At 40.9% G+C, this 260,705-nt stretch overlaps 12 protein-coding genes and 1 long non-coding RNA gene across 29 annotated transcripts; 8 read left to right on the top strand and 5 right to left on the bottom strand.

Annotated features, from left to right (window-relative positions):
• Positions 1-9,938: 9,938 nt before the first annotated feature.
• Positions 9,939-16,190, top strand: vsig8b (V-set and immunoglobulin domain containing 8b). The gene is made up of 8 exons (XM_037776737.1): positions 9,939-10,085; positions 10,393-10,472; positions 13,145-13,314; positions 13,501-13,702; positions 13,925-14,077; positions 14,176-14,298; positions 14,504-14,642; positions 15,506-16,190. The coding sequence occupies exons 2-8, from the start codon at positions 10,400-10,402 to the stop codon at positions 15,747-15,749; spliced, it is 1,104 nt and encodes a 367-aa protein (XP_037632665.1). The 5' UTR covers positions 9,939-10,085; positions 10,393-10,399; the 3' UTR covers positions 15,750-16,190.
• Positions 16,191-21,477: 5,287 nt separating this feature from the next.
• On the top strand, positions 21,478-23,420 carry LOC119493361. The gene is made up of 2 exons (XM_037778580.1): positions 21,478-21,636; positions 21,814-23,420. Exon 2 carries the CDS (start codon positions 22,002-22,004, stop codon positions 22,971-22,973), a length of 972 nt encoding a protein of 323 aa, XP_037634508.1. The 5' UTR covers positions 21,478-21,636; positions 21,814-22,001; the 3' UTR covers positions 22,974-23,420.
• Positions 23,421-26,800: 3,380 nt separating this feature from the next.
• Positions 26,801-68,585, bottom strand: dock5 (dedicator of cytokinesis 5). 4 transcript variants are annotated; one of them, XM_037778161.1, is made up of 51 exons: positions 68,337-68,585; positions 57,942-58,025; positions 57,100-57,140; positions 56,962-57,017; positions 56,591-56,687; positions 56,318-56,466; positions 56,068-56,203; positions 54,907-55,064; positions 53,300-53,381; positions 52,571-52,700; positions 51,214-51,286; positions 49,041-49,183; positions 48,752-48,877; positions 48,487-48,611; positions 47,617-47,715; positions 47,339-47,411; positions 47,125-47,228; positions 46,713-46,893; positions 46,281-46,378; positions 46,099-46,188; positions 44,588-44,688; positions 44,318-44,452; positions 44,116-44,227; positions 43,648-43,718; positions 43,311-43,417; positions 43,001-43,137; positions 40,201-40,296; positions 39,906-40,004; positions 38,296-38,466; positions 38,072-38,172; positions 37,929-37,987; positions 37,519-37,673; positions 37,318-37,403; positions 36,136-36,292; positions 35,953-35,993; positions 35,785-35,875; positions 35,556-35,675; positions 34,487-34,576; positions 33,802-33,906; positions 33,395-33,536; positions 32,153-32,234; positions 31,957-32,041; positions 31,694-31,780; positions 30,925-31,101; positions 29,735-29,818; positions 29,506-29,643; positions 29,103-29,275; positions 28,793-28,937; positions 28,417-28,576; positions 28,086-28,204; positions 26,801-27,948 (listed from the first exon to the last, which is right to left on the bottom strand). In XM_037778161.1, exons 1-51 carry the CDS (start codon positions 68,377-68,379, stop codon positions 27,847-27,849), a joined length of 5,616 nt encoding a protein of 1,871 aa, XP_037634089.1. In that variant the 5' UTR covers positions 68,380-68,585; the 3' UTR covers positions 26,801-27,846. The 4 variants fall into 4 exon arrangements, with proteins under 4 accessions (XP_037634089.1, XP_037634090.1, XP_037634091.1 ...); XM_037778162.1 differs by having other exon boundaries at positions 28,793-28,934; XM_037778163.1 differs by having other exon boundaries at positions 28,793-28,913.
• Positions 68,586-78,250: 9,665 nt separating this feature from the next.
• On the bottom strand, positions 78,251-81,263 carry neflb (neurofilament, light polypeptide b). Its single transcript, XM_037777136.1, has 4 exons — positions 79,753-81,263; positions 79,482-79,606; positions 78,923-79,389; positions 78,251-78,835 (listed from the first exon to the last, which is right to left on the bottom strand). The coding sequence occupies exons 1-4, from the start codon at positions 80,836-80,838 to the stop codon at positions 78,621-78,623; spliced, it is 1,893 nt and encodes a 630-aa protein (XP_037633064.1). The 5' UTR covers positions 80,839-81,263; the 3' UTR covers positions 78,251-78,620.
• A 1,743-nt stretch (positions 81,264-83,006) lies between these two features.
• Positions 83,007-128,363, top strand: cabin1 (calcineurin binding protein 1). Of its 5 annotated transcripts, none has more exons than XM_037777134.1 (39): positions 83,007-83,187; positions 84,560-84,618; positions 84,780-84,872; positions 84,968-85,081; positions 85,829-85,963; positions 86,098-86,278; positions 86,370-86,499; positions 86,608-86,757; positions 87,046-87,353; positions 87,466-87,643; positions 88,127-88,260; positions 88,355-88,572; positions 88,693-88,765; positions 89,100-89,287; positions 89,401-89,538; positions 89,975-90,163; positions 90,265-90,507; positions 90,626-90,779; positions 90,877-90,992; positions 91,676-91,837; positions 92,933-93,139; positions 94,054-94,199; positions 94,360-94,621; positions 94,856-95,026; positions 96,151-96,240; positions 97,239-97,399; positions 97,491-97,588; positions 100,044-100,109; positions 100,823-101,002; positions 101,748-102,142; positions 103,497-103,610; positions 112,042-112,205; positions 112,301-112,397; positions 112,520-113,203; positions 116,012-116,086; positions 121,789-122,047; positions 124,899-125,057; positions 125,180-125,382; positions 126,732-128,363. In XM_037777134.1, exons 2-39 carry the CDS (start codon positions 84,616-84,618, stop codon positions 126,900-126,902), a joined length of 6,609 nt encoding a protein of 2,202 aa, XP_037633062.1. In that variant the 5' UTR covers positions 83,007-83,187; positions 84,560-84,615; the 3' UTR covers positions 126,903-128,363. The 5 variants fall into 5 exon arrangements, with proteins under 5 accessions (XP_037633062.1, XP_037633059.1, XP_037633063.1 ...); XM_037777131.1 differs by having other exon boundaries at positions 97,491-97,702; XM_037777132.1 differs by having other exon boundaries at positions 83,008-83,187; positions 97,491-97,702; positions 126,759-128,363.
• A 142-nt stretch (positions 128,364-128,505) lies between these two features.
• tbx16 (T-box transcription factor 16) lies at positions 128,506-137,523 on the top strand. Of its 2 annotated transcripts, none has more exons than XM_037777137.1 (10): positions 128,506-129,098; positions 134,374-134,493; positions 134,625-134,781; positions 134,868-134,970; positions 135,366-135,530; positions 135,725-135,871; positions 135,953-136,023; positions 136,191-136,279; positions 136,364-136,577; positions 136,674-137,523. In XM_037777137.1, the coding sequence occupies exons 2-10, from the start codon at positions 134,478-134,480 to the stop codon at positions 137,110-137,112; spliced, it is 1,401 nt and encodes a 466-aa protein (XP_037633065.1). In that variant the 5' UTR covers positions 128,506-129,098; positions 134,374-134,477; the 3' UTR covers positions 137,113-137,523. The 2 variants fall into 2 exon arrangements, with proteins under 2 accessions (XP_037633065.1, XP_037633066.1); XM_037777138.1 differs by having other exon boundaries at positions 134,370-134,493.
• Positions 137,524-142,778: 5,255 nt separating this feature from the next.
• On the bottom strand, positions 142,779-152,263 carry klhl22 (kelch-like family member 22). Of its 4 annotated transcripts, XM_037777544.1 has the most exons (8): positions 151,534-152,263; positions 151,001-151,071; positions 148,892-149,057; positions 148,488-148,811; positions 147,932-148,344; positions 146,326-146,518; positions 145,958-146,191; positions 142,779-144,985 (listed from the first exon to the last, which is right to left on the bottom strand). In XM_037777544.1, exons 1-8 carry the CDS (start codon positions 151,711-151,713, stop codon positions 144,644-144,646), a joined length of 1,923 nt encoding a protein of 640 aa, XP_037633472.1. In that variant the 5' UTR covers positions 151,714-152,263; the 3' UTR covers positions 142,779-144,643. The 4 variants fall into 4 exon arrangements, with proteins under 4 accessions (XP_037633472.1, XP_037633471.1, XP_037633473.1 ...); XM_037777543.1 differs by lacking the exon at positions 151,001-151,071 and having other exon boundaries at positions 151,463-152,263; XM_037777545.1 differs by lacking the exon at positions 151,001-151,071 and having other exon boundaries at positions 148,500-148,811; positions 151,463-152,263.
• Positions 152,264-158,002: 5,739 nt separating this feature from the next.
• LOC119492794 lies at positions 158,003-180,469 on the top strand. Its single transcript, XR_005207856.1, has 3 exons — positions 158,003-158,014; positions 159,125-159,128; positions 180,144-180,469. It is a non-coding gene; the product is annotated as an uncharacterized LOC119492794 (long non-coding RNA).
• On the top strand, positions 166,849-173,160 carry npy8br (neuropeptide Y receptor Y8b). The gene is made up of 2 exons (XM_037777547.1): positions 166,849-167,134; positions 170,761-173,160. Exon 2 carries the CDS (start codon positions 170,914-170,916, stop codon positions 172,009-172,011), a length of 1,098 nt encoding a protein of 365 aa, XP_037633475.1. The 5' UTR covers positions 166,849-167,134; positions 170,761-170,913; the 3' UTR covers positions 172,012-173,160.
• A 2,846-nt stretch (positions 180,470-183,315) lies between the features above and the next one.
• Positions 183,316-185,297, bottom strand: LOC119493219 (progonadoliberin-1-like). Its single transcript, XM_037778370.1, has 4 exons — positions 184,875-185,297; positions 184,236-184,377; positions 183,574-183,672; positions 183,316-183,403 (listed from the first exon to the last, which is right to left on the bottom strand). The coding sequence occupies exons 1-4, from the start codon at positions 184,883-184,885 to the stop codon at positions 183,356-183,358; spliced, it is 300 nt and encodes a 99-aa protein (XP_037634298.1). The 5' UTR covers positions 184,886-185,297; the 3' UTR covers positions 183,316-183,355.
• Positions 185,298-186,124: 827 nt separating this feature from the next.
• On the bottom strand, positions 186,125-194,037 carry kctd9a (potassium channel tetramerization domain containing 9a). Its single transcript, XM_037778365.1, has 12 exons — positions 193,856-194,037; positions 193,418-193,539; positions 192,695-192,738; positions 192,076-192,172; positions 190,368-190,426; positions 190,138-190,266; positions 189,966-190,033; positions 189,774-189,869; positions 189,534-189,683; positions 188,625-188,730; positions 188,410-188,543; positions 186,125-187,712 (listed from the first exon to the last, which is right to left on the bottom strand). The coding sequence occupies exons 1-12, from the start codon at positions 193,901-193,903 to the stop codon at positions 187,596-187,598; spliced, it is 1,170 nt and encodes a 389-aa protein (XP_037634293.1). The 5' UTR covers positions 193,904-194,037; the 3' UTR covers positions 186,125-187,595.
• A 1,607-nt stretch (positions 194,038-195,644) lies between these two features.
• On the top strand, positions 195,645-199,230 carry ankrd39 (ankyrin repeat domain 39). 3 transcript variants are annotated; one of them, XM_037778368.1, is made up of 4 exons: positions 195,645-195,790; positions 196,072-196,175; positions 197,632-197,835; positions 197,934-199,230. In XM_037778368.1, exons 1-4 carry the CDS (start codon positions 195,769-195,771, stop codon positions 198,129-198,131), a joined length of 528 nt encoding a protein of 175 aa, XP_037634296.1. In that variant the 5' UTR covers positions 195,645-195,768; the 3' UTR covers positions 198,132-199,230. The 3 variants fall into 3 exon arrangements, with proteins under 3 accessions (XP_037634296.1, XP_037634297.1, XP_037634295.1); XM_037778369.1 differs by having other exon boundaries at positions 195,664-195,932; positions 197,707-197,835; XM_037778367.1 differs by having other exon boundaries at positions 195,672-195,932.
• Positions 199,231-213,453: 14,223 nt separating this feature from the next.
• Positions 213,454-248,939, top strand: fgfr1a (fibroblast growth factor receptor 1a). 4 transcript variants are annotated; one of them, XM_037777529.1, is made up of 18 exons: positions 213,454-213,895; positions 221,596-221,776; positions 229,537-229,779; positions 230,042-230,131; positions 231,486-231,658; positions 234,909-235,032; positions 237,092-237,282; positions 237,865-238,015; positions 241,993-242,189; positions 242,587-242,732; positions 243,170-243,291; positions 243,827-243,937; positions 245,063-245,253; positions 245,442-245,564; positions 245,654-245,724; positions 245,822-245,959; positions 247,382-247,487; positions 247,578-248,939. In XM_037777529.1, exons 2-18 carry the CDS (start codon positions 221,623-221,625, stop codon positions 247,752-247,754), a joined length of 2,508 nt encoding a protein of 835 aa, XP_037633457.1. In that variant the 5' UTR covers positions 213,454-213,895; positions 221,596-221,622; the 3' UTR covers positions 247,755-248,939. The 4 variants fall into 4 exon arrangements, with proteins under 4 accessions (XP_037633457.1, XP_037633460.1, XP_037633461.1 ...); XM_037777532.1 differs by having other exon boundaries at positions 241,993-242,183; positions 247,578-247,778; XM_037777533.1 differs by lacking the exon at positions 237,865-238,015 and adding an exon at positions 238,792-238,936 and having other exon boundaries at positions 213,455-213,895; positions 241,993-242,183; positions 247,578-247,778.
• Positions 248,940-260,705: the final 11,766 nt, after the last annotated feature.

Genomic DNA, 260,705 nt, shown 5'->3' with positions numbered 1-260,705 from the left:
ATTGATAAGAAAACTTGATTCAATACTTGACAAATCTCCCTTTAAGGTACATTTTGAACAGATAAAAAAATGTGTGATTAATTTGCAATTAATTTGCGATTAATTATGAACAATCATGTGATTAATCGCAATGAAATATTTTAATCAATTGACAGCCCTAGTTTTAAGACAAAAACTAAGATTTTTATTTTCATAAATAATTGTATTTATTATAATTTGAATAAACAATTGGTCCCTGATATTGTTGGCTTAAAAGTGTTTCGTTGGTTTCACTACAACTAGAGTTACAAGGCTGAAAAGGGTATCTATTTATTTATTTATTTATTTATTTATTTATTATTTATATTATTTTTTAGAGGGCGACCAGTGCCCCCCAGAAGGTGGCGCCCTCGGCGACTGCCTATATCAACAATCAACAATGCATTGCTCATTTTTGCCAGTGGGACGGTAAAACTCTCACTTGTTGACAAATCATTTCAGTTGACAAACAGTGCAATCTTGTATTGATATATGATTGAAGCCCTGCGTGACAGTCCAAAGACTCCCAATCATCATTCATCACCTCTATTGTTGTTACAGACCTGCCTCCTCACAGCTCATTTAAGTTGCCAGTTCTTGTTGTTTTTAGGCCTTTTCTGAAAGAACAAAACACGCTTCAAATATTGATCTTTTTAAAAGTTACATAGGCTATGAGTTCAATAACAGACTAATCAGCTGAAGTAATGATTGCTCTGTAGCTCCGCGATCTAATCTATAACTCATGACATTTATGAATAGGGGTCTGACTATAAAACACCTTCGGCACTTTGCTCTCACTGAGACAGAAGTTAGCTTCTGCAGACCACCATGAGTGTATGATTACTGCGGCTAGAAATAGTGAACTCATTAATTAGCGGACGAAGCCCTGATTGCTCTTGAAATAATCCCATTCATCACTGTTGGGCTTCTATCGAATCATTTTATTTTAACTACAATTAGCATGATTTCCATTTTCATATCTTATGCAATATGCATTTTGTTCTATGAAAATACATTACTATAATATTCATGCGCTCCGTCCTTAATGCAGTCGTCTCTATAATGTTATGATAACTTGTGTAGTCATGTGCAACGAGTGTTGTCATAGCAGATTGCTTTGCTTGGTTAGACTAGAAAGACATTTTAACATTTTAAACAGATTTTATTTATTTATCTGCTTCATTCGACACACACATCCCAGAACAACAAGAAAGCTGAAATTGCTAAGCGACAGCATTTTTTTTTTTTTTAATTTGGTCATTTGAAATGTGTTTGACTTGTCTGTGGCACTAAACTATGGAGTGGTAGAAATTATTACAGTAACTTTTTAACATCGTCTGTACATGACTTCTAAAATGTGCATTTGAATTGCAAAATCATGGATACAAATAAATAAAACATGCTTGTGTAATAAATTCATATATTAGCTGCACAGATCTGCATATTTTCTGCAGCATTAAGTCGCTTCTTATCAGCAGTTAAAGGATGAGACTGCTGATATTCAATATTTATGTTATTGTCAACAATTCCCATTAAAAGACCACAACAACCAACGTGTTAGTACATCTCTCAACACTTTCCAACCTCCCCAGCCTGTCTGCGCTTCTCAGCCCCGAGCATAGATGGAAATCTTTTCAAAAGGGTCACAAAAGAGGCTTTCTAATTCCCCAAAACAGCTGGTCGCTGTAGTTTTTATCAAATACATATTAAATAGCGCATTCGTTGGGGACGATATCCACCCACGTATTTGCTGCTCTAGTGAGTATTTTCAGCAGCAGCTCTGTGTATGTGGAAACTGATCAAAATAAACAACAGTGCCCATGTTTATCATAAAATAAAATACAAAATATATATGACTCGTCCTTTAAACCTTGCATTTACTAGGCAAGGCCGCCAGTATTTTACCTTAATAATGCATGCTTGAGAAATCTTCTGTTTATAAAGTCTTGATTAAAAAACATGTCTCCCCACAATACATTCATGCAATAACATCTGCAATGTAAAATTATTTAAATAAGGCAAGTGGCACATGTTAATTATTTGCACAAATCATGAAATTGTGCATGACAGATGTCATTGTTGTCAGGCTGTTCTCAGACACTTTTCCTACCTATACCTATGAATTTGTATACAACCCACATAATCAATTCTTAACCAACGTAATTGTGATCCATGCATACAGAACGATAAAGTCTGTAGGGAGGAGGTCTGAGGGAAGGTAGATCCAAAAACACAGGACTTTCACCATAGTCAACGTTGACTTATTTGTCACGGAACATCGGAACTTAAGTAACGCCATTTCCGTATGTATTTTAAGCCAAATCACAATCTTTTCCTTAACTTAACCAAGTATTTCAAACGCTGTTTGTGTTCCGTGCAGTGCGGAAGTTCCGGTACTTACTTCTCCATTTTACTCCTTGGCGTAAAATAACTATTTCTTGTGTACCGGAATTTAACCCCAGACAGAGTGCCACGGACCCCTGGGGGTCCTCGGATCCCACTTTGAGGCTCACTGGGCTACACTAACCAAGGGTGAAAACTAGAAGTGTGAAACTAGAAGTCAACGTTGACTTATTTTAACTTCCGTACTTAAGTAACGCCACTTCCGTTCGTATTTTAACCTTACCAAGTAGTTTTGTTGCCTAAACACTGCTTGCACAGGTCACTTGTAGTTGCTGGAAATTCAAACGCACAAAAAACAACAAAACTTTTTGTAAGATATCATACGAACCGTTGTATGAAGATACGTTGTTGTTGTAGTCAATGCACAATATGTCTCTCTCTCTAATAATTTGTTTAATGCATCATAACAATGCATCACGTCTATATTAATAAAACTTGAAGAGTCAAAGATTTATCAGTAAGACGTCACTATAACACTATGCAGATTCAAACAACCGGTCGTCTTTACGAGTCTATAACCTCATCCTCTCAGCTCATTTGTCCAGCGGGTCATTAAAACCACTCATTAAACATCTTGATGAGGATTGACCCGTGCGACTGCTCGAGCATACAGCACCTTATCACACATACACGGTCTGGATATTGAAGTTCGCTACAAGACCGTATCAGCTGCAACATAACAAATGAGCCCACGTGCTCTTCTCAAAGCCTGGTCTATTTATTTTGACTCATGACCAAATCCAAGACACACAAAGCTTCTTTTTGTTTTATCCGATGTGTATGGCCGGGGAAAATATTATTCTGATGTGGATGTGAATCTATAATCTGATGTAAATGACAAGAAAGATATGGAGCAGTTAACATCTATGAAGAGTAGCCTAAAATATGCCTATTTTCTTCAAATAACAACTAAGTGTAAATGTATGAATTCATACACTGTTATCAAAAAGACATGATTATTAGTTTTGTTAAAGTATGAGGACTCTTGAGAACACCCTTTTGTGCAAACTAAAGCAGTATTATGTTGCTGGTGTCACCTATTCTCAAGACCTGCGACCATTGTTTCTGAACAATGGAGAAAAAGAGAACAGATTTGATAATCCAGCTGCCCATCTAATCCTTACTGAACTGTGTGATATTCGGCATCTGTGAAGCAAAGCGAGGGCTGCTCTTGTTGGAGGTCACAGTCCAGCAAAATCACAAATGAAAAGCATTGAGTATTCCTGTCCAACTCCTTTCTCTTTATCACACCAGACTTGTGTCAAAACTCTTTTTTCCTTCCAGTTTAAATGGGTAGCTCAATTCAGAGCGAGCAATCCACCCACACCATCCATTTATCTGGAGAGATTGTGTGCCTGTGTGTGTGAGAGAGAGAAGTTTTAGACCTTCAGGGTATTATGTGAGGTCATTTCTTGATGTCTCCTGGCCCGTTCTTGCTTCTCTTAACAAGCGAGTTTATGGTTTGCAGTTTGATTTAAAGTCAAAGCCAGGATCAGGCTAGGGTTAATAATAAGTTTAAGCAGTTCGAATCAATATTTTATTATTAACAATGGCTCAAACGACTGTGTAATGCGAAAGGTCGCTCATAATGATAAACCCACAGAGAATCATCACTCGACTCAGCAGTTCCCAGCAGCTTTACGGAGCGTCTTTCAGCTCATTGTTTTGGTTTTATGGCCCTCGATTTTACTGTTTGGTTCAATCTCTCCGCACTTGACCTGCTTCCAGCTGCGTGAGAAAGCTCTAAAAACCAACTCTACGCTACCTGCTCGGCACCAAACAGCAGTTAGCGACTACCTGGTGAACATAGTGCGTCATTTAGCAGCTAAACAGCCCGATATTTCCCTCATGGATTGGTGGAGACCAAAACAGAGCTAAAAGGAAAGTGGATATTGGTATTAGGATGATAATATGTTGATCTTGTCTTTACAGCTTCATGTGCTTCTCCCACATGACCAATTTACTTATAACATATAACTTATACTGTATAACTAAAATGAATAAGCTACAAAACATTTAACTATTTCTTTAAGGTTTGGGTTACATTTAAGGTGAGAGCAAGGATTAGCAGCAGTTTGTAAATGACAACAGTGGATGGAGCGTCCTCCCAAATCGGGTAACAGCATGAGTGCTTGTGTAATTGCTGTGTGTGAGAGTGTCATGTTTTTATTACTGCCCGGGAATTGACCGCAACTGCCCGACTACAACACAGTCAAGTTCACTAATTTGTAGCTGCGACAGACACAACAAGGACAAACAGCATCAAAAGGATGCAAATTGTATTCCACAAACTATTGTGAGTGTTTTCATGATAATTGCCGTCACTCCGTGAATTATTATGTTGCTTTCAAGCATGGCCAAGCATGTACGCAAATCCGTTCAACTGAGTTCCAATTCTGCAGAAATCATTTCTTCCAAATGAATGTTTTTTTATTGACTGAGGACACAGACAATAAAGCATAACATTGTGTTCATTTTCACCACCAGTCTTTTTCCATAACACAGTCGGTGAACGAGGCTGTTTTTTCCAGGAATATTTCTCTTAATTTGTATTTAAAAAAAAAAAAGAAAACAGAGAAGTCAGCATTAAATTACATCATTATATTATAATAATTCCCCAATGTGTATGGGAAATGTGAGCTATCGTGGAAACGGAGAGAGGGGGGAGAGAGATCTGAAGCTCTTTTTCAGTGAATACAGTTTTCTCTCCCACTCCTGCAAGCGAGGCTTAGGGGACCCGTAGTCTCCATGGACTCTCTCTGTGTGCCAGACTTCACTGGGTTTAGCACAAGAAGCACAACTTATTGGATTATGGGGTCCACCGTCTATGCTCATACTGCTGGAGGCTGTGTATGTGCGGGGGTATATGTGGGTGGGCAGCTTTCGAACCGAGAGGGAGGGATGGAGTAATAAATACACGATAAATTCCCGTTTACTTTTTCATATGCTGAATTTCTCATACGGCCCTGCCTTTTCATGTCCGGAGGTTAGGAGTTCAAGCAGGCCCGAGGAACGTAAACGCAGCAGGACCGTCAGGGCTGTTCCTTGTTTCATGTGGATTTAACACAGGAAGTGTTTTGTCTGCATGGACAGGATAAGGTTTTGGCACGCATTCATGGTTCAATGGACTCTCTGCTGATCATAATTGCCCATATGCAGACAGAGATTCACAGTGGAAGTGATTCACTGCGACAAAAACACTCTCTATTAGCGTCCTTGGTGCCTATTCGATGTAACCCTACTCACCCTCCTCAGATTTCAGCCCAGGTAATGTGGTATGCTGTATTTTCAGGCTGAAGTTAATCTTCCTCTCTCTGGTTCTCATTTGCCCTCATCTCCGTTTTCTTTTATATCCTCTTTCAATGCAAAAACAAAATAACACAGGCTGCAATAGTTTCAATGTCATTAATTCTGGAGAATGAAAGCGTAGTAGAAAAGCGCTGGGATTTTGTCCTGCTGTGTCCGGCATCATTCAAGCATGCTTTGATGGTAGCTGTGCCCTTTCCTTAGTGGGTTACTTACTGAGATAAATAATCACAGAGGCTTGGAGGAATCTTTGCCTCTTCATTATTTATTCTGCGGCGTGGCACATGGAAAGCATGCAGGGCAGGAGCAGCTGAAAATGTGCTCGGCTCAGAGAGAGAAGGAGTAATCATACCGGTTTCACAGTATAACAAGACAACACCTATAACTGGCCACGCGGCGCTACCTCTGTACTCATTATTGCATGGTGTAAGTAACGCCGCCCAGGCCGCGGAGTGTATGTTTATGACAGGCAGGACATCTGTGAATAATGACTGATTGTTGTAAAGGAGACAAAAAATCAATTTCACTGCGAGAGTGGACATTTAATTGTGGAGATTCAGAACGGAGGGGGGGGGGTCATGAATATGGCGTGTGTGTCCCAGAATGAGCTGGCTGCATTCCACTCACGTAGCTCTTTGAGGGGCTGAGTGACTGCCTCCCTCTGCCAGAAGCGCCATCCTTGTCCCAGTGGCGTTCCACCTTAAAAAGACGAATATATGTGCCCAGCCGGCTGCCTGACATTGACACACCGTGACTCACGCTGCCGTGCTATTTCAGTATGGCTGCTGGCAAAGCCCAGCTTTTCTGTGTACCCTCCCTGCTTTGGTCATTTGTTTGCCTCCTCTGCTTCGGCTGTTTACTTGTAATTTGGACATCTGTCAAGGTGGTTTGTTTGCTACCCCGTGGTGTGATTAGGCTACCTTTGCCAAATCTGGGAAGATGGATGGGGTTTATAGCAAATCTTGGCTGTGTAAAGGCAAGGCCGGAGTTTGGCTACCTCTCATCAACCAAGTTTAGGGGGATGATTAAGAAAGCCTTGAGTGACAAAGAGGCTGCTGGGTCACGGAGGTCACATATTCATCATGCTTGTTTGCGCTCTCTCTCCTGCAGTCTTAAAGCAGCAGTTGGTAGAAATGGAGCGAATATGATTAAAAAAAGTGATTTTTATAAATCCTGATAGCAGTGCATGAGACAGGAAATCTGAAAAAAATCATGTGCCTCTGTGTCCTCCGGTGCTCCTAATGGCATCTTCAAGATTTCACAGACCCGAGGAAAACAACCAATCACAGCCGAGCTGGAGCCTGCCATCTCTGAGCAGCTGTCAATCACTCGCGAACTCCGACCATACGGTCAAACTAGGCAGCGCTGATCAAATATGAATCAATATTCTGTTACTGTAATGCCTATTTCTTGCCTCAAATGTTTTCATCATCTTGTAGTGTACTGTTTAGCTGTAAAATGAGAAAGTTTGTGAACCGGCAGCCATGTTGAGATCAGTTGAGGAAATACCAAGCACCGCCCACCAGCCAGAGCACAGCCAATAGGAACGCTCTCTCTCTGAAATGACCTGTGATTGGCCAAAGGCTCCCGTCACAGGCTAGAGTTTTTAAAGCCTGAAAACAGAGCCATGAGGAGGTGCAGAAGTGTAGTTTTCTCTCAGAACACTTGAATTACAATGTGCTGAAAGGTTATTATGGAATTTTTGCCCAATGATGCCAAAAATATACTGCCTACTGCAGGTTTAATGGGGCTCTTATGACTGTTTGGTCCCGCCTTGTCCTGTCACACAGTCTGTTCATCGCAGCGTTCCGGTGCCAGAACCTCCTCTTACACCAGGGGGGACCGAGTGGGGCAATTAACCACCTGCTGGTAAAGCAGCTACGCCGCATAGCCTCACCTCACACTCACCCTGACATTTGCAGGATCACTCATGAACACATTCATGTACAGACTCGCGGATGTGGTGTCACTCATGCACACCGCGTGAAGCCTCTGGTACATACAGCTCGCGAAACACACAGCGTGGAACAAAAGAGGAAGTGATGGCGGTGGTGCTGCTCAAATTTGCTCTCTGATCATGTTTCATCCAGAGCGTTACTAATTTGTTCATCTCCTTAATGAACATTATTGGCAGGATCGCATTAATCCAGCACAATTTCCTAATGGCAAACGCCATGATCCGTGCTCACACCACCTACTGTACACTCTCACCTAATCAATACTGAATCATTCACCGCTCCATCCAACTTCATCGGCAATGGCTTTCTTTTAATTTCTGGGTCATCAGCCACAGTGACATTCTGTACTTTAAAACAGATGATATCTGGAGCTGTTTAAAGCGGAAGTATGCATATAGGATGAAAAGTAAATTGTTTAAAACGATCACTATGTCCTGTCAGTAGTGCATGAGACAGATAATCTGTGATAAAAAAACATGTTCCTCTGTGTCGTCCTGTGCTCTTAACGGCATTTGCATTTTTTCACCGCGCCCAAACAAAAACAACCAATCAGAGCCGAGCAGTCTCTGGGCAGCTGTCAATTGATGCTCACGAAACTTGCGAACTCAGATCAAACTGTCAAATATAGGCAGCACTGATCAAATATGAATCACGATTCTGCTACTGTAATTCCTATTTCTCACCTCAGATGTTTTCAGAAACATATTTTAGTGTACTGTTTAGTTTGTGATCCGGCCACCATGTTGAAAACAGTTGAGCACAAAACCAAGCACTGCCCACCAGCCGGAGCGAACTTTCTCATTTTAGAGTTAACACTAAAATAGAGTGCTCCAGTGATGACGCATTTTTGTAAGCCAACCCGGAAGTTAGCATCGCCCTGGTTCCCTTGACAAAAAGCCAATGGGATTTTTCCATTGGGTTTTGGATTACTGCAGAATATAAGCTCTGTGGCAAACACATGTTTATGATAATTACACGTTTTGTTCAGTAAGATAATCTCCACAAATGAACACCACTTTTATGATATTTGAAGTGTGAATGCAATCGCCAGAAGTAAAAAGCTAACGTTAGGCTATTGACGAACTACACCACAGTCACATGAGCGCGAGTATACACAACGAGGCTGTAAAGGCGAACGAGCCGGCGTGATGACGTTTAGTAGTCTCATTTACTTGTTAGCAACCGCCTTTTTTAAGACATATAAATGCTTCAAAATTCATGTCATAGAACAAAACGTTAAATCTCATAAACTTGTGTTAACCACCGACCTTGATTCAGGCCTCGAACTAAAAACCCATTCAAAGAAACAATTGACTTCCAGACAAGGTAACTGGAAGTGCTAGGTCGTGAGTTTCGCGAGCAGTGATTGACAGCTGCTGTAGAGACTGCTCGGCTCTGATTGGTTGTTTTCCTTCGGTGCTGTGAAATTTTGCAAATGCCATTATTATATATATAGTGACCATTTTATAAAAATTACTTTTTTTTCATCAATCATATTTGCTCAAAGTTACCGACTGCAGCTTTAACTCCAAATCAAACTTCTCCATTTTGGTAAATGATTCATAGCTGATAAGAAGTTGTGACACTGGTAGGCTGGTTCGTGTAAGTTCACACTATTTGAGATTCATGTGATAAGCTCCAGTAAAGGCAGTATTTATTGACTGAATAGTGCAGCAGTAGCACTGCAGTTTGCAGCTCTGTCACCATCTTGATACTGAGGTTCAAATCAACACACGTCTCATTGTGTGCCGCCTGTCTGTCACAGTGTGTTTTTCATGGGTGTGTGAGGAAGGGTGTGTCGGGGAAGGGTTGGAGGAAATGCAGAAGCAATTTGTTGGCCCAATCAAAATTAAAGAAGTCACAATGATGTTCAACTACCCGTAAGAACTAGTGATTATTCCGGGAAAACAATCACTACATCGAAACTACATTACAGCATGCAGAAATCATATACTGCCACAGAGGAAGTCACGGTGTGCTATATAATGGAATGACAGTTATGTTTACGAGCAGAAAAAGCAGCGCAGCAGCATAGTTGTTGAACAGCTCAACCCTGGCAGATCATTAATCTCTGTCAAACTCTACATAAGTCTGATTAGAAAAATAACAGTGTGACTGACAATTTATGAATTATTTTTTTTAATAATTATTATTATTATGCTAGATAAATTAACACATTTAAAACCTATGATCTCCCAAAAATAAAACCTCCTTAAGGAAGATTTAAATGTTCCTATCTCTGGGAGTGGCCAACAGGTGCACTATGGACAGAGAGGGTGTGTCCATACTTATTGCTGCTGAGTTTCACCTGAGAGCAAAATAAGCCAGCTCTACCAGTACTGAAGCACTGCCAGACCTCCACGGACACACTTTCACTTTGGATTATCCCTCCACTTTAAGGTAATGTCACAACTACTTTATTTCTCTCTCTATTTGACTCTCTTGGTAGTGTGTACATAAGAATAAAACTGTTGATCTGACCTCTGCTTGTTTCACATTGATATTCACATTCCTTCTAGACATCTAAATTGAGAGCAGTAATTCTTCCACTAAGGTGCATGTTACTGTAGATTTAAGAAAAACAACTGTGCTAGAGAGATCTTTCCACCTCCATGGAATTAAATTAGAGACAAAAACACACACAAAGTACTCAAAGGCAGCAGAAATACATAATTATGTCTTCACCTCATGTTGCACTTGTTTTCAGGGTTAGAATGGAGCCTGTGTTCACCAGCATGAGGCTAAAGGTGGCCGTGCTGTTTCTGCTAACAATTGGGCTGGAGAGAGGTGAGTCTAATTTTATCTCTCAGGAATGTGTTTGACATGTTTTTACAAGAAGGCTTAATATCCTCATCATTATGAAGCAGAGAATAGATGATCACTGACAGAACTGGAGTGTTTTTCTTCTTCTGTCTGGTCTGTGACTCACACAACACACTGGCCAGCCAGTCTGGCTCATGCTCTCAGCTGATGATCCGACAGTAATACCACTGAGTGAATTGCATTGCAGACAATCAATGAAGCGTGTACATATAATGTGGGTGGCTGACAGGTACCCGGCACAACATTCAGAGCTCTATTCATACGTGCTGCTGTTGCTAAGGGTCAAACTGGTGTGCAAACTAAGACACCGAGAGTAATTACTCCTCTACACCTCTTTCGTCATCGTCCCTGAGATGATGTTGTTCCTTAAACTGGAAAAAAAATCATTTTTCTATACCTGGCAACCCATCTTATCTTATTTTGATTGACTGACAGTGCTTCCGTATGATTAAGACCACTTTTTTGTAGTATATGTTTTAATTTTATTTGGACGTAGTCTATTTGACTACCACTAATGGACTTATGGCATTATGAGATGTATTTCTCTCCATCAGCTAAATTGTATGACGTCATAAAGTTTGATTTATGTAAACAGTTAAATTGTCCATTTGTACATGGTACATTTTATCAGCCTATTTTCATCTGTGGTTTGAGAATTATCCTATAATTATTATTATTATTACTGTCAATCTGTACTTTTTTTTATTATTTAGTTTATTTTTTATCTTATTTTCTTTTTTTAATTTAATTTTGTTTTTATCCTTTTTGCATCGGCAATGGGTGAGGGTTGGGTGGGAGGTGGCTTTGGAGGAAAAATACCAAAATAAGGAGGGACAATCATTTACAATGGTGCTCTATTTGTATGTTTCTGTACACCTGATGTTATTGTGCAAAAAAAAAAAATGAAGAAGAGAGAGAAATTACTCTTTGGCTTCAATCCAGGCTGTTCATTTTCATACAACATAAAAACAGAAGTGAAATGAACTCAAATGAATGCAGCATAGTGGAAGTGCACATCATAGAACACATGCAAAACTCTTAGCACGTCTGGGCCCCAAAAGGAGGTGCATAGGATTTGAATATTTGCAGCTCTTTGGCGCTCAGTGGCTTAGTTAGCTTTAGCTGCCTCTCCACATGGAAAACACATCTTCCGTGGATCACAGCATTTAGCCCAGGGGGGCTGTCTCAGTCTAAACATTTGTCTGACTAATTTGAGCTTTTTTTCCAGACTCCGTTCACAACGTCTGCCATTTACATGCTTTCACAAATCCCTCTGACGTAGTTTGTTTTGTTGCAGTGACATTGACGTGCTTCCAGGGAGCTATAGTGGATGTTAATGGTGTCAAAAAGAGAGGCTGATTTGATTCATCAACGTGGTCCATTAAGACGTTTAGTGAAGGTTAATCACCGAGATGGGAAGAAAAGAAGTTTGCTCCAGATGTCTCGAGAAGTTGATCGACAACATTACCAGGATAAATAAACGGCTCGGTTCTGTTGGAATACGCCGCCACGTAATAACAATCAGCGTTGAGTTCTTTCTATAAACGTCAAGCTATCGGCAGTAATTAAAATCCATGACGGCCATAAACAGTGAGTCAGCAGGGTGTGTGTCAACCCAGAAACAGCTTTTCACCGCCACTTGTCAAGTGCATTTTTCCAAGTGTGCTCGTTCATTCAGCTTTCATCATCATTTCCTCACATATTTCTGACAACTAATGAGCCTCGAGAGTTTTAAATTAATACGTTTTCACACAAATACCACTTTTGCTTCTATTCCGGCTCCGAATCCTCCTCGGTTTGACTTAAGAGGCCAATTAGTCTCAGATCATCACCTACTCCTCTCTGCGACTGTTTACGAGCCCAGAGCTTAAAAAATAGCCATTAAGATGGAAAAATATATATGCAATTTAGAGAGAAATAATGTTTTTCTGCCTTTTTTAATGTTTGTCTTTTGGACTGGGTGGATGATTATAAAAATTGGTGGGAGGAAGAAGTGTATATTATAAATTAGTGGGGCTGTCTATCGATTAAAATAGTTCATCTCAAATTAATTACACATTTTTTTTCTGTTCAAAATGTACCTTTTTAAAGGGAGATTTGTCAAGTATTTAATACTCTTATCAACATGGGAGTGGGCAAATATGCTTGCTTTATGCAAATGTATGTATATATTTATTAGTGGAATTTAATTAACACAAAACAATGACAAATATTGTCCAGAAACCCTCACAGGTACTGCATTTAGCATAACAAATATGCTCAAATCATAACATGGCAAACCTGTAAACTGGAGACTCGTGGGTACCCATAGAACCCATTTTCATTCACATATCTTGAGGTCAGGGGTCAAGGGACCCCTTTGAAAATGGCCACGCCAGTTTTTCTCGCCAAAATTTAGCGTAAGTTTGGAGCGTTATTTAGCGGTAAGCTCGTATGACACGGTTGATACCAATGGATTCCTTCTTTTTTCTACTTTCATATGATTCCAGTAAAACTGAGCTACAACCTAAAAATTGCAAGTTGCGTTAAAGAAATTAGTGCCGTTAAAACAAATTTGCTTTAACGTGTTTCTTACCGCGTTAACTTTGACAGCCCTATAAATCAGACAAATGACTAGAATTTTTCTGACCCATCAGACATGACGGAGGCGATGCAGGTGACGTCCTCGGGGCCACAGACCATCCAAAAGGGCCAGGGGGAGACGGTGACCCTGGGATGCACCTACACCCCCGGCCCCCAGGACACGGGAGAGCTGGACATTGAGTGGTCCAACGTCATGCCGGACATGACGCAGAAAGACCATCTGGTAGGTGTGCGTTTGAGGACAGAGAGGGATGTTGTAGAAAAACCTGTCTGGGAGGTTGGACAAATTACTACATTCATTAAACATCCGTGAGCGGGGCTTATCTTTTTTTTCCCCTTTGGGCTTTGTTAGCAGGAAAACCTGCTTTTGAAGAAATGTCATCACTCAAACCCAATCTTTGCCTCTCAGATCTTATCGTATTCAGCGGGCCAGACGCACCACTACGGTGACCCCAGCTTCTCCAAGAGGCTCAAGTTCATAGCAGACCCCAAGCTGGGGGACGCTTCCATCTCTCTCTCTGATCTGAGGCACACAGACACAGCCACCTACCAGTGCAAAGTCAAGAGGGCGCCGGGTGTCGACATGAGAAAAGTCACTCTGGTGGTGTTGGGTGAGGAGAAAGTTATTTTTCTGGTTCTACCTGTTCATTTTGTCAGCCCTTTCGTTCTTCTTTTTTTAAATGTTACTCCCTCACATGGAATGTTTCTCTTTTTGTCTCAGTCAGTGATCACACCCGTTCTCTGCAGACACACCTCAGATTGTTGTCCAGTTTCACGCCTCTAACCCTCCCACGATGAGCTCATTGTTTTTATTTATTTTTCTATCACTATAGTTCCCCCATCGGTGCCAAAGTGTTGGGTTGAAGGCGCAGAGGAGAAAGGTGGCCCGGTCTCCCTTCGTTGCAAATCCTCTCAGGGATCCACTCCTCTGAGCTACACATGGAGGAGAGAGAGTGGAGGTGCAATACCACCAACTGCAATCCCAAGTGAGGAACTTGACAGACAAAAAGGCCATTCTGTTAAACTTTTTTGATGCCGTACTTGTATGATATGCTTGTACTGAATGCTCTCTTCCTTCATTAAGACCTAGAGACTGGGGAGCTTTTGATAAAGAACCACACAGACAGCAACATTGGAAGTTACGTGTGTGAGGCGAAAAACGCCGTGGGCGCAAAACAGTGTAAATACGCACTGCATGCATACAACCGTAAGTCAGTCGTCTAATTTTACTCTTAAGTAGGCCTACTTAACACTCATAACATCCTGAAGGAAGTTATCTGCTGCGTGCTTTTGAGTATTTGCTGTAGTCTGGAATGTCGTAAAATGACACCCAAGCCTCTTGTTAAAGCTGGAATAACAAAGAAGGAGAGCTGCACTTGTTTAATCTGAAAGCACCCTGTTCTCTCTTCCAGCTACCAATAAGACGGGTGTCATAGTTGGGGCTGTGATAGGTGCTATCCTGCTGCTGCTCCTCCTCCTGTTTCTCATCTGGCTCCTGATCTGCTGCTGTCACAAGCGTCGCTATCAGAAGGAGGTCGCCAATGAAATAAGGTACTGTGTCTCCCCATATAAATGTGTATATATAGTACATACATGTCCCTATATAAATGTGAATACATAATACATACATGTTTCCATATAAATGTGAATATATAATACATACATGTTTCTGAGTAAATGTAGATATATAGTACATACATGTCCCTGTATAAATGTGAATATACAGTATATGTAGTACATACATGTTCCCATATAAATGTAAATATACATAGTACATACATGTTCCCATATAAATGTGAATGTACATAGTACATACATGTTCCCATATAAATGTGAATATACATAGTACATACATGTGCCCGTATAATATAAAAATATAGTATATACATGTTTTCATGTAAATGTGAATATGTAGTACACACATGTTCCCATATAAATGTGTATATATATATATATATATATATATATAGTACATACATGTTCTCATGTAAATGTGTATATATATATATATATATATATATAGTACATACAGGTTCTCATGTAAATGTGAACATATATATATATATATATATACAAACATCCAATATTTACCATATTTTGTCACATATTATGAAGTGTATTATTAATTATAAAATAGCATACATTAAAATATATATAATATATAATATATATATATATTCCTTATGTATTTTTCAATATATTGTAATATATTAACAAAATATATTATTGTATATATCGTATATTTTTAGATATGATATAATGATAAATTATATAATTTAATATATGACAGTTGATATATAGGGAAATGTATTTTCTTTGCCCAAGGGTGAGCTGGAAACAATTTCAAACATGCATGAAATAGTCTAAAATGTGAGGATCATCTGATTGGAACCCTGTGTGACTTGTCTCCTCAGGGAGGATGCCCAGGCTCCAGAGAGCAGACCCTCCAGCAGGAACTCTAGTTTCCGCTCAGTGTTGGCGTACCGCACCCACCCCGGGGTGCAATACAGCTCCGTGAGGAAGAACCTGCCCAGTGTCAGTGAATCAGCCCCCAGTCCCATCTACACCGGCGAGAGTAACGGCATATTAAAGCCGAATGCTGCAGGGGAGGGCCGTCCTCCTCTCAATTATGACCATCGATATGGATACCCTGTGTAGCTACAATCCAAATGACTTTTTTAGTTTTTGTATAAAACTGCGCCTTCTGATGAAAGGACTTTTTACTTTGAATATAAAAATATAAAATTGTAAAGAACTCTATGTAAAGTGTGTATATGACAATTGGTGCAATACATTATATTTAACTGGAGAATAATGGGAGTGGTTATACGACTACAGGGAGACTCATAAAATCTTATCTCAGCCCTTGTACAAATATTAATGTACAACTGGTTGACTTTCATAATGCACTATAGCACATTACTGCTTCTGAATAGGTTCTCATTGTTACACTGATTTAGCTAAAACTGTGTGTAAAATGTATATATCGAAAGACTTGTATTTTTAATGGTGCCTTTTTTTCTATGACGGACATTAAGCCTCATGATTGTATTACTTTTTTAATATATGTGTACAATAAAATATTTTTACTATACGTTAGTACCATCTAAATCTGAGCATCTAGATGTTTGTGTCAGGGTTCCATCTTTTTTTTGCTTGATGATTTGTGAGCTTACACAACATAATAGAATAACATTTGAAACAAATCTCCGACTTCCAGGATGAGTATGAGAATGAGTATTATTTTTGGCATCATAATGACAATAGGCATTTTGATATGAAATTATGTTGGATTACATAAAAAGAAATTATCTATATGGTCAGAGGTTCAATAATTAGAGTGGGTTATTATGTTTGGGAGTTCACTGAAAATGAAGATGGTGCAAAACTAGTTGTTAGAATAGGCCTTTTTCACAGAGGACATTTTGACTTTGAAAAGCACAGGTGTAAATGATGAAATTAATGATGGCTTAATTCCATTTATCTGCTATTATTTCATGATCCTAGCATTGTGCTAACTGGCCCACTGTCACTCTCACTGGCACACTTAAATAGAGCAGAGCCATTGTTACTGTTATCAGTAACAACCTGTGCTTTTCCTGCTATGACAAGTCAAAATGCCTGCTGTGAAAAAGGCCTGTGCTGAACATGATGCATTAACATGGTCAGAAAAAAACTATTTCAACTGATATAACAAAAAAAATTCTAAAATCTTTAACAACTTTACCTTTAAAAGTGTCTTGCTAGTCCGTGGACAGGAGAACCTCACCAATGATGCACCAACATCACCCGTAGACTGTTTAAAGAGGACCTATTATGCTTATATTCAGGTGCATAGCCTACTAGTATTTTGGGTTTCTACTAGAGCATGCTTTAATGTTTAAAAAAACACTTTATTTTTGTCTTAGTGGCTGTGCTGCAGCACCTCTTTTTACCCTCTGTCTGAAATGCTCTGTTTGAGACCCCTCCCAGGTCAGCTGCACACTGTTGTGATTGGTCAACACAAACAAACTCTTCTGACTCTGCTCAAGCTCCGCTCTAACTAGCTTTGTTTGCAAGCGTGCCGGACTACCTGCTAGGCAGGTATTAAGCACATTTGTTACTTGGTAACATCATCAGTGACAGAAGAAAAGGCGGAACTACAAGCAAGGTATTTCAGTGTGTGGGAGAGATTAACTCCCTTTGGTGTGGACTTCGGACTTTGTAACTTTGCAGACTTTTTACATGCTCAAAAACTATATAACACATTAAAGGAAAGGGAAAAGCACAAAAGCATAATAGGTCCTCTTCAACAGTGATGAAAGTGTGGAAACATTGCGGAGCACAATGTAGATCAAAATGACACCAGTAACCATGCATGAACACACAAAATGAGATTATGAATGAATCTATTGCCTCAGTGCATGCTGGGACGGTTCTCAACACACCCACCTTGTGTAATCACATGATCAGCACTCAGCCAATCACATGAATGCTGCTCATGGTGTCAACACTCCACTAATTTTGCCTTTTCTTTTTCAAAATAAGAGCGCACTGTTGCCCAACATAACTTCATCCAGGATTTGCAACTCAATCCTCAAACAGCTTCCCAAGAACTAAATTAGCTGGATGAGAATAAACAGGATTAGTTTAGCCTGATATCTATATAGCTTGTTAGCCTGAATTAGTTAAGCTACTTTTCAAGAACAGAGCCAAGGGCTGTAATGTATAAATATAAATTCATGAATCAGAGACTGTGAAGTCAATTTTGCCTCTCATCCTCTTATGTGCATTTGCCTCCTGGAACGTTTTTCACTTGCAGAACGAAGAACTGCAGCCAGTAAACTAGTTGTTGGTCTAGCAGCTAGTAGTCGACGTGCTAAAACCTGCAGCTGCTGCTCTCAGAATCCAGAGTCAGCACTGTGCCTGCAGCCCCACCTCTCGCCAGCATTTGTCTGATCCCATCTTCAAAAGGTGGATGTGAAATTAATGCAAGAAGCGGTGAGGGTTGCTGGGCCCTTGGTAATAAATTCTGCCAAGGGCCCCCTTAAGAGCCGTGCCCCCCTGCATTGATCTGTAAAGGCTGGGCATTTGATGAGAAACAGTATTGCTGTTTCAAATGATCAGAAATAAAAATAATCAAAATTAGACTTTCAATTTTAGACACGTTTCTCTCTCTTTTACATAAGCTTTTCTTAAAAAGTTAACTACCGCGCACACAGACACACACATATGTTGTGTTTCCATCACTTTAGAGGACATCACATTGATTGAATTCATAGAGAACTGGAGACTTACCCTAACCATAACCATAATGGCTATTTGCCTAATCCTAACCCTTTCCCTAACCTTAACCTAAACCTAACCCTTAACTAAGTCTTGACCCTAAAATGTAATAATTTACGCTATGGGGACGTGCATTTTGTCCCCAAAAGGAAGGCGAGTCCCCACAATGTGACTGCCTAAACAGATATATGTCCCCATAAGCGAGTAATACACACACACACACAAACACACACACACACACACTGACAAAACATGTGTCTGTCAGCTTCTGTTTGCTTATGTCTGCGTCTGTATCCGTCTGTTTGCTCAATTCAAATTCGGATGGAAATGCATATCCATGAGCAGGACCGGTTCTCTGTGTACAAAAGCCTTGTTTTAATGTGCGTACACGAGTCTCTCCTTTGATCCATGATCCATGAACCGGGGAAATAGATAGAATATGTAATTACAAATACTTGTCTGGCAACTTCACTTAGAAACCATAATCTCTTGTCTGTTAGTTTCTTAGAGGGCAGAACATCTAACAGCGCTAGCATAGTAATTATATTGGGTTTTTTTTGAAGGCCGAATGTTATTTCACACAAGCTTTTTTCTATGCTTTTGTGCAAAAGGGCAGGATCAGTCTTTCAAATGCTGCTTCGGATTGTTTGGTATCAAATTAGCTATTCATTAAAATAATAGATTTAACAAAGTTAAGGTATTATTTATGAAGAAAAACGTGGATGATTATAAGCTATATTGATTGTCAATGTAATTAGGATCCTCTTTGCCATGACTAGATAGTTATGCATGTAAAACGAACAAAGGTAACACTTTATAATAACCATCATTTATAAATGGTAAATTGATAGTTGATTAAACTTAGTTAATAGTTATTTTACTGTTAACAAACAGGGAAATGATAATCAATAATGGTTAGTAATTATTAGTAATGCTATAATTTTTGTTTTCTATCCTTAGTTTGCGTAAATATGAAATAATTAGTTTATAAATTCTATATTGTATCATAGCTGATAAGAGACGATAACAATTACATTCTGACTACATTAGTAAAGTATTTTCTAACAGTTTACCGTTGCACACATTATAACATTTGATATACTATATTAAGTATTTGTTAATGATTACTAAATGATTTGTAAATCTTTAAGAAATCGTTTGTAAAACATCTATAAACATTACATAGATAGATGGACCAGAAACCAATTATTAACCATTGAAAAAATATTACCTATCTATCTATATATTGTTTATAGATGCTTTACAAAGTATTTATTAACCATTTAACAAGGTATTATAATTATCAGTTGCAACTTTATGATAGCCATCCAAATAATGATTATAGACGGTTTACAAATCAATTATTAACCATGAACAAAGTGTCACAAATATCTATCTATGTAATGTTTACAGATGTTTTACAAATAACTTCTTAAAGGTTTACAAATTATGTCTTAATAATTCATCATCATGGCTGAGTGGTTGAGGCAGTAGACTTAATATCTTATGGATATAGTCCTTGCGGGTTTGAATCCCACTCTTGGTAGGAATAGTTTGTTTTGGGAGGCTGTAGTTCAGTGGGTAGAGCAGTTTATCCTTTAAGTGCAAGGTTGGCGGTTCAATCTCCAGCTTCTGGCTGCATGCTGTGGTGTCACAACCCCTGCCAAGTCTTAGTTTATTTCTTCAACCTTCTGTTTTCATGCCTTATCATTAACCTCTCATGTCATTTTGAGAGTCTGCCACTCCCTCCTGCTTGCAATCACCTCATTCCCTTCACGTGGGTTTCCTTGGCCATCTCCTCAGCTGCAGCTTGTTCCCTAATCAGTTCCTCAGCCCATCTACACCAGTCCTAGTTCACCAGTCACTTTCCAGATTGTCTAGTGTTTTGCCACCCATATGCAGTACATATGCACTACTGCGTTCCTCAGTAGTATGTAGTATGAAACAGTAAAAGTGATGTATTTTGCAAAATGCTTGGCAAGGCTTTAGTCTTTAAACCAGCTCTTAAAGCACTAGACAAAAAAAACAAACTCGAACCACTATTGCAATATTATCGACAAATACAACTTAGATTTTTTTTGTTTATATTATGTTTGTTTACTTTATAATATACTGCAGGTTTAAACAATTTATTCTAAAAGCTCATGTTAAAGTAAGACAAACAGGATCATCAAACATTGATCCACAACATTGACTTCAAACTGCTTTTTCAGTTGCAGCAACTAAACAGTTGAATGATAGCCTCGCAAATATTAGAGTAATGTTAAAAAGGGTCACGTTGTCTCAGCAGGCATCTCTCTGCGACCGGTGAACTATATAGACTGAGGAACTGATTAGGGAACAAGCTGCAGGTGAGGAGGTGGCTAAGGAAACCCAGGTGAAGGGAATGAGGTGATTGCAAGCAGGAGGGAGCGGCAGACTCTGAAAGAGGTTAATGATGAGCCATGAAGACAGAACAGATGAAGAGTTTAATCAATACGCTGTTAAAATAACATATATTATAGCATTACTAATCATTAGTAAACATTAATTATCATTTTGTTGTTTGTTAACAGTAAAACAACTATTATCAATCAATTTAATTCATCAATCTACCATTTATAAATGATGGTTATTATAATCTCAATGAAATATAAACTAAAATATGATTTAAATCAACGTCTTGTTAAAAGTCTGTCTGCAAAGTTAGTGTCCTCCACGGCACAAGCTACGGCGATAAGGTGGTGCATGAGAAAGGCTTCTGAAGGTGATTCAAAGGTGATTTGCTTTTCTTATCAGGTAAATAGGTGTGTGTTTGTGTGTGTGTGTGTGTGTGTGTGTGTGTGTGGTTTGGTGTTTGTAAAATATGCGGCCGAGCTGCAGGAATAACCATTTGCATGCGGAGTCCGGTTTGGCTGAGCTGTCACGCCGCACTGATTGACATACAGTAAAGTCACCGGATATATTCATAATGGACTCATATCCTGCCCATCTTGTGTCAATGCAAATTCACCGTCACCACCCCTACCTGTGGTCACAACTGATGCAAATCATTCCCACTGCTTCTATATAAATCCCCTGTCGAGGCACACGTAAATCCAAGGATTTCACCTTGCTGTGTGCTTCTTGCAGACAACTTCAGGCAAGGGATAAACAAAACAAAACAAAACAAAGGATCCTCACCTGCAGCCAAAGCTATCGAGTCTGACAACGTATTGTGACAGAGAGTGTAAGCAGAAACCTTGAGTGGGATTCAGAGTGATGAAAAGCCTCATCCGCCCCCATGGGAGCTTCGTTTGAGGTAAAAAATGGATGTTTCTTACCCTAATTGCTCTAACCTTCTTACCTCAGCTACTTCGTCTTGCATATGGCCGCCTACATTTTAGATTTCACATGTATTCTTAACCGTATTAGAAGATTTTAATTGAGCCTATTTGGATGTGTTTTATGTAGCTAAATGTGTGAATCTGTTCCCCAGGCCCCACCGAAAAAACAGAAATGAAGAATCCTCTGGTTTGGAGCGTGTGTGCATAATTGTTTTTTCATCTCTTTGAACAAAGCAAAAACAAAACACTTCAGAGCAACACAGACTGCTGAGTGCCACACAGAAGTTATTCTCATAAAGGTTTCCTCTGCAGATGTGTGTTTGGGAGGAAGAGTATCATCATGGATAAAATGAGCCTCTGGGTGTTGACAGGCCTGTTGGCCGTCACTACCGTCTTCTTTAACGTCTACATCTTCTTGATGAGTCTGTGGAACTACAGGCAGAAAAAGAAGTGGAGTCCCAGCGAAACCATCATCGTGGCTCTGTCGGTGGCCGACGTGGCCCACCAGCTCGTCTGCTACTTCTGGATGACCATGGACGAGGTGGACAGCAAGTGCCGCATCTCCGAGCTGCCGTACGCCGTCATGCTGCTGTCCATCTACAGCCTCAAGTTCACCATCATGTGGGAAACCAGCTTTCTCACTTTCTACTACAGCACCAAGCTGGTGAACACGCCCAACCGCTGCTACACGCACATCCAAGCCGCCATCCTCAAGCACGTGACCTTGGCCGTTTGTTTCATTCCTCTGTGCGGCGTGGGCACCTGCATGCCGATGCTGGCTGTGTTTAACTCCGACAACTTCACCGTGCCGAACAAAGATTGTGGGGTTTTGATGCCCCAAAACCCCTCCGGCAAGATCTACGAGGCCATGTACCTGCTCCTCGCCGACGTGCTGCCGGGGGTGCTCATGGTGAAATGCTGCATCTCAATCTCCCTCCACCTGGCTACCCATCTCCGCCACATGAAAGCCATCACCAACGGAGCCCACGGGCCAAAGCTGGGCAGCCAGATGAGGGTGATCCGGATGGCTCTGTCCCTAGTGGCCGTCTTCATCCTCTTCCTCGTGATCGACCTGTACGTCAACTACGAGATATCGGTGAACCACCAGAACATCATCGGGCTCACGTTCTTCTTCACCTCCATCTTCACGACCGTCACCGCCGTGGTGCTCATCTACGGGAAGAAGACTTTCTGGAAAGCTCTGGTGCACGACTTTAACGTCTGCCTGGATGAATATCCATGTTTGTCTTGTCTGAAGGTGCCCGAACAAAAGGCCAAACCCAGCAGCGCTCCGGCGAAAGTTAAAACCTGAGAAGCCAATTTACTTCTCACTGGAGGTCTTTGTGCTGAAATCAATTGGTCATTGTCTGAACTTATTAAAAACTTTGAAGTTACTTATTCTTTTATCTTTCGCGCTAGCAATTTCAATAATGACTACTGTCCTGCTTTATCGCCATTAATTGCAATTTCTTACATCAATATGGTATTTTAGCTGCGTTAGCCGGTTAGAGCGGGGGAGAGCTGTTTGAGCCAGGCAGGTGAACAGCTTTCCATCCAAATCACAGGCTCATCAGACTGTATCTATGAATATTAATATTTCAGTAGAACAAATAATGGTCGGGCCCGTAAAATAGATCCCCAAGCATGGTTGCCTGGACATGATGTAACTGCGTGCCCATCTGAAAATGTTAAAAAATACATGTGACTGTGGAGTACAGAGCATATTAATAAAACAAGAAAGCACAGAGGTTTTAAGAGTTTCAGGTTGCAGATGGTTTAAGCTGCACGCAGGGACAACAGGAGCCTGCTTATAACTGGAAGGTTGCCAGTCCAACGGTTTGGGGAGGGAACAAAAACTTGGGGGGAAAAGCACTTATGATCGCCACCTTCTCCTGTGTATCTGTTCATTGGTCCTCAACAGAAGTGTGGACGCCCGTACTCGGCAGCTCCCAGGTGTGATTGTGTGTAACTGCGTGCGTGGGTGTGAAGCAGGGCGTTCCTGAAAAGTGCACTCATGCCCAGCAAACCTAGCCTGTGTAAATAGGGTTTCAAAAAATGCAGCAGACCTCTTTGCAATGCTCCATTAATTCACACCCCCTGGCATCAACGAGTGAGGTTCAAAGCAAGGATACAATAGTGCGGCTAATCCCACTCCACACACAGAGGATGGGGATCCCTCCTGCAGCTAAATGGACAAAGTAAGAAAGGGCATATCTTCCTTTGATGCGAGGGAGTTAAGTCGTACAACGGCCTGGACTTCTATCCCATCCCCAGGTCTTACTCTCTCTGTTGGGTTTGGCATGATGACAGGAGCAAAAACCACTCAGTATGATAAAATACTGGCCAATACGGATGCAATAATGTAATTCAGTACAAAAGTACAGAAGCAATATAGGCCAAATATACTTAAAGTATCAAAAGTGTGTCTCCTCTATGACTGACATATAATAACAGAATATGACATTATTAGATTGTTAATACTGTTGCGTTCATGTATAAGCATCATTTTACTGTCGTAGCTGGATGAGGTGGAGCTACTTAACTTTAACTTCACTGTTAGATAGTTAAGTCCAGTGGTTCCCAACCTAGGGGGCGGCCCCCTCCAAAGGGTCATAAGATAAATCTGAAGGGTCATGAGATCATTCATTAATTTTTTTCAGTGAAAGATACATCAGACCGGCACATACTTCGCAAAAAAGTCAAGGCCACGCCCCCTTTTGGCGGGATTGAAAACCGAAGATCTCATAGACTTCAATGGAATTTGACGTATTTTTGGATTGTAATTTAGACAAGTTCGTATGCATTCATCTCTTGTTATACAATAGTTACCACAAAAAACAATTCAAGACATCCGAAATGTGACAAGTGGCCCCAACTAGATGCTGTTTTATCATAAGGGGTCACAAACCAAAAAGGTTTGGCACCACTGGTTTAATCTTTAACAATATGTTGTATTTTATCTTGTGTTTTTAAGTGTAAAATCTAAATCTGAAAAATCAATATACGTATATGTCGCTATAGCTGATACATATAGTAAGTATATTTCCCTCTGAAATGTAGCATAAGTATAAAGTTAGTAGCATAAAATTTAAATACTTGAGAAAAGTACAAGTACTGTACCTCAAGATTGAACTTGAGTAAATGTACTTCGTAATGTTCCACCACTGTAAAATGATTTTTAGGAGTTTGCAACCATCTGTGTATCTGTCTACATGGAAAAAACTATCCAACTGCTTTCCACTGAGCGTTGTCTAAAGGTAATGGAAACTGTGTGTGTGTGTGTATGACCTCAGACTCTGGAACAACTCAAAGTTAGACACACATGTGTCACTAGTGTATTGTCAGTTGAGAGGAAGTTGGAGAAAGAGTGTGCGATGTACATGAAAGGATAGAGACTGTTGCGTCGGATGTCCTCAGATTCTATACAGCATGAAGCTGTAAACATGTCTACGGCATGGAGATTGTTTCCATGGAGATGTTCCTGCACATCCAGCCAAAACCTGGCAGTTGCAACACTGCTCCTCTTGCATGGGTGAACATCACTTCAAACAGTTGGTGCTCCAGAGACTCAGGGAGAGCGATATCCCATACTTCACTATCTGACAGGAAGGAACAGGCCATTAGCAATCCAGATTAGCAAGACCGGCACCCATCACTCAACTCCCATAAACATCTCATAAACTCCTCCCTGCAGACAACCTCCCCAGACGATGCCTTTTTATCTCCTGCATCAGCGTGAGCTAAAGAGGCCTCATTTTCCTACACCTACTGTAATTGTATATGAAAATGCATAAATCACTTCCACGCCAGTTTGTCGGATGTTTCGAGCGAATGGGTGATTTTTCACGCCATCAGCAGCACCCAGTGGAGTCCGTGCGAGACTTGTGTGAGTGCCAAGTTTCCAGCGAGGGCACAGAGAGTGATCTGTATTCACTGTGCCGACAGGACTGTGGTTAATAGACGGAGAAGATGAATTTCTAAAACAATCAATAATGGGAATTTGCTGGTCTTTCAATAAGTCTTTATTTTTGTTCAGTCAACAACAGCTTGTTCATAAAAAAAGATTATTATATATCTCTTGAGGCACTGTTTGTATAAAATTTCTTTGATGCTTGTTAGGAAATGCGTACCGTACAAAAAAGTCCCTTGTAAAACAATTTAAGATATAAAAATAAAATACTGACAGCTTAATTATCGATTCAGTTTGATCATTTTCAAAAACATGCATAGATTTAGCACTCTGAAGGCACATTAATTGTAAAGATTTAAACAGCGCACAGTAAAGCAGAAATTAGAGACTCAATATATGCTGCATAAAAATAAACCATGTCTGTTCACACTGGGTGTGCAGAAAAATAGTTAAAATTCAACGAATAGCAATAATTTAAATGTCAATAATGAATTGATAAAAAAAAGAAAATCTGCCAAGACCTGATATATAAAACTAAAGTGAACTTCAAAGGCATTTATGCTTGCACCATACAGCGTTTAGGGTTCTTTAAAGGACCAGTTCGAAATTTTGGGAAGCGCTATTATTTACTTTGTTGCCGAGATGAGAACATCGATACCTTTCTCGTGTTTGTATGGAGAATAAGTAGCTGGAGCCAGCTGCCGATTAGCTTAGCTTAGCATAAACTCTGTGTGAAACCGCACATAACTCCTTGTAAAAACCACAAATTGTAATTTTTACACTTTTTACACGCTTTGTATGCATTAAACAAATAAGATGTAACATATTAATTGAGTGCTGCAGGATTGAGTCCTAAAACACGGAAATGAGTTAGCATTTTAGCACTTCCGGTTCCCCTCGTATCGAAGTCAACAGGATTTTTGAATGGGCTTTTAGTTAGATGCCTGAAATAAGGTCTGTGGTTAACAGAAGCTTAAGACATTTTAATGTTTTGTTCTACGACATAAAATCCCACTCAAGCTTTTACGTGTCTTAAAAAAGGCGGTTGCTAACAAGTGGCTGAATGATTCTACTAAGCATCATCACACCGAACACTAGTCCGCCTTTAGTTTAGTGGTGGTGACGTGAAGTCATGTGACCGTAATGTAGTTTGTCTATAGCCTAACGTTAGCTTGTTACTTCTGGCGATTGCATTCACACTTCAAAAATCATAAAAGTGATGTTCATTTGTGAAGATTATCTTGCTGAACAAAACGTGTAAGTATCATAAACGTTTGTTTACCACAGAGCTTATTTTCTGCAATAATCCAAAATCCAATGGAAAAATCCCATTGGCTTTTTGTCAAGGGAACCAGTGCTATGCTGACATAGCTAAGATAACCAGCTACTGACTCCAGCTACGTATTCACCACACAGATGTGAGAGTGGCATCAATCTTCTTGTCTAACTCTTGGCAAGAGAGCGCATTTCCCAAAATTAAACTATCCCTTTAAGTACTTCCACTGAACACCAACATCAACGTGATGCAGTTTGGAAGCATCACTTACAGTATTCAGCTCATCATAAACATCAAAACAAATGCATAATCTGCAACACATTCATTAATGCCATCCAGTGTCTCTAAAACATTGCGGTTTGGGGTAATGGGTTTGATCATACTATTATTGAACACAAAATAACTACAGTTCAAACCAACAGTTACATTCTGTACATTGTATTCCCTGCTCTTGATCAAGTTCGACGTGTATCTAACGCAGCTGTTTCCTGTTCAAATATGGAATGCCGGTAAACAGCTAACGGGGAGGGGGGAGAAATCATCCAGTGTCACTCCAGCATATAAAAGCTAAATATTACATTGCAGCATTGGTCATTCCTTTTCCCTGCGAGTGATAAAATCTGTACAACATACTGACTTTTCTTCAAGAAAAAAAGCATCTAATCACTGTTTCATTTCCTCTTAAAAAGCACACTGAATCCAAGGCTTTAGTGACCTTATGTACCTAAATTCATATATCCATTGTGGCGCAGTAGTACCCTCTAACAACAATAACCCCACATATATTCTTCCTTGCGGCTTAAAAACAAAACTAAAACTTGAGAACAAAGGACTGCTTGGAATTATAAGTGACTTGCATCAGAAAGATTCTTTTTCCCGCTGCACTTCATGCATACATCCCATGCGGATGTTCCAGCATCTGTACCCTACTGTGGCGCTTTCATCACTGCCGAAATTCGAGAATTAGTGAAAGTTTAAAGCCAGTGTGTAGGTGGAGCCTTAGTGGGGGGTGTGCTCATATGTGGGGAACATGGACTTCCGCGTTTTCGGAGGCGGCGGAGGAGGCTTGCTGTCGATTTTCATTGGCAGCGGCGGAGTGAACTGTGTGGGGAAAGGAGCGAAGAGAGTTCATGTTAGGACTTCAAATAAAAAATAAAATAAAAACAGAATATTTTAACGTTTACACGCCATTAAATATGCATTAGTGAGGGGGTGCTATTTTCTCCGAGCAGCCGTACCTCTGAAGGGAACCCAGGGTTGTCAATCTCGTGCGGGTGTTTCTTCGGAGGCATGGGTGGGGGGGTCCCCGGGGTGTCAATGGTATTGACGTCGAAGTCGCTGAGAAGCGATGAATAACCTACCGCGGGAGTAAAAAAGGAAAAAAACATTTCAAACCGCAATAATCTGTGAATATGCTTGTGTGTGTGACCTGATTAGGCCTATAGACCACACTGTGCTTACACAAGGTAAGTCGGCATGGTATTCTTCCTTTTTTGGCATACTTTTAAGATAAAATGATGACATGCAGTGCGGTGTTTGTCAGAGCAGCAGTGTTTTTTTGCTACATACTGGAGCTGCGCGGTGTGCGAGGCGTGTTCGGAGAGGCCGGTAGCGGGCTGAGGGGGTTCGACAGGTTGAGCTGGGAGGAAGCGCCCTGGAACAGGGAAAGGGGGAGCCGTCGGTCTCCAAACTGTAAACTCTTGGGTCTCTGCTGCTTCTCCGGAGGAGTCTGGAACAAACACCGGAAAACAAAGACACAGGCTTTTTAAAAACAGTCGAGCATAATGGAGCTACTCCCAATTCACAACTGAGTAACTGAAGCTCAATATTAGGATGCGCTTGTAAACAGCTTATATAATCACCTGAGGGGAAGTGAGTTGTCACGGAAATGAAAATAGCAGAACTTATATATATGTAAAAATAGCACCTGGACATGAGGCCTCACCTCATCTGCATCCTGCCTCTCCAGCAGAACCTGGGATTTGCTGACGCTCCACTCCTTCCGGTTCTTTCTAGCGATCCTGTTGTCCTCCTCCGAGCGGGACAGAACCGAGGTCCTACGGTCGCTGGGACGGGACAACAAGGAACTGCTGGTGAATAATCAGGGGCAGAAAAAGAGATGTACAATCATAAAGACTTTTTTTTTTATTTGAGCAACAAAACACAAGAATCAGTGTTTGAAGAAAGCAGTTTCTGTAGTGATGCCGAGGGATAGGTAGACAAAAGGAAGCAGGGAGAGGATGCGGGGGACTGACTCTTGGGAGGAAATGCTGGAGGGTCCATCTGAGGATGCGGAGCCACTGGAGAGACCCGAGGAGGCATTGGAGAGGGTCGAGACGGTGGACATGCGACGCAGGGTGGAGGACAGGATGTAGGGCATCACTACGGAGCCCACGCGGCTCTTCTTCCCCTCAGTGAGAGAGCTCGGCTGGGACACACAAATGGGATTAAGCATCACCGAGGGAATCTTGGCAGGGGAGGAGCACAATGACAGGCAAAAAAACTTGGGTCGCAGTGGACTGGCTAAAGGAAGATTTATGGTCCTGCGCTAATATATACTCTGCTTTGAATGAGAAGCGTTTGATAGGAAGGCAAGAGGGCCAATAGCTTAAGTTGGCACCCTCTTCCATTAAATTGAGTTTGCGGCTGGCAACGCACCAAGGTTATGACGCCGTAATGCTTCTCCACTTTCTCCCGGAGGTCTTGGAAGCAAGTAACCATCCGGTTGTGTAAGGGCATCAGCTGCTCCGTCGCCTTCTCCCCGTGGATGCGAATCCCGTCTGCCAAGAGAGGGATCTGGAGGGGAAGACGGACGCACTTAAGTATTACAAAACGTGCTCCGCTTTGAATGTCCAGTGTCAATGACAATGATGGCGGAAGGATTTACCTGCAGGGCGATGAGCTGTTTGAGGACCTCGATGCGCTCGTGGTCCTCTGGGTGCTCTTGGATGTAGGTGTCCGTAAAGAATGCCTACAGAGGATGAAAATTGGGCAGCTTTTTCAACAAACTCTTAAAAATACAATTTCCACAGCATGACAAAGAGGCCACGACGGTTCCCTTATGAATACAACTTTGTGGCTCAAAACAGGCTTGAGGCCAGCCAGCACTCGTGTTAAAGAACAAATATTTTACACTTTTTACAGTAGGGCTGTGTATTGGCAAAAATCTGGCAATACGATACGTATCATGAAACAGGGGTGACGATTCAATATATTGCGATACTGTAAGCAAGGCGATATATTGTGATTTTTTTCAAAACTAATTTGAGGAAAACTGTCATAGTAAAGACACACCATATGTATAAAATCTGAGTAAAAAAAGTCATAATGTCAAATGGCTACGGTGGGGTCTAACATTATTACACATAAATACAATTGGACTCATTGGATGCACAAGAGTCTCATCTTTACACTCATACCCAATTTATGAAATTCCAACACTGTTTAGGGACCCCAGTATGCAGAAATAGAATAAGTGAAAATAACACATTTGTACTGCATGCCAAAAACTGCATGTGATTATCATAAAGTAGACATGTCTGTAAAGGGGAGACTCGTGGGTACCCATAGAACCCATTTTCATTCACATATCTTGAGGTCAGCGGTCAAGGCTTTCTAGTTTCATATGATGCCAGTATATTCACTCTAGCTTTAGAACTGAGCCGTGTCCGCATTTTTCAGAGGTTAATTAAAAATTGATAAAGTGTTTTTTCTGAGAATCGACACAGTATCACAAAACATAATATCGCGATACTCATGTGTGTCAATATTTTCTTACACCCCTATTTTACAGTTGTATGATTGATTGGATATTAGTGTAGTTTGGCAATGTTTGATAGCAGTATATTCTTTTCCAAATGAATTACTTTAGGGCCAACTGTGCACACAGCCTGAACCTGATTCAGCAAACAGCTCAAATCTAACAAATACAGTGCAGCACAGAAGGAGTCAGACAGTGGCACATTTTTGGGGGGCTCTGAACTCTTACATACTGTCTGACTGTCTTACTTGTCTCTGTTTATCTGTCTATTTGTGCACTCTGCTGAAGAACTGTCTTGTTAAACAAAGAAGTCAAACCTTCTCGTAGTTGGAGAAGCCGCCCATGACAGCGGGGTCAACGATGCCGCTGAGCATCATGGATAGCGGGTTGATGGACAGCGAGCGATCGCAGGCTTGCTGCTGCACGAGGTTACTCAGCTTTTCATTGGCCATCTCCATGGTTTCCACGGCGTTCGCCAAAGGACTGATCTCCTCCTGCACATCGGGAGAATTACATGAAGGACAATGTGAATTTTAATTTTTAAAGAGGACTTATTATGCTTTTGTGCTTTTTCCCTTTCCTCCAGTGTGTTATATTTTTGCTGTGCATATAAAAGATCTGCAAAGCTACAAAGCCCAAAGTCCACGCCAAAGGGAGTTACTCTCCTCCACAGAAACACTGTTCCTGCACTGCCTGAAATGCCTTGCTTGAAGTCCCGCCTTTTCTTCTATAACGTGGCGATGTCACCAAGTAACACGTTTGCATAACACATGCCAAGCGGCTAGTTTGGCACAACCTCAAACAAAGCTAGTTAGAGCAAAGCTGGAGCAGAGTCCGAAGAGTTTGGTTTGGTTGACCAATCACAACAGAGTGGGCCAGCTAACCAATCAGAGCAGACAGGGCTTCTCGGGAGGGGATGGGGGGGGCAGGAGCTCAAACAGAGTGTTTCAGAAAAATAAGCGTTTTTTGTACGTTAACATGTTCTAGTAGAAACACAAAATACAAGTATGTACCTGAAAATAAGCATAATAGGTCCTCTTTAAAGTGAAACAACAACAAAGTTGGAGCATCAAGTTGGCTTCTTACCACTGAGGCAGATTTGACTTCAAACCATTTCAGAATCCCTGGGAAGCGATAGGCCGTAATGTACGTCGTTCTCTCGATCCACATAGTCTGCAAGGCAGAATAAATATCAATAAAATATTCAAGGGTGACATTTTAATGTCTTTATTAATCTTCAGAGTGAGGTATGCGCAGACGCAGGGTTGTTTATAATTTTTTTTTATTATTTATGGGTGCGTGTTGACACATGAGCTCAGTACTTTTCTAGTAATTTAAAAAATGCTCACTGCAAATTCATTGTCTGGGTCCTTTTCACCTTTCCTGAAGGGCCTGGAATACTTGAACTGGTCCAGTTCATTGGTTCTGTAATAGCTGCAAGAGAACAGGGAAGGACAGCGGTGAGTTAGCAGCTTGACCAGAGAACTATAAATCCAAAGGCGTTCACGAGAAGATAAATCAGCCTGCAAGTGTTCGGTTACGCACTTTAATATCTGCTCTGGAACCCCCTTGTCTTTAAACTGGGGCGGCACGGTGAGAACAGTCTTGACAGTGAAGCACTGGATGTCTGTGAAGTTCAGCTAAGGACAAGACCAGGAATAGTGTGTAGGAGCAGACAAAGCAAAGTTACAGTGAAGAAGATTATGTTTTTAAATCTGTAACTGTCAAACAAGTCTGCAGTCACGCTAGAAGCAATATGACACTGCGCTTAGTACTCAGTAGTGCTTACAGTAATAACTGATCTGTCAGCATGCAAACATGCTCACAATGACAATGTTTACATGCTGATGTTTAGCAAGTTTAAAGCTGGGGTAGGCAGGTTGGAGCAAATATGATTAAAGAAACGGTCACTATATCCTGACAGTAGTGCATGAGACAGGTAATCTGACAAAAATCATGTGCCTCTGTGTCCTCCGGTGCTCCTAATGGCATCTGCAAGATTTCACAGACCGGAAGAAAACAACAATAGGTAGCAACAGGTACAGCTGCAGCTGATGGGAATGTGATACATTTTGCGAGATTTAGTCATACACCAAATTATCAGGCACATTTAAATGCGAGATTGGGAGCATTTCTATTGTCTCCGCACGGCTCTCAAAATTTGCAAGAGTTGATCCGGCGGCTCGTAGGTAACGGTGCTAATAGCTCAAACAGTGAAAACAGAGGCAACACTGCTAACAGAGCTAACAGTGTTAACCTGGGGGAGAACCAGAGGGTGGATGCTACGCTTCCGTGACGGCACTGTCGGTCGGGATGGCGTTATCATCCGTAACCGCAGTATAAAAGCAATGCCAGTGCTTTTAGTGCACAAACATACACAGAAAGCACACACAGCTGGCCCAGATATGTCAACAAAGCAAGGAGAAGCTTAGATTACAACACACACAGAGGGAGAGTAACTTCATTCTCTGCTCAGGTAGACTCCTCTGTATCTTTACTTAGCAAATAGCTGTTTGCTGTTATATTAATGCCCTGCATCTCATATAGGGCACCATTAAATATTGACTTTATGATGGCACTAGATGAAAAGTTACGGGTAGGTAATTTTTTTACAATTCATCCTGAGGGGGGACGTGAATGTGTGTACAAAATTTCATGACAAATACATATCAATAGTTCAATAGTTGTCGAGATGTTTCACATAAAACCACAAATATCCACCTCACTGCCTTCCCTTGAGCCAACATGCTGCTAACATGGCTAAAATGTGGCTTATTATAAGGATACACTGTCCAGTGGAGTTGCTGATGTCGTCTCCAGGGGGCGCCGTGCTGTTCATCCGCGATGCGTTGGGGAACTGAGAGAGCAGCTTTAAGCTGAAGTCCTCGAGCCACTCGTACTCCTTGCCTCGGTAGATGAACATCTTGTTCTGTAGCAGAACATTTCAGAGTGCAACACAACAAATGAAGCTCAATAACAAGCTAGACTTATGCTTTTTTCCATAATCTATGAAAGGTGTGCTTGTGCAGAGTCGTGACAGGACTGTATTCATTCTGACATTCTCTTGTGTCATCCAAATCACCTTTATCGACATTATCGCACATGAAATGTTTCCAAAAGCCGGATCATAGCATGAGCATGGTGCATGGTGGTTTTAAGGCTTTATTTATTGAAATAGGTAATCATTTCCTTACCCTGAGGAAAGAAGGGAATCCAAGGCCATAATATCCCACAGCAAAGTACTCTGGCTGTGGCCGCATTGCATGCATTATGTTCTCATAGAACCCGGCCTGTTTTTTCTGTGACAGAGGACAAAGAAGATTGTAAGGGTGCAGTACATACACATTGATGTGTTGTAATAGTCCCTTAATGGATACAAAATAAAAGAATTCATGATAAATGAAATCCAATAGCATGTGTCAGGAAATGAGTTGGGTGAAGGGGTTAAAACACACTTATCTCTTCTCCATCTCCATCAGCTTTGTACAAGCTGGTACACAATACTTGTCCACTATTCAGACTAATATTAAAGAGGTATTAAAGCTGCAGTCGGTAACTTTGAGCAAATATGATTAAAAAATATATATATTTATAAAACGGTCAGTATATCCTGACAGATAATCTGTAAAACACTGAGCACTAGGAGGACACAGAGGAACATGATTTTATTCACAAATTATCCATCTTGTGCACTACTGTCAGGATATAGTGACCGTTTTATAAAAATAACTTTTTATTATATTTGCTCAAAGTTACCAACTGCAGCTTTAACAATAAAATGGCTTTTTTTTCATATCAGCTTATAAAAGCTGCACTTTTTCAGAGTTTTTCAGATTATTTTGTTTGTAAGGCTGAATTGAAAAGTATTCGTCCTCTTACCAGCAGCTGGCTCAGCTCCATGAAGTCAAACATGTGGCTCTCGTGCATCTTGGCCAGCTGTTTGCCCAGCTCAATGGCCTTCTCCCACATCTGAGAAGACATGTGCATCGCTCAGATGAAAGGGGACATAAAACAAAAACATAACAACACGGGAGCACAAGCCACACTTTGCCATCTGGCTCCCACGGCTGTCCTCTCAGTGAAACCCCCACCTGTCTTCCGAGGGAAAACGGTTGACACAACAAAGGGCTTAAGTAACTTCCCCACCGCTTTCACAATGCTAACATCTTCGGCTAATGTATGCATTATGCAAAAACAAAAAACTAGGGCTGACAATCGATTAAAATATTTAATCGCGATTAATCGCATATTTTTTATCTGTTCAAAATGTACCTCAAAGGGAGATTTGTCAAGTATTTAATACTCTTATCAACATGGGAGTGGGCAAATCTGCTTGCGTTATGCAAATGTATGTATATTATTATTGGAAATCAATTAACACAAAACAATGACAAATATTGTCCAGAAACCCTCACAGGTACTGCATTTAGAATAAAACAAATGCTCAAATCATAACATGGCAAACTCAAGCCCAACAGAGAACAACAGCTGTCAGTGTGTCAGTGTGCTGACTTGACTATGACTTGCCCCAAACTGTCTGTGATTATCATAAAGTGGGCATGCCTGTAAAGGGGAGACTCGTGGGTACCCATAGAACCCATTTTCATTCACATATCTTGAGGTCAGAGGTCAAGGGACCCCTTTGAAAATGGCCGTGACAGTTTTTCCTTGCTAAAACTTTGCGTAAATTTGGAGCGTTATTTAACCTCCTTTGCGACAAGCTAGTATGACATGATTGAACCAATGAATTCCTTCGATTTTATAGTTTCAGTTGCAGTATCTTCTCTGTAGCTTTAATACTGAGCCCACTACAACCTGAAGATGCATTAAAGAATTGAATGGCGTAAACAAATTTGCGTTAACACGTTATTATCGCGTTAACTTTGACAGCTCCTAAAAAAAGGCAATCTGACCTTTTGACACCAGCTCAAGTGCAGTTAATAATCACCTTGCCCTTGTCCAAATAACATATGATCTCCTGGAAGAGCCGCTCTTTCAGCTCCTGTTGGGTCCACACATGCTTGCTGTCTCCAGGTATCAGATGAGATGCACAGGGTTTTTCAGACCACTGGGGAAGCACATTACCATAAAATCAACATACATTCAGAAGCAGGGTAATATAAGGAAGGGTTAAACAGCTCAAAGCTGAAAAAAAAGACTTTGATGTGTTTGGAGACCTCCAGTAATTCAGCGTGTAGCAGCAGAGTGTAGGAGGCCTCTGTGTAGTTCTCACAGTCCAGGTGCAAATCTCGCAGCTTGTACAAGTACCTGGTTACAAGAGCACATTAGACACAGTTAGCCCTTTGGTCCATGAACCAGATGCTACGTGTCTCTTTCTGACTCACCGGATGTAAATGTCCTCCCTCTTTTTTTCTTTGTAGAAATTCTGCAAGAGAGAAAAAATGTTAATTGCGTCCTCTTGAAAACATTTTTTCTCTGAAGCAATTTGCAGAACAGTACATGGTAATTGCTCTATGTACAAGCACAGACAGTGTTAACCCTTTTGTAAATATAGGCAAAGGGCGTACCAGCACGTTGACGGTGCAGCTCATGCGGTGCTCGGGACTTTCGTCATGTGTGATGGTGCGGTACGCCAGGAGATTCTCCAGCAGGCTGCTCAGCAGCAGGGCCAGCTCCTCTCCTGACTGTGACAGGTATCGGTGGCGTCTGCAGTGCTCCAGCAACCTGCACACACAAACAAAACTCTTTTAGCTGTAAATGGCTATTTCTGGGTTTATCAGTATGCCAAAGCCTGCCTTTCCTCCTGACGAGCACATTAAAATCTGTTTTCTGCAATTCTTTGAGAGAGTACTTTCCGTCCCAGAGGGGTTCCCTATTGATTAGAGGTTGCTCACAATTCTAACAGACTGTCTTGTCCTTCTGGCTCCTTTAGGACTTTTTCAAAAACACAATCAAAAATGCCTTTGTTGTATTTTAGAAACACTCCTATGTGAATTCCCTATCACACAGAATAGAAGGATTTTGATCATTGTGTTGTACTACTTTAAAGGATAGTTTGGATTTTTTGAAGTTGGGTTGTAAGAGGTACTTATCCTTAGTCGGTGTATTACCTACAGTAGATGATGGTCGGCACGCCTCCAGTTTGGAGAAACCGACAAGTTACCACAGGGAAGCAAAGCAATGTACTGCTGTGGACGGGGCTGGCAGTAAAACATATTTTAGCCACCTAAAAGTAAGGTGCACCTAAAAAAATCGATATTAGTTTAATTGTACGCTACATTTAGAATATTTTCACCGCTTTACCTTGCCGTAAGATAGCCCTTTCCGACGGGGAACTGAAGCCGTTATCTATGCTCTCTTCAAAGCCACCAGACTCCATTCACAAAAACAGTAATTTTACTTCGCAGTCTAACGCTGCAGTTAGGTTGTTTGTGTTATTGTGTGACTATGATGTTTTAAAAAGTTAGTTCGGATTCACCAAAGGTAAAGCGGTGAAAATGTTCTAAATATACCGTGCACTTAAACTGATATTGATTTTTTTAGGTGAACCTTTGCAGCACATTGCTTCGCTCCTGTGTCGGTACTCCTGTCTGCTTCTCCAAACTGGGGGCTTGCCATCTACTGTAGGTAATACACTGACTATGGATAAGTACCTCATACAACACCACTTCAAAAGACCCGAACTATCCCTTTAAACAACTTTCAGATTAAAAGAAATATTTCCTGTTTGATCTGCTCCTCGGCCTTACGTTTTCTCCAGCAGGATTTTGTACTGTTCATCCCCTCGGCCTCCTTCTACCTCTTGGTCCAGTTTTGTTATCAGTTCATTCTCAAACTGCAAAGACAAGAGGGGAATTAAAAATCATCATACTCATCACAAATGTCCTACTCAGCCAGTCGACTTTAAACAAAAAACAGCAAAATCCTGAACGTCTGAGGTAGCTTTTTACCGTCTCAAACGTGCGTCCGGGGCTGAAGTTGTGCTCACACTGCATCATATCAAAGAAGATGGGGATGGTGGCTTTCCTCAGCTCGGGCTCGGGCACCAGCGTGACCTCCAGAATGGGTCCGACCATGGCTGGGATGAACTTCATTTTGTGAGGGCCTGAGGGACAACGAAACATTATCACGCAGAAATATCACAGTGTGATTGGAGAAGGCAATAAGCTGCATCTTCATTTCTCAACAAACAGAGGACAAATCTAATAATGTGGTCAAACAAAAACAACAACACACTGTGAAACCGGACAATAAAAAATATTGTCTTGTCATTCCCCTTGCTTTACTGGCAGGCACTGAATAAACAGTGCCACAAACTCTATGATAATAGCAGCATTATCAGATGGTGTAAAATACTCACCAAGATTGTACCACATATCTCTGATCTTAAACCCAATAGTCTTCCTCATGTCTCCATATCTGTGGCAAATTTAAATCAAAGGACTGTTAAATTAAGTTTTCTCCATTTAAATAATCTTTTTGATGAATTGGTAATGATCTCACTTGTTCAGTATCTTATTTCGTTTCTCTTGAGAGAAGGATTCCAGCTGCAGCGTCTTGTGGACGAGGAACGCCACGGTCAAATGAAAGTAGTTATTCCACAGCTGCGAGGGGAGCAGGGTTTTCAAATATTAATACCATAATTACCTTTTCATAACACCAGCTTTTGATTTTGTGTTAAATAAGAAATGTAACCTCTAACAAGGCGGGGGAGGACAAAGACACACCTGGGGTTCAAAATGCGCCTGGTCCAGAAAGTACATGTTGAGGACGTCCGAGTACTGGGTGATGGCCCTCAGGAAGACCTGCATCTGCACCAGGTTCATGACCATCCAGTCGGCGGGGAACACGTCTCCCATGAGGTCCTTAAACATGATGAATGTCTCCATGAGGAAGTCCTGAGGGCAGCAGAGGAAGAAAATCTTTAAAGCGACAGTGTGCATACACCAGCAGTAAAGAAATACAATAAATTATTTACAAACCAAGCAAATCTAAAGCAGCGCTGCTTCATGTCAGGCAACAGACTGTCTATAAAGATGGACGATATGACAGCTCGCCTAAAGTGAAGCCAAACCATTCGATCGCCCCCTGGTGGCTGGCTGCAGTATAGGTCATAAATCCCGCCCCCTCCATGTTAGTGGATGGTACATGGGCCAAACTAAAAAGTACACATCAAATCATTTTTTTCCAAAGATGGTTTCTGTCATTTTAGGTAGTTCTCATCACGCTGATGTATGTTCAAGTGTTTGTTTTTCTGATCAGTTTGGTTTTAATTAGTTATTTGATACTATAAAAGGGAGTGAGACGTCATGATCGACAGCTCGCACAGCCGGAGCTTTATATGTACGAGAGAGGAGATTTAACTTTCCTTATTACACGGCTTTGTTGATTACTCGATTCTGATTGGTCAATCACGGCATTCTAGGGTCTGTGATTGTGTGTGTCAAATCATTGATTGCTTACAGTGTGTAGGATTTGGCGGCATCTAGTGGTGTGGTCGCAATCTGCAACGTAAAAACGTGAAAGGCTCTCTCTAGAGATGGCGGAGCAACATAGTAGACTCCATGAAGAGGCCCCGCTCCCTATGTAGATATGAAGGGCTCATTCTAAACTAACGAAAACACAACAATCCTAGTTTTAGGTGATTATACACCAATAAAAACATAGTTATGAATGTTATATTTCATTTCTGCTAATAAATACCTCAAAATATTACACACTGTTTCTTTAAGTAAGTAGCCGCGTAAGAAGTAGGATAATGTACAGCGATTGTTGTGAAATAAACCCCTTCAGGGCTTTGCGTTGGGGTCACCCTGAGTCGCCCTGTCTGGGTTCATTTCACAACAATGACTGGATTGCTGTACATTATCCTTTACATAAGCTTCACTTCACAGTCTGTGTGTAATAGAATATCTGTCATTTGGTCATAAATGTAGTTATAGTGATATTATGGTTAGTTGTTGTGTCTTTCTAGCCAAACAGCTACCTAGTGCCTCCCATCACTTCTGCGCACTCTGGCTCCAAAATGACGTCAAAATGTCAAGATGGTAGCTCCCGTATTCAGGATACTTTGGCTTCACTTTAGTACAGTGGGAGGAAGTGGACACACGTCGTCCATCTATAAATACAGTCTATGTGTCAGGCACACACAATGCTCCCACGGCTATAATGGAGACCCATTGACATCCTCATCATGTCAGACCAATCCCTTGCATGAAATGTCTATAATCAATATTCCCTTAAGGAGCAGTAAGTGGCCTGGGTGGTTTAATGCCTGTTATTGATGGGCTGTTTCAGGACAAGATGTAGCCGACAGGGGAGGAACCGGGACACTTACAACGATATCCTGTCTTGTCTTGAAGGTGCTGATGTAGTGGGCGTAATGCATGTCATCCATTTGCTTCAGGACGGCCGTCATGCAGGCGAGGTAGTGGCCCTGTCGCAGAGGAGTCACATGATTTCACTGTGAAACATTTGTCCAAAAGAAACCAGCACGTTCCTTGTTGTATTTGTGTTACTGTTGTGGCTCTTAAAAGATTGGCAGAGCTATTGTAGCTATTGTTGATGTCAGTGCACTTAATATTGAAATGAATGCTGAGGACGTAGTCGTCAAGGACATATTTCTGTCTTACAATGAGAGGGGAGGATCTATCCATGCTGATGACAGTGCGATTAACCCTGCGAAGGAGCCGCTCCATTATCAGCTGAACGTGCCCTCTGGTTGGACCCTGAACAGAAAGAACAGCCTCAAGTACAATTATCAGCTGAAACACAGCGACACAGACATGCTACAAAGTGTTGGCAGTATCAAAGGGTCGGTTCACTCAATTACACAAAAAAAAGGAAAATAACAACCTACATTCTCACTTATTTGAGGATAGTTTTGCTTTTATTTTCCCATGTTTTGAGATACTAAAAAAATTGTTTTCTGGTGCTCACAGAATTGAAAGTATACATTTAAAAAAATCAACAGCAGCATGTCTTCCTAGGAACCCTCCTCCAGTTACTGTCAAAGGTTTTCTTTGGGACTATTTCTTCAGTAGAAAAGACGAAACAAACTAAAGCTTAACTATTTTGCAACATTTTTTATAACTGATTAACAGTTTCACTGATTTTGCAAGCAAAAATGCCAAACATTTCATGCTACCAGCCTCCAAACTGTAAGGATTTGCTGCTTTTCTTTGTCCTAAATTATAGTTAAAGGACCAATATGTAATATATTTACTGTAATAAATCATAAAATGACCACGATATGTCATCAGAGATTAAGGAAACATGCTATATTGAAATGCTGGCTTCTCCGACAACAATGCTACAGCCAGTATGTTCTCCTTTGAAATTCCCATTCCAGTCCGGAACGTCTGTTTTTGTTTTGGTCGGTGGGATCCCGTCCACTGCCCATTTCGACACCACGTTGCCACATATGAAACAAATTGGCACACAAACACAGCCTTCTGCAGCCATGGAAGCACGCAAACGAACTGGATCACCAGAGATAACATAACTTTAGATTCTACCCGACCTGAAAAGCCCCGGCACATCTCTCTGTGGTCCGTGTGCAGCTGGGTTATCAAGGCAGCGAGTGTTTGAGACACACAGCTGGTGAAGTGATTCCTATAACTGCTGCTGGTCAGAGGCTAACGCGGTCGTGTCTAGAAGGTAACCCTCAAATTGCGAAAACGTGCGTTAACTTCTATCAGTCACATCGAGGAGCAGACGGGCCATGGCACCAATGTTTTGAAATGTGGTCTGCTGTTACCCATTTTAAACCACGAGCTATCAGTCCTACATATTGCTCCTTTAACTAAATATCTTTGTGTTTTCGCTTGCTGGTCAAACAACTGGGGGATCCTTTGAGGAAAGAGATGTTGGTGCCATTTTTCAATGCTGTGAGCATCACAAACAACATTCCATTCACCTCCATTGTATTGTGGTACTACCAGAAATCTCAGAGACAAATATCTCAAAACCTACAGTACGCAAATAAAAGCCATTATCTAACTATATGCATGACTAGGTGTTCCAACTACCCATCCATTTTAAACCGCTTATCTGGCAGCAGGCTAAACAGGGTGGCCCAGATGTTCCCCTCCTTAGCTCCGTCCTCCAGCTCGTCCAGGGGGACAACTAGGTGCTACCAGGCCAGATGGGGTATGTAATTCCTCCGGCATGCTCTGAGAACGCCCGGGGGCTTCCTTCCAGTTGGACGTGCCCAGAAAACCTCTAAAGAGAGGCCCGAATCTCCTCAAGTGGCTCCTTTCCGTGCACAGCTGCGGCAGTTTTACTCTGAGGTCCCCACGGAGGTCTGAGCTCTTTACCCTGTCTGTCTGGGTCAGCCACCCCGTGGATGAAACTTATCTCGGCCGATTTATACCCACAATATCACGCTGGCTAGATGGGATTTCTGTCATTTGTGTGTACCGACCCTTTATGCTGTGTTCAGACCAAGAGCGAAGCGAATTTTCGTTTTCCAATTCGTGCAGGTTGGACCGCTGGTATCATTTGTGTTCATTCACACTAGATGCGCCGGAGAGGAGAAGGAGCTTGTCTCCATAGATACCAATTCTTTCCGCTATCAACCATAGAAAAAATAACCACTGTTGCTGCTTTGTACATGTTATGGAAGTCCCAGATATGTCAGAAAACCAAACAGCGTCGTATCTGGGTTCATAACATCACCCAGCGGTGAGCTGGATTCACATACAGTGCCATTACACTGACTGTATCTAGCAAGCCACGTGTCACCACTGTGGTATGAACCCAAAATAAACAGATTGTGCTGTGATTTAATTGCAATAAGCAGATCAAAAGGATGCCGAGATAACTACATAATAATGCTGATTTGTAAAAAACTATGAATTCAGGCTTTGTCAGGTCTGTCCGCAATACATAAGAGCTGCACTACTACTACTGTGTTTTACCCACGTTTCACTCTACAACAGATGATCCTAACAGACCAGTACTCCAATGAGGGTGTTTCTTTTAAAATGCCTTCACACACATGTTTTAAAGCAAACAACTTTTAAAATTCTTGTTTTCTGGATGGAGTTTGGATCGATCAGTGCCAGGCTATGCAGCTACTCAATCAACACTCAAGATAACGTCACTTAGGCATAAATACAGCAGCGACGTTGTTGTTTATACCATAGACAGTCTGTGGTTTATACACATACATTTATACACAGAGTTTTGGGCGGTCTCTTTACAAATAATGAATGAATAAGTGAGTAAGTGAATTTCTCGCTCGAATACGCGAATGACGCGAATTGTGTGTGTGTCGCGTCATTCACGCAATTCACATCACCCGGCGCAAATTCGCATCTATTCGCCTCTTTGCATTGACTTCGTATGTAATCGCGCCACGCTCTTGGTGTGAACACATCATTAGACCTATAACCTCTGTGTGTCTAAAGGTGAATTCTGAATCCTCACCACGTCCTTGCGGTCCAGGTTGTCCAACACTGTGCTCAGCAGTTGGGCGCAGCCCTCGTGGTCCGGTTTACTCGAGTGGTCGTCCAGCTGCCCGCTCAGCTGGTCGGTGACAAGTGGCAGAAGCACGTCTCGACAATCTGCGGCGGCGGAGCAGAGGAACACTGAGCTCATTGTATCACACGGCACATTTCCTTTTAATGGAGCTGACCTGACAAACTTGTATGTAGGTGTGATGCAGAGCTTTTTTTCCCCTCCTTCATCTTGTGTGAAAATGTCATTATGTGGTTTTCGAAGCCTCGAGGACTCCTACCTGGCTGCCTGAAAAGGTCACTCTCCACCATCTTACACATGCAGCCCAGCTTCTGACGCACGAGCTGGGATTCGGGGATGCTCTCAATGAACTTCGCCAGGAGAACGCTGAAAGAAAAAGAGCCAAAGGAGCAGCTGTGACAATCGGAACGCCATTCACATTTCACATCTAGTAATTATTGTCACGGAGGTCTAATGAGCAGCACATATGACAGGTTGATTTTACAGCAGCAGCAGGAATTGAGAATAACGCCTCCTTTGCTCAGAAGTAAATATGATAATTTGCACTGAGTCAGGCAATTATCATTTCCTGCTGTGCAAACCCTCTGGAGAGTTACCTGAGCTCCACAGGATCAAACACAGTCTGGATGTCATTAATGATGCTGGGGAGGTATTTCAATATTGCTCCCTGAAAAAAAGCAGAGAATCAGGTCTCATTATGCTGAAGCACAGGGGTGTTTTTTAATTCCCTAGTAAAACAAGCTTTTTACCAGAGCGTTTCCTCACCTTACTGAGACTGCCAACAGGGAGCCCACGCTTATTTTACAAGTAATTTGTAAAACCTTTCAATAACTTGTCCATAACACATTTTCACAGCTGGGCTACTGCAGTCATTTTCATGCAACACTGAAAAATGCCCAGACTGAAAAGCAACATCTTCACAGAGTCTGACCAGCTGCATTTCACTTTTATTTTCAAGCTAGAAAATGATCTATTTTTTAAATGTTTCCCCTGCTTCTCACTTCTATGATACAAAATAAATAAAACAAAAAACAGCTACTGGGCACATCAACCATTCTTCTTACCTTTATCTTCACTCCCTCGTCCAGCGGTCTGTCCATGAGGGTGTTGAAAGACAGGAAAAGGGTGCGAATGGAGTTGAAGAAAGCGTCCCCATCCTCGCTGTTGCCGTAGAATCTGAGAATCAAGGCCAGGCCATTGCATTAAAGGAAGTCATCCTTATAATGTAAGAGTGAAAAGTGGATTCTTCTTATGCACTTCTGATACCTGAGATAGAGGACCCGGGACTGCACAATAAACCTGAACAGGTACTTGAGAGCTTTGAGTGCAGCGTAGAGCCTCTCGGTCAGGGCGGACTCCTCGGCGTGGCCCACGTAGTAGTTGAGCACCTTGGTTAGCTTCCTGAGAAAAGGGAATGAGTCAGGCATCAAGGTCTGCTGGTAATTTGGGTGTGGGTGGTGATGAAAAGGAAAAACACACTAAAAATAAACAGCATGAAGCGATCAAAAGGTGGGAAAACGCAGAACGGAGACTCACATGTAAGCCAAAGTGGCACTGAAGTGCTTGTTGATGTAGGTCTCCAGGACGGGGTTGAAATGCTGGAATTTGATGTCGCCAATGAGTGTGATTATAAATACCTGGTTATAGACGAGGAGGAGGGGGGGAAACAAAATCAGAACTATGTCCAAGTTGAAGGAACATAACAAAACTAATACAAAAATACCTTTTTTACATGTGACCCCTTATTAGTTATTATCCTTAAAGGGGAACTACACTCATTTTCCAAATTCTTACATGTCATTCCTATGGTTTAAGACAGTCCAAAAAAAATTGTAAACATGAACAACTCTCTCCAAAATCCAAAAACGATGTATATATTGATAACATTGATAACATTCAGACACTAGATGTCGCACTCTCCCTCCCCCGTTCCATTGCATTCACTTCACAACAAGTGGTTGCCAGTTTGTTGTACAACCTGCATATTTTATAGTCATGTCAAGTGATGAATCTTTCGTCGTAGAGTAAGGAAGTCCTTTTGCAACATGTAGCTATACATTAGCTATAAATTTAGTTTACTTTGTGCGGTGATGTTTCAAGATCCATGTAACATAATCTATGGTAATCTTAGGATATGGCTTTATAGTTTTAGGAAACATTTAGCTTGTCATCAGTGGTGTAGCGCAGGGTAAATGCAAGTAAACGGCGTATACCTACTTATTCTTCAGTCGGCCTGGGCCACCCACTTCTAAATCCCCTCTGATGTGCATCCCTTCGTTACATTGTTATATATTATACATGTTATACATTGAGGGACCTATAACTCAGGGATTGAGATTTTCTCATTTTAACAATCTGGGTTACTGTTGTTCGGACGATTAAGCTAATATGTGCTAATGTCACTAGTTGCTGCGGTAAATATTCACGTATTGTGCAGCCTGATGGAGACACCAGTGTCAGTGTGGCCAGGCGTGGCGGACGCAGCCTCTTTTTATCGCTGAGCACTTTGGTACCAGAGTGAAGCCGGGCGCTTACCGTCAAACCAATCCAATCCAATCCATTTTTTCCACACTAACTGGCAGCTTGATCGCTGAAAACTCAGTGATACCACGTGATACCACCGCCGTTATATTATTGGCTCACAAGCCTTGTTAGAAGTGGGAACCAAACCTCATATATCTTCCACAGAGATGAACAATACATTCATTTTGGACCCGTCAATTTCTTAAATGATAAATTCACAATCATAATAGTTTTTTTAGGAAAAGTGATGTTTTTATTCAGCACCTTTCTAAAAGCTCTGTGGAATAATTATTCTTTTTAAATTATTTGTCTACATAAAAATGCTATCAATAACACCTTTAACGTTTTCATGAAATCACACCCTGTTTTTGATGCTACCTATGGTCTGCCTTTTGTCAGCAAAAGACGAATTACGCCAGAAAAGACCTAGTATGCACGATGTGTCTGACCTGTGTCAGTCACTGACACTTCTACACTGTATAATAAATCACCCACTGGCACTATGGCCTGACAAAAATACTAACCAAGGCATCGAACACCAGGGTGTCATAGGTGTCCTTTTCCGAGGTCTCCATCATGATGTTGAACAGGGCATCGAGAGTGTCCTGGAGAAACTGAGCATAAAACAGAGTGCCATTTAAAAGGACTAAATACAACATATAAAAAATACAGCAGCATATTCCATATTTAATGCAGCAGAACTCACTTTGACAATCTCCCCTCCCTCGACCTCCATCAACCTCTGCAAATTCTTGTCCAGATCTTCGGGATTAGATCTCCAGTTCAACAGGCCCAGTAAATCCACTGGAAAAAAAACAACACCAGAATACATTCAGTATGAGCAACACCTCCTCTGTCGCAACATCAGTTAATATAATTGTGTTAAAAGCCTGAAATTTCAATATAAACCTCATTAGTTCTACATCAATCAACATCAAAACATCAGCAATATATTAGCAACACAGATCAGCTTAATTAATTTCGAGGCAATCTGGGGGAGAGGAAATGATGGTGGCACTGCTTCCCTTTATCTGCTGTAGAATCTGTTCATTTCTTAACTTGTCACAGGTCATCTTTTAATTACCACAGGGACGGAGAATGAGAGATTGGGAGGAATAGAAATGGCGCCCTACGGTACCGTTCTGAGTGAGTTTCGTGGAGCAGGTGAGCGTGGCGATCTGGAAGCTGTCTTTAGTCACGGGAATCACCCCTGAATGGTGGAACTGCTTCCCTGTTTGCTTCTCCTTCTCAGCCACTTCGATCCAAGTCGCCGGCAAGGTGAGATAAACCTTTGCATCCTCTGTCTTTTTCACATCAACCTGAGAAATTCACGAAATGGGGGGAATGAATCACGGAGCGTATCGATCGGTGGAGATCTAATTTCATATTTATTGATTGAGGAGGGATTCATGCATAATCCATCTACCCACCGTCAGCTATTCAAGACACCGATTTTTGCGTGATTAGATCAAAACAATCCGCTGCTTATTTTAAAGAAAAGTGCGGTGAATTAAATCTCATACAGAACCACAATCCTGCAATAACAGTACCTTATAGACGATAAGTTCATGCCTGCCATCTCTTAGCGTGGTCCCGTCTCCTCTCATGAGCCGGACAAAGGCCATACCAAATGGCTTCTCCGATTTGTCCCTAGCTGAAGGATACACAGGAGCACAAAATGCACAGCCAGTCAGTGTAGCTGTTTAACATGGTGGCAGGATTACATGTGGGAGTCTGTCATACAAATAAGACACAGTCACTCACACTCCTGGGAGGATCGGTGTCGAAACATCACCCTCAGGTGACAGCGGTAGACGTCCTCAATGGGGATTGTCACCTTGCAGGAAGGAGAGAAAAGTCGGGGGGAATTAATGTGAATACAGGATTATAAATAATGGAAGAAATGCCATCTGGTGGGAGTTTTGTATGAGCAGCACATCCTGTGTCAATATCTTCCTGAGAAGATTAGTTCATTGAAGAACTAATTAAAGAACATGAGATATCACATTCGAAGCACACGTGGGTCCCTGACGTGAGCTTACCTTCACCGTTTCATTCCAACACGGCTGCTTCACCTGGTAGTAGATGACAGACTTGTACTCTGTGATGCCATCATATCCGGCCCCAGGAAATATCACTTTCTATAGAAATTGAAGGAGGGGGATTAGTTTACATGATAGGAACTAAAAATGTTTTTATTTATTTTATTTTATTTATAAAAAATGTTGAGGTCCTATATCAGGGGATGTCCTGTTCTGTCGAAAATCAAATGTTTTATATATATATATATATATATATATATATATAATTTTGAATTTGTTAAGTGGTGTAAAGCTGCAGCGATTAATCGATTAGTTGTCAACTATCAAATTAATCGCCAACTGTTTTGATAATCGATTAATTGGTTTGAGTAATTTTTTAAGAAAAAAAATTAGATTAATTTGCGATTAATCTCGATGAACATTTTAATCGATTGACAGCCTTAAACAAAGTCAAAATCTCTGATTCCAGCTTCTTAAATGTGAATATTTTCTGGTTCCTTTACTCCTCTATGACAGTAAACTAAATATCTTTGAGTTGTAGAGTCAAAACAAGACCTTTGAGGACGTCATCAGGGACTTTAGGAAACACATTTCACCATTTTCTGACATTTTATAGACTGAACAACTAATCGATTAATCGAGAAAATAATCAACAGATTAATCGACAATGAAAATAATCGTTAGTTGCAGCCCTAAAGTGGTGGACCGACAGCTCGACATTGCTATCCACAGAGCCATGCCGCTAGCACGGCTAAAAAGTACATTTACAGCAGAAGTATAAGAGTTGTTGTTATAAGGAGATGGTAGCACAGTTAGTCACGTGTAAAATGTTGAGTAAAGACGATATGTTGCGTTCACTGGCCTATTTACCTCCATGGAATTGCCTTCATCATCGTATACACTCAGTATAACCTCCACATTTTTCGGGGTCTTCTTTTTGCCACGGTCAAACTCTCCTTGTAGCAAGGTTACGTAAATATCATTCCTCACGATTCCTGAAAAAGGGACAACAGATGATCAGAGGGATGTGCTGAGAATTTATAAACCCCCCTTTCTCATGGCTTTGTAAGCAATTAAAATGAACATGACCATGGCATATGTAGAGCAATGCCCAGCAACAAAGACTTTAATCCACCTGGGAGGATGATTTCTGGAAAGCCCATCTTCCTGACGATAGCCGTGCTGCGGTCGACAAAGTGGGGGTAGTCCTTCCTGACTTGGCCGAGGTCCCCCGGGAGGAGCTTCAGGGTCACAAACAGCCCTTCCAACAAACATGCAAAGAAATTCAATGAGGCAGACAGCAAAAAGAACACACCCCATAGACCCCTCACACATCATTTATTTCCATCAAAACAGAAAGGTCAATTTAGAGCGACCCCCTGAAATCACAGGGGATCACGCTGTCTGTGAGCACTTCGTTTTACCCTGGCCTTTATGATTGACCTCCCGCGTTGCAATGACTTTGTTGAAGACAGCAGTGAGCGGCTCGTTCTCTCCTATGACTCGAGACGGGATGAGCGGAGACATGATGAGCTGCCTCTGACGGATGTAGGTTTCCATAGCTATCCTGGGAGAAAAGCATCGGGACGAGAGTGAGAGAAATCAGATGCCGGCGTCTCTGACAGGTGACAAACAAATGGACGAATGAGCTGCAAAGGCAACGTGAGGCTTTCTGAATCTCCTGACAAGATCCACCATCATCCCTCCCCACACCCCACTTACCTCGAGTGACAACCACAGAGCAAAGTAACACAGAGTGCAAGTACAACACTACTCGTGTGTGTATTTTAGAGTCGTGTCTCACAGTTTTTCTCAGTTGCTTTGGCACAATTGTAAAATGAAAATCATGATTCTCAAAACACTGTGCAATACTCAATCCGGTTTGATTAAATTCAATTACAGCACAGCAGACAATATGTCCATCCTTAATTTTTTGTGAACCTTATCATAATTAGCTTACAGATGTAGCTCATGCAACTGCCTGTTGAGCTTGAGTTTGCCATGTTATGATTTGAGCATATTTGTTATGCTAAATGCAGTACCTGTGAGGGTTTCTGGACAATATCTGTCATTGTTTTGTGTTGTTAAATAATAATTTCCAATAATAAATATATACATACATTTGCATAAAGCAAGCATATTTGCCCACTCCCATGTTGATAAGAGCATTAAATACTTGACAAATCTCCCTTTAAGGTATATTTGAACAGATACAAAATGTGTGATTAATTTGTGATTAATCATGATTAACCACGGACAATCATGCGACTAATCCTGATTAAATATTTTATTCAATTGACAGCCCTAATAAATGCGCTTTTATTTTTTTGTATTTTACATTACTGTTATTATAAGGAGGTTTCTGTGAATAGAGGTTAACACTGTAGATAATGTATTGTAACTGGAATTTGATTTGAGTTTTAATGAATACCATTCAGTTGGCTGTTATGGAAATTGGACTTTGGCTTGCTCTTTGTAAGTCTATGAGAAATTAAGTACAGAAACAAAATGTCAATGACACAGTTCCTTAGACAGTTGACAGTCTCGGTTATGCAATGATAAAGGGACATGTTATTTCTGGGGGGGCGATGAACCCGCTGGTGACATTATTCACTTCTGACTCACGAGTTAAATGTTTTGACGGCCTTTTGCAAATTACAAATGAAGTGCTGTACTGCACTGCATGGATTGATGCGGTAACAGTGTTTCGGAAAATGTGCTTAAGCAACTGAGAAAAACTGTGAAATAAAATATCAGCGTTCCTTTTGTTGTTTCAATCTTGGTAATATATACTTTTTCCATTGTTCATTAGAAAATTCATTTAGCATGACCTTTTTGTTATTAATTTGTAATCATCCACTTCATGATTGCCAGTGGCAGATAAGTCACTCAGTGTTAATGAAATATAAATGAATTTGTCAAGGCTGGAAAGCTTAACAGGTTGTTCTGTGGTACAATTTGTCTTATGTAAGGAGCACGCTTGGAGAATTAGCATTTATTGAAGAGCAGAGAATAGTGTGTCCCAGAAATGTTTAGTCACTTTTACTAGTTAGTTTAACAGAAACTAAGCTTAAGTCTGGAGTAGTATATCAGCCCTAAAGATCTGTCATTCTGGTTAGAAAAATATAAAAACCCACAGCCCTGATAACTATTCTATCCTACGAAAACACGTTTTTGTGGTGTGTACCTCCTCAAGAAGACAGTGAACTGTGACACAGTGAGAAGAGACAAATAGAGGTGAAACGTTCTGGTTTAGATGTCAACAATCAGTCAAGATATTTTTGGGCCTCTTCCATCTAGGAACCCTGTGAACGTATTATCATCCTCACCCCACCCCCATTGTGCAGGTCCTATGAAAACATGGCCTTGAAGCCTGTCTTTGAGAAAAAGCTAACACTCAGGATTGGAAAAAAAAAAAGTGCTTTTTATATTTGTCCTTGAGATGCAACATAGGAGAAGTTGACTCGCATTCTTGAAATAGACGTGATGGAACACAGTAAGCAAAGATAACTCGAGTCCTATTCCAATTCTCTCCCATTATTATTGTGTGCCCTGAGAGAACAAGGTTGAGCGTGTGACGACGTTAAGAAGACTCACTGCTGAAAGGGGATGAAATGTTGTTTGTCCTCGTCGTCTGTTTTGCCATGGGCGACATCTGTAACGTCCATCACTGAAATGACAAAGAGAGCATCACAGTAAGGAGGCAGGCTGCTGTCAAGGGTAAGCTAATTTACCAGATGCAATGCAGTTTTTAAGTTATTTAAAGGTACAGTGTGTAAGATTTGGTGGCAACTAGTGGTGTGGTTCCAGATTGCAACTAACTGAAAACCCCTCCGTTCACTCCTCTCTTTCCAAGCATGTCAGAGACTACACTTTTATGCCTTTTCCCTTTCCTTTAGTGTGTTATATAGCTTTTTGTGCATGTAAAAGGTCTGAACGTTACAAAGCCCAAAGTCCACGCCAAAGGGAGTTACTCTCCCCCACAGAAACACTGCTCCTGAACTGCCTGAAACGCCTCGCTTGAAGTCCTGCCTTTTCTTCTGTAACGTGGTGATGTCACCAAGTAACACATTTGCATAATACCTGCTTAGCGGCTAGTTTGGCACGCCCACAAACAAAGCTAGTTAGAGCGGAGCTGGAGCAGAGACCGAAGACTTTGGTTCAGTTGACCAATCACAACAGAGTGGGCCAGCTGACCAATCAGAGCAGACTGGGCTTATCGGGAGGGGGGTAGGAGCTCAAACAGAGCGTTTCAGACTGAGGGTGAAATGAAGTGCTGCAGCTCATCCGGTATGAGAAAAATAAAGCGTTTTCTGAACATTAAAGCATGTAAACACGTTCGAGTAGAAACCCAAAATACAAGTACGCACCTGAAAATAAGCATAGCAGGTCCTCTTTAATAATTCTAAAAGTGAATTTACTCACTATAAGTCTTGAACAGAAGCTGAGCCAGGTGTCGGATCTCACTCACCTGTTGCCTGGCACGGCAGACAGCCAGCATAGTAAAACAGATTGAGGCTTCTTGATCTCCAGCTTGCGAATGCCTCTGAATTGTTTTTTCCACTCAGCTCTTTTTTCCCAAAGTGATTTTCTTTTTTCCCTGGCTAAGATAAATGTGACGTCTGAGCGAAACGTTCTCTCTAACTCTGGTTTCAGTCCATTTGCTGGAACACCAGAGGAAACCATTCCTCATCAAATCCACTAATGATCTGGCCAAAAACAAAAAGACGGGTGCTAAACCAATTTCCACCGGCTCCTTTGCCAAGGCAGAGCCGAGGCATTTTCTAGGTCAGGAAGCAGGTGTTCCCATTTCATTCAGCGCATGGATCCTTCATTTTTACACCTCTACAGAACTGTTCATGCAACTATAGCATCAGAGAGGCATTTTTTTGTTGTTGTGTGTTGACTTTTGTATCGCCTAAACACACATTGGGACATTTGAAAAGCAGCTCACCAGCCACACCAAATGGTCTCCTCAGTCCTCCAGTGTGTTTCTTGCCCTCTTTGAGCTCCATGCTGCCCACTCTGATGATCTGACACACGAGGAAGAGTCGCTGCCTCATCAAATCACCGCTGCTCAGGTCCTGGAACGCAAAGGACAACCATAAAGATGATTTATTAGGGCATATTAAGTGACAAGGGGCAATACATACAAGCGGCTGTGGGCTGTACGTATCACTAGCCTGCTATTATGTGCATTCATATGGCCGGAGCTGCAGACCAGATGGCAGATGTTACAGGGTGAAAGCATGCAGTAAAACCCTCAAACATATCGCTCTCCAGATTCTTTATGTGTTTATTTTTCTGGAGGTTTTTCCAAGTCAAAGGAGTCTTGACTTGTGTGCTTTGATGGTGTAAATATAATGATTAAATCTCAGCTCTTTGCCTCGATAAATGCGGTTTTATCACATTCTGAACCACTATTTCCTGGCGGCACACAGCAACTTGTTTGCAGGGAACTGCTGACTGCTTCGTCAACATGAACAGCGGCAATATAATGGAGGCAAACGTATTCAAATTTTCAAAGATGTGCCGTGAATGTGAGCCATTCAGTGAAAACTTGCAGCAAATTAAGAGCGATTCCAGGAGCAAATTGTCTTCTTTGTCACAGATTCCAGGCAGCGGTTGGATTGTTGAAATCCGAAGCGGAGGGAATACAGTCAGTGGGTTGGGATTCAGTTACCGTGAATAGAGCTGGCAGGTTGTTGAGTTTTTCAATCTCTTTAGGCATCCCCATACTGTCCCAGCGCACCAGGAAGTTCTCGCTGCATGAATTTAAATAAGAATCACAGTTAGATATCATATTATCTACAGGCATCAGGAGAAATAGAAAATGCAAAAAATGTTCCATTATTTTATCTGTTTTACAAGAGAAAATCCAAAATGTCAAGACAATTCTAAGGTGATTGCATATGTTGAATAGCAATAGTGTGAGTTTCTATTGATCCCTATAGACCTTCCTCAAAGCAGACATTCGCACTTGCCAAACAGGTAATGGCAGACAGGCTTGGCTTACTGGAATTACTAAAAAGGAACAACCGCTATCATTAATGGTATCAGTTACATCTGCAATGTTCCTGCTATGAAAAGTCAAAATGTCTCTCGAGCTCACCTACTTTAATTTGAACTTTGAATTTGAATACTCATTACTATTTTATTTTCACTTAACAATATGCTTCATTTAATTTTATTTACTGGTTTATTATTATTATTATTATTATTATTATTATTATTATTATTATTATTATTATTATTATTATTATTATATATTTATTTTTATTTTATTTTATTTTATTTTATTTTTATTTTTTGTGTGTGACCAAGATCTATGAAGGACGGAACCTGCCAAAATCAAAAATAAATGAATAAATAAATAAATGACTTGATAAATAAATAAATATGTCATTAAATGAAAAATAGATTTAGCCATTAATTAATTGATAAAATGTGACATAAATTGATATTCTGTTTCAATTTGCTTCTTTATTCATATTTGTATTAATTCCCTTATCTCTTTACTCCTCCGTTTAGTTTTCCATTTATTTATTTATGTTTTTATTTTTATTATTTTTAAATGAATTAATTATTATTTTTATTTCTTATCATGGGGTGGTTCTTTGTCTTTGTTTATATTTTTTGGACACAGAAAAAAGGCATACTCTCTTTACCCTTGCCCTCTCCAGAGGGGTCAAAGGTCAGGGTCAGCTGCAGAACCGTACCCAAGGAGCATTCATAAAGCTGAACTTACTTGGTAGACACTTTTATTTTTGTTTTGTTTTAGATGTTCTTTTAATCTCTTCTATTATTTATGCTGACACCATTTTTGCCCAGCTTAGCATAGAGGCGTTCATTTTCTACACCAGCGAGCAGAAGAAGCAGCAGCTTCATGACACCAGCCTAGAGCTTTAACTTAAAACATTATTATGAGTTATGTGTCAATAATAACTCACCTCGAGCCATTATAATTATTCTCCATAGCCATAGTAAACTAATTACATTTCTTAATTCTTCACTTTGTAATTATCCCATGCTAATTGACAAAGTCGCATTTCTTTAAATAAAATTATATTTTTTTAGATTAGATTGTTTGTTATATGTCTTGACTTGGGAGCTACATCAACATCACTTAGTGTCATATTAAGATACATCTTAATGTGGAAGACTGTGTTGAGTGTTTTTCTTTGTATCATGCTGGAACAAACGTTGCTCTGTCACTCAATGAACCCACATTGACAAATATCCTCAGCATGACACTTAACTGTGAAATTAAGGGAAAAGTGAGGAACAAACCTGATGAATTCAGACTGGTCGGGGTCATACAGAGACATGAGCAGCTCGGCATCCTCTCCAATGTTGCATACAAAGTTCTTCAGGTTCATGAGCAGACTGTAGGTGTGCACCGTACTGAACAGGGTCTGACGCTGCATTTCCAGGTTTTGTAGCCGCGTCTGCAGAAAAGCAAGGCAGTGCATGGACACAGGTATTATTTGAAATGGACAGCTACTTTGGAAAAATAAGTGACTGATACTATGAATCAGAGGTGGGACCAAGTCATTGTTTTGCAAGTCACAAGTCTGAAGTCTTTGCACTCAAAGTCTGCAGAAATGCGGACTTACGGAGTGTTCATAAAGGGCTCAAAATGTCCGCGAGAGAGCCCTCAAGGACTTGACGATTTGACAGTGGGACAGCCCGAAACCCTCACGAACTTTGCAGGAAAGCGCCTCAAAGTCTGTGAGTCTGTGAGTGTGGACATTGGGGTTGGGCCGTAGTATGCTCTTCACCGAATGTAATGCCATTTTGACAACAGAGTAACTGGCGCCAACTTTTTCTCCTGCAACTTGATTGGATGCTGTCGGATTGGTTCAAACAAAGTGGATCTGGGTAATTACATTTAAGATAATCAAATGCAAGTCCCAATAATGTTCACCAGAAATAAAGAGTCCAGAGTTTAACAAAAAAAACACAACTTTTCTGGGATTCAGCAATAAAGAACAAAAGAAAGAAATTCAGTTTGTTCAATTCAGTTCAGTTTTTTTCCCCCATGAGTAAATCCTCTTCCCAAACAAATAAAGGATCTCTGTTCAGTGTGTTCAGTTCAGTTATTTCCACACCAGTAAGTCCTCTTCTTAAATAAATCAATAAAGGATCTCTCAAAAAGAAAATAAACCCAACATCTCTAACGCTGTCTACCGGGCAGGTGATCGTCTTCCTGCACACACTTCTTATATAACAGACTTTTTAATATTTGGTCTTGGGGTGGAAGGTATAAAGTATTTTCAAGTCAAAAGGCTGAAGTCCAAGTGAAGTCACGAGTCATTGGTGTTAAAGTTCAAGTCAAGTCTTTTTTTTAATTCGTCAAGTCGAGTGTAAAACGTGTTACTTGAGTCTGACTCGAGTCCAAGTCATGTGCCACGAGTCCATACCACTGCTATGAATAAATCAAAATCATGCCTTCTCTTCTTGTATCCTGTCATCGACGCTGCGGGAGGCGGTCTCGTGCGCCCGGAACAGACTGACCGTGCTGGTCCAGTCGGGATCCAGCGTGTTTCCCGCTTCATCTCGCACCACCAGATCCAACCCCAGAATCCTGAGCAGCACAGAGGATCAAACAGAATCAGCTGAGTTTATCTGAGAGCAATTAAAACTTTACAATGGTGTTTATGTCACAAGGCAGTTTGTTGCAAGTCAGCAGGATTCGTACCGGTTTCCGTAATCAATCTTTGCTGTGACTTTCTTTCTGAGCTCCACAAGGTCATCCTTAGGCAGCGTTCCCGACACTATTTGGGATCGATATTCGATGAGGCTGTATGCCATCTGCTGAACACCCCTGAACAGGGATATCTTGTTCGCCTGTCAGACAGAGATGTACACACTTCTAACAATACATCCTTCAGCGGCGTGAAACAAAAAGAGAAAAAGTGGTATGAATCAGAGTGTGTGCTAGAAACAGAGAGGCTGATAAGACTATACATACCACGTAGAGCTTGTGCCATATCTGCGCCCATTCCCTCAGAGTGGCCCCGAGCTCCTGCACCAGGGGCAAGTCCGTCGGAATAATTATTTCCTGCTGGCTACCGGCCACAAGGAGAGAATAATAAGATATTGGGAAAAGTGGCTCATCACTCACAGATCATGTCTCATAATTTGGACAGACTCAAGTGCATTTCTAAGACATGATAAATAGCTGGATGGTTTTCCTGCACCGGCCAAGAAAAGCATTACTGAATCTTCACTTATGGTAATTACAAGCCTGCTGCTATGTTATTGGCAAATGACGAGGCAAAACCAAAGGCTAAGTGGATCATCATCACGCCGATAGATATGTTTACTGATATGTGATCTCACCCTGTTCCCTCAACGGTAGCCTCCTTTAAGTGGATGTAGGACGCTGGGAAAATGCCCTGAGGAAACAATGAGGTAGAATCAGTACATATACATCACAGCGCTGGTTATAGGATGATAGAGTGCTAATGATGCCCTCACCTTGTGGGATTTCTTCCGTAGCGTGTGTCCCCTATACCAGCCTGAGGAAATATTAATTAACAGAGAAAGATGTTATAGTGAGGGCAGACACAGGAGTGATGACATTACACCTCGTCCTAGACTCATTTACATTATTATTAGGGCTGTCAATCGCAGCGGGCTCAGTTTTAAAGCTGGAAGATACTGGTATCATGAAACTACAAAACTGAAGGAATCCATTGGTACCAACCATGTCATTCTAGCTTGTCGCGAAGGAGGCTAAATAATGTTGCAAACTTGTGCAATTTTTTGGCGAGGAAAAACTGGCATGGCCATTTTCAAAGGGGTCCCTTGACCTCTGTCCTCAAGATATGTGAATGAAAGCGGCAGGTCATAGTCAGGTCAGCACACTGACAGCTGTTGTTGTAACCTTCACAGGTACTGCATTTAGCATAAACAATGTGCTCAAATCATAACATGGCAAACTCAAGCCCAACAGGCAACAACAGCTGTCAGTGTGTCAGTGTGCTGACTTGACTATGACTTGCCCCAAACTGCATGTGATTATCATAAAGTGGGCATGTCTGTAAAGGGGAGACTCGTGGGTACCAATAGAACCCATTTTCATTCACATATCTTGAGGTCAGAGGTCAAGGTACCCCTTTGAAAATGGCCATGCCAGTTTTTTTGCCAGAATTTGCGTTAACGTGTTATTATCACGTTAACTTTGACGGCCCTAATTATCATGCATAGCATATCTAGCACCGGTTAGTTCAACATTTCATTGAGGATCCTGTGTCAGCTTGCTTTAAAGAGGAAAAGAGAGATGTGTCTAGGCCTGTTGCGCGTTCAGGCTCGCTCACCTTCCAATTTCTCAAGTATGTGCACCGTGTCGCCCACCTGCAGACACAGCTCCTGCTCACCGCTGGGCTCATAGTTGTAGATTGCTGAGGGACAAAGCAGGATTGTCTCATTATGAGAAACACACACACGACATTCGACACATACTGTTCTCGCAAAGCAAAGACAGTTTGACTGACGTGTTTTGTTCCTACTCAAGGTCCAGCGGATTAGGAAGAAAAAAAAAAAACCTTTTTCAAATCAGTCATCGCACAGAGGAGAAAGTCTGCTTTTTAAAAAAGTTCTGGATCAGAGGTTTGCCATTTCTCCCAGGGAAAAGGAAACCAATTCGCCCTCCTTGTCGCAGAACTTCTTGGACTCGCAAGCATAGAGGATCTTTGATTTATTCCTCATCTTGCTGCTCTTTGTAACAGCAGGCTGTATGCTTGTGCAGCAGGCCTGTGTGTGACTCAAACCTTTAATGCCTTTTTTGACGATTCTTAATTGAAACAGATGCCTGGGGCTGGGTTTAACGTTCCAGGAAATGGACTGTGCTAGAGCAGGTAGCTTCAATAAAAAAAAAAAGAGGAGTGGAGCTAAAAAGGTGATGGCATCACATCCTCCTATATGTCTGATATCATCATACCACTGTGGCCTTTGGTCAATAGTTACACTCTGCGAGCCCTGCCCTTCCCGTCTCTCAGTTTATTAACCCAACAGTTTTCCTGGAGGCGACTCCTGTCTTTCCTTTTCAACTCTCAAACCAGGACCTGTGGGAGGGATCACACGCACATACGTAAACACACGCGCCCAAAAACCAGACTGAAGTTGCAAAAGAGAAACCTTGGCAAACAATACTGTAGCAAAGGTCTCTGCCTCGACTTGAGGGAGCCGCAGCAGCGAGCAGCCTCTCTCGCAGTCAGATAGAGGAACTATGAGCCGAGCTCTGCCCTGACTTGCATGGTGATAATGCTTGTTGCTTGAGGCTAGATTTCACAGCACGCTTCAACTGGCTCGGCTTATCAGACCTCAGTCTGAATACCAAAACTTGACAAAACACTGAATGTGGCTATCCTACTCCCTCTGTGACAGCCTCCTCAAGGATAGATTTTTCCAGCTTTCCATAACACTCATATGCCCAGGCAGACGTCTCTCCACAGGGAATCAGTTTTTAGGTTAAGACTGTGTTTGTGTAACCGGCCCGCGGGGCTCTTAAAATATTAGGTTAGATCCATGCCGGCCATGTTGTTAGGTTATCACCTACTGCACAGGTTCACATGAATGACACCTTACTGTAAGATCCCTCATTCGATCATCAAAACGGAAAGCAAACACTGAAACCTAGAAAACCCTTTTCTTACTTTCTTTTCTCACCCCTTGAATCAAAATTTGAATTTCCTCACATCTCAGTTTTGGTATCATTCTTCTTCCAAACAAACCACAATAATATGAACAAAAAAGTCAGGCGTTTAGGGCGAACACAGTAACATACTAGGGCTGTGTGTTGGCAAGAATCTGGCGATACATATCATGATACAGGGGTTACGATTCAATATATTGCGATACATTGCAATACTGTAAGCAAGGTGATATATTGTGATTTTTAAAATATAATTTTAGGAAAACTATCATAACATAAAGAACACAACACCATATGTATAACATCTGAGTAAATGTGCAATCAGAACAGTGGGAGAGGGATGTTCCGATGCATTTTTTCCTTCCCAATACCAATTCAGATACCTGAACTTGCGGTATCGGCCGATAACAAGTACCAATCTGATACCAGTGTGATAAAAAAACATTTATAATTATTATTATTATTATTACTACAGCTGTTTACTACTGACACCTACTACTAATAATGATTTTGAAAAGGTTATGCATGCTTTTATCACCACACGTCTTGCCAAGCCTCTTTGTCTCGCCTGCAGCTTGTTCAGAACGTGGCAGCTCGTCTTTTAACCGGTACACGTAAACGTGAGCACATCTCTCCTATTCTGGCTTCTCTTCACTGGCTCCCTGTGCGTTTTAGGATTGATTTTAAGATTTTATTATTAACCTAGAAATCGTTAAATGGGCGAGCTCCAACTCATCTCTCAGATCTTTTAAAACCACATCTTTTATCAAGGACACTCAGATCCACTGACTAGTTACTTCTGACTGTCCCGAGGTCAGAGTTAAAGCTCAGCGGTGACCCAGCCTTTTCAGTTGCAGCTCCAAAGCTCTGCCTCCACATGTTCGGCTGTCCCCCACACTGCCTGTTTTCAAATCAAACCTCAAAACACACTTTTATTCCTTGGCTTTTGCCTCGGCATGAGAGTTGCCTTTTTTAATCCTTTTTCCTTTCCTATTGGTCTTTTATTATTTTAATGTCCTGTTGGTTTTAAATTGCTTTTAATATTTTATTGTGTTGTTTTTATGGGGGGGGGTTTATGTATAATTGTACAGCACTTTGGTCAACATTTGCAGTTTTTAAATGTGCTATATAAATAAATTTGGATTGGATGTATGGATGTGATAACTATCTTTGTTGTATGGCCTGGCTCAAGTTAAACCCTTTGTAAAACATGAACAAATACATACAGAGGATGAATGCAGTAGAACTTTATTTTATTATTCAATTTGTCAGTTATAAAGAACATAAATAAATCAGTGAACAGCCTGGACGCTAATTTGTACTGCAGGGTGCAATATTCACACACCCTACTATGGTACTGCCACTCATCGAAACGGAAGCCTTACATACTGAACATATCGCTGTTTTACTTGTTGAATTTTCCACTGTGAAATATTGCCAAATGACTGACATTTTCCTCGCTCTGACTACCGTTACACTCTCCACTAGCACCGCACTGTTGCTGTTTGTTATCCTCACCTGACAAACTACCTGCAATCAGTTCTTCTTCGCTGCTCTAGAACAGTAGTTGCCAGTGGCAGCCGTGATACATCCAGGGCGACAGCACAGTGAAGGCTACTGTTTTGGAGCGGCAAAGAAGAATTGATTTCCAGTTAAACATGTTGATTTTTTTTCTGGGATAATAAATTATGCTATCGGATCGGTGCATAGACTGACGTACTCGCCAATACAGAATTTTGGGCAGTATCGGACGCATTTCCAATACTGGTATCGAACAACTCCACAGAGGGATCTGCATTTGCATTTATCACAGTTCCTGTAACATCCAACATCATAGCACTACTTTGAGAGGGCACATACCCTGAGAGGGCGCATCTCTTTGCAAATGAAATAAAGTATTGACTGAGTTCATCTTTACATTTTAACTATTAATTAAAAATCGATATAGTGTTTTTGTGGATTGATACAGTATCGCAACACATAATATCGCGATATTCAATATTTTCCTACACCCCTATAACATACTGTGTTGTTTTATTTAAAAAGAAGTTACTGGCACATGCTGTGGAGTCTCTTGAAAAACAATATTTGTTTTCATCAGGAAACTATTTGTGTGGTCAGAACAATATGGAATGAAACATGCACTAGAGAAATGACATCTGCCTCTGGTCACGCCGAGAGTGACAATGGTCCGTTCACCAACTCGACACAGCGGCCGGGCCTGGCAACAGCGTGGCAACGCGCCAATGGCAGGCTCCCAGTCGAGCGCGTTGTGATGCCACACTGTCTAAACTAAAAGCAACAGTCTGGGCCTTGGCAGCGCGGCAGCTCATCCGTACAACTCTGACTGATACACACTATCTTTCTCTTCAACTTGAAATGCCGAGCCTGAAGCCCCTGTGGTAAATTCCAATAGAGCCTCAGTCTGCGTGGGTTCAAGTTAATGTGCATACTAATGTTAAATCAAAGTCAGCCTGATTCACTCTAAATGATTTATCATAGAAATGGATTAGCCAACAATTAAAGAACGCCACGGCTGAGCAGTTTGAGCAGCTGCTGCCAGCTCATCAAAGTTAACACGTTTTCAATGAGAATCCATTGTTCTCATTGCTGACTGGATGAGACGGCAAAACATAAACAACTATAACAAGTTATGGCTTCAATAAAACACACACGCACAAACAATATGATGCAAGATACACAAACAACACAATGCAAGATGCAAGAGTCTAGCAACCAATTCTTTAACTAGAGCTGCAACGATTAATCAATTAATGTCAACTCTTCAATTAATCACCAACTATTTTGCTAATCGATTTTTCAGTTTGAGTCATTTTTTTAAGAAAAAAAACCTCTAAATTCTCTGATTCCAGCTTCTTAAATGTGAATATTTTCTGGTTTCTTTATTCCTCTATGACAGTAAACTGAATATCTTTGAGTTGTGAACAAAACAAGACATTTGAGGACGTCATCTTGGGCTTTGGGAAACAGTGATCGACATTTTTCACCATTTTATAGACCAAACGACTAATCGATGAATCGAGAAAATAATCGACAGATTAATCGACAATGAAAATAATAATTAATTGCAGCCCTACCTTGAACGTACAGATAGTTCAGGTTAAGGCAGGGCAATATATCGAGATTATATTGATACCGTAATATGAGACTAGATATCGTCTTAGATTTTGGATATCGTAATATGGAATAAGTGTTGTCTTTTCTTGGTTTTAAAGGCTGCATTACAGTGAAGTCATTTTCTGAACTTACTAGACTGTTCTAGCTGCTCTATTATTTTATCCACTTATCCACGTCATTATATCCACATTACTGATGATTATTTATCAAAAATCTCATTTGTGAAAGCACCAATAGTCAACCATACAATATCATCACAATATCGATATCAAGGTATTTGGTCAAAAATATTGCAATATCTGATTTTCTCCATATCGCCCAGCCCTAGTTGAAATCCACAGAATTCATTCTGATTCTCAGCAGGAAAAACTTTCAAATCAAATACATGACAGAAATGAAATCATAAAGCCATAAATGGGGCAGACATATGACGTCCTTCTGGACAAACCGACTCTGATTTAGCAAAAATATCAACCATCATTTTCACTTGTACAAAAGAGCTTGTAAGCAAAACATTTTTAACCTACTAAACTATTTAAAACAAAGACAGGAGGCATTGAGACAGGGGCATTACATAAGAAAATGAGTTGTGATTTTGTTAAGGTCTTCAGTAAGCTACCATTCAGTGACGTATCATCTATTATAAAACTTGCATTCAAGTGCCCATATTTCAAATGTTCCCAAAGTAGGGAGAGGTAGTATATCTATAAAAGTCATTAGGTAAAAGCAGCAAGTCTATTAAAGTTTGTTTTTGAGCCAGTTCTCCTCAGGCAGGACATTTCAAAACATAAAGGCCTCGGCAGGAAAGCCTTTTACCTCCCGTCTACCGTCTAGACAGCCAGAGACGATCTGTAGCTCTTAAATCCATGCTGCAGCTAATAAGCCCTTGTAGGTTATCCATAAATCAGACAGCTAATTCTCAAGTTCAAAGCTAATAGTGCAAAGAGGGATAGCGTTAGACCATCATCTTTTAATTCTGGTTAAAAACCCCGCTGCTAAGAAAATTACATTACCTTATCTGAAGGAGAAAAACTCAACAATGTCTTTCTACAAATTCCTAAAGAACTACTCTGAAATTATGTTATAAAAGTCACGACTGACCATCCAACCATCTGGTCAGTCCATCAAAACTGAGAACAAGGTCAACACTTCTCTCACCGGCAGCAATCACATATATATGACATCGCTAGACACACAAACAGGAAGGTTTCGATTGCGATCGACTGAGGCCGCGAATCTCAACAGCTTTAGATTTGTTAGAAGACGCCCACGCAGCCTAACACCTGCAGAGCAAACAACTGTAAGCTCTTCATCATTTTACGGAGACTTATTTGTTATTTATTGCATAATAATACAAAGTGGAAGTTGTGGCTAAGTACATGAAAACTGTTTTCACATGACCACAGTGAGTGCGAGCCTAAGTCTTTATGTCTTCAGTGGCTTGAATGGCAGCTCCCTGAAGAAGACTTGAGGTCATTATAATTATAGTAGTGCTGCTGCTTCTATGGCATTATAATCATTATAAGTACATTATTATACAATATATATAAGAACACACAACATCTAAACTTCAGGGGTTGCTATACGATGGTCCAAATGTAGTCATTATTATAACAGATTCAATTATTTAAGTCCCCCTCCACTCAAAAATGGGTTTTGCTTATTGTAATACTCGGTTGTTTGAGCTTCAACGTGCATGGTTTGACACTAGAAGTTCTGTTTTGACATTTATCTGTGCTCACCTTAGATCTGAGTTCACAAAGTGTACGTACGAGCATGGTTTAGGACACCACAACTTCTTTGGGAGTCAATCGTGGCCCAACACGCAACTTACATCATCATTTTGTTGCTTTTTGTGAGTTGATATAAATGTAACTGATTGTTTTAAATATTTATGAAATATAATATTATCTCATCGCAGGCCCCTGAATTGAATCGGATCCAAATTGGATCGTGGCAGACTTTGTGATATCAGCAAACATCGCATTGTTGTCCAAAGAATCAATATAACATTGTATCATGATGAAACTTGTGATTTACACCCCTAGTGCCTACATTGCCCATAATGCAACTCAACCACCGCCAGTTCGGTCGGAGATCTGGGTGTGTTATTCTATAGTAGCAGATAATGTAGCCTCAAGCCGCTATGCTCAAGCAGAGCTCAAGCCTCAAAGAGAAGAGGGCTGCAGAGGTCTGTAAACCACACTTCTTTCTCTAACTCCTCACATTTGTTTTCATTTTAAAACTTGTTGTCTTCAGCAGCAACCGACGCCGACTCTAGAGACATCACTTGAAGCAACTTATGAGATTTTGCGCAGCCCTTTAAGAGCCCCAAAAGGTTGTATTCATATGTAGTGTAGCTACCACAACAGTGTTCCGCAACACCTGTTAACATGTGTAAAATAAAACGTAGTTCCCCTTTAACTTCCTGGATTACTGTTATTGGGCAAGGGCATCAGTTGGCCACAAATGTGTGATGTCGTTCATGTACGCTGCTGTCATTGAAAATGGCCACATGCCCGCTCATTAAGGAGACCTTGCCCTGAAATCTAATAAAGCTGCAGGATGTCATTATGGATGCAAATAATGTAAAAGCAGTCAAAGCTGCAGTAAATTAAACTAACAAGTTCTTCACTGATTTCAATGCTTCATTTGAGTCACGAGCGCAGCGCCTCTCTTCAGGATATTAAAATTAGGATGCTATCCTATTAAGATGGTGTCACAAATGCACCATTAAAAGATGGTGTTGATACGTTAAGCCCCATATTATCCACATTTCCCTGTTAGCTGGCAAGATATAATTGATATTATCAGAAACCGCGTGACTTCTCTTTCATCTCAACATGCCGTTGCTTGTATTTGGGCACAGCATGGGTTGACTAATCGGATTAAAAGTGTAAGACAGGGTCCGATGGCATTTTAAGGATGAAGTACAGTGTTAGTGACTCCTGCCCCGTTACAGAGACGAATGGCGGGAGAAAGGCACAGTCTACACAATCACGTTGACCGCCATATACTGGGATCTTAAAGGATTAACACATAGAAATTCCTCAACATCAGCTGCTAAAACAAGGTCATATAACCAAGTGGGTAGTGTTTGTGCAGCAGAGCACTCCATACCGGCCTGCATTTTGTGGTTTAAACCTGTTTTTAGTCGCAACACAACACTTTCTTCAAAGATAAAGTCGGTGAAAGGATCCAGGTCAGAGCGAGGTATTTTCAGTTCCGGGCTCTGATTCACACATACTCAAGAAAGACTATATTCACTGTCCACACATGCAGGGTTTTCCTCTTGTGTAACGCATCTGCTGCACACCAGGAAACACTGTCTGTAATAGTGTTTGTAGCCTGTAAGCACAGATTTAACGGTGAGTCAGTACCAATGATCAGCCAACCTGTTCAGACAATTAAAGCTGGGGTAGGCAAGTTGGAGCAAATATGATGGAAAAAAGTTATTTTTATAAAACGGTCACTATATCCTGACAGTGGTGCATGAGACAGGTAATATGAAAAAAATCATGTGCCTCTGTGTCCTCCGGTGCTCCTAATGGCATCTCAGGATTTCACAGACCGGAGGAAAACAACCAATCAGAGCTGGGGCCTGTACTACGAAGCGAGTTCAACATCCCCAGGGTATCTTCTCATTATCTGGCTTCACTAACCCTAACAAACGAGATCCCGCTAAGCGGTCCTACGAAGGTGGTTATCAACTCTGTAAATCAACCCAGGGTTTCTCAATCTGGTCGTGAGCGCGTTCACATGAACGGGGAGGTGTTTGCAACATCTGACCAATCACAGACATGGACAAGTCCAAAGATATGCAGACAGGCAGGCAGAGCGGCACATTTTACAAAGAGTAAACTGTATTAGACAAATACGAAGAAGTTAAACACTTAATCCAGGCTAAAAGTAACACAGTTGAAGCTGCCAAATGCAGGAAGGACAGCTGGCGAAAGAAAAAACTCCCGACGTGTGAATGCGTAAATTAACAGTTATTAATTTAAAGGAACACTAAGATGTACTCGTCTAGATATAAATAGCTTTTAAAATGTATAATGGATGACTGGATTACACCTAATCGTGGCCAGAATTATTTATGAGGCGTGTATGAGTATTTGAACCTTCTTTCAGCTGCGCCCCCCCCTCACAGGCGCTGTGAAACGGACTCAAGAGGAAGTTAAATAAATTCGTATAAAAATATAATTCAAAGCGGTAAATACCCACAGCATAAATCCAGCTGTCCTTCCTGCATTTGACAGTTTAAACTGGGTTGTTTTTAGCCTGGATTATGACTTCAACTTCTCTGTATTTGTGTAATATTATCATAGGATCCAAGCACTGAGCTCTGATTGGTCAGTAGGCGGTGCTTTTATACGAGTTGATCTCTTATCTGGAACATAACCTGCTCTGGAGCAGGTTAGCTGTTCAGCATAAGTTACCATGTTGATCTACCCCGGTAAGAAGTGATCCAACCTTCGTAGGACGGAAAACCCAGAGTTAACCCTGAAGTTACCTCGCTAACCGCAAATCCTGCTTCGTAGTGCAGGCCTCTGATCTGGAGCCTGCCGTCTCTGAGCAGCTGTCAATCACTCACAAACTACGATCAAACGGTCAAACTAGGCAGCGCTGATCAAATATGAATAAATATTCTGTTACTGTAATGCCAAAAAAAATGTTTTCAGAAACATCTTGTAGTGTACTGTTTAGATGTAAAAATGACAAAGTTTGTGATCCGGCCGCCATGTTGAGATCAGTTGAGGAAATACTAAGCACCGCCCACCAGCCAGAGCACACTTTCTCATTTTACAGCTAAACAGTACACTACAAGATGTTTCTGAAAACATTTTACGCGAGAAATAGGCATTACAGTAACAGAATATTGATTCATATTTGATCAGCGCTGCCTAGTTTGATCGGACTTTGTGAGTGATTGACAGCTGCCTCCGTTGAATGAACACTCAATAGGAATGACCTGTGATTGGCCAAAGTCTCTGTCACAGGCTAGATTTCTTAAAGCCTGAAAACAGAGCCATGAGGAAGTGCAGAAGTCTATTTTTCTCTCAGAACACTTGAATTACAATATGCTAAAAGGTTTATTTTAATATTCTTGCCCAATGATGCCAAAAAAACATCCTAACTACTGCTTTACTACTTTAACCCATTACAGTAAAAACCTGAGAGGAATTTCTCAGAGCCTACAAGTTGATTTGCCTTGAGGGCGTGGCGGAGGACTACCTGATAGCATGAACATGCATGCACAGCAAAGTAAGCCCACAAATGTGACAGGGCCACACCTTATTTTTGCAAGCCATTGCATTCAAAAAAATGGAAAGGAACACAAAAAAAAGTGCTGAATGGCCTGAATAAGATAGACAGACACAGTTAAGCCCTATAGCGTAGGGTTAAGTGTAGCCAAGCGACACTGACAAACCCCAATGTCTATGCAAATCCTGTCCTCTTATCTGACATGCATACAGTCCCAGCAGTGGCTCCCATGTGGGGCCCTACAGGAGTCCTTGAGGGGGGGCTGCCAGGGACCTGCCAGCAAAATGAGGACTCATTTAAGTTTCACTACTACTTCCACAAGTCAGCTCAGTGAGGTTAAGTACAAGAATGACTGGTATGCTCATTGAACTCTTGGCTCTTTTCCATTTTTTTCCACACCACCTATTATGGACAGTTATACAATAAGTCATATATCTATAGGACAACAAGGAGGGTGAATATAGAGAAGAAAAAAAAAAGTGTGTGGAAAAACCCAGCTGGGCAAACAGTGTCCATGCCCTCCATGCACCAACAACAACAATAATAACTTTCCCAACTGCACAGCCCTCTTTCCAGTGAAGTTAGTTGGGAGTTGACTCGGTGAGCTTCCCACCAGCTAAAAACACAAACGTAGCAGCAACATCTGAACACTCACCGACTCCATACTTCTCTTTTTTAGTGGGAATCCAGCGGGTCATTTCGGGGGGAGAGGCGTAAAGTTGTCTTAATAAATAAATAACTATATACAATTGGTATAAACGAGGACGGGCGGTGCACTCCTGCTCGTCCTGAGCTCTACAGTTCCGCCATCATGGCTTGTAAACGGGGGAGGAGAGAGAGAGAGAGAGAGAGAGAGAGAGAGAGAGAGGAGGCGCTCACTGCTGGGAGGACAGGACAGAGAGAGCAGGAGAGGCGTGAACTGTGAGAGCTTCACAAACCCCCCAAAACAACAACAACAACAACAACTCCACACCACACCACAGACATTTTACAGGGGTCAGCAACCTTTGGCTCTGGAGCCTCATGTGGCTCTTCAGCTCCTCTCCAGTGGCTCCCTGTGGGTTTATAAACATGGAAATGAATAACTGTTTTTTTGTTTATATTTTTATTTTTATTTATCATTGTTGTAGGTCTATGGTACGACGGAGTATTAGGGCCACATTGAGGAGAAAAATAAATAAATCAGAGATTTTGAGAATAAAGTCATAGAATTATAAAGTAGTAATTTAACGTGCTATTTTCTTTTTTTCTCGTAAAGTTATGACTTTATTCTCGTAATATTACGACTTTTTTTCCTCATAATATTATGACTTTATTCTCATAATATTACAACTTTTTTTCTCGTAATGTTATAACTTTTTTCTCGTAAACTTCTGACTTTTTTCTCCTAATATTATGACTTTATTCTTGTAATATTATGACTTTATTCTCATTATATTACGACTTTATTCTCATAATATTACGACTTTTTTCTCCTAATATTATGACTTTATTCTCATTATATTATGACTTTATTCTCATAATATTACGACTTTTTTCTCCTAATATTATGACTTTATTCTCATTATATTATGACTTTATTCTCATAATATTACGACTTTTTTTCTCGGAAACTTCTGACTTTTTTTCTCGTGATATTATGACTTTATTATCATAATATTACGTCTTTTTTTCTCGTAATATTACGATTTTATTCTTGTAATATTATGACTTTATTCTCATAATATTACAACTTTTTTCTCGTAATATTACGACTTTATTCTTGTAATATTATGACTTTCTTTCTCGTAATATTACGACTTTATTCTTGTAATATTGTGACTTTATTCTCATAATATTACAACTTTTTTTCTTTTTTTCAACTCTTTTTTTGTAATATTATGACTTTATTCTGGAAATCTCAGATTTTTTTCCCTCAATGTGGCCCTAATACGCCGTAGTACATTGGCATTTGGGCCCTCACTGTATTAGACTTATATACTATATACTTAGACTATAAACTGTGTTACCTTCATCACAATGCTCAAATGTTTTGCGGCTCCAGACATATTTTTTTTGTTGTTTTTTGCCTACAATGGCTCTTTTGATAGTAAAGGTTGCTGACCCCTGATCCAGGGGAACCTCGTCCGTGAAGCTGCAGTTTTTACCCTACACTTCAGTCAGTCGATAACTGTAGCCATATTCCTCATAAATCCTCAAATGAACTCAAATTGAATTCAGGGAAATTATAATGAGACTGACCTGTCCTCTTGTTTTGCTTCAAGGACTCCTGATGGGGTCGGCTCCACCACTTTTAGAAACACACCATTAGAAAATCCAGAGGAGAAAAAATCATTGAAACCAGAGTTATAAATCACAGATGTGTCATAAATAAGTTATTACCAAGTTATTGTTTTTAATTTAAAATGAGATTGAATTGCAAACACCATGCTGCTGCTCACATTGACTGCTTTAAAGGAGACCTATTGATAGGCTCTAGCCCTTTTGGTGCCCTGGGCCAAATTTGGATTTGGACCGCAGAACACCGTGATTAACCGAGACTTGGAAACCTCTCCTAAACCATATTGAATCTCTAACCTCCTGGTTGTGACAACTGAGCCTCTTTATTTTTTGTTGTTGTTTTCACTTTTAATTTACTTTATATATTTTGTGTCTATGTGTGTATATTGTATGTGCTCTATTATTTCATGTGCGTAGTTTTTCACTAATTTTGGTGTCACCGCTGCTTTAAGTCTTGTTGTAGCTGATGTCATTAGTGTGATATTGGTTAATTCCTTTTCTTACTGTTTGGGGTGGGAGGGAAAAATGGATGAAAAAATAGAAAACTACTCATTTGCTCTGGGAGTTACATGCCTTGCAATGTTCTTCCAATTTAAAATAATTAAAAAAAAAAGTGAAAAAAGGGTGAAAAGTTTATTTCTATATTTCTTTCTTTATTTGTTCATTTGTTACCTCAATACAGAAAACTGCGCATGTGTTGTACCCCAACAATATGACGTAATGATGACGCGTGACATCTCCTATTTTCACCCTCCTTGCCGCCTGTATGACCTATGCCTTCAGCTGGCCCTGCCTATTGAGCATAAATGGACTAGACCTGGGACATAATCATACTCATATAAGGGCTATATTTGAAGTAACTGTGCAGACTATAACCGCTCAGAAAAGCAAATGGAAGTATGACAAGACAATTGTGTTAAACTTCAATGAAACTATTGACTTTAATTTGAATGTCATTTCACCACGGCCAATATTTCACAAATAACGCCCACTGCCCTCCATTCCCTGCACAGTGAAGTAATTTACAGCTGCTGGCTGCGATCTGGTAGTCCACTTAGCCTTTTGTTTGCCCATCATGTGTGTTTTTTCTGCTGCCACTGGTCAGCCAAATGGTGCTGTCAATAATGTTCAGTCATCCAGTGCTTTTGTTGTTCCCTTTGGCAGGGTGATATGTCCATTTTTCCCCATCTATTGTGATGTGGGTGCTTTAAAACACAGCTTGTGATGAATTAGTACTAACACAATACAGCACAGTCTGATTGACAGCTATTATTGAATAAAAAGGACGAAGCTATTGAACATATGGCAACTGCAAAACAGCATTGCGAGAGACGTTTTACTGACCAGACTATAATCACAAAAACAGACATTTTAAAAAATGATGCCTTTAGATAATAACATTTTTGAATTGTTGCCTTTTTCCAACACATAGTTACACAGAAACATAAATATGTAATTTTTGTGTATTTACTTCCGGCTGTGTGTTTAACAAACCTTGCACAACAAAAGAATTCGAACACACTGACTGAGCTCATCCTGAAAATCAGGTACTAGACATGTATTTTGCAGCTACATGTAGAATTTCCAAGGTTATGGCTTGAGCTGTTCCACATGATTATTGTGACCTATTTCTGGCTGCGCTGCATTAGAATTTATTGTAAGAGGGCTTCAAATCTGCCCTTTTCACCTCCGATTCTCTTTATTCTTTTGGCAAAAATCTCTCACTCGTCTTATCAAATGTGAAGAGTCCCTTTTGGGCTATAACTGTAAAAAGTTAAAAAACAATCAAATGTGCAAAAAGGAATACAATATTGCCATCCCCTGACTGCTTTGTGCTATTGCATACAATAGACTGAGTAAAACATCAAAGATGTGTTGCATTTTGTTGTGGCATGGCTGAAACTATTACTTCCCCCACAGAATCTTTAAAGAGAAAACATTAAATTCAGATGGTGTGCTGGTGTCGGTGCGTGCATGTCCCGCATTAGTGAGTGTGACAACTTGACAAGCAGTTGAACTCTAGAGTTTGTCCGCAGTTGAATGCTCCATAAGCAGTAGGAATAGACAGGTTGAGTCTTCCCAGGAGATCAACACTCCCCTCATCTTCTAAGTTAGATCAGATTGAGTGTTACGAGTCAGACGTCCTTCTATTAGAACTTCCTGACTAGGTGCAGCATTTTAGTAATGGTGGTAAAAATTGTCTAACCATGTGCGGATGTGAAAAAGTAAATAGAAACAGTTGCACATGTGGATACAGAACAGCTGAACTCAGGGCCGGCTCTAGCCCTTTTGGCGCCCCTGGGCGAAATTCGTATTTGGAGCCCACCCAGGGTAAACCACAACACACATCACACATTTGTCCGTAGTTAATCGTGATTAATCGCAAATTAATCACACATTTTTTATCTGTTCAAAATGCACCTTAAAGGGAGATTTGTCAAGTATTTAATACTCTTATCAACATGGGAGTGGGCAAATAATGCTTGATTTATGTATATATTTATTATTGCAAATCAATTAACAACACAAAACAATGACAAATATTGTCCAGAAACCCTCACAGGTACTGCATTTAGCATAAAAAATATGCTCAAATCATAACATGGCAAACTGAAGCCCAACAGGCAACAACAGCTGTCAGTGTGTCAGTGTGCTAACTGGACTATGACTTGCCCCAAACTGCATATGATTATTATAAAGTGGTCATGTCTGTAAAGAGGAGACTCGTGGGTACCCATAGAAAACAATTTTCATTTACCTATCTTGAGGTCAGAGGTCAAGGGACCCCTTTGAAAATGGCCTTGCCATTTTTTCCTCGCCAAAATTTAGCGTAAATTTGGGGCGTTATTCAACCTCCTAAACCAGCTATAACTTAAAAATTCTAACCGAATTAAGACAGAAATTAAGAATTAAGAATTTTCATTAATAACTTTTCACAACAGTTTACACTTTTATTAACAAATAAGTGCAACTGGGCAGATGAAAAGGTGTGAGAAAGAGAGTTACGGGGCTGGAAATTGTATTTTTTTATTTTCTTTATTTATTTGTTCATTTGTTACCTCAATGCAGAAAATGAGGGTCCCCACTGACCTTTTTAATTTTAAAACTATTATTATTTAATTTTATATTTTTTTAGAGGGCAACAAGCGCCCCACAGAAGGTGGAACCCTATAAGCGACCGCCTATATGGCCCTATGCCTTAAGCCGGTCCTGGCTAAATATAAAGACTGATTGCTCTCACTTTCTGTATGAAAGTGAAGAAGTGTTGTAGTTAGAGTGGGCTGTAGTTATTGTTGATAAAAGAAGAGATGACGCTACTGTTTTTGTCTGTTTAATTCGCCTAAGGGCTTCTCAGTGTGACAGACAGCTGAGATAATAATACATATGCTCCATATTTACCATCCACCTTCCTACACTGACTCTCGAGCATTTGATTAGCTTGTGAGCGTGCATGCACGAGTGAATATGCCTGTGCGTGTTTATTTTTATGGGATGCACAAAGACGAAGCACATCCAGCATCCATATGTATGAAATGGACTATTTGAATAAAGCTTGACCTGACTTGACTCCGCCGTTATTCAGTGGCTGACTTCAGTGGCTGACATTAAACTCAGGGAACTGTGATTTCTATAATGTGAGGAACTACCATCCTCCAGAGACTGCTGAGTGGTAGTAGAGCTCTAACACGCCGGTTGTAGCCTTCACTGAGGTGTTCAATTCCTGAGACAAAAGCAGACAAAAGGCCTAATGGATTTATGGGTCCGCTGCCAGGATGCATGACGCCAGAGGCAAATTGGACCTCAGCGTCCACCTGGCTGTCTGGCAGCAGAATCAGGTAATAGCCTGGTCCTGCAATGTTAGGTCAATGCGCTATCTGGGCACAAGGGCGCAACATCCTCGGGCAGATTTGCTGTTGACTTTTTGGTGCAAGTACATCCAAACTTTTCAACAGAATGTTATATAAAAGGTTTGGTTCTTTAGTGCTCGCCACATGACGTCATATGTGCGTCACCATGGAGGGTCACTGTAATGCTGCAAGCTGTCAATATTTTTCTTTACTAATATCCACACTTACATGATGCGTTTACTCAGCGTGCGATATATTTTTGTGTGAGAGAGGCCATATAAAGTGTTATTTCGCACAGAAAAGGTCTCACTTGCAGCTCAGCCTGAAGAAATACTTCCATGACAGCAGGAAATATATAGTGTTAAAAATGCGTGTGATCACAGAATCAGTCTTCTGCAGGTATGTTCGGGCTATAGCACATTTATATCCACAAGTCCAACATCTCATTTCCAGGTTGTGATGCATGAGAAAGGATGTGCCCGGAGGCTCCCACATTTGTCTCCATCTGACTCAGTGAAGCATCCTTTGTACCCCTGTAGTGGGCACACAAGGCCATCTGAAAACTGTGTACACCAAGAGAAGCGAGCGTCTATTTTTAGAGCGAGAAAGAGTCACATTTTTTAAATGAAATAGTCTCAGTGTGCCGTCCTCCTGGCCGATGCGAAGGCTTGTTCGACGGAGCCTTTTTAATTAGGTGATTCTCTGAGATCAGCAGAGGGAGCCACAACTCTTATCTAAGACTTCCTTTTCTTTGTGGATAGACAAAGCGTGGCTGTCTGGTAACCAAAAAGGGCCGACTGCGGCGTGACCACCCTCTCTGTCTGGACCGGGGGCCTTCGCAGACTGGGAGGAGTGCGCACACACACACCTAACAATTTAAAACGCATATCCAGGATGACAAGTGCTTCTCTCAAGGTGAAAGTATCATCTTTTCAAAGGCGTGGAAAGCTTTTACTCTGGTTTTTGAGTCTGTTTTCCCAATATTTATTAAAAGATTGAATGCAGATATATGTTTTTCTATTACAGGATCCTTCTTGGGACACTCAAGTGCTGCATTTCACCTCAGCATCCATTTGGTTGTAAACTTAAAGGGGAACGTCACCCAAATTAAGAATTCCAATATATTATTTCCATTGCTTAGTGAAGTTCAGTCAATATTTGTGAACATGAGCAACTCTCTCTCAAAGCCAGAAACAAGAGATGTAAGTCTCAGACTTGTGATGTCATAGAGTATAAAGTCTGGAGCTGCTCCATAGACAATGAATGGGAGACTGATTTTGTGGATCCACAGAATGTTTATTTTCTTTTTTTATACTCAAATGAGCTTTATTCTATTGTAGTGTTCTCAGTTGTGAAACAGAAATTGTACCCATATTCTCAGAAAATCCCCCTGGGTGCTCTCAATGTCATCTATAACATCTCTCCCCATTCATTGTCTATAGAGCAGTTACACACTTTATACCCTATGACATTACGCATTTGAGTTTTACAACTCTAGTTTTGGAATTTTGGAAAGACTTGTTCATGTTTACTGATATTTTTTGGACTGTCTTAGACCATTGGAATAACATTTATGAATTTTGAAAATGAGCGTAGTTCCCCTTTAATGTTATCATGTGAGTACACAACAAAAGCCAATAACAACCTGTGTTGCTGCCATTCTGGTTTGCAGATCAGATTTCTGACATTGAGTCCAAAACAGTCACTCATTGTATTCTGTATCCTCCTGAAATGTAATATGCATAATGGAAAGCTGATATTCTTTTCCTTATGTCGACAATGTTTCATGACTCTGGGACCAAGCCAGCTTTTAGACAATGTGCTGTTAAATTCTAGAAATAGTTGAAGTCAGCTTTTTCCCACACCTGACAATGAACAATTGTAGTATATTTGCACCACTAATTTCTTTGACGCATTAACGTAACTTGTGATTTTTAGGTTGTAGCAGGCTCAGTTTTAAAGCTAGAGTGAAGATACTGGTATCATATGAAACTAAAGAACCTAAGGAATCAATTGGTAACAACCATGTCATACTAGCTTGAGGAAAAAACTGTCATGGCCATTTTCAGAGGGGTCCCTTGACCTCTGACCTCAAGATATGTGAATGAAAATGGGTTCTATGGGTACCCACCCGGGTCTCCCCTTTACAGACATGCCCACTTTATGATAATCACATGCAGTTTGGGACAAGTCATAGTCAAGTCAGCACACTGAAACACTGACAGCTGTTGTTGCCTGTTGGGCTTGAGTTTGCCATGTTATGATTTGAGCATATTTTTTAATGCTAAATGCAGTACCTGTGAGGGTTTCTGGACAATATTTGTCATTGTTTTGTGTTCATTGATTTCCAATAATACATATATACATACATTTGCATAAAGCAAGCATTCCCATGTTGATAAGTCTATTAAATATTTGACACATTTTGAACAGATTAAAATAAAGGTGCAATTAATTTACGATTAATCGCAATTAATCATGGACAATCATGCAATTAATCGCAATTAAATATTTTAATATATTAACAGCCATACCTAGAATATGCTATTGACTTTGGAAGCTTCCTGTGGGAGTCAGATCTAGAAACTTTTATGCGAACTATTTTAGGGGTAACTGTACAACACTGATACTTTTTTACTGGAGCTGCTGCCGACATCTCCTGCTGTACCTTCAGCTCTTTGTTTTTCATCAAAGCACCGTTCGTCTGGGAGGTCTCAGCGGGGCTTCAGTGATGGGCCTCTTTCCCTCTGACATAGTGTGTGCCCACAAGAGGAAGAGGGAGTTATAAGATTTATATACCAGTCCGTTCACAGCCCCAAATATGACAGATGAAACAGGGGGTGAAACTCAATATCTGAGAGATCAAACGCGATAAAAGTAATACAGCTTTCCTTTGATATGCTGCGTTTACTGTGGTTGCTGCCCTGACACACACGCTGCACGCATACACTCACAAGCCACAGCTGTATGCGACACGAGTGATACATTATGAGCACCTGAGGGAGTATCTATAAATCCTGCTGGTGGTTTACTGTATCTATTGTAAAGAGCTCTGTCACTACTTCAGCATTCTGTCTGCAGGGTGGTTTGTGTATTAAAATCCAGCCCGTGGTAGTACATCACCAGTGTACTTCTAAATCAATAAGAAAACATTTACCGTATTGCTATCTCTTTGAGTGGTGAATGGTGTGAGCAAGCACAGCCAAATCCTTTGCAAAGTGGAATTTCTAGTGATTAAATTGAGTGCTCCTTTGGGCTGGGTCCGTTCTTACTGTATAGTGTAGCAACAGAAGGAGGAGGATAATAGCTCAGGGTGGGGTAAAGTGAGGACAAGGAGGATGGAGCGGGAGAGCAGATTGCATACAGTTTGGGGCCACAGATGGGCCAAAACACGTACCACATGCAGAAAAAGTGAAGTTATGCGCATATGTTGTGCAATATTTCAAAGTGTGCTTCAGATACACATCCAGAAAACACCTCCTGTGTTTGTGTGCGTGTGTGTTTGGGGGTTCATTTGGGAGAGCATCTCTGCAGATGCCTAAAGGAAGCCCCCGGTCTCTCCACCTCTTCGCTGGGCAAAAAACAGTCTGCCCTCTGTCAAGGTTTAGTGCAGCAAGATGTTTTTCTGCCTCTCCACTCTCTCTGATTCCTCCTCAACCTCTCTCTCCCTAATGAAATAATGAAATAGCTCACTCTCCTCCTCCCTCTCTCTCTCTCTCTCTCTCTCTCTTGCTGTCCTGTGTGAGTTGACACTTGGCCAGATTCTTTGGTGCAGCAGACTAGCTGAGTCATAAAGGTTTCAGTGCGCCCTGATTTATAGACAGTGATGTGGGTGAGGCAGCAGGAAAAACACCGGTGTCAGCTCACTGATCACACACTGAGACTGTATAGGCTCATCGGGGGCAGAGACGACCTGCTGACTGGAGATAAAGACAAAAAAAAAATGCCAGTGTAACTCTTACTTGGACTGTGGTTTAGCAAAGTCAAGAGAAATTTAATGAGGTTTTATTGGCAGGTCATGTTGAAAAAGTGAAGCTTAATATTGTCTGATATGCTGTGATTTTTGTGTGTTTTTCATGCATTTAATCAGTCAGTTTGGTGTATTTTGCTTAAAGAGCCTAAAGCGATCCAGACTTGCTGACTTTACTGGTTTGCTGCAGCCCTCCCTTCCAGTCAATTGTAGACTGATTTATCAATATGGATAGAAGCCGAGGGCTCTTTGGCTGCCATCTATGTGCTTTTTCCATTAACCTCCATTGAGAAAGGAACATCCTGAGTGAAATTAGCGAGTAAAACTATCCATCCTCGCTTGTGAGAGTGAGTCACAGAGCTCAGACATTGAATATAATTTTCTGCTAATGTGTTTATTTGTGCTAAATGTTATTTGATCTGACATTTCATTGCAGCCGTTCCTGTTGGTAATGAAAAGCCCGGGGCCAGCTCTGGGTTGACAAGTCTTCAAGGCTTTATTGGAGTTCAACACAGCACATCATGGATTTAAAGCACTAAGTGAGGATTCAAAGTAAGGCATCTCAACGTGGGTATTGCACATACAGACGGTCGTATACAGGCATGTGTCGGTGACAGTAAAGCACAAAGGTGTTAGGGTTGCAAACAAATCCAGTCACATCCTATCCCCATCAGTTAATTGATTAGCTTTTATAGCGTTTTCATGTCTTTGCTGGTACAGTTTGCGCACATGCTGTTGGTCACTCAAGTTAGTTCACCAACATGTTTCATTTGGTTTGAATTAGACAGATATCTCTGTACATGTAGAGCACCGGAGAAGGTATCATTTAAAGCATTTGAATTTAAACTTTTTTCTCAGTTGTTTTTCCATTTTTCTCTTCGGCCTCCACCTCCTCTTGTTTTTCAGTTTCCTCCTCCTCCTTCTCATCCTGCTGCTTCTCACCCTCTTCGTCGCCCTCTTCCTCTTTCTGCTTGGCGTCCTTCTCCTCTTCTTGAGCTGGGACCTCCTCTCCTCCTTCCTCCTCATCTTCTTTTTCTCCATCCTCTGCCTCACCCTCTTCATTTCCAAAAGGGGGGGGATGAAAGTTAGAATTAATTTACTACACACATGCACACATCAATGAAACAAAATAACAACACTAACCTTCTCCATCTGCTTCTTCCACTCCCTCTTCTTGTTTTTCCTCCTCCTCTACTTCCACCTCCTCTTCTTCCTCCTCTTCTCCCTGATCTCCCTCTGCCTCCTCCTCCTTCTCATCTCCCTCCTCCTCCTCCTCCTCCTCTTCTTCCTCCTTCTCTTCCTCTTCCACCTGCTCTTCCTCCTCCTCCTCCTCCTCTTCCTCTTCCTCATGAGGAGGGCTTGCCTCCGCCTGCTGTGCTTGGCTCGCGGATATTGTCTCCTCTGTGGAGAGTGATGAAGTATAGAAGCGGGAGCTCAGCAGGTATGGAGGTGCGGAGCTCAGCAGGTATTGAGGTGCGGAGCTCAGCTGAGACTGCGTGGAGAACTGGGATCTTCCGTAGGACGGAGTGGCGTACATGGCTTGGGAGTAAACGTTGAAGGACCCCGGTCCCGCCACATTTAGACGGTTCTCTTCTCCTTCAAGGAGCTGCCTAACAGAATAATACACACATCACATCATGTAAACGAGATGCTGAATTATTAGTATTGATGGCATCCATTTAAATTACAGCACGACACTTACCTGTAGGCTGCGATCTCAATATCCAAGGCCATCTTCACATTCAAGAGGTCCTGATAATCTTTCAAGTAGCGAGCCATGTCATTCTTGTTTGCCCTCAACTCGTCCTCCAGTTGACTTATTGTATCCTGTGTAGAAAAGATAAAGTGACATGTTAGTGGCACATTATGGGCTGGATGCAAATTGCGTCTCAGTTCATCTTTGGGGTGTCATTGCATGCTCTATGCTCTTTTTCACAGAAAGAATATTTTCAGCCTTGTTCACTGTTACATACCTGCAGTGCCGAGATCTCAGCACTCTGTTTCTCCTCCACGTCCTGCAGTTGGTTCTCCAGAGCTTCATTCATTCCACGGCAGGCATCAATCTCCAGCGTCCTAGCTTTGAGGAGCCGGCGGTACTCTGCAACCTCATCTTTGGCGTTGCGTGCGTTGTCCGTTTTGCGAGAAGTGCCCACTGTCATCACGTTCACCTTGTCGCAGAACCACTCTTCGGCTGATTTAAGGTTGTGATGCGCCAGTTTCTCGTACTGGGCTCTGATGTCACGGAGAGCGGCGGAAAGGTCAGGTTTGGCGATCTCCATACCCACCGACACTTCTGCGCTGTAGTGTATTTGGGCCTGCAGCTCTGCAATCTCGCTCTCGCAGAGGCGCTTCAGGAAGTCCAGCTCTTCCAGGAGGGTCTCGACCCTTTTCTCGAGCTCAGCCCGGCCCAGCGCGGCTTCATCTGCCCCCTTCCTGGCATCCATGAGCCTGCCCTCTGATTCCTCTCTTCCGAGCACTTCGTCTTCATAGCGTTTTTGCATGTTGCTAAACACGTCCTCCATCTGGTCCCTGTGGTCCTGGGCCGCTTGCTTCTCGTGGCGGGCCTCTTCCACAGCAGCATGGAGCTGGCGGATCTCATGCTCGTACAGGGCCCGAAGGTTGGACGGCTCCGTCTGCCTCTGCCTGAGAAGCAGGAGCTCAGTCTCCAGCGACTTGTTCTGCTGCTCCAGCTCATGGACCCTCTCAATGAAGCTCACAAAGCGGTCGTTCAGGTCCTGCAGCTCAGCCTTCTCCTGGGTCCTTAACACTTTGAACTCAGAGCTGACCTGGGCTGCTTGGTCGAGGCGAAGCTCATTGGCGGCTGCAGACACTGGAGCGGAAAGCATGGAGGAGTAGCTGGAAAACGCTCGGGCGTGCGTTGGATAACTTCTGCGTGAAGATGCATAGGAAGTCATCGGGGCGGAGTAGCTGGAGTAGGCAGACCTAGATCCTATTCCTCCTCCGGCTCCATATCCTCCAGCTCCATATCCTGCACTGCGCACAACCACTTTCCTCTTGTAAGTAGAAGGGAAGTACGGATCAAAGCCGATGGAAGCCATGACTTGAGATAACGGCCTGCTCTACGTCTAGGAATGTAGCTGGGTTGACTGCACAGTGAATCTGCATTACACTGGCTTTTATAGAGCTAGTAATGACTGTGACGTAAGCTATTTTTTTTGCAGGCATGCTGACAGAAGGAATTGATAATGGTGCCAGCTAGCCAGTCTCAGCCAAGGGAGAGATGGGGTGGGGTGACTGAGGATGAGTGTGGGGGATGGAGGAGGCGGGGATAAGCGGTAGAGCAACAAGGGACTGCAATGGACAGGGTCAGTGAGGACAAAACAGTACACTGTTACTCCTGAAAACTGCAGAAGTTGTTCCAATAAATCCTGACTAAGACATAATGTATCTGTCATGTAACTGTACAATCTCTTGAAATACTGCCTGATGGAGGAAGGGAGGAAACTCTGCTTTGCGGTTTTGTATCATCAGTCTGCTGTGTTAGATAAGAATATGAATAACAATATTATTATGATCTAAGTATCACAATTAAATTTCACAACAAGCTAATCAGCTAGATATCAAACAGTTTGGTCGATTCTGTAATTAAAAAAGCACCACCTCAATCTGAGAGAAAACAATTTACTGGATTATAAAATAAAAGTTTGCCATCTAGTGGTTGTCTATTTACCATACAGGTTACACTGATATACAGTATAAGAAAACCCAATGTCTCAGAGACTATAGTAAGGCTGTGCCCTGATGTAGGCCTATGTTGTTGCATGATTGAAAATTGAAAAAATAAAGAATATTGTTCACAAGTTTAGTTTATCAGAGGAAAATGTTGATCTTTCTGAACAGACTTGTTTAGGGCTGCAGAAAACACCCGTGAACAGTGAAAACTGTAATTTTTTGTAACACCAAATATTGGCTGCAGCCGTTATAGACTATATATTTTACAGTCTTTAATGCACATTTTTAGATAATAATTTACAGTCTTTAATGCACATTTTTTGTAATATGTACATATCATCTGTCACATTATGTACATATTGTAATATGTACATACTTGTCACTGTAAATATAAATCCTATTCACTGTTATTTTTATTATTTCTATGCACTATTTGCATTGTTTACAGCTTCCTAACACTTGACTTGTATGAATACTTGACTTGAACACTTGACTTGTCTTTAGACACATATATATATATATACAGTATATATACATATATATATATACATATATACAGTTATATATATATATATAATTATATAATTGTCTATATAATTTCGATACTTACTTTGGTGTTTTTATATTGCATTAGTAACTTAAAAGCATTTATCTTTGTGGAAAATGACATTTCAGTGCTGTGTGTATTGATAGTGTACATATATCTATATATATATAGAGATATCTATATCTCTCTCTCTCTCTATATATATATATATATATATATACACATATATATACAATTATATCTATATATATAGGTATATATATATAGATATAATGATATAATTGTCTATATAATTTCAATAATTACTTTGGTGTTTTTATATTGCATTAGTAACTTAAAAGCATTTATCTTTGTGGAAAATGACATTTCAGTGCTGTGTGTATTGATAGTGTACATATATCTATATATATATAGAGATATCTATATCTCTCTCTCTCTCTATATATATATATATATATATATACACATATATATACAATTATATCTATATATATAGATATATATATATAGATATAATGATATAATTGTCTATATAATTTCAATAATTACTTTGGTGTTTTTATATTGCATTAGTAACTTAAAAGCATTTATCTTTGTGGAAAATGACATTTCAGTGCTGTGTGTATTGATAGTGTACATATATCTATATATATAGAGAGATATCTATATCTCTCTCTCTCTCTATATATATATATATATATATATACACATATATATACAATTATATCTATCTATATATATATATATATATATAGATAGATATAATGATATAATTGTCTATATAATTTCGATAATTACTTTGTGTTTTTTTATATTGCATTAATAATAACTTAAAAGCATTTACCTTTGTGGTAAATGACATTTCAGTGCTGTGTGTGTGTATTGATACTGTGGTTCCACCAATATCATAACATCTGATTCGTCACATGAATACACCCCACAGCGTATTGACCAATGAGCGACGCCCTTACTAATTGGCGGGTCGCAGTGACGCACATGACGCTCGGTAACGTTAACAACAACAAAGAAAGGATGCTGAATCAATAAATGAAGTTTCTAACTTGCTCTGTGCCTCACCTCCACTCATGACCGCGGTGCTTTTAAGAGTCCGCTGTCTTTATAGTAGTAATAGACACGTTACAAATGCAGTTAAACCGGAGAATGAACGGTAAGTCAGCCTGCTTTAGTACATTAACGTTAACGGTCAGCCGGTGAAACGCTAGCTAACGTTAGCTCATATAATGCTAATATCAGCTAACGTTAGCTAGCTGAGACAACAATGTGAGCTGTTAGTGAACCAGTAAACATGTGCTAGTCTGTCAGGAAGCTGTACGTGCCACCTGCTGTCTGGAGTTGTGTTGTTAACTAGTAGAGTTTTATACTTTGCTCGGGACAAACTAAGCTAAGAACTGAGCTAACCATGCTAAGTTTTGAGTGGCATTTTTGGTTAGCATTAAGGTTCCAAATCGCATACTTTTTACTTCTAGTACGTACTGTTTCATACAGTGTGCATACTACTTCTTCATAACATTGCACCTTGAACTTTGACCCTCTTGCTCATATATCCCCTGCACAGAGGATTGTGGGTCAGAAGAGCCAGAAAAGCATGCTGGCTTGCATACTGCAAGATGTGACCTGGTGCAGTATAGGACATCATCCTGGTATTTCTTTTGCATACTGCATTTGACATATTATGTATTTGGACATACTAATTTTTTTTTCTGGCATACGAAATAGTATGGTAGTATGGGTATTGGAACACACAGTACTTACTAAAGGCACAATGTTATGCATACTGCATGCAACACTACACACCTGCAGTATGTACTAAAAGTAAAAAGAAAAAGTATGCGATTTGGAAAGCACCCTAGCTCTCGATTAGCAATTGTGTCAAGTGATAACAGTTGACGACAGCAGGCTACTTTGCTCTTCTCTCTGTCAAGTTGGGGGTCTATTTAGCCAGATAAGCTTTTACATGAATGCACTCAACACAATACAAAGTGACTGAATAATACAGGGGCTTTCACCTGACATTGGTAAATGAAAGAATAGAGTGAGTGACAGTCTGGTGATGGGACAGACATACATACATAAATGCATACATATAGATAGATAGATAGATAGATAGATAGATAGATAGATAGATAGATAATTGGTAACTTTATTGATCCCGAGGGAAATTCAAGTTTCCAGCATCACAGTTCCATAGTGCAAAACATGTTAGTAAAAAGGCAGCAAAAAAGTTAGTCGTGCAAAGTACAAAATACAAAATAATATACCAGATATAAAAAATACAAGGAGATGAAGAAAACTGTTAAAACTGAATATGGTGCAGGGTAACAGCTGTGATACACGACTATTAAAAAAAGTGAGTATAGTGCAGAAGAGACTGTTAAAAATTTTTATAGTGCATTATTATCTGTCCTCCATATATGTGGGATTCTCTATATGTTTTTTAACGTTACCATTACATTTTCTTTCTTGTTGTCTTGCCTGCTTTTATCTTCCTCTCTTTGTTTGGTTTCCATACATCTCTATAGATACAATCAAAAGCTACAAACCCTGAAGGTGGAAGGTCCTCTTGCCACATATTAAAATGGTAAGGCTTTTAATTATTGAGTGCATCCTTGGATGGTTGCTGTTTTGTATCAATATACCTTACCACTATTCTGCACTTACTAGCTCCACATCCTGAGTTATACTGTATATATATATATACTTGCTAAATGTTTGCCTCTTTTTCTGTGTTTTTATTTACAGATTCGCATAGCAGCACTAAATGCTGCTTCGACAGCTGCTGATGAGTCTCAAGACCCCTTGAGAAGTAACAAGAGTCGGACAAAAGAGGCTCAGGTATAATATTAGGCTTACCCGCCGCTGCTGCATATGTTTTCCTCTGTAGATCTAAATAAGTTATCTGATTTTGTTTCTTCTATTTCTGTCCGCAGGAAGCTGAGGCATTTGCTTTATATCACAAAGCTTTAGATCTGCAAAAACATGACAAGTTTGAGGAGTCTGCCAAGGCCTATCATGAGCTTCTCAAAACTCCACTGCTCAAAGAGGTAAAATATCCCACAGTATATAGTCCTGTCAAGTAGAGGTCGACCGATAGTGGATTTTTAAAGGCTGATATAATAACGATAGTTTGGAGCAGGAAAAAGCGGCTGATATCTCCTTATCTTTTGCAACAGCTTAGTCGGCTACTTTTGCATACACCGTTTTTAATAAATCAGTTTTTTATCACTCCGAATTTAATCATTCATAAGAGATATCTTGAAGTGTGATTTGGTGGATTACATCTTTGGAAAATGTGTTTATTTACAATTGGCGATGCGCTGTTCTGTGGTGTATGACTGGCCAGGATCACTTCTGTTGCGTGTCCCGTTACGTTGTTACTTTTTCTCCCCCTTTACCTTGACTTTGTGTATGGAGCCTATTGGTGTATGGAGCGCCGATTAATTGGCCGAACCGGTTAATCGGTCTACCTCTACTGTCAATGCCATAATGCTCTCACATAATCACAGCAGCACACCCTGTTTAGTCATCAAGGAGGACTATCACTTGTTTTGGTGCAGACCAATTTTTTTCATGATATCCAGATAAAAATTCTGATTTAAAGTCCTAAAATTCAGTTTCACTGATTATAAACTATTTACAATATGCACTACAAATTTGTCTTCGTAGTAGGACAAACACTGCCCACGTACAAGAGCTGTATGTGTTATCATTCATATTGCTTGATGGCCTAAAGATGAATCTGCATTACACTGTGTTTGGTGCCAACTTTGATGTATCCTCTAATATTTTAGGCCATGCCCTCGGATGATCAGAAAGTGGGTCTCAAACATCCCGGGCTGATGTTGAAATATTCTACTTTTAAAAACTTGGCTACTATGACTGCGTTGCGGGATGATCTGAAGACCGCTATGGAGTTTTATTTGGAGGTAAATCAAATAAAACAGTGCTAGTTTAATCATTCTTGGCATTTCACCGCATTGTTTATCTAAATGTTTTAAAGCACATGAATATCACTGTGGTGAGTTCTCAAACTATATGTTCTGCTCTGTTCTTTTCTTAGGCAGTTATGTTGGATTCCACTGACGTGAACATGTGGTACAAAATCGGTCAAGTGGCTGTGCGGCTGGTGCGCATTCCTCTGGCTCGACATGCCTTTGAGGAGGGATTGCACTGTAACCCGGACCACTGGCCCTGCTTGGACAACCTCATAACTATTCTCTACACACTCAGCGACTACACCTGTATGTAATGCATCCTCATAAGCTCTCATTACTAGTGCAAGAGCTCAAGTATAGAAAGAAAAGTAACTATCATCTGCATACATTTTTCCAGGCTGTTTGTACTTCATCGCCAAAGCCCTAGAGAGGGATCATTGTTACACCAAAGGCCTGGTGTTAAAGGAGAGAATCTTCGAGGAGCAGCCCTGCCTGAAGAGGGACACGATGCAGATGTTCACGAAATGGTGAAACCAGCTCACTTTTTAATTCCTCCATCTGTTAAGAATGTGCTCTAGCTGGAGCTCTATACTATCACATCACTGACGAACCGCTGTGCTGTGGATCATTTGCAGTGATATGTCTATTCACTACGTGGAAGTGGAGTTGGAGGAATGCAAATCCATCGTGGAAGAGGCACTGGAGTTACGGAAGCGCAGACAGGCTCTCTCTCACGTTGAACCAAAGCCTGACCTCGTCCTGATTCAGCCCATCCGCTGCCTTTCGTGAGTTAGCTTAAATTTGCTTATCACATTTCAGCATATGTTGTTTGTTTTTCTGAGGATCTGAGGACCAATTAATACTAATAATAATAAAGATAGAAAATACAGAAACAGGTTATACTTAAATGCTTGACGATTTTGAAGTAATTGTTTTCAGGGCTCAATTTTTTGTGAACCCTTTGTTAACCTTTTCTCCCGAGGGTCCTAATATCTGGTTTAGCCAATAGTTATTTTTTTGCAGCGAATCAGTGACATCTCCTCTAATATTAATGAACTGCTGTTGTATTTCAGATGGAAGCATGTGGGAGAAAGCCTTCTTGCAATGTACAGACATCAAACCACATGTGAGCCACCACGCCCGAGCCTTGGCCGCAGAATTGACTTGTCAGAGTACCGTGACCCAAACTTCCTCCAGAACCTCCCCCAACCCAGCAGCCCTGTCAGTATGGTCCAGACCGCCGTGCTGAGCAGCAGCCCCAGCTCATCCCTGCCGCCGATGGCCCTCCCTGAGCCAATAGTGCTGCCCCAACCCAGCACTCAGCCTCAGATTACCCCCGCCCAGACCACCGTGGAGGTCACCACTTCTGCTCCCCCTGTCGGTTAGTTGTTTATAAAGAGAAGCTAATTATTATTTGCTTTTGAAGCCGCTGTATAGCTAATATTCTGTAAGATTTAATGTTTTTTTTTTTTAATCCTACTGTATATTCACAGTGACAGCAATGGACGTTTCACTCACAGATAAAGTGAAGAAAGCTCCGAAAAGGAAACGCGCGGTCGAAGATAGTGGGGAGACAGCCAAGCGACGCTCGGCACGTGTTCGAAACACAAAATGCAAGAAGGAAGAGAAGATTGATTTTCAGGAACTGCTTTTTAAATACCTTCCTTCCAGGTATCTTACACTAAACCTAATGTATAATGAGGGCTGTCAATCGATTAGGTACTGCATTTAGCATAACAAATATGCTCAAATCATAACATGGAAAACTCAAGCCTAACAGGCAACAACAGCTGTCAGTGTGTCAGTGTGCTGACTTGACTATGCCTTGCCCCAAACTGCATTTGATTATCATAAAGTGGGCATGTCTGTAAAGGGGAGACTCATAGAACCCATTTTCATTCACCTATCTTGAGGTCAGAGGTCAAGGAACCCCTCTGAAAATGGCCATGCCAGTTTTTCCTCACCAAAATCTAGCGCCAGTTTGGAGCATTTTTTAACCTCCTTAGCAAGTTGCGTTAATGGGTTAAAGAAATTAGTGGCGTTTTGTGGTAACAGTTTATTATTGAGTTAACTTTGACAGCCCTATGTATAATACATGAATACATAGCTCTTCATAGTTCTGTTAATATAAACTATTTTGCTGATTTGTCTTAGACTAAAGAAGTTTGACCCTGATAATGATGACGAGAGTCTGAGTAATCTCGATGCGCAGTGTGACGGGAAGCAAGACATGCAGCCTCTACATGGGAGTTGCTTGCCTGCTGACTCGGTTGAATACATGGAATCTGGTATGTGGTGCATCGTGGATATGTTTTTACAATACACTGCTGTGCCATGTTGCCGTTTCTGTCGTATTAACAAACTGTGCGTTCCCTTCTGTAGAACAACAGGATGTCCACAACTTCCTGCTTAATAATATGACCAATGGTGGTATACTGGACGTGATGATGCGCTATCTGAAAGCAGTGGGTCAGAAGTTCACGATTGAGTGGCCTCGCGGGCTGACTGCTGTGGTGCTGGAGGTCTATCAGACCTGGAGGAAGCACAGCAGTGGTCTTCCTAACCCTCTGCTTCGGGACTGCAGCAACCAACACATCCGGGTAAATGACAATTCCTTGATTACTTGAACTTCAATTTGATTGGCGTGTCAATAAAGATTGTTTTTAGCATGTGCAACCACAATAACATCTAATAAATGTCTCTATCTGCTACATGTACAGGAAATGTTGGCAATGAGCTTAGCGTGCATGGAGTTGCAGTTGGAGCAATGGTTACACAACAAAGGGAAGACTGGTAAGTACCAGTGAGCTAACCCTCAACATTCAGATTGGATTTGGACAAAAGGTGGTTGATTGATGCATTACAGTACTGTGCTGCAGTATTTTAAAGCTACAGTATGTTACCCAGAGGGGTGCTGTAATGTCTGTTACTTTTCCATTTCATATCATATGTGATAAATGTCATTGTTGCTTATTTTGCATTTTAAAAATTGGACTGACTGACTTAAAGGGGACACTGCAATTACAGTTCTAAACAGGATGACATTCAGGATTTGCTAAATATTGGAAAGTCATTTGTGGGGAACAGCATGTTTACACTTGGCTTGTTATATTTTTTCCTTGTCTAGTGTCTCCAAGAAGAAACAGCATTGGTCCCGGCGGTGATGCAGCTGACTCAGAGTTCCCTGGGCAGCACTTCCAGAGTGATTTGTTACTCCTGGCCTTAGGTTCATCCCAAAGAGACCTGTTTGAGGAGCACTGGCTGGACGTCATGGTGCGCGTCTACTGGCTCAAGGCACGATTCTTGGCCCTGCAGGTAAAGTCAATATTTTGATGTTTGTTTTTGCCTAACTTTTGATTATATGAGTCCTCTCCCCCTCAGGTCAGCCAGATGTGACTTGTAAGTCTGTCTTTCTTGTCTTTTGTCAGGGAGACATGGAGCTGGCCCTGGAGAGCTATGATGTGTGTGTTGGCCTGTTGCAGAGCAAACCAAAGACCCCCGAAGGGAAACATTACACCATCAGCCTGCCTAACCTACGTGTAGATGCAGCAATCTCTGTGGAGGAGGTCAGTGAGCTTTGTCTTTTTATCAATATAACCTCTATTTCCAACATATTTTTAATAGTTATTAAAATGAAATGTCCATAACCCATTTGTGCCCAGAGACTATATTTAGTATGATAAGGAAAAATGCCATAATATTTGCTCTGATTAGTCAAAATTCTTGAAATTTGGCACTGACATACTTTGAAATTTTTAGATCAAACTTTTATTAATAGTCAGGATTTTTTTAAATTAGGAAAAATGCTAACATTGTGTTTATTAAATGTTTTCTATTTGAAAGATATTTTTACACTGCATATGTGTGCATAGCTTTGATATTCAACTTGTTATGAGTTCATAGATACCAAATACTAAAAACAACTATTAGCAAGTCCCTTGAAGAGCTTCTAGCTGTTTTGACAGTGGGTTTCTTTTGGGTTTCCTCTATCCCCATGGACAGATTGACAAGAGGCTGAAGTCTCTGGAGCGTTGTCAGTCTTTGGAGGAGATCCAGCGTCTCTTTGAGTCTGCAGAATTTGATTCTGTTGTGCGCCTGCTGCAGCCCACTCTTAATTATGGCGGCAGGAATAAACCTCTGGAGTTTGTAAGCTCAGCACCAGAGCGACCCGCTCAGCTGATGCTACTGCAGGTTAGATATGCTACAACAATATCGATTTGAACTTGTACATCTTTTGAAATGTGTGATGGTTGACAATGGTTCTCTGAATTTGGTCTCTCTCTCTGGCCTAGAACTCGCTGTTGAAGCTGCAGGACTACCAGCAGTGTTTGGAGTGCAGCGAGCTGGCTCTGAATGAAGCCCTGCAGCAGCTCAACTCGGCTCCAAACAACTCGCCCCCTAGTAAGGAGGAGTGGGTCAGTACCATTGGAAAGTTGCTGGATGGCACCGAGGTCTGCTTCATCAAAGACTCAGAGCTTCTAAGCAACGTCCCCCACTTTTCTAGTATGGCTCGACTGGCAAACAATCTAATTCAGGTAAGAAGGGAGCCAAAGACAACACCAATTTTCATAAACAAATTGACACTAATGATAAGAAACCGATCAGCCTCTATGGAATTACAATTAATTGTGTGGTTGTTTTTTTTATTTTCAGCTGATTGATATGAGCATGAACATTTCCGACGATCCCAAGGAGCCTTATTTCTTCTCGGTTCTGCCTTGGATCATCCTGTACCGCATTATCAAACACGAGGAGGCTGCTTTTAACTGTATGCTTCGACAGCATATGTCTATAGGGGATGATGAAGGTTTGTTGACTTCTTGTTTTTATGCCTTCAGTTCTCCCTTGGTGTTTCTGCCTTGGTAGTTGTTACACCGAATGACCCTTTCAAGTCTCATTTTTAGATGACTCAGACACTCCCATGCTGCCCTCCTCGCTGATGCTTCTGAACACAGCTCACGAGTATCTTGGCCGCCGCTCCTTGTGCTGCAACTCAGATGGTGCACTCCTCAAGTTCTATGTAAGTTTGTTTGTATACTTCTCTCTGCAAATACTGTCTGACCAAGGCTAAATAACACTTCAAACTTACGCTAAATTTTGGCTAGGAAAAATTGGTATAGACATTTTCAAATGGGTTCCTCGACCTCTGACCTCAAGATATGTGAATGAAAATGGGTTCTATGGGTACCCACGAGTCTCCCCTTTACAGACATGCCCCCTTTATGATAATCACATGCAATATGGGGCAAGTCATAGTCAAGTCAACACACTGACACACTGACAGCTGTTGTTGCCTGTCGGGCTTGAGTTTGCCATGTTATGATTTGAGCATATTTTTTATGCTAAATGCAGTACCTGTGAGGGTTTCTGGACAATATTTGTCATTGTTTTGTGTTGTTAATTGATTTCCAATAATAAATATATACATACATTTGCATAAAGCAAGCATATATGCCCACTCCTATGTTGATAAGAGTATTAAATACTTGACAAATCTCTCTTTAAGGTACATTTTGAACAGATAAGAAATGTTATTAATTTGTGATTAATCATGATAAACTATGGACAATCATGCGATTAATTGCAATTAAATATTTTAATCGATTAACAGCCCTAATTTCTTTGTGTTAGTGTGACCTAAATTAATTTGTGTGAACACTATTTGAACAGTTTGACAGAGCTTTATTCTTACGTTTGGTGTAGGTCCAAGTTTTGAAAAAAGAGGTCGCAGCCTCGGCCAACAACGACTCTCATCCCTACAAAGAGGAGTTGGAGATGGCCCTGGAACAGTGCTTTTTCTGCTTATATGCCTACCCCAGTAAGAAGAGCAAGGCCCGCTACCTTGAGGACCACTCATCTCCACAGGTCAGTCACTCAGATGCTTCTAAAAGTCTCTTTGATTTAGTATATTCTGATTAGTTTCATGAACTTGAAGTGACTGCTGCTCGGAAGTTAATCAATTTAGGTTCATACTAAAGAAGTCAATCTCAGCTAAGCTAACCAATATATTATGTAATCTAAAATGTAAAAACAAAAAACTCAAAATGTGGCTGAGCTCCTATTTAGATAAAAGCCAAAGGGTGTTAAAGAGGCGGTGAAAACGGCTCACGGCTTTGACTAATTGGTATGATTTCTCACATGTGTTGGCAAACCGACATAAAGAGAGAGTTTGAACAAGAGCAGACTGCCAGTGACGCAAACATGTGCCCTCACTGACCCTCGCACAACACAGAGGAAGTCTGCTTTATCCATTAATGCTGTTTTGGCGGCTTGTAAGGTGCGCACGTCTGCTGTCATTGAAATAAATTGAAGCCCTGAAATGGTATTAAAGCTGGAGTTGGCAGATTGGAGCAAATATGATTTTTAAAAAAAGTTATTTTTATAAAATGGTCACTATATCCTGACAGTAGCCGAGCTGGAGCCTGCCGTCTCTGAGCAGCTGTCAATCACTCACAAACTACGATCTAATGGTTAAACTAGGCAGCGCTGATCAAACATGAAACAAGATTCTGTTACTGTAATGCCTATTTCTCGCACAAAATGTTTTCAGAAACAACACAACATTGAGAGTGATTGAGAGTTGAGAGAAAAGCTAGATTTGATCTACATTTTAAAAAATCAAATTAAACTCCGAGACAATGTCATAACTAATAATATTGTGAGAATTTAACCACTAGAGTGACTCATGACTCTGTGATGTTGTGTGGACACGGCCCCTTGTCTGTTGTATTTTTGTAATGCATGTGTCCAGCCACCAGGGGGGTGTCATTCCCACTGTTGTGTGTCAGTGCATTTAGATGGCTGGCATCCTGACTGTAATTATGTAATACCACAGTGCAAGAGGAGGAGAGTCCTCAGGAGACCTCAGTGCCACTAATTTGCTCCAGCGCTGTGTGTTCCATTCTAATACAATGGTCTATGACACTAATGTTTCCTGTGGCCTTATTCTGTGTTTTGCAGGTTGAGCTGCTGTGGTGTGATGCCCTCTTCATGTTCCAGTATTTCAAACCAAAGTCACTGCCCGAGTTTGACAGCTATAAGACGAGCACAGTGTCTGCGGAATTAGCCAATCTGCTGCGGAGGTTTGCAGGCATCGCCCCCACGAGTGACACCCCCGTCCTCACCATGGATGAAGTGGCAGCCTACATTGAGGGCATGACAGAAAAGGTCAGTCAGTAGGCTCGCACTGAATGTAAAGAACACCACAGACTCAGACATGCTAAATAGTTATAAGCGGGGCTGTCAATCGATTAAAATATTCAATCGCAATTAATCACATGATTATCCATAGTGTATCGTGATTAATGGCAAATGAATCGATCATTTTGTATCTGTTCAAAATGTATCTTAAAGGGAGATTTGTCAAGTATTTAATACTCTTATCAATATGGGAGTGGGCAGATATGCTTGCTTTATGCAAATGTATGTATGTATATATTTATTATTGGAAATCAATTAACAACACAAAACAATGACAAATATTGTCCAGAAACCCTCACAGGTACTGCCTTTAGCATAAAAGATATGCTCAATTCATAACATGACAATCTCCAGCCCAACAGGCAACAACAGCTGTCAGTGTGTCAGTGTGCTGACTTGACTATGACTTGCCCCAAACTGCATGTGTTTATCATAAAGTGGGCATGTCTGTAAAGGGGGGACTCGTGGGTACCAATAGAACCCATTTTCATTCACATATCTTGAGGTGAGAGGTCAAGGGACCCCTTTGAAAATTGCCATGCCATTTTTTCTTGCCAAAATTTAGCGTAAGTTTGGAGCGTTATTTAACCTCCTTCTCGACAAGCTATTTTGACATGGCACCAATTGATTCCTTAGGTTTTCTAGTTTCATATCATGGCAGAAACGCTATAACCTAAAAATGTAAAGTTGCATTAATGTGTTAAAGAAATTAGTTGCGTTAAAACAAATTTGCGTAACGCATTATTATCACGTTAACTTTGACAGCCCTAATTTTAAGTCCTGCTCTCTCTTTATGTCACTCTCTTAACTTTGTTACTTTGTGGTTTGTCACTTAGAACCATGATTTTATTAAAGAAATGTTGAATTTTGATCTCTTTAAGGCCCCATGCCTTCCTGAGGGTAGTGCTCCTGCACCTCCAATCATTAATGAGATCTACTACCTGCTGGCTGATTACCATTTCAAGAACAAGGAGCAGTCCAAAGCCATCAAGTTCTACATGCATGACATATGCGTGTGTCCCAACAGGTAGCTCATTTCTCTACACTGGTGTCGATGCTTATGCACATTGCAAAACATCTATTTTTGTTATGAATATAACAAATAAATGTGTAGTGGATGTCATCTTGTATTTTACAATAATACATCAAGTGCAGTGACTTTACCAGTAACACGTATCTTCCCTCAGGTTTGATTCCTGGGCAGGTATGGCTTTAGCTCGGGCCAGTCGTATTCAGGAAAAGCTCAACTCCAATGAGCTGAAAAGTGACGTTCCGATATGGAAACACTCCCAGGCAGTGCTCAACTGCTTCAAGAGGGCCCTGGAAATAGACAGCTCCAACCTGTCTCTGTGGATCGAGTACGGTACTATTTCATATGCGCTGCATACATTTGCTTCGCGGCAGCTCAAGCAGTGGCGCAACGAGCTGCCCCCAGAGGTGGTTAAACAGGTGAGGCTCATGTTAACAGAGTCATCTTGTTTCTCATCTGTATTCCCTGTCACTTCATGTTAAGTCCGCTGTTTTTCCATGTGTGAGCTAAACAGATGTCACATCCGTCCTGTCACTTTTGCTCGTTCCACACGTGAATTTGCTGTAGAGTAAATTGATCTGTCGCCCTTGAGCTGAATTACTCATGAAGGCTCTGCTGTGTGTGTGTGTGTGTGTGTGTGTGTGTTGTTTCAGATGGAAGAAAGGAGAGACACCATGTTGCAGACGGCGTTCCAGTGTTTCCAGGGTGCTTCCCGTTGCGAGGGTGACAGTGATGAAGAAGAGTGGCTCATTCACTACATGCTCGGGAAGATAGCAGAGAAACGCAAACAGCCTCCAGTGGAATATCTGCAGCTTTACAAAAAGGTGAACAACTTTAGGGTAAAGAGTGCTACAGGAATGAATCCTAAACCTGGAAATGAGTTAGCATTTTAGCACTTCTGTAATTCTGCCGATTGCATTTACACTGCGAAAATAACATATAAGTATCATAAAGGTGTGTTTGCCATAGAGTTTATTTTCTGCAATAATCCAAAACCCAATGGAAAAAATGTTGTCAAGGGAACCAGAGCTTTACAGGCCAGGGTGTTACCTGATAATCAGACAATAATTTATGTGTAATAATGAACTTTGTTGCTAAGGTGTTCATTTATTCTGGCGTCAGATAAAATTTGTCAAAAAATGAAAGAATGTTAGCTGGAACCTGTGTTAAAGGATATCTTAAAGTGATTTCAACTTTTGTTTTCCACCATCCTGATAATTGTTTTCTTTATTGTAGTAGTAATACTGCTCTCTCACAGGGCAAATACAGAAATATAGGGTTCAAGCTTAAAAGGAGATTTACTTATTACATCTTCCAACACCACAATACACACTGCAATGTGACCTGCATACAGTGTCTGATGTACAAAATTCCCGAAGGTTGAAGTCTTGATTTAACGACACCATATTTTTTCATTATCTATTTTTTTCCCTAATGAAAAACTAATATTTCTGAGTACTTCAGTCTAATGGGCAACAATTTATAGAAGTCAATGAGGCAAGTTGGGAAAATTTAATATAGTTGTCATGATGGTAAAAACCAAGGAAATGATAACCGTTGTTGAAAGTAATTGGAATAATCCTTCGGTTGATTGCAGACATTTTTCATGCTCTCCCTGGAGTTGTTTCATAACCCGCCTACAGAAACAAAGATTGCTGCCCTTCCACCCTCGCAAGATGTTTTTTTTCCGAGAGAGAACAATGTATGGAGTTAGTCATCGCTCTGTTCTGATTAGATCAGTGGAGGCAGATGAACCTGTATGAAACACAGTGTCATGGAGGTCAGCAGAGGATGAGTGGGGCGGTGTGAGCACAGTGAACTCTGATGTCGGCACACATGGCTGTTTTCTACTCCTTATTGCACTCCTTCCCTCCATTGTAGCTGTTAGTTTGTATTGCCAGATGATTCTGTTGTGTGTTGGTGACTCTCTCCTCTTTTATATTTATAGGCAGCACACTATCTGCATGAAGAAGCTGCCAGGTACCCCCGGAAAATCCATTACCATAATCCTCCTGACCTGGCCATGGAGGCCCTGGAGGTAAATTGCCTGTGCCCGGTAGCTCAAATAGGCCCTGTTCAAACCTGGCATTTACATGCATCCTGAGTGATCCGATCACAAGTGGACAACTTTAAGTACGTCTGTTCACACCTGGCATTATAATACGTCTCCACTGACCACTTGCGATTGGATCTCACTTACCCGCTCTATATGTAAATAAACGCTTAGTAAACACATGGCTAATACAGCAGACGTTGTGACGTTATATTATGTGAATGTCAGTAGTGATGTCCCACATATTCGTTGATTTGGGTACATTTTATTAACATCAAAATATTATTGTACTGGCGGTCCACGGGGATCTCCGTGCCGCCGAAAGGCAGCGTGGTACAGAGCTTCAGTAGGCCGGGGATGAGAGAGCGCAGGCGGGCGGGCGGTTGGGCGGGTGGGCGGGTGTCAGTTCCGTGCAAAGCACCGGAACAAAAACGCCAACACAACAGTGACAGTGATAATAATGCACTTTGTGTGCCTAGTCTGTAGATATGTAGCCTATAGATAAGATATATTTTAATAAAATACAGACAGGTTACAGTAGTGCACAGAAGCCGTTTCCATGCTGCCAGGCAGACTAGTGCTCGCATCTGCCTGTCTACACAACTGAGGAGCTGTGATCCCGCGGATCCAAGCAGGACGTCGGTTGAGTAGGCGGTCCTTAATGTGGTCCAGGATGTGGTCGCGTACACACTGCTAAAAGAATGTGACCATATGCGGCCCAGACCACTTCTGATTGTGGTCTGAGCGATCGGATCTCAATCGTCCTCAATGCATCTTGAGTGGGTTCACACCTGTACTTAGAGTTGTCCACTTGTGAGCCGATCATTCAGGGCGCATGTTAATACCAGGTCTGAACAGGGCCATAGTTTCTAGTTGTGTCACATTAATTGTGTTACGTGAGATAACTGTCTGAAAGCATTCACATTTAAAGACATTATGCACATACGTGTGGACCATTACACGTTTTTTTTTCTTTCTTCTAGTTGCATTTCCGTCTCAGTGCCACCACCCTAAAACTATTAGAGGGTGATGTGTCTGATCTGGAACATGAGCTCTTGTTCAGGATGCTGGTTGAGGCTGCTACCGGGCCATTTGCCAGGGGTGAAGAGAAGAGCATGCCAAGCATGCCTAGATCCCTTGAAAAGTAAGCTACAAAAATATAACCCAGCAGTAATTACAAAAAGCATTTCACGGCTGAACCTTCCTTCTCAACGTTGCTCTCGATTCATTTTCAGGGAGAAACCCCCCTCCCTGATGGACGAAGACTTTAATTGCTCGCCAGTTTGCATAGGGAACGTCCTCAGCTCCTCCCATCCATCAGCTGCCACCCCAGGTCTGACATCCCCTCCTTACGTGGCCCCACCGTTTGACCATGATTACGCCAAACGCAAAACACTTCGACGGCAGCAGTGGCAGCAGCAGCGGCATGAGGAGCAGCAGGCTGATGGTACAGTCCCAGTCCTAGACACTGTCTCTGGGGTTGGGCTCTTTGCCCTTTCTGCACTGGGACAGAAGGCCCACTGGGGAGTGCTCAGATTGCTAATCACCATGCTTAATGGCTTTGGTTTCAGTTACAATGATCCCCACGCACTGGGTGATTGGGATGTGGTGAAATGGGCAATATGGCTACTGATTATTTGACTAATTTGCTATGCCTGACAAAGCAGCAGTGTTGAAATGGATAGATTAGAAGATTGAGTTTTGCAGAGAGCATTAAGGCCTGTGTCTGTGCGTATGTGTGTGTTTGTGTGCGCTGAAATAACATTCATTTCTAGTCACTGCTTTATTGCTGGTCTTATTTTCGTCCTTACCAATCATCTTGCCTCTCCTAATATGTTAAAGTTGTTGCTTTGTTGTAACTTCCCTAAGCCTAGGGAGAGATCGCTGCACATTCTTAATGATCCTGATTGTTGCTTCACTGTGTGTTGGTTAAACAGAGCGGTTTGCATAGTCAGAGATCCCAGGTGCTAACCCAGAGCACTTTGCTAATATGTCCTGGTTACACTGAATACATATTTATCAGCAAGCACCTGCCTTATTAGTATGACCTTTATTTGATCAGGTAATTTATTGAGATTAAGGTCTCTTTAGCAAGAGACCCCTGAGTAGAACAGAACAAATGAGATCCGAGATGACACAACAAACCAGCCACATACAAGCACACAATCACAGACATCTCTCAAAAGGTTCACAATTCAAAGTTTAAATTCATCCAATTGGATATTGTGTTCAAACCAGTTGAGTTACTCTGCATGGCGATGAACAAGAACGTTTTCAGTGTTGTACTACCCACATAGAGGTGTGTATTTATTTCCGCATTAAGCTGGATGTGAAAGTAGAAAATTTGTGTTTTTGAAAAACCGACTTAGTAGTTCAGTGCGGTAATGTGTTGGATGTATATCATTGCTTTCAGTAATGTACATCTAGTACAGTGTGTACACAGAGCACATTATCACTGACCTTTTGACTCAAGCACATTGGCCGTCTTTTATGTAAACTCCTGTAGTTGCAGTGTTGCAAAAATATTTGTCTTTGTTTGGATTGCAGAGATGAGACTTAGAAGTATGAATGTCTGAGAAAGCTTCAGTGGTATTTTATTGTGTCGCCGAGATGTTAGAATTAACAGAAAACAGCCACATAACTTACACATTGATTTTAAAGCAGCCTGGATGTAATTTTCCAGAATTGTAGTCAACATTTTCAATAGTTGCAACTCTGTATTGTGAAACAGGCCGAAATGCTGCTGGGAAAAAACAGTCCTGACCATTCTCTCCATATAACAAAAGCAGTGACATCTGTTCACCCTCCCCATGTGTCATGTTTAGCTTGAATGTGCAAATAACGCAGCCATATTGCCCATGTTGCCAGTTTTGTCACCCTTTCCAGATTCCTTCCTACCTACCTACCTGCCTGCTACCTCTTTTGCCTGCTTGCTTTTACCACCTGCTTTGCCATTTTTATATGCATGTAGTTCTAATGGGGTGAATGTCTTCACGACTGGACAGAGTCCGTCCTTTTATCACACTTCACTTAATTGTCTGGTGTATCATGTGGTCACATTTTTTATTTGAGTTTGGTGTGGGCTGAATTTGACAGAAAGTCTCTATTTCTATTTCAAAATCTCTCGTGAATCATGTGTTTTCCACTAATTGGACGTAATTCCCAATTATGGCCAATTAGTGTGAAAATGCCAAGTCGAGAAGAATGTGGCCGGCCTGTTATTGGCAGGTGAAAATACCCCACCATGCACATGTTTGCTTGTAGGCGTCCAATTTTTCTGGCTTGAGTCCTCAAGGTGACCGAGTGTAGGGCCTGATTCAGACATGCCTTTTATCTAATCATTATCTGGGAAAATGCTCCTTTTATGATCTCCTGTTCATCATCTACACCGTAGAAGTGTTCTTTCCGGACCATGTGCTGCTTTATTGACAGTAAAATAGGACATCAGTTATGAGGCAAAATAACAGTAGCCAGCCAAGGGGATTTCCCAGGGCTCTGAGTGTCTCAACTGCTTTGCTGAAGAGGCAGCTCTAGGTTATATCCACTGATCATATCACAAACCTTGTTTTTTCAGTTTAGGAGAGAAATATTGATCTTCAGAAATATTTGCACTGCACTTATAGATATGTGTGTCTGAATCAGGTTCTACATTTTCAAGGGGAGTGGCATTCAATCTGTATTCAGAAAGCTAAATGAAGGAAAATGCAGATTTATTTTTTTTAATATAAATTCAGAGATATTGATTTTCTTGATTCCATTTTAAAACCAGCTCCCCGTATCTTCAACAGCCTCACCAGAGTTTGACCATGCTTACTGCCTGCCCAGGTCTGCAATGTGGCTGGCTTCCCAGAATGGTACTGCTCTTCAAACCCACCAAACTCTTTAAGAGGCTGTGTTTTTAATCCAATATGAGGTGCATTCTTGCACTGAATACGCAGTTGTAACTTTGCTGTTAACTCATGACTGTGAATCTTTTTTGAAAAGTCCCCCGTGTGCATTATTCACTGAAATAGCAAAAGCGTATTGCCCTTCTGATTCTGTTAGATACAGTTCCCTGCCAAGGACTTTTTGCTGAGGCTGCACAACATGGCAATTAAGAGGAATGCTGGCATTTTGGTTTTGGACCACTTACAAAAACAAACCATCTCTCCTTTTATAACAATGCGTCATTAGGGATGCACTAATTAGGATTTGTGGCTCATGACCTATTCTTGTTTCATAATTATATTTATTTCTTTCCCCCCTCCATATTATAACAGTTTGGCATTTAAAAACAAGTCGCCAACCAACAGCTTGAGAAAAGCCTACACAGCATGCACATTTTGAATAATTGGTTGAAATCCATACAATGTAGTAATCTTAATATACTGACCAATAAAAGATTGTCCCACCTTAAATTACAGTATAATCAGTTTGTTAAAAGAAGTACGTAAAGCCCACTTTTCAGACAGAAAAAACATTTATTTATGTGTATTTATCCATCATATCCCCAAAGGCTGAAATCATTTTATTTGATCTGGGTCCATGCAACTGACGGCATGACCCATGATGTTTTTTGTTTTGGCAGAGCGCAGTCAGGACAGTGAGGTGGTGATGCTCTCTGACTCCAACTCCACCCAGGACGCCTTCACAGATCCCACTAGCTCACAAGACAGCAACCACAAGCCTGCTTCTGGGAAAGCCAGTTCATCGTCATCGGAAAGCACGACCCCTGTGAAGGACGGACAGTTCGCATCTGAGGACACAGGTACACTGGGGCTGAAATGACTCATCTTTCCTGGCTGCTTTTACCTGAACCATTACTGTACATTACTGTAAAGCTGAGACTCTTGTAGATCCAATGAGCCCAACTGTATTCATGTGTGATGATGTTAGTCCCCATAGTAGCCATTTCACATAGATACCATTTTTTTTTTTTAAACTTGACCACACTCTATAAAATGACCTGTGGTGACCTCTAGGATAATCACAGCCTGAAACTTTACAGCCACAAACTAGAAACCTAGGGGATTCAGAGGCTTTTTCTTTGGTATTCGGCAATGTCTTGGTGGAATTATTGATAATTTTTATACATTTTTGAGTGGTAACAAATGGTTAAATTTAACACCAAATCTGTGTAACAAAAACCCCAAAATTGCTGCAACAACTTATGAGATATAATAGAGCATGGAAATCATATACTTCCATCATAATGTTCTAAGCCCTTATACACTTTCACAATTTATTTTGATTAATTGATTAATGTTTATTTCTGATTTATGACAAGATCAACTTGACACACAGTGCTCTTCAGGTTTCCCAGCTTTCAGATGATATACACCACCTCTATGTGACATCTACTGCTGACCTGCTATCTCTTCCTTAAAATCCCCTGTACCCCCCTAAAAAAGACAAAAGGGTCTATGTGGGTCTCAGAGGGTTAAGCAAGCAGAGAACTGATCTAACATGTAAAACTCATGTCCTAAAGTCTTTGATTTTAAATCCTACTTAAGCATCACGTGGAGATCCTTCTGGCATCCAGACGGAAGAAAAAGTTATCCAGGAAGTAGTAGAAGCTGTCGTGGTGATGCTCCCCGAGGCTTCAACCCCCAAGGTCTCTGCGGACCCTTGTCCTCATCCTCTGCCTGTCCCAGCCACCCCTCCAAAGCCGGCCCACTGTCAACACGCTGCTCCTCAAACCCCAGCCAGCGAGGGAAAGAAGAAGCCAGACCCCCCCGCCGAGGTGATCGAGGTTCCCAAGGCCCTGCCCACAGAGCGCGGCGACCAGAGGCGAATGCTGGTGGAAATGTGCGTCCGTGCTCTCTTCCTCTGCCTCGGCCGCTTCCCTCAGCACTACAAGAGTCTCTACCGCTTGGCCTTCTTCTACTCCAACAGCAAGACCCATCAGGTCAGTCCACCCCTGGTAATTGATGATACTAGTCCATTCTCATTGCATTCCAAAGGCCAAGTCATCCATTAAACCTAAGCGATAAACCTATAATCAGTACCCCCGTCATTATTGGTGACATTTACAGAAGATGGGGCTTGCTAAGAATTTCCTCAAAAGACACATGGACCTTTTTCGCATTCATTATTTCAGGGATAAGTATATCAGAGCTGTGATGGCTATTTGTTTTGTTTTTTTTCCTGGGATTTTCTTGTGGGTCTGTGGCTGAGCTCTGCAGTAATACACGAGTTGCTGAAACAGCCTGTGTTGGCTATAAGGCTCTGTGGGCAGAGGTGTGCGTGGGTGGTAGCGCAGTGCTCTCTCAGCCAGTTTGGCACAGGGAGGTTGCGTTGAGCTTTCCTCTGGTGGCATCCTTCTGTCAGCACTCCATTCGTCGAACTTGTTAATACAGCCCATGCCCCTACTCACTAAGGGTGAATTGCATATGGAAAGGTCCAAGCTCTTTTATATTTTATGCTTGGTAATATGCTCATTTGACCTCAGAGTACTATATGTGCAGCATCATGGGTTTTATGGCTCCCAGTGGTAATGTTTTCCTAATTTGCTACAAGACTGAAGAAACCTTTTTTTTTTCTTCTTTATTTTATTATTAACAGCTAAAATTAATAAGTTCAATTAAAGATAATTTCCTTGAGGCTCAATTAAATGCAGAATAACTTTTGATGGAGGCTTACACGGGTGGTAAAGTTTCCCTCAGTTTTTGCCACCCAGCAGAACTGGATGAAAAGCAAATGCACCCTGGCAGTGACTCGATGACACAGTCAGTTTGATGTGATGCTGTTGACACAGGTTGCTTAGCTGCAACCACAACCCGACACATCCAGTGTTAAAAGCCTCCGCGCCCCTTTTGTTCTCAGGAAAACTGCTCCATTCACATCGACTGACCAGCTTTATCCTCACTCCAAAGATGGAGGGAGAGGGAGCCTGTAATGTCATGCTTTAGCCTACTGGGTTTGTGAAAGATAACATGAAGTGGCGTTAGCTTGCTATCTTTTCTAACAGGGCACTGGTGTAGACACTGATTTGTGAGTCATCACTCTGCGAAAGGAGGTCTGCATTTTCCTGATTGCAAATGAGCATAATTTTCTCCTTTTCTGTTTTAGAATATATTAAATACTGCACCCATCTGTTTGTTTATCACATCTGTCAATCTATTCCGATGAAGGAGGGGTATCCCCTTGGTTTTCTCATTAGGGATTCTGTTGTGTGTGTGTGTGTATATAAAAGTGTACATTCAAATTCATGTGTTTTTCTTTCCTCCTTTATTTATTTATTTATTTATTTCCCGCCACAGAACCTACAGTGGGCCCGAGATGTGTTGCTAGGAAGCAGTGTCCCATGGCAACAGCTGAAGCACATGCCAGCACAAGGACTTTTCTGTGAAAGAAACAAGACAAACCTGTTCAATGTAAGTCAGTTCACCATGTTCAACATGTCTGCATGTGTTGTTTTTTTCCCTCCTCTCCACGTCAATACGTTCCCGCACATTGCTTCATGCATTATAGAGATACCTGTCATCACTGGATTTATTGGCAATCCATTATAGTAACACCAAATAGTTAAGATCTCATTAACATTACATGCGGCAGAAAACATTTACCTTCTTGTGGCATAAACAAAGTTGGTGTTGTTTCTCAAAGTGACTTTCAAGGTAAGTATTGCATGAAAGAATTGGCTTGGCGATGAAGAGTCAGGCATGCCTGAATGAATTAGTGGAAATTTCTACTTGTAATCTAATAAATGAATGTATTATCTTTAGCAACACTCACAGTACCTTTCAGGGTATTGGCAAGTAAAAAGAAAAACTCTACAGCTATAAGTTGATTAGAATTTATTCAATTCAACATCTGTAGAACCAGATTGCTGAGATCAGAAAGACGTACTGTTTAGGGCTGCAGCACCTGTGTGTGTGGGAGTACATTGGGTTTCTTGGTTTCTCTTCAGAAAATATTTGAATGTAAATGTAAAAAGGCAGAGTGATGCAGTAGCCATCACAGGGCTGGGATATTCTTATCTGAGGTGTTAAGCATTGTTTTGTGGCTATTGCACATTGGCCAATAGCCTGCATAACTAGAATATTTTTTTTCCTATTGCAAACATACAAAATACCTGTTTCACACACCCACAGAAGTACTGTTCATACGTCTTCCAACTCTAAAGTTTAGCTTCATCATAATACATAACTGCACAGTAGCAGCTAATGGAGACTCCCAGAGGAAGAACCAGGGAAGCACTGAAGTGTGTCTTCCTCACGTTTGTGACTAATGAGCTGTCTGCGTGTTTGTTGTGTGCGAATGATTGGCGTACTACAGTTAGGTTTACCCTTTTCACACACATATTATTCACATAATTCAATTGGATGCACAAAAAGCAGCCCCAAATATGAATCACTAGATGCATGCGCCGCTATAAATGGAGTTGCACAGTGGGAGATTGTTGAATTATCTGCCTCTCAGAATTACAAGGCCTCCGCTGGGTTCCAGTGGAGGAGATTACTGTTTGAATCTGTCATCTGTTCTGCATGTCAGTTTATTTAACTCTTTTCACTTTAAGCAGATATTATGTCTTTTCAATGGCTTACTTTTTGGATTTGTCCCTTCTGTGATTTGTCAAAGCCTTAATGCTCTCACTTTTGTTACAGAGCAGATAGAGTGTCACATCATGTCAGCATCACATATAAGTCACTTGTCGGGGCATATTTTGGTGGTGCACATTATTTTGGACATAGGCTGTAGAGTCAAATGCCGACTCCAGAAGGCTTCTGGTAGCAGACTGTGAAAGTGATGTGGGCCAGGTCTGAGCTAGAGGAGAGCTCTGCAGCGCCCTGGCTCCCACTGGGCTCTCACAGAGCCCCGTCTGGAGGCAAACCTGCCACCCTGGCATGCCAACTGTTGGAGCTTTACTGTTCCCTTCGAACGAAGCCCTCTCTCTCTCTACCAATAATCAGACATGCTTGGTTTCATTGAATCTATGAGTTCTCTGGGCAGTAAGTACATAAACAAAAAGTTGCTGAAACACATTATATAGCTTGTATTTTCATCCTTCATTTTGTCAGCTTCATGAGAGCGACAGCGGATAATGTTTTTTTCAATTGTAGATGGATAGAAGGGCATTGTTCAGCATACAGTTTTTGCCAGGTCGAAGTGGATTTTGAACCAGAACCCTTCAAGCCAGCTTTTCTAAGCCGTATACTTTAGGCAAGTCAATCTCAGCTGACAGCTGCGTTTGAGCCTGACTAATCACTCTTTGATAGATATATCGTATGTGTTTGACTCATCTCTCCGGTGACGGAATGACCAGCATGAGAGCTGCCACAAATTAATTATATCAAACATATCGTACCTTGATGTCGAGGAGACTTGACTCTCGGCCGAGTACGCACCTCGGTGAGGCTGTTGGTGGTGAATACTAAGTTCCCTAATGTAGGTCATGATGCCCTACTTTTCCTTCTTGCTTTGGCTGGGCTACATTAACTGGGGCCGGCATAAAGTAACCTATATATTGCTGTTTAGAAATGATCCAGATGAGGTTGTGTTGCATAATTTATTGGTGTGGTTGTCAGCGTGAGTGCTCTCTAGGAGGGCCTGCTTACTTTTACACCAATGATAACTAATAATTAGGGCTGTCAGTCAATTAAAATATTTAATCACGATTAACCGCATGATTGTCCATAGTTAATCATGATCAATTGCTAATTAATTGCACATATTTTTTATCTGTTCAAAATGTACCTTAAAGGGACATTTTGTCAAGTATTTAATACTCTTATCAACATGGGAGTGGGCAGATATGCTTGCTTTATACAAATGTATGTATATATTTATTATTGGAAATCAATTAACACAAAACAATGACAAATATTGTCCAGAAACCCTCACAGGTACTGCATTTAGCATAACAAAATATGCTCAAATCATAACATGGAAAGCTCAAACCCAACAGGCAACAACAGCTGTCAGTGTATCAGTGTGCTGACTTGACTATAACTTGCCCCAAACTGCATGTGATTATCATAAAGTGGGCATGTCTGTAAAGGGGAAACTTGTGGGTACCCATATAACCCAATTTCATTCACATATCTTGAGGTCAGAGGTCAAGGGACCCCTTTGAAAATGGCCATAACAGTTTTTCCTCACCAAAATTTAGCGTAAGTTTGGAGTGTTATTTGGCCTCCTTTTTCTAGTTTCATATGATAGCAGTACCTTCACACTATTTTTAAGAGGTTAATTAAAAATTGCAAGTTGTGTTAATGCGCTAAAGAAATTAATGGCATTAAAACTAATTTGCATTAACACGTTATCGCGTTAACATTGACAGCCCTAATTATAATATGTCACGGTACAGTTTATTGCGATATATTATTGGTACACTGACATTTGTATTGTGATACTAGGACATTTGGACTCTGTTCTGCCACTTACTGGCTGTTTGACATTTTAAATGATGGCATGTTGTTGTTTTTGAACCAGTGTGCAGGTTAAGAAGGCTCAGACTCTCACTACTCTACTTGCTTGCATTAAAGCTCTCCATAATGCAGTAAATAAATCCAGCTTATATCTGCTTTTTGAGGAATTACTTGGCTATTTTATATCTCCCTCTTTTTGTAATTTTCTATAGATATTGTGATGTAACAGACCTTTGCAGACTATTGCAAAATCATCTTGTGCTGAAACATTGTCATCATTGTGGGCAGATTATTGTAATGTAATATTGTAATACAGTTATTCCCAGCCCTTGTAACAGAATATCAAGGCTGAATGTAATGAAACTGGTTGTAATGCTGCCGTAACGACAGGCCCCTCTGGCTGCTCAGGACTACTGTGGTCGTGAGGAATCCCTCTGTGTTCACTCTGGCACGGTGTTGCCTCCTCCTTCCTCCCTCCAGACCAGACACACACACACACTCTTGCTTACATATTCTTCCACCCACTCACACATCCACTCTCGACGAAGCTCCAGAGAAAATGGATGTCCTTGTTGCTACATTTCAGAAAAACATAAGTCCATCCTGGTCTCGTAACTTTTCGGAGAACATGTTTTGAACTGATATGTATCTAAGCATTCATGTTTGATTGCTTATAGGCAGGAATCAATGTCTTTGTTATATTAGGTGAGGATATTCTTCTGGGGAACAGTTATTGCTTGCCACAGTTTGATGTATGACTCAAACATTTGTGTGTTCAGCTGTGCAATGTGCTGTAGGTGGAGCTCCACTCAGGAGAACCTTGTTATTTTTTTTTTCTTAGGGGAGGAGTGTTGGACCAATGAACACATTTTGTAGAAGTAGATGTTTTGATTTGCACGTTGGAGGGTGAAAACTGGCAGTGTGTTTTCCATTGCCTTCTTCTGCTCTCTGTTCACTTGAGCATGACATTTTTCAGCAGTGTTTTTTTTCCTCACTCACACAACAGGAAGCAGGAAAAACAAGGTGTGTTTGCTTAGTATGTTTATGGTGACCAGCTGGAGAGACACGACCAGAGTTGAAAGAGAGGAAGGGAAGAAGGTGAGGGCTGTTGTCAGTGTACCGCTGGCTGAGGAAATACTGTGTGCGTGTGTGTGTGTGTGTGTGTATGTACACAACACAATCTTATCTGTTCAGACAGCACTGTTCTTCAGCCTGTGTTTCTGTGGTTAATGGGGGCTTTACTTGTACAAACCTGTCCTTTTTTCTCACTCAGGTTTTTGGTTCTTTTTCACTATATGTGTGCCATCCTCTTGATGCCTCCCACTACGTTGATGTGGTAGAACCGAGTTCATTTTTCAGCCAGTCTATGTTCTCTTGTTCTTTTCCTGTTGCTCCGTCTTCAGGTTGATCACGCTCTACCCCTCCCCCTGGCTCTTATTCGCTCTACTCATCTCCCCTCTCCGTTGCACTCGTTCTGCTTCCTCATTACTCTCTCTCTCTCACTCCTCCTGTTTGTGTGTGTATTGTGTGGGTGTGCACTAATGGGCGGGAGTTTCTCCGCTTGCCTCCGATTGGCTGGCAAAGGCCTACGAGGATTGGCTGTACGCTGTGTATAGTGCGAGGGAAAGGAAGGGAGGAGGTGGGGGAGAGAACTCCAGCAGGCTGGGGTCAGGGGAGAGCTGAGATAGAGTGCGTGGGTGTTTTTGTTTTGAGATGGCAGGGTTTGAAAGCAGGAGAGGACCGAGTCGGCTTGTCTGTCAGTGGCACACTGAGCTTATAGGCCTTGACTCCAGCGCTGTTTCTCCTCCTGCCAAGGCAGCTGCCATTCTCCTCCTCCTCCTCCTCTTCTGTTCCTGTTCTGCCGTGTGCAGCTGTGCTTCCCCCTTCTTCTCTCCTGCAGCTCTCGCTACCCTAGCACCCTAATGCAGCCCACCCCTTGCTCTCTGAGCGTGAGCCTCTTTCAGGGTGGAGGCACTGCCAGGGCTGCTGGTGCTGCTACCGCCAGCAAGAAACTGTCCAAAAGAATACTAACACAGGCACCGTGGAGTAGCTTTCTTTGGTGATGGTGAGTCGCTTTCTCTCTTTCCCTCTGACTTTTTACAAAATCGAGTGTGTGAGCAGAGTTCTCATGTCAATTTTCTGAGAGTTTGTGTTCTACTTAAGAGTGTGGTATTTTTAAATCAGTGATACTCTGGTTGAATGGTGCAGAACTGCAAAAGAAAATGCCTTTAAGTAAGTCCTCCTGAAAGTCTTAATTGTTCAGATACCTGCATGTAAGATGCGACAATGTAGAGAAGATTGTAGAAGGATGTAAAATTACACCACCCACCTGCCTGGTAGCACTAGCAGGTAACCAGCCATCTTGGATTTTTTTTTTAATCTTACAATCTAAAGCTGTAGTTGTCTGATGAAATAGTGATAATGTTGTTACCAGTAAGCTGCACTAGTGACTACTGTTCGTACAAGACACATTAACACTCAGTTTGTGCAACTTCCCTGCAGTAAATAAAGTTTTACTATGGGTCATATTTTGGGCCTGTGTATTTCCTGTCACTGAGGGCATGTTGAGACACGAGTAGATGAAGTTGATAAGACAACAGGTTGAGGATTTTCCCCCAAATGTTGTTCAGCAGACAGACAGCATTTTTGTTTTGGCTCAGGCTTTCACGCAAGGAAGTAGAGAGTCACCGCTCTTCATGGTCTTTCTTTGTCATGCTGCAACAGTACTCCTTTATGCTGCTGTTTGTAATACATGAACAAGTGACTAATAAGGATTACTTAATGATGTGACGCGTCCACGGTCTAATTGTTCTCCTCATCCTTTACAACTAAACAGAGAAACCCTTTTGAACCTGAAAATGGTTTGAAGAAAGATCTGATTCCATTTGTACCAAAGGCTCCTCTTGTCATGTATTTATCCCTTGCTCATCCCTTGTCCATCCCTTGTTTTGCTATGCATCTTAATCCCTGTCTGATTTTTGCATTATGTATTTGCCACATCTGCCAAAGCTGCTCTAGATATCAAGCATTGGTCATATTTTCTCTCACAAAAAAAGATGCTTAAAATCATTGCAGTTAAAGTCTTACAAATCTGCTTTAGCTGTTGTGCTACAGCATAATCTGTGTAAAGCCATGGCTCTGCTTTCCCTAAACAGATTTGCTGTGGTTGGATGGGTCTCTGATGAAGAACAACTCTCCTCCATTAGAGATGTTTTTCTAAGTGTGCGGAGCCCACCCCCTCATCATACTTGTCCCGTTCCTGTTGGAGGCATTTACTAATCTGTGCATTGAAAGGTTAAACCCTTCCCAAGCCCTGCCTGATTGCATCATATAATAATAAATTTTCTCATTTTCACGCAGGCATCAGAGCCATACACTTGTTCTTCAGAGTGTTTTGTTGACCTCTAGATCTGAATTGGGATCAAATCACCAGACTGATTTGGCTCCTGTATCTTCTGAGCAGAAGAGGTTTATTTGTAAATTAATCCTAACTGGTGCCTGTAAAAAAAAAGTTCAGTAGCCCTCATGAACTTAAAGGTAAGGTCAACCGAAAAACTCAGCTCAGTGTTGCCACATCTTTTCCAATGAAAGTAGCTAGCAGCACTAGCTCCAAAAGTTGCTAAATCTAGCGAGAAAGTCACCAAGTCGGCAACACTGCCAGTCTTCAAGCCTCCCCCCAAAGCCCCTTCCCCTAAATGATCATTATGAACGTAAACAAAGAACATGGCTATTGTTAGTACTCTCAAAGTACAGCTGCAACGATTAATCGATTAGTTGTCAACTATTAAATTAATCGTCAACTATTTTGAAAATCGATTAATAGGTTTGAGTGATTGAGTGAAGTCAAAAGTCTCTGATTCCAGCTTCTTAAATGTGAATATGTTCTGGTTTCTTTACTCCTGTATGACAGTAAACTAAATATCTTTGAGTTGTGGACAAAACAAGACATTTGAGGACGTCATCTTTGGCTTTGGGAAACACTTTTCACCATTTTCTGACGCGAAAACATGAAAACGCCAATGGCCCTATCTAGAGCCAGTGTTTGGTTTTTCTGTTCTGGGCTACTGTAGAAACATGGCAGCCGGCACCATGAAGAGGACCCGCTCCGTATGTAGATATAAACGGCTCATTCTAAGGAAGCAAAAACATAACAATTCGTATTTACAGGTGATTGAAAACATACTTATTAATATTCTATTCCATTTCTGCCAGTAGATCCCCCTAAATGTTACACACTGGTCCTCTTAAAGTGAAAAATACTTCCTTGACTTTGGATTTTTCAAAGGAAGTCTTGAATGTAAACACAAGAAGCTTGGGTTCTCTGGGGTGAGTTACTATATTATGTCTGAGATGGCCAGATTTGACAGTTTGTCAGTGAGCTCCATCTTGTGAGCAGGCTATAAGCCCGTCCCTGGGAATGTGATTTGTTATGATGGCTTCATTTTGCCTCTCTTTCCTGCTTTGTTCCTCTCCGGTGGCTTTGAAAATGTCATCTGACAATCTGGAGCTGCCTGTTAGGAGGAGCGCCACGCTCCCCAGTGCCTTCAGCAGCTGATAGAGCCATCTCATTTGCTTTGTTCCATCCTGATATGGTCATCTTTGTTTTCCCTCACTCACATTTTCTGAGGCCAGAAGCTGTACCCTGCGCCATGTGCTATAGGACCGTACTTAGCCTAGGCCACCATCTGCGCTCGCATCGGTAGCTTCAGAGTGCAGAACCTCGCCTCGCTTCACCTGCTGAGAGGACATGTGCTCACAGAAAAGGTGGACTCGTCCATCAAAAAAACACCTCATCACGCTCTCTGCAAAGGAGGACTGTTTGCTGGCAGCCAGTCTGCTGGTCTGTTGCGTTGCTTGGACAGACCTGAGCACTAATGAGCCTGCCTATCATGTGTGCCCAGAGAGAAAGCCACCCCATCCCTCCCTCCTCACCTCCCACATGGCCAGCCAGTACGCAAGATCTCTCCTGCAGCCTTCCCATCCCCTCATTAGGGCTTTCTTGTTTGAATGCCATGTTTTTAACTCTCATTAATTCCTTTTGCTTTCTCCTCTACTTTCTTTCCTCTCAGTTTTTCCACGTCTCCCTGTTGATTGTTTCCGTGTGTCATATACTCCTGGAGTAGCAGCAGAGAGCGGTCATGAAAACATAACTTTCAGAATTTCCCAAATTAGCCTGTTGGCTTGGTGTCCAGTCAAATGGGAAACCAGTTACATGTACACAGCTCCACCCCGACACCTTTTGGCCTCCTTGACAGATTTGGAATTATATTTGTAATTGTTAAAAATCGAATTCCTGCTAAAAAGCCAAGGCCACACCAACGAGTGTGTTTGTGCCATGTTTCACTCGCAGTTTGTGGAAAAACATAATATTTTGTTTTTAGCCCAGTCAAACTTAACTCCAGCTTCTTCTTTTTTCTCTCCTCGTCTTCTTCAGGGCATCTGGCGTATTCCAGTAGATGAGATTGATCGCCCAGGAAGTTTTGCATCTCATATGAACCGATCCATTGTCCTCTTGCTGGAGGTGCTGTCTCAGCTCAAGGATCACGATACTCTGGTGAAAGTCTCTTTCATGCTGCAGAGAACCCCTGACCAGGGAAAGTAAGGACACACTTTGTTTGATACTGCGGTTTTTCTTCTCTATTATGTATTTGTTCCATGACCACTCTCCTCTTGCTTCTTTCTCTGCCATGAAGGAAGTATTTACGGGATGTTGATCGCCAGGTTTTGGCCAAGAGAGCATTTTTCCTAACTGTAAAAGTCCTGGAGGACAATCTGAACAGTCTCACAGGGGTAAGGAAGCACAAATCACTACACACACACACACACACACACTAAGAGCTGAGAGCCGCTCAGCGTTTTGGACGTCTGGCATGCACCCACTTCATGTTTTGACAGGTTCTGTTCTCTCTCAGGTGTCGGAGCAGCTTCACAAAGCGCCTGCGCCCTCCATGGGGGAGATGACCACAACGGACGCATCCAACAGGCCCAGTTCAGAGGACGGCAAACATGCGCTGCCTAAGAAGCCTGGGCTCACAGAGGGAGTCTGTGCCACTGACACAGGGCCCAGGGAAGCCTCCCAGGCACAACTCACCCCAACACCACCATCCATAGATAAAGGGAGTAAAGTTCAGGAGATCTACCCTGGGAAGGTAGAGACTGCGGGGAGTGAGGGGCACAAAGCAGGGCCAGAGGAACCGATGGAGATGGACACTGGCCACTGGAGGAGGCCCGCTATTACCACGGACTCTCAGGGCAACCAAACGGAGGCCGAGACCTCCCTGAGTGTTGTGGAGCCCCAGCAGAAAGTTACTGACAGCAGCCGGACACCAGAGCTGTCTCTAGAGGAGCTAAGTATCAGTTCCAGGCAGCAGCAGCTCCAAGCCTTGGCACCCAAGGTCACCGTGGCAGCCAGCGGGACTGATCAGGGGTTACTACGAAGGCCAAACAGGAAAAGGAAGCTTCTTGAGGATGTGGAGTCCGGAAAAACGTTACTGCTTGATGCCTACAGAGTGTGGCAGCAAGGCCAGAAAGTCATGACATACGACCTGGCACGCATCGAGAAGATCATGTCAGAGACTTATATGCTCATGAAACAGGTAAAACCTCTCCAAGATGCACACAGATTATTGTTGCAAGTATATGCGCTGCTGTCATTTTTTGTTATCTTGCAAAGTCATGCATGCTTTATAAGAGCCCTCTTAAAATACATTGGACTTGGGAAACCCCTTTTCTAGCTGAATTAGTAACGCAGCACCCACTGTAGAAGAGGGACTTTCCCTCTTTCAGTTTTCAAACACTGACGAATCCAGCTCTTATAGTGCGGTTTTGTTTTTACTCTCAGTAACCCAAATTCAACCTCTTTGTCTTCTGTTGTTACTCCTGAAACAGGCTGCTGACTCTAAAAGTAGCCACACTTGGTATTTTTAAAATGAAATGGGATTTTTTTTTTTTTTTTTTACATGTCGTTACAAGTAGGTGGGGGAGCTGCTGTGGATCAGTCACTGTTGATTTTTTTGATTTTTAATTAAACCTGTGAAATTGATGCATCTCATCACTTAAGGCTGCACGGTTATGGCCAAAATGATAATCATGATTATTTTAAATCAATATTGTTATCACGATTATTCATTGATTTTTTAAGGACACATTTAAATACATTTAAATAAACAGAGTACTGCTTTGTGATTTCACTTTCAAGTTGTGCTACGATCCTGCTAATGTACAAATCTTTGCATCAAAATAAGACTTAAAATAATGTTCTTCACCTGAATTCAGTGCATTATGGGCAAAATGAGTAATATACAGTATATTTCTCTTCTACGCTGAACTGCAGGCGCAACATTCAGGAAAGTTTCTCACGGGCTGTAATGCTGCACGTTTAGCGGCATGACCGCTCGCCAAAAGTGAAGCCAAAACATCTCGATCACCGGCTGGTGGCTTGCTGTTATTTCAGGAAGCGCTTGATTTTGATTTTTTTGATATAGATTGATTTATTTATATGTAGCGCCGTTTTCTATAAGCGGAGCACACATTTTAAACATCAATATCATAGCGGATCATGTTCATTTAATTGTGGGAAGCCAGAATCGTGATCACGATTAATATTCGATTAATTGGGCAGCCCTATCATGGCAGCATTTTCACAATTTATAATTTGCAGTGACTGGCCCTAGGGTTACATTTTGAACGTGCTGAATCAATTTTTTTGCATCTATGTCTGCCAATTTTTGCTCCCATACAAAGACTATATTGAACGGTGAAAGACTTGTATGTAATGCCTGTAGAATGGGGTGCCAAAAAGTTGTGTAAGATGTGTAGTGCCATCACAGAGACGAAGATCTGTGTGTATTGCAAGATTATTGCTACATTTTTAGGTCTATTAGGTTATATGTATTGTAATGTATAGTAACTTTTGGCTCCCCGTAGTACATAGCAGAAGCAGGGAAAGGGCTGCTATCTGAAAAACTATGCTTATTATGTGAAATTCATCACATTATGTTAACCTTCTCCTGTGTGGGCAGTGTCAAAGAAGCGAGGAGTTTCTTTATATCTCTCTAGAGCAAAATGTTCCTCGGTTGTTGAAAGTTAGTCCAACCTGAGTGCTTTCTATGGCATTGGTGATGGAGCTGCAGAACAGCCCACATCAGCTTATATAGCCATATTGAGCTCACGATCAATGCTGGCCCTACAGAAGTTGCCATGTCATTATCTGTAACGCCAGAGAGCTGTAGCTGGAGTGGGAGGGTAGTAGGCGAGGGACAGCTGAAGAGGAGAAAGAAGAAATCGGAGGAGATGGGCCAGCTTCAGCAGCTCTTTTTGTTGTGTTGTTTTTTTAGGTGCTTTGCTTACAGCTTAGATTTTTTTTTTCCTGTGCTCTTTAAGAGACAGCAAGGAGAACATTTTCTCAGACACATCCGTAAGAGAGAGTAACCAGAACCAGCCACGACATGTTTCCTGTCGTCAAATGAGCTGTGCAATTAATACGCCTGAACGTTTTCCAGAAGTATCTTCTGTTTTTGCACCTACTTGCACTAAACTGCAGTGGTTTTGTGGTCTGCTGCAATGCACAGCTGCGTGTGGTTATAGTTCAGATCTGTATCTTGCATCTTTTGCATCATGGCATCCTCACTCTCAAGGTGGTAAATTTCAAAAGAGCCACTAAATTGTGTGTTCTAGACAGCATTTTCTGCCATCAGAATGCAGTATGTCCTGTCACATTAAGTTATTGGAGATGTCTTGTTGGAATTCGTCTCATTCTCATAGTAATAATTATACGATATTGATATGTCATCGCTGGCAACTGTATGTGGTTTGACAAGGAGGGGTTTGCAGTGAGCTAGACAGGAATTGAAAGCGGAGGGCTGTCCTCTGTGATGCACTGAAGCTTGACTCAGTCCATTTAACAACTGGCGTCATTTGAAAACTAGAATGAGGCTGCTGTAAAATCCCTCCCTTTGGGGGTCCCTGAACCGCAGCATACAACAGACTGCTGGAGGGAACATAACAGCTGTGTGAACAAGATTACTGCTAAGTGTACGACGTTGGGCTGCAGCTAAGCTTGCTAACTGCTCGATGCACTGCCCTTAATGTGAGCCTTTCTTTACTAGTGTTATGATCAGAGGCAGAAGACATCCCACTGGCTCTGATACACCATCAGAAGAATTTGTTGTTGGTTTGGCATTAGTGTAGAGACATAATGACTAATTTACCACGGTGTGTACACAGGACAGGTCACCTCAGAAAGATATGATGAATTTCCAGTAGTACACTCACCGCTCCAGTGCTGCATGAGGAGGTTTTACTAAATAGAAAAAGATGTGTGAAACGATTTGTGCAATATAACCACCAACGAGCATATGTAGCTCTGCCCTAATGTCCTCGTTCTGCCTGTTCTCCTGTCACAGGTTGATGAAGACGTAGCTCTGGACCAAGCTGTGAAGTTCTGCCAGATACAGTTGGCCACTTCTGCCCAAAGACAGGTAAAACACTTTTAACTCTGCATGCTCTTCTGCCATCTTTCTGCTACCTCTACAATGTGTCTCCCCTGTGCATTGTAGCTCATACTGTAGTTTACATTTATATAGAGAGCTAAATGTACATTCTGTCTGTCCCCGTTTTATCCAAGCTGATGCGAAATACTTGTTTATTTCCCTCATGTAATGGGAACTGTGGCTGTATTCAAAACCGCCTACTGCATACTACTGACAACCATAGTATACAGTACATACTGCATACTGCGTTCCTCAGTAGTATGTAGTATGAAACAGTTAAAGCAATGTATTTTGCAGTATGCTAGGCAAGGCTTTAGCCTTTAAACAAGCTTTAAGCACTGGACAAAAAAACGAACATTATTGCAATATTATCGACAAATACAACTTATTGAGCCTTGATTTTGTTTGTTTGTTTATGACAAATGTTTGTTACTGCATGGTTTAGCTCCCCCACCCCTTAAATAATTTATTAGAACAGCTCATGGTGATTAAGACAAACAGGATCATCAACGAGGGGAGACTGTTAATATAAAACATTGCTTGACAAACTGCTTTTTCAGTTACAGCAACAAAACATGGGAATGATCTCCCTACAAATATAAGAGTGATGTTAAAAAGGGTCATGTTGTCTCAGCAGGTATCTCTCTGCCCTGTCAGAGGCAGCTCTTTCCCTCGCCACAACCTGCTGCTCTGTAGCCGCTCTGTGAGCGTGACTGGCCGCTCTCAAGAGAGCTACGCCCACGAGCGATTGTGTGTGTGGAGCTTTTCAACTCCAAAAAGGCAGATAACCACAGATTCCCGTTAATTTTATAATGGACATTTATGTTGTGTTGTTTAAACTTGGACTGTCAAAGTTAACACGATAATAACACATTACCGCAATCGATCTTTTGGAGGTTGTGGTGAAGCTAGAGTGAAGATACTGACCTCTGAAACTAGAAAACCAATGGGAAATTCATTGGTACCAACCTCGTCATACTAGCTTGTCACGAAGGAGGTTAAATAACGCTCCAAACATAAGCTACATTTTGGCAAGGAAAAACTGTCACGGTCATTTTTAAAGGGGTCCCTTGACCTCTGACCTCAAGATATGTGAATGAAAATGGGTTCTATGGGTACCCACGAGTCTCCCCTTTACAGACATGCCCACTTTATGATAATCACATGCAGTTTGGGGCAAGTCATAGTCAAGTCAGAACACTGACAGACTGATAGCTGTTGTTGCCTGTTGGAAATCAGTTTGCCATGTTATGATGGGAGCATATTTTTTATGTTAAATGCAGTACCTGTGAGGGTTTCTGGACAATATTTGTCATTGTTTTGAGTTGTTAATTGATTTCCAATAATAGATGTATACATATATTTGCTTAAAGCAAGAATATTTGTCCACTCCAATGTTGATATGAGTATTAAATACTTGACAAATCTTCCTTTAAGGTACATTTTGAACAGATAAAAAATGTGCGATTAATTTGCTATTAATCTCGATCAACTATCGACAATCATGCAATTAATCGTGATTAAATATTTTAATCAATTGACTGCCCTAATTTAAACAAACCATACGTCAACAGGGAAATAAAAGCCTCGCCAACCAGGCAATTACGCTCACAGACCGCTATAAGCTGGCTGGAGCTTTCTCTAGAGACAGGTCTCGTAAACAAGAGGCTTTTATTTCCCGGCAGTCGCCGGCTTACTGTCACGGCAGTTTGTGTAGCTTCTAAACTTCGAAAGCGTTGGAGCAAATGTTCGATTCCCCATCAATTTTCGTAAAACTGCCAATATGCAAAATCTATACAGTTGATTTCTTGCTTCAAGAAGTCTCAGAAGTGAATTTAGTGATGAAATAGCTACAAAAAATGTAAAAAAAACTTGCTGTTTTTGGCCACTGTTGTTGTGACCATAGACCCGTACCATTCCAGCGCTTTGCATTGTGGGATACAGTAGGGGAGGTAACCTGGTCCAATGCATGATGGAGATTTTTCCAAACCAGTACGACATCCGGTTATTTTTGGCATACTGTAGATTTTACTTTTGTTTGCCTACTGCATACTAAATGCTACATTTTGGCCAAATCAGTACGTACTACTAGTATAGTATGCAGTTTCGAATACATGTAGTCTTGCAGAGTAAAGCTTTGATGATTTAAGGCTTTACTCAAAAAAAGTTTAAGATGCAGCAGCAGTATTTTGTTTTTTGACATGATGAACACTGTTTTACATAGCCTTTAAATGAAAGGCAAAAGAAAATATCCAGTCAGGAAGTCATTATAACAGCAGATACAAGTTTAACCAAGTAGATCTGATAAGCTACAACCATCATGGCATTACTCTGACATACTAAGTCTGGTTTCCATCATATCAAACTTATGTTTTTACCAGCCAAGCTTAAAATATCTATCTGAGGTGTCCCGATGTTGTACACCCCACCCAGCTGCCAATCCAAGTAGGTTGAATGCTAATTTTACTTGTCAGCTATTTAGCTTATAATAGCAGGTTTGACATGCAGCATCTGTAGTAAAATGTGCTAAACTGATGAGTAACTTCAAGTCTATCCTGCCTCAGCCTGCCAGTGCTAAATATAGCCTAAAAGCGAGGTGTGAATGCACCCTGTTGTCCCTTCAGCTTCACTCTGTAGTTGCTAAACTTGTCATCGTTTCAATTGAGCATCGGTATGCATGTTGCTTATTTGCACAGGCAATGTGCATATGATTTACCCGGCAAAATGACAGCATTATCTATAAACATTAAATATGTATGTCTAATTGTAGTTGTAATGGGTTCAGCTAAACCAACTATTAGCTCAGCTTTGTCTTCAGTACTCATATTCTTCATGGAATCATTAGTTGTTCTGCTTCCATCCTGTGGCGCCAGTGGCGGTGACTCCCTCTTCCTCGCATCCCTCCTCCTGCCCACACAGTCGACAAGGGTCTCTCTGCCCACATCCTGTTGTCACGGTGATGTTCCCCGAACCTCAGGCTCACGAGAAGTAGCTGTGGGCAAAATAAATCTCTGTTTTCCTGGTTCACTGATCGCATCATCTTATTTTCTGCATGAATCTTTTTTGTTGTCTTTTTTGTCTGTGCATTCGTTTGTCTGATGTTCACGCATAAACACACGACACAGAGATAATGGTGCAGATGAGGCACAGAACTACAAGCCACATTTCTCAAATGTGTGTGGTTTGAATCAAAATTTGTTTTTACTGAAACAAGTTGTGTGGGTACTTTTGAAATCAGGTTCCAGTTGTTTATTTACATGTATAAATCTCCTTAATATCTGGATGCACTTCATCTCCGCAGCAAATGTTTTAAAATGTTGTATTTAACTTCCATGTTTATGTGTAATTATTGTGCCACCAGCTCATGTCGTGGTTTTCATTTGGTTGCACTTGTAGTGGGAAATGTGAGCAGGCACCTTGGAGTTCTCAGCTCGAGAGCATGAGACATTCTTGCCTGCTTCTTACAGATTCACACATCCCTTGAAGCCCCCACAAGTGCAAAGCGAGATCTGCTCGCGTAGTGCTGAGCCGCAAAAACTGTATGTGTTGTAAGGCTGTGTATTGGCAAGAATCTTGTGATACGATACGTATCATGATACTGGAGTAACAATTATATAATTGCGATACTGTAAGCAAGGCGAAATGTTGCAGGTTTTCTTTTTAATTTAATTTTAGGAAAACTGTCCTAGTATAAAGAACACACCAGAAATATACACTATTTTAGAATGGGCAAAAACAACAAATATATACTAATAAAAACTATATGTTTTTTGCCCCAAACTGCATGTGATTATCATAAAGTGGGCATGTCTGTAAAGGGGAGACTCGTGGGTACCCATAGAACCCATTTTCATTCACCTATCTTGAGGTCAGAGGTCAAACAACCCCTGCAAAAATGGCCATGCCAGTTTTTCCTCGACAAAATTAGCGTAACTTTGGAGCGTTATTTAGCCTCCTTCACAATAAGCTAGTATGACATGATTGGTACCAATTGCTTTCTTAGGTTTTCTAGTCTCAGTATCTCCACTTTATCTTTAAAACTGAGCCGACTACAACCTCCGAAAGATCGAATAGCGGTCGGGCCCGACTGCAGGCCAAAGCATGATAAGGCTACATGACCTGTGCTCTTTGTTACTGCCACTGTCTGATATATTTTCATAATCTTTTTGCTTTCTACTTTCTTCTTGGAGAGATGGTGCCGCTCTTTGAGAGGCTGGATGGAGGTACTTCATTAAAACACTCCAGTATCACCTCCTGTATATCAGCAGACTTGGAAGAATGTTGACTCGTCAAAGGAGAATATGGCTTCACAAAGGAGCCCCAGTGTCAGTCCCTCCCATTTGGGCAGGCATTTTAATTAAAATGTTCCGTTGGCCGGTCTTTCAAATGCGTTGGAAAGATGACCGAACCTGTACGCGACGGCTACAGCTGTTCTAATCTGATTTAAAGCCCAATCTCGATAATTGCACAGGACCATCTTTCATTTCATATTGTGAGACCTCTGCTCGGCTGCCAGCAACCCACTCTCACCACACATAAAACACTCGGGAGACCTACAGACCGGCCGCACGCTATGTGCTGCAATTTTCTCAGGTACTGTGTTTTTCTGAAGCACACGGTCTAGCTGACTTGTTGGTGTCTTTGTTGGCGATGTTTAATTCATGAGATATGAATCATCAAAGCTGGCTGTGGAGCTGCTGCATGCCTGAAGCTGCCGTGTGCCGCTCTGCATTGAGCTGAAGGATCCGTCTAAGCTTTCTGAGGGCTACTCTTGTTTGTTTGATTTGCCTGCGCTGTGCTGTGTGAATCCCGTGGGGAGCTCCGTCATACACAGCTGTTATTCAGAGCACAATTTGACTTAGACTCCCAGCAGAGAGCCTGTTATTGCCAAATTATCTTGTGCTAACATAGTGTATCTGTCAAAGGCTGCTTGTCGTGTGTGGCTTGTGAAATCTTGACAAAACTGGAATACATTTAATAATCAAATTTGCCTCTGACTTAGAAGCCCTCTCCGTCGCAAAGTTGTATAATTTTTACGTGCCTGCATAATTAATGCAGTTCAATTCTGTGTATCCTAGTAACACCGGATGTAAAATAATTTCTCCAGTTTGTTAAATGTTGCCACAGTTCAAAGACTGAAGAGCTGGGATTAAAGGCTTATAAAGGCTAGTTTTCATCCCAACTTTTCATCCGTTTAAAATTGAAAACTAGAGAAGGTGTATTCTTTTCTTTTAACCACGCTCCTCGGTGTTGCCATGACAGCGGCTGTGGGAGCAGGGCGGCTGTTGTCACAGGTTGTTTGTGCAGCTCTTGTGTTTGTAAGTGGTCCTCAAAAGGACACACAGGAAAAGTGGCTCAGAGGGATGTAGAGCTGAGCTCCTCGCCGGCACCCAACAACACAGAGTTCAGCACACACGTAAGCCTCTGAAGCCCCGGGGGGGATGACATCGCAACTCCGTAAAGGATTTCATTACTTATGGGAAAGACCCTAGACTGATATCGCTGATGTGTTGTTTGAGAAGTGCAGTGGTATCGACTGAGAGAGATTCTGTCTCCAGGGGAGAAGGATGTACGCTTCTCTGAAATCTACCTGAGCAGAGGAAGGGTTAACGCTACAGATGGATCCCCAAGGTCAGTCAGTCACACCTCCTCACGACCAATGCTCTTCTTCTTCTTCTCTCTCCCAACAGTCTGCCGGCGATGCCCCGACCACACCCAAGTACACCAAGGACCACCGAGACATCTTCTTCCCCGCCTCCCTGCCGACGCCCGTCCTGCTCAGCCACACCGCCTGCCACCCGCTGTCCGCCCCGGAGGGTCTAGCCAAAGTGGCGTACGAGCCCCTGAGCAAGTTATCCAGACCCCAAGCCTCGGGCTTCCACGATCAGCCGCAGCACAGGAGAGCAGCTAGCCACCCTGCTGCAGCCATGGCCTTCCTACCACACACAGGTACAGTGGCCTCCACTCCCAACATCACTATACAGTTGTTTAGTGTTTTTGCCACAATGTCATGTACACACATATTAACACAAATGTATGCGTTCTCTGATGCTTGGAAATAGGGTTGTAACGGTATGAGATTTTCACGGTACGATAACCATCTCAGAAAGTATCAGTTTCATGGTATCAAGGTATTACACTATTATTGTTATTGTTATTGCTAGTAGTAGTAGTAGTAGTAGCAGCAGCAGCAGCAGCAGCAGTAGTAGTAGTTACAAGGGCCTTAATGGAATGAGGACAGAATTATAAACCTGATTAAAACAAAATATCATGCAGCTACAATATGTTATATAACTAAAGAATGTTAGTTTACGTGTTACCAGCAGTAATTAACTACTAAATGAAAAATAACATCAGCTGTGAGCTTTTAAAATACTGTCCTATGACTATTATCATCTACTGTAGGTGCGTGACAGAGCAGCCAGACTGCTCCTGTCTGCATCTTTGACTCACCTTGATACGGTTACAACCCTACATGGAAGATTTTAGAGATAAAAAAAATGCTCTTTTGCAGTTCAGTCTGTGAAGATCCTAAAAGTTCTTTAGTCCCTGTGACCAGCAGGGGGCGCATGTGGACTTCCACAGATCTGTTACATAACAGCAGACTCTGGCTGGCCTGCTTGTATTTTTGCCTTTTGGGTTTTGTCAGTTCCCCATCAGGAGTTTTAGAAATCGATGTCCTCCAGATTGTGACTCTTTTTCTGAGCTTCTGGAGGGGTTTGGCATAATAATCCTCATAATGAATATTCTGGTTTGCTGTTTATTGCATGTTTAATATCTAACGATGCAATTCCTGCACCCAGTGTGTTCAGCCTGAATTCACCTGATAAAAAAACTCAACCTGTGAATCTTCATTATGCAGTATTTGGTATTTTTCTTTCTAGTTATTACATGTAATTATTATGTAGAAGGTTCTAATAATCATTAGATTTCTGTATGATGACAGTGGAGCCATTAGAGGGCAGTAAAAATCATTCGGAGACACTGAAGGCAATCCCCTTGTTGTTGAGGCAGCTTTCATTTCAGATAAGTGCTCAGTAAGTGAAGCTACTGCGTTTGGCTCTCTTCCTGTTTATGGTCACACGCTTTTTACTGCAACCTCTGAAACCGTAGCCTAATTTGACCTCTTTGATATTCGTAGACATCTTGCAGGCAACAAACTTGAAGGTAGATGTTGTTTTTGACCCTGAAGAGTATTGTATTACATGGACTTTACCCCAAATCTACTTTAAATCGAGCAGAAACATCTAAGCACACAGTACGCATTTAAGAAATATATACACATAAATAAGTCAAGAGTTAATATGAAATCATGTAATGAGTAAACATTTCCCTCCTCTCATACAATAATTCATATAAAGGCAAACATTACTGATAAAAAGGCAAAAATTCTACAGGATCAGAAGTCAATACAATTCATATTTGTTAATGTCTTCTGTTTGCAGCTGGTAAACAACCTTATGTCTTGTTTTTGTTTGTGGCGCTAACATTTTCTATACATTTAGACATGCATGTATATACATCTATATGCATCTATATATCTATACATTTATGATGTGCACTCTTGACAAAATCAGTTACCGTAAGGCTGCTCTCTGCAAATGAATTTCAAAATACAAATATATATTTTTGTGAGTAAAAAATCCCCTCAAGTGCAAAGAGCTTTAATGAATTAGCTGTCAGGCACAGCGCTCTGCAGCACCGCAGTATTCATCTTGTTTTTGACCTTAATTAGAAAACCCACAATGCTGCTTCACAGCGAATTTTACAGAGCTCTGTCTCAGGTTTGCCTGAGTCCATCTTATCACCTATTACAGCATCTGGACTCTGAATGTCATGTGACAAGCACATGTTTCATCATAAATCCAGTTTACTGAAAGTGTCTATAACCAGTAGCTGCATATTAGCAATCTGTGTGGATCTATGAAGATTTCCTCAAGTTCTTAAAGTTGGATGACCTTTGAAAGTGTTGCAAATTCATACAGATACAACTGCACTCACAGGTTAGCATAAAGCACTAATGGTTCCCTTGTCAACATTAGATCATTTTTGTATAGCTGTCTAATGAAGGGAACTTTAAAGTCCCCATCAAAGAGACGTTGCCAGATAATTGTCTGCCAAATAAATGCCAAAATGTAAAGAATGATTTAATAGTATTTCTACATCAGAATACTTACATCATCTTTACTTAATGTGTCCTTGAAACTGTCAATTCTTCATTAGGTGTTATGAATTTATGTCACAGGGGACTTGATGACTGCCACAGAAATCCTGCTGCGATTATCTTTGTTGGCAGGGGATCCAATCATTAATTATGTGTTTTTGTGAAGAATTACTAGGGCTGCTCAATTTGGGAAAAAAACATCTAATTGTGATTATTTTTGACTGATACTGTAATTGCAATATGATATGCAATATTAGAGGGAATTATCATTTTTACATCGTTATGCTCATTTTCATTGAAAACACATTAAAATGATTATAGTGTGATTTTTTTTTCGGGGATCTGTACCAAACAATGATATTTTCTTAAGTCTGTAGAATATGATGTGTAGGCCAACGACATCTCTGCAGCACGACAATATGTAATTTAAAATGGTATTTTGACATCCACTTTAACTAATATTGTGCCTCCTACGATTTGAAAATTGCAGTGGGTCATATTTTGATAAATTTTGGATTAATTGTGCAGACCTGAGAATTACAAATATTGTAAAACTGCCAAATACTAGGAGGGGCCCACGGTGCTGATGGTAAAGCTTTAACATATGTTTTGTTTGTGTATCGTTCGTGTCCACAGAGGAGCGGGAGGAGCCCTCAGAGGGACTCGCGTACCGACAGCAGGAGTCGCACCTTTGTCAGCAGATGAAACTCGCCACTGTCTCCCAGGGACAGGAGTCAGCAGCAGGCTGGTTCCAGGAGGAAACCGCCACATGTAGCACCGCACAACCTTGTTCAGGTCAGAACTGATGATATTCCAACATAAACATATAAACTGTACCTAACTTGACTTTCAGTGGCTTCATGTGCCTTGGAAGTTGTTCTAATATTTAGAAATGTGTTGTTATTTTTCCCTCTCAGACCAGCAGCAGTATGCCAGCGATGATCAGTCAAAACTTCCAGACCCCAGCCGAATCCGCTCCCGTGTCCCACCCAACATGCCAAAGCTTTTCATCCCTTCCACCGTTACCAAGTTCCCACCAGAGATTACAGTAACACCTCCCACACCCACCCTTCTCTCCCCCAAAGGCAGCATCTCAGAGGAAACCAAACAGAGACTTAAGGTAGGAAGTTTGCCTCTACATGTGTGTTTCTGTGTGAGTGATCATAGCCGTACATGCAACTCTTTAAAAACGTTGCATGATCCTGTTTAAATCGATCTAAAATAAAAACACAATAGCGAGAGCACTCATTCTTTTTGCAGCGGAAAGCTAAGCTTCTGTCTTTCCCGTCATCACGTTGCGTTAATTTCGGAACGGTCTGCTCATAAAAATTAGCATATGTCCAAAAAAAACAACATTGAAATAAAGTTAGTTGTGTTGGGAAATCTTTTGTTCATGTTTCTACATTCATAGATGTTTAGGAAAACAAATGTGATTTGAAGATACTCCAAGAAATGACATCACAACAAGCCAAAAATATCAATGTAGGCACTGGGGAAATATTTTTATTGCAGATGATCAATACACCTTTGCACTCTGCTCATAAAAATGAGCAAATCTCAAAAACTAAAAATGTACATAGTTCTTATGAAGTGTTAGAAATATTTTGTTCATGTTTCTACATTTAGAAATCTTTTGGATCAAAAGGTTTTGTATGTTTATTTTGTGAAATTTTATCAAAAAGCATGTCATATTTTTTTATTTTTTTTATTTATAACACAATTTCAATACTTTTATCAATTATTATGATTAATTGTCTTACATAACCTTTTAGCTTAGGTTGTACAGCTTTTAGGGATATAAAGCATGAAAAAACTAACTGAAAAACATTAAGATACTGACATCAATGATGAATGAAATGACATCACAATAAGCAAAAATACCAGTGCAGGCACTGGCGGCCCATTTCTATTGCAGAGTTCAGGTTAAGGTCCTGACACACCAAGGAAACGGTCGCCCGTCAGACAGTTTGGGGCCTTCGGCGAGCATCTGTCGCCCTAGTTTTCTGCGGTGTGTCCCACACCGTTGGCTCTAGTCTGTCTGTGTCTGAGGTTTTTCGGCTGATTCAGCATATTGAATGCAGCAGAAGAAAAACGGAAGTAAAGAAAGCAAGTCAACGAGTAAAGTTGAGACGAAAAACACAGAAGGCTCTTTTCATTTTTCATTTTCATCTCATCTGATCATTCTCATTCTGATCAGTCCTCGGTCTTCCGGTTTCCATTTTTGATTGACAAATACAGACTACCGCCGCCTGCTTGAGTGGAGAGTTATTTCATCTCACGCAGGCGCAGAACGTACGTGCTAACTGGCCGTAGGCCGTCATCTTTTCGGTGTGTTCAAGTGCAACTTGTCAGCCAAAACAAAGGCGACGTGAGGCGACGCAACAGGCGGCCTTCGTCGCCTCTAGTTCTCTAATATCGGGTTGGTGTGTCTGGGGGCTTTAAACTGTAGCCTAGTCTAACAATCAACAGTGTCCCCTGCTGTCTGCTCCTGTACAGAACGTCATCCTGTCATCTCAGTCTGCAGCCACAGTCAAAAAGGACACTCTGAGCCAGCCGGCGCTGGAGGTGCAGGAGACATCCAGCCAGGAGTCGTCCCTGGAGAGCGAGTCGGACGAGGAGGACGATTACATGGACATCTGAGGCGCCGACGGCCTCGCGTGTACGCTGAAACTGAACATGGCCTTTGATATACATCACTGCAGCTGTCTTTGTTGATGCTAACACTCCCTCACGTGCGTTACAAAAAAAAAAAAGCACTCCCAAACTGAAGAAAATGCAGTATTCTCATCACCTGTCGTGTCACCGTGTCGCTCTGCTCGTCAGCAGCGATGGTGCAAGACAGACGACGATGGCTTTAGTCTCACAGCATGTCTGTAATGTGCCATTTATGCATATCACACATCGAGCTCTCCTGCACCGCCACCGTACACTGGATCCGGCGAGAAAGACTCTCAGCCTTTAAAGCCAACCAGTCCCATGTTTATGCATCTTTTTTTTAATGTTGTGTGCTAACTGTATCTCCAAGCAGCAGCTAAATCCTCGCCAATCTGAGGTGCCTCAGTCTGGACTGACGCTCAGCAGCACATACCTGCAGTCCACCACTTAGATCACTTACGTTGGCATGGTAATTTCATCTGCATCGGTACATAATGTATTTCAATCAACACAAAGGTGAAATGAGGACAATCGGCTGCATTCGAGGTTCGTCCGTGGAGCCTCACAACCTGTAGCAGATTGGAAATGTTTACACTTATTAACGTTTGGGATGTCTTTCAGTTGGCACTTAACTTTGTGCTATTTTTGTATTCTTGTAATATTTTGTCCCATATATATGTATATATATATATATTTTATTTTCTTTCGAGTGCATTTGTAGCTAAGAGGAACAGTTCTTACCAGGAAAGATGTCCTGTCACCAGCACTGATCTGAATGATACGGAAAGAGGTTTCAGTTATTATGAATTAGCTTTTGTACATATCACAATCCAAATATCCTTTCCAATGCGTTTGGCTTTAAATGGGTTGAGTATTAAGCTGGACACGTGTGTGAGAGATGTGTGAGAGTGTAAACATTAAGGTGAAGGTCACTTCGATTCCAGTCAACTCAGGAAGGGACTCGCTGTGAACGGTTGCTTCACGTGATCGCTCCTGATTTCAGTGGAATTGAACTGCATGCCGAGGAAGACTTTCTAATATAGATGCCTTTCCATTGAAACCGTTTTGGTAAATTTGTCACAATTATAGCTCAACTCAGAGGAAGACAACAGAATGTTTTTTACAGATTGTTTTCTATAAAAAAAAAAGAGAGATATTTACTGATTTATGTTTCTTGAAAGCTGTCTACAAATAGTTTTTAAAAAGAACACAAATGAATAATTGTAAACTATCGCCCTTGATATCAAAAAAAGTTTGGGATTATTTTTTGTTTGTTTATTTTTTTGGTGTAACATAGTGTTTTCTATTGTTCTTCTGGGAATGTACCACAGCTAAAGAGCTTGGCCCGGTTCCCCCCCCAGCTCAGGCTGCAGGAGGGGAACTGTTCTCTCTGTCTGGACTGAATGCATTATAGATGTCAAACCAAAAATATATTTGAGAAACACATATTTGTTCTGCGTGCTTCTTCAAATACCATCCAGATCATCTGCATAACGGGTTATCAACATGGGTCCTTGCATCAGGTAACTTAGACCTCCTGAACTTTCTGAGGAAAACTGTAAAGCCCCATTTCCACCGCAGGAACTTTCCCCCTGAACTAAGAACCTTTTTAAGAGAAAGTTAGGTTCTGCTGTCTGCCTCCCGACTCATTAAAAAAAAAAAATTAACTAATAGCAACGGGGAAATGACGGCTTTATCCACACAGCTTGATTTACATCAATAAATTAATAATATGAATTAATATGAACCAGGAAAATAAATTTGTACTCATAATTTGACAGGATTTTACCCTTTAGTTCACTGCTGTAATGCTTTAGAGTGACAATACTCTTGTATCAAGATCAAGTATATATGTATTCCTAAATTTATTTTATTTCATTTTCCAGGTTTTTAAGAGAGACCTAAGCCAAGAGGGCAGCATAAAAATACATAAGGGGGCAACTACAAACGAGTATAAAGAATATCCTGTTAGGATGTCAAAGAAGAATGTTAAATTGAGCCACTTAGTTTTTAAAATCACAAGGCTAAGACCCAACTAGTGAGGTTTGGTTTTAACGTTCATTATGTCTGTCGTTTCATATTAATTTCTAAGAAATCAGCAGGTGAATCCTGGACGAGCTGGGACGTCTGCATGCCTCCAGGACTGTTGAAAGACATTCAAGTATTCTGGAAAGAGTAAAGGTGACGGTCACTCACTAAAACACCACACATGGGCACAACATTTTAACAGTGACCGCTAATTTATTTACAGTCAAGTTTATTTTCTGTGTGTGTTTTGACTATGAGACCGAAAACACATTATTTAAATCAGTAACATGCTCTTTGTATTACTGATTTTTTTCTTTGTGTTTCAAACTCCACACTTTATCGTGGTTTCCTTTGGCTGATAATGAAACACATACTGTATAAACTATATATAGAATAATAATAATAATAATAAAATTGATAGTAAAAATAAATAAATAAATAAATTTAAACAATTATTTTAAAAAGAATAAAAAATAAATAAAAACACATATAAACTATCAATTTTCTGTCATTAAACTGCTCTTAAAACAACCAATTAGTAAATCCCTCAGGCTAATATCATGAAATTATAAAACCACCTGACAAATGTTTTATTGCCGGATAGTCAAGTCAAGTCAGTTTTATTTATATAACCCCAAATCCCAAATTTGCCTCAAAGGGCTTCACAATCTGTACAGTACACAACACCCTCTGTCCTTAGACCCTCGATTCAAGTGAGGAAAAACTCCCCCAAAAAAACATTCAACAAGAAAATAATAAAGTAAAGGCATTTGTGAAATCTATCTTGCTTTTAAATCATTTTGAAATCTGAAAAAGCATCCTCTTCTAGTGGAGCTGTTGGCTCTCTGACTCCTGCAGCCGCCAGACCACCCCGCTGACCACATTGACTTTGTGGTCAAAGGGCTTGTACACCGTGGTGTGAAGTCTCCGACACGAGGGAAGTCATTAGTCTTCATTAGCAACTTCCAGGAGTTTCTTATGAAGTGCTGTGAAGTTGTCATTTGCCCCCTTTGCCAGGCAAGCTCGATTTGAGGTTTGTTTTCTTATGTGGTGGACCAAATGTGAGCTCGCCCGGCCCCTAGTCGCTGCATATGAGATCACAGTCGCTCCGGAGTCAGGTCAGGGATGCCAGAGAGGATAATGCAACAGATTATTTTCACAGTAAAGAACTTTGTTTTTTATAATCTCTGCAAGGAAATTGACGAATTTGCCTTTACCCTAATAAAATCAGATTTATTAGTTTTCTTGTTGAGAAAAACACAGCTTGGGTGTTGTTTGTATGCAGATCTTTAGATTAAAGTTCTCTGCTGTGCCATGAACTAGACATGTCAATCACAACACAGCATCTCAAAGCAGATAAAGTGAAATTAGAATCGACCTGTTGTCAGGTATTTCCCCCGCCATGTGAGATTGTTCGGTCTCCTGCGACATCGTGTTGTCTCCAGCCACGGGGCTGCTATCTCTGCAAACCCCTCAAAGTGGCCAATTAAGCATCAAAAGGGCATGCTGCATGGCTAATGTGAGCGAAAGGTGTGAGATTTCTCGTCAGTCCACTCCGGGGGCTCTTTATTGGGCTGCCGGAGAGCCGTCTGATCCCCGGGCCCTGGCTGTATATTGGCAGCTGTTAACTGTCGAGCACAAGGGGGATCGGTGCAGTTAAAGCAAATGGCCAAAAGACTGACACCTGGGAGGTGGAACATCGCTGCCAAAGGTGATCCAGGAGGAGTAGACGCAGGAAGGGAAGCCACAGTGGAATCAGGCACGAGATATATGGGGAGGAATCAGCTGTAGCTGAAGATATCTAAAGGATTCCTGCTGCCATCCCTCATTAGTTACTCTAAAATGATATTAAAGGGGAACTACGGCCATTATCAGAATTCATACATGTTATTCCTATGGTCTAAGACAGTTCTGTGGATAGTCACATTTCTTTAATTTTCATCCTTCATGGTTTTAGTCTAGTTTTACTGTAGTTTTAGTCACCGAAAAGTAATTTGATTTAAGAGAAAATGTTTTCTCTCTTTATTTTGTCAGCTATTTTTTTTTTTTTTTTTTTAAATCTTAATCCTTTTGAGTCATCAGATTATATTGAACATTTCTGTCATATATCTTATTATCTGATGAAAACCACAGGTTGAATGATTAAGAATGCAGCTTTGCAGTTATTCTGAGTCCTCCTGAATGACTGCGCTCATTAGTGATGCACGGTTCAGTCACACCCACAAGGTCCATTATGAGAGCCAATCTGCACCGCCCAACATGTAAAAATATGCGTTACTCAACCGACCTGACCTGCAAACCGCCAACTTTATGCGTTATGGTAGCATAGCTGTAAGGGATTGAGGTGTGAGACAAGAAGGACAGAGACAAACTGAGTGCCGCTGAGACAGAGTGAAGGGAAGAGATGGTGGAAGGTGACAAAAATAAAGAGATATTTTGGTAAAGTTTTTATGTTTTTAAACTACATTTTAGTCTCGTCTTTTTTTGTCAACGATATTGCATGTTTGATATCATCTCTGTTAGTGCTTAATGGCATCGGTGCCGTCTCGTCATCGTCTCGTCTTAGTCATGGAAACAAAGCTCGTTGACGAACATATTTTGTCATAGTTTTCGTTGACAAAATTAACACAGCCTCTCATTCACTGTCTATGGAGCAGCTCCAGACTTTATACCCTATGACATCACAAGTTTGAGTTTTAGCACTCTAGTTTTTGGATTTGGGAGAGAGTTGTTCATGTTTACTTATGTTTTTTGGACTCTAGGAATAACATGTATGAATTTTGAAAATGTCCGTAGTTCCCCTTTAAGTAGCTGCATTCACACAGTATATTTACGGCCTTGAACAAAATCCACCATGTGTTTGGTTTGCAGTGCTTATCAATCTTCTCCAGATGACTTCCCTGATGTGTCATCCAGTCCAAATCGCCCCCATGCTGGCTGTTACATAAGGCTGTAATGCCTCCCAGTCCCTGAATTTGTCCCCAGGCCATTCACCGAGGCCTTCACCAGTCACACCTGTCACCTCCAGACTCAGTGCGTAATGGGATTGACACTGTCGCTGCTGAAACGTACACCTCAGCTCAGACACCGACACACTCCACTGCCAGACCCGCAGTAGTGACTTGCAGCAGAGAATTTATCATCGAAATCGCTGTAATTCTCGCGGCGTCTTCCTCTTAAACACTCAGCAGAGCCGCGTGACCTCTCTGCCCCGTGAAACAGTGGAAGGGAAGGGAGGTGGGGGGGTGAGGAGCTGAGCTAAGTGAGGAGAGCCACACTGAACCTGTGATTAATAACTCCTCGACAACAGTTGGTTTCACATGAGGAGGATAAAAACACATCGCACTTCCTCAAGGCCAATGTTGTGCCACAGAGGAGGGTGGGGAGGTGGTCCCGCATCAGGACATTTAACATGACTAAATGATCTCTGCATCTTTAAGTGCATCATTACAAGCCGAATGTTATTATCCTTTTTATTCTACATCGACCTGCGCACAGGAGCCCTAAAGAGGGTCGTCAATATTTTCACACTGAAGACTTTCTAGCAGTGAACATCTCTCTTTTTGCTGATTCTACAGAGTGCCGTGCTGCATTTAAGACTGCGGGACCAAACATTGCTTTTTTAAAAGACCATATATTGCATGTGGTTTTTAGTATTTAAACTGTGAATCCTTTGTGAATGGGTGTCAGGGAGCTCACAGAAGACATTGTATGCAGCACGCAGACATGAGAATACAATGAGAAATGTGAGTGGAAGTGGTGCGTCTGTGCTAGAAAAAGAGGTTGAATGAGATGTGAAAGTCCCTTCAATTCAAATGTTCATGTCAGTGGAAACAAAAGGGGGGACTGTGGTTTAATTTTGTGCCTCTATGCTAACGCTCCGCAGTGTTTTGCATTTGTTTTGCCTGCGGTAGCGTGGCCTATGAATGATAACCGTGGATTTTTGCCTGGATGTGGATGGTGGGAGGAACGGTCGGGGTTGTTGTGGCAGCTTCTTTATTCTCAGACCCCTCCTGTCCCATTCAAGGCCGATTTGGGCTCGTGGTGCTAACTGGCTGTTAATTGCCTGCCTACACACAAGGCTTTCTCCACATGCAGAAACCAGCTCCTTCAAGGGAAACTAGCCTAATGAGATTATCTATCAGAGCATGGGCCTGTCTAGACACCCCAATACACAACCCCCGCCCACCCACCTACCTACCTCTGCATGCAGAGGACGCCCCCAGGTAAAAGTTACCTGCAGAAAGAGTCATTACGTCATTATGGGTTTACACCCACTGCGTAATTTCTCTGATGGAGAAAGCTGAGAATGTAGAGAAGAGTAAAAGTGATTGTATATTTGAGGTCAGAACATTTTCTTTTGTTTGTTTTTTTATCTAATTTCAGATCTCTGTAAAGGGCATGTGCAATAATAAGTACCAGAATAATAGTTCTTGTAGGAGCTATTTATTTGTTGTTGGTATTTAGTCGTTGTTTTACTAATAATAAGTAGTATTGTTTGATTTTTTTTATTGTAGATATTTACTTTATTTAGATTTTGATAATTTTCTTTTGCTCGTTATTTTAGTTTAATTTTTTTTCTTGTTAAGTATATGTCGTATTTTTGCGTAATTAGTATTTTGATTTCTTTTGTTTATGAATTAGGTAAAACTGTGGGCACCCGCGGTTATTTAGGTAGGTAAACAGATAGGACCAGCATGCATCTGGGGTGCGCTTATGTTTTTTTACCAGAACAAGAGAGGCAGCGACATCCATGTTTTCTTTGTGCTTGCTTTTTTGGATAAATAAATCATCAGAAACATACATTTTGCATGGACAATGGACTCTTTTGCCTGCATAAACCTAAAAAAAAGTTAGATTTTTCCAACAAATGGCCACTACAACAGCTCCTCCAGTGAACACAAACACACAGGACTCTCTCATTTAAACTTATCCTCCATTGTATTTCTATCAGCTTTGTTAAATGTACTATACTGAGTATTTACCACATTGCACAAACACACTAAATGCCGTTTTGGCGTTTGGTTATGTCCGTGTGAATGAATATTTACTCAGATTCTGGTGCCGCCGCGAGCACCCCGATCCGCAGCAGGGAAGTGCGTCCATATTTGTTTTAAAGTCTCTTAGCAGTTAATAAAGGTGCATTTCCTTCATCCCCCTTCCTGTGGGGACGGTATCAAGGCTCTGTTAAGTCTCTTTGATTTCCAGCGCCCTCCAATCACAGCAGGGCCTCTGACTTGTCATTGTGCCACTTCAAAGCCTGGGAATGGCTCTCTTGACCCCACCCACTCCGGGGCTCCCCTTAAAAGTCACGGTCACCAGTCCAGCAGGACTTATGGTCTGTGAGATATCTGCTGCAACAAGACTGATCGACCTTCTGACTCCCTGAGCTGCTGGATTTCTCTTTTTTTTTTTACACACGAGGCAGGAGATCAGAGCTGAAGGAACACTTGGATATCACGGATACTTGGATTGCTTATTGGCCCTCAGTGCATGAAGCTTTTCCTGTGCTGCTTCTGCTGAACCTGAACAATGCAGTCCATCAGAGGTGAGTGGCTGACTTTTCATTGCTGAGCTCTTCAATCAATAACTCCAATTTCCCAACCCGTGTTGTCTTTAGCTGTTTCTTGATCCTATCCCTTTTTACTGAAGCGTGTGGCTATGACGATTCACTTTTAGACTTGAAGCCCAACTTCAGCGGCCCTCCTCCCTCCTCCATGGCTGCCGGCCCTGATGCCTATCTCCAGGGCAACATCAGGATGACCCTGGAGGACCCTGAGCTCTGGAAGAGCTTCCATGAAATAGGAACAGAGATGATTATCACTAAACCGGGCAGGTGAGATGACAGAACATATAAAAAAATGTAATGCAAAATGTTTGGAAAGTATTTTTTCCTCACGTGTCCCCTTCTGTGTTTCCCAGGAGGATGTTTCCACACTGTAAGATTAACCTGTCCGGCCTTATTCCGTGTGCCAAGTACATCTTACTGGTTGACATGGTGCCTGAGGATGGTTTTAGGTATAAGGTGAGTTATTTTTCCTTCACTTATGAATGAGTTTCATGTTGGTATCAGCCATTTGTAGTCAAGAAAAACTTACTTTTTAAAGTAGCCTTGACTTACCACAGTCATGGCTTTGGCTTCACATTTCCCTCACTGGTTACCAGAACCCCCAGACAAGACAAGACATCCCCTGTTTATCACCTCCCCCCCCCCCCCTCCTGACATTGTACATCAAAGGGTGCTATCTCTTCCTGTTTTTCTATCCCCTGCTGGGAGCCCACTGTACTACCCCCTATCTCTGTGGGTGGTGCCGGCCAGCAGTCACTCTCCACACCGTCGTCTTCCTCTCACGCTGTGGGAAGGGAAGAAGATGAAAATCACCTTTTTCTGTGACTGACTGATCTGTCTCCTTCCTCCAGTGGAATAAAGAGAAATGGGAGGTGGCGGGGAAAGCGGAGCCCCAGCCTCCCTGCAGGACCTACCTCCACCCCGACTCCCCGGCCCCGGGGAGCCACTGGATGAAGCAGTCCGTCTCCTTCCTCAAACTCAAGCTCACCAACAACACACTCGACCAGCACGGCCATGTAAGTATAAGAGCACTCGAAAATGGGGTGCTTAACTTTCCAAATGATATCCACACTGCTTTTTTTGAAGGATAATTGAAGTCCTTGGTGGACTGGTACAGAATGGAAGATCTGCCAGCGGCGAAGTGGATACCTGTGTGCTTGAAAATAGAAAAAAAAGTGATCTGAATTAACCACCCTCTTCCTATCTGCAGATCATTCTGCACTCCATGCACAGCTACCACCCGCGCTTCCACATCGTCCAGGCGGATGACCTGTTCAGCGTCCGCTGGAGTGTCTTCCAGACCTTCACCTTCCCTGAGACTTCCTTCACGGCAGTCACAGCGTACCAGAACACCAAGGTCAGTCTCTCTCACCGCAAACCTAACAGCTGCCAGGAAGTCACACATTATTGGGATTTTAACTGATTTCCCCGCCTGCAGATTACGAAGCTGAAGATCGACCACAACCCATTTGCAAAAGGTTTCCGGGATGAAGGCACTAATAAAAAAAGGTGAGTGTCAAATTAGTCACATGCAGGTAGTGATGATAACGGCTCCACAGCTGGAGAGTCACTACGATACTTCCAGTTTGGTTGCTTTATTGGAAGAATGGAGGCGCATCTACAGATTTCCTTTGCGGTATAGAAATTAATGCAATGAACCTGACCTTCCTCTGCAGGCGTTCAAGCAAGAACCCAACCTGCCTGGAGAAGCAAGCCAAGATGTCAGACATTTTGAACAGAGACTCAGAGGAGGACAGTCCACCAGGTACAGTTTTAAAACTCTCTTCCTCCTGTAGTACCTTCTTGTCCTGTATCCCCGAAGCTGATCGGATGATTTGCTTCCTCTCAGATTTCTGCCGGTCATCGTATGAGGGTTACGACGGAGAGGAAGGAGACCTGCCCAAAAGGAAAGAGGCTGACGGCGTCAAAGAGGAGCGCTACTCCCCGTGGGCTGCTGAGAGGGAGCACAGCGTGAGGACTGAATCCCCCGCCGGGGCTGACCCCAGAGACATGTACAACACAGAGCAGCTCGTACCCGCTCCGGCTTCCTACCAGCCGTACAGGTGAATACTAGTAAAGTTAAAAAAGTGAAGTTATGCAACAAATAAGCATAATGTCGTGATGAACAGACCACTGAATGCCTTCTTTTTGCTCTTCAGGTTCCACGAGTACGGAAAGTCTCCCTCCCCCTCCTCCAGCGTCGGCAGCAGCAGCAGTGGATCAGGACGCAGCAGCTTCGAGTCCAGAGTCCCCGACGTCGCAACCGTCCCAGATCACGAGTCTTCAAAGCCCCGCACACACGAGGTCGGCCCGTCCCCTTGCGGCCCGCAGCACCTCCCCGCCCCCCAGGACTACACCGGGGTCCTCAACATGACCATGGCCCAGGCTGGCAAGCCAGGGGTGATCGGCCACCACATCTACAGCCCGTACGGCGCCGAGCAGCCCCTGGGCCAGTGGAGCGGCCCCGGCGCCGCCCAGTATCCCCCTCCTCACCACCTGACCGCCGACTACGCCACGCAAGCCGTGCACCACGGCTATCACCATGGCAACGTGGCCGAGTGGAGCCAATACCCGCTGTTCTCCTACTCCTGCTGGTGAAGGAATCTTAACTGACTGAGGGTGACTTTCACCGATGCTGCTGCTGCTGCTGCTGCTGCTGCTGCCATCTTACCAGAACGCTGACCCAGTGCTCACAGCTATGAGATTGCATGCCCAGACGAGACTGAGGGCCAGAGACCTGCCCTGCGACAACAATAGAAAAAGTGAAAGATGAAGAAGAAGTGTCGCTGCCTTCTGTTCAGCCTGGCAGGATTGAGACTCCTCCAGTGATGCTGACTGAAACCACAAAGTGTGCTACGCCATGCTGTTTGATTGTTTAATTGTTGGATTGTCTATTTATTTTGTATTTCATCTCATTTCCCAAGTTTAAATATTATTTTTGTAAAAAAAAAAAATTGTGTGCAATTTATGTGTGTCTTCAAATTGTGATGTGATCTGAAAATAAAAACCTACTTAAAGTAACATGATTTGATGTCCTGTTTGTAGGGCTGTTGCGAATACCTTTTTTTGGGCTTCGTTGAAAAATATACAAAGGTATTTGAAGCTTTGCGGTGTGGTGTGGCGTGACATGGCACGTTGGGCGCAGCGGACTGACATGTTCTTCTGTCTCCATCTCCCCCCTTTCAGTGCCGCTGCTGCTCTGCTGTACACACACACACACACAGCTACACACAACAGACACACATATCCGTCTGAGAATAACTAATAATAATTAATGTTGAATATGAATAACGTAGGATTATTCGGTATTTCATGGGCTATTTGGGGATTTTTACTTTATTACATACTTATATACATTTTTTTTTTTTTTTAAACAAAGCATTCAAATACTGATTCGGAGGTTGATTACCATGGCAACAGTTGAACCTCCGAGCTTTCGGGTCAGCCCTACCTGTTTGTGTTTCTGTAGTTTACATATAACTTTTGGCTTATCCTACTATAATAACAAAATGTATTTAAACATAGACGGATGATGTAAATAATACCTCCTATTACTCATTATGCTTACATTCAAAACAAACGGTGACACTCAGTTATCATTACCAACCCTCTGATTCGAACCCAGGCCTTCAGATCTGGTTGTACGAGCCATGAAGTTGCAAACTTCCTGTCTGTAATTTAGTTTTTCATCCAATGAATGAATGAATGTATTGTGTGTGTTTGTGTCTTTGTTTGCGGCTGCACATCTGCATGCTTTGTAACCGGCCAGCTCATATAAGCAGAGCCTCCTTTGGTGGCGTTTGTTTGTATTTGCTCTTTGTTGATGTAACGAGGGCCACTCTGTAGTTTGGACAGGCCCAGCATGCATTAAAGACGTTGTATTACTGTGACTCCGGCTCACCTGCTGAGGTTTACCCACCGGCATCATAAAGCATCGCACGACTACCCGTTCTCCATCTCAATGAGCCTTGAAAAGCATGAAAATGGGGGGCTGTTTGGCTCCCTTTCACAGCTGAAAAACACAGGCTGGGCCCATCGCCTCCACCCGGGTGGATATGAGCTGCTAATGACTGTTGTAAAGTCCAGGGGGGGGGAGGAGGAGGAGGAGGAGGGGGAGGTCATCCTTCAGCAACAATCCTGGCGTGGTGTGGAGTTTACTCAGTGTGATTTATTATCTCGGAGGCTTCTTGAACCAGTATGTCCAAGCTCAGACTGTATGTAGCAGCACACATACTCATTTTAATGAGGATGAGAAAAGAGAGATCTGTACAGGAATCTGTTCTGCTGCTGGGTGAGAAGGTCAGCATGATGACGTTCAAGAGATATTATGAGCTCATATCTCCTCCAAAGAGGATTTTTGATTAAACCCAATAAAGGTGAAATCATATTGTAAGGAGCTATGAAATTAAAAGCATCAAAGACAAACAATAAAGAGCTTTTCACCACAGGATCATAAATAATAATACATTTGGGGGGATTTGTCTTCACATCATTTATGCATATAATCTGTATTTACAGACAAAACAAGCTACAATATTTGTCAGTGCACAATTTAACTTGCTTAAAGCCAGCGATGTCACAGGAATATTTAGATGGCAAAGCTTGGTAGAATTATTCAACAAGATATTGTCACTATATTGTAATATAATGTCCTAGCGGAGTAGCTGAAAATATACCTTGGAAAAAAAGTTTAGAAATCGCCCTTTAAATACTTATAAGGTGAGAAAAGTCAATTGAGATTATTCCTTAAACCTGCAGTAGGCAGAATGTTTTTGGCATCATTGGGCAAAAAATCCATAATAAACTTTCAGCATCTTGTAATTCAAGTGTTCTGAGAGAAAACTAGATTTCTGCACCTCCTCATGGGTCTGTTTACAGGCTTTAAAAAATCGAACCTGTGACGGGAGACTTTGGCCAATCACAGGTCATTTCAGAGAGAGAGAGCGTTCCTATTGGCTGTTCATTCAACGGAGGCAGCCGTCAATCACTTGCGAAATCTGGTCAAATGGTCAAACTAGGAAGCGCTGATCAAATATGAATCAATATTCTGTTACTGTAATGCCTTTTTCTTGCATAAAATGTTTTCAGAAACATCTTGTAGTGTACTGTTTAGCTGTAATATGAGAAGGTTTGCTCCGGCTGGTGGGCGGTGCTTGGTATTTCCTCAGCTGATCTCAACATGGCTGCCGGGTTACATACTTTCTCATTTTACAGCTAAACAGTACACTCCAATAGAAATAGGCATTACAGTAACAGAATATTGATTCATATTTGATCAGCGCTGCCTAGTTTGACCGTTTGATCGGCGTTTTGCGAGTGATGGACACAGATTATGCACTAGTGTCAGGATATAGTGACCGTTTTATACCAATTCTACCTACTGCTGCTTTAATTACTATCCAGCTAGATAAATGTTTTTAAATACAAAAAGGATATCAATACTGACTTAGCGAATATTTCATGATGTGAACTGATGTACTATCAAAAATAGATTGTGATATAATTAATCAATTTTTCATAATATGAAAACTGTGATTTTATTCACAACTTTAGCATTAATGTACATTGTTTTTACATTGTGTTTGTAATATATTATAATAATAGTGTGCTTATCTATTGTGTGTGAAGGTAGGCTGAGGTAGAATTATGACTAAAGGATGTTAAAAACAACATGAAACCTTTGTCAACCTTCTTCTTTTAGGGAGATTTGTCATATAGCCTGACCTTTAACTCCATTTCTTTATATTCAAATATGAATGACTGAAAGAAGAGAAGCAAAATGTCAACTTAGTCTGATACTCGGCGGAATTTGTTAGATAAACCATTTTTGTGTGTATAGACAAGGATACAGTAGGCCTATATAGCAAACCAACACGTTCTCATCCCAACTCGTCACATACTGACGCTTTGTCAGCTCCGTTGGCGTCACTTTTTCGGTTGCAGTAAACACATTCTTAATGTTGTGAATTAAACTAAAACACCTCTTTATTTCAGTTACAACGTTTGTACAGTGAAAATGTGACTTGACGTTGTGAACGCAAGACACGAACGAACAGATGATTGTAAAGTGAAAGTGAAACGTAATGCAGGGGATATGAACAGTGGTCTCCTGGATGAAAGCCCTGTGTTTGTTGGACCCATCCACCTCCACATACATCACTTTCCCCGTACGTTTACAGTTTGTCACAGATGGGTTTACGTTGTAGTTAATGGAAAGCCCGGTGCGTCTTATACCGGCGCCTTGTGTGGCAGTATTGAAGGCTGACGGCCGCAGCAAAGCGTCGGTATTTGACCTCAGCAGCTGCATCAAAGGAAGTATCATCAGTAGTATACCTGTCCTTTTTGGTGAAATGCTACCACCAGATAATGTTATGCTGATGCTATTTGATCATCTACGTCACAGTGAAATGGTGTATGTTGTGTAATATGATGCCTGAACATGTTGCACTCACTGTACATGTCATGTTGATGTTGGTCGGGGCTTTCTGTAAACGTCTAAAATGTGTAAATGTGTAAGTTAAAGCTATACTTTATGTGTGTCTCAGGGTTACAGGGTGCAGCAGCCTGCCGGCTCCGTAGATGTCCAGGAGGATTATCGTCCGTCACCCAGTGAAAAGGAGCCGTTTGAGTGCAGATCTGCATCCACAGGTGACTTTCTTTGTTCTCCATTGACCTCCTGCTCTCCCACACAGCAGGAGAAACAAGAATGAAAGCGCTTAGAGCACTTAGCAAAATCCCCTCGACACACACATCCAGCAACTCCGCTGGGTTTAATCTGCATAGCTCCGCATCAATGGGTAATTTGGGGGCCTTTTAATTGCCCTGATAATGGTCCGGCAAAGAGCATCAGATCGACCTGCACTCAGATGCCCGTAAAGGCCGCTGACGTGGTTAAGTGCGTGACATATGTCTTAAGTATCCCCCGGATGCTACTGCAGCTTTAGAATGAAAAGACGCATAAACGCAGCAGATTGTTGATGCTGGATGTCCAGTGCTGGTGTCAGCACATCCCACCAGACAAGTAGAGGTGGTGGGGGCTGGCACAATAGTGTGAAACAGAGAGGGAGGAGGCGAGGGGGGGGCACTCACTTAGGGCTGGCGGGGGGGTAACAGATGTAGATGAAACAGCCTTGGAGAGGAAAGCAGCAGTCAGCCTTCATAAAGCTGATGGAGTGGAGGGGCCAAATGGAGAGGAACTGGTAGAGACTGGGCGGAAATAAAGGGCACGAGGCAGCAGCCGCCGCTGACAGCAGTTCAAACAAGGACGACTTTCTATTACAGCAGCTCTAAAACCCCAACTAGTGGCAGCGCAAGGATTTTAGAAAACATTGGTAACACTTTATAATAACCATCATTAATGAATGATACATTGTTAGTTAATTAAACTTACTTAATAGTTATTTTACTGTTTACAATGAAATTATTATAAAAAAGGTTTACTTATTATTATTAATGCTATAATTTCTGTTATTCTATCATTAGTTTGTGTAATATGAAATAATTAGTTTATAAATTATATATTGTATCATAGCTGATAGGAAGGCAATAACAATTACAATCCGATTATAACATTTTATTACACGGCTTTGTTGAATACTCAATTCTGATTGGTCAATCCCGGTGTTCTACGTTCTGTTATTTCTTTATAGCAGACCGTTGCTATGTATAACAGACCGTTGCTATGGGCGCAGTTCTGATGTCGGATTCTGGCGGACCGTTTTTGTGTCAAATTATTGGATTTCTTAAGTAAGTAGCCGTGTAATAAGCGGGATAATGAACAGCTACCGAGTCATTGTTGTGAAATGAAATTGATAATAAATAAAAAAAAATTACGTAACAAAGTATTAAAAATATACGTGGTCCATCTATCTATGTAATATTTATAGATGTTTAATAAACAATTTCTTAAAGGTTTAAAAATCATTTGGTAATCATTAACTTAATATAGTTTATTAAAATCTTATAATGCATGCAACAATAAATTGTTAAAATAACATAAATTGAATTATTATTGAATTGTTTAACAGTAAAATAACTATTAACTAACGTTTAATAAACTATCAATTTACCATTAATTAATGATGGTTATTATAAAGTGTTAACGGAACATTTAGGTTATGAATTGAGGACCACACCCCAATTATTTGGTTAGCTGTTTAATTATGTTTCCTGCAGTGTTTCAAAGCCCTCTTGACGGATGGAGAGATACAAAATCCTTTGATTTTGTTGAACTAAAAGTAGTAACGTGCACACATGACAAAAACAATATATTACTATCTTTATTAAATCTCAAAACTTATGTCATGAACAGGATGCTAAATTTGCATAATCTTGTGAGACAGTGTGTTCTAATACATTTTGTTTGTTCAGAAGGACCAGACTTGTTCAATGCCAGAGCAGTAAAGGATACACAGTGGAGCGGGTGTCATTAAGCTTCTTAAATGTTTCTATTAAACAGCGCAACAGTGAACTGAGGCAACAAGCAGAAACAACTCGGCCAACAGAAATATTCTAAAACTACTCGTCATTGTGCTCTTTAGGATACAGTAATTGGGATAACTTACACAGTATGAGAGATCAATGAAACGAAAGTGACAACAATGGTTTTGATTTTCAAAAATCAAGATTTGACGTTCATAAATCACATACAGACATGGCAACATGTTGTGAGCTGGCACCAGCGCCTCATCATTCAGGTACAAATCAGGTTTGTTTTTTTAACAAATGATGTCGGAGGCACAATACCTAAGGCTCATCTCCATTCACAGAATATACTGAAACATAAAAATACACACCACAAGCTCAGGATGTAACCACAAAAACAAGGCACAATGTTAAAATGTAACTTAATACTCAGTAGTTCGGTGGGGAAGACAACTCCACTGCAGTAGCTGCTAGGATGGAGATAAGAACTAAATTATAAAAACAAAAAAGTCAATAATAAATCTTTAATCCTCAGAAATGAACAATTTAGTGAAAAGCTAGTCATGCATAGCCAGACCCATATCCACAGCCAGACTTTTCTCTGCTAAAGAAAGGCTCCACACATTATCATTCTGGTATATTTCTTTAAACCAATCACGATCGTCCTGGGCGGCGCTAAGCACAGGATGCAGCAATGGTGCCCTTTGCAAAATATATAGTGCAGATAGCGGAAGGGGAGGAGAATGCCATGTATAGAGAGGTGAAGTCCCTCCCCTTCCGGTGGAACCCATGGGACCTTATTTCGGAAAAAAAATATCAACGGTAGTCAACGGCGACAGACAAATCAGCCTGGAAGCGAAAGAACGAACGAGACCAGTTGCTGCGTGTGAGTACATCCCAGTAGGAAACACACAGGCATCGTAGCTTCAGTGAGACAGACGTCCCTTACGCGACTTTTGGGTGTGTAGTTCTTTCTAAATTATGTATTTTCACAGTCTTATACTTAAACAGTTTCACAACAAACTACGACTTTCTTGACTTGCAAAATTATGTTTTAAATTGAAAAACCTCATATGTGAGATTCATGGCTCAATTCAAATGTCTCTCACGGTTGACTAGCGTTCATATTTTTTCACAAATAAGGTCCCATGGGGTCCACCAGAAGGGGCGGGACTTCACCTCTCTATAGCAGGCTTATACCCACAGTCTACATCCGGTGAGTCAGACTAGCTAAAAGGTAACCACTGCCTGTAAATCTCTGAAGTCTAAACCTAATTTCATGTCAAAAATTCTTTAAAAAAACTAGCCTAGGGCCGGCTGCTGCTGAGAGTTCTCCATATTACCATGTTATTGCATAGCAAGTGGTCTTCACTGCTTCCTGTCACTTGAAGATATAAAGGATATCTCTGATAAACGATGCAGAGGCAGCTGCAGTGACCGGTAATAATGAAGGATCAGTGACAAACAGTAGCAGGATTCATGAGCGGAGTATGATTATCTAGGAAGAAATTGAAAAGTAACAAAAAAGTGTGCAAAAGCCCCGAATGACACTTTGGTTCAGAGGCACTCAAAGTGGTCCACGTGCAAAAAGGACACGATGCTGCCAACAGAAAACAAACATCCACCAGGTACTTCAACATGCTGCATGAGAAAAGTGCAGGACAGTCTCTAGTGCTCAGACATTCAGTTCATCACAGTTGCTGCTTCAATCCTCGCTAGAGTCGTCAGAGTTGTCCATGTCCACGTCCTCCCATGAGGCCTTGGTGCGCTGCTCCCAGCTCCTGGCCTGGGCGATCACGGCAGGGGGCATGAGCACCACGCAGGCCGCCATGCCGGAGACGCGCTCCTTAAACTCCGTCTCGTTCTCCCACTCGTCTGCGTCGGGGTTGTACACGTGAACGTATTTCATCCTGTTGCTTTTGTCGTGGGAGCGTCCTCCCAGGACGTAGATGAGACTGTTCAGCACGGCGATGCCGGGTTCTCCGTGTCCCGCGGGGAGGGGGGTCAGTAAAGACCAAGAGTTGGCTTCGGGGTCCAAGCATGCCACCTGGAAAAAAAAAAAACAGGAAACAAATTATGCTGTTTCATAAATGTGCGGTCCAAACAGTAATAACCTCTGTCAGAAGGCACTGCTCGGACTCATACTTAATTCAATGAGACAACTACTGGCTTTTTAGTTCAAAAAGGGCTACATCAAGAGGTAAAATAAGCTTAGACTAAGTAGACTACAGAATATTTTCTCATGTAAGACAGAGAGGAGTGAGGGGAGATCAAGAAGACAGGACACTTTGAGACAAACAAAAAACCTTTTGCACATAAAAAAAACTAGGGCTGTCAAAGTTAAAACCATAACAACGCATTAACGCAACTTGCGATTTTTAGGTTGTAGTGGGCTCAATTTTAATACAGTGAAGATACTGGTATCATATGAAACTAGAAAAACTAAGGAATCCATTGGTACCAACCATGTCATACTAGCTAAATAACGCTCCAAACTTATGCTAAGTTTTGATGTAAAACTGACAAGTCAAGTCAGCACACTGACACACTGACAGCAGTTGTTGCCTGTTGAGCTTGAGTTTGCCATGTTATGATTTGAGCATATTTTGTTATGCTAAATGCAGTACCTGTGAGGGTTTCTGGACAATATATTTGTATTGTTTTGTGTTGTTAATTGATTTCCAATAATAAATATATACACAATATGCATAAAGCAAGCAGATTTGCCTGCTGCCATGTTGATAAGAGTATTAAATACTTGACAAATCTCCCTTTAAAGTACATTTTGAACAGATACAAAATGTGTGATTAATCACGATTAAATATTTTAATCGACTGACAGCCCTAAAAACAAACAAAAGGAAAACAGAAAAAAATAAAAGAAATATGTCATAATGCAAGAACATCTCTATGTCGTCCATCAGGCACCATTATAAACTGAATGATGGTTTACCAGTGTAAACACTTCCTTCATTGTGCAGCAATAAGCACCACTGATGACTTGTGTGTGACATTGTACCTTCAGGACATCCCGCCGATATCCACGCTGATCATTGCTTCCCCCGATAACATAAACGCGTCCATTAACAGCAGCCATGCCGTGCCAGGCGCGCTCCACCGGCCCCTCAGCACACGCTGTCCAATGATTGGCCACAGGGTCAAAGCAGTAGGTCTCTCTGAGGTACGCATTTCCTCTGCGCCCGCATGTTATGTACATCTTCCCATCCAACACTGCTCCAGCGTGGGCGTAAACCTGGATGGGAGGTTATAGGGTTATACAGTATATACCTGTTTGATAACAGGGAAGCCCCATTACCAACACACAGGTGGGTATGTAGCTCCATCATGTGGATGAAGGCAGTAATACATGCATTGTTTTCATCTCACCTCTCTCTTTAGGGGTGATACAAACTCCCACGTGTTGGTGCGCGGGTCATAGCGCTCCACTGACTCCAGCTCACTGCTGTAGTCCCGTCCTCCGATGGCATAAATATGGTCACCCATGACACAAACACAGTGGTCAGCGTGCTGCTGCTGCAGGGACTGGATGGAGCACCAGCTGTTGTGGCGAGGGTCGTATCTGGGAGAAATGGACCAAAACAGTGAAGGAAAAACATAAATTCAGCAGGAAGAAATTCTGAGCTCAAAGTACAGATCAAACACTTTAAATTGAGTGGATCTGAGAAACACTCAAAGTTTAGTTGTTTTTTAATTGATAATGGATTAAATCATTTATCAAACTCACAATCACTGGTTCCAGCTGCTCAAAGTTTTATATCAGTGTAAACTCAATTTCTTTGGATTTTGAACGGCTGGTCAGACAAAGCCAGCAATCTGAGAACATGTTGACATGTGAAACTATTGCCTGACATTCTATAGACTAAACTCCGATCAACACATCAGGTGGGCTTACATATCAGCCAGTATTAGCTTATTTCAAATACACCTGTATCTACAAATGTGTCGGACTGTCAGATGATATGTAACATGTGACTGCAGTTCAGAAATTCCACAGATATGTTTGCTGTAGCTACGAAACAGTGACGCCATCACACCAGAAACCACTTGCTTATTTTTCGTATGTTAAACGTTCTGCTCACTAACTTAAAATGTTTGTTATTTGTAAAAAATAAACTAATATTGGTCGGATTATTCTTTTATCAAAATAGTTGCAGATTAATCAATCAACTAATCGATTATTTGACTAATCGTTTCAGCTTTAATAAACATAAAACAATGAAGTGAGGAAAATAATCAACAGATTAATCCATGAAGAAAATAAGGTTGCGTCCATACTAACATACTATTTAGTACATTTTTACACATGGTGAAAATATGGACGACATGCACTCTTCTATATTTGGTATTTCACACTGAATGGAGTGCAAAGTCATGTTGTGGATGAAAAAGGAAAATAAAATAAAAAATAGATAAAACTAAAAAAAGTTTGTGAGATTTTTAGTATGTACGCAATTTAAGTATGAAACCAATAGTATGTGAATTGCATAATATTTCTAGTGAAATATTACAAGCGCTGGATACTACGGCGGCATAAATATCCCACAATGCAAGGTGGTAGTGACAACAACGTTCATAATAGATGTTGACGGACTGTTCTATAACGTCAATAACGCTTTGATTTAAGTGTAAGTGTAAGATTTCACTTTGCTAGGCGTAAATATTTTTTGAATTAGTTCAGACTTTATGATTCTCACATCCTTTGGTCACACGAGGTTGGCAAAGGTTACCATGGTTACACGTCTCCAACCGGCAAGGAGGCGCTCAGGAAGTGACAACGTAAATTACTGCTCAGTGCGTCCGGAAACATACATACTACTGTTTATTCACACAAAAGTATGTTGAACGATAGTACACATATTGGGTATGTAGTGCTTAGTATGCGATTTCGGACGCAGCGTTAGTGTTTCAATCCTAGATTGAACACAATTTAAATCCACTCTTTTAAAACTGAATAAATGGGATGGCATCTCACCTCCAGCAGCGGGTCTCTGCACGAAATCCACTGGTGTTCTTGTCTCCTCCGATTAGATAAACAAAGTTGTTGAGCACAGCGATGCCCTGGTTGGACATTCGGGGTGCGTGAGCGGCGGTGAGAGTCCTCCACTCCCCCCAGCTCGGGTGAAACACCTGAAACAAATGCTCGCTCTCCGTGGGGAGGGAGCTGGAGGTGAACATCCCCCCAAAGCCCAATATGCAGTGGAAGGTGGACCGCGGCTGGGTGAGAGGACTCTGCAGGACGGGCTGCCAGATCTCCTGCTCGTGATACCGCAGGGCTGCTGACACAGAATCCTTCAGTGGACACTGGTTCAGTCTGCCGAACAGCCTCTGCAGCACTTGTTTCTCAATCAGGCAGAAACGCACAGCGTCGAGCATCTTGAGATTGTCCTTTGGGTCAAAAAAGATAAAAAAATTAGTTCGGGCTGCTAACGTTAACGATAAAGTGTGAGTAAAACTAAAGCACGGTAAAACTAAGCAGGTATATATAGTGTGTATCTGATGGAGATGAAGAGTACAAAATGCAGACGCACCTTGGGACTGACCTGCAAGTACACCTGGTCAGTTTCCACCTGCACAGGACTGTAGTGGTAATGAAGAGCCGCCTCATACACCTCGTTCTCGCTGTTCACCTGGAGCTCGTCGCTGCTCAGCGCGCTGAAGACTTCATCCTTGGGGAGCTGTCGGTACACATCGGTGCGAGACAAAGTCTGGATGTTCGTGAGGATGTAGGAGTGGACCCTGGCATTGAGTTGCTGCAGTGCATAGAGATCAGCTAGATTGTGCACCTCTAAAATGTTGCTCTCGTCCAGCCAGGAGAAAAGGAAGTCGCAGCAAAAGCCGATGACAACCTCAAGCTTTTAAAAACACAAAAAGGACACAAGGTTAGCTGAAGGATATGCCACAATGAACAATGTGATCTAGCAAAAGAACTTACCTGTACTAGTGTGGCAGCTATCAGAACTTCCTGCACACACTCCAGGTCTAACTCAATCTCTGAAGTGTAGATGTAGTCAAGTATTTTTTTCATGGCCATGTAAGATACTCCATGAATTGGGATCTCCTTTTGCTGCGCCTCGCGAAGGCCTCCAGCAAACATTCCCCTAGTGGAGAACAGTGAGACATTGTTAAATGGCTTATGTTACGGTAACCTGGTGGCCCAGTGAAGATAAGATGCATACCATGTGGCCACAACAAACTTTCTCATTTTACAGCTAGAGAAATAGGCATTACAGTAACAGAATATTGATTCATATTTGATCAGCGCTGCCTAGTTTGACCATTTGATCTGAGTTTGCGAGCGATTGACAGCTGCTCAGAGAGGGCAGGCTCCAGCTCCGCTCTGATTGGTTGTTTTCCGTCTGTGAAATCCTGCAGATGCAATTAGGAGCATCGGAGGACACCGGAGGACACCGGAGGACACCGGAGGACACGGAGTCACATGGTTTTTTTCAGATTACCTGTCTCATGCATTACTGTCATGTTGTTTGCCTACTGCTGCGTTAAGGCCAGAAATTACCTGAAAAGTGATTTCTGTACCCATCACAAAACCTTCATATGATTTCAACCAAATCTTCGTTGAATATACTGAGCCACAGTTGTTATCCCTTCAACAAAAAGCATCTCTGTGACGGGATGTTAGTGCCTTATCTTTACCTACTTTTAGCATTATAATGGGATTACAGGGTTACTTACTAACAGTAGGCCAAATACGCTTCCATCATGACCCGAGTTAACCTGTAGCTTTCGTGGACGACAAGTGTGCAGGGGGGGGGGGGGGGGATGCTCCCTGCACAGTAAGCTAAAAACCAATACAAAGTACAATACTTGATTTCACATTCAATACACCTATCTGTATCACTCCTCTATTATGTCACTCATAGCTGACTGAGGACCTCAGTGATTGCATCTGTGACCTTTCTTATGTTGTCTTTGAAAGCTACAGATTAACTTTTGATGGAAGCAGACAATTTAACACACAGAAAGCACAAGTAAACACAAACTACAAAGTGCACCTAAAATGTGCACACTACTGCTGATCATATGACAATGACGATAAGCCGCAGGGGATGGTGTGCAAGACGAGAAACAACTGGACTCTACGCCAAGCCTTGGCTGGGTCTTGTGACACCCAACGCATTGATCAGAATGTGATAAAATCAAAACAACTTTTGTGAAACAGCTTGACTGGGGATACAAGTTTGAACGGACTTGCTCCTCTGCCTTTCTGCAAATACATTATGAGACTACAGAGCTGTAGCAGATCCACCAGAGCAGCATCGAGCGGCACTTGTAAAGTTCAATTCTGAAGAACATCTTTTGCTCAGACAGCTTTTTCTGTGAAAAGAGCGAAGTCTTGGAACTCGCTATACCTGATCACTTGAAATCTGCTGCAAACTTTACCACCTTCAAGAGAGCAACCAAATCCTGTTTAATTCAGCGACAAACCTGTACTTATGTCTAGTTTTTACATGTAATGTTTTTAAATGTGCGCTTTATTGTATTTATTTATTTTTCCTGTTACCATTCCTGTTTTAATCTCTTATTTTCACAAAAAGCCCTCCTAGGGACAGGTATTGCAAATTAGCATCCGCTGTAAGCACTATGATACTGGCATCAGATTGCTGTTTTTAAGTTGTCTATGTACATTGTATTGGTCCCTATTAAATAAACCATGAAGAAGACATTTAGTAGTCATGGTCAATGGTGTGCATATGAATACTGCCTGCTCTATCTATCTTTAAGTTACTGGTATCTGCATGTGTTTAAACACGTGTGAGGGTTGCATGTTATTGTTGATACTGTGACACAAAAACTAATGAAATATGGAAGTGAATACAGAAACTTTAAGCAAACAAAGAAGTTGCTGTTACTGTGTTACACAAATCCTGAAACTAATGAAATATGGAAGTGAATAAAGAAAACTTTAAGCAAACAAGGAGGTTGCTGTTACTGTGTGACACAAATCCTGAAACTAATGAAATATGTAAGTGAATAAAGAAACTTTAAAAAGCAACAAAGGAGACTGTGAGCTGTGAGTTTTTACCTAAAATAATCGCAAGAGGCTGCCAGGAGTATACGGTGGGCTTGGATGGGTCGACCCTCCACCAGCAGCACCACATCAAACAGGATGCCACCCTGTCTGAGAGTCACACTGAGTATCTACTAGACTGATGGAGTTGTGCTTCCAAAGTGTATTTTGAAATGAAGAAATGCTCATAAGCAGAAGGTCAATATTCAATGTTAAAAATTAAACTGCCAGTGTACAAAGGTGTTCTCATCCAACACCCAATACCTATAAAAACTAACTAATTGATTTCACTTACATGTCAGTGATGTTTTTGTAGAAGCCCATGCTTACAAGTCAATGTGGATACATCAATTTGAAATGAAAATTGTTCTTAAAAAAATAAGACTTGAACATATTCAGCCTATGAGGAGAGAGGAACATCTAATGAATTGCCTTTAAAGCAAACAAGGAAGACTGTGAGCTGTGTGAGTTGTTTACCTAAAATAATCGCAAGAGGCTGCCAGGAGTATACGGTGGGCTTGGATAGGTCGACCCTCCACCAGCAGCACCACATCAAACAGGATGCCACCCTGTCTGAGAGTCAGCAGGCCGTCCAGCAGGCAGCAGAAATGGGTTGAACTCTTGTAGGTCTGTCGGCCCGGGCGGCCTGATGAACCAGCAGCTCGTCCTCCCATCGCACTCAGCTTTCCTTCCTCAGCCATGGTAAGGAACTGATGTTCAGGCTTCATCACTTGTTTTATCAGTCTAGTACTGGCACCATATTTCTTCACATAGTTGTTATTAAATTCAAGCCATGTAGAGAAACGACTGGCTGCAGCCAGCAGATAAAGAAGGGTGGTTACGGTTGCTTAGTAACGTTACTGCTTAGTAACGTACTGCTTAGTAACGTTACGGGTCTATAACAAGTTATAGCTTAATATACAAAAGCTATTAGTGAAATTATATAGTTACACACGTCCTTCCGTCGACCCACTGCCTGCGCTGTCAGATAATGTTAAGTTAAACGGGACATTAAGCTAGTAAGCTAACAGCTGGTTAGCATAATAGCTGATGTAGCTAACGCATTATATATAAAAACAGCAAGCTATAGACGCTTAAAAACAAAAACAACTGCACGGAAATACCTCCGTGTGCGTCCAACAAACAAACAACCCGTTTTACATTATAACAGTTTGACGCCAATGTGTAAACGACTAGCTGTTAGCATGTAGCAGCCTGATTTTTTGACAGATCAAAACAAGTCTGTTTACTTTTTGGTGTCAGGCGGTGAGCTCGCACCTGATTGGTCCGTTGCTCTCCGGTTGTCCCGCCCACTTTCTAAGAAAGGGGCCAATCAGAGACGACTGTCTGTCACACTGTCACACTGCAGGCAAATGATAATGTGACTGTGTTTCAGTTTGGCAACATGATAAATGTGTTTACAGTGTGCAGAACTAGCCATTATTTTCTTTTTATCCCTAGTTTGGTTTCAGATTATTTATAGTGATAATATAAGTATTTTGTTAAACAAATGTTTAGATAGTGTGACTCTTTCTGTAAACACAAGAGGATGCTGTTTCCTGTCTCAAAGGCCATTTCTAACTGGTCTCTGCTGTCACACTGCATGCCATTGAAATACACCAGCACCAGAGGTTGAAAGTAGTTCCAAGTACATTAACTCTGTACTGTAGGCTATGTAAGTACAGTTTTGAGCAGTGTTTTGCCAGAGAAACAAGCAACAAGGTCTATAGAAACAAGCTCAAAAGTAGCAACTTTATATTTAATACACTTAATAGATCCCACTTCTCAGCTTTTTGTATTTTCTTCACTTGCACTGTGGTTATATGTTATATATTGCATGTCTGAATGCAAATATTTGTACATATTTCTTATATTCTCATGTATTATTTGTATTTGTATTATTTACTTATATTTCTCTACATATATTGTGCTATATACTGTAGCATTATGTACATAATTTACATGTTACATACTCCTTTATTTTCTTGCATTCTTGATGTTTATATAAGAGCAACTGTGACGCCCCAATTTCCCCCCAGGCATCAATAAAGTATTTCTGATTCTGATTTCTAATTTGCATTTTGTTTTTTAAATAATTTAACACATCTACACTGCCTTTCAGGGATAAATTATTTATTTAATTGTATTTAAATAATTTTGCATTTCTCAGTTCCAGTTATTGGTCATTGAAAAATGCAAAATTATTTTAATTAAATTAAATAATTTTGCATTTTTAATGGCTCCAGTTACTAGTCATTACACAGACTGATTAACAACACATCAGTAGTTGGCAAAGGACCACCTGAACCAGATACACAACAATAATGCAATAATGATATTGCTGCATGAATAATTAAACATCTTGAAGTGTCTTTTCTTTGTTATTAGAACTTTTATTTACTTATTACTTCAATGCATTTGATAGAGTACTTTTTCTTTAATATATGACTTTAACTTGTAATGGAGTACAATGTGGTATTGCTTTCTTCCTCCACTTTTTGGCACAGTTCACCTATTTCAAAACACAAAATAGCAGTGAAAACACTTCTATCGAAAGTTTATTTAAACAAGAAATATACAACATATCTTTGTCTTTAAATAATACATTTACGTGACATACACAAAAATAATCAAATGATAGGAAGAACTTTGATATGTCAGGTCTTAAACAATTATTTATCATTCTTGCCAACTGTTTGTTGAATTTCTTATTTTCACCCCTCCAATATTTGGTCTCCATCCGATCAGACACTTTCCAGATTGATTTTCCACTGTTTGATAACTGCATGAGCTGCAAGATAGATTTTCTAGGGAAGCCAGTCATGATGCTCTTTTTTCTAAAAATCGAGGCTTCCATATTAGCTTTTACAATCTCATTCATCTTCTGCCGATGTTTCAATTTGCATATATCATTTCCTGACACGTAGGGTAGAGATTTTTCCACTTGCCAAAACACCGTTGGAATAATCCATCACTTGATTTATTTTCCAGTCTAATATACATTGCAGTGGAGTGCACAGGGGGGGAAAGCTCCCCTGGCTTTTTGTCTTGGGTGCAGAAATGCCCTTTTCAAATAGCAAATCATAACTTTTTTCCCCTGACATATCTGTCATGCGGCTGAAGAAATGACCTATAGTTCCTGCCAGTAGTGGAGCCTATTGCAGATCCACTGATATACTGCATACCTGCTGTGACTCCACCAAAGTTAGTTTCTCTATTAGTCAATTGGCAGGAAAATAACTATTTTGATCATCGATCAACTGTTGTATTTTGAAGGGAAAATTCCAGACTGTTCCTATTCCTATTTCTTTGTTTTATGCCATAGTAAACTGAATATCTTTACGTTTTGGAGTTAGTTGGACAAAACAAGCAATTGGACCTTTGACTTTAGGAAACGTGATGGGCATTTTTCACTATTTTCTGACATTTTATAGACCAAACAATTAATTGGTTGATGGAGAAATATCATTTGCAGATTAAAGTGGCAGTAGGCAGTATATTTTTGGCATCATTAAGCAAAATTTCAATAATAACCTTTCAGCATATTGTAATTCAAGTGTTCTGAGGTAACTAGACTTCTGCTCCTCCTCATGGCTCTGTTTTCAGGCTTTAGGAAATTTAGCCGGTGGCGGGAGACTTTGACCAATCACTGATCATTTCATTGAGAGAGCGTTCTTATTGGCTGTGCTCCGGTCATGTGACCAGAACTTGGCGTTCCTTCACCAGATTTCACGATGGCGGCGGCGTCACAAACTTTCTCATTTTACAGCTAAACCGTGCACTACAAGATGATTCTGAAAACATTTGAAGCGAGAAACAGGCATTAACATAACATGATATTCATTCATATTTGATCAGCGCGGCCTAGTTTGACCGTTTGGTCGGAGTTTGCGAGTGATTGACAGCCGGCTCTCATAGAAGGCAGCTGGACAGCAGACCTCAGATCAGCTCTTATTAGTTGTTTTCCTCCTGTATGTGAAATCTTGCAGTTGCCGTTAGGAGCACCGGAGGACACAGAGGCACATGTTTTTTTCAGGTTACCTGTTTCATGTGCTACTGTCACGATATAGCAACCATTTTATAAAAATAACTTTTTGAAATCATGTTTGCTCCAATCTCGCCTACTTCAGCTTTAATCGATCTTGAAAATAATTGTTAGTTGCAGCCTTATTCACAAGCTTTTTTTTTTTTTGCAATTATCCACAGTGTTACAATGGTATTAGTCATAACCCAGAAAAATATATCAGTAATCAGACACAGACAATAGAGCTAATGCTGAAAGTGAAATTACCTTTTCATTTGTCTTTGTTTGATTTCAATTTGCTAATGGTGCCCATATGCATTACCAGAAAGATAAATCTTGATTACTGACTTTTATTGGGAAGTTTTCTAATGTGCTTTTATTTTCTAACAAGGTGTCAAACCTTCTAAGAAGTGAATATCACACAAAGATACACACCTCACCTTTTAAGTGCTCAACATTTAATTTAGAATCATTTTCACACATAACTTGTTGATTTGGGCGACATAATCACAGGTACATGATAAAGTTTAGGAACGTGTTAGTGCTCCTGTTGTTGTGACGTCAGTCAGTGTCAAAGACTGAAAGCATGGTTTTTGCTGTTAGACCTTCTTGGAGGTCACGGAGAGCCTGGCTTTGCCATTATTGAGAGTAGAGCATTCCAGGACATTAGCGTTGGGGCCGTCTCCTCTCATCAGGAAAAGGCTGTACAGCAGGCGCGCCGCAGGCTGGAGGAAGAGATGACAAAGAAATGAAAACAAAGTGGGCGGCATTTACAGAATTAACTGTCAATCTATACGGGATGTTGGCTACAGCTGTTACCAAGAAATGAAATAGTCCAAGACCCTGAGCTTGTGAACATCCCTGTAACACGAATTCTGCAACTGCTAAGATGTTTAACCACCAATGAAATAATTACTGAAGGAGATCATCTTACGGTGCCAAGAGTGGCCATCCTGTGATAAGGAGAGTTAGTGAGGACACAATAGGCTGTAACAAGGAATAGTGCAGTGCAGCAGGTTGCTGGAAAAATAAGCAAATGTAGCAGCCATGCTCCGCAGCATGTTCCCAGCCCAGTCGCACAGCAGTTGGTGAAATAGTCAACCTGGGAAGTATAAACAGTGGTGAACGTCGCGTATAGGGAGGAGATCAGGGTGGATCGGTGGGTCAAAAACACAGGACATTCCCCCAGGACACCGGTGTTTGTGTCCCGTGTGAAACCTCAAGTTAAAGTTGATTTATTTGTCACGTAACTTCTGTACTTAAGTTACGCCACTTGTGGTGTTATTTAAACCCAAACCATGATCTTTTCCTTAACCTAACTAAGTAGTTTTGTTGCCTAAGCCTAACAAAGTTGATCTTTTCCTAAGTCTTACTAAGTAATTTGTTGCCTAAACCTAACCAAGTTGATCTTTTCCTAAGTCTAACTAAGAAATTTGTTGACTGAGCCTAACCAAGTTGATCTTTTCCTAAACCCAACTAAGTAGTTTTGTTGCCTAAACCTAACTAAGTAGTTTTGTTGCCTAAGCCTAACCAAGTCGATCTTTTCCTAAACCTAACTAAGTAATTTGTTGCCTAAACCTAACCAGGTTGATCTTTTCCTAAACCTAACTAAGTAATTTGTTGCCTAAACCTAACCAGGTTGATCTTTTCCTAAACCTAACTAAGTAGTTTTGTTGCCTAAACTTAACTAAGTAGTTTTGTTGCCTAAGCCTAACCAAGTCGATCTTTTCCTAAGCATAAATAAGTAGTTTGTTGCCTATGCCTAACCAAGAAGCACGAAAAATACATTGTTGAAAGTCGTGCTGAGTGTCACGAAAAAAAAATAAAGGGAAATTCGTGTCTATGTACACAAATCAAATAGATTACATGCATGAACTGCCGAGAGACTGTGTTTCGTCTCCCATATGCTACATGATAAGAGAAGAATCTGGCAGACCAGAGGACAATCCAACTGATTAGTTTGGGACAGTACAGCTCCAGTGGTGCCATTCATTGTGCTCGCACCTCATCTAAGATGGTTTCCATGCCAACTACCTGCCACCTTTAGTTTGGCACAGGGGTTTTGACAGGCAAAGTATGGCACTGAACCATCATTGTTACTTGCACACTTGGCATATAAGAGCTGAAATCTTAATGTGCAGCCTGTCTAAATATAACCTTTTCTTTAATTAGTTTGCGTGTTTACTTTAGAGTCAATAGTAAGGCAGAAACTGTGAAGCGTGTGAGGAGTGCGTGTCAAAATATAAAAATAATGGGACAGTTCATGAAGGAATGGGAGCAGCATGAAATGAACTGTGTCTACTGTATTATATTCACACTCCCCGCTCTGTGATTCATGCGTTGAATGGAGGGTTGTAAAGTGACTGAGGTGCAGCCCTGGCAGGTGCAATTTTTGCTAGGGCTGCTCGGTGATTGTGAAGCGAGCAATCAATTTCCCCCTGCACCAAAAACCCTGTAACACAACAACTTCCAGCGCTGCTGTTTGATGAAGCCTGCCAACCGTCTTAGTACAGCAGCCACTGGGTGATACATACTGTAATTCTCCTGAAATGATCAACAGCGGGAGGTCATTTACACTGCCACAGGATTTGGACGGATCTGCCTCGGTATATTTTGTTGTGAATATGAATAATTTTGTGAGAAATTGCGATGGCACGCTACAGTGGGATTAGGAAAATTAAATGCAAATTTTAGTCTGTATTCAGTAAGGAATCTGGATAATTGAAATTACATGGGGAAATATTGACATTTATTGTTTGATCATAACGGCAACTCCCAAGTCAGCTAAAGCAGTGTTTTTCTGTGAGGTCACAGTCATTGGTCTTGAAAAGGCTGAGATTACCCTGCCTCACTGGGGACTTAGAGACAACAAACCAATGTTGCTGAAATATTTAAGCATCCCAACAGTATGTTCTGCTCTACAGGATTCAAGGATTGTCAGTTTGTGTTAATATAAAGAAGAAATCACGGAGGAAAATCAACCAATTTGAACCAGTTTCATGCATGTCGTTGCAAATGCTCATCCGTCACTGCTCATTTAAAGATTGTGAAAGGATGGACAACCACTTAATGGCTTCTTGTAGAGGAAGACAGAAGGTGGATCTTTTTCTTGTATTAGTAGAGCAGATAACCTCATGTATTGTGCATTTTGTGGTTAAGCATTAAACATTCTTCAGTGTTTTTATAAACTATGAGGTTAATTTTCAGACGTGGAGGTATTTCAGATTTGACGTCTATAGGCAGACTATAGGCAATTTCTTCACTTTTTCGCGGGCATAAAGGCGATGCTGACCTCTCAAGGTCACCAGAGGTCAGATACAAATTGCCTCCATGTCTAAAATTAAATCTTGGGACATACTTGCCAACCCTCCTGATTTTCCTGGGAGACTCCCGTTTTTCATTGCCCACTCCCAGTTTCCTCCTGGGGTCACAATTCTCCCATATTTCTCCCAATTTGTGGCAAATTTTCACACATAACCCATGTCTAGCACTGTACAGCGTGTATAATCTCTACTGTTTCCACCCGGACGACAATAGAGCTACACCAAATTTCGTTCCCCGCGACACAGTGCAGTTTGAGCTCATGTTCAGCGCACATCACTGCGTGCAGCGCCCAAAGTTGGGCTTTGCTCGACGCAGCAAAAAAAACGTCGTGGCATAGCGCAAGCCATTAGAAATCATGGCGCTCAGAGCGCAACGGTGCCGTTGTCACGTTGTGTCTGAAAGGGCCTTCAGTGAGTGAGAGAGAAATGAAGAGAGCTAACTGAAAAAAATAATTTCGTGCTGTGCTCATAAAATGCTTATTTGCCCCAATACATGGCCCACACCACACGTGGCAGGAAACTGGCATTTCCCAGTGGAAAGTATTACACAAGACAGCAAGCAGAGACTTGACAGTACCAGATAACTCGGCCGGACTGCTTTGACAGCTGCTCTCAAAGGGAGAGGTTTGGTCTGCGTCGTGTACCACTTGCCTAGACTGCTAATGGAATATCAGAGGCGATGGAACAAGCTTTATGCCTCTGTCTCTTCACACTGACGTGAAATGATTAATTTACATTATGCTCATCAAAGCATGATCAGTATGCATTTTCTGTGAGATTTCAGAAACACAGCCATGTACAGTAACCCTGGTAACTGCCATCCTCTCCAACACTTTGCAATAGGCCAAGTAGAGTGGGGCTTATGGTAGACCAAATTCTAATTGGGATAAAGCTAAACTGTGGCCAATAAGAGTGGGTGGTTGGTCATATCTGCCATGTGTCAGTGGATTTGGACTCATATTGAACAAGGCTTCTATGGATCAATAGCAACCTGCTGCCTTCCCTCTATCACGTTACGTTGCCTCTGAATTCAGTTTTCACCTCTTGCTATTGGGATGAGGGCTATTTTGGGGTGTGACATCTGCCGTCTTGCTCGCTGTGACAACGTTAGTGTATATCCTGAATCATACAGTATGTCGACACGGAGGAACACCGAGGGAGAAGCGTGACGGTAAAAGGAATTGTCTGTGAGATGTGACTGGAGCTGAGTGGAATACTTATGTGGCTTTAGAAAGTAGGAAGGACACGCTGAACATTTATATGAATTAAAGGAGGAGGGTCAGCAGGTCTAATGTACGCTGGATTGATTCTACCTTTCAGTCTGCTAATGCAATTGTGTTTTAATAAACTCCAATCTCAGGCTCCTCTCCAGCTATCTCTTTCCTCTCTCTATGTCCCTATTGCTCTTATCCCTACTTTAAATCAGTTTATTCCACTGTTCTAAGTTTATTTTTTGCAGTAGCGCATACCATAATTGAAATCAGTTTTTATTAGCTTTGTTTCATTTCATACTTGGCAGACTTTATGGTCCAAAACTGTAACACTAAGTTTCCATTTTGGTGACTTGGAAACATATTAATGTGGATAAATGTGGTGTCAAGGTTTATAGGAATAGAAATAATACAGTTTGGGAAATAGACTTATTGGCTTTCTTATTGGAGATTTAGATGAAGAAATTCATACCACTCTCATGCCTGTATGGTAATATGAAGCTAACAGTTGGTTAATTTAGTTAATAGCATAAAGTGTTGCCGATTTGGTGACTTTCTCTCTAGATTTAGGGACTTTTGGAGCTAGTGCTGCTAGCTACTTTCATTGGAAAAGAGTTGGCAACACTGGGGCTGGGTTTTTCGGTTTAATCATTTTAAAATCTAACGTACTCTTGCTAGTTTCTCAGCATTACCAATTCTACCTTTAATCCATGCAACTCCAGGGTCTGAAAGGTGAAATCAATGCTGAAGTGCCTTAAACTTGCATTCTTTCTAATAGCCAGCAGGGAGCGACTCCTCTGGTTGCTAAAAGAAGTCTGATTGTATAGAAGTCTATGAGAAAATGACCCTACTTCTCACTTGATTTATTACCTCAGTAAACATTGTTAACATGAGTTTATGGTCTCAATCTCTAGTTTCAAGTCTTCTTCAATACAGCATGATGTTCATTTAGTAAATTATGGTCCCATTTAGAGTCAAATAGACCATAAAGCATACCCTGCTTTAGGGCGTGGCTATCTTGTGAGTAACAGGTCGCTATACCACGGCGTTGTCCGGTCTGGGAGTTGTTTGTGTTTTTAACCATTTCATAGTGTGTTTTCAGTTCATGAAAGTTAATTATAACCTCTTTTGGTTGCCTAAAAATGTCTTATTCAGCGTTTGGTTGTGCTTAGCTCCACCCTCTCATGTCACTTCTGGCAGTCCACAAACCAATGGGTGAGATCACGGTGACTATTTCCACTTCTTAGGCTATACATAGTTTGTGGTTAGTAACTAGTCTTCCCAACACAGTACAAGTACAAGTACAGTGGGTTTTTATACCTTTTTTCCCCACTGAAAACAGCTGTCTACTACAGAAGAAAAAAAAAATGTTGATGAGAGCAGTGAGACTCAATCAAAACAGTTAAGGTTTTGGCTGGAAATACAACAAAAATGAGCTGAAAAGGGATAAAGCTAAAGCTCTGTAGAGTTGAGGGGAACTGCAGAGTTGGGTGATAATTCTCTGTGGGTTTGTCACTATGAGCAACCACTTTCAGTTTTACTGTAAATGAATTGTGTTTCTCTTTAATACTCACCAGCATTACCACCACCTGCTCCCAAAAGTCATATATAAACAGAGGAGCATCAGGGTGAGCTTCTGTGTCAGATGTGATCTGTGCGACTGATGGGGGTTGTTTGTCCTCCACGGGTACCTGAGGTATTGTGGCATTTGTTCTTGGCCGGGGTTATTTAAAGCCTCAGGGGATTTATAGGACTGTGTTGCAGGGATGGGTTGGTCAAGGATCACTTCAACTTGGTTCTTGAAGGGGCTGTAATATTGCAGGGAAGATTGTCCTTCACTCAGTGTGTAGCTCCCTGTACACAATGCGTATGGATTTATGGTTGCAGTGAGAGCAGGTTGAAGGGGAAATCAAGCGTCATGATTAATGCGGTTTCTGTGTTTCACTGTTTGATTTTGGATGATGAATTAGACCTCGGCCATGTTCAGATTTTTCATTGTTAGCTGTTAGCTTTTCACACAATGACAATGTTGAAATAGCTTATAAGAGGGGTGTGAACAGTGGACAGATCAAACGTCAGAGTCGTGGTTCAATTTTCTTTCTTTCTTTCTTTCTTTCTTTCTTTCTTTCTTTCTTTCTTTCTTTCTTTCTTTCTTTCTTTCTTTCTTTCTTTCTGTCTGTCTGTCTGTCTTTCTTTCTTTCTTTATTTATTTCTTTCTCATACACAATATCAATGATATCAAACAGAATACATATTGCATACAACACACATCACGAAAAAAATCATAAATTATTCATGCATTCACATATACATCACAATAAAATATTGATTAGAATCCTGGTCAGCATCTCCCATTCTCAAAAGGTACAAATAGACTCAAAAGCTGCAACACCACTAGTATATCTATATAATTTACTAGTAAGTATAACATGTGCAGCTTTTCCTTCAATCTGCACATACATGTATGCATAAGGATCCTTATCACGCACCTACATATGGGTATATTTACAGCCTACAAACCAATATATAGCTCTATAAAATGTTGGCATACAATAACATTCCCATGGCGTTAAGGTTAGTGACTGTCAATATTTTCATTCTCATCTCTTTATACTCCCATCGGTGGGCTTTACTCAGGAGCATACAGTAATCTCTGACAGACCTTGACCTAATTTTACAGTAACACATGTGCAATTTACATACAAATGTGGTACCCTGTGTTAATATTTACAACATTGTCACTATCAATATATCGTGTTGTATATCACCATTATGTACATACAGTGTACTGTATCTCTATTATCCATGACTGTAAGAACTCAGGGAGTCATTTTCTATGCTGGTATTCATCAATACTATTACAGTAAAACATCTTTTATCTTACCTACTGCTACTAAGTGGCAAGAAGAGCATCACTTTATTTTGCGGGCATAATTCAGCATGGATATGATATGATTTTGTTCTGCCTTTGTCTTATTTTATTATGGTCCAACTTTCCTTTCTGTTCATAATAGGGCTGCCAAAGTTAACGCGATAATGATGATGTGTTAATGCAAAAAAAAAGCAAATTAATTTTAACGCCACTAATTTCTTTAATGCATTAACGCAACTTGCGATTTTTAGGTTGTAGCAGGCTCATTTTTAAAGCTAGAGTGAAGATACTGGTATCATATGAAACTAAAGAACCTAAGGAATCAATTGGTAACAACCATGTCATACTAGCTTGAGGAAAAAACTGTCATGGCCATTTTCAGAGGGGGCCCTTGACCTCTGACCTCAAGATATGTGAATGAAAATGGGTTCTATGGGTACCCACGAGTCTCCCCTTTACAGACATGCCTACTTTATGATAATCACATGCAGTTTGGGACAAGTCATAGTCAAGTCAGCACACTGACACACTGTCTTTATGCTAAATGCAATACCATTGAAGGTTTCTGGACAATATTTGTCATTGTTTTGTGTTGTTAATTGATTTCCAATAATAAATATATACATATATTTGCATAAAACAGCATATTTGCCCACTCCTGTGTAGATAAGAGTATTAAATACTTGACAAATCTTCCTTTAAGGTACATTTTAAACAGATACAAAATTAGTGATTCATTTGCGGTTAATTGCGATTAACTATGGACAATCATGTGATTAAATATTTTAATTTATTGACAGCCTTAGTTCAGACACTTCACAATATAACTATATGACCCCATTACTGTAATAAACAATAAAGACTTTGCCTTGCACAAAATTGAACAAATTCTACTGGAGCCATAAGTTAATTTCATCTGTGCTAGTTACAATCAATGTTAGATGTTAGATAAGTTGTATTTATACTTCTTTCCATAACTCATTATAACGATAACTGGCCCTTCCTGAGCTCAAACAAGGGTCTATGACTAACTTTTCAATCCTGGATCCACAATATAACGGCCCCTCTCACAGCAGCATGAAGTATTCCTTTCAACCAGGTTTAATAATATATTACTAAGGTTCCTCTTGCCATCACAAAATATTTCACAACGGGGTCATAGGCGAAACATACTGTGTATTTTTACAGGATCTTTCTTTCTTTCTTTCTTTCTTTCTTTCTTTCTTTCTTTCTTTCTTTCCGTTCCCCCTCTAAAACAGGACTGAACAAAGTGTGAAGTTACAGAGAGCCGCACACCATTTATTTCTTTGTTTTGGCTGGCTGGTGTTGAAATCTATTTTGAAGCCTCACTGCACAGCGGAGTGTATTAAAGGTCTGTTAAAGTGAGAGTTTTTTTTGTCAACACAAATAAATCATCCCAAAAACAAGTTACAGTATGGGTTTAAAAATACAGAGGAATAACTGCTCCCCAAATACCATTAAACATGGATATGTGGAGCTACAGCAGGGGAACAATTCCCTCTTAATAGGGTACGGTACTATATTGATCTACACAGGCAGCGACACATAAAACTATTAACAATTTTCCCACAAGAAACGCTCACAAATGCCTTATGTAATACAAGTCTCTCTCTGAATCCAAATATGGACATCGACTCCCAATATGTATTGTGTAAATGGACACAGGAGGGGAGTCTAAACAGTTGATAGAGTGTACCGAATAAAAGAAGCGATCAAAGAGCAATCAAATATTTCTTGCGACAGCGAGATAATGTTTCAAAAATGTTTGGGACACGTTATCTGGTCTTGTTCTACCTTATCACCAAAGACGAAACACAGCTCATCTGCTTTCTGTTTGCACACTCTGTGTCGCAAATGTTTTAGAAACCGTGTTCCCTTGTTCCATGAGAGAGGTGTTCTTCCTTTCCAGATTGCATAAGCTTCTCTGGCCACTCTTGCCGAACACCCTCGAGCCCATCGACTTGTCACTTATCAATCATAACAAAAAATGGTGGACACACTGTCAAAAAAAACAATTTCATGGCATCATGGTGCTCAATTGTCTGGACATTCAAGACTCTAAGAAATGTTTTCCTCTCTCCTTCCGTTAAAAAAGCGCCAGTTGAAAGAAAAATCTAAATGTGAGTGACAGTAGTGGAGATTGCACAAGGGGAGAGTTACAACAGCCGTTCCACATCTCAATATATTGAATAGTTGCTTGTTTCGAGGCAACACATCCAGTCCTGCAGTACTGTTGACCCAGTTCCTTTTCAGCAGGAATGCTGAAACGCTGCTTTTCTCTGCAAAATATGTGCATAGATTAGATGTCGTCTTGAGTGACTTGACACCCCGTGTCCCTGTGTCAAGTAAACACCCACAGAGCTGTTGTTGCTGGTGGCAAGTCATTTCTCCATTCTGCCTCTCAGACAAACAGCTATTACTGTTCTCTCTCATGCAGCCTCCACTTGAAACAGGAGTGTGTGGGGACAGTGTGAAGAAGCCGTTAACAATCTGTTGCACAAGCAAGAGAGGTGTAAAGAACGGGTTTAAAATAGTTCGAGGTGTTATCTGCGGAGGGATCAGGACTGAGGTTCTAATCGTGATGCTGTTTTAGTTTGTGTCGACGCCAAAAAGTTATGCAAAGGTGCATACTGCAGACGCAGAGAGAACCTGTGTGGTTAGTTTGGGGTATGCACTAGTAGATTACACATTGATAATGGGTTAATGATCTTTATAACAGAAAGAGAAGCCAGTTCATTGCTTTGCAAGAATGCATGCACATATCAATCGATTGCCATCAATAGTCATTATTAAATTTAGGCTTCTTTATAGATATGCATTGTAGTGTTTTGGGTGACAAAATATACTTCAATGAAATAGGAACACAAGATGATGTATGTCCAACACGGTCTCATGGCAGTTTGAAATAGTCATGAAATTTTATCTGTTTGATTCGTGTATAACACAAATTTCTCTTTTTTTTTTTGTGACGCTCAGCAGGACTTTCAACAACGCATTTTCCATGTGTTTTCCTACGAATGTCCAGCAACACATGATGTCAATTTCCACTCCAGTCTTTTCAAAATAAAACTACTTAGTTAGGTATAGCAAAAAGATTAGCTTGGTTAGGCTTAGGCAACAAAAGTACTTAGGTAGGTTTAGGAAAAGATCGACTCGGTTAGGTTTAGGCAACAAAACTACTTAGTTAGGTTTAGGAAGAGATCGACTTGGTTAGGTTTAGGCCGTAACCCGTTTGGGTTAAAATAACTCAGGAAGTGCTGAAACTTAAGTAAATCATCTTTGACTTGTTTCGGGACACAAACACCGGTGTCCTGGGTGAAAGTCTTTTTTGACCCACCCATCCACTCAGACTTCCTCGCTAAGAAGTCCCCGATTTCCTCCCTATGCTCTCTTATACTTCCCGGTTCACATTACGTGGATTACATACGAATTGATTTGAAATTCGTGTCTATTTACACAAATCAATACATTAAATATTGTCACTATTTCACAAACTGCTGTGCGACTGGGCTGGTATATGTTCACTGTAATGGACACTGTGTTTGTTCTCTTCAACAAACACACTCTTCATAAAAGCTTTGCAGCCACAGAGCAGCTCGCAGGGTGTGAAAAATTAACAAAATCTGTGTCTGAAAATCTCTCTGTTTATCCACAGCTTATTATACTCTATACAGTCTTGATTTAAAAATGTTTCCCACGTTGAAAGAAGAACACAGGCATGTGTGTAGGCTTAGTATAGCAATTATACTAAGCCCTATGGGAATTTAAACATTGCACTAAGATAATACTCTGCTCGTCTGACCTGTTCTTATTATCTGTACCTAAGGTCCGCACAGAATAGGTAAGATGGCCTTCAGCTATTCCGCTCCCTTCTCCTGGAATACACTGCAAGCTAAGTTGAAACTGGGAAATCTGATTACTTTTGATGAATTTAAAACATTAATGAAAGACCTAGAAGAAGCAGAGTCAATCGGGAGCTGTCTGTGTTTCTGAATATTTTCACTTTAACATTGGCTTCAAACACTTGATTTTAATGTGTTTTGTATGATATGATGCTATGTATTTATTTTGCATTTGTTTAATGTTGTGGCGTCTGAAACTTTAATGTATGTTTAAATGCTGCTGTCTTGGGCCATGTCTCTGTCTTGCAAAAGAGATGCTTAATCTCAATGAGTACTACCTGGTTAAATAAAGGTTAAATAAAAAAATTAAATAAAAAAAAAATACAGTGATATTACAGCAATTTGTCATTGGGGATGTATGAACCTCTCCTCAGTATGAGAAGGCTCAGCATGACGCCCGTTTTCTCAACACACTAAATGAATCATCTAGTGTCGCTCGCTAACACATTTGAGGGTGAAGTGCAAATTTCCAATAACTCAATTTCCCCCCCCCATTGGCCCTCGTGAGGGCGCGTGCACGTGCGCGCGCGTGCACGTGCGTGAGGAGCGTGCCAGTGAGAATTTATTATGTAACAACGTGTTCCCAATCACATCCCTCTCTGCCTGAGAGTCTGAGGCATAAGGTCGCTTTAAGAGATATCTCAGTTCCTATCAGTGATCCTGGCAGGACACCTCCTCCTCTTCCTCCTCCTCCTCCTCCTCCTCCTCCTCCTACCTTCCCCTTCGACCAAAAACTCTTGTTGTGTCTCACCTGATGCAAAGCAGCGCTGGACGTCCAGGAGGAAACAACAGCTCGGTAAGAAAACAATGGCTCATTTTGACATCTAATTGAAATAAAAACAGCATTTCATGCAACTCTTTTTTTTTTATTTGGGTGGAGGGTTACCTGAAAGTAAGAAATATTATATTTTCATATAGGGTGTTTTGTTTTTTTATCATGACATGGTGCGACTAATATTTTTTTATATATGTCTTTATCGGTTCTTAAAGGTGTGTATAGTGAGTTTTACGCACGAGCTGGTATGTTTGATATCCCTGTGCTGTCAGGCTGTATAGTAGCTCTTCTTCTTACTTACTGTGTTCTCCTTATATAGCAGATGCTCAAAGTGTAAGTAGGTGGTAATGAGAGATGGGTATCCCCATCTGGACAGGAGAGCAGTGAGCACACACACACACACGGTGGTTGGACACACTGGAGGACAGAGAGGAGTCTCCTGCACCTGTCCGGAGCTGAGAGCAGACAGACAGCTACAGACAGACAGACAGCTGCAGACGCACAGGGTAGGTAGGTAGGTAGGTAGGTAGATAGGATGCACATATATATAAACCACTCTCACACTTTGTCATCCCTTCATGCGTTTTTCATCCGCCTGGTGCGTGATGCCAGTGGAATCATTTTTGCATGAGCAAATCCAGACTTGTGTGTCATGTCAAAGTGGTTTAGTGAGGTGACTGGATGAACGATGTGATTTTTAAAAAAAAAAATCTTATTTACAATATATAAAACCATTTTGAGACAAATCCCCATGAGCTCTAATTTCTTTGTTTTGTTTTTCTTGCTTCACAGTTAATATGATACGATACAACTTTATCGTCAGTTTGCACTGAAATTCATTTTGCATCCATAGCCAGCTCAGTTTGAGTAAAAGTACACATACAATAGACATCCTGTTACCATAGACAGACAGACAAGTAAGACCCATCAGACAAAAAACAAAACACATCACAATTATTCATACATAACCCATTACAAAATGACCATCTGTCCTCTGGATTTACATGTCTTTAGCAGCACAATTATTATTTAGCAACAAGATAGTTAATTTAATAATAATAATAATAATAGTACATTTTATTTATATAGCGCTTTTCTAAAAACTCAAAGACACTTTACATAGATAAAAAGATCATAAAAGAAGGACATCATAAAAAGGATAGTATCCAAGGCTGTTTCTTTGTGTGTAACCTGCAGATAATGTGTATAATTTATAGTAAATCTTGTTTCAAATACTAATAATGTCTTTAGTTAAAATGCCCTTTGGACTGTCCTTTAGCAGCAGACACAACATAAAGCAATGCATGACTTTAAGTGTCCATATTCTGGCATAAATAATCAGCTTCAAGGCTGCAGCATGGGTATGATAAGTGGTATTACCTACCGTACTTGGCTCCAGGTTCAAGTGTGTACTTTTTGTTATGAATACTCTGGCTTTAATCACCTCAGATGAAGCAGCACGTTATAATGGGACATTTCTGCTCAACAGAGAGACAGCCACAAGCAACTAAACGTGCTACCTGTCATTATTCGGCATCATTAAGGAGTCCTCAATTAAAAATGATAACTCCTTTAAATCCTGTAGATTTCATTCTGTTTGCATAGCTGCGTTGCAAAACTCATTTCTGAGGAATTGAGCCGTGGGGCAAAACATCTTGGTTAATCAGTACTGTTTTTTTCAATGTGCTGCGTGCACACACACACACACACACACACACACACACACACACACACACACATGCACACACACAGACATATGCATGTACGTGCGCATTCACACACACTAGTCAGATGGTCTTGGTGTAGCGAAATTGTATTTCTCTTCTGTTTTCCAGTACATTAATTTGTAGAAGATTTTAAGGAGCACATGTACTTTAGAATCCGAGAAGCCATTGTGAATGCTCAGTGGCGATGAGAGGTGTCTGTTCCTTTATGGACAGAAACAGAATAAATTCCCGCTGTCAAAAGGGGAGAAAACAGTGAGAGGGAATGATTGTCTCTGAAGGAGCAGTCATTATCGCGTTATTGTGATGGAAATTTAAATCAGCATGCCATTATAGGGATGTCACGAAGTCGGGATCTGTGCTGTGTTCTTGATGGTATGCCATCAGCGCATCATTTCTTCTTATAGCCAGTCCTGGAGGAGATAGAAAATCAGCCTCATGATATCTGCATATCAACATTAATTATTCCCTTCATACATTTTTGTTATACTGAATGTACTGCCAGTGTATGCATAGGTGAAACTGGACCACTAAACACACCAAAAAGACACTTGTGGAATTACATCAAAGGAGCACTGTGATTTAAAAACCTGTCCCGCTTCAGTTTCGGCCACATTTAAAGATGACCTATTATGCCTTCGTGCTTTTTCCCTTTCTTTTAGTGTGTTGTTACTCTGTAGGGGAGAGTAATCCCCTTTGGTGTGGACTTCTGGCTTTGTACATTTGTAGACCTTTATATTTATATATATACTGTATATTAGGGCTGTCAAAGTTAACGCGACAGTAACGCATTAATGCAAATTCGTTTTAACGACACTAATTTCTTTAACACATTAACGCAATCGATTTTTCGGAGGTTTTAAAACTAGAAAACCTAAGGAATCCATTGGTACCAACCATGTCCAACTAGCTTGTCACGAAGGAGGTTAAATAACGCTCCAAGGTTATGATACATTTTGGCGAGGAAAACTGGCATGGACATTTCCAAAGGGGTCTCTTGACCTCTGACCTCAAAATATGTGAATGAAAATGGGTTCTATGGGTACCCACGAGTCTCCCCTTTACAGACATGCCCACTTTATGATAATCACATGCAGTTTGGGGCAAGTCATAGTCAAGTCAGCACTCTAATACACTGACAGAGCTGTTGCCTGTTGGGCTGCAGTTTGCCATGGAACGATTTGGGCATATTTTTTATGCTAAATGCAGTACCTGTGAGGGTTTCTGGACAATATTTGTCATTGTTTTGTGTTGTTAATTGATTTCCAATAATATATATAATATATATATATATATATATATATATTATATAAATAAAGGTCTGCAAAGGTACAAAGCCCAAAGTCCTCACCAAAAGGAGTAACTCTCCCCCGCAGAAACGCCTTGCTTGAAGTCCCGCCTTTTTTCCCGTAACGTGGTGATGTCACCAAGTAACACATTTGCATAATACCTGCCTGGTGGCAAGTTTGGCATGCCCTCAAACAAAGCTTGTTAGAGCGGAGCTGGAGCAGAGTCCGAAGAGTTTGTTTCGGTTGACCAATCATAACTGCTCACCCAGAGCAGACTGGGCTTTAGTGGGGATAGAAGCCCAAACAGAGCGTTTCAGACAGAGGGTGAAAAGAGGTGCTGCAGCACAGCCGCTATGAGAAAAGTAAAACCTTTTTTTAACATTAAAGCATGTAAATGAGTGAGTTGAAAATTAGCATAATAGGTCCTCTATAAAAGAAGTCTAATGATGAAATGAGCTTTTTCAGCAAGTTAGGGTAAATTTCTTTTTATGCAGCAGTTTTTATGGGAGCAGTTTTTCAATTTGAGTGACAAACCAACCTCTTGATATCTCAATAACTTTAGAAATACACTTTTCATGACTGGAAGTTTCTTTGAGATTACTCATTTCATTTTCTTTCTTTCTTTTTTTTCCAGGCAGCAAATGAAGACTGATGTTAAGATTGCCAAAGATTAAGGATGATGGAAAGCTGTAAGAAAATGCTAATGTTATTCATGAAGTAATTACAGCAGGTGTGACACAACAAATTAGTTCAATTAGGCCTCTGAAGTGAGCCCAGGAAAGCCACCATGGAGCTGCAGCAAAACACCAATCACAACCAAGCCCAGTGGAAAGAAATACCGTGGGACTCCACCGACGACTGCGCGCTCTCAGTGAGCGGCACCACTTTCCTCATCGTTGCTTACAGTACAGTTTTGGCCGTGGGTCTCATCGGGAACTCTTGCCTGGTGTTTGTTATCACACGGCACAAGGAGATGCGCAACGTCACCAACATCTTCATCGCCAACCTGTCCTGTTCTGACATCATCATGTGCATTGTGTGCCTGCCGGTCACTATTATCTACATGCTGATGGACCGCTGGGTCCTAGGGGAGGTCCTCTGTAAGCTCACGCCCTTTGTCCAGTGCATATCGGTCACCGTTTCCATCTTCTCCCTGGTCCTCATCGCCATGGAGCGCTACCAGCTCATTGTCCACCCGACTGGATGGAAGCCAATGGTGGGCCAGTCCTACTTGGCCGTGGCTGTCACCTGGATCGTGGCTTGCCTAATCTCGGTGCCTTTCCTCTCGTACAGCGTGCTCGCATTGCCTTTCCAGAACATGAGCGTCCCAATCAGTGATCACCTGTTTTGTGTGGAGCGGTGGCCGTCGGTCCAAGAGCGGCGAGCTTACACCACCTCCCTGATCGTCTTCCAGTACTTCCTCCCTCTCGCCCTCATCATGCTCTGCTACCTGCACATCTACCTGCGCCTCAGGAGGAGGAAGGACATGGTGGAGCGCGGCAGGAACGCCACTCAGAAGAAAAACAAAGGCGCCGCGAGGATTAACGCCATGTTGATCGCCATAGTGGTGGCATTCGCCCTCACCTGGCTCCCTCTCAACGTCTTCAACACGGTGTTCGACTGGAACCATGAGGCCATCCCGACCTGTGGCCACGATATCATCTTCTCGTTCTGCCACCTCACGGCCATGGCCTCCACCTGTGTTAACCCCATCATCTACGGTTTCCTCAACAGCAATTTCCAGAAGCAGCTCAAGACCACCCTGTTGCGCTGTCGCTGCTGGGGGGTGACGGAGCGATACGAGAGCGTCCCGCTCTCTACTGTCAGCACAGAGGTCACCAAGGGGTCAATCTTGAGCAATGGATCTATCAGCAACAATACTTAGATCTGAGCCTTTTCAGTGAAGGAAACAAACACTACTGAGTCTTCCTCAGCCCTCATTGTGTCATCCTTTGGAGCTTTTCTTGCTTCGTTGCGTCCAAAAGCGAGGCTGACATTTACAAAGTTATAAACCTCACTAACAGCAGTCCGGAGAGAGCCGACTGAAGACACTTAACCAGCATGGCGCGATGCCCTCGATTCAGTATGAGGTCACATGAAAGAGGAAGTAGATAACAAATTGATGGTGCAAAGGTTGGACAAGTTGAAGAATTGTAGGGCAACTGAGGGCACTTTACATGAGCACTTTCGCAGTCTGTATAGTCCCTTCTCCATGTACTGTGGGCACATACGAATGAAGAGACAGCATTTAATGTGGTATACATCTGTCGTGTTTTCTTTCTAAAGCACTGGGATTGTCACATTTCAACAAACATAAACTGCTTATGTTTTGCTTTTCACACTTTTACCTGCTTTAAATATGGACAATGAGACCACCTGAGAGAACTGAAAGGACAAAGGGGTTGGGGAACTGCAAATGTTCTTTTCAATTTAGTTGTTTTATATTAATAGTGTCGATGAAAATATCAAGAGATTGTAAACTGTGATGTGTTAATGATTATTGACGGAGTGGCTTATTACGTAACTGAAGGAGAGGACATTAGTGCATTAAATGTGGCTCCGGGCGTCCACTGAGACAATTTACTAGCATCATCTTAATGCGTTTATTATTACCTAAAATCACCACAAACGATGTAATGCTCTTTAACAGCAAACCTTGGCAAAAGCTATATACAATCCATGCTGTCCGCCAAGGTCTGCGCTCCAGTGTATTATGCGTGTGGGATGTTTTTTTCACAACAAATGTGCCATTCAGCAACCATATATCAAGTGCCATAAAACAAAATAAAAGAGGCAGTAAAGGACTTTGTCAGAGCCGGGTTCTCCTGCTGTATATAACCTTACTAAATACGTGTATGGCCTGTAAACAATGTGACACAGTTATAGTTTATGGTGTGGTATAGGGAATAAAGAGCACTGTGTAGCAGCATAGCAGATATATCCTAGGAAACCTGTTGTAAGTCACTTCTCTTTGTGGTAATAAACTGAATTAAAACGTTTACTAACATTTACTATTAAAGATGATAATCTTTAATGATATGTTGTAATATTTGGTTTTGATGGGTCGCAATTTTGACGGTTTGATCTTCAAATCTTTTTTTGTTTTTGTTTGCCAAACTTCCTGTCTGCCTTGCTTTCGGAGTATGCGTTATTGTAAATAGATACAGAATAGATTTTTCGCTGTCACCCTCAGTTTTTACCAGATAATTGATTGGTCCTGAGTCTCCCATTAATATGGGATAGGCAGTTTTTTTTTGGCATCATTGGGCAGCAATTCCATAATAACCTTCAGCATATTGTAATGCAATTGTTCTGAGAGAAAACTAGACTTCTGCACCTCCTCATGACTCTGTTTGCAGCCTTTAAAAAATCTTTGAGTCAAAAGACTTTGGCTAATCACAGGTCGTTTCAGAGCGAGAGCGTTCCTATTGGCTGTTCATTCAACGGAGGCAGCTGTCAATCACTCGCAAACTCCGATCAAACGGTTAAACTAGGCAGCGCTGATCAAATATAAATCAATATTCTGTTACTGTAATGTCTATTTCTCGCCTCAAATGTTTTCAGAAACATCTTGTAGTGTACTGTTTAGCTGTAAAATGAGAAAGTTTGCTCTGGCTGGTGGGCGGTGCTTGGTATTTCCTCAACTGGTCTCAACATGGCTACTCTGATTGGTTGTTTTCCTCCATTCTGTGAAATCTTGCAGATGCCATTAGGAGCACCGGAGGACACCGGAGGACACAGAGACACATGATTTTTTTTGGATTACCTGTCTCATGCACTACTGTCAGGATATAGTGACCGTTTTATAAAAATAACTTTCTTTAATCATGCTCCAATCTTGCCTATTGCTGCTTTAAAGGCAAAAATGGTAAACTGAGATCAGACATTTCCACTTTAGGAAACATTGTGGAGTGTGGGATCCTTATTCCCCAAAGATTATACTGCCGTGGTATTTGGTGTACAGGGGGAAAAAAATATCTTCTACACAGTCAATATTTCAAAATCTTTGCTTCTTTCCGAGGTCAAATTCAGTGTGCTGCCTCCGTGTGCATTATTCAGAGGGATGTCTGAGATCACAACACATTTTAGATGTGCTTGTAGTGTTGAATAAATCAGTGTTGTGTTTGCTGCCTTAGATTTTAAACAGCATGGGGAGGGTAAAAAAAAACAGATCAATGGGAATTGTGCTAAATATTCATGCTGTGGGAACGCATGTTAACAGTTATACTTTTATCCATCTCAAAGAAGAAGAAGAGGAGAGGAGAGGGCGAGATTGTTGCTGCCTTTTAGCTGTCGTGATTATGGCGGGAGGTCAAGTGTAGCATGTTTTTACACCTTACAGAAAGCCAAACTTGTTTTTGACTCGACACACAGCCTACCAAACTGTTTTCCAAGGGCAATTTAGTCCATAAAAGAGCTCTCAGAGGTCCTTGTCGGCATAATTGACAGTGTGCTACCGCTGCCTTTGCCGGAGATGACCTTTACAGATTGCCAATCCCCTCTCTTCTTCTATATCTCCTTCCTCTCACCTGTCTTTCCTTTGAAAACGCCACCTGAACGAAGCGGCAGCGTTCATTTTGTTTGGAAGAAAGGACCCAGGACGCCGGAGGTGCTGACGTACTCCAGCGACACTTGACAATGAGTGGAGCTTAAATGACGGCGTTTTACATTGTTACCCCAGTAACTGCTAAGGGGCTATGGGCACAATGCTGCGCTATGACATGAAGCTCGGCTGAAGACAGACACTTAATGAGTCCACAGGGCCAGACTCTCCTTGTCGGTGGAGCAGTTCCAGAAAGATTAGCATCTTGGCTCTCTGCATTTTCATTTAGAGAGAGAGATTCTCTCCAGATCACAGGAACAGCATGAACCACATAGCTGGCGAGAGATTTTCCTCAAGCTGTTGATTTCGGCGTTTAAATTCTCTTCTGTCAAATTTTTTTTTGCCTGCCTTGCTACTGTATGAAAAGGGCATAATTCACTCTGCTATTGCCCTGTTCCCATATCGATAGTTATAATAATAGCTTTCTGATGCTTTGTAGAGAGAAAGTCCTTCCCTTATGTGTGAATTAGGGCTGTCAATCAATCGATTGTCCATAGTTAATCCGAGTAATCACACTTTTTTTATCTGTTCAAAATGAGATTTGTCAAGTATTTAATGCCCTTATCAACATGGGAGTGGACAAATATGCTTGCTTTATGCAATTGTATGTATATATGAGGGCTGTCAAAGTTAATGTGATAATAACACGCTAAAAGCTGTGAGAAAAATTTGTTTTAACGCCACTAATTTCTTAAATGCATTAACGCAACTTGCTATTTTTAGGTCGTAGAAGGCTCAGTTTTAAAGCTAAAGGGAAGATACGGGTCTCCCCTTTACAGATATGCCCACTTTACGATAATCACATGCAGTTTGGGGAAAGCCATAGTCAAGCCAGCACACTGACACACTGACAGCTGTTGGGCTGCAGTTTGCCATGTTATGATTGGAGCAAATTTGTTTATGCTAAATGCAGTACCTGTGAGGGTTTATGGACAATATTTGTCTTTTTTTTGAGCCGTTAAATAAATATATACATACAAGTGCATAAATTCTGCCCACTATTTTGCCCACTGCCATGTTGATAAGAGTATTAAATACTTGACAAATCTCCCTTTAAGGTACATTTTGAACAGATAAAAAATGTGTGATTAATTTTCGATCAATATTTTAATTGATTGACAGCCCTAGTATATATTTATTATAGGAAAGAACCATTTTCAAAGGGGTCCCTTGACCTCTGACGTCAAGATGTGTGAATGAAAATGGCCATGACATGGCTATGTTTTTAGAATAAAATTTAGCATAACTTTGGAGCATTATTTATCCATATTTAGTCATGGTTGGTACCAATGGATTCTTTAGTTTCATATGATACCAGTATGTTCACTCTAGCTTTAAAACTGAGCCTGCTACAACCTTAAAAATGGCAAGTTGCGTTAATGCATTAAAGAAATTAATGGCATTAAAAACGATTAATTAATTAATGGCATTAAAAACGACTTATTAACCGTAGTGTGATTTCTTCTCCCCAGCCAATGCTGAATCTGCAGGGTCCATAATGAGCCTAAGGAATCGTTCTATGAGATACAGTATATATGGTGTCACAGTATAGATATGCTACAAAAGGATTTTTCAGCTGAAAGTCTTGTAATGATGTCAGGCAAAGTCATGGGCTTCGTACATCTCTGATCCCCTTGTGAGAAGGAACTAATCTATTTGTTCTGGCAGATGAAAAGGTCAGTGGGAGTAGGATTGCTGCCGCTGGAATCCTAATCATGCTATTATACATGTTAACATCTGTAGGGCGCAATTAAACTGACAGGTAGCTCATTGAAGGGTCAAACACATAGATCAGCTCAGTCAATATTCCCTCGTTCTCTTTCTATTGAATTGCCCTCATGGTTCCGCCTCAGATCTGTGAGGGCGGGTTTTTATCTCAGGGAGCATTTCCTGCTTTTACCTGTTTATTACCATAGTTTAGATATCATAACAGTGGGGATGTTGTGCCAGCCTGCTTATCAGTCAGACCTGGATTACACACATGTAATGAAGGATGAATTCAAAGCAAAACAGTCTCCGCTTTTGAAATAAATCTAGAAATCTCCATTGAATACTGGAAGATATTCCTGGGCCCCAATTTCGTCTGTGTCTTCTGTATTACTGTAATAACACAGACACACACACACAAACACACACAGTTTTGTCTTGCATAACACAAGCAGACTTGACAGCCAGGAATAGAAACCCGCTAATTGGTGTCGGCCAGTTTTTCCTCAGGATTTGTTTTTGTGTTTGCATGCTTGTGTAGTCTTCACAAAAAGAAAAATAAGCTTAGAGAGATACAGTAGATAGATACTGTAGATAGATAGATAAATAGATAGACATTTTACAATAGACGAACAAGAAATTCTTTCATCTTTATAATCTTGCCCTGACAATTTGGGATCTGGCCTCTGCATCTGACCTTCCATTTTCTTTGATCAGAAGAAAAGAGGTAGACCACAGCCTGCTTTAGTTGCCTGGTTACAGCTTCCTCAGGGGTTTCAATGGGTTTCCTTCAAGCTGACACAGAGCACCGAGCTATTAAAGGCACTTTATTAAACGCCGACAGAGGCGCTACGCCAGGCTGAAGCAGTTCCAGTGGAACCGGCTCAGTCAGGCGGTCGTCATGCTTGAAAAGAAGGACGACAAAGAAAGTGAGACATAACATTTATTGCCGGGGATGGCACTACAGTCCCGTTCCTTTTGACTTGGTGGTAGAATTGTAAGTAGTCACTGTGAAGTAATAGGGATTTTTTTTACAGACATATTGATGCGCCGTAGCAGGGAAATCACAGGTGTAAATAAATAACCTGATGGCTGTTTTCCATTAGGTCTGCCAAGGCCATTTGACTGGGCATGCTGATTCACTGGCATTGGAACAAAGGCAGTATTAGTGCTCATTTCTTGTCTTTACAGCAAATATGTAACTGGAGCCAGGAGATGGCTATCTTAGCATAAACACTGGAAACAGTGGGTGACAGCTGTTTGAAGGTTAAAAAAACAGCCCCTCTAAAGCTCACTGATTAACCAGCATATTATGGTCTAACTCATGTATTTAAGTCATACAAAAAGGTAGGTGTGAAAGCGACAACTCAACGTTTTACTGGGGGTTATGCTTGATTATGATTTTGGCTGGGAGCATTTGGCAACCAATGGAGACTCCAAGCAATTTTGATCCCAGCCAAAAAATAGTCTTCCTGTAAAATAGCAGATTGGCATTTTACACCTCGGTTTTTGTATGGATTAAAAAAATGATATAAGACTTGTTAACCAGTGCTTCAGAGGTGCTAGTAGGTGGACTTTGTTAACTTTAAGGCCCAGACACACCAAATCGACTTTAAGAACTAGCGGTGATGAAGGCCGACTGTTGCATTGCCTCATGTCGCCTTAGTCTTGGCGGACATCACTCAAACTCACCGCAAAGCCTATAGCCGACGGCCAGTTAGTACATACAGTATGTTCTGTGCCTGCATGAGAGGAAATAACTCTCCACACCGCAAAATCTCAGACACGGACAGACTAGAGAAGACGGTGCGGTAACACACTGCAAAAACTAGGCCAACGGACACTCCGCCGGCTTGGTGTGTCGGGGCCTTTGGACAGAGCCAGCTTGGCTGTTTCCGCTTGTTTCCAGCCTGTATGGTAAATTAAGTTAGCTGGTGGTAGCTTCATATAGATCATGCAGACAAGAGAGTGATATCAAATGGGAAGAGATACCACTCTCCAGCTCCATATTTAGACATAAGGTCATATCAATCTACTCATCTAACTCTCGGCAAGCAAGCATATAAGCGTATTTCCAAAAATAATGAGCTATTCCTGTAATGTAATTAGCTTTATCTGCTGACAGGTAAAAATGTCTGCTGTCAAAATGCCCTATTGTTGATTCATCCTCACAAGTTTAGGGGCCAGAGGCCTGCAAGCATTAAACACACAACATTTATTGAGACTCCACTGCTGGACTGCCTCAGCACTGAGGTGATGGCCCAATGTTCTCTTTATTAGTTCAATCTGTTCTGGTCTCAGTGAGACTAACTAGAAGTGGACATTGCTGCTGTGGGAGTAGCCTACAAGTTCATCTGGGTGTGTGCGTGTCTCCAACAGGTATACTCTGTTTGAAAACATCAAATGCCCTACTAATCTTGTCTAAATCTATACTCTTTAATAACTTAGGTTAGGGCTGCTTTGATGTTTCCACTTTAAAAAATCAGTAAATAACATTTGCTGCATGTAACACTTCTGATATGATGTGTTTGAGTTTAAAATGGAGGGTAAATGAGCACTGAGAGTTTATTGTCCACAATGGTCCCAATCATCAAGACCATCCAGATCAGTTGATCTTAAGTCAATATTTTATGACCTGCTGTGCTATTGCCTTTTGTATATTAATCCCTTATCAAATCACTTTCAGTAAAGGACAATACTTGACCCATATGGTGTCAGGTGTATGTTCAACAAAAGTGATTTGCTATCGTGCGTGTTTGCCGAGTAACAGCAGAGTGACAGACAGATTGAACTACTTTGAAAAACACACTTTCCATTGAAGATAAGAGCGTAAACTCCCTATACGCTCGTCAGCAGGATATTACAGGCTGTTGTATCACTGTCAAATCTCCATGATGAATGAACTTCGATTTGTTATTCAGTTTGTTTAAATTCCATACGCTATTGGCAAACACACATGTCGCCTGGTCAAACCATTTTCATGTTGCTTATTCAGCCGTGAATAAGCACTTTTATAATCCAAAGGAGATTGTGGAGTGTGCGTGAAACAAGCCAAGCAAGCAACGCGCTATTACAATACAATAAATTGGCTTCAGACACATGTCCTCATGGTGAACAAACACAATAAAGTGCTGTAAATTTTAATAAGTATTGACCGGATCTGATCCAGCCTTATGGACAATACTGTAGATAAAACCTTAGCAGCAATCAGAGTGATTGACTAAATTTGGATTTTATGGCACATTATTCTAGGAATCAGACGGGCAGTAAAACATTACAGCGTTAAAGCAGTAGAAACTTCAAGGATGCAGTTTCATGTTGTTTTCTAGTGCCACCTGGTGGCTTAGCACTGAGCCACTCAAATCTCAAATTCATTAACCTTTACCACTCCACTCCTCTTTTTCATAGACCTGTTTTTGTCTTTCTTAAGGGGGGACAAGGGTTTTTTTAGGGGGAGATAGCATGTCAGCAGTATATTGCACATATAAGTGGTGTACATCATCTGAAAGCTGGGAACCTGAAGATTAATTTGAGATCAGTTCAGCACTGTGTGTCAAGCTGTTCAAGTAATAAATCAGAAATAAAAAAAAAAAAGATTGATTAATTTAATTAATATTTTACCACTGGAGAATTAATAAAAATGAGCAAAAATCCCTCCAAAATACCACATTTAGACACCAAGACTGTGGGGAATACCACAGAAAAAGCCTTTGATTGCCCTAGGTCTCTAGTTTGTGGCTGTAAAGTTTCATGAGGCTGTGATTATCCTAGAGGTCACCACAGGTTATTTTATACAGCGAGGTCAAGTTATAAAAAATGGTGTCACTACAATGAAATGGCTACTATGGGGACTAATATCATCACACATGAATACAATTGGGCTCATTGGATCCATAAGAGTCTCAGCTTTACAGTGATACCCAATTTACACAATTCCAAGATTGTTTAGGGACACCATAGGCAAAAATATTCAAACAGCATTTTAGAATAGGCAAAAATAACACATTTGTACTGCATGCACAAAACTGCATGTTTTTTTTTTTTCAGTCCCAAACTGCATGTGATTACTCTAAAGTGGGCACGTCTGTAAAGGGGAAACCTGGCCATCCTATTAATTGATTGAATTCCACCATATCCAAGGGGAGAGACCGGTGATCCATGAACCGGAAGCAGTAACATTTACATATTGAACAGTTTTTCACCTATTTTTGAGGGAGACTTGCATTTTGTACTTTTTTCCACCCATGCAATGAGCCCTTCACAAGACTGAATGAGCCCAATACACCTGAAGGATCCAAAGAGCACCTGTATGGGATTACCACAGAGACCCAGCAGCGCTTCTACTCCATTGTCTTCACATTAACTTAACATTACTCTGCTTGGAACATAAACCCTTGAATATTCATTGAAATCGGTTGAGAAATGTAGACACTATTTTGCTTTTTAGACAGAAATATGGCAGCTCCCCCATTCACTTGTATTTGTTTACAGGCCACTCTTGCCCAGTCCAATACGGCGCCCTCGTTGACGTACGATCGTACGATCCAGAGGCCAATGCGGCGTCCATGTAGCCAATCACAGCACAATATGGCGGGACTAGGCAGAAAAGTCTTCTAAAAACCGCTAGGGTGTGATCTCCCTGTTAATGTGGGGACTAGCTGTAAAAGTAAGCGTAGTGTAACATTTAGTGTATCCATGAGTAGTAGCTAACTCTTTTGTGTTATACGGCTAAGTTTTCGTCGAGGTAGCCTACTGTGTAGTATGGAGTTGGAAGCCCGCGCAGAGCAACAGACCGCGCATCGTGTGACTGGACAAACACGGTCACATCTCTGGGAGACTTGCCATTTCCCTTCTTCATCGCCACTGGGACTAGTTTGGACGTTTTCTACGTCGCCACTGGGAATTGTACAAAAATGGTACTACAGTTTAACATAGATTTAACCATTTTTAATTAATACAGGACTTTTATATACTTCTAATTAAGTATTTTTATATTGTGGTATTGCTACTTTTACTATGTAAATAATCTGGATATTTTCACCACCTATGCTTTTCTTACTGTGGCATGTCAAATGTGTTCTGTGGAAAAAGGCCTATTAAAAGCACAAGCTAGTTATTGATAGACATCTCCCTCACTCTCCTGTTAGCTTTGTTTCACCTCTTAGAGCGGGAAAAACTGCACCTTTATAATTAATGGAGTCTGGTGACCTCATGCAATTTCATTTTATTCAACCTGAGCAGAGGTCTAATCAAGAATAATTAAGTGAAGACGCCTTTGTGGGTGCACAGGGCCTTTAAGTACTTATCAAACTGGAGCTAATATTGTTTAAAGGTCCCATATCTTGCTCATTTTCAAGTTCATAGTTGTATTTTGCGTTTCTACCAGAACATGTTTACATGCTGCAATGTTAAAAAAAAACAACTTTATTTTCCTCATACTGTCTGCCTGAATATACCTGTATTCACCCTCTGTCTGAAACGCTCCGTTTTAGTGCATTTCAACGGAATTGCAACGGAATTGAGTTGCTAGGCAACAGTTTGGGTCCATGTTTACTTCCTGTCAGCTGATGTTATTTACATACACTTCAACAGGAAATAAACTGGGACACATTTAGAATGTTTATGTGTAATGCTCTAAATATTGTATATTTGTGACATCACAAATGGACAGAAATCCTAACGGCTTGTTTCAAACGCACAATTTCTGAATACGGGCTGTGTGTATTTCTCCGTATATTGAGCGTTTCAATAGTTCAACAGTATTTATATAGCACTTAAACCTGCTTTATAATGTAAAAGACCTGAAAATCTCACTTTTTACAATATGGGACCTTTAAAGCTACTCTAAAAGACATGTTAACATGCCTTGGTTCCTCCACAATGTGAACACTGCTTTATACTTAAGGGTATGGATGACTTTCTCTGACTTCCTGTGATTGCCTGGGTCCAGACCTTTCAATCCACTTGACAACAGATGTACAAGGCTGCAATGTATTTACTGTCACTGTGTGATTGTACTTGTAGCTGAACACTTGATGTATATTTCTTTCTTTTATGTGTTTAGGAGAGTGCGGGATAGTGATGCTATTCAGAATGAAGGCTACATCCATACTGTATGTGTCAGCTGCAGACATGGAGGTGCATGCAAACAAGGCCTTCTGTTAGCTGAAGGAAACAACAGAAGGCTGACGTCTGAAGCAGTATGTTAAGAGATGGAGGAGGGTCATAGAGGGCTTGCATTGGGGGATGGACACATCTCAGGAGGTCAGACACCTGATGGAGCAAGGTGTCCACCTTTTTCCCAAAAGCTCGCCTCAAAATGAAGAGGGAAAGGAGATTCTGGATCCTCAGAAAGAAGTCAAAGGCAGACAGTGATGGCAAGGACAGCAACTCTACCCATGACTGACTTCAACGGGAGAGCAGGAAAGAATGATTTTTGTTTACTCATTGTTTTCCTTCATCTCCCTCCTTCACTTCCTTCACCTCCTTCACCATTCCTCTCCTTCATCCTTCTTCTGTGACCTATCTATCCTCACTCTTTCATCTCCCTCCCTTACACATCTAACTTTCCTCTATCCTTTACCCATCTACTCTTTTCATCTTTTATCTCCCTTAATCATCCATCCATCCTCACCTCGCTTCCTCAACCACCTATCTTTCATCTCCTACATTTCCTCTACTTAAGCTTCACTCGATTATAGGGGTGTCATGATTCTACAAATCCACGATTCCATTTCATTTAGATTTTTTGCAGTAATGTGAGCTGACCAGACGAAGGTCTCAGAGATATTTAGAGGTAGAGCAGAAAACTATTAGTAAAGTAGAAGAGTCTGTAGCATGTATTTCGGATTTGTGTCAAGCAATAACCACAACGATCATGATATGCTAATCAAATATTTATTGTAGAATCAAATAATCATCATTTTTTATATGTTCTGTGTCCTTTTTCTCTGTCAGTGACACTGCCCTAAAAGAGAAAAAGAGATTAAACCTCAAACTTTATCAGAACAGAGATCTTAACCTCAATGAGGCTGCCTGATTAAATAAACATTAAATAAAAATAAAATGAGGTTATAGATGATAGATGCATCAACCGAAAAAATATTAAACACAGAATTGCAAATTAGCAAAACTTACAAAAAATCCTTTTGCTCTGTAAATGTTGGCAAAAGGTGATTCCTCTGCACAACCCAAAACACTGCAGGGTGCGTCCACGTGTGGAAATCCCTCAACTAGCTGTTGAAGAAAGAAAACATCACAATTTGGGCTGTCAATCCATTAAAATATTCAATTGCGATTAATCGCAGGATTGTCCATAGTTAATCGCAATTAATCACACATTTTTTTATCTGTTCAAAATGTACCTTAAAGGGAGATTTGTCAAGTATTTAATACTCTTATCAACATGGGAGTGGGCAAATATGCTTGCTTTATACAAATGTATGTATATATTTATTATTGGAAATCGATTAACAACATAAAACAATGACAAATATTGTCCAGAAACCCTCACATGCACTGCATTTAACATAAATAAATTTAGCGTAAGTTTGCAGCGTTATTTAGCATTCTTCGCGACAAGCTAGTATGACATGATTGGTACCAATAGATCCCTTAGGTTTACTTTCATATAATACCAGTGTCTTCACTACAGCTTTAAAACTGAGCCCGCTTAATGCATTATCGCATTAAATTTGACAGCCCTAATCGCAATGAATATATGCAAAAGGAGAATAGGAAAGAGGGACAACCAATACTGAGGAAAAGTGTGAGGAGCCGTGAGAATGATAAATACTTACAACATTGCCCAGCGTGTCTGAAAGGCTGTCCAGATCCCTCTTCCCTCCTGGGTTCAGTCCATATGACCAGTGCTGACAGCGGCCATGTGGCAATACCGCCCCCACAAGTAGCAGCCACAGTGCCAATGCTTTTGTAGACATTCTGGGGAGAAAAAAGCTTCATATGGTACATATAAGTAGGCCAGACCAGAATACTTCGAAGCTTCGACCATTGCCATGGTAATCGACCTCCAAATCAGTATTTGAATGCTTTGTTTTTTTATATATATTTAAGTATGTATTAATTATGTAGAAATCCCAAAATAGCTCATGAAATAAGGAATAATCCCTGAACATTATCCATATTCACCATGAATTATTATTAGTTATTCTCAGTCTGATATTGCTGTTTGTTTTGTGTAGAGGTGGGTGTGTGTTGAGTAGTGCGGCAGCAGCACTGTCCCAAAGCTTCGGAAACCATCGAAAATTTCTCACCCAAGCTTCGAAGCCCGAACAATGGTATTCGGGACAGCCCTACATATAAGCATGTTACTTGTACTTTTTAAAAAATGTCGTTAGTACCCCAAACACTGACATAGTTATCGGTCATAATTAACACTTCCCAGATTTACAATCAGTAGCCCACTCTGAATCTCTTACCTGCTGTGCATACGGCAGACAGGCTCCTCTGATTTGTTCTTGTCTGTCGTTTTTTCTGAATCCTGCTGCACACTGTATTTTCCAAGGTTTATATAAGCCTTTGCTGCTTCCCTTCCTTTTAACCCGACACTTCACTACAGGGGGTCACAAAGTGGGTTTAAGCAGCACTTATCGGCGACCTACAGAGCTGTTTACAAGATTACACATGCTGTGTGATTTTTGCCCTTCCACAAAAAGAACAAGTTACATGGGATGACAATTTCCAGCTCTTGACCTGTCTGGCACTTTTATGTCACAATTAGGGCTGTCAATTGATTAAAATATTTAGTCGCGATTAATCGCATGATTGTCCATAGTTAATCGTGATTAATCACAAATTAATCACACATTTTTTATCTGTTCAAAATGTACCTTAAAGGGGGATTTGTCAAGTATTTAATACTCTTATCAACATGGGAGTGGGCAAATATGCTTGCTTTATGCAAATGTATGTATATATTTATTATTGGAAATCAATTAACAACACAAAACAATGACAAATATTGTCCAGAAACCCTCACAGGTACTGCATTTAACATAAAAAATATGCTCAGATCATAACATGGCAAACTCAAGCCCAACAGGCAACAACAGCTGTCAGTGTGTCAGTGTGCTGACTTGACTATGACTTGCCCCAAACTGCATGTGATTATCATAAAGTGGGCATGTCTGTAAAGGGGAGACTCGTAGGTACCCATAGAACCCATTTTCATTCACATATCTGGAGGTCAGAGGTCAAGGGACCCCTTTGAAAATGGCCATGCCAGTTTTTACTCAACAAAATTTAGCGTAAGTTTGTAGCGTTATTTAACCTCCTTCTCAACGAGCTCGCATGACATGATCGGTACCAATGAATTCGCTAATGCGTTAAAGTAATTAGTGGCGTTAAAACAAATTTGCGTTAAGGCGTTATTATCACATTAACTTTGACAGCCCTACTGTAGAGTGAATATCTTTGGGTCTTAGACTGTTGGTTGGACAGACCGAGCAATCTAAATATGTGAATTTACGCTTTTGGAAATTGTTCACTATTTCCGTGCGTTTCATAGACTAAAATGATTAATCAAAATAATTACAGGCTGATTTATTGATTCGATCGATTATTGCGTGAACTTTGACAGTCCTTGCCATAGTTTTAATGTACAAATCAATCTTTCATTCAAAACTGAGGCACTATAAATAATTAAAAATCAGATGACAAAAAGTTTTTCTTCTTCTTCATAGCAGTTTATTTATAACAGTCATTCATGGAAATATATTTCCACGGTCGAGTGCAATAATCATAGATAGGGAGACCTACACCGCTCCCTGTCTCAAACACAAATCAACCATTGCCCCATATTGCATTCAGCGAGATGTATTAAAATAAATAACCATAGCTCTTCCATTGATTTTCACGCTCCAGGTGAAATACACAATATGATTGCCTTCATGATTCATTCTCACAGGCCGGGTACCTACTCTTGAACTGAGTGAATAGTATTGCATCAGAGCAGCTTTGAGCTACAGCAAGAGAAACTTCACCAGTCGAAGACGAGTATAGCTCTTCACACATGCAAACGGACACTGTCCAGTAACTGAAGTGAGATCCTTGACAAAACACCTGCCTACTCTAATGATGCTTTTTTTTTTTTTTGGAAACACTGGATTTGATTTACATTAAAGATTACAAGCACCAAACATTTTGGTGAAAAGGTATAACATGTTACAAGTTAACATATACTTGTGCAAATAAGTTTTGAAGCATGATTAAGTGATATACATCGATACATGGAGCATGTTTCCAGGCAAACTCACTTTGACAACATGTGAAAATGGCTTAGCAAACCAATTTTTCTCCGAATAAGAAACTGAAGAATAATGAATGTCGTACATAAACAATACAATAAGCAGTGCCACAGTCAAATGCATGCAATTGTGGTTCACTCGCACACCAGATTTAAAAAAAAAAGAGGTAGATTTACAGAGCGCAAAACAAAGGGAAGCTTTTTAAGAGCACAACATTTAAAAGTAGGAAAGGAGAAACCTCACAGCTATTAATCATGTATTGCATACCCAAGCTGTGTCGCATAGTTTCACGGTGCACTAACAGCACTTTTAGCCTTTTAGACTGTGCTATCGTTATGGCTTTGGCTTGCATTGCTTCCTTTATCATATGTTGAATCCAGCAAAAATTAAGTTACATACTTAAAAGTGTAATATATGACACAGTTATTGGTAAGTGACACCTTCTATTTTTTGCTACAGCAGCATTCAGTGAAGCTCAGGGCTCTGAGCTTGACTGGACACAGATAATCTGATTTTGACTCCCATTAACACGTCAAGTAATATGAAGTGGATATAAATTATGTAGAACATTAAATGAGTATAGTCGTTGGATTGCATCCAGACACACGTCTACATACACGAGGAACATTATTTTGTTTTGGTGATATATGCAGCTGAACATTTAAAAACATCCTACCATACATACAAACATACATAGACAACCCTGAATAAATTCTAGTGCAAGATATTTAAAGCTAACATAATATAGGTGGAATGCCAGGGATGTGCATATAACTACCTGTGCTACAGACAGGTACTGAGAGATTGAAAGTAGGGGAATATATTGTGGGAGAGGCCGGAGGGAAAGAGCAATAAAGGAGCCAGCTGTGACCCCACGCTGGACACCGGTGTGAGTTATCTGACACTCTGCGACATGTGCAGAGGGGTCAGCATCTCTTCAAAAATGGCTCCTTTCACATTGGACCCCCTCAGGTTGGCTTCTTGTAGATCACAGCCGGACAGGTCGCAGTTCTGCAAAAAGGGCAGCAGAGACAAAACAGTAGAACGGGAGGAATAAATGAGTCGGGTGAAAAACCTGCAATGGAACTGGAGAACTGTGATGTATTATAAATGTTTTACAGGAGCAGGTTGGAAAACATACACACACCTGGTGACGATTATTATCATTATTAATAAATCTGCCTGTAATTTATTTGTATTAATCATTTTAGTCGATGAAATACTCAAAAATAATGAACAATTTCCCAAAGCGTGAATTTACATATTTAAATTGTTTGTTTTGTCCGACCAATAGTCTTAACGTTACGTTCACACCAAGCGCGAAGTGAACTTTTTGCGCGGCGTCCTGTTACGTTTTGTAAGCCTCCTGATTTGCTATATACATTGATTACCACATGCACACTTCATGTTCACAAAGCTAGTCCTCTACTTTGAGCACAAGGAAAAGTCCACCCAAAAACGTGCTAATCTTACAGTCTGGCAAAATCAAATTGAAATCTCCAACAATTTTATTTACTTGCAAAATCAGTCTCAATCACAAACAAACCTACGGCAGAAAAAAACATTCAATTTCGAAGATAAAAAAGATTGAATTCGATGTGCCCATTGTATTAACTGCTTGTTTATCTACCTTTGCTGTAAATAAGATTGCCAGCTGAGTCAACATGAGTGTTTTCAGAGATAATCCCGTCTGATGGCCCTGACTCACCTCCAGATCAGTTCCTGCTAAAGTGGCTCCCCGCAGGTTACAGTTCTTCAGCTTTGCATTTTTCAGAGTGGCCACACGCAGGTTGACGCCGGTCATTTGGCTTCCTTCCATGTCAACTCCTTTCAGGTTAGCACCTGATTACGAAAACATTTGGTTAAAACATGACTGTAAATGTTAAACTGCCTCTATTTAGTTTAAGAGTTGTGATGGATTACCTTCCAGGTTGGCCTTCAGTCCAGATGGATCTTCAAAATTGCATCCTTTGAGAGAAGCTCCCTCTGCATTGGAACAGAGCATCTTCACCCCTTGTAAGTTAGCACCCTTCAAAAGACAACAAAAGCATTCATTATGTTCTTGTAAGTTCATGTTGAGTTACAGCCTACAATATATGTATGTAATGTCACCAGACTGAGGAAAGAAGAGTCTGCTTATTGTTCTTTTAATGAGGTGAATGTGAGAGGAGGTGTGTGCCGTTGGCAAACATGTTTAAGAACAGAAGGGCCCTTCCTCCACACAACTGAGGGGGCAGCAGGTGTGAAATGGCCAAAAAACAAGTCCACTGTTCACCAGCAGGAAGGCCAACAATTAAAAATATTACCAAAAAATGACACAACTTTGACAGAAGGAAATGTTCGCTTTCCCACAGTGAGATTTTTGAGAACACTCTGCACTTACGCCTCGTTTCCACATAGCTCTGTGTACGCATGTGAGTCAACCGGTTCATTCATTCAAAGGTTCATTCATTCCTATGTGAACCTCCATGATCTCCGATGTGTTTGCAAAACTCCTCCTTTTGTTGTTTTTTTCGGTCCGTAATTTGCCTTGAGTGTTGAAAAAATGTGACTTTTGCGGCAGATAACAGACAGACCGTATAAACAGTACAGTATAAAAATACTGTTTTATATCTATGTAGTAACTTCTCTCCCATATCTGTGGTGGTGTTTCTATCTGTAAAGAGACGCATTTCCTTGCGTTGAACGTTAAGGGTCGTAATCCATATACTATACTGATTTACTGACTACAAAACAAAACCCTGTGGAAACGAGGCGTACGCGTGTGTCTGCTGATACTGAATGTGCACGTGGATCATTTAGTGCTGACAAGAGAAGAGTTTTCATTCTCACGTCCAGATTGGCTCCAGAAAGATCCGCCCGCTCCAGATTGGAACAGCACAGGTTGGCGTGTGTCAGATTGCAGCGGCTGAGATTAGCCATCTTGAAATTGATGTAGCGCAAATCAAGTCGGGACAGATCAGCGCCGCTGAAATTAAGACCCTAAAAAAACAGCGAGAGTAATGGTGTCAAAGATTAACTTGATATGGTGACATGATGAGGTGAATTAAATCATTTTTCATTTAGCTGTACCTGACAGCGGAGCTCTGATTTGGTTGGTGTTGCCAGAAGAAAACGGACAAACTCCTTGCGGGAGAGGGGAGAGTGGTCCTCTGGTGGCTTTGTGTTCTGTTTTGAAAGTAAGCATGCGGTTAGTCACGGTGCATTCAAGGGAGAGATCGCTTTTACAAACTGAAACTATTTACCTTCCACATGTCATATTACCTTGATTGCTACTTCCAGCTGTTCAGCAAGTTGCTCGATTCCAAAGAACCGAGCCTCCTCGAGGACACCTGGAAGACATTTAGGACAAATTTGATCCAAAAATGTTATTTAATGACCCTCCTCGGGGTGATTCAGGTAGACGCCATCGTTTAGGGTTCGTCAGGAAGCTTACCTCGTATATTTATGCCTTCATTGATAATGAGCTGACCGTGTCTCAGGTAGTTGAGTATTGGCTCAAAGTATTCAGGGCTGCGGTCGATTAGGTAAGCCCCGGTTTTGTCCTGCTTGTTCCCCCACACATCTGGAGCAAACGCAGAGGTTGATAAAGCACATTCGAAACAACGTAAAACAAAAAATTAAACGTTTACCGATTGGCTAGTCTGCTTTAGAGCCTTAACTTACCTTTCTCTCGAAACATGTGAGCAAGCATACTCTCTGGCTCCTTGCTGACCAACGTGCTCCTGAACACAAAACAGACACATTCATACAAAGAAAACAATGAATGGAAATTTAACTCTCAACAGAGAAACACAAAAATATACACTGTGGTATAGCAATAACAAGTCTTTTATGATGTGTTTATTACTTGTGAAAATAGCCTTAAAGGGGAACGATGTGTAACATATACCTCTTGCATGTTACGTTAGATACACAATTTCAGCTTTAATAAATTGTTACTGTTGTTACTATTCATTTTTTTTAGTAATTTTACCTTTATTTGATTATCGTTAGGTGTACACATTTGTGTTATTTTCATATTTTTATGTGGTTATTTTATATTTAATATTTAATACTCCAGTATCCATGGTAACGATGGAGCTATAAAAGCTCGTCACTAGGGGAACAAGTCAGACCGGGCTTGTATCTCCCAGGTGAACGGATGCTTTCAAGCAAATCAATCCATCTTGACTCGACTTGGTTCATTGGAGTGTAACGTAAACCCGTCAGCCGTTGGTCTACAATCAAACACAACGCAGAGACTGTTGGCTGCCACTGCTATCAGCGGTACAAAACAAAGTTAACGGGCCATCATGAACTGTGTATAGAGGAAGCTAACAGAAGGAAGACCTCCCGTTACATACACCCATTTTCCTACGTTATTCCTATGGTCTAAGACAGTCCAAAAAATATTATTAAATATGAATAACTCTCTCCCAAAACTAAAAACTAGAGTGCTAAAACTCAAACTTTTGATGTCATCGAGTTTAATGTGTGGAGCCGCTCCATAGACAATGAATGGGGAGAGATGTTACAGATGACACTGAGAGCACTCAGGGGAATGTTCTGAGTATATGGGAACATTTTCTATTTCACAGCTGACAACACTACGATGGAATAAAGCTCATTTGGGTATAAAAAAAACAAAACAAATCATCCTGTGGGTCCAAAGAATCAGTCTCCCATTCATTGTCTACAGAGCAGCTCCAGACTTTACATCCTATGACATCACAAGTTTGAGACTTACTCCTCTGGTTTCTGGTTTTGAGAGAGAGAGGAGCTCACGTTCACAAATATTGATTGAACTCTCCGAGACAGTGGAAATAAGATACTGAAATTCTTAATTTAGGTGTTGTTCCCCTTTAAAGGTCCCATATTGTAAAAAGTGTGATTTTCATGTCTTTTATATTATAACGCAGGTTTAAGTGCTTTATAAATACTGTTAAACTATCAAAACGCTCAATATACGGAGAAATACACACAGCCCGTATTCAGAAATTGTGCGTTTGAAACAAGCCGTTAGGATTTGAGTCCATTTGTGATGTCACAAATATACAATATTTAGACCATTTCACATTTTTAAACATAAACATTCTAAATGTGTCCCAGTTTATTTCCTGTTGTAGTGTATCTAAATAACATCAGCTGACAGGAAGTAAAGATGGACCCAAACTGTTGCCTAGCAACGCAAGTCTGTTACAGTTCCGTTGAAATGCACTAAAACGGAGCGTTTCAGACAGAGTGTAAATACAGATATATTCAAACAGACTGTACGAGGAAAATAAAAGGTTTTATGAACATTACAGCATGAAAACATGTTCTAGTAGAAACACAAAACACAAGTATGAACCTGAAAATGAGCACGATATGGGACCTTTAAGAACACAGATACCTGGTGGTGGTGAAGGGACGACCACCAATATTAAGGGTCAGCCAGTCACTGTGTGCTCCATGCTGATCAGATGCAATCTTGGCTTCATTTTGAGGGTCTGTGATATATAAAAAAAAGAGAGAGGAAAAAGTGTTTGTGAGCCATATTCACACTTAAAACTGACAGTGGACGGGAATAAAGTTAAAGTACTCATTCATTACACCATATATGGGAAAAATACCAAAAATTGTTTTACACAAAGATAAATATTTAATAAAGATTCTCTTGGCAAGTAGTAAGAAAGCCATAACTCGAAAGTGGATGCAGACTGATCCTCCAACATTAGACCAATGGCGGGGTATTGTAAATGAAACATATTGTATGGAAAGCCTCACATTTATTTTAAGGCTTAAATTGGGAAAAAAAAGTATTGAGTACTGGGAAAAAATGGATTGTGTGATTAATTTACACCGTTGATTGAAGTGTGACATTGTATATTAAGATGTATTTACAAAAATGTACTGAGATCTGACATTGTAACACCCATGATGACCTCATGTTGTTTGTTCACAAATAAAAAAAGAGTATAAAAAAAACAAAAAAATAACTGGCAGTGGATGAGAATCACAGCAGCACTCACCAATAAATGGATCTCCTTCTGACACATACAACACGTCGTCATCTCTGTAACAAAAACACAGACAGGTCACATTAAGTTGCTCATAATGATATTCATTATTATTATTATAACCCTCCTGTTGTCTTCGGGTCAAATTTGACCGGTTTTCAAACCTCATTATATCATAAATATGGATGTCTTTCACCTAATTTCCTCAAAATTACATGGATGGTTCCCTTATATGGTCTTTGCAAAAAACACACTGTCACACTGTCATTAAACATTTTTTTTTAATATTATAATATTTGTAATATTCTGACTAAACTTTGACATATACCGGTCTGTGATAATCCATCAACATTATTCCTCCAATTTTGTGTATAGTCCAAATAATTCATAATTTCGGCATTTTTTCCTAAAAAAATTAGGTTTAATTTCATATAAATTAGGTTTATTGACCATGAATTCCCCAAAAAAAGTGTAAAACTTGTGGTAATGAGTTGGAATGAAGTTGGCCAAAAAGATGTTATACAGAATTGGGTGATAATTTATAATGTATGCTTTAAAAACAGTCAAACCAGACAAAAGACAAAAGTTGCATGGTTGACGGGAAGACAACAGGAGGGATAATAATAATAATAATAAATATAATAATAATAATAAAGATTATAATAATAATAATAACAATAATAATAATTATATTATTATTATAACTATTATTATTTTGTATTATAGTGAGCTTACCTTATAAGGGCAATGTCATCTATGAGACCACCCTTTCCATTGTATAAAGAGGCAGCTTTGATTCCTAACTTATTGCTTGCTACTGATAATAAGTCAGACAAAGTCCCATACACTGCTACAACCTAGAAAAGAAAGAAAAATCAGTGAGTTGTTTGGGATTAAAGTGGAAATAGGTCACTTTAATCCTGCCTAATACAAGATTAATGAGTTTCAGTTTCAGTTAGGTTAAATGGACTTGCATTTATATATAAACAGTTATGTTTATCTTAAAGACTAAATGACCTTGACTTCATATATATTGTTAATACATAGGTAGGTTACAGTGTTATTAGTTTGCAGCTATAATGAAACACGTATGTTAACAGTGGAAAAAGCCACCAGTCATTCTGCGGCCCCAGATCCTCAACTAAAACAACCTTTATAGTCATTATTACCAACCTTGCCATTCTTAGATGTCCCGTTAACAAACAGGGTAACTCTTCTCATTCTTTAGGCGCTTTGGTTTTAAGTGCTTTAGTACAATTTCAACAGTAAACGTGTCGTTTTGTTGCCAGCTGTGAAGCTTTGAGCTGGCTGATTGAAGCTGGTTTAGCTTCAGGAGCTGCGTCAGACAACAACACGAGACACACGATGCCTTCAGGAGCTAGCGGAAAAAACAGTAAAATACTCCCAGCAGCCTGGGTATATATGGTAGTTCAATATCTTTTATTATTCCCTCATAATAATTTATATTTGACAAGATGGGTGGTAACGAATTTGTCTTTAAATGTGATTACTTTTTTGTGTGTGCATATAATATATTTATATATATATATACATATATATAATATATATATATATATTATATATACAGATTAATGAGGTCAATTCATGTGCTCCCTTGGAAAAAATAACCTATGCTATAAGAGGTAGCCCACAGCTTTTCTATAGGATATGGGATCCATGGATCACTTACTTTATATAGAATCTTCTTAACCTTTCTAGGGTATTTACTTATTATTAATTATTATTTTCTACGTGCTTTTTTTTCAACATTTATTTAATTAATTAATTAATTGATTGATTGATTAATTAATTAATTAATTAATTGATTGATTGATTAATTAATTAATTAATTTAAGGTTTCTACCTTACCACCATGAACTATACTACTGTAGTACTTATTACTTTTAATTCTAACTAATTAATTAAATTATTTAAAATATATATTTTTATGTTATTTTTTCTGTAACTTTACCTCTAGGGGTGGGAAGAAGGCTGGACCTGTCTCTGTGTGGGAGGCGAAGTGTATGTGTGTATTTATGTATGTACATATTAAATGTTAAATGTAAGATATCATTTGTTTTGTGTTATGGCACCGGTGTTATGTTTTATTATGTTTGTTATGCTATGTTTGGAAAAAAAAAGGAATACAAATTTTTTTAAAAAACAAAAAAAAACAAACTTGTACCTTTTGTATATGTGTAAACAAAAAAAATCTAAATCTGTTATATTTATTTATCAGCGTATCACATACATAAATTGTATTAATGTCAATGTAGGACACTAAAGGAGCACTATCGCAGGTCCTTCCTTCCTGCAGCTGTCAGACTCCACAACCAGCACTGCTCCCAGTAGACCACTTACACACCAAAAACTGACAATAACTGCACTATACTGTATAATGACTGTGCAATATCATTATCATTATTACTACTAAGGTGTAATTCATACAGTGCAATATATTCAGGTGTAATTTCATATCATTCTCACTGTGCAATATCATTTTCCACTTGTGCAATTTTTTTAATAGTCTGTTTATTGTCAATACTGTATAAACTACTCCTATTTTCCTTCTATTTAAATGGTTCATATTTTGTTACACTTTGTTTAGCTCTTTTTTTTTACTGTGTTAGCTGATCCATCTGTTTTTTTTGCACTATTCCCTTTGCTGCTGTACACTGCAAAAGTCCCCAATGCAGGACTAATAAAGGAATATCTTATTTTATCTTATCTTAAAAGAAACCTAAAAGATGAGTCATATATGCTTAATCAATTAATAACAATATGTATGAGTAGGTTTTGGGGGGTATATAAATCCTTTAAATGATCCGTTGCACCAATAATAATCATCATTATTGTTTAAATATATAAAAGTTAGGCTATGTTTTCCAAAACAAATTAAATCCGAGAATCCAACTAAATCAGAGCGCACCTGAAGGGGTCCTTCTGACTGCAGCTCTGCAATTGGTCGGAGCGTTCACACGTGACATAGGCGCGCTTGTTTTATGCACCGGGTTGTCTGTCTGGTGCAAAGTTGTCAACCAACCAAAGAAGAAGAAACACGGAACTGCCAAACAAGCATGATGTAAATGCATGAAAAACTAGCTGCAGGTTTGAATCAATCTGGAACTTTTGATCCTGTTTGTGCACATTAACACAATGGAGTCTGATAGACACAGCTGTTCCTGTTGCTCCCATCCAGCCTCTGCTCCCAGTGTTCACCAGACCTTGAGTGAAATGGATTTTGAACGAGGTTTGCATTCATGTGGTGGCTGAGTTGCACAAAAATATACAGCATATAACTGCTTTACCTTTCATTAAATTGCATGGCTAACTTATTTTCATTCCTGATCTGTCACTGATGTGCATTGATGTGTCATTCTTCTGTGCAGGTATCTGGTCTGCTGCAATGGATGGAGACTTGGAGAGGGTCAAGTCTTTGGTCCAGAAGGGCACAGATCCTAACCTGAGAGACTCAGCTGGATACACAGCTCTGGTGAGTTTGCTGGGAAGATGTTTTAGCTGAAAGCATCCACTGTTCTCATCATGTATCTAAATTTGGTAACACTTCATTTTACAGGTCTGCAAATTCCATGGTAATTAGGTGATAATAAGATTTGGGGTTTAGGGTCCCAAGGTGTAGAACAAAGTGTTCCTGTAACAGCTTTGTTCCAGCTGCAATTGTTCATTTAAATAAGTCCTTGCAGCTTTTGCACATATTTATGGAAAGTTTATCCCTTTTCTCATTTATTGTATCTTTTTTGTCCTGATATTTCAGTGTTTTTTTATATTGTTCTTGTGGCCTTTTTTCTTTTTGCTGGTCCCAGTAAGCCTTTGAGTACTCTTTGTCATGTTTTTGGTGTGTCTGTCTCTTGTCTGTGCTCTACCTTATTGTCAATACGGATGTCATTCTCTGTTTTTGCTGCAAAACAAATCTACCTACTGGTACAAATAAAGTCACCTGAACCACCTGATAAGATCAGATATTCCTTTATTAGTCCCGCAGTGGGGAAATTTGCAGTGTACAGCAGCAAAGGGAATAGTGCAAAAAACAAGATGCATCAGCTAACACAGTAAAAAAGAGCTAAACAAAGTGTAACAAAATACGAACCATTTAAATAGAAGGAAGTATAAAAATAGAAGCAGTATATACAGTATTGACAATAAACAGACTATTTAAAAATTGCACAAGTGGAAAAATGATATTGCACAGTGATAATGAAATTAAATTCCAGCTGAAAATATTGCACAGTATGAATTACACCTGAGTAGTAATGATATTGCACACTCAGTATACAGTTAGTGCAGTTGTTGTCAGTTTTGGTGTGTAAGTGTAAGTGATAATTAGCAAGTATTTGAAATTTCCTTGGTATTACTGCTAAATTACCCCAATATTTACCTCAAAATTTATCAAAAATTACTTTATTATAAACATTATTTAATAATTATATACTAAAATAACATATAATCATTAAAATAGGGCCCAAAACTAATAGAAGACACTTCTGATCAGGCACAAATCTCACCATTGTGTGACTTATTGTCTACACAAATGGAACCTGGTAGCTAATGTCATGATTCAGGGAGGTTTTCTTTTAAAAGAAATTTAAAATAAGTTATTTGCTAATTATTATCTATTTATCAGCAGACATGGAAATGTATTTGTGTCCGCTTTCTCACCGTATTTAAAGCATATTAATAAAATGTGTATTCTTTTCCTGGAAAAGTATCAAACCAATTACCAGCTATTGGGAAATAGCGGAATATAATTATTAAATTATGTTTAAAATAAAGTAATTTTTGATACATATTTTTTTAGGTCAATATTGGTGTAATTCCAAAGAAATTTCAAATACTTGCTAATTATCACTTAATTTCCATGAAATTTGCAGACTTGTAAAATGAAGTGTTACCCTAAATTCCTGCATCCTTTTTGTATATTTTTATCTCAGCACTATGCAAGTCGCAGTGGTCATCATGCCGTATGCAAGTTTCTTCTTGAGAATGGAGCTTGTGCATCTCCCCAGACACCGGGCGGTGCCACGCCACTCCATCGATCAGCTTACTGCGGCCATCTGGATGTGGTTAGACTCCTGCTGCACCACAGAGCAGATCCAATGCTCTGTGATGACGATGGTGCATCCCCTTTACATAAGGTACAGAGCTGCCAGCAATAACGTAATAAAAGCATTCCAGAGAGACAGTTTGATGATCATTTAACCTGTATTTTATGCTCTGTTAAATGCTTGAGCAGGCTGCAGAACAGGGTCACATAGAGGTGTGTCAGCTGCTTCTGGAGCACCGTCCAGCACTCTGCAGCCAGGTGAATAAGAGGCTCCAGCTACCCTTCCAGCTGGCACCGCAGGGAGATCTGCAGGAGCTCTTAAAACCACCTCTTTTGACGACGGACGCACTGCATCTGGGGCATACTGACCTCAGACACATGACATAAACTCAAAACATACTAGGTGGGGTCCGCTTAAATCAGGATTAAGCTCATTTGGGTTGACTACGTTTTGCGGATTTTTTTCTCAATTGAACATTGAAGAGCCACTGAATGAAACTAAGAGCACGCAACATTACATTTTCTAGCTTTGTACAATAAACATCCTGTTTTTGATTTCTAGTTTATTTACTTGTGTAGTAATTACACCTCTTAAGCCAGGGCTGGCCAAAGTTGGCCCGCCATAAGGTTCAATTTGGCCCACCAGATAGCATTTTGTTGTGTTTTATTTTTTTAATTAAAAGACCCGCGGGATTGCCGGCAATCCTGACTAATTTAACCGTCTTTCGGAGGCTGTAGCAGGTTCAGATTTAGAGCTAGAGTGAGGGTGCTGGTATCATATGAAACTACAAAACCACAAGTCCTAACCTAAATCCATCGGTACCAACCATGTCATTCTAGCTCGTCGGGAAGGAGGCTAAATAATGCTCCAAATAGGCTAAATTTTGACGAGGTAAAACAGGCAATTTTCACAGGGGTCCCTTGACCTCTGACCTCAAGATATATCACTTAATCATGCTTCAAACTTATTTGCACAAGTATATGTTAACTTGTAACATGTTATACCTTTTCACCAAAATGTTTGGTGCTTGTAATCTTTAATGTAAATCAAATCCAGTGTTTCCAAAAAAAAAAAGCATCATTAGAGTAGGCAGGTGTTTTGTCAAGGATCTCACTTCAGTTACTGGACAGTGTCCGTTTGCATGTGTGAAGAGCTATACTCGTCTTCGACTGGTGAAGTTTCTCTTGCTGTAGCTCAAAGCTGCTCTGATGCAATACTATTCACTCAGTTCAAGAGTAGGTACCCGGCCTGTGAGAATGAATCATGAAGGCAATCATATTGTGTATTTCACCTGGAGCGTGAAAATCAATGGAAGAGCTATGGTTATTTATTTTAATACATCTCGCTGAATGCAATATGGGGCAATGGTTGATTTGTGTTTGAGACAGGGAGCGGTGTAGGTCTCCCTTTCTATGATTATTGCACTCGACCGTGGAAATATATTTCCATGAATGACTGTTATAAATAAACTGCTATGAAGAAGAAGAAAAACTCTTTGTCATCTGATTTTTAATTATTTATAGTGCCTCAGTTTTGAATGAAAGATTGATTTGTACATTAAAATGGCAAGGACTGTCAAAGTTCACGCAATAATCGATCGAATCAATAAATCAGCCTGTAATTATTTTGATTAATCATTTTAGTCTGAAACACACGGAAATAGTGAACAATTTCCAAAAGCGTAAATTCACATATTTAGATTGCTTGGTCTGTCCAACCAACAGTCTAAGACCCAAAGATATTCACTCTAGAGTAGCGCTGTCAAAGTTAATGTGATAACGCCTTAATGCAAATTTGTTTTAACGCCACTAATTTCTTTAACGCATTAACGAATCCATTGGTACCGATCATGTCATACGAGCTTGTTGAGAAGGACGCTAAATAACGCTCCAAACTTACGCTAAATTTTGTTGAGGAAAAACTGGCATGGCCATTTTCAAAGGGGTCCCTTGACCTCTGACCTCAAGATATGTGAATGAAAATGGGTTCTCTGGGTACCCACGAGTCTCCCCTTTACAGACATGCCAACTTTATGATAATCACATGCAGTTTGGGGCAAGTCATAGACAAGTCAGCACACTGACACACTGACAGCTGTTGTTGCCTGTTGGGCTGCAGTTTGTCATGTTATGATTTGAGCATATTTTTTATGCTAGATGCAGTACCTGTGAGGGTTTCTGGACAATATTTGTCATTGTTTTGTGTTGGTAATTGATTTCCAATAATAAATATATACATACATTTGCATAAAGCAGTATACTGTCTTTGTCCACTCCCATGTTTATAAGAGTATTAAATACTTTACAAATCTCCCTTTAATGTACATTTTGATCAAATAAAAAAATGTGTGATTAATCATGATTAACTATGGACAATGCTATTAATTGCGATTAAATATTTGAATCGATTGACAGCCCTATTAATTAACTATCAATTTACCATTTATAAATGATGGTTATTATTAAGTGCTACCAAATGGATTTGTGCAGTGCGCTGCAAACACCAGCGTTTGGTCTCACTGCGAGTGTTTACTTTGAACATGTGGCATGTTTGACAAAGCAGTTTGTATTAAAACTGGAGGCCAACGTCTTTGCCCGTGTTGGGTTTGTTTGTTAAACTTTGTCTGGTGTATTTATGTGAAGTGATCCTTCGTTGCTCTGCTTTTTTACATATACAGCAGCAGGGGGAGCTGTTGTCTTAAAAGCAGCATGTGTTTTGTTTTTTTTGTCCAGTATAAACCATGTGAATTAGCTGGCAGCTCACACACAGTGACCTCATTCGATCCTTCCAGTACACACACTGTTGGAAAACTAAACGGGGGTAACTGTTGGAAACAGAGAAAAGCATCAGTGTAGCTGTTGCAGCTGATAGTAAGACCATCATGGATCGACACCACTGTTTATGCCACCTTACAGGGTCATTTATTAATTGATTAATTAAACACAACAATAGATATTTTGTCTAAACTGCTGATGATTCCAGGTAATTTTTACACATTGGTATCATTAGACGTGTTTTAAAATGTGATATTGTTGTTATGGGACACTCATGCTCAACCTACTTATTTTGCTCGTGACTTGTTGCTCAGCAGCTTCTACTGTACTAGTTCTATGTCTCTGAGTATTTTAACAAATATTTTGGACCTGATGCTTCTGGTGTAAATCATTCACACTTTTCCACACAGAGCAGATGTTGGTGGTTCATAGTCTTTGTAGTTTTGGTGAAGTAACGACCTCTCAAACCACACAACTGTCTACCAACCTGGAACTCCAGGTGTCATTATTTCCGTGGTTACAGATACCTCTACGTGTATCAATGTGACCTGTAATTAAAGATTAAGCACCATTAAATAATAGCTTCACCATCACACATTGTTGATATGTATTTCTAAAGAAACCTGCTGTGCTGTTTTTAGCTTTTGTCTGGCCACCCTCCCTGAGATAACTCGTCCTATCTTTAGTTATCAAAGGCAGGACACATTAGTGAGTTGTTTTTTTTAAAACCAGTATTTATATGCAAAGGGACACAAAGGATGGAAGCCTGAGGGTGAATAAAGGATGTTGATATTTCCATATCTACTGAAACAGATGGAAATACTTTCAAACTATTGTCTCATATACTTACTTATTCAAAGCATGTTCAATAAGTAACACATGCACATACATCCACAGATGTGCCCTGGCTGTTTGCACCGTGTACTGCACTTCTTCTGCGCTCCTGCAGTCCGCTCAAACACGACCCAGCGTCGGGAAACCTCTCGCTGCAGTCTGAGGAACTTTCATTGGGCCCGCTGGTGGGCGTCGTTTCCAAACTACCTTCAAACCACATCCAGTGCCGTGACTGGAGGGGTGCCAGGCCACATCTGGAGCTCATTGCAGCTGACGCCACACAGCACAAGGAGATGGGGTGTTTGGGGGGGTGGGTGGGGGTAGATGGGGGTGATTTTAGCTCGCAGACTAAGCCAAGAGAGCTGTTTACGCTCCGTGACAAGTTCCTGCTTCCACGCAGCTGAGGAGCTGTAACCAGGATCACCCATTTTGAGTGCCACATGTCAGTAATAGCAGGGGTTTGCTCAGCCTTTTTTTCACCGTGCTCACTGAGCAGACTGGTTGGAAGATATCCCTTTTTTGTTTCCTCAGTGGCAGGAAGAACAAAGCACATAATGCTATTTGAATCAGACCAGTCATTTTGACTGGCACACAGACTATCACACCCGCCCACGGCACCTTCTGATTGTTCCCTTGCCAGGTTCTATGTAACATAATCAAAGTTGATGTCTGAGATTTGCTAGCAGTGAGCGAGGTAATGAAAACCCTCTGTGTCACTCCGTAAAAGCGGAGGAATATTAAAGGGCCTCTTTCGTTTTTGATAATTTATCACGAGCTGGTTTGAATTTGAGCGCTGCTTTGCCCCCTTTATGTGGAAACAATCAGAGACTGGCCTGTGGTGGGTGAAAATAAGCAGGGGGGGGAAACAATCCACACTTTTAAAAAGGTTTATTTCAATTAACTGCGCTACTAAACTTGGTTTTTGTCAGTACAAATGTTACGACAAGTCAAAACTAGAGGGATACCGTGTGATTTTTAAGCCTAGCTTTTGAGAGCTTTCTCGTAATGGGAGGACTCCACAAGATGAGGAATTTGGATTACAGCTCTGTTTAGTGAGATTTATTTGGAAAGCAATGAAACTTCCTGGCCCTGGAACCCACTTCCACCATAATGAGCCCGAGTTAAACCAGGACTGGATGTTGTTTCCCTCTGAAATAGAAGGTGGTCTGTGTGCCATGCTTGCGTGGAGAATTTGAAGGCAGTGCTTGAGACTATTTTAAACAGGGTGGATTATGAGAACAGTTTGTCCTCTGTGTGTATTTCTCCAGTTTGATAATTATGTTTAAAGCAGCAGTACAGTAGGTAGAAATGAAGCAAAGACTAATTAGACTAATTAAAGCTGCAGTAGGTGAGATTGGAGAAAATATGATTAAAACAAGTTATTTTTATAAAACGGTCACTATATCCTGACAGTTGTGCATGAGACAGGTCTGAAACAAATCATGTGCCTCTGTGTCCTCCGGTGTCCTCCGGTGCTCCTAATGGCATCTGCAAGATTTCACAGACCGGAGGAAAACAACCAATCAGAGCCGAGCTGGAGCCTGTTGTCTCTGAGCAACTGTCAATCACTCGCAAACTCTGATCAAACGGTCAAACTAGGCAGCGCTGATCAAATATGAATCAATATTCTGTTACTGTTAAACTGAAAGTTTTTGACCCGGCCGCCATGTTGAGTTAAGTTGAGGAAATACCAAGCTCCGCCCACCAGCCGGAGCAAACTTTCTCATTTTACAGCTAAACAGTACACTACAAGATGTTTCTGAAAACATTCGTGGCAAGAAATAGGCATTACAGTAACAGCATATACATTCATATTTGATCAGCGCTGCCTAGTTTGACCGTTTGATTGGTGTTCACGAGTGATTGACAGCTGCCTCCATTGAATGAACAGCCAATAGGAACACTCTCTCTCTGAAATGACCTGTGATTGGCCAAAATCTCCCGTCACGGGCTAGATTTTCTAAAGCCTGAAAACAGAGCCATGAGGAGGTAGAGAAGTCTAGTTTTCTCTCAGAACACTTGAAATTACAATATGCTGAAAGGCTATTATGGAATGTTTGCCCAATGATGCCAAAAATATTCTGCCTACTGCCAATTTAAGATGTAAAGTACACTAAATATATATATATAATTCACCATTCCATTGTGCCAGATGTCAATTATCTCCATTTTGGTGATATGGATGCTTGTTTTCACAGATAAAAGGGTCATCTGGTCCTTATCTTTCCCATGTCCACCTGTACAAAACTAATGCCATTGTCTTGCCTCCCAGCTGCCCTGGCAGAGCCTAAGCTGTCGGAGTTATCACGAAGTAATCAGGTAAATGGCTGGCAGATGGGCACACATTAAGAAGTGGAGTACCAGACTCTGGCAGGGAGGACCGCCCCACTTCGTCTCATCTGCATCGGGGATATCGGGGAAGTGGGAGTGTGGTGGGTGTTGGGTGAGGGGTGAGGGGGCGTGTGTAATCAAATCTACGGGAGCTGCTCCTCCTCAGAGATGCTGCATAATCCAATTTAGGCCCACTCCCACTTCAAAGCAGCATGTTGTCCGCTGGTTGAAGTGATGTTGCAGATCTTACGCTCCCATTTTCCAGGTCAGCGGGTGATGAGAGCCATGAGTCCAGAGGCCACAGCTCAGCTCTTCCAGGCAATCAGCGCCGGGACTGTGGGAAATGTCAGGCTTATCAGGTGATCCAGCCAAACACAAATCGGGACCATGTGATACATGCTTTTTTTTAGATCTAATCAACATACTCGTTAGCTTTATATTTTGATCTTTTTTCAACCACATTATAGATCTTCCAGTCATTTTATTAGTGGATATAGAAGCTATGTCAGCAGGATTTGGGTTCCTGCAGCCACACTTGGACCAAAATTCAACCAACACATCTGGACAATGTCACAACTGGCGACCATAATCATGATAAAGTTTCCCCAGGAAATTGTGCTCTGTGAACATGCTGTGATTTTTCTGTTATTGTGGGTATATTTGAGGAGGAAAGTTTATTTTCCCAGATGTTTTTTTTTTTTTGTCAGACTCTGCGGTGGATGGTTTCTTTTTATTGATTATGGAGATGTAATCTTCTCAAAAGCGGGGCCAGACAAACAACCCATAAGCTGTACCACATGAGTCAGAGGACAATTAATGAAGCTTCTGGGATCTTATATCTAGGTCCCATCACACCAGACAGATTATTTGGTATCATCTGCCAAATGTGCAGAGGAACTGTGTGCTGTGTGTGCCCCTTGTTCAGTGCTAAATGAGCTCTTCTAGCATGACGTTCATATGCACATGTTGACTTACCCCTCTGTAGTTTACAGCGAAAGCTTAATATACATGCAAGTTTTTAGACAATATATTTCACAGTCCCATACCCGTTGATAAAATTGTCAGTAAGGTTGTTACATGAAGATGGAGCGTTTGAGGAGATAACATAAACCGGAACAGTTACCCAAACTCGTCCTGAAAGTACCACCTTAAAGCACCTAGGCTCAGTATTTATATCATAACAATGGATCAAATGATTATGTATAATGGGAAAGGACTTTGAAAGATAATCGTAGTGACGAATCCACAGAGAATTATCACCCGACTCTCTAGTTCCTCTCAGCTCTATGGTGCTTTATGACTTCTTTCGTAAAAACCTTACTGATTTTACATAGTGGAGCATTTAGCAGAGCCAGATATTTCCCTCAGGGGTGGAGACCAAAAACAGCCAAAAAGAAAAGTGAGTAAATATTGGATTTATATTCATCAGGTGGGCAGAAACATGAGTTCTAATGTCACATAATATATGTATCTGCATCATATTCAAATTGACAACTGTTTGCGAACAAGTTTGCCATATCAACTTAAAGGTGCTCAATATGATATTCAGAGCATTAATATAGCAGCAAACAACTATTTGCAATGTAAATATATAAAGAAGTAATGTCTACCTGAGCAGAGAATAAAGTCACTCTCCCTCTGTGTGTTGTAATGCAAGCTACTCTGTGCTTTGTTGACATAGCCGGACCGGCTGCGCGTAGCGGATTTGATTTACTTATAAAAAGTAGATTATTTTTGCAGAGTGGTATTGTTATTTTAAAAAAATGCTTTCAAATAATAAATGATCAGACAAAAGCTTTGGGGAACTGGATAAAACTGACATCTTTGATTTATAGTTATTCATTCATCGTCAGAAATGAAGCATGAAAGGCAGACTTCATGTAAAGACAAGATCCTGCAAGCCCTCATTCTGTATAACATACTTCATTGCATTCAGACATGATGGGAAATGTAGTTGGACTACAATAGAGGCGCAGAAGTAAATAGCTGCATTTGGTGATGATTATTCACACCTAAAACAATGCAGCTGACACCACATTTGTTAAGAGCTCCCCCACAATACCAAACAGCAAAATATTCACAACCGTAGTGACAATACTCCCATTCAGTGTGAACGACCGGGGAACGCAACACCGCGCTGCACGTGTAATTGAACAAGATGGTTACGCTGATGAACTAAGACTCATAGAGGCACGCCGTCCCTCTGTCAGCAGGTGCCCGGCACACACTGGCCCATTCATATGCGCATTCCTGTCTCTCCACTCGCAGCCCAGCAGGTTCCTCCCGGCCACTCAGGACAGGGGCTGACGCACACAAAAGGGTCTTCAATCTGCCTCAGACAACAGCCAGCATAAAGGCCCGGAAAGCCACAACAGCGTTATGTCAAAGAGAAGGCTGGGGGTGGTGAGCAGAGTTTGGGGGGGCCCTGTGTAGAACAGGGGCACTGCTGATGGATGGATGAGGGCTGGGCTCAAACAACGTAGTGGAAGGCCTGTCTGAGGGTTTTTTTCTGCATAAAGGAAGATATTTGTACTTGCCCAGTAACAATGGAATGCAAACACGACAAGCGACGACAATAAAACACCACTTTGGGGCGATGAAGAAGCTGCTAGGGAAATCATCATGCAAAGCAGATATTGTTCACTCTGAGGATTGCAGGACTCTCTGTTTGTTCTCATGCTGATGTGTGGCTTAGCCTGCCTTCAGTTTGCTTTTGCATAAGGTGTTCCTGGCTTTTAACAGTGTCCGGCACATTTCCTTACGCTGAAAGGAAGAAATGCCCCACCTCATCTTAAAACAGACTGTGTTTAGGTTGAGCTTTTGTCAGAAGACGCAGCGAAGCGAAAGCTCAACTGACGTTAAAGCCTATACGTAGTGCTGGTCCTCTATCTCTGTGACATGATTTCATCCTTTGCAGTTGAACATTTTTAGCATTTCCTCACAGATGAAAAGTAGCTGCGCTGTGTAATTATTAATAAAAAATCATAAACTTTATGCCTTCATTTTATAGCCTTTCAGTTAAGCCCTGTCGGTAAGCTCGCCTATACTGTATGTTTGTTGAGCTACCATGGCATGTACGCATCACAGGGACAGGTTAATGATTAATGACAGTAGCTTTTTCAAATTAGCCCCACATAATACAATAAGTTCTGCTTTCATTCTCTTATGCAGGGTTTCTCAAATATTTTGGGGTCAGGAACCCCTTTAAGGACCCCCTATTAATCATAACACTAATTAAGCATATGCGTATTACCGTTTGTACTCTTGGCTGCCATTGGAACTATTTGTATTCTTAAACTTTTCAAACTAAATACTGACACACATTTCAATTTGAATCATATTAATACCACTTTGTTTTTCCCTGATATTTTAGGTGCTTTGAAATCACACATTGCTTAGTTTGGCTGGCTTCATGGCTTTGTTCGCTAGCACCTGAAGACACATGACGTATTTTGTTCTCCCGTCGCTGTTCTCAATAAAACCAAACTCAACATAACTGTCGTCATATTTTCCCTCTGTGGTTAACACAAGCTCAAGTGATTTTAACGTTTTGTTCTACAACATAAAGTATATCAATAAATACCCCACTCATGAATCTTTAAGTCTTTATGTGTCTTAAAAAAGGTGGTTGCTAACAAGTGGCTGAATGAGACTATTTAACGTCATCATGCTGACTCGTCCGCCTTTACAGCCTCGTTGTGTATACTTACCATGGTGTAGTTAATTTAGCCTAACGTTAGCTTTTTACTTCTGGAAATTAAATTTCAAAACTTCAAAAATCATAGAAGTGTTAAGAAATATGTGAAGATTATCTTGCTGAACAAAAATGTGTAAGTATCATAAACGTGTGTTTGCCACAGAGCTTATTTTCTACAATAATCCAAAACCCAATGGAAAAATCCCATTGGCTTTTTGTCAAGGGAACCCAGGGCGATGCTAACCTCCTGGTTGGCCTACAGAAATACGTCATCCCTGGAGCACTTTGTAAGCTAAGCTAAGTAGTAGCAGGGACGTTTCATTGCGTGTGAGTGAAGTGAATGATTCATGTCAGAGTTTAATCAATGTTAAATCAGTTTAGCCAAAGCTAACATTGGTGGGAGTAATGGACACAATATGCTTGTTTTATTGGTGCAAATGGTCCCCATCTGTAGGTATGCACTTTTTAATGATGCAACACAATTTTATAATTTATAGCAAATTATTTCGCGGACCCCTGACAGAGTGCCACGGACCCCTGGGGGTCCCCGGACCCCACTTTGAGAATCACTGCTCTTATGTGTGCCAGTGAACCAGTATAGAATTATAGACAGTATGTCTCCCCTCTGCTGCTATAAACAGCCAAAGACCATCTTTTATTGGTTTGCAATTGTTTTTTTTCTCTCATCTGTTTTCCACAAATGTTACCACCCAAAGCTGTCCCTGTTTAGACTGGGAGTTTCAGATATATCAATCTCGTCCTATCATCAGAGGAAAACAATAAGCAACCGAATGAATAAACAATCACCACATGTTATGACTTCTGCCAAGGCTTTCTTGTCCTCTCTGTAGAACTTTTTTTAAATCATAAACAGCTTGTTGCACATCCCAAGGGAACTCTTTATCACTGAGACAAAATGAAAAAAAAGAAATGTCTGTAAAAGATCTGGTACCAAACTGCTGTTGCATCAAAGATCCTCTCAGTCGTGTTATGATGCTCGTAAGAATCGTAAGATGTGGCTGAGGGCAGCACACGCATGTTTAACTCTCACTATTAGTTGCCCTTATAAACACGCTTGGTTTTTCTCTGGTATGTATGCGGTTGTAAGATGCATACTCCATCTGCTACATAGTCAGCCGCTCTCTTTGAAGCCGCAAGTTCATTTCAGCTCAAAAGGTTTGTTAGAATATTTTAAAGCAACAGTTTCTGACCGAAATACACCGATCTAAACATGTAACATAAAGACAATTTGTCCTTTGGCATTAGTCAGTCATAACTTTAAGCAATAGCTGAGATTTTGGGAAATATGCACATTTGCTTTCTTGCCAAGAGTCTTGCCTACCAGCACATCTAAAGCTCACTAATTAAGACTTTAAAAACCAAATTGTGAAGACAACACGTCATTGTGTTGTGTCGGACTACTTCTTGTCTTATTTCTTATTTCAGTCACGTAGCTAGGTTCCTGGCAACCTCATGGTGACGACAAGTTCGAGGAGGTCACTGCACCAAAAAACAATAGTCAGATAACACTCGTCAAACCACACGGCCGCTGTTTTCACTCTTTGTGCTAAGCTAAGCTAACCAGCTGATGGAAGTAGAGTCATTGTTAGTGTACAGATATGAGAGTAGTATATCAATCTTCTCGTCTAACTCTCAGCAAGACAACTAGGCTAATAACCATTTTTTCCCCAAATGTTGAGCCATTCCTTGAAAAGAGTAGTCTACCTGCTTAACATCGGACTAACTAACATTCTCAGACTCACAATGAACAGTTTTAAGAAGGTCAATATGACAGAATCAGAGATATTGGCTTTTTTGCTCCAGGCATTCAGCTTTCTTGTCAAAAAAAGGCACCTACATTACCCAAAATGCAACTTGACCACAGACGGTTCAGTCAGAGATTTGGGTGTGTTATGCTAGTAGTGGCTACTGTAGCCTCGAGACGCTTGTCTCAAGCTTCACTGAGAGGAGGGCTACAGAGGTCTGGTCATGTCTTTACAACCAGTTTAAAGTCCAAAAGTCAACATTTATTGAAAAAAGAGATATATTCATTTCCTAAATTCACAACCTGATTTTATCTAATGAAATATTCTGCTTCAATCCATATTTGTTGGTGTTTTGGTGTCACTGCGGTCAAAATTCTATGTGATCTCCCTCTTGCCTGGACTCAAAAGCCGTGTTTGTGTCTTGATGCATTTCCTTTTATGACGTTTTTATTTATATAATAGGCTATAATGTTCTGTTTTAATCTCCTCTTGCACTTTCACTTTATAATCTAAAATTCGATTTTTAGGTGGATCGATTACAGTATCAACACTTAATCTAATCAGGAAAAAGAGAGTCATACATCCTGCAAAGTCATCCCAAGATCCTCCTGTGTTTGCTGATAGGAGCTCAGTTTTGGTCTTGTGTTACAACCATATAACAGCAATAAGATAGTGTTTGCTTTCTCAATAGAGGACAGGTAGGAGAATAGCACAACATCTTTGTATGAGACTCAGTTGTCGTGTTTCTATGTGGCTCCTTGGTACTGATCTTCAAAATACTGAATTTTGATCTCCAATAAAGTAAAAGCAAATAATAAAGTCACTCCCATTTTGTGAATGTCTTTAACATCACATAAAGTTACCATTGCATGGAAGACGAAAGGCTAACACATGTTGAAACACATATCTGTTTCGTTGTCGTCCCATTCTTTAATCTAACTATCCAAGCTGGGCCTCGTGTGTCTCTGCAGCTTCGGGTCGTCCATCATTTGTCAAATGTGACATGAAATCAAAGACCATATGAGATCTTTAGATATGAACTATGTGTTTGATCAGGCGCAAACTTAAGTTTGTGCTGAGTTGGCAGATACATTTGAAATTCTGATGCTCTTTGAAATGCTGCCAAAGCATATGATCTTTACGCCAGCACAATAGAGCTATTTTATAGTTGCCTTGAAGTTGATGAAAGTGCTTACTTTCCGTCAGTGAATTAGTATTCATGTTGGTTATCTGAATTCCTGCAAAGGTTACAAATTTCCCTCCTCAGATACACACTCATATTATTACCCACTCATTCAGTCAGGAAACATCTCTTTACATTGATAAACCTTTGTCTTCTCACGTCTACTATCAGCTTGTGCTCTCTTGGTGTTGACACAATTTTTAAAAGTACAATATACTTTTATTTTGAAAAGTGTAGATGTTCAAAATTTTCACTAGGAGCTCAACTTCTTTGTAAAATGCAACAAAATATATTTCAATTTATGTCTACAGGGGACTTTTCTCAGTGATTTTAAAGTGTCCTTTCAAAGTAAAAGTGGTGTTCAATGAGAATGAACCCCTTATAGTGTGTCTGTCCAATTCAATGACCTTATAGGGATCTTATTGAACTCTGTAGTTTTACATCTATTTGATATTTCTTATATATTATTATGCACATTTCTTATAGTGTTTTTGTTGTAATCAGACTCATATTATTGCCCACTCATTCAGTCAGGAAACATCTCTTTACATTGATAAACCTTTGTCTTCTCACGTCTACTATCAGCCTGTGCTCTCTTGGTGTTAACGCAATTTTTAAAATTACAATATACTTTTATTTTGAAAAGTGTAGACGTTAAAAGTTTTCACTAGAAGCTCAACTTCTTTGTAAAATGCAACAAATTATTGTTCTTTTATGTCTACAGGGGACTTTTCTCAGTGATTCTAACGTGTCCTTTCAAAGTAAAAGTTGTGTTCAATGAGATTGAACCCCAGTCTTCCAAGGCCCTTATAGTGTGTCTGTCCAATTCAATGACCTTATAGGGATCTTATTGAACTCTGATCTTATTGATCTATTTAATATTTCTTATATATTATTATGTACGTTTCTTATAGTGTTTTTGTTGTAATCAGACTCATATTATTGCCCACTCATTCAGTCAGGAAACATCTCTTTACTTTGATAAACCTTTGTCTTCTCATGTCTACTATCAGCCTGTGGTCTCTTGGTGTTAACGCAATTTTGAAAAGTACAATATACTTTTATTTTGAAAAGTGTAGACATTATTAAGTTTTCATAAGGAGCTCAACTTCTTTGTAAAATGCAACAAAATATTATTCAAAATATGTCTACAGGGGACTTTTCTCAGTGATTTTAAAGTGTCCTTTCAAAGTAAAAGTGGTGTTCAATGAGAATGAACCCCAGTCTTCCAAGGCCCTTATAGTGTGTCTGTCCAATTCAATGACCTTATAGGGATCTTATTGAACTCTGTAGTTTTACATCTATTTGATATTTCTTATATATTATTATGTACATTTCTTATAGTGTTTTTTGTTGTAATCAGGTCTGAGTTTGTAATTTGAGGTGAGTTTATGTGTGTATGGTAGCTAAAATGTAACACAGGAGCACTATAATTATTTATAGACATAGTATTAGCTTGTGTATTGTTTAGTCACCAAAATCCCACAATGCAAAGAGCGTGGCGTGGGGAGTTGGTGGAGCTCTGGTGCTGTGGATGGCAGGGGGAGCCTGATTTCTACCAGTCCGAGCAGACCTGCAGACCTGCAGTCAAGCTGGAAAGTAACAGCCTCAATAATGTCGGATTTCCGGCTGTTTGACATTCAAAATAAAAGCAGCACTTTCTTCACAGAGGGAAAAAAAAAATCAGCATTTGGTTGGAGCAAAACATCAAACATAACATTGAAACAGATAATGCATTGATTACGTAGTGAATATGTTGTGTGAAAGTAATTCACACTGCAAAATGGTGCCCAATATTTTCAGAATATTTGCCTCCTATGACGCCAATGAGAGATGATGAGGTTAAGAAACAAAATGGTTTAGTACAACAACTTATTACAACAACAAATTAAATTCCAAGGTAAACTAAAAGTAAAAGTAAGAAGCAAATGAACATTAACAAAACATTATTGTGTGGAAACAGTTGGTCTGGAACATAACGAAATAAGTAATGTTTTCTCTCCGTTTTGATGTTGCTTTTCTGTTTTAACTCCCATAAACCCACCACCAATTAAAACATCTTCAATAATTGCACCTTCTCTACATTAATATTCCCCAGCTATTTCCCATTTAATCTTGCAAAATATGTAGTGTTTAAAACTTTTATTTTTATTTTAAAGGTCCCATATTATGCAAATTTTCAGGTTCATACTTGTATTTTGTGTTTTCTACTAGAACATGTTTACATGCTGTAATGATAAAAAAAAAAATTATTTTCCTCATACTGTCAGCCTGAATATGCCTGTATTTACCCTCTGGCTGAAACGCTCCGTTTTAGCGCATTTTGACGGAATTGCAACAGAATTGTGTTGCTAGGCAACAGCTTGGGTCCATGTGTACTTCCTGTCAACTGATGACATTCACATACACTGCAACCAGGAAATAAACTGGGACACATTTAGAATATTTACGTTTAAAATTGTGTAAAGGGTCTAAATATTGTATATATGTGACATCACGAATGGCCAGAAATCCTGACAGCTTGTTTCAAATGCAGAGTTTCTGAATACGGGCTGTGTGTATTTCCCTGTGGATTGAGTGTTTCGATACTTTCACAGTATTTATATAGGACTGATGTATAATAAAAAAAAAACATGAAAATCTCACTTTTTTATAATATGGAACCTTTAACATTTTTTTTCAAATTAATACGCTACTATATAATGGGAGCTAAAGATAACCTGAGCCTGTCTCACAAAGCAGAGCTAACAACAATGTATTTAGCCAAATATATTTAAGTCAGTTCAGTAAAGTTATCCAGCCAACTGCTGCTGCTTCCCGTTTTTTATATCCATATGTACCGTATACTGTGTATACTGCTCTATTTTGCACTATTTTAAGTATTTTACTAATATTATTACTATATTAGTATCCGTATTTTTAACTTTCAAGATGTTTAAAATGTTCCTGTATTGTGTTGTTAATTGTACTACTCTACGAGCCTCTACAATTGCCCCCTCGGGGACAAATAAAGTGATTTAAATTGAAAATTGAATTGAATTGATGCCGCTTTTATTTTGAAGTCGGAGACAGGAAGTGGTCTGTGTAACTTCCGGTGTCTTGACACTGGTCCGAAGGATGCGCATAGTCTCAGATTTAAGGGGGGAAGGTTTGGAGCAGCTCGGTCGGACTCTCTCTCGTTTGTTTAACAGCATTTCTCATCGCCAGGAATCATCAAAAATACTTTCTAAGATTCATTTAAATACTACTCTTTTGTAAGAATATAACACCGGACGACATTTGTGTTTTGGGATATGTAGTTAGAGCGAGTTTAACAACTTTAGGACTCAGTTTGTGGAGGTTTTTTGTTCCGCTCCGTTGACTGTTTTGGGGAGTTTGTGGGACGTTAACGAACCAACCGTTGCTAGCGTGGAGTTAAAGCGAGCTCTTCATTAACGGACCAACACATGTAAATCTGGATATACTGTTTTTTTCGGGGAAGTTTTTCCTTCATCTACAATCTCAGCTCCGGAGTCTTCACTAATCCAACCAAACACTGGCTGCTTCACAGCTCCCCGCCAGTAAGGTGAGTTATTATCTCATCATTCCTCCTTACTCTTTGATTCAGCTGCACTTTAATGTGTGTTTACCTGCGAAAAGGGTTTAGTTTTAATGTCCTAAAATGAGCTGTTGTGGCTCTTGTAGTTATTTTTATTTCTAAAACCACCTGTTTTATTTTAGAAAAGCATGTTTTGTGCTGTGGATATTAGTTAAAATGTGAAAACTGACTGTTTAAAGTACATATTTTTGCTTTCTTTAGAGTCTGTTTCACTGCGTAGTAATACCTCCATGCTTGGAAATGAAAGGGGGAACAAACAGTAAGGTTAAAAAGCACAAGGCCCCAACATGTTGCCTGCTAACTAACACCTCCTTCTTCACTCCCCTTTCTATATCTAAAGTCACAGCAGGCGCCTTTAATCAGATTATAGATAATTCACTTGAATAATTACTCCCAACATCAAGGGGATTAAAACATAAGAAAGCTTTTAAAACTGTGCACATGATGGAGGTTATTCCTTTTTAAAACAATGGCTTCATGGATATGTAGCACTTTTATGCACTTTTGTATTATTAATTGTGTTGTATCTGCAAAAAAGGAGGATTTTGTCACTTTATCCATCCATAGTCATGTCTTTTAACCCTTAATCCATTAACATAACCAGGAAAGTTCATACATACAAAGTACATGATTTCTTTCAAATCATGGGGCAAAATTATTTATTCAGAAACTCCCCACATCATCAAGGGGTTTAAAACATAGAAAGCATTTAAAACTGTGCACATGATGGAGGTTATTCCTTTTAAAACACTGGCTTCATGGATATGTAGGACTTCTATGAACTTTTCTTATTAATTGTGCAAAAAATTAGGTTCTTGTCACCTTATCCATCCATAGACATGTCTTTTAACCCTGTCCTATTTATGTCACAGGCTCAAAGAAAATTACCAAACATAACCAGGAAAAGTTCATACATACAAAGTACATGATTTCTTTCAAATCATGAGGCAAATTACTTATTCAGAAACTCCCCACTTCAAGTGGTTTAAAACATAGAAAGCATTTAAAACTGTGCACATGATGGAGGTTATTCCCTTTTTAAAACAATGGCTTCATGGATATGTAGCACTTTTCTGAACGTTTTTATTATTAATTGTGTTGTATCTCTGCAAAAAATGAGGTCCTTGTCACTTTATCCATCCATAGCCATGTCTTTTAACCCTGTCCTATTTATGTCACAGACAATTACCAAACATAACTAGGAAAGTTCATACATACAAAGTACATGATTTCTTTCAAATCATGAGGCAAAATTACTTATTCAGAAATGCAGTGAAGCAACATCTTTAGTTTAAATTCTCAGGGGACGGACAACTTCTTTTGTGATTATATGTTTGTGCTATTAATTGTGTTGTATCTCTGCAAAAAATGAGCTCCTTGTCACCTTATCCATCCATAGTCATGTCTTTTAACCCTGTCCTATTTATGTCACAGGCTCAAAGAAAATTACCAAATATAACCAGGAAAAGTTCATACATACAAAGTACATGATTTCTTTCAAATCATGGGGCAACGTACTTATTCAGAAATGCAGTGAAGCCACATCTTTAGTTTAAATTCACAGGGGAGACGGCCGTCATTACTACATCAGTCATGAAGTCTGGGTCTGGATGGGGCCAGCCTGATGTTATGTAAAGCTCTAAATGTTATGATATACAGGGAGAGAGGGAGAAGATGGATGGTTTTTAGAAAAGCAGCCCCGTCTGCAGGGAGTTCACCAGGAGGAAAACACGTTTTCTCCTCCTGAACCATATAATGGGAAGTGAGGAATTGTCCTGCCCTTTAATTTACTATAGGTTGGTCCCCTGGCATAGAGTTTTTGTGACTTGAGATTGTATTCATTATAACTAAATCCATCAAGAAATGTGGTGTGGAGTGTAATGTGTCCTTTGCAAGCTTTGTGTGAGAGTGAATTTTGCTAGTAATTAGATTTAAGTCATCTTTCAGATTGATATTTTAGTTTTCAAGAGGTTTAGGATTTAATTAGATTGCATGTGTTTTAGGCTGATTTAATTCAACATATTCTGTGTATGTTAGTTATATCTCAAGGGGTCAGAGTCGTGTGTCCTGATTTCACCTCCCCTGGGAAAACATACACATTCATGCATACTGAAGAAAAGTGTCGACCAAATGGCACCGTGTCGGATGGCTTGACATTGATTGTCTTTACATTTCAGTGTAATCTCACGACACCTGATCTCCCACCATGACACGCTGGTGGCAAACCACTGATTCAGTTTGTGAGGCTGCGAAGAAGAAGCAAAAAAAAAACCAGAAGTGTCTTGTTTTTGTGAAAACAGTAGCCTAAGGGAGATGGTCTGATGCTCTTGTGTCCGTTGAACTGCAGCCATGTGCAGACCGGCCTGTTGCTGGCTGGGAGTGCAGAGATAACTGGAAGAGGGGGGCTCCTGAATTTGGGAGCTGAGGAATTTTACGCATGGATGGCAGTGAACAGTAATTATGGTGCAGGCCATGTTATGGGTTAGGCCTGTAACCTTTGTCTTTGTATAATGAGGGAAGCTAAATATGTCTTGCGTGTTCTAATCGGTTTAGTTTACCCCCTTTTATTTGCCAGATTTTCAGTGAAGTGTTACCATCTCTTTAGAGCTTAAAAGTGGGATTTTGCCAAACATGTGATTTTGCACGGCACTCGTTACGCAGTAAACTGTTTTCATCCTTTAAAATCCTTTCATGTCTCTCTAACAATTATACCAACAAGTAATAATGAAAGATCTCAAAATGAAAAGGTTTAGAAAGTGGGGAAACAAGAGGGTTGTGCACTAAAAAGAGCAATGTATCCCCAAATCTATGGATTGGTGGTCTTGGTATTTCAGTTTGAATCTATTACCGCTGCTAAAGGGTTCAGACTTGCCTACACAGTCCTGGTTAAGTGAAGCAAACAGACCATTTAATCCACCAGAACCAGTAGATATGTTTTAGTTGCTTAGTGGCCACAGTCAAGGACTGTAGTATTAGAGACCTAGCAGATGTGAGATTTGTTGGTGTGTCTTTTTTCTTCATTTTGTCCCCTGTGTCATTTCTGTAAATAACAATGTGTCCTTAATGATTTTGGGGGGTTCAAAAAACTAAAATATGAATTAGAGGGATTTTGATTCCTCAAATTTGGAGTTCTGCAAAATATACAGTATGTATGTAAGTATATTTTACTATGAAACAATGATATACCCACAATAATATCCACTGCTGCTGTTATAAAAATTATATTTCTTACAGTCCTTAATGCACTAACATTTTAAAATATGTACATATCATCTGTCACTGTCAATATAAATTGTACATGCTGTGCATAGATCATATAGACATGTATACATGTACATACTGTAATCATCCAGTCCATGTATATCCATTCAGTATTTATTTCCCCTACTTCTGTACACAACATTCCTGTCTATTCCTCACTCTTATTTGTCCAGCCTTGTTGTGCTTGTCTCTAGCTGTTATTTTTATATCTGTAAAGTACACTTAGAGAGATGCTTAAAACCGGACTCAAATTCCTTGTATGTATGTACTTGGCAAATAAGAACTGATTCTGAATAAGATATGACAGTAGGTACAAAGTAACAATACATTTTATAAGTAAAACAAAAAATGACTTATTATACATAGTAACTACAACCAGACAGTTGGTGGATTTTTGATGCCAATACTAATATTAATATTTGAAAATCACATTACATAAACAACGATCTTGATTGGGACTCAATTAGCAGGATTGGGTATCGTTGACAATGGGGCTGATCTATTCAATTAAATTCTATGCTTATATACTATATACATTATAAACTGGCATTTTAATTCCTCTTTAAGTTTTGACCAATTTGTTGCTGCATTAAAAGTGTTTTCACTTGTAATCGGAATTCCTGTTAATTTCATAGAATTTTTTTACCAAGTTGCTGGTGCAGGATTTATTAATTTAATAATAAATAACAGTTCAGTAAACGTATGTATTTATGTTTTACATTTAGTTTTACAAAGTTAGTAAAGAAATGTTTAAGTCAAGCCTGATGTGACTAATATACATACTGATAGTGACTATGAATAAAAACCGCACTACATATGAATCAGACAAATAGGGGTCAAATATACAAAAATGCAGCCTCTTGTGTACAGCAGTTTATTGTGCTACTAATATTAGGGATTCACCAATCCAACTTTTTCAGTCGCGATAGCGATACATGGGCTTTGGGTATCGGCCGATACAGAGTACCAATCAGATACCAGTGTTTAATTAATAAGCTGTATGCCTCACTGTGTGGAAATGACTGGGATCATTCTTTTATGTGTAAGGCAACATCAGGCTTGACTTAAACATATTTTTCTTAACTTTGCAAAACAAAATGTAATAATAATAATAATAATATGAAATAATAAATAAATAAATATAAATGTATTAAATTGATTAATCATATACCAGCAACTTGGTGAAAAAATGTCTAAATAAACAGGAATTACAATTCAATTGTAAACCTTAATACAGCAACAAATTGGTCAAAACTTAAACAGGAATTAAAATTCCAGTTCAATTGAGTAGATCGGTCCCATTGTCATTGATACCCGTTCCAGCTATTTGGGTCAGTATCGGCCCAATGTCCGATATCAGTATCTGTGCATCCCTAAATAATATCTATGATAAGCCAGTATCGGCCAACAGTATCGGCCAACAGTATCTGCCGGTCGGTTACTGTTCTGAAATACTCACAAGTTCAAGATGAGTGTGCCCTGTGTGTAAATAGTAAGACATACTGTATGCTTAACTCTTACTCCCGCGGGAAAGGAAGATGACAAAGTGGTGTGTCATACTTTTGAACAAGCTACTTCCTCCTCTCTTAATTATTGACGGTCGTCGTAGTGACGAGGGCCAAGGGAACGTGGTGGGCTGCTCTCTGCGGTTCCTTCTGTCTGGCAGCAGAAGCTCTTTCTTGGAGCCTTCCCAAACACTGACTCACTGCTCACAGAGCCGCGATGACCAAGCTTCTTTATCCCCCCCGGGTCCCCCTGACCCAGCTCAGCTGCTGGAACACTGGACCATTCTTGGAAAGTGAAATTGAATTGGTTTTGCGGAGAATGACTGTTTCAGTGAGGAACACTCACACAAGCGATTACCTCTTAAAGGAAACCCACAGCTGCATCTGAACATGGCTTTGTGTGAAAAAACGGGAACCCAGTTGGGGTTTCTTTGACCCAGATGTGATGCTGCTGTTGTTGTTTTACAGGATGTACTGTGATATTTTGGATTCATTTATGACTCAATTGATTTGTAGGGTCTTCATTAATGAGGCCTGTGTTCTTTGGCTTGACTTTGCTAGGGGTAAAAAACTAGGCTTGTCACGGTAGTCTGTGTTACCGGTGTTACACGGTGGTCGGACACACACCGATTACATTATGTACCCACCATCGTTTTGCTTTTTTTTAATAGAAATAAAACCCATTTAGTTCATTTTGGCGTATCAGTGCCGTGTTATCAATACATTGTTGGACGACGGACGCTATAAACTGAAAGTGTCTGCTCCATACGGAGTCTCAGCTCAGAGTAGCAGATGTCATATTTCACACACACGGGACAAGATAGAGTTGTCAGACAAGCAAAAGCGCCTACTTGTCAATATTTCAGATTTAAACCCAATGCTATCAGGCAACCATAACGTTAATGAGGTAATCGCCGTGAGGAGGACGGAGTGGTCACAGCCGGTGTGCGCTGCGGAGTAGCGCCGAGTTGAAACCTGCGGTCCCGCAGCAAAAGCTGGACCGGAGAGGTCGGACACACAGCCCCCCCGATGTTAAAGATCTAAGTAAGCGTGCTACACGTATTGACCGTCAACTTTTCTTGTAAAATGTCGTAACACCGGTGTCACAAGTTTATTAACTGGTGGGAACATTTCCTCACCGTCACATCCCTAGTAAAAAGAAACAGCATTTGTTTCACCCTTCTTGGCAACTCATGGGAGCAAATGGTTGAAGGGGGGTCAATTTGGGCTTGGGGACCAAAACCAACTGTTAGGTGATAGATCTCTCAGCGTGGAAATGATGGCCCGGCGGTCTCCTTCTACAAGGGTGTCACATAACAGGCTGTAGGTTTTTTTTTGGTCTTAAACAAATTCCTCAAGGGGGGTTATGGGGGTTCGGGGCAAGTGTTAATCTCTATGGCCAGATGCTGCAGTGGTGATGATGCAAGCAGATGTGCATGTGAGGGTCACCCACTGCACTGTGCCCCGTTTTGGACTGGTTGTACTGTACATCCTTCAACCCCAGCAGCGGTTCAGCAGCAAAAACTTGGAACACTGTCTGAGTGTTATGACGTTCTTTATGAGTTTATACTTTAATAGTTACTTTGACATCTTGGAAAGAAAATATTTAATTTCTAAAAAACTGAGAAGGATGTATCCAGTGTTTGTTTGCTTGAGCTATCAGAGCGAGCCTGGTGCTCTGCGGCTTCTTATCAGTGTTCTTGTACAAGCAGGCCTCAATGCTCAAGTACCCACCTTGAACCTCGTGGACATACAGAATATTCTCTTCTTTTTTTGACGAGTGCGGAATTTTCTTGTCAACAAAAATAGAGGTTGCCATTTGTGAAAATATACTTTATTTCTTAAAGGAACAGTTTGTAATATTTTCGGTTGGTCTAATAGCAGAAATAGAATACAATATTCATAACTATGTTTTCATTAGTGTATAATCACCTGAGACTAAGAATGGTTGTGCTTTGTTAGCTTAGAATGAACCCTTCATGTCTACATAGCGAACAGGTCCTCTTCACGGAGTCTGCCATGTTTTTACAGAACGGACAAACCAAACACTGGTTCTAGCGAAAGCCCTTTGCATTTTTACGTTACCTGAAGGCCACCGTAGTTCTCCGACATCCTTGTGAAAACTGCGGTAACGTGAGCTGCAGAGTGCAAAACCGTGGCCGATATTGGGCCGATACTGACTCAAATAGCTTGATCAGGTATCTGTGACAATGGGGCTGATCTGTTCAATTCAGGTCTATGTTTATATATATATATACCATATACATTTTACATACTGGCATTTTTATTCCTGTTTAAGTTTTGAGCCATTTGTTACTGTATTAAAAGGGTTTACACTTTGTAATTGTAATTTCTGATCATTTTGAAGATTTTTTGCCAAGTTGCTGGTGTACCATTTATCATTTTTATAGTGAAATATCAATTCAGTAAATTTATATCTATGTATTTATTAGTTACATTTTGTTTTACAAAGTTAAGGAAGCAATGTTTAAGTCAAGCTCGGTCAGATCGGTGCATCCCTACTTAGGACGACCTCTGAGCGAGGCGAACGGCATAGTTTTGCACTCTGCAATTCACGTTACCGCAGTCTTGGAAAGGGAGGAGCGAACGACGGGGTATTTGGTTGGTTGCAATCTGCAACCGCACAACTAGATGCCGCCAAATCCTACACACGGTCACTTTTTAAGGTTTTCAGTTTTGTAGAGCCATGGAACAGATTTTTCATTCTTGCATACCAACGTTTATTTTCCACTAGCATAGCAAATGTGTCTTTCTTTCCTACAAACTTGTACCCTGAACTGATTTTGACTTTTCTTACTCATAAACAAACTTTGAAGGCATGAGGCTTGCTCACGTTGTCATGCATTAATTTATTGTTCTTCCTTTTGTTTGTTTTTTTAGTTCGGCATTGTGAATGACCCGCTGCTGATGCCCCACCGGTCTGAATGGAATTCCAGTCGCAGAAAAGCCAACAGTTGTAGCTCCCTCAGCAGGATGCTGATGAGGCCAAGTATACTTCTGTGTCTGGTTTTATTCTCCCAAGTTTTGAGGACCCAGTGCCGGCCTGCCAACTCTGATGAAGGTAAGATAAATTAAAGCTGCTCTGACTTAATTTGCACACTGCTTTTCTTCCTCGGTCTGGTTGCGGTATTATTAAATATCATGTAACTGCTTGAACTTGTAAACTTATTAAGTCTGACTTATCTCGACTCTTGCCTTGAGAAACAGTCCGCTGATAATCAAAGCTTTGTTCTTGGTACAGGAATGTAACCCTAACACACTCCAGGCTTTGGTGAAGTCTGTCCTTTGTAGCGTCAGTGTTTCTTCCACCACCCCCGTTTGCCTGAGTCTGATGTTTAAGTGCACTTTACTGCGTTAGATGTAGCACAACTGTGTTTCTGACTATTAGTAACACCTTTAACTGTTTTTTCCTGGCTAACTAAACCAACTCATACTCTGAGCTTATTAGACATGGGTTCTCAACAGACTGAACTTTTGGTCTAATGATTTTATTTTGTTCTTAAACTGGACAGTACAACTTTAAGATTCCCTACAAAGTATTTACCCCGGTCTGGCTGTTACACAAGTTAAGTTCTGAAAAGGGGGAAAGAGGCACTGAAATCGAATCCTTAAAAATGTGTCTCTTGGATGCAGTCCAGCGGTGTAATAGCTGCCTGGACTTGTGGGTAGATGGGTTTGGATGTTTACACTCCGCAGTCGGAAGTGGGGAGCAGCAAAAGAATATGATAAAGCTCCGCATTATAATTAGAGTAATTAAGCAAGAGGGTCTCTCTTGGGCTGTAAGGTCTAAAATAAACTCTGTGCGGCTGTGTTTAAGCCGACAGTGGGACAGGGAGGAGTAAATGACTCCCATCTGTAGCCTAAGGGCAGCCCCACTACCTAGCAGTCTCTACTCCTCTCCTCCTTTGTAATGAAAAGGTATTTGTTGTCACTGAGAGAGGAGTTAACTGCCAGGGAAACCATAAATTAGGCTGTTTTTTTTTTAAAAAAAAAGGAAAGAAGATGCTACTTTGAGCCCTCCCTTATCCTCGAGGATAGGGTTTCTGAGGAGAATGTTTGTCTTCTAAGGTGAGCCATAAATTTCCACCGGGGCGGGGGAAGTCTGATGCATTTACACTCCACCCAGTTCTTAATCACCAAATGGCCAGGTACTATCTATGCGCCTCTGTGCTTTTCCCTCCCTGCTCCCCCACCGACTTTTGCCTGGGAATGCTTCACTTTCCCCCCTGCTTCCCCGCTGGGTGACGGATGGCTTCAGCTGTCGACAAACAATCACGGCAGAAAGCATTTGGTTGCATTCCTTTTGTCTTTGGTTGGGGAAACAAAATGGTTGTATGGAAATGGTCATGTTTTATGCGTGCTTTCTTTGTTTGTCTTGGGGCTTTTTTGTTTTGTGTTGTTCACATAAGAAAAGAATATTCCCTGAACAAATTAATTTAATTAATTTTCTTCAGGGGCCCCGTGGACTAGCCATTCAAACGGTTACATTACCCCCCATTAAGCTTTTCCCAGTGAGATCATTCAGAGCAACTTGTGGTTTTGTCTTAATCATTTCAATGTTGGTATATCTTATCTTTAGTAGGACTGTCAATCAATTTAAAATATTTAATCGCATGTTTGTCCATAGTTAATCGCAAAATAATCACACATTTTTTATCTGTTCAAAATGTACCTTAAAGCGAGATTTGTCAGATATTTAATACATTTATCAACATTAGGAGTGGGCAAATATGCTTGCTTTATGCAAATATATATATATATATATATATATATATATATATATATATATATATATATATATATATATATATTATTTGAAATCAATTAACAACATAAAACAATTACAAATATTGTCCAGAAACCCTGACAGGTACTGCATTTAGCATAAAAAATATGCTCAAATCATAACATGGAAAACTGAAGCCCAACAGGCAACAAACTGCATGTGATTATCATAAAGTGGGCATGTCTGTAAAGGGGAGACTCGTGGGTACCCATAAAACCCATTTTCATTCACATATCTTGAGGTCAGAGGTCAAGGGACCCCTTTGAAAATGGCCATACCAGTTTTTCCTCGCCAAAATCTAGTGTATGTTTGGAGCGTTATTTATCCTCCTTCATGACAAGCTAGTATGACATGACTGGTACCAATGGATTCCTTAAGTTTTATATGATACCAGTATCTTCACTCTTTAAAAGTGAGCCCGATACAACCTAAAAATAAAAATTGCGTTTAAGAAATTAGTGTCGTTAAAACAGATTTGCGTTAACGCGTTATTGTTGCGTTAACTTTGACAGCCCTACTTTTTAGTTGTGACAGTGAAATGTCAGAAAGTGTATGGCGTTCCCAGAGGATTTGTATGACTCGATGCTCTGCTGTCAGTCAAAGTAGATGAGCCGCTGACCCTTCAGTGGAGGGCTCTTAAAATGTAGAGCTGCCACAGTCCTGAGAGACTCTTTTCAGACAGTGATGGGGGCCCAGAGGAGTACGGCTCTGCTGACTCTCTCGGAGTGGACAAAACAAGCGAAGTAACTTTCAGGATAACACCAGATTCATTTTATTTTCCCTTTGGCATTCATTTCCACTGAAGGATAACAAATCTCTCTGTCAGTGGAATTATATTAAGATGGTGACACAGATCAACATCATCATTCGATATAGGTTTTGGTTAGCAGGAAACATAAGAATTAGTGGTGGGAAAAAGAAAAGCTTCTTAGATACTTGCTATTTTTCTGTTGAAAAATTCAACATCGATGCACAAAACTGCTTTATTTGAATTTTAAAATGGTGTTTCATGAATAAGACTTTAATACGCCATTCAAAACAGTAGCTACAATGTACGATGAAGAGAGAAAATAACATTAGACAAATGGTTAAAGCCAATTCCATGCAAAGAATTATGACAATAAAACTATCATCACATAACAGGTATCCAGCTGATAATAGAGGAACAATAACTTTTCATGATTTGTACTGTATATTATAGGGATGCACCGATTTATTGGCCGAACATCGGTATCAGACAATTTTCGCCTCAAATAAGATGACATCCACCGATGGCAGTGGCTGATGTTTATGTGCCGTGTTGCATTCATTTTGTGCCGGCTAAATGTTGTGTTGTTAGCTCCTTATTTAGTTACATTTAATTTATGTTTCACAAAATGTTTTTGTTTGGCTACTGCAAAATAAATTCCTCTCATTGAGTAGGTAGTTGTATACAAGCTAAAGGGCTTTTAAAGCAGTTATTTTTCATATGAAAGAAGGTTATTTTAAAGCTTGTTTCGTAAATTTGTTTGATATAATTTGTGCTCATTCAAGATATGAATGAAGGGCTAAATTACTTTAAAAGCGAAGACAGTTATTTTTTTATAATGAATATGTCTTTGTTTCCCTGGCATCAAAGGGGGAATAAATATCAACAAAACATAGGTACTGGCTATCGGCCAAATTTTTATTTTAAGCATCGGTATCGGCCCATAATTTTGCCATCGGTGCATCCCTAGTATATTAATGTTTATAGAAGGAAAAAGAGGGAGAAAAAGCAAATTTTCCCCAAAGCTATTTATGGATAGAGGGCTGAGCTGTGAACATGACGTCAAAGCTAAATTTGTAAAGAATGAGCAGACTCTGTAAAGCGATTGAAATGTTTGGAAGTGTCTCTCTCTTGTCGTGCTCTTGAAAGGAGGCTTTCTGATGCATTTAAATGCTCTAAATGGCTGAAACAGTTAAATCACTTTACCTAAGAATTACCTATGGGTGGGAAAATCTGGTTAGACAACAAGGACAGTGCTGCATGTGTTGTTTTGAGCGTAATGTAATTAGTCCGTGTTGCAACATGTCTCTGCAAACCTCTTATATTTACTTTTTAAAAAGTGTGAGCCTGTGTTTCCTTAGACTAACCGGCAGCAGAGCAGACGGTACTAATAACAGAACTAGATCAACATAATTCTTTTAATAAGTCCTGGTTTCCCTGTGTGTGTCCATTAAAGCCATAATGTGAGGCTAAATGTAGCTGAACTCATTTGAATGACACTGGAACAACTTTGCACTGCACAGTAATCCTTGTAGCTCCCAAGTGTTAATCCATGCTGATTGTCAGCGGCTCATTTAGGAATGAAAAGCTCCTCCGCTGGAGTGCTTTCAGGAGGGACACTCGCTCAGTGAATTTTTTCTTTTTGGGGCTTGCTAATAGGCATTGTCCTATTCGTTTGCTTCCTGCCAGTCCTGCCTTTTGTCTCTTATCAATCCCCTCTACACATCACCCACCCCTTCACTCTGGTGTGGTCAGATCAGCAAAGGAAACTTTGCCGTTTTTTTCTGTGTGTGCCACCGCAGAGCCTCAACCAGCCCGACTTTTACTGCAGTCAACCATCACTCCAGTGAAAACAGGAAATCCCAGAAGTCATTCACGCGGCATATTGCTTCCTATCTCGTAGCCAGAGAAGGTTCCATAGTCTGGCGCCAACTCTTCCTTTTTAGTTGCTCTTGAATTTACAGACTAGTGAACTTTCTCCCCCCCCCTAAACCTCTCAATGATTTCTTCTTCGCAAAATTCCTTTCATGATTTTATGTCATTAGGCTGATTTTAAACAATGTCAATCAATTTTTCCAAGTGGTTGGTGGAACACATTCCAGATGGGTTGCTTTCTGAAAATATGGTCCCTTTAATCCAATCATAGCGGCAGGAGGATTAACTGAGATGAAACATCCTCGAATTCAAAGGAAATGTTGGAAACTTGGCACCTAACTTTAGTGTGTTGAGAAATACATTTTACTGTGAGTGATACAACTGTGTTGCTATTTGTTATTAGCATCATATTTCTACACTGAGTCAGAAAAGTGGTAGCTCCGTCTCTGTTTTTAGACGGTAGTAGGGTTGATTTGACTACATTGTGTTATATCTTCCTCCAGTTTTAAGTAGGTTGTCACAAAAGCACAAATGGTCCCGACTGTGGCCTACAATAAAGCAAATTTTACAGCTTTTATAGGCGTTTTATGATGTCTGCGGCCAGATTAACAGCTGGGATGTTGACACAGTCTTATCAGTGGCATCTCCATTTAGAGGGCAGGGACAGAAACACACACAGCGAGCGCAGAGACGTTGTGTTGTTTGAGGCTGTGTCCTGGTTGGATAGCCATAGCCCATCACTAAATACCTCTTCTGCTTTCCCCCCTTTTTGGTTTTGTTTTTGAGGAGAAAGTTGATCCTACCCCCTGGCCCCTTTTCCTGCTGGGATTAAGGGCCTGTCAGACATATGTGATCCAGGAAATACCTTTACTAGGCCCAAGTGGGGTCACCATAGCAACTGGCACTAGAACCTGCCGCTGCAGGCCCTCTCTCGTTCGCTCCTGTGCACATGCTCGCTGGCTCGCTCTCCCCGCTCCCTCTTCCCCTTTATTGTTTGGAGGCCTTTGTTGTGACGGTGGGAGGGATTAGTCAGGTTTGCTGATGTTGTGCTGAGGTTATACTATATAGATGTGCTTCCTGTTGTGAGGAAGCGCGTTTGCAAACATGGCGTGCTTTGAGAACAGTTCCGAATAATCTCATCTTGAGGGATTGCTCACCGCTATGGCATTTGATTATGTAGTTCAATTTGTTTTTGCTAAAATGCCAAAGGGACTATGTAGGAAATGGGGGAAGGAGGATGAGTAAAATGGGATAACTTTGTGTCGCTACTTGGTACCAGAACAGAACTATGTTAAGTAAAACTGAAACTATTAGTCGATAAAGCAATTAGTCAATCAACAAAGAATTAATCTGCAGCTTTTTTAATAATCGATTAATTAATTTGGAGTCATTTTTGAAGTGCAAAACTTTAAACATTATTTGGTTCCAGCTTCTCTAATGGGAGGATTACTACTTCTTGCCTCTGCTAAATATCTTTGAGTGTTAAGCTGCAACGATTAATCAATTAGTTGTCGACTATTAAATTACTCGCCAACTATTTTGATAATTGATTAATCTGTTTGAGTAAAATTTTAAAGAAAAAAAAAAAAATTCTCTAATTCCAGCTTCTTAAATGTGAATATTTACTGGTTTCTTTACTCCTCTATGACAGTAAACTGAATGTCTTTGAGTTGTGGACAAAACAAGACATTTAAGGACGTCATCTTGGGCTTTTGGGAAACACTGATTGCCATTTTTCACCATTTTCTGACATTTTATAGACCAAACAACTAATCGATTAATCGACAATGACAATAATGGTTAGCTGCAGTCCTAATGTCCACAGAATCAGGATGCTATTTCTACTTAATTGGAACGGTGCACCTTGTGTGCCTTTTTGGCGTGGATGTGCCGTCTTAGAGCAAGAATGTCAAGCAAGTTGGCCAGCAGTGACGATCTTTACCTTTTTCTAACTAGACAAACAACACTATTGTGATGGACAACGTGTCAGTATAATTGCGTTACCCCCTCCCCCTTGCCGACTACGTAGTCATTTAGAACAGGGGGGCTCAGGTGTCTCGCTCCGTGACGCCTCCCCTCTCTTCAATCCTCTAATTGAATTTCACCTTCCTTTCCCAAGTAGCTCCTTGCCTGCCTGACGATGGGGCCTTAACTAATTTGGGATATGATTTAATTTGAGGGAGAGGTTGGGCAGGCGGTTTTGCAGAGAGGAAATCAAGGAAAGACTTTTCTGCTGTCTCTTGGACGCTGTTTTATGATTGAAGTACTTTTTGATGTGTCTAGACTCTACAGTACAGATACAGCCCCATTTTTTGTGCGAGAGCTCTCTGAAAATTGTAGACACCCGTCAGTTACTATTCATTATTTAGTCAGTGATATTGTGCAATGTGCATTTGGTAACACTTTATAATAACCATAATTTATAAATGGTAAATTGATAGTTTATTAAACTTAAGTTAATAGTTATTTTACTGTTAACAGTCAACTAAATGATAATTTATTGTTTACTAATTATAATAGTAATGCTATAATTTGTTATTCCAACAGTTTATTATTGCACAGTATATATATAAATAAAAGTATCTGTTAATGATTAAGATATTATTTGCAAACTTTAAAGAAATTGTTTGTAAAACATCTATAAACATTAAATAGATAGATATTTGTAACACTTTAATGGTTAATAACTGTTTTGTAAACAGTCTATAAACAGTCATAAGTTGCAACTGATGATTATCACACCTTGGTAAATGGTTAATAAATACTTTGTAAAGCATGTATAAATATTATTTAGATAGCTTGTTCATACTTTGTCAATGGTTAATAGTTGGTTTCTGGTCCATCTACCTATGTAATGTCTATAGATATTTTACAAACGATTTCTTTAAGGTTTACAAATCATTTCGTAATCACTAACAAATGCTTAATATCGTTTATAAAATGTTATAATGTGTGCAACAATAAACTGTTAATAAATATTGTACTAATGTAATAAGAATGTAATTATCGTCTCTTATCAGCTATGATACAATATAGACTTTATAAACTAATAATTTCATATTACACAAACTAATGATAAAATAAATGTATAAATTATAGCATTACTAATAATTAGTAAACATTATTAATTATTATTTAATTGTTTGTTATGAGTAAAATAACTATTAACTAAGTTTGATTAACTATATAAAGTATTACTGTGCATTTTAGTATGAAGCAACAATCCTGGTGGTTATCCTATTGTGAATGACTTTGCAGTATGTAACATATACTGTAGTTAGCTTGTGCCAAAGATATTAACTTTTTTATGTGCCCATGGAGCCTCTGTTGTGTTTATACATAAAGTTATTGAGTTTTAAATGACCTACTGAGCTGTTGAAATAAAACCACGTCCTACTATTTTCCTTGGTAGTCTCTGTGGAAACGCAAGCGAAGCTGTACACGCGCTATCCCGGTGATCGTCTGGATCTGAGTTGCGCTGCCAAAGACTCCCTACACGCCGTCAACTGGACCAAAGACAATGTGGCGGTGGTGGACGGAGAACACACGCGCATCCGCAGTGGCCAACTGGAGATCGAGACGGTGGAGCTGACGGACTCCGGTCTGTACGCATGCACCACCTTCGGCAACCACAGCGACTACTTCAACGTCACAGGTAGAGTCATACAAACAGCGCCAATGAATTAGAGCAGCCTTTGTAGTTTGTTGTTACTCTAAGTGCAAATGTAAATAATTCAGATCATGGTCATGTAATGGCATCAAAATGTTGCCATCACAAATGAAAAGCGAGCCGTATAGTGCCTGGAAATGTACATTTTTAAGGATTTATCACACTTTTGTTTTGTCTTCAACATGTATCACTGAAAAAATACTGTGTGGATCATTATAAATGAAATTGCAACTTTCTGTTTCACTAGTTGATACCTTGGCCTCATCGGAGGATGACGATGAAGATGAAGAGTCTTCATCAGAGGAAGCCAAACTGTTGGGCAGTCAAAAACTGCTGCGTAAGTGTGCCGCTGATCTCTTCGAGTTACTAATGCTACTGCAACAAATGGTCATTACTCGCTCGCCCAGGGTCACAGGCTTATGAGTAATTGTCATGAATGGTCAGTGATTTGAAAGCTTTATGATTCAATTATGGGTCCGCCACGTGTGTGCGGGTCACACTTGGGTGAATGATTTCACTCTGAATCAGAGGGTTTTCACTACCTCAGTGACAGCTTTTACATGAGGAATGTCCCTGCGGTGACTAACCGTGGTTAACCTTAGATGTCTTCCAATTTGTCTATAGAGGAATTAAGACACTCAGGCTTCATCATCTGGCTCCTCCTGCCCACTCTGCCCGCAAAGAATCCAGCAGCTGCCGAGCTTGGCAAGCGTGCTGATCCTTGAGTTTGTACTCTGAGTTCTAGTCAGAGCTTTATGTCCTTCTGAAATGTACACATGACTTTACTTAATTGAGGCAATTTTGAAACCACAGCATCTAAAAAAAAGTTGTTATTTGAAGAAACTGAAGTTGCCTACCCGTCCAGTACTGCCAGTTCTTCGACTATAATTTAAATATTTTTTTTTTGGGTGAACATGCATTATGTAATCCATCCATCCATTCATTTTCTGCCACTTAACCCAGGCTGGGGTCGCGGTGGCAGCGGGCATAGCAAGGAAGTCCAGACATTACTCATTGCTCCTTAGGGTGAGCCCAGCCACCGTATGAAGGAAACCCATTTTGGCCACTTATATCAATCTCATTCTTTCGGTCACTACGCAACACCTGATCTGGTGTGAATGCTGCCTTACCCAGAAAGTCCAGCCCAGCTATATACCTAGTTGGTACCACTCCACCTCCCGCACTAGTTTTAGTTCCTTCCCTGCCAAAGAGGTGACGCCTAGGACCCCGCCTTTGCCTGCCGCCCAGCTGACAACGCACCGACCCAAATGCCTATCCCTTCGGATGGTGTGCCCACAGGACGGCTCCTTGTTCCTTTGGAGCTGTGTGACCGGGCCCCAGACCTGTTCCTGTTCTAGGCGAGCAGATCTTTCTTGGCCAATTCGCGTGTGGTCTGTGAATCGCTCTTAGTCTGGCTCCTCTCATTGGACCAGTTTGTCTTGGGAGACCCAACTGGGAGCTATTGCGCCAACAACACAGCTCCCAGGGTCACAGGAAAGGACATACCCCTCTACCAAGATAAGGCGGTGATTCTCGAAGGGTCATTATGTTCTCTATGAAAAGGAGCTTGAGGTTTAGGCTACTTAAAATGAGTGTTCAGCTTTAGTTTTATGTGTCTTTTTAAGTTAAGTCTCTATCAAACACATGATGTATTTGTTACTCATCTGCTTATTTCTGTCTTATTCTTTTAGCGATGGCCCCACAATGGGCTCATCCAGAAAAAATGGAGAAAAAGCTTCACGCTGTCCCAGCCAGCAAGACGGTGAAGTTTCGATGCCAGGCCAGCGGCAATCCAACTCCCACTCTGAAATGGTACAAGAATGGCAAGGAGTTCAAGAGAGACCATCGCATTGGAGGCTTCAAGGTTAATAATTTAAAAGATATTTTTGGAAATGTGTTCCCCCTCAGCTTCTTCTTAGTGACACTACCCCCTCCTTAGCATTTCTTATTGAATCACTCTAAGCTCTTTCACTACGAGTGGAGATGTGTCAGTGATCTCATCTTCACACATTAGATCACCACCCCCCTCCCCTGGAGTAAGAAACACTTCCTGCGAGTGAAAAGCAAGTTTCACATTTGACCTGAGAAACAATACAAGATGAAACCCTATGCCACAAAAAGGAACATTGTGCCATAGTAATAATACCTCCAGGTGGGCAATTCTAGACGTCCGTTTGGATGAAGGATAACATTGGCTGTCCTCATTCTGGGTATCAGTCTTTTCTGTAATTACATCCATGCAGCAGTAAACCTTCCATGATACTCACTGTATTTGTGACATATGATGTGTGCTGTGATAACTGTTTCTTTCAAAGTCTTCCCATTTCCAAGCAAGCTGTATTCAAATGTGATGCTAACTGCTGATAAACTGTGCCGTTATAGAATGCTACAGGAATTAGTAAAATGGCATCATGACCCCTGAAGCTGCCTTCACATGATAAAAAATTTGCTCTTCACTCACCGCGAGGTAGGGCTCAGAGCCTCGGCAAAGCACAGTGCAGCTCAAAAAGAGCGCAAGGACCGTCATTCACAGTTTCTAGGCAGCAACAACAGTTGCCGCTGTTATCTCATTGGTTGCGCTTTGAAAGGTCAGCAACAACCAAGGTCAAAGTTGAAATAATTTTAACTTTGATCGCAGCGCTCGGTGGCAATTTCGCATCCACCTAGTTGGACGGCACTGCTCTCCCCATTAGGAAAACAATGGCACAACCAGTGCAGAGCAATTTTACCGCTGATCATGTGTGGGCGGCAGGGTCGGCGCCAGAGTATTAGGGGCGGAGGGCAAATCAGCTGTGAGCTCCAGATCAGACTGGAGCTGGAGACGTAACCACCCTCAAAGATGGGTTGGTAGTACTTGTTATCTTCCTACGTTCGTACTTTTTTTTTTGATCAGAAAACACACGTTTTATTTGTGATATTTACTGGTAATAACATACGATATAGCCAAGAGCAAGTAGGTTGTTATCTAGTGATCTTCTCCAGCCAGCTGCCACCTTATTATGGTTTCTGTTTTGAAATGAGGGGGTACTGGAGGCTACAGATAACTCCTCAGGCACGCTCTGCGTCTTGCTCATGCCAGGGTCAAAATGTGCACACAGACAGCTGCCGAGATAAACAGGGAGTTAAACAACACATTAATCTAACAGTCTGACTGATTTCTTCCACAACTATAATTTAAGTTAATAAAGACTAAATGTGGATGTTTCACTCAGCAGTTGTTGTCCCTGCTCAGCCTGCTGTAGTGTAACATTAGTCTGTTGTTTTATTCCACGATACTGAACAGAATAATCCAAACAGGGAGAAAAGGTAAGATGTGAGAGGAGCACAGGATGCTTTTTACTCTCTTGATCCTAATTGTGCTTTAATGCACCAGGTTTGTAGGTCTACTTTCTCTATTTTTTTTTCTATTGAGCTAGATTAAAAAAACAAAAAACAAACAAACACGCAAACAGAGCGGATCAAAACGAGGCTTCTTACTGAAATATTGTTATGACGGTTCATATTTCCCAGAGTTTCCATAGTTGTCTCTTTGCACTGTGTGTTCGTGTTTTATTTGAACCATTAGTGAGGTGGCTGTTATGTTTTTTGACAGGTAGATCGTAATAAAGTTTCACTAGTTAACGCTACGCATATAACTGCGAGCGTCAATGCCTGTGCTGAAAGTGTCATTAATCAAGTTAATATTTTCATTTACATCCAGGACAACTGACCCGGTTTTCTCGGCTCATTTTATCGAAACTAATCAGCCGTTCCTCTCAATATGAGTGACAGGAAAAAATAGGAACCGTGTATCTGATATAACTTCAGACAAAACATCACGCCGCGCTGTGCAGCGCCGTGTTGCTCGCAGCGCCGTGTTGCTGTGCAGTCAGTTAGGTCTGTCTGACCTTTCAACCGGATGTTGAGACGGTCTCGGATGGAAAGGGTGAAACAAGTAAATTAGTCCATGGGACAGTGAAGCTCTGTGCCATGAACTAAAATGATTAACTTCACCTCCATATATTTACCGTAGACTGATATTTACCATCCTCAACCTAATCAACCAACATATAATATGGCCATTATGTATTAGCAGGCTGTAAATACTGTGCTTTATGTACCTTCACATTGACTTCTCTGTGAATAGCTGCATCCAGTTGCCTCACAGGTGTGGGACGTACGTGCATCTGCAGCCCGCCTCCTTCCCTGCATCTGTTCTTCCCATCAAGGTGTACGCTAGTCCAGCCTCGTCCCGAGCTTCCCCAGCCCATCTCCCTCCCCAGCTGGGACACATTTTAGGAGTTTCCTCTCAGCTGCCTGCTCCCCTCGCCCCCCCACCCAGCCAGGCAGCACACTTAACCATCTGGCTGCTGTTTTTTCAGTCAAGGTGCAAAGGTCTGCATCAACGGCCGGGGACGTCTCTCATATCCCTCCCACACTTTTGCTTTTATGGCTGGGCTTCTATTGTTCATATCGTCTGCGTGGAGACGCGCAGGAGGGAGGGAGTAATGTAGACCACATGTATATGAAGCCAAGCACAACACATCTGGCAGCAGGCAGCTGGACTCCCTCATCACGTTTTTAGCTAAATGAGGGAAACCGTATGGCTCGGTCTGTGTGTATATGTATGTTTGATGTTGCCATTGCCTTAGAGGTCCGTTGGCTAATCACACACTGCCGGTCTTGGCAGATTTATGGAAGAAAAAACTATAACATGTCTAAAAAAAAAAAAAAAAAAAGCCAGACATCAGTTGGCGCTAATAAGACAGGCTGTTGGGGCAGATGTATATAAAACATGCACCCATTTTCCTGTGGTCTTTGTTCGGTTAGGACAAAGATCCGCTGTTTATAACATCGAGAAGTGTCACAGGAAGAGGGAGGAAGTGTGTTATCTTGTTATCATCACATCACACATCATTGACATTGTTAGCCGTTGCTTTTGCAATGAACAAAATTTGATTTACCACAATTCATATGAGGAGAAAGCAGACGGAGAAACGAGTTCTTTCAGGTTTTTGGTGTTAAAGGCAGAATTGCTGTCTAGCTCCATCTCTGTTGCCATGACTATCTCGCTACTGGTTTCATTCATGTTAAATACAATTGTACCACTGTAACCTTTGCTTTTCCCCGTTTAGGTCCGTGACCATGTGTGGACCATCATCATGGAGTCTGTGGTACCCTCTGACAAGGGAAACTATACCTGTGTGGTGGAAAATCAGTACGGCAGCATTAATCACACCTACCAGCTCGATGTAGTCGGTAAGTGTAATCATGTTGTTGGTATGTGAAGCCACGATTTATTGATCACGGTTTAATCACCTGTTGAATATTCATGAGGCTCTGGAGTCATGTTGGATCAATCTCACACATATTTCACACCAGTACATCTGATTAACCAGTCAAATCCTTATCCCAAAAGCACAGGGACAGTCTTGTGTAGGGTGAACTGGGTCTTTTTAGCTGGTATTTGATGAATAAAGCCTGTTTACTTGTGGCTTGAGTGATGGATCCATGTAGAGAAGTGATTACTCTTCAAGGACCTGCCCTGTGACTCGCTCTCACACCACTGGTTCAATAAATCACGGACCCTCTTCCTCCGTCACTCACTGTTGTCCCCAGGGCTTCGCCTGACCTCGGTAAAGGTCTAGACCAGGAGTGCCCACACTTTTTCAGCATGCGAGCTACTTATAAAATGACCAAGTCAAAATGATCTACCTACTATAAAAATGCAAAACATAGATTTATTTATAAATATATTGAGTATTCTTTATATGTACAATATATGTTGGTGTACCTTGCATAACTGCATGAACCCATATTGTACAATATATTCTGTACATTTTTTGTCATTACCTTACTCTGATGACTTGCACTGAATGGAATCAGCCAGGGATGCATAGTCCGGACAGTAGCTGCTGATAGCCAGCCTCAAGCACACTTCCAAATGATCATCAGTCAAGGTGGAACGGTATTTGGACTTAATAATCTTCATGTGGGAAAAGGCTGACTCGCATAAATAAGTGGAGCCGAATAATGCAGTCAAGGAGGTAGCACATTTCCTCATGTTGGGGTACTTTTCCTCTGTGAGTAAGTTCCAGAACTGTCCATGAGCCCTGGACTTAAGCTGAATGTCAGCTTGTAGTGTCAAAATCTCATCCTCCACTCCAGATGAGTTCAGGTGAAACAGTGTTGCAATTTGTTGGCTGACGTCTATTTTAAAAAAAAAAAAAATTTTTTTTTTTTTTTTTTTTTAATGCCATGCGATCTACCCACACTACCTTTGCGATCTACCCACACTACCTTTGCGATCGACCGGTAGATCGCGATCGACGTATTGGGCACCCCTGGTCTAGACCCTGATGAGCAGTGATATTGCTTCAGTGGGGGGAGAATGTTGTCACAAGTGCCCACGAATGTCTTGGTGAGAAAAGCCTGTGCAGTTGATGCCAAATTCTTGGCTTGTAAGTTTACATTGGAGAGTTATCAGTCATCAAAATGGAGCCACAAGAACATTTCATTTCACAGTAATGGTTCCAGATCAGATACTTAACTTGCTATTGTGGCCAACTCTTAATAATTACAGCAGCAGCTCATGGCTTTGGAAAGAGACACTTAACTTCTCCATATAAGACCGTGGTTCCTAACCCGGGGTCCGGGCCCCACTTGGGGTGCGCCAGGATTGAGGTTGTCAAAAAATTAGATTTGCACATATAATTTATAACTAAAATCAAAATAACACACTTACTGGATAATTTATACAAAAGTCAGCGTAAAACATATTTAAAAAGATATTTCTTTTGCTACTTAATAGGCCACATTCTGTTTAAACCCAGTATTTCTGCACAGTTGCAGATAAAGATCAGGCTACACTAATATTATTAATATTATACTATTTGTAGAATTAGATTCCAGGCTGCTTTAGGATTGTTTCCGACTCGTGTGATCCAAACATTTCATGTTTTTATCGAACAAAATATTCTGCTTCAATCCATATTTGATGGCGTTTAGCCATTCAAAAACAACAGTTTCAATGTGGTCAAAAAACTGTTTGCTCTCCCACTTGCTGCACACGAAGAGAGACACGCACTGAAGAAAGCTGATTTATTTAAAAAAAGATTGTTTGCCGTCTGCCCCGAGCATTTCCAGTAACAAAGCCTTGACATGACAGAGGTTTTATTTGGCTTGTGTTTGAGTATCAGACAGCCGTGTGTACTTTTGGATGATTGCATGTGTTTGTCTTTGATATAGCGTGGCTGCTTCGCTGCTCGCCAAACTTCTTCTAAACTAACGTTTGTGTGTGTTTTGGTTGTGCTTGCAGAGCGCTCTCCCCACAGGCCAATCCTGCAGGCCGGCCTGCCAGCTAATCGCACCGCGGTGGTGGGAAGCGACGTGGAGTTTGAGTGCAAGGTGTTCAGCGACCCTCAGCCTCACATCCAGTGGCTGAAGCACATTGAGCTCAACGGGAGCCGAGTCGGTCCTGATGGTTTGCCGTATGTCCGTATCCTTAAGGTAGGAGCTTTCTCTCATCAATCCTGCAGCAACAAGCCAGTTGAAATTATCATTTTTGTAATGCTAAATAGGAAAATGGAGTAATTTTGATTAGATATTGTCCTCTATTGCTATATCGGTTCTTTTCTTGGATAGCCAGTACTGTCTGGAGGGATGCACCGATCGGACTTTTTCAGACCCGATAGCGATACCTGGACATTGGGTATCGCCAATGATGAGTACCGATCCTGACCCATTTTAATGCAGTAACAAATTGGTCAAAACTTAAACAGGAATTCAAATTCCAGTATATACTGTATATAGTATATAAACGTAGAACTAAATAGAACCGATACCCGATCGAACTGTTTGAGTCAGTATCGGCCCGATATCCGATTGGTGCATCCCTAACTGTCTGTAAAAGCGGTCCAAAGTGCATCCTATGTGATATACAGTATATGAACTTTATCTTGCTATTGTAACCCTGAACATAACCCACACAAATCAAAAACAGCTTTTCCTGAATTCTTTACCCTTAATGTGATTTTGTGTCTTGCTATTTTTTTGTTGTCTGTGCTGCACATGACATGTTTGTATTTCCAGCATTCTGGGGTCAATAGCTCGGACGCTCAGGTGCTGACCCTCTACAATGTGACTGAGGAGGAGAGCGGAGAGTATATATGTAAAGTGTCCAATTATATAGGAGAGGCCAATCAGTCGGCCTGGCTGACTGTCACCAGATATGAGCCCACAGGTAACCACCACGCAGCAGCGCAGGGACGACACAGTGGAGGCGCTTCTAGGACCACCTGGGAAAGACTAGGGCCGTATAACTCCAGACAACCTCAGCTGTTTCTCTCCTCCCTCCCTCCGTTTCTCCCTCCCTCTCCTCCTGCCTCAGTGCTCCTGACTGTAAATGACGCTATGGAAAATTCCCAGCAGAACAGTTGAAAGTGTTTAGTCTCAGGTTTATGTTGGACCCGCTCTCATTCCTGCCCCATGCCTGTGCTGTGCCCTCCTAATAAGGGCCTCTCTTGCCATCTTCTTCTATTACTCTCGCTCCCTTGCCCTTCAAAGTCCTCCATACACGGCTCACAGGCTCTCTCCCCCTTTGTTTTTTCCAGCTGTCCTCCTCTGCCTACCTATGTTTCACAGACCTCCTGTTTGTCTAATGCTCGCATAGTTTGCAGAAGTGTGTGTGTGTGTGTGTGAGAGAGTGTGCCCTGTTCTGCTGTGGAGTTTTCCATGTTGCCCATCTCTTGCATGTAGAGATGAGACTGAGGTATTTGATGTGGTGATGGGGTGGCCCAATGTGGGGTTCAGCAGCGCAGAGTCAACCTAACCAGCTCCTCCACTAACAGATACTGGAGTCCTCCGCAGGGGCTCTCGCTGGTACTTTTTGGGCAGATGGTGTCGGATCGAGGAGGAGAACGCTCCTCCACCTCCTTTCTCTTTCAGAATCCTTTACTCATGGTTCCCTTTCCCCCTCTTGGGCCTCTTGTTGGGTCTGCTTCCTTTCTTATTTTCTAGACCGCTGGCCTTAACACCACGGACAAGGAAATGGAAGTCCTCCAACTGAGAAATGTGTCTTTTGATGACGCTGGGGAGTACACCTGCTTGGCGGGCAATTCTATCGGGTTCTCTCATCACTCTGCATGGTTGACCGTTTTTGAAGGTATCAGTGGTTCTGTCTCTCTCCTGTATTTCCATTTATTTCTCTTTTCCAACTCCAGCCTGGCTGTCCACATTCACATTTGCCAGAAAAGAGTCTTGACTCTCGTTCTGTAGAAAAATGTGAGAGGAAGCCGGGGCGAGTTACAAGTACTAAAACTACCCCTCTCTCTGTCCTCAGCATGGCTCCTGCTCCATCTAAGCTCTCTAGATGGGAGAGTATGGGCCATGCTCTGCTGTTTCTTTAAATGAAATCCGCTAATGCCAAACAACCCAGGAGCTGTCTGCTACCTGGTCTACCATGACAACAAAAAAAAATCACCCTATAGAAACAAGACCACATAGAAGTATACTTAATGATCTCAGCCAGGTAGAACTTCACATTTCTAGAGGGGTTGTTTGGCAGCTCTGATCAGATTTCACTTTGAACTGTCTCTCCCATTCTGCTCTTTAACTGGTGTTTTGCATTCGATTTGGTGTAAAGCTGATTTTCTTTGACAAGCGCTACAAATGACATGTATTCCTGATGTCATTTCCTGCTGTGAGCACAGCGGCTGGCTTTGATAATTGGCTCGCTGTAGTGGACGTGTCTCATTCCTGAGGGCTGGAATGGGCATTTGTCCAATTATCAAGCTGCTTGTCAGTCAGCCTCTTCACACAAGTGCAGCTCACTTGTGTTGCTGGTGTTGGTTAGGGGTGTAACGGTACACTTCAGTCAGTCGGTATGGCACCCTTGGTTTGGGATGCGTTGTTCAACATGCAGTGCTTCCAGCACAAATTACATCAATGTGATAATTTACCAATAACAGAAGGCAACACAATGCCATGTCTAATATTTTTCAGTGGTAACTAGAATAACTGTTCAGATTATACATTTATTCCTGAATAAGTAAAGCTGTATAAATAAATAAAAAAATAAATAAGATTATACAATGAAAAAAAGGGAAGTTAAGGTGTTCATAAGGCATGTTCATTCATTCAGAAGTGTTTTTTTAACAATACACCAGACAGGAATGAGCAGTTGTATGGATTTAAAAGGCATTGTATAAAATGTTCAAGAATGAAGAAAAAGCTTTAATTAGAGCTGCAACGATTAATCGTTTAGTTGTCAACTATTAAATTAATTGCTGTTTTGATAATCGATTAATCGGTTTGAGTAATTTAGTCTAAATTCTCTGATTCCAGCTTCTTAAATGTGAATATTTTCTGGTTTCTTTACTCCTCTATGACGGTAACCTACATATCTTTGAGTTGAGGACAAAACAACATTTGAGGACGTCATCTTGGGATTCGGGAAACACTGATCGACATTTTTCACAATTTTCTGACATTTTATAAACCAAACAATTAATGGAGAAAATAATCGACAGATTAATCAACGATGAAAATAATCATTAGGTGCAGCCCTAGCTTTAATACATTTAGCTGCATCATTCATGACCTCAACAGGATTTAAAGCCATAGGTAGACTAAACGCCTTCAGAAGCTTCTGCGCACAAAGCCACATCCCAAGCCAAGGTGTGCACCGAACTATCTTTTTCACTGAAACATGGAATCCATTACACCCCTAGAATTGGTATGAATAAACGTTGGTGTTTTCACTGACTGGGAGGAAAAAAACAAGATCTGAATTGGACGGTTTAGCAGTGTTAGTATTTATTTTAGCACATAAATATTTCTTAAAAGAATCATTGTTTGTATTACCAGCACCAACACACAACTCATTTTATAAATGCTTTACAAATGATGTCAGAACTGGATATTTTATTAATCAAGTCAAGCAGTTAAGCTACTGTATTGAGCTTTGCGGTATGCTGCTTTTTTAGACATACAAGTAGACATGAAACGTGTATTAGGCTATTTGATGAAGTAGAACTGATGTGATGAAACGTTGTGTGTGTGTGTGAAGTGTTGATGCACTGTATAAAAGTCAGATCCTTTGCACACTGTTACACCCTTACATATCTAATACTTAGTTCATTAACAAAATATTTATTAGGGCTGTCAAAGTTAATGCGATAATAACGCGTTAATGCACGCAACTTGCGATTTTTAGGTTGTAGCAGGCTCAGTTTTAAAGCTAGAGTAAAGATGTCATACTAGCTTGCCGTGAAGGAGGCTAAATAACGCTCCAAACTAACACTGCATTTTGACAAGGAAAAACTGTCATAGCCATTTTCAAAGGGGTCCCTTGACCTCTGACCTCAAGATATGTGAATGAAAATGGGTTCTATGGGTACCCACGAGTCTCCCCTTTACAGACATGCCCACTTTATGATAATCGCATTTCGCAGTTTGGGGCAAGTCATAGTCAAGTCAGCACACCGACACACTGAGTTTGCCATGTTATGATTTGAGCATATGTTTTTATGCTAAATGCAGTACCTGTGAGGGTTTCTGGACAATATTTATCATTGTTTTGTGTTGTTAATTGATTTCAAATAATAAATATATACATATATTTGCATAAAGCAGCATATTTGTCCACTCCCATGTTGATAATGGTATTAAACACTTGACAAATCTTCCTTTTAAGGTACATTTTGGATTGATTTGCGATGACTCGCGATTTAACTATGGACAATCGTGCCATTAATCACGATTAAATATTTGCAATTGATTTGCGATTAATCAAGACTAACTATTTTAATCGATTGACAGCCCTAATATATTTGTGTTTATTTTCAAAAAAAGGATTATCTTAATCAAACAATGTGTTTTTGCTTGTGTACCACATAATTTCTATTATTTCTCAGTGATTCAATGACCACTTCTCTGATTAGCAAATTATGCAGATTGAAGCGCTGAGCTTCAGAAGACGTGATAATTGTGTTACAATACAAGCTTTTGTCCCGTATGTGTCAAAGGCTCTGGTTTTTAGACAGGGCAGCTGTGTGTTTGTGTGGTCAGTTTGCTTTATTTGTGTTGCTGTGTACGTGGAAGCATGGGTGTGTTTGGTGTGATTGGTTGTATAAAGTCAGACCTTCTGTGGTAGTTTGATTTCATGGATGACTGCTGACTCCACCCCTTCCTGCCCTGCGTCCCCCCACCCCAATCTAGCTGTCCCACACTACCCTCCAGCCAGCCACACCTACCTGGAGGTGGTCATCTACTGTGTGGGCTTCTTTTTCATCGCTGTCATGATTGCCATCGCAATCATTGTCAAGATTCGCACCTCCTCAAAGAAGAGTGACTTCAACAGTCAGCTGGCCGTCCACAAGCTGGCCAAAAGCATCCCTCTGCGCAGACAGGTAACAGAAAGTAGATAGGGGGTTTGGAATATTTACACCTTTTCACCTCTTCTGTCTGTCATTTGTTCAGTCATTTGATTTAGAAGTTCAACACTTTACAATGTATTTGAGCTCATCTGTACATTCACAGCGTTTATGTTTATGTTAACAAAACTAAAGCATGCATTCAAAGAGATTTCAGGTTCATTGTAACTCCTTGAAGTCTTGTACATCAGGTAAGTATTGAGGAGTATTTCCTCTCCATTGGTATGGTACACCTGAGTGGTTTGGGTGGGGTTTTTTTACATTAGGAATTTTATCAACTAAGTTTTAATTTTCTTTTGGTAACTCTTGGCTAAATGACTTCTTGCTACTGGTGTCTGTTCCACTATGAGGGGAGTAATTTCAGTCTTCTTTCCATTAGGTGTCTGTGGACTCTAGCTCCTCCATCCACTCTGGAGTGATGCTGGTTCGTCCCTCCCGCCTCTCTTCCAGTGGATCACCAATGCTGTCAGGGGTGTCAGAGTATGAACTGCCCCAGGATCCCCGCTGGGAGCTTTCCCGCGAAAGGTATGTCCTGGACAAAACCTCCAGACAGGCCTACGAATAAACTAGGGCGACAGACGCTTACCGACGGCCCCAAACAGTCTGACGGCCAACCGTCGGTTTGATGGGTCAGGGCCTTTGGAAAAGTGACCTTCTGAAAGGAAAGTTACTGGTTAGAAATGGTCTGTCTGGTTCCTGGGATGGGAACAAGGAAAGTGAGAGTTTCTCTCACTTTTCCTCAAAAAGCTGACATTGAGGTGCCGTTAGTCAAGGCACTTAAACTGCACCAGAACAATGTGATTGCACAGGGCAACAGTCTGTGTAAAATTGAACTAAACCTCAAAAGCAAAGTGTCTTAAATTGAAGTTTTGAAATCACCTTGAGGCTCACTCACACATATTACAGATTGGGAGTTGAACTAACTGTTAGTGACCGTCTCATGTGTCGTCTCCCCCTCACAGACTTGTTCTCGGGAAGCCGCTGGGCGAAGGCTGCTTCGGTCAGGTGGTGATGGGAGAGGCGCTGGGTCTCGACAAGGAGAAGCCAAACCGTTCGACCAAGGTTGCAGTCAAAATGTTGAAATGTAAGTTTGCTGTTCTTTTAAAAAGTCACAGGGGTAAACAGTAGACTTGGACGGATTGGTACTGAAACCAATGAGATCTGCTGGAATGAGATTTGCAGAGAGGAAAGCTCTTCAGTTTATAGTAACAGAAGTTTTCTCGTCTCCCTGGAGCCTGGACTTCTGGCTTCTGTAAAATCTAACACCAAAACTGTGATGAACAGATACTGAGAGACATCTGCCACAGGATCCCAGCCACTGTGCAAATGGGAGAGCAGAGTAAAAATTTATGAGAACCCTTGACATCCCATAAAAAACTGTGTTCATTAAACTGCACGGAGGAGTGAGGATGTAGGGAAAGTAGCATTTATTGTCTCCGACTAAGTGCCTTTCCCCTGGGAGCGTACTCCAAGACAAACGCCAGCCTAACTCCGCAAGAGCTGCAATGTTGGTGTATATTTACTCTGCAGGGGGATTATTGTGAAGCCTTTTTGGGACTTTTTCACAAACAGAACATCGACTAATTGCCCTGATATGATTTATTTTCCCTCCCCTCCAGCTGACGCCACAGAGAAAGACCTGTCGGATCTGATTTCAGAGATGGAGATGATGAAGATCATTGGGAAGCACAAGAACATCATTAATCTGCTGGGAGCCTGTACACAGGATGGTAGGACCAGACAGTCTGCTACTGACCTGCCTTGACCTGCTGAAGCCAACACACACACACACAAACACACACACACACACACACACACACTGTTGTCCCTCAGACAACCGTGAACCTTACTTTGAGAGCTGTGTAGAACAGCATGAGTAAACGATTCTGACACCAGCTTCCGAGCTCGCAGTTTGAATCGACCACGGCTGCTGCCATTTCCCTCCAATCATCCCTGACGGAAAAGTGAAGGAAGCTAACCTCTAATGACCCCGCAGTGCACACCGCTCTGTTGCTTCCACACTGAAGCACAAAGCTCTTTGTTCACGCCACTTTATTAACTGTTTTGACATTGAAATGTGTCTCGAGTAACTAATTTGCCTTCATCTATTGATCTCAAAGTATTTATAACATCTGCCAATAAGTGCAGTTATGTGTCGATATCTGTCAGTCGATTAAAAGAGTTAATCGCAAATTAATAGATTAATCGCAGATTTTTTTTATCTGTTCAAAATGTGCCTTAAAGGGAGATTTGTCAAGTATTTAATACTCTTATCAACATGGGAGTGGGCAAATATACTTGCTTTATGCAAATGTATATATTTATTATTTAAATCAATTAACAACACAAAACAATGACAAATATTGTCCAGAAACCCCCAACAACAGCTGTCAGTGTGCTGACTTGACTATGACTTGCCCCAACTGCATGTGATTATCATAAAGTGGGCATGTCTGTAAAGGGGAGACTCGTGGGTACCCATAGAACCCATTTTTATTCACATATCTTGAGGTCAGAGTTTAAGGGACCCCTTTGAAAATGGCCATGCCAGTTTTTCCTCACCAAAATTTAGCGTAAGTTTGGAGCGTTATTTAGCCTCCTTCACAACAAGCTAGTATGACATGGTTGGTACCAATGGATTCCTTAGGTTTTTCTAGTTTCATTTGATGCAGTATATTCACTCTAGCTTTAAAACTGAGACGGCTACAACCTATAAATTGCAAGTTAAGTTAATGCGTTAAAGAAATTAGTCGCGTTAAAACAAATTTGCGTTAAAACGTTATTATCGCATTAACAAAATAGTCCCATCAGTTATGGTGATGATTTATTCTTGTATTTCTTCCAATTGTTTCTAGGTCCTCTGTATGTGATAGTAGAGTACGCATCCAAGTGCAACTTGCGGGAGTACTTGCGAGCCCGGCGCCCACCAGGCATGGAGTACTGCTACAACCCAGATCAGGTTCCCATAGAGAACATGTCCATCAAAGACCTGGTGTCCTGCGCTTACCAAGTGGCCCGAGGCATGGAGTATTTGGCCTCCAAAAAGGTAACAAACAAAGTTCAACCATCCGTTCTCAACCTTCTATATTAAATTTACAGAACCCGGTAGAGAAACGCGTCTCTGTGCAAAATGTACATGACTTTGAATAGTAAATGTCGTCGACAGATTAGGTCTCGTATTTGAGACACTGATTCTCAGGACATCGGTTCTAGTAATGTCTGTTATTTGTGCAGTGCATCCACAGAGATCTCGCCGCTCGCAATGTTTTGGTAACGGAGGACAACGTGATGAAAATAGCTGACTTCGGCCTGGCAAGAGACATCCACCACATTGATTACTATAAGAAGACCACCAATGTGAGTATAGTTTGTTTAACACACAAGCCCATGGAATTATCTTATTAGTCTACTGCAGACAGCCATAACATGCATACCTTTTTCCACAGGGTCGTTTACCAGTCAAGTGGATGGCTCCCGAGGCTCTGTTTGACCGGATATACACACACCAAAGTGATGTGTGAGTATCACCTGTCGTTACTTTACCAACTCAGTCTTGATGGAAACATTTAGTTTGTGCAGAAAATGTAGACGTTCTTGTCTGTAACTGTCCACAGCTGGTCATTTGGGGTGCTGCTTTGGGAGATCTTCACCCTGGGGGGCTCTCCGTATCCCGGAGTCCCAGTGGAGGAGCTGTTCAAGCTGCTGAAGGAAGGTCACCGTATGGACAAGCCCACAACATGCACTCATGAACTGTAAGGAAGCATTACACATCTTAAATCAATCATGTTCCTCAGACTGTAACCGCTTCAACTCTTACTATCTCTATTCCAGCATTTCCTTATTTGGTAAGATAAAACTAATAGGGTGGGGTATTAAATGGTATGGCATGGCCAGATGCGTTGTTATTGTCTTTTTTAAAAGGTCTTTTATTGTGTAATTATAACTTTTTGGGTACACTTTACACTGCACGTAGAACCTATGGTCACTACATGATCAAAACAACGCTGTAATGCTGACACAGCTGCATTGTTGGTTGTTGTCATCACACTGAAGAAGTCATGAGGATTGTTTTTTACAGAGTTGCAAATATAACGCTGAGAGTGACTCGAAATATGTCCCACTTTGATATTCTGGCAGCATGAGCTGAATAATGAGCTGTGGTTTTCTGTTTTTGAGCTTGCCTGGTCACAACCAGACTCTCTCTGAACCAGATGTTGCCTACATCAATAGTATAACTATTGAGGGGACGTGTGTTTTGATTGAAACAATCTTTTGTTTTCAATTTGAGCTGCCAAGAGAGTAAGCCAAGTGAATGGCTTTTTTAAAACGTCATTTTGTAGGTGACAGACAGTCTGCGAGGCTTTTGCAGCTCAGGCGCTGCTGTGTCTCATGCATGGGCACAAACAGTTGACATTAATGTTACCCATGTTGTTGTATATCAGAAAAACCCCAGGTGCTTAGCAACGTAATAATGATCCCCACCACTGTTTGTGTGGCGACCAATAAAATGAAACGCTCACAGTTTTTTGAGTGAGCTCCAAATGGAACATGTTGTTTTTAGACTGTCACCTTCCAGCTACTGCAGGATGTTCAGGGGATGTTCAGGGGTAGATAAAAAGTCAACAGTATGTGTCACATAGAAGTGGTGTACATCACCTGAAAGCTGAGAACCTGAAGATTCATTTGAGAGGCAGCTAAGCACTGTGTGTTAAGTTATTCTAGTCATTAATCAGAAATAAAAATGAATTAATAAATTAATTACTTCATTCAAATAAATTGTGAAAGTGTATAAGAGCTTAGAGGATGATGACAGAAGTATATGATGGCCATTCCCTTGCTCACTTATGTCTCATAAGTTGTTGCAGCAATTTTTGGGTTGATACCATTTGTTACACAGATTTGGTGCTAAATATAACCACTTTTTACCACTCGAGAATTGATAAAAAATGATCAATAATCCCTCCAAAATACCACATTAAGACACCAAGACCTTGAGGAACACCAAAGAAAAAGCCATGCTGTGATTTGGTATCAAAAACTTTTAACATTTGGAGATTTCTGTAAGAATTGTAATGAAACTGAGCCCGCTACAACGTCGGAATTTCTTTTTAGAAATTACTGCTCAAAGATTAAAGGCAACTTAATCTTGACTGCTCAATTTTGTCTCTCTGCAGGTATATGATGATGAGGGACTGCTGGCATGCTGTGCCCTCTCATAGACCCACGTTCAAACAGCTGGTAGAGGACCTGGATCGCTGCCTGGCCATGACATCCAACCAGGTCAGTCCTCCTCTCCTCGTACAAGGAAGAAGCAGAAAACGCTGTTTTGAAAGTGAACTGATTTTCTTTCTCCCTTTTGTTGCCCTACAGGAGTATTTGGAGCTGTCGGTGCCTCTGGACCAATACTCCCCCAGCTACCCGGACACCCGCAGCTCCACCTGCTCCTCGGGCGAGGACTCGGTCTTCTCCCACGACGCCGGAGCGGAGGAGCCCTGCCTGCCAAAGTTCCCTCCCCATTCCAACGGGGCAGCCATCAAGAAACGCTGATACCTCATCTCCATTCAGACAAACATTGACATTTCCTCCGCTCCCTGCCTCATGGGGTTGGACTCTTCCCCACCTTCCCAGAGATGAAGCTAAAAAAAATTAAAAAAAACAGTGCTCTGTGAGAAAGGAGCTCGGAGAGACACCTCGTAGAACTTGTTGGATCACGTGGACTGAGGAGTGCAGCCGTTTCCCAGTTCTTGGTGACGATGTTTATGGGGCACTTTGTATTAAACGGGAGTTGTCACAGTGTCAGGAAAAAAAAAAAGAGAGCAGACTCCCACTCTTCTCTCCACTTTGGGCATTCCACAGGTCAGGAGAATCTAAAGGACTGACTAAGTCAGATTTTTTTGTTGTTGTTTTTTTCCCCTCCATGGTTGTTTCGTCAGTAGTGAAGGACAATATTCTGCTTTTCACCAAATCCAGAGAATATTCTACCAAGGGACAAACAGCACCGTGGTCCTCCGCAACATTCACTATCTTCTTGTAAATACAGTTAGAAAATTATAAATATGAATATATATTTACATTGTACTCTTATTTTTATTACCATAATTGATTTTCTTTTGTACAAGGTTTGTTTGATCCATTTTTTTTAATATAGTCTGTAGGGGCAGTTGTTACATGAGAATATCTTTAAATTGCTGAGGATTACATGGCCAGTTTTTTTTTCTTGCTGTATCACAGCTTTGATTCCCCGAAATTTACTGCATAATCATCAATGGAAAAATATATATTGGGCTTTCTATTTTTTAACTGTAAGTGCTTTTCATAACACAAAAACCTGCAATACGGTGTAACTCAGTGTTTGGGGTTTCTCTCCATCAGACGATTTAAGAAAATATGTGTTGTCTGTATGTGTGTATGCATGTGTGTACGCTGAGTGTGTGTGTGTTTGTGTGTGTGGAGAATTTTATCTTGTCTCATTCAAGATTGTTCATTTACTTCAAGGATGGTCACAACTGTAAATATTCCTGGTTGTACGCCATGCTTGTTTAAATCCAGAGTGATTAGCTTCAGTCAACATCATGCACTTCCACTGTGCATGCCTTCCATGTGATATCTTCTATTGTAAATGCTTTAACAGGAGTTACATTCGCTGCCATATAACTTCTGACAAAGGGGTTGCAGAACACGTATGTCATCGTAAAAGGATTACATTAAATAAAAATGCTATCGAAAAACAAACCGCCAAAGCTTTCAGAGTTTGAACTCGACTCCATAAACGGAGCCTATAAATATCGAGGATTTTCATGTTTGTGATGTAAATCATGTTTACAGAGATGGCCACTTCAATCGCACACCCATTTAACACGGGTTGCTGGGGGCTGATTAGATATGATAATGTGCTGCTGACATCAGAAGAAATGTTGGCGAGCGCGGAGAGCCACAGCCGGCAGTAAACATGTAATTTATGGCCGTGGGAATGGCTTGGCAAGTGCTGGTGCTACACTTCCATCCATCAGCCGCACCAACCTTGATGCCCGTGTCTGGCTCTGGCTTCCTGCCATTGGCTGATGCATCACCTGGATTGCAGTCTCCACGCAACAGGCTAAAATCAGCCGCGACTGGCTCTCGACCTTTTTTAAAAGCCGGCTCTTACAGCTCGGGTCGATGCAGTTAGCCTTCTGTTGCGTGCTGTATTACAGCGGAGGGGGAGGACAGTTTAGTCGTTAATGGAGAACAGATCCTTGTTACTTTTATTCCAACAGTTATATGAATCCAAGCTGCTGGGATTTGTAAAATTCACACAAACATGCTCGACAATACTTGTCGTGGCCTTCAAGGGTACAAGGTCACGTCTGGCTTACTGTAAACAGCCACCTCCACACACAGGATGTAAACAAACATATGACCTTTTTGTTTTTGGGAGAAAAATATCATCCACTCCTGGAAACGGAGGGGTGTAATAAACAGTATCATCTGTGCTGTGGTTGAGGTGATGATGAAGAGCTCTATTTGAGAATAGAAAGGACAGGAGAGGCCTCGCTTTATAACCTGCTAATGGCGCAGAGCGAGGAGCGCAGGTGCCATTAGGTGCAGCGTGTTATCACTTCTGACAGATGGCACAGGAAGAGTTGGGTAGAGCAAAGTTCATCAGCTACCGTCCAGCTCTGCTGATAGCTGTAATTTATGAACTCAATCTTTATTTTTGCTGTGATGGGGACACACAGAGGAAGCTGTTTATTGTCAACAGTTATGATTGGGGGAACGTGACAGCGTCTAATTAAACGATTTCTAATCACCAAGATGAAAGAAGGAGAGGGCTGCTATGTCCTGTTATTGTCTTCTCTGAGAAATTACTATCTGATGATTGATTGGGGAACGGTGGAATTTCAGCCATCCAAGCTTTACCCAGTAATTGCTGCGTTAAGCTCCAACAACACCCCCTTGCTCAATTCTGGTCAGCCAAAAATAATGTGTCCCATTATACCAGCTTATTTTTAAGACGTTGTGCCCTTAATTGCAGGATGCAGGACGCACATTTAGAAAGTAAAGCTGTTGTTTTCCACACACATGAAAGAAAAAAGCTTTTCCCTGAAATGGGACGAGGGATTTTGATGTGAAAGTAGATGTAATTTTGTGTGTTGATGTCCGGAGAAATGCATCCTTCCCAAAAAAATTAAGTTGTGCCAAATGATAGTACTACTGAAGCATCATAATTACACCTTCTGAGGGGAATGCAACAAAGTCAAAGAGCTATGGTTGGGATTTTCAAAGCGTATTATCTTAAGGCTTAACAGGCATACCATTAACAAACATATATTCTTGGAGATCTACCTGATTAACCAAAATAGAGTGCTCCAGGTATTTTTGTAGGCCAACCAGGGGGAGAAATGAGGTGTGTAGGAAGGAACAGGAGAGATGAGACAATCATATCAAGACTTAGATTTGGACACACTGGACTGAACAGCACACTATTTAAAAAACATGATGCAGGTAGATGTAATTACTGTGGGCAAGAGGAATCGGTGGAGCATGTTGTCTTGCATTGTTAGAGATAGAAAGAAGACATTTTATTCAAGGCCTCAGAGATAAAAGTACACTTTGATTTAATAGCTTATTCTACAAAATAACTCACTAAATGTGTGTTATAGGTTAAAGGGACTGTTTGTAACTTCTTACACGTATAAATCAATCCAGGTCGGTGTCCCATGCGCGCTCACGTGTGGCTACGCTGTTCAGACAAGACTCCAACACAAACTACACGGAAGCACCAAAACCGTAAAGTTATATCTAGTGAAGCCCGTCTGTTAAAAAAGTGTTCGCTGCGGTCGGAGGACGCGGGGGAGACCGTAGCTTTGGTCTCCAGGGCCGAAGTCTCTGCTGTACTCTGCTTCGCTGCCTGCCTGCTTGCCTTCACTCACACCGCGCTCGTTCTTACTATTTCGAGAGGAGCAGAGTACAGCAGAGACTCCGGCCTCCGACCGCGGCCAACAACATTTAATAGACGGGCTTCACTAGATACAACTCTGAGGTTTTGGTGCGTCCGTGTAGTTTGTGTTGGAGTCTTGTCTGAACAGCGTAGCCACACGGGAGAGCGCATGGGACACCGACCCGGATTGATTTATACGTGTAAGAAGTTACCAACAGTCCCGTTTAAAATTGAGAATATATGAAATATGTACAAATATTTGCATGGAGATGTGCAATATATAACAAATAACCACAGTGCAAATAAGTAAAATACAAAAAATGCTTATAAGTACACACATAATGATTATCTTGGGTAAGTTAATCTTCTGAATTCATTGAAGTTCATTTAAATATTTTAGGATAGTTACGAGAATTGGTTGCTTTCTGTGGTCATGAACGCATCGTCACATATTAAAGACATAAATTACTAGAAATCAACATATCATCTGCAAACTGTTCTAAAATTCAGTAATTTGAGCAAGATGAGACCCGTGCATTTTTCCTTGGTGACCTGTTAGATGAATTGTGTGTGTTCTTGTTTACTAGAGATGGTTTGATTTATTCCAGTTTGGGATTATCATCTCCAGGTCTGGAGGAAAGCCTTGAGCCTCGCCATTAATCTCCACCCTGTGCGTTTCCTGTCAGGCGTGACAGATGACCTGCCCTTCAACTCTCTGCAACCCCGCGTAAGAGACACGTCGTCAATCAGAGTGTCGTTCTCAGCCGCAGTTAGGAGAGCCTTGGAGAGTGACGCCAGTGGTGATGATGGTACTGGTGATGGTGTGCATGTATGTATGTGTGTGTTTGTGCTTATTTGAGGCTCCAGGAAAACAAGGAGTGGTGACATCAGCCCGTTCTTGTGCACCTCTGTCTCCTCACAAATGAACTGATTATTTATGGGAGCAAGGGAGGAGAGTTTAGTGGAGGAGAGCTGTCAATGCTCATGAGGGGACAGAGTGGAGGGTTACGGCGGTGCAATACTGGAACTCATGAATATCATTCTGGCCAGCGTCCATGTACAAGGTGAAGGAGACGTGTCTCTTGTCCTTGCATTCCTCCCTATGACGAGCACATAAAAAAAGAGACCTCAGACATGAAGTGTGTGTGGGTAACCGCAGCAGACAGGCTTAGCTCCGGTGCACCATACAGTGTTGATTTCAAAACAGACGAGGAATTTTAATTTTCCGTTGTTTGCTCTCGCTGTGACAGATTCCCCCCAGCCTCGTTAACAATAGTTAAGATGATGAGCAGCTGTTTTGTGTCTAAGTGTGGCCACTGTGGTTTTGGGTGTAGTTCACTCTTGAGGACGTGTTTTTTCAGCAGAACAAAATATGTAATGCTGTTAACGATATTTTATGAATGTTTTATCACCGGATGTGGGAGTCTCAGTGCTGAATGAACCCTGCGTTGGCCTCCTGAAGCAGAAATGACAGACGAAGGCAGTCGGTGTCCTCTCCTCGTCTGTGCTCTTTGGTTGTTGATGTTTCGGTCTCCACAGAGATCCCGGGCCCCTGTTTGTGAGATGGCTGTCTATATGACAGGTCCCCGGCGCCCAGACTGCTCTGTGGGACAGACATAACAGAAGGGGTGAGCCTGGGGCACGGCCTGTCACTCACTATTGTCTTTGAGTCGCTGCCCTTTTCCTTCTGTTCCCCATATCACAAAAAACATAAGCAAATAAGTTTGTGGGGGATCCGTTACCTACACTACAAGCATTATGTTAAACTAAATGGGATTACAATCTGCAAATTACTGTGAATTATTTAGAAATGACTTTGTAAAAACTATTTAAATATGGAGTACTTAAGACCCTTATTACAAACTTTATTAAACTTTATTTTTTTTTAACATATTTTTACTCATTTGTTTTGAAAAGCATACCTGGGGAATTTTTTCTTTTATTGTAGTACACTACGATCGAGCAGGACAAAGCATTGAGCATCTATTTCTATAGTAAGTGCCCTTATTACAGAGTAAGTTTGGGTATGCAGGCTGCGAAATAAAGTCTTCCCTTGTTCACCCCTATTTCACTTTAATTATAATGTAGTTGGTTTGTTTGGTTTTATTCTGCCACAAAGCAACATAACAAATTTATGTTACAAATATTTACCAAAAAACAAACAAAAGACACAGATTCAACATTAAACATGGACAATTACGGTTACAGAGTATGTAAAATAAGTTTGGGTATGGATGGGTATGTAGGCTGTAAAATGTAGCATTCCTTATGAAAAACAGAAAAGTGAAAAACTATTGTGAAAGGACAAAGGCTACGCGTTTAGGTTTTGGGTACGGGGTAATAGAAAAAAAGTAGTTAAAGTCAATTTTATTTATTTCAAGGTTCCCCTTAAACACACATTAGTTACCCTATTCCCTGTACGTTTTCCCTTGTAACTACAGATAGATTCCCCAGGAAGTGTTTCGAGGTACCTGTATAGTAAGGCTGTCAAAGTTCACGCGATAATAACGTGTTATCGTTTTAAGGCCATTAAGGCGAATTTTTGGTTGTAGCTGGCTCTGTTTTAAAGTGTTTCATACTAGCTTGTCGTGAAGGAGGCTAAATAACGCTCCCAACTTGCGCTAAATTTTAGCGAGGAAAAACTGGCATGGCCATTTTCAAAGGGGTCCCTTGACCTCTGACCTCAAGATATGTGAATGAAAATGGGTTATATGGATACCCACGAGTCTCCCCTTTACAGACATGTCCACTTTATGATAATCGCATTTCGCAGTTTGGGGCAAGTCATAGTCAAGTCAGCACACTGACACTGACAGCTGTTGTTTCCTGTTGGGCTGCAGTTTGCCATGTTATATTTGAGCATATTTTTTATGCTAAATGCAGTACCTGTGAGGGTTTCTGGACAATATCTGTCATTGTTTTGTATTGTTAATTGATTTCCAATAATATATATATACATACATTTGCATAAAGCAAGCATATTGTTCCACTCCCATATTGATAAGAGTATTAAATACTTAACAAATCTCCCTTTAAGGTACATTTTGAACAGATAAAAAATGAGTGATTAATTTGCGATTAACTATGAACAATCACGCGATTAATCACGATTAAATATTTTAATCAATTTACAGCTCTACTGTATACACAAAATAACATTGTAAATTTATGAACTGTAATCCAAAACGTTACCAAATAAAGTTTGCAAAAGTGTCACAGACAAGACTGAAAATAAGACATTTTGAGGCAAAAGTTTCTGGAAGGAAAATCTATCTCTGGTGTGATTTGTGTAAAGAGTATTTATGGCGTCTGGAGGCACGGGTGTGGTCAGGTAAATGAGATGGGTGAGGGTGTTTGTTTGGTGTCGAGCTAGCAGGGGGGCGGAGAGGGGGTAGTGGTAGTGGTGTCTGCCCGACAAGGTGTGTGTTGGCGCCCATACAAAAACTGACGCCTACAGGCATGGCCCCGCCTCTTTCCCACCAGATCGACTTTCTTCAGCGCAGGAATGAGACACAGACACCTCCTCCAGGCTGAGACATATAATCTGGGCCTGTCAGGGCCTTTATCAAACAGGATCAACTGGTGCGCTGGGCCTTTCTCCACAGTCCCCACAGGCGGCAGGATACCTGCACACGCATTCCTTCGACACATCCCTGTCCCAAGAGGCGTATCACCTGTCTTTTATGGCAGCTCTGCTCCAAGATGAGGAGAGGGGGAGGGCCGGGGTACGGTTGCTCCTCTGCATTGTCCTGATTGAAAACTAAGATAGCAGCGTGGCCTTCGGTTTGGAGGATTTTCTTCATCCCTTGAGTCTCAAAATATCAGAATGCTGATCAACAGAAAATCCCTGTCTGATGTTGTGTTTGTGCCTGTTTTGTCACTGACGCCTGTTGTCACTGACAATATGATCTGTTTATTGTCGGAGGTCAGTTCACGAGGCCTTTTATAGCCCCATGAGGATACTGCAGCCCACCTGAGGTAGCCGTCCTTGGCTGAGCTGTTTCAGCCCGTCACTGTGAGAGACCAGATAAGAGAGGGCAAGGTTGGTGCGAGGGTCATGACCATAGACTGTAGCCTGTATAAGAAGTGACGTAGTCACTGTGACGTCACCCATTGGTTTGTAGACTGCTGTTTTGATGCCTCAGGTTTGACATTTTGGCCGTCCCCGTTGTATTTTTTTGCAACCAGAAGTGACACCAGAGGGTGGAGCTAAGAACAACCAAATGCTGAATAAGACATTTTTAGGCAACCAATAAGGTTATAATTAACTTTCATGAACAGAAAACACACCGTGAAAGGGTTAAAGTTCTAAGATGAAAACACGGACAATATCCAGGCTGGACCAAGCCTTCAGGAAGAGCGCTGGTCTTTGATGCTAATTTTTGTAGTGGCCAAACGGTGGAATTACAACTTCCGTGTCCGTCACGTGATGCCATTGGGCCCAAAACATTTTTTTCCCATAGACTTACATTGGGAAAGAGATGTCTGTAACTCAGTAGATAATTTTCTTTTAGGTGAATAAACTTCCCAGAACGAACACTTGAATGGCCCTTATTGTTGTAAAACGCACTAATAGCTGAATCCAGAGTTATTTCCCTTCCTCCGTTCATGTGAATGAGACCCAGACCTAGGCTGGAGCGAGGGCTGGGAGGCGGGGTTAGCAAGCCGTGACGACAGCGTGACTGCGCCGACTCCATGGGCCCAATGGATGCGGAAGATCCGGGTCCTTTTCCAGTCGTAAGTCGAGCCATTTTGGCTTCATGCGCCTCTGAGCAACTTTCATAGGAATGAACGGGGCCCCGCCTCCAACGTTGTATCCAGTTCTCTTAACACATCCATGAGCTGGACAACGCCATGGTAGCGACCTGTCAATCACAAGGTAGCCACACGCTATAGCATATTACTTATATTACTCTAAATGGGACCATAATTTACTAAATGAACATCATGCTGTATTGAAGAAGACTTGAAACTAGCGATTGAGACCATAAACTCATGTTTATAATGTTTACTGAGGTAATAAATCAAGTGAGAAGTAGGGTCCTTTTCTCATAGACTTCTATACAATCAGACTTCTTTTTGCAACCAGAGGAGTCGCCCCCTGCTGGCTATTAGAAAGAATGCAAGTTTAAGACACTTCCGCGTGTGACAATGACAATATGACCTGTTGATTGTCGGAGATTAGCTCACAAGGCGTTTTATGGCCTCTTGAGGACACTGCAGCCCACCTGAGGGAGCCTTCCTTGGCTGAGTTGTTTCAGCCTGTCACTGTGAGCGACCAGATAAGAGAGGGCATGAATCAAAGCGGCGGCTTCATTGTGCACAGAACTCTAATCATATCACGCGCCCCTGAGCCATATGTCTTTGTACTCTCTTTAATTGAATTGAGCCCAGGATGAGATTGGCTGACATACCTTCCAGTGGCTGAGCCGCACTTAGAGAGCGAGGAGAGGAATAAGAGCAATTTGGGACGGTTGTTATCTTGGCACGGTTTGGCATGAAATCCTAAAGGTATCCCACAGACTGCAGCTTCATTTCACAGGTTTCATTGCCGTTAATAGACTTGCCCAAGGCACAAACCTTTATTGTCTAATATGAAATAATTGTGAATTTAATAGGCGTGTTTGCAGCCCGACGATTGCTCATTAAAGACATCCAACGTGACAGGTTGGGCTCAGCAAGGCTTGTAGGGACAAACACTTACCTTATTGAATTTCTTGGTCACGTGTGAATGCATTATTTGCTTCTGACTCACAGAGGAGGACATCTGACGTCAACTTGTCCTCAGACTTGGCCAACTAAATTACCGGCATCTATCAGCTAGTGGCCTCTTGAAGACACATGAAGATTAAGTTAATGATTTAACGCCCCGGAATCGTCTGTTTATTTGTGCCCTTGTCCACCTCTGTTAATCACTTTGTGTAAAGAATTGCAGAGGAGGTGTCTCCAACGGTACAGTATCTACAGTATAAAAACACCGCAACGTGTGCGCACATGTCTGACTGAAGTCTCAACACCTTTGTGACTCCTGTATGAAACACATTGCCTGCAGCAGCTGGGATTTTCCCTGAAAAGCACTGAGGTAAAACACATTTCTTCCTATTTTGTTTTTCCTGCTTCCTGTGCAGCCAGAAGGCTAAAACCGTGAAAGCCAAACAGAAATGGAAACAGACAGACAGAGAGGTCTTTTCAGGCTCCTTGGCCCATAATCAGAGTGGGATGTGGGTTTGCAACTGCAGTGAACAAAGTCAGTGTTAAACGTGGTTGTGACGTAGAGTTAAAGAAGCAGGGCTGGCCAATGAAAGAGGGGAGAAGCTCTGATTTTAGAATACATACGTGCCAGACAGTAGGGGATATAATGAGACGTTGAATGTCTGGCACAGGAGACAGGAACACTTTGTGATGTTTGATGACTAGTTTTTGCCAAAGTCAGCATGCCGAGCCAAGTGGTGCTTCTAATGCTGAGCTCTCAGAGTGAGTGGTGGCTTGGCTGAACTTCTTTCATTACTTGAAAAGTTGATATGAAACAAGGCGGCTCAAGAGGCACAGCTGTTAATGCTATACAGTACCTGACTGAGAGATATGCTGAGGCTGCGCTGCTTGTAGAAACACACTGAACCCTCACAGTTTGTCCTCACTGCTGCATTTATTTGCCTTAATAAAGCAGCTATAGAGAGGTGAAGTCCCTACCCAGGGTCGGCGCCAGAGTGTTAGGGGCGGACGCTGTCCCTACCCTGAGAGACAAATGTTTTTTTGATCCTGTTTGAATTGCGCCATGAATCAAACATATGATGTTTGTCAATTTAAAAGATCATTTTTCAAGTCAAAAAAGTGCCAGTTGGTTGTAGGTTCGTCGTAGTATCATTTAGTTTTGTGTGAAACCGCTCAGTGAACTACATCTCTCGTCTCGCACAATATACGTCACCAACACTAGCTAGCTAACTCAGCTGTGTTCCACGCACGAATGAAACGTTATCTTACCTGATGTGTTTAATGTAGCGAGTCCTGGTCTTCTTATCAGCCGGGAAGTGAAAGAACGAGCGAGATTCGTCGCTGGTGTGAAACACAAAGGCACCGTAGCTTCACAGAGAGACGTCACTTACGAGACTTTTGGGTGTGTAGTCTTTCTAATTACGCATTTTCACAGTCTGATACTTCAACAGTTTTACAACAAACTGCGACTTTCTTGACTTTTAAAGTTATGTTTTAAATTGTCAAACATCATAAGTGTGATTCATAGACCTTGACTGGGTCTCATCAGTCGTGACGTATCCTTCCCTGATTCGTCACGCCCCAACAGTTGAAAATAAATGACATCAGCCTCGACCGCCAGTGGTTAATTTCAACACGGATAATGAGTTACAAGCGTTCCTGACCTTGTTGTCTATGCTAGCAGCTGTTGTGCAGTTAAATTCTGCATTTTATAATGCTACTACTGCCTACATGCACAGGAGGCGAACTATTATTCGAGCGCTTTGCATCAATTCCTGTGTCCAGCGCTGCTTTCTGTTTACACCGTTTGATTTGATAACTGATTTGTTTCACACGGCACATTTTCCAAAACAGCATTTTAAACTGAGACCTGTGATTTAGTTGTGTGTACTTGTACATAGAGAATTTTGTGGCTTGATCCCAGCAGCATTTCAGATTCCTCTGCCTCACACAGGGCATGTTAGGGTTTCCAGCTGCTGTTGCATGCTCCGTTCTCTATGCCATGCAATTATGCCGGTTCCCACCGGAGGTTTGGATTGGGTGGAGCTCAGCAAGGAGTAAGCTCAGGCATTAACTGCTCCTCACTGAGCATAACTTACATGAACCCACAAATACAGTTAGAACAAAAAAAAAGCTAAGACGCACACAAACACACTGCACAAAAGCACAAAAGAACATAAACCACAAAAGTATCTGCTGTACAGGAAATGGCATTCCTTAAGGCACAAAGAGAAGCCACCCGTAATTTTGATTCACATGTGAAATCACTCTGTAAAAGTGTCTGTGGGGCTTCACAGACTTGAGGGATGGACAGATTTATGTTCAAAGATTGTTTTTACTGATAACCATCAAACTGTCCCAAGGCAAAGAAACATCTTACAGATTTAAAAAAAAGCCCCCGAAGACATTCTGAGCTTTTCCTCTTTTCCTCCATCAAGATAATGCTTTTTATTTGATTTCATAGCTTACGGTAGGCGCACATCAGAGAACATGAGACTATGACTGGAAGAAAGAAAGAATACTAATGGAAAAACTAAATCAATTAATTGAGGTTATTTATTGTCTGAATAGTTATTGTCTGCTTTTTTTTAAATTAGTACAAAAACTGGTGGATCACATGTTTTGAAACTAAATGCTGTATCCCTGCTGCCTGTCTGGGTTGGGTACAATGTGCTGAGACCTGGACAGACAGTGTGTCGCAGGGTCTCTTTGCTTGTGACAACAGAGTCGTTGTGAGGGAAGACTGGTAATGCCTGGCACTGAGGCTGCAGCCCTGCCAGTGGCCATTCAGCCAGTCGCCTGCCCTGGATCGGCTTTATTTTGTGGCCAACAGCTCCCTCTGGTGTCATGAGCCTGAGTCACAGGGCAGAGTGTTATGTCTTGTATCTGCTTCTTATCTGCTGTTTGTGCATGCAATAATTCAAGGCAAGAAAGCACAGTTTCATTCTCACACATTGTGCTTCTGATGGCATTAATGCAAAAACAGTCATGAGCCTGTGAAAACGATTGTCTGTCTTCTGTGGTTGTGACGTCTGAGAAAATAACCCCAGATTATGTCATCAGGGTTCTCTCAGATTGGAATTCAAATTTTTAATAGAAAGTTCGTGTTACAAACTGGAGGAGGAAGTTTGAGAGATGTGGATTTACCAGGCAGGGAGGGTCAAGGCCATATAGACTGTAGCCTTTATAAGAAATGGACGTAGTGACGTTACCCATTGGTTTGTGGACTCACGTTTTTAAGCCTCGAGCAAAGAATAAAGAAACAAACTATTTATTATGGACTGAAAATGCATATTCTATTTATAATATTTTTATTGTTCAACACAGGCCATTTTGGTAGAGACATTAAATATGACAATAGAGTAGAAATAATTTTGTTTTACTTATGTACGGCACTTTGTAGGTGGATGTTTTACTGCCGCCCGGTAGTCGCTTTCAGTCAACAATGGCGGACGGATAGCTTTCCTACTGGGCGCTGATGTTGCAATGGAATGAACAATTGACTTTCACTTCTTGGCAATACATGTTCTTCGCGAGAGGGTGGAGCTAAGTACAACAGAACACTTGAATTAGACATTTTTAGGCAACCAAAAGGTTTATAATTAACCTTCAGGAACTGAAAACACACTGTGAAAGAGTAAAAGTTGTAAGACGAAACCATGGACAACTCCCAGACTGGACAACGCCATAGTAGCGACCTGTCAATCACAATGTAGCCACGCCCTAAAGTATACCCTGCTTTATGGTCTATTTGACTCTAAATGGGACCATAATTTACTAAATGAACATCATGCTGTATTGAAGAAGACTTGAAACTAGCGATTGAGACCATAAACTCATGTTTACAATGTTTACTGAGGTAATAA

This window comes from Sebastes umbrosus, chromosome 8, assembly GCF_015220745.1.
Source record: "Sebastes umbrosus isolate fSebUmb1 chromosome 8, fSebUmb1.pri, whole genome shotgun sequence".
Taxonomy (NCBI): domain Eukaryota; kingdom Metazoa; phylum Chordata; class Actinopteri; order Perciformes; family Sebastidae; genus Sebastes; species Sebastes umbrosus.
The sequence above is the reverse complement of the archived record's forward strand: the minus strand, read 5'-3'. Positions and strand labels throughout refer to the sequence as shown.

Coding starts and splice junctions, on each gene's coding strand:
- vsig8b (XM_037776737.1), top strand. CDS start 10,400: ATGGAGCCTGTGTTCACCAGCATGAGGCTAAAGGTGGCCGTGCTGTTT. Junction 13,315..13,500: donor TGACGCAGAAAGACCATCTG/GTAGGTGTGCGT, acceptor TTTGCCTCTCAG/ATCTTATCGTATTCAGCGGG. Junction 13,703..13,924: donor AGTCACTCTGGTGGTGTTGG/GTGAGGAGAAAG, acceptor CTATCACTATAG/TTCCCCCATCGGTGCCAAAG.
- LOC119493361 (XM_037778580.1), top strand. CDS start 22,002: ATGGATAAAATGAGCCTCTGGGTGTTGACAGGCCTGTTGGCCGTCACT.
- dock5 (XM_037778161.1), bottom strand. CDS start 68,379: ATGACCCGCTGGATTCCCACTAAAAAAGAGAAGTATGGAGTCG. Junction 48,612..48,751: donor TCCAGAAATCATCCTCCCAG/GTGGATTAAAGT, acceptor TCCCTTTTTCAG/GAATCGTGAGGAATGATATT. Junction 38,467..39,905: donor AGACAAGACAGGATATCGTT/GTAAGTGTCCCG, acceptor TGCTGCCCTCAG/GACTTCCTCATGGAGACATT.
- neflb (XM_037777136.1), bottom strand. CDS start 80,838: ATGGCTTCCATCGGCTTTGATCCGTACTTCCCTTCTACTTACAAGAGG. Junction 79,607..79,752: donor CTGAGATCTCGGCACTGCAG/GTATGTAACAGT, acceptor TTTTCTACACAG/GATACAATAAGTCAACTGGA. Junction 79,390..79,481: donor ATTGAGATCGCAGCCTACAG/GTAAGTGTCGTG, acceptor TTATTCTGTTAG/GCAGCTCCTTGAAGGAGAAG.
- cabin1 (XM_037777131.1), top strand. Junction 86,500..86,607: donor ATGCAGATGTTCACGAAATG/GTGAAACCAGCT, acceptor GATCATTTGCAG/TGATATGTCTATTCACTACG. Junction 87,354..87,465: donor CACTTCTGCTCCCCCTGTCG/GTTAGTTGTTTA, acceptor GTATATTCACAG/TGACAGCAATGGACGTTTCA.
- tbx16 (XM_037777137.1), top strand. Junction 136,024..136,190: donor GAAGGCACTAATAAAAAAAG/GTGAGTGTCAAA, acceptor CTTCCTCTGCAG/GCGTTCAAGCAAGAACCCAA. Junction 136,578..136,673: donor GCTTCCTACCAGCCGTACAG/GTGAATACTAGT, acceptor TTTGCTCTTCAG/GTTCCACGAGTACGGAAAGT.
- klhl22 (XM_037777543.1), bottom strand. CDS start 151,713: ATGAAGCCTGAACATCAGTTCCTTACCATGGCTGAGGAAGGAAAGCTG. Junction 149,058..151,462: donor GCCTCTTGCGATTATTTTAG/GTAAACAACTCA, acceptor GTTCTCCACTAG/GGGAATGTTTGCTGGAGGCC. Junction 146,519..147,931: donor GCAGAGACCCGCTGCTGGAG/GTGAGATGCCAT, acceptor CATTTCTCCCAG/ATACGACCCTCGCCACAACA.
- npy8br (XM_037777547.1), top strand. CDS start 170,914: ATGGAGCTGCAGCAAAACACCAATCACAACCAAGCCCAGTGGAAAGAA.
- LOC119493219 (XM_037778370.1), bottom strand. Junction 183,673..184,235: donor CAGACACGCTGGGCAATGTT/GTAAGTATTTAT, acceptor TTTCTTCAACAG/CTAGTTGAGGGATTTCCACA. Junction 183,404..183,573: donor ACAGAGCAAAAGGATTTTTT/GTAAGTTTTGCT, acceptor TTTCTCTTTTAG/GGCAGTGTCACTGACAGAGA.
- kctd9a (XM_037778365.1), bottom strand. CDS start 193,903: ATGAGAAGAGTTACCCTGTTTGTTAACGGGACATCTAAGAATGGCAAG. Junction 189,870..189,965: donor AGCTGGAAGTAGCAATCAAG/GTAATATGACAT, acceptor CTTTCAAAACAG/AACACAAAGCCACCAGAGGA. Junction 189,684..189,773: donor AATCAGAGCTCCGCTGTCAG/GTACAGCTAAAT, acceptor CTGTTTTTTTAG/GGTCTTAATTTCAGCGGCGC.
- ankrd39 (XM_037778367.1), top strand. CDS start 195,839: ATGGAGTCTGATAGACACAGCTGTTCCTGTTGCTCCCATCCAGCCTCT. Junction 196,176..197,631: donor CAGCTGGATACACAGCTCTG/GTGAGTTTGCTG, acceptor TTTTTATCTCAG/CACTATGCAAGTCGCAGTGG. Junction 197,836..197,933: donor GTGCATCCCCTTTACATAAG/GTACAGAGCTGC, acceptor ATGCTTGAGCAG/GCTGCAGAACAGGGTCACAT.
- fgfr1a (XM_037777529.1), top strand. CDS start 221,623: ATGCCCCACCGGTCTGAATGGAATTCCAGTCGCAGAAAAGCCAACAGT. Junction 235,033..237,091: donor CTACCAGCTCGATGTAGTCG/GTAAGTGTAATC, acceptor TTGTGCTTGCAG/AGCGCTCTCCCCACAGGCCA. Junction 247,488..247,577: donor TGGCCATGACATCCAACCAG/GTCAGTCCTCCT, acceptor GTTGCCCTACAG/GAGTATTTGGAGCTGTCGGT.